General features: G+C 34.0%; 42 protein-coding genes, 1 long non-coding RNA gene, 3 other non-coding genes and 2 pseudogenes across 68 annotated transcripts; 22 read left to right on the forward strand and 26 right to left on the reverse strand.

Annotated features, from left to right (window-relative positions):
• Positions 1 to 13,913: 13,913 nt before the first annotated feature.
• Positions 13,914 to 18,385, reverse strand: LOC103860963 (two-component response regulator-like APRR2). Of its 4 annotated transcripts, none has more exons than XM_009138649.3 (10): positions 17,850 to 18,385; positions 17,072 to 17,261; positions 16,346 to 16,495; positions 16,204 to 16,250; positions 16,053 to 16,130; positions 15,509 to 15,973; positions 15,295 to 15,435; positions 14,960 to 15,214; positions 14,571 to 14,675; positions 13,914 to 14,475 (listed from the first exon to the last, which is right to left on the reverse strand). In XM_009138649.3, exons 2-10 carry the CDS (start codon positions 17,187 to 17,189, stop codon positions 14,293 to 14,295), a joined length of 1,542 nt encoding a protein of 513 aa, XP_009136897.1. In that variant the 5' UTR covers positions 17,190 to 17,261; positions 17,850 to 18,385; the 3' UTR covers positions 13,914 to 14,292. The 4 variants fall into 4 exon arrangements, with proteins under 4 accessions (XP_009136897.1, XP_009136896.1, XP_009136895.1 ...); XM_009138648.3 differs by having other exon boundaries at positions 17,072 to 17,278; positions 17,850 to 18,383; XM_009138647.3 differs by having other exon boundaries at positions 17,072 to 17,270; positions 17,850 to 18,382.
• A 5,222-nt stretch (positions 18,386 to 23,607) lies between these two features.
• Positions 23,608 to 34,974, reverse strand: LOC103861162 (eukaryotic translation initiation factor 4E-1). The gene is made up of 4 exons (XM_018657373.2): positions 29,538 to 34,974; positions 29,326 to 29,451; positions 29,186 to 29,251; positions 23,608 to 29,082 (listed from the first exon to the last, which is right to left on the reverse strand). Exons 1-4 carry the CDS (start codon positions 29,688 to 29,690, stop codon positions 29,032 to 29,034), a joined length of 396 nt encoding a protein of 131 aa, XP_018512889.2. The 5' UTR covers positions 29,691 to 34,974; the 3' UTR covers positions 23,608 to 29,031.
• A 1,145-nt stretch (positions 34,975 to 36,119) lies between these two features.
• On the reverse strand, positions 36,120 to 42,074 carry LOC103861163. 2 transcript variants are annotated; one of them, XM_033286685.1, is made up of 6 exons: positions 39,950 to 42,074; positions 39,749 to 39,873; positions 39,342 to 39,663; positions 39,110 to 39,267; positions 38,921 to 39,041; positions 36,120 to 38,829 (listed from the first exon to the last, which is right to left on the reverse strand). In XM_033286685.1, exons 3-6 carry the CDS (start codon positions 39,444 to 39,446, stop codon positions 38,533 to 38,535), a joined length of 681 nt encoding a protein of 226 aa, XP_033142576.1. In that variant the 5' UTR covers positions 39,447 to 39,663; positions 39,749 to 39,873; positions 39,950 to 42,074; the 3' UTR covers positions 36,120 to 38,532. The 2 variants fall into 2 exon arrangements, with proteins under 2 accessions (XP_033142576.1, XP_033142575.1); XM_033286684.1 differs by having other exon boundaries at positions 39,342 to 40,441; positions 41,059 to 42,074.
• Positions 42,075 to 42,363: 289 nt separating this feature from the next.
• LOC103860964 (ABC transporter B family member 9) lies at positions 42,364 to 48,036 on the forward strand. The gene is made up of 12 exons (XM_009138650.3): positions 42,364 to 42,856; positions 43,442 to 43,496; positions 43,574 to 43,749; positions 43,827 to 44,048; positions 44,126 to 44,364; positions 44,449 to 44,974; positions 45,063 to 45,336; positions 45,417 to 46,053; positions 46,139 to 46,367; positions 46,454 to 46,720; positions 46,808 to 47,071; positions 47,148 to 48,036. Exons 1-12 carry the CDS (start codon positions 42,617 to 42,619, stop codon positions 47,790 to 47,792), a joined length of 3,774 nt encoding a protein of 1,257 aa, XP_009136898.1. The 5' UTR covers positions 42,364 to 42,616; the 3' UTR covers positions 47,793 to 48,036.
• A 156-nt stretch (positions 48,037 to 48,192) lies between these two features.
• LOC103860965 (SH3 domain-containing protein 3) lies at positions 48,193 to 50,579 on the reverse strand. Of its 2 annotated transcripts, none has more exons than XM_009138652.3 (11): positions 50,351 to 50,579; positions 50,196 to 50,266; positions 49,897 to 50,019; positions 49,739 to 49,808; positions 49,493 to 49,647; positions 49,315 to 49,416; positions 49,030 to 49,227; positions 48,884 to 48,946; positions 48,722 to 48,811; positions 48,566 to 48,640; positions 48,193 to 48,466 (listed from the first exon to the last, which is right to left on the reverse strand). In XM_009138652.3, the coding sequence occupies exons 2-11, from the start codon at positions 50,253 to 50,255 to the stop codon at positions 48,347 to 48,349; spliced, it is 1,056 nt and encodes a 351-aa protein (XP_009136900.1). In that variant the 5' UTR covers positions 50,256 to 50,266; positions 50,351 to 50,579; the 3' UTR covers positions 48,193 to 48,346. The 2 variants fall into 2 exon arrangements, with proteins under 2 accessions (XP_009136900.1, XP_033142573.1); XM_033286682.1 differs by having other exon boundaries at positions 50,339 to 50,457.
• Positions 50,580 to 52,010: 1,431 nt separating this feature from the next.
• Positions 52,011 to 53,965, forward strand: LOC103860966 (protein starmaker). Of its 3 annotated transcripts, none has more exons than XM_009138653.3 (4): positions 52,011 to 52,276; positions 52,659 to 53,167; positions 53,265 to 53,364; positions 53,656 to 53,965. In XM_009138653.3, exons 1-3 carry the CDS (start codon positions 52,177 to 52,179, stop codon positions 53,355 to 53,357), a joined length of 702 nt encoding a protein of 233 aa, XP_009136901.1. In that variant the 5' UTR covers positions 52,011 to 52,176; the 3' UTR covers positions 53,358 to 53,364; positions 53,656 to 53,965. The 3 variants fall into 3 exon arrangements, with proteins under 3 accessions (XP_009136901.1, XP_018513462.1, XP_009136902.1); XM_018657946.2 differs by having other exon boundaries at positions 53,265 to 53,358; positions 53,651 to 53,965; XM_009138654.2 differs by having other exon boundaries at positions 52,228 to 52,461.
• Positions 53,966 to 54,232: 267 nt separating this feature from the next.
• LOC103860967 (putative thiamine biosynthesis oxidoreductase ThiO) lies at positions 54,233 to 56,657 on the forward strand. The gene is made up of 8 exons (XM_009138655.3): positions 54,233 to 54,731; positions 54,805 to 54,862; positions 54,959 to 55,067; positions 55,169 to 55,310; positions 55,382 to 55,433; positions 55,509 to 55,655; positions 55,725 to 55,824; positions 55,966 to 56,657. The coding sequence occupies exons 1-8, from the start codon at positions 54,658 to 54,660 to the stop codon at positions 56,562 to 56,564; spliced, it is 1,281 nt and encodes a 426-aa protein (XP_009136903.1). The 5' UTR covers positions 54,233 to 54,657; the 3' UTR covers positions 56,565 to 56,657.
• Positions 56,658 to 56,984: 327 nt separating this feature from the next.
• On the reverse strand, positions 56,985 to 64,670 carry LOC103860968 (ABC transporter C family member 13). Its single transcript, XM_009138656.3, is given in 35 exon segments — positions 56,985 to 57,684; positions 57,752 to 57,939; positions 58,016 to 58,051; positions 58,053 to 58,181; positions 58,250 to 58,360; positions 58,433 to 58,525; positions 58,613 to 58,711; positions 58,783 to 58,905; positions 58,984 to 59,037; positions 59,114 to 59,225; positions 59,313 to 59,488; positions 59,565 to 59,721; positions 59,801 to 60,066; positions 60,152 to 60,299; positions 60,382 to 60,513; positions 60,609 to 60,676; positions 60,776 to 60,877; positions 60,953 to 61,171; positions 61,270 to 61,350; positions 61,430 to 61,546; positions 61,648 to 61,765; positions 61,850 to 61,916; positions 61,992 to 62,089; positions 62,166 to 62,284; positions 62,383 to 62,470; positions 62,552 to 62,612; positions 62,678 to 62,747; positions 62,809 to 63,060; positions 63,145 to 63,193; positions 63,272 to 63,360; positions 63,435 to 63,563; positions 63,659 to 63,805; positions 63,881 to 63,968; positions 64,051 to 64,091; positions 64,185 to 64,670. Coding segments are annotated over 35 exon segments (4,281 nt in total). The 5' UTR covers positions 64,212 to 64,670; the 3' UTR covers positions 56,985 to 57,257.
• A 227-nt stretch (positions 64,671 to 64,897) lies between these two features.
• Positions 64,898 to 65,907, reverse strand: LOC103860969 (60S ribosomal protein L32-1). The gene is made up of 2 exons (XM_009138657.3): positions 65,703 to 65,907; positions 64,898 to 65,403 (listed from the first exon to the last, which is right to left on the reverse strand). The coding sequence occupies exons 1-2, from the start codon at positions 65,790 to 65,792 to the stop codon at positions 65,092 to 65,094; spliced, it is 402 nt and encodes a 133-aa protein (XP_009136905.1). The 5' UTR covers positions 65,793 to 65,907; the 3' UTR covers positions 64,898 to 65,091.
• A 3,836-nt stretch (positions 65,908 to 69,743) lies between these two features.
• LOC117133227 lies at positions 69,744 to 69,835 on the reverse strand (annotated as a pseudogene).
• A 5,138-nt stretch (positions 69,836 to 74,973) lies between these two features.
• LOC103860971 (two-pore potassium channel 3) lies at positions 74,974 to 77,135 on the forward strand. Its single transcript, XM_009138659.3, has 2 exons — positions 74,974 to 76,580; positions 76,752 to 77,135. The coding sequence occupies exons 1-2, from the start codon at positions 75,409 to 75,411 to the stop codon at positions 76,903 to 76,905; spliced, it is 1,326 nt and encodes a 441-aa protein (XP_009136907.1). The 5' UTR covers positions 74,974 to 75,408; the 3' UTR covers positions 76,906 to 77,135.
• A 5,970-nt stretch (positions 77,136 to 83,105) lies between these two features.
• WRKY28 (probable WRKY transcription factor 28) lies at positions 83,106 to 84,228 on the forward strand. The gene is given in 3 exon segments (NM_001302058.1): positions 83,106 to 83,518; positions 83,606 to 83,749; positions 83,847 to 84,228. Coding segments are annotated over 3 exon segments (939 nt in total).
• Positions 84,229 to 89,583: 5,355 nt separating this feature from the next.
• LOC103861164 lies at positions 89,584 to 89,991 on the forward strand. Its single transcript, XM_009138868.1, has one exon. The coding sequence runs from the start codon at positions 89,584 to 89,586 to the stop codon at positions 89,989 to 89,991; it is 408 nt and encodes a 135-aa protein (XP_009137116.1).
• A 1,101-nt stretch (positions 89,992 to 91,092) lies between these two features.
• On the forward strand, positions 91,093 to 92,952 carry LOC103860974 (exopolygalacturonase). The gene is made up of 6 exons (XM_018657893.2): positions 91,093 to 91,308; positions 91,375 to 91,518; positions 91,605 to 91,781; positions 91,873 to 92,162; positions 92,236 to 92,464; positions 92,559 to 92,952. The coding sequence occupies exons 1-6, from the start codon at positions 91,132 to 91,134 to the stop codon at positions 92,826 to 92,828; spliced, it is 1,287 nt and encodes a 428-aa protein (XP_018513409.1). The 5' UTR covers positions 91,093 to 91,131; the 3' UTR covers positions 92,829 to 92,952.
• Positions 92,953 to 93,146: 194 nt separating this feature from the next.
• LOC103860975 (probable purine permease 22) lies at positions 93,147 to 94,776 on the forward strand. Its single transcript, XM_009138662.3, has 2 exons — positions 93,147 to 93,421; positions 93,496 to 94,776. Exons 1-2 carry the CDS (start codon positions 93,391 to 93,393, stop codon positions 94,599 to 94,601), a joined length of 1,137 nt encoding a protein of 378 aa, XP_009136910.1. The 5' UTR covers positions 93,147 to 93,390; the 3' UTR covers positions 94,602 to 94,776.
• A 67-nt stretch (positions 94,777 to 94,843) lies between these two features.
• On the reverse strand, positions 94,844 to 96,333 carry LOC103860978 (UDP-N-acetylglucosamine transferase subunit ALG14). Of its 2 annotated transcripts, XM_009138667.3 has the most exons (6): positions 96,216 to 96,333; positions 95,864 to 96,072; positions 95,647 to 95,786; positions 95,416 to 95,559; positions 95,259 to 95,318; positions 94,879 to 95,172 (listed from the first exon to the last, which is right to left on the reverse strand). In XM_009138667.3, exons 2-6 carry the CDS (start codon positions 96,045 to 96,047, stop codon positions 94,996 to 94,998), a joined length of 705 nt encoding a protein of 234 aa, XP_009136915.1. In that variant the 5' UTR covers positions 96,048 to 96,072; positions 96,216 to 96,333; the 3' UTR covers positions 94,879 to 94,995. The 2 variants fall into 2 exon arrangements, with proteins under 2 accessions (XP_033144287.1, XP_009136915.1); XM_033288396.1 differs by lacking the exon at positions 96,216 to 96,333 and having other exon boundaries at positions 94,844 to 95,192; positions 95,864 to 96,209.
• A 258-nt stretch (positions 96,334 to 96,591) lies between these two features.
• Positions 96,592 to 103,768, forward strand: LOC103860976. 3 transcript variants are annotated; one of them, XM_009138664.3, is made up of 6 exons: positions 96,592 to 101,180; positions 102,544 to 102,597; positions 102,735 to 102,838; positions 102,935 to 103,131; positions 103,210 to 103,392; positions 103,498 to 103,768. In XM_009138664.3, exons 1-6 carry the CDS (start codon positions 101,168 to 101,170, stop codon positions 103,559 to 103,561), a joined length of 615 nt encoding a protein of 204 aa, XP_009136912.1. In that variant the 5' UTR covers positions 96,592 to 101,167; the 3' UTR covers positions 103,562 to 103,768. The 3 variants fall into 3 exon arrangements, with proteins under 3 accessions (XP_009136912.1, XP_033144289.1, XP_033144288.1); XM_033288398.1 differs by having other exon boundaries at positions 96,592 to 99,077; positions 99,701 to 101,180; positions 102,935 to 103,392; XM_033288397.1 differs by having other exon boundaries at positions 102,935 to 103,392.
• Positions 103,769 to 105,237: 1,469 nt separating this feature from the next.
• Positions 105,238 to 112,463, reverse strand: LOC103860979 (PR5-like receptor kinase). 2 transcript variants are annotated; one of them, XM_009138669.2, is made up of 6 exons: positions 110,919 to 112,463; positions 110,149 to 110,839; positions 108,665 to 108,696; positions 108,491 to 108,523; positions 106,256 to 108,412; positions 105,238 to 105,879 (listed from the first exon to the last, which is right to left on the reverse strand). In XM_009138669.2, exons 1-5 carry the CDS (start codon positions 110,971 to 110,973, stop codon positions 107,310 to 107,312), a joined length of 1,914 nt encoding a protein of 637 aa, XP_009136917.1. In that variant the 5' UTR covers positions 110,974 to 112,463; the 3' UTR covers positions 105,238 to 105,879; positions 106,256 to 107,309. The 2 variants fall into 2 exon arrangements, with proteins under 2 accessions (XP_009136917.1, XP_033144283.1); XM_033288392.1 differs by lacking the exon at positions 105,238 to 105,879 and having other exon boundaries at positions 108,324 to 108,412; positions 110,066 to 110,839.
• Positions 112,464 to 112,469: 6 nt separating this feature from the next.
• Positions 112,470 to 112,549, reverse strand: TRNAL-UAG. The gene has a single exon. It is a non-coding gene; the product is annotated as a tRNA-Leu (tRNA).
• Positions 112,550 to 112,770: 221 nt separating this feature from the next.
• On the reverse strand, positions 112,771 to 114,342 carry LOC108871404 (uncharacterized protein At4g18257). Its single transcript, XM_018658107.2, has 3 exons — positions 114,030 to 114,342; positions 113,337 to 113,663; positions 112,771 to 113,174 (listed from the first exon to the last, which is right to left on the reverse strand). Exons 1-3 carry the CDS (start codon positions 114,305 to 114,307, stop codon positions 112,991 to 112,993), a joined length of 789 nt encoding a protein of 262 aa, XP_018513623.1. The 5' UTR covers positions 114,308 to 114,342; the 3' UTR covers positions 112,771 to 112,990.
• A 318-nt stretch (positions 114,343 to 114,660) lies between these two features.
• On the reverse strand, positions 114,661 to 118,324 carry LOC103860980 (cytochrome b561 domain-containing protein At4g18260). Its single transcript, XM_018658106.2, has 4 exons — positions 117,516 to 118,324; positions 117,155 to 117,319; positions 115,316 to 115,464; positions 114,661 to 115,219 (listed from the first exon to the last, which is right to left on the reverse strand). The coding sequence occupies exons 1-4, from the start codon at positions 117,657 to 117,659 to the stop codon at positions 114,829 to 114,831; spliced, it is 849 nt and encodes a 282-aa protein (XP_018513622.1). The 5' UTR covers positions 117,660 to 118,324; the 3' UTR covers positions 114,661 to 114,828.
• Positions 118,325 to 118,950: 626 nt separating this feature from the next.
• Positions 118,951 to 121,975, reverse strand: LOC103860981 (phospho-N-acetylmuramoyl-pentapeptide-transferase homolog). Of its 3 annotated transcripts, none has more exons than XM_033288393.1 (8): positions 121,666 to 121,975; positions 121,476 to 121,544; positions 121,233 to 121,390; positions 120,201 to 120,645; positions 120,053 to 120,120; positions 119,681 to 119,874; positions 119,368 to 119,576; positions 118,951 to 119,291 (listed from the first exon to the last, which is right to left on the reverse strand). In XM_033288393.1, exons 1-8 carry the CDS (start codon positions 121,798 to 121,800, stop codon positions 119,109 to 119,111), a joined length of 1,461 nt encoding a protein of 486 aa, XP_033144284.1. In that variant the 5' UTR covers positions 121,801 to 121,975; the 3' UTR covers positions 118,951 to 119,108. The 3 variants fall into 3 exon arrangements, with proteins under 3 accessions (XP_033144284.1, XP_009136920.1, XP_033144285.1); XM_009138672.3 differs by having other exon boundaries at positions 120,053 to 120,117; positions 121,666 to 121,971; XM_033288394.1 differs by having other exon boundaries at positions 118,953 to 119,291; positions 121,476 to 121,560; positions 121,666 to 121,926.
• Positions 121,976 to 122,204: 229 nt separating this feature from the next.
• Positions 122,205 to 124,424, forward strand: LOC103860982. The gene has a single exon (XM_033288400.1). The coding sequence runs from the start codon at positions 123,834 to 123,836 to the stop codon at positions 124,233 to 124,235; it is 402 nt and encodes a 133-aa protein (XP_033144291.1). The 5' UTR covers positions 122,205 to 123,833; the 3' UTR covers positions 124,236 to 124,424.
• Positions 124,425 to 124,768: 344 nt separating this feature from the next.
• LOC103860983 (glucan endo-1,3-beta-glucosidase 14) lies at positions 124,769 to 131,513 on the reverse strand. Its single transcript, XM_009138674.3, has 4 exons — positions 126,811 to 131,513; positions 126,254 to 126,590; positions 125,068 to 125,776; positions 124,769 to 124,981 (listed from the first exon to the last, which is right to left on the reverse strand). Exons 1-4 carry the CDS (start codon positions 126,881 to 126,883, stop codon positions 124,907 to 124,909), a joined length of 1,194 nt encoding a protein of 397 aa, XP_009136922.1. The 5' UTR covers positions 126,884 to 131,513; the 3' UTR covers positions 124,769 to 124,906.
• Positions 131,514 to 136,787: 5,274 nt separating this feature from the next.
• On the reverse strand, positions 136,788 to 138,992 carry LOC103861165. The gene is made up of 2 exons (XM_033287397.1): positions 137,333 to 138,992; positions 136,788 to 137,257 (listed from the first exon to the last, which is right to left on the reverse strand). The coding sequence occupies exons 1-2, from the start codon at positions 138,039 to 138,041 to the stop codon at positions 136,788 to 136,790; spliced, it is 1,179 nt and encodes a 392-aa protein (XP_033143288.1). The 5' UTR covers positions 138,042 to 138,992.
• Positions 138,993 to 141,148: 2,156 nt separating this feature from the next.
• LOC103860984 (9-cis-epoxycarotenoid dioxygenase NCED2, chloroplastic) lies at positions 141,149 to 156,261 on the forward strand. The gene has a single exon (XM_009138675.2). The coding sequence runs from the start codon at positions 154,350 to 154,352 to the stop codon at positions 156,099 to 156,101; it is 1,752 nt and encodes a 583-aa protein (XP_009136923.1). The 5' UTR covers positions 141,149 to 154,349; the 3' UTR covers positions 156,102 to 156,261.
• Positions 156,262 to 158,415: 2,154 nt separating this feature from the next.
• Positions 158,416 to 161,073, reverse strand: LOC103860985 (peroxisomal (S)-2-hydroxy-acid oxidase GLO5). Of its 2 annotated transcripts, none has more exons than XM_009138676.3 (12): positions 160,910 to 161,073; positions 160,562 to 160,713; positions 160,348 to 160,472; positions 160,199 to 160,245; positions 159,999 to 160,076; positions 159,797 to 159,921; positions 159,649 to 159,715; positions 159,509 to 159,571; positions 159,349 to 159,418; positions 159,163 to 159,263; positions 158,950 to 159,054; positions 158,416 to 158,803 (listed from the first exon to the last, which is right to left on the reverse strand). In XM_009138676.3, exons 2-12 carry the CDS (start codon positions 160,696 to 160,698, stop codon positions 158,615 to 158,617), a joined length of 1,107 nt encoding a protein of 368 aa, XP_009136924.1. In that variant the 5' UTR covers positions 160,699 to 160,713; positions 160,910 to 161,073; the 3' UTR covers positions 158,416 to 158,614. The 2 variants fall into 2 exon arrangements, with proteins under 2 accessions (XP_009136924.1, XP_009136925.1); XM_009138677.3 differs by having other exon boundaries at positions 160,921 to 161,068.
• Positions 161,074 to 162,223: 1,150 nt separating this feature from the next.
• LOC103860986 lies at positions 162,224 to 164,263 on the reverse strand. Its single transcript, XM_009138678.3, has 2 exons — positions 162,879 to 164,263; positions 162,224 to 162,775 (listed from the first exon to the last, which is right to left on the reverse strand). The coding sequence occupies exon 2, from the start codon at positions 162,739 to 162,741 to the stop codon at positions 162,397 to 162,399; it is 345 nt and encodes a 114-aa protein (XP_009136926.1). The 5' UTR covers positions 162,742 to 162,775; positions 162,879 to 164,263; the 3' UTR covers positions 162,224 to 162,396.
• A 245-nt stretch (positions 164,264 to 164,508) lies between these two features.
• On the reverse strand, positions 164,509 to 167,235 carry LOC103860988 (transcription factor TCP2). The gene is made up of 2 exons (XM_009138679.2): positions 167,004 to 167,235; positions 164,509 to 166,175 (listed from the first exon to the last, which is right to left on the reverse strand). The coding sequence occupies exon 2, from the start codon at positions 165,864 to 165,866 to the stop codon at positions 164,718 to 164,720; it is 1,149 nt and encodes a 382-aa protein (XP_009136927.1). The 5' UTR covers positions 165,867 to 166,175; positions 167,004 to 167,235; the 3' UTR covers positions 164,509 to 164,717.
• A 4,835-nt stretch (positions 167,236 to 172,070) lies between these two features.
• On the reverse strand, positions 172,071 to 173,453 carry LOC103860990 (E3 ubiquitin-protein ligase RNF19B). Its single transcript, XM_009138680.3, has 3 exons — positions 173,165 to 173,453; positions 172,673 to 172,785; positions 172,071 to 172,456 (listed from the first exon to the last, which is right to left on the reverse strand). Exons 1-3 carry the CDS (start codon positions 173,295 to 173,297, stop codon positions 172,373 to 172,375), a joined length of 330 nt encoding a protein of 109 aa, XP_009136928.1. The 5' UTR covers positions 173,298 to 173,453; the 3' UTR covers positions 172,071 to 172,372.
• A 602-nt stretch (positions 173,454 to 174,055) lies between these two features.
• LOC103860991 lies at positions 174,056 to 178,062 on the reverse strand. The gene has a single exon (XM_033288401.1). It carries the CDS (start codon positions 175,222 to 175,224, stop codon positions 174,958 to 174,960), a length of 267 nt encoding a protein of 88 aa, XP_033144292.1. The 5' UTR covers positions 175,225 to 178,062; the 3' UTR covers positions 174,056 to 174,957.
• Positions 178,063 to 179,271: 1,209 nt separating this feature from the next.
• On the reverse strand, positions 179,272 to 183,984 carry LOC103860992 (ras-related protein RABA1e). Its single transcript, XM_009138683.2, has 2 exons — positions 182,945 to 183,984; positions 179,272 to 182,635 (listed from the first exon to the last, which is right to left on the reverse strand). The coding sequence occupies exons 1-2, from the start codon at positions 183,163 to 183,165 to the stop codon at positions 182,203 to 182,205; spliced, it is 654 nt and encodes a 217-aa protein (XP_009136931.2). The 5' UTR covers positions 183,166 to 183,984; the 3' UTR covers positions 179,272 to 182,202.
• Positions 183,985 to 184,233: 249 nt separating this feature from the next.
• LOC103860993 (adenylosuccinate lyase) lies at positions 184,234 to 186,608 on the reverse strand. The gene is made up of 8 exons (XM_009138684.3): positions 186,373 to 186,608; positions 186,155 to 186,307; positions 185,684 to 186,082; positions 185,382 to 185,603; positions 185,044 to 185,304; positions 184,861 to 184,962; positions 184,714 to 184,782; positions 184,234 to 184,644 (listed from the first exon to the last, which is right to left on the reverse strand). Exons 1-8 carry the CDS (start codon positions 186,547 to 186,549, stop codon positions 184,432 to 184,434), a joined length of 1,596 nt encoding a protein of 531 aa, XP_009136932.2. The 5' UTR covers positions 186,550 to 186,608; the 3' UTR covers positions 184,234 to 184,431.
• Positions 186,155 to 187,286, forward strand: LOC117132912. The gene is made up of 2 exons (XR_004456653.1): positions 186,155 to 186,302; positions 186,368 to 187,286. It is a non-coding gene; the product is annotated as an uncharacterized LOC117132912 (long non-coding RNA).
• Positions 186,727 to 186,799, forward strand: TRNAE-CUC. Its single transcript has one exon. It is a non-coding gene; the product is annotated as a tRNA-Glu (tRNA).
• Positions 186,937 to 188,645, reverse strand: LOC103860994 (magnesium-chelatase subunit ChlI-1, chloroplastic). Its single transcript, XM_009138685.3, has 3 exons — positions 188,392 to 188,645; positions 188,205 to 188,323; positions 186,937 to 188,116 (listed from the first exon to the last, which is right to left on the reverse strand). The coding sequence occupies exons 1-3, from the start codon at positions 188,489 to 188,491 to the stop codon at positions 187,064 to 187,066; spliced, it is 1,272 nt and encodes a 423-aa protein (XP_009136933.1). The 5' UTR covers positions 188,492 to 188,645; the 3' UTR covers positions 186,937 to 187,063.
• A 69-nt stretch (positions 188,646 to 188,714) lies between these two features.
• Positions 188,715 to 205,798, forward strand: LOC103860995 (uncharacterized protein At4g18490). 6 transcript variants are annotated; one of them, XR_004456651.1, is made up of 17 exons: positions 188,715 to 188,849; positions 189,340 to 189,432; positions 189,706 to 189,811; positions 189,970 to 190,155; positions 190,242 to 191,084; positions 191,184 to 191,369; positions 191,438 to 191,536; positions 191,639 to 191,776; positions 191,929 to 192,078; positions 192,163 to 192,349; positions 192,435 to 192,496; positions 192,590 to 192,629; positions 192,725 to 192,898; positions 192,973 to 193,083; positions 193,184 to 193,255; positions 193,382 to 193,451; positions 203,011 to 205,798. XR_004456651.1 is itself a non-coding variant. In XM_018657152.2 (16 exons), the coding sequence occupies exons 2-15, from the start codon at positions 189,375 to 189,377 to the stop codon at positions 193,250 to 193,252; spliced, it is 2,409 nt and encodes an 802-aa protein (XP_018512668.1). In that variant the 5' UTR covers positions 188,715 to 188,849; positions 189,340 to 189,374; the 3' UTR covers positions 193,253 to 193,255; positions 193,382 to 193,646. The 6 variants fall into 6 exon arrangements, 4 of the variants coding, with proteins under 4 accessions (XP_018512668.1, XP_018512669.1, XP_009136934.2 ...); XR_004456652.1 differs by lacking the exon at positions 203,011 to 205,798 and adding an exon at positions 196,536 to 196,737; XM_018657152.2 differs by lacking the exon at positions 203,011 to 205,798 and having other exon boundaries at positions 193,382 to 193,646.
• On the forward strand, positions 194,636 to 200,549 carry LOC103860996. Its single transcript, XM_033288399.1, has one exon. It carries the CDS (start codon positions 195,732 to 195,734, stop codon positions 196,194 to 196,196), a length of 465 nt encoding a protein of 154 aa, XP_033144290.1. The 5' UTR covers positions 194,636 to 195,731; the 3' UTR covers positions 196,197 to 200,549.
• Positions 201,494 to 203,959, forward strand: LOC103860997 (CLAVATA3/ESR (CLE)-related protein 2). The gene has a single exon (XM_033288403.1). It carries the CDS (start codon positions 202,962 to 202,964, stop codon positions 203,196 to 203,198), a length of 237 nt encoding a protein of 78 aa, XP_033144294.1. The 5' UTR covers positions 201,494 to 202,961; the 3' UTR covers positions 203,199 to 203,959.
• A 237-nt stretch (positions 205,799 to 206,035) lies between the features above and the next one.
• Positions 206,036 to 207,827, forward strand: LOC103860999 (CLAVATA3/ESR (CLE)-related protein 2). The gene has a single exon (XM_033288402.1). It carries the CDS (start codon positions 207,535 to 207,537, stop codon positions 207,769 to 207,771), a length of 237 nt encoding a protein of 78 aa, XP_033144293.1. The 5' UTR covers positions 206,036 to 207,534; the 3' UTR covers positions 207,772 to 207,827.
• An 8,510-nt stretch (positions 207,828 to 216,337) lies between these two features.
• On the reverse strand, positions 216,338 to 218,453 carry LOC103861000 (pentatricopeptide repeat-containing protein At4g18520, chloroplastic). Its single transcript, XM_009138690.3, has one exon. The coding sequence runs from the start codon at positions 218,390 to 218,392 to the stop codon at positions 216,542 to 216,544; it is 1,851 nt and encodes a 616-aa protein (XP_009136938.1). The 5' UTR covers positions 218,393 to 218,453; the 3' UTR covers positions 216,338 to 216,541.
• A 386-nt stretch (positions 218,454 to 218,839) lies between these two features.
• Positions 218,840 to 221,887, forward strand: LOC103861001. Of its 2 annotated transcripts, XM_009138691.3 has the most exons (12): positions 218,840 to 218,976; positions 219,307 to 219,411; positions 219,781 to 219,924; positions 220,016 to 220,120; positions 220,233 to 220,316; positions 220,399 to 220,517; positions 220,599 to 220,700; positions 220,782 to 220,964; positions 221,041 to 221,107; positions 221,188 to 221,241; positions 221,345 to 221,470; positions 221,554 to 221,887. In XM_009138691.3, exons 1-12 carry the CDS (start codon positions 218,968 to 218,970, stop codon positions 221,692 to 221,694), a joined length of 1,239 nt encoding a protein of 412 aa, XP_009136939.1. In that variant the 5' UTR covers positions 218,840 to 218,967; the 3' UTR covers positions 221,695 to 221,887. The 2 variants fall into 2 exon arrangements, with proteins under 2 accessions (XP_009136939.1, XP_033144286.1); XM_033288395.1 differs by lacking the exon at positions 218,840 to 218,976 and having other exon boundaries at positions 219,197 to 219,411.
• A 1,997-nt stretch (positions 221,888 to 223,884) lies between these two features.
• On the forward strand, positions 223,885 to 227,706 carry LOC103861167 (factor of DNA methylation 5). 3 transcript variants are annotated; one of them, XM_033288427.1, is made up of 4 exons: positions 223,885 to 225,708; positions 225,805 to 225,960; positions 226,054 to 226,266; positions 226,350 to 227,706. In XM_033288427.1, the coding sequence occupies exons 2-4, from the start codon at positions 225,814 to 225,816 to the stop codon at positions 226,581 to 226,583; spliced, it is 594 nt and encodes a 197-aa protein (XP_033144318.1). In that variant the 5' UTR covers positions 223,885 to 225,708; positions 225,805 to 225,813; the 3' UTR covers positions 226,584 to 227,706. The 3 variants fall into 3 exon arrangements, with proteins under 3 accessions (XP_033144318.1, XP_009137118.2, XP_033144317.1); XM_009138870.2 differs by having other exon boundaries at positions 223,885 to 225,644; XM_033288426.1 differs by having other exon boundaries at positions 223,886 to 225,644; positions 225,795 to 225,960.
• A 260-nt stretch (positions 227,707 to 227,966) lies between these two features.
• LOC103861002 lies at positions 227,967 to 232,104 on the reverse strand (annotated as a pseudogene).
• A 229-nt stretch (positions 232,105 to 232,333) lies between these two features.
• Positions 232,334 to 239,557, reverse strand: LOC103861168 (phospholipase A1-IIgamma). Its single transcript, XM_033288424.1, has 2 exons — positions 236,188 to 239,557; positions 232,334 to 233,287 (listed from the first exon to the last, which is right to left on the reverse strand). Exons 1-2 carry the CDS (start codon positions 236,476 to 236,478, stop codon positions 232,844 to 232,846), a joined length of 735 nt encoding a protein of 244 aa, XP_033144315.1. The 5' UTR covers positions 236,479 to 239,557; the 3' UTR covers positions 232,334 to 232,843.
• An 8,226-nt stretch (positions 239,558 to 247,783) lies between these two features.
• On the forward strand, positions 247,784 to 251,215 carry LOC103861003 (protein CHUP1, chloroplastic). The gene is made up of 5 exons (XM_009138693.3): positions 247,784 to 249,417; positions 249,524 to 249,837; positions 249,921 to 250,032; positions 250,740 to 250,877; positions 250,988 to 251,215. Exons 1-5 carry the CDS (start codon positions 248,170 to 248,172, stop codon positions 251,111 to 251,113), a joined length of 1,938 nt encoding a protein of 645 aa, XP_009136941.2. The 5' UTR covers positions 247,784 to 248,169; the 3' UTR covers positions 251,114 to 251,215.
• A 283-nt stretch (positions 251,216 to 251,498) lies between these two features.
• LOC103861004 (pollen-specific protein-like At4g18596) lies at positions 251,499 to 258,076 on the forward strand. Its single transcript, XM_009138694.3, has 2 exons — positions 251,499 to 252,785; positions 257,612 to 258,076. The coding sequence occupies exons 1-2, from the start codon at positions 252,617 to 252,619 to the stop codon at positions 257,956 to 257,958; spliced, it is 516 nt and encodes a 171-aa protein (XP_009136942.1). The 5' UTR covers positions 251,499 to 252,616; the 3' UTR covers positions 257,959 to 258,076.
• Positions 258,077 to 266,945: 8,869 nt separating this feature from the next.
• LOC117133117 lies at positions 266,946 to 267,052 on the forward strand. The gene has a single exon (XR_004456958.1). It is a non-coding gene; the product is annotated as a small nucleolar RNA R71 (small nucleolar RNA).
• Positions 267,053 to 268,019: the final 967 nt, after the last annotated feature.

Raw genomic sequence — 268,019 nt, forward strand, 5'->3', positions numbered from 1 at the left:
GTAACTGATTGGAAAAGATAGGGTGAAAATTCAAGAAAAAAAAAACAAAAACTGATAGATTTCGGCTTGTCGGTTATTAAGTACCGTTACGGTACATCAACTATACATCGACTACACAGCTGTGAGCCACTGCACTAACATACAGCGACATTTTTGTCCCTAATCGTTAAACCTATACTTCCTAGACATTTCCTGAAACAACTCTCTTAAAATATAGAAAAACATTATACCAATTAGTTTTTTTATAAAAGTCACTTGTCTTTGTCTAGAACGCAATGCAAACAATGTGATAATCCTAAAAATATAATTAATAAAATCGAATATTCGTTTTTATTTACAAGAATAAAATGTAAAACCATATTTAGAAATAAAAGGAATAAAATGAAGGCGATGCGTGTTGTTTGTATGCAAAGTTACAAATTGGAAGTGGAATATTAGATTTCTCTACATCAGAAATCACTATCTTTTGTTCCACACTTTGGGTTTTAGAACCACACGGTTTTGGGAGAATTGGAGATATCCCACTATGCAAGAGTAGCATTATCATCACATATACATACAATATAAACAATGTCTTCAATATGTGAATCGTGTACGTTAGATGGACCAGAAGCTAATTTTAAATGGAGACGTGTTTCTAGTATTGCCTTTTGGGCTGTTTAATAGAAAACGATTGTCTAAAAAAGTATGGAAGTGCTTATAGTGTTGCGTTTTGAGCTGTCGTCTTTGTAGTGTAATTTGTTTGTCAAATGTCCTTAGAGCAATTTCAACAAAAGAATTACAAATTAAGCTTTAAGAATACTTTTTAAGTTTACAGGATTTTGTGTATTTTATTTTAAAAGAGAATAGCATTATCGCCACATCCTCTGTGAAACCATAATGTTCACGACATTTTCAAACGCTTGTTTATTGTGTGTTATGCCTTTCATAGTGTCCTTGAGTCCGTGATGGTTTTTATTTTTTTGATAAAGATCCGTGATATATGTTGATGCTCATATAATCTTATATCATGTTACCCTTTGAACGCTTGCATGATTAATTCTATTTTACATTGTAATAGTATATTTAGTTTTTCCTTACAGCAAAATGATATCACAGGTAAATCAAAACAAAATTAGCTACATGTTTTATGTATAGTTAAACTAAAAGGTGAAAATAAGCCCAGTGGTTTACATAAGAAAAATAAATAAAGAGAAGCACTCAGAAATCGTGGACGAACGAGATATGTGCCACAATGCCACACGGCTAAAGAGTTGCTGTCTTGAACATTGGGATTTTTGGATCCTTTGCTAATTATGTGAAAATGCTTACTGCATTTGCAGCCAACTAACCAGATTCAAAAATATATACATACGATTACGTGTTCATGCTTTTACATAATTCTTCGGGTTCTGTTTTAAATGTCGGGCACTTATTCGGTAACGAAGAAAGAACAAAACTGGTTGTCTAGAGACCCGTATTACGATATATATATGTGTGTGTGTGTCGGTTGTATATATATTTTTTAGGCACATGATTTGGTGATGCTTCACGTAAAAGCAGGCTATCATATATGTATTTTTGTCACACGTCATCTGTCTTCCGCCTCACAAATATGGGAGACCAATACCTCCGTACAAAAGATAGAATCACATGGCGATTATAGACCCCTGGAAAATTTTTATACCGCTTGATTGACCATATTAACCAATGACCAATCGCGTACACAATTAATCGTCATGGACCATGAGATCTACTAAATTAGGCACAAAACCTAATTTCAGCATTAAAATTTCAAGAAAGTCCTATTCGCTCATAAGTTTTACTCAAAGTTTTCTCAATAGCCAGACTGTTATGATTTTAGTTGTATATATATAGGACTGGATGTGTGAGTAAGAATTGTCCCCCAAAAAAAGACGTGTGATCGTAAGATATCATATTAAATTAATATATATTTAAAACCAAAAAAAAAATATTTTTTCACCTAGATCTATCAATGTTTTCCGATGGTAGTGATTAATTTCGTGAATAAGAAGAAAAAAATATGTAAAATTTTTGGTAGGATAAAAACAGCTTATTTGATTAAATTAAGCTTGGTGATTTTTTTTCTCCTTTTTTCTTTTTTTTTTCTTGGTGATAATTAATATGCTATCATATATTAACATTCGTGCACTCCAGAAAGAGTGGTTTCTTTGTAGTTACAATCCGCCGTTGTTAGTTATGCATAATCAATTAATTTTGAGAAATACCATAAAGTAGTATTAAAACACTTTATTATTTCAAAAATTAACACACAAAATAACCAAAATACCATTACATAAAAGTTAAAAATACATTTTATTTTATATTTGGATTTGGGGTTATTTATTACAGTTTATAATTTAATATTTAGGTTGTGACTGAAAAGTCTATATGACAGTAATAAATTGGAGTAAAAGTGTTTTCTGTTCAATTATTCTCACTTTTAGGCAATCAGATGAAAAATGTTCTCTACCCATTAACACCAAAAAGAGAAAAAATAGACTAATATGTTACGATCACTTTTAAGAAACCGATCCTCAGAGATGGTCTTCGATCACTACTCTCCTCTCATATAGTGGTTCCTGCTTTAATATCCCTTGCTCAGGTCTTGCGGGCATCCCAATAATTTCTTGGATCTTTTGGTGACTTTGGATTGTTCGTAACACGCTTCTTTTTGAAGATAAATGTGTCTCTGCAGATGAAACCATTACAAAAGCGATGCTTAATGCTAGGACCGGGAATTTGTTATTTCATGCTCAACCAAACAACCAGCTTCTCCCCAGCGACCTCCACCTCCCCCGCCTCCCAACCTCCATGTCTACTCGTCTGATGGTGCATGGATTGAGGCCTCTAGGTGTGCATGAATGGGATGGACCTTTGTCAATGCATAAGGAATTTCAATCTCTAAAGATTTTTCTGTTCGTTCCCATATCAGTGCAACCCTAACGACTGAAGCGCTTGCTATGCGGGATGATCTCCGAGTTGCACCGACAATGAACCCTTGCCGGTCTTCTTCTCTGTTCTGACTCAAACGTCTTGATCTCTACCCTTTCTTCAGAGGACGACCTAACGAAATCACATGCCTCCTCGCGAAGATTCGTTGCCTTGTCTCTTTCTTTAGTTCTCTATCCTTTAAATTTGTTTCTCACACGTTATCGCAGATTCTCTAGCTAAAACAGCACGTTTTGTTTCGGGTCCAGTTTTTGACCAAGATCTTGTTCACGTTTAAATGGCAATAATATGTTAATCTAATAATAGTGAGAGGAAAAGTTTTACACTAAGTTTCACTTTTTAATTTTCTCTTTTTTCAACTTTTTATATCTCATTATTTTACTCTATTATTTACCAATCAAAGCCTTAGAGAGTGAGGTTACGATAAGAAGAGTTTAAAGATTATTAGTCATTTTTATCTTTTAGTTAGTGTTTATTTATTTATATTTCTTCTTATGTGCTAATTTGTCATAATGTTTTTTATGCTACCTATCATTTTCCCACTAATCTTTACAAGAAAGAAGAATTGCGTGCCCAATTTTTTTTGGATTGAGCACTTTGGATAGTTGACTTTCTCTCTTAAATGAATATAGCGAATTTAGAGCTAGCTATACATGTACTTGTGCTTAGATATTATTTTCGTTATATTTGTTTGTTTTCTAGCTCTAAGGATCTTCTAAAATTTCCTTTTTGTCATCATCTTCCCGAATTTTATCAAGTTTTTACAATTGATATCCTTTTATCATCATTATTTAGTGTTAACACATCGAGCTTAAGTCCAATTTTGAACATTTCTCCTTTGGGCCCAACATAAATTCCTGGAAATATTGTAAGATGTTATTTAGAAATAAATAATCTATCAGGCCCATGTGAGGACAACTAGTGCTTATACATTGTATTATACTCTCTCCGTTTCATAATACTTGATGTTTTGTAATAGTGCACAAAAATTAAGAAAATTACATTTCTCTAGAAAAATATTTTAAAGATATAATTTTAAAATCAGTTAACCAATTATAAAAAAAACTGTAAAATCTAATTGGTTGAACAGTTTCCAATAAAGTTAAAGTTAATTTTAAAATCTCAAAACTTCCTTAAAATCTCAAAACTTCATATAAATTGAAACAAAACAAATCTTCTAAAACATCATCTATATTGAAACGGAGGGAGTATTTGATTTTGGTTACATGACGCCCTAGCCTATTATGCTAACACTATAAAGAAAACTAGATTTTGACCCGTGCTTAGCAAGCACGGATTTATTTTTTGAATTTAATAATTTTTAATATAAATTTTTATATAAGATAGTTTATATGTTTGGCCATATTATTCGAAACCGAATAATCAATCCATACCAAATTGAAAAAATGAAACCAAACTTCAACCAAAATTTATAAATAACTGAACATATCATATATCTCTAGAACCAAGATAAATAGATACCTGTATTTTTAAAATACAAATTATATACCTACAACTATTAATTATATGTAATTTCTCAATAACCAAATATCTTAAATATACTATTTATAAGCTGAATTATCCAATAAAAACAAATTACTCAAACTTTTTTCAAATATTTAAAAAATATCTTAATAAGTCCTCAACATTTAGTCTAATTTTCCAAAGAACCAAAACACCAATAAGTATCCACAGTCAAACCAGTAAACGCAGTCACCGTATATAATCTAGTTTCAATTTAATAAAAAAAAATCATTATTTAAAATCTTTTAAAATCTAAAACTCCTATTAACTCGTGAATCTATACCTGATGACATGGTAAAAATCTAAAATAGCACGATAATATTTTTCAAAATCTGATTAAATTTCTCCAATAAATTTTACTAAGATATAAAATTGAATAAACTACATTGTTTTTATGTTATACATTCTAGTTTATAGGCTTTCTAATGACTATTTTAAGATTAAATTTTTGATTTTTAAAAATAAAATTATTATTAAGTTGACTATAGTTGAGTTAACTATAAATGTTAAAAATAAATAGTATATTTTATCTAAACATAAAAAACATTCTAAAATGCTATAATTTCCTGAGAAAATATTTATACAAAACCCTTTCCCCTAATAAACCCAGTTGTAAAAGATTTTCATCACAAAAATAACCTATGAAGGTTTTCAAAGAAAAAGCTATAATTTTGAAATATAATTAAGCTTTTTGTTGTATTGTGAAGTATTTCTCTAATCGTAATTGGAAGTTAATATGTTTTGACCGTCGAATGGTATCATGTTTTTAACTTTTTGTTAACCGTACTTGCATCATGTTATTATGTTAGTTTGGGTCATAAAACATTTAATATGAATTAAAAATATGGTATTGTTCAGATTTTAATTACCAATAAATCCAAATGTTTTTATAGTAACTGCTGGTGTTAAAAAAAATGATCGTGGGTTGTATGATTATTAAATCAGTTATAAAATAATCTGTTTTTTTTTTAAATAGGTGTAGTGACACAAAAGTAATATTCCAAGGAAAAATAGAGGCAAAATATAGCAATGATTCTGGATTAATAATATTGATGTATAAATCTTTGGTGTATCACAGTAAGTTGAGTAATAAATAAGAGCATTATTATTTTATAGTTAGAGAAATATAAGGTAATTGATTATTGTATAGTTAGAGAAATATAAGATGAGACCAAAAAAATAGTTAAGTCTAGTGAATAGGTCCAACAACCTTTCATAAGTAGATTTTTTGGTGCTCCTTCCCTTTTAATAGTATAGACTAGGATAAGACCTGCGCCTTGCGCAGGGTGAGTTTATTTGTATATATTATCGATAGTTTCTTTTATACATTTGATCATTTTATTTATATATATAAAATATTTGTTGTTGTTATTATATATTTTTTTTCCAATGAATTGGATCAATTTTTATTAAAAATAATGGAACAAAAGTATAATTAATACATCATGGGTTGATCGGATTGGACATTAAACAAATTATGACATAAAAACCTTATTTTTTCCATCGAACACATTCTTGAAAAAAGTGAACAGTATTGTTTTCACAGTTGAATTATTTTGACTTTTATCTTCTATATGGTTTTGAAAACTTTCAAATCAATCATCGAATTGATACATGTCATTTTAATGTTTTTAGTCGTATACTTACGGAAAACTTACATTAATTTAAAGTCGTTTTAAAAAAATCAAAATATAACATATAAGAAAAAATATAACATATAAGAAAAATATAACATATAAGGTGTCCTCATTTTTGTATTTTAAATTCGTTTTAAAAAAATATAACATATAAGGTTTCCTCATTTTTATAGTTTAAAGTCATTTTAAAAAATTCAAAATATAACATATAAGAAAAAATCTATTTTTTATTATATGGTTAATATGATTGTTTATTTTTTTTAATAATATAAAATTAAACAAAATGAAGAAGGATGCAAAAATTGTTATCAAATCTTTATTATTCATAATCATTAATTGCCATATATATGTAAATAATATTAGGTAATTTAGTAGCATTTATTTAGGGAAAGAATACACACATCTTATATTTTAGGTTAATATAATGTTCTCTAGTGGACATTAAACAAATTATGACATAAAAACTTTATTTTTCCCCTCGAACACATTCTTGAAAAAGTGACAGTATTGTTTTCATATTTGAATTATTTTGACTTTTATCTTACATATGGTTTTGAAAACTTTCAAATCAACCAGCAAACTGATACATGTCATTTCAATGTTTTTAGTGGTATACTTAAGAAAAACTTACTTTTTTGTAATTTAAAGTCGTTTTAAAAAATTCAAAATATAACATATAAGAAAAATATGACATATAAGAAAAATATAACATAGAAGGTGTCCTCATTTTTGTATTTTAAAGTCGTTTTAAAGAAATATATAACATATAAGGTTTCTTCATTTTTGTAATTTAAAATCATTTAAAAAAATTCAAAATATAACATATAAGAAAACATCTAATTTTTTAATTATATGGTTAATGTGATTGTTTATTTTTTTTTAAATATAAAATTAAACAAAAATGAAGAAGGATGCAAAAATTGTTATCAAATCTTTATTATTCAAAATCATCAATTGTCATATATATGTAAATCATATTAGGTAATTCGGTAATTTTTATTTAAGGAAAGAATACACACTTCTTATATTTTAGGTTAATATAATGTTATCTACTGAACATTAAACAAATTATGACATAAAAACCTTATTTTTTTCATCGAACACATTTTTGAAAAAAGTTAACAGTATTGTTTCCACAGTTAAATTATTTTGAATTTTATCTTGCATATGGTTTTGATAGCTTTCAAATCAACCATCGAATTGATACATGTCATTTTAATGTTTTTAGTCGTTTATTTAAGGCAAACTTACATTTTTGTAATTTAAAGTCTTTTTAAAAAATTCAAAATATAACATATAAGAAAATTCTAACATATAAGAAAAATATAACATATAAGGTGTCCTCATTTTTGTATTTTAAAGTCATTTAAAAAATATATATATAACATATAAGGTTTCCTCATTTTTGTAATTTAAAGTCATTTTAAAAAATTAAAAATATAACATATAAGAAAAAATCTAATTTTTTTATTATATGGTTAATGTGCAAAAATGAAGAATGATGCAAAAATTGTTATCAAATCTTCATTATTCATAATAATTAATTGCCATATATATGTAAATCATATTAGGTAATTTCGTAGCTTTTATTTAAGGAAAGAATACACACTTCCTATATTTTAGGTTAATATAATGTTCTCTAGTGTTATATAATTATAAAATAATGTGACACCATTAGATTAAACTATACTTTATATTAGATGCTCTAGAATTTTTTGAAATAGAATTTAGAAGGCATTTAGAGTGCCACCTAGGATTTGGGGTTTTTTTTTAATTAATGCAAAATTAAGGTTCTAATTTTTCAAATGCCTCTCAATTAATATATAGGGGATTATTAGAGATGATTCAATATTCTTATTTGTTTCGTTGTTGCTACCAATCTACCATCAACCTACCGCGATATGTAGTATGTATGTATTTATTAGAGATGATTCAATATTCTTATTTGAGATGTATTTATTTGCCTTGGAAAATCTATTATATAATAGGAGAGTTTCTCTCCTCCTGATGCGACACGTCAGCGGTTTGTGGGTCCCACTTTTTAAAAGTATGAAAAAATGTCAAATATGTGGCTCGAACCCGGGTTATTGAGATATAAGCATCCACAACTATACCATTGCACTAAAGGATACTTTGTACATTGACGGTCGAAACTAATATATATTAGAAAGGTGGAAAACTAATATAACATTGTGGTCTCCACCTCTTTTTTTTTTTTTTTAAGTGATGGGTAACGAATGGACTTCGACAAAAAGTGGGCTTTGGGCTTATTGATTTTCTGTTTATTAGGCTTTGTATCTGCCCAAAGTGGTGATACGGACAAAGCTAAGAAGATTAGGGAAGTCGCCATCTTCACCATCTCCTTCGTCGCTTGCGATTCCCCTTCCGGCAATCAACTATTATGGTCAATCTTTAAGGCTCTACGCACATTTTGTGCCTACCAAACGCTTAGTTTCTCCTCTAAGGCCTTCAGAGCTCTCATATATATAGAATCCCTCGAGGTAAAAGCTCCATCTTGTCTCAAACTTTTCTTTCTCAGTTTTCCGATCGCTTTACTTTCTCACATCTGTCACGAAAATGACTTATCCAGCTGCTCCAGCCGCTTCAGCCGTCGTTCCCTACTCCACTTTCAACTCCCTCCGGCGTTAGTGTTGGTCGGCTCATCCGATTCTAGGATTTCAGGAACATTAACAAGAATGGAGAGTTTATGGGCATCACCATTCTCCTCCTTGATGAACTGGTGATGATTGTTTATAACTTATTTTTTATCACTTTAACTCTTCTTTGCTTATTCTTTGTTCATATATGAAACATGTCTTCATCTTTTTGTTTTGGTTTTGTCTATAAGTTTTTTTATGAACAACTAATGATTTTTCTCTGTTTTTCTTACAGGATTTTGTGATCTACGGTTTCATCTCTGCAATCTCCAAACAAAACAGGAAAACTGAATGAATTATGTTTTTAGCAACCGAATCTAAAAGAAATAAAAGACATCTTACTTAACAAATTAAAACCTTTTCTTTTGCAGATTCCGACGACGACGAAGCACCCGAGGACTGACGACAATGGAATGATGCGGACGAAGCCTAACTGATGTAAGTAAACTCCTCTTCAATAACACATCACACTATTATCGCTCCCCAATCTCACAAACTTAAGCTCTAATCATGCCAGGGATCCCACAGGTCATGCTGTCCCGACGACGGAGAAAAAAAAAAGAAAGATAACCTAACGTTTTTTTTTATTTTTAGTTTTTAAGTTCAAATCATGTTTTAGACATAAAGCCCAACATAATTTGAGCCCAAACATTTTAAACCCACAATTACTTTTTCATAATATAAAAACGTCAACTTTCGTTTATGTTTTGTTAAACTATTTTAATCTTTATGTTTTGTTAAACTATTTCACACAAGGGCAGATCTCCTTAGAAGGGGAGCCACTCGCCACGATGCTTCCAGTTTCCCCATTCTTGAAACTCTTATAAACCACAAAGCCAATATAAGAGCTCTGTTTCAATCCAACGGCCGGATTTTGTCACAAACCACCCCTAAGCCTAAAGAGGGAAGAGAAGTGGAGTGCTGCGTTTTGGAAGATGGTTACTTGGAGTTTACAAGATGAAGATGGAACCCGTGACGAGGAAGACGAGGAGAAGTGTTACTTGGAATATCCTAAGTCCTAACGTTGAGGATGTAGACAATGTGTGATCTTAGCGATGAAAATTAGTGTAGCTTTAAAATATGCTACTACGGTCCTTGAGCTCCCTAACAAGTACTAGCAAACAATGTGTATTTTGAAAAAATAAAATAATTTTGTAATGCAAGTAGTTTGAAACTTTGAGTATTTATTCAAACAACGGATATATACAAAGTTGATAACTTGATATGGATCCCCAAATAAGTTGGTGCTGCGCTGTCATAATATCTGTCTTTTTAAGCTTCTTCATCTTCTTCTCTTTCTCTTTCCGTTGTTCCACGCTCTCTGTTTCATGTTTAGCTCTCTGTTTCATGTTTAGGGCTTTTTTATATTCTCTATATTTCACCTTAATTATATTTTTTGAATTTTCCTTCCGTTTTGGGAGATGTCTCTAACTTGAGTTAATCGTCAAAAGCTAGGATCAATTTTGTTGTCTTACTTCCGATAAATTTTATTCTTTAATTTGCACAAATCTTAAACAACACCAACATCCCGTAAATCATACCGCCCCACCAATATCCAAAGTAACCAGCCCCGCGCTTGCGCGGGGTCTCAGCACCTAGTATATCTAAATCCAAAGAATGGAATTGAAACAAATTTGAATTGGAAAATACTGAACCAAACTCGATCTGAGATAAATATTCAATATGTGAAGAATCAATATATAATCCGAACTAAACTGAGAGCATAGTGAGTTACTAAAACTACATAAAATATAAGTATAAACAATATAAATATATATCCAAAGTAATACTAGTAATAACCCAAACCGAACCAACTTAACACCAAAAACAAAACAAATTGGTTCTGTTTATAGTACCAAAATACTTGAAAAAGGAACCGAGTGCACAACCCTGGTTTTTTTTTTTTTTTTGACAAAGCACAACCCTAGTTTATATAACGAAAACAAATATGTTAATCATATTCGCACTGTTGTTAGGTATCATAAAAGCTGAAAATCCGGATGAGCAACAGAGTGATTAGTGAGATATGTCACGAAAACCAAAAACAAAATTTAGCTAAGTTGTTCTGAGAAACCTTTTCAACTCATTTGTTGTAAAACAAATGCAATCAAGAGTCCACTGAATAATTAGGATGATATCTTATCCTAATAAGTCTAAGAGCATGAGTAGTGATGACACAGTTCTTTAAGAAAAAAACTAATTAAAAAAAATGAAAAAAATGTCACAAGAATTACAATCGTTTTTTTTAAGAAGAAACATTGACAAATATTTGAGAAATGAGCTTTACACTTGGTTTATGTTTAGAGGACAGCTGCATTTTTTATATTTACATTTAATCATTTATATAAAAATATAGGTAATTATTAATAAAAAATGTTAAGAGACTTGAGTGCAAGGTCGGTTCTGGATCATGCTTAGTGAAACATTTGTAATAAACCTCTAAAATTTTTGAAAAAAACTATATAGACATAAACCAAAAAAAAATTTAGATTTTCATATTTGTAAAGAAATTTTTTTTTATAGGCAATGCATAAACCCCTAAAATCTCAAGGTCGGTCCTGTTTGAGTGCGAGAGATTTGCCTCTGATGTGGCTCTAAAACTCCAAATATTGTGAATTGTGTACAGCTTATAATATTTTAAACTGATATAGTAAAGCGATTTTACTATGTTCATATATTTCTACTCCCACCGATTTTATTTAAAGTTCCTTTAAACCTCAGGATGTTGAGAAACCATTCAAAACCTTTACAATTTCCACAAAAGGGTTTGAGAATGTATTAGAATTTAGAAGTGACATAATTTCCCGTTACAAGAAACAAATGCTAGTAATTCTCCTCACAAACTTTTTTATAGAAACAATTACATTCAAGGTCACTTTCTATCTTTTAATATCATAATAAGACACTTATTGCTACACACACACTTTCTTCCAACAACCTATTGAATACTAACTAAAATACACTAACAGTAACTCTAAAGCTTGTTGATCTAACTAGAGAATAAGCGGAAATTAAGCTCAGCCACACATCTCCCTTCCTAGAAAAAAATAATTATAATACTTTAACAAGACTTATATCTGTTTCAATTTATGACCATTAGATCTATTATTGTAACTTTAATATGAATGGCTCAGATTCATCTTATCTTTTTAACACATCATCATCTTCGTCAGCTGTTTTTTTTGTCCGATAAATCCAAAAATCTCAACCTTCAGCCATCAGCTCTCTCGATGGACTCTGCCTAAATTATGTTAGTTGCTACCAACCGTTAAATCGTCAATTAGCTTTGTTCATAACTTAATCTTTCATGTCATCCCATGTAGTTCTCCATGGCCGATCACTGCTTCGTAATCGCCGGCGAATGGAGTTCCGGTGACTCCTGTTTTTTTTGGGGGGGGGGGGGGGGGGGTGGGGGGGGGTTGGGTTTTACTTGTCTTATTACCCTGATTCATGGGAGCTATCCTGATTTTCTTGTAAATGGTGGTTGTGTTGGCAAAAAATGAAATTGTTTTATTTTACATGTCTCTTAGATCACTTTATTCTCTTTTGTTGTTTCATTAATGTCTCAATAGCCCTAATGTCTGAATTCACTTTCGGGTTCTTCAGTTGTCTTAAAACTGCAGTACGATTCAATACTACAGAGAAATATATAAAGATTTTGAAAAAGCCACTTAAGCTTTCAAATAACGTCTTACACTGAGTCAAGACAACATTACATGAATTCAACTAGTCATGATGATTGTGTACATATGGATACCATGTTTGGTTACGTTAATTGTGTGTATATATGGATATCATGTACATATGGATATTGTATTTAGGTATACACATGGATATTATTCTCAGGTGTACACGTGAGTATTGTTCTCACAAAAATCCAATCCATTCATCCAGCACAAATTACATCTAGTGATACTACATACAACTATATATCTAACATAAAACAATCAAGTTTCTGAAGTCATAAAAATACACATTTATGGTTATATTGTTATCCACAAGTTCTCGATCTCTAATGTACATATGTACACACTCTCTATTGTCCATATGTACACTCTCTCTCTAATGTCCATATGTACACTTTCTCTTGTGTACACTTATTTCACTCACTATATAGATGGTTGGTTTAAACAATATTCATCGACCCCATCAATGAAATATGTGATCCAGTTATAATAATGTTTTAAATGGTTCTCAATGTAGAAAATATTCGAATAAAAAATAATAAATAAATTTGCAATGGAGTATATCGGTACAACTATATGTTGGAAGGTTTACATTTTTATGTACATGTAAATATCATTACATCGGTATACACATGGATATTATTACAATGGTGTACACATAGATATCATTACAATGGTGTATACATGGATTTAGTCTCCACAGCCACCATGCTCCATTCTATAGTCTCCACACACAACATGCTCCACGAGATCCAAATACTTGGACGACTTCAAATATGCTATATGCTCAAAATCTCTCTTGGATCCACCAAGCTGAAAATAACATCGCACAACAATGAATTACATCACAAAATACTTGCAAGTAAATCTCACTGAAGAAACTCTACAAATTGTGCAATCTAAAAAAAAACCAGAACCAAAGTCACAGAGATTCATTAATGACACTAATCGTTGGCTTTCGCTTTCCCTGCTCGCTTCCTCCTTGTCGTCATTGTCGATTTATTCTAGATCCACCGCTTTAACTTTCGTCGGCAGTCACTATCTCCGTCGTGTTTTCGCTTCTGTTCTCGCTTTGGAAGAATGAAAAAAATAGAAAATTAGGTTTAGGAGTGAGAAACAGAAAAAGGAGCAAATATTACCTTTTTACGGGCACAAAGTCATCTTATTAAACAAATCACACTTCTTCAAGCGTCCACCAATCAGGACCTGGTATTTTCAAAATTCAAACCCACTAACCAAATTAACCAAAACAATATGGTCTTTTACTTAAGTGCCCATGTCTAGTTTTGCTTTTGAAAAGACAAAAAAGTCTTCAACCAACATAAAGTGTCTCTTCTGTATAATAAAAACACATAAAGTGTCTTTTTGTGTTATAAACTCTTTTTTATATTTGTTCGTTTGTATTTTCTATTTTATTTAGGATTTACAAGAAAATAAACAAAAATGGCATCACGGAATCATTGAGTTGTACTTTACTTTTTTATCGCATCACCAAAAAGGGTCAACTATTAAATTCTTAGATGGGACCCGCTTCGACAAGCCACAAAAGAGATACACATGTCAGATTCCGACTTCTCAAAATCTCGTGTCCGAGATCTATTTACAGCCGCTGATTTCTTTTTGTGGTCCTCGAACTATCGTCGTGGCCCCCATTTCCACCGTCCGATTCTTTTTGATAATAATAATAAAGCCAAATATTTGATGACAAAATAAAAAACAGTTCAACTCACTCTCTCTCTATATCTAAAATTATCAGTCTTCGGACTGTCAGATACGGAGAAGGACGCTCATGACATCATCACACCTGGGTTTCATGGGTCCCGCTTTGTGGACAGGTCAGCGGAGACGAGGAGAGCCGTTGATTTGACAAGAGGCAGAGGAAGAAGGAACGGCCGAGATGTCTTGACGCGAAAGCTCAGTTAAAACGCTCTCGGGTGATGGCGGTTTCAGTCCCAGCGGTAGCGGCATCCCCGGTTTGCTAATCACTTCTTTAACCACTTGATCAATCATTTCCTCGTCCTGACCCGACCCAAATTCAACGCAAAACCGACCCGGAAATTAATACTTTAATGTAGTTATTTCTAACGCAAAATAGAGAATTTATGAAAATTTACCAGCTGATTCGCCGGATGAGTACTGAATGTTCCGGTTATCGGAGGAGGAAAGAATGTTCCGGTTACCGGTGGTCCAACCGGGTAACCCCATGTATTACCATTCAACTGAAACACGATAATAGACAATATAACATTTCTAAACATCAATCATTGATTTAGCTATCATTTCTAAACATTACATCACTAAATCTTATCTAACTTACTTTTTTGTCAAACAATCTTATCTAAATAACTAAGTTTTACTTATACAATTTTACTACTGAAATTATTTTTGACTACTTAAACAATGACAATTTTATACGTTTCTTGTTGTAATAAATCTGATTTTGTTCCTTGTTACTCGAATCTTTGACTTTATATAAAGAGAAGTAGAGAACTTGAGATGTTACCGTTGGATAAGGTGGTTTAAAATGCCATGGAGGTAGTTGACCGGCAGACGGCAATGCCGGCGGCCACAAAGGCGGAACTGCTCCAGGCGGATGAACACCGGGAAGACCCCAAACGGGGTAAGCCATTACGGGACGGTGCTGTTGCTGGAAACCGTTATATTGCCGTTGGATTTGTCTATGGTTCTCTCTAGATTGTATCCATCTATGGTTATGATCATCCTTTGGAAGAATATTTCTCCTATGCATCCGAAATTTCTGCTCAAAGAATTCCCAAGATTTTGTAACATTTTCATAAAAATATATATAAAAACATTCGACACTTTGGAGTTAAATACCTGAAGGTGACTAGCTACATTATGTCGAGTTAAGCCATCTACTTTCATCAATTCAAGAATCCTTGAAGGTATCGCTTGATCGACTCCAAGTTGCTCTACCGCTTGCACAAACTTCTTGTGCAGCTCTTGTGTCCAATCCACCTGAAGGAAAAATATCAATAACGAGGCTGAGCCGTATAGAAACTAAGAACCATAAAAAGAGACCTGACACTACCTTCTTTCGACTAGCTTTGTTACTAGACAAGTTCTTGTTCCCGGATGATTTATTAATAGGTTTATTAGTCTCATCTTCTTTCTTATTAAAATTAACTGAATCTCCGGTTTCACCTTCTTCTTGTTTATGTTCTTCGGTTTGGCCTTGTTCTTCTTCCTTTTCCCCATCTCCATTCTCTTCTTTGACAATCACATTGTCTTCATGATTTGTAGTGTCGACTGATTTGGATTCACCGATGTCATGATCCTCCGTGTTCTCTTTCTCGGTAGGGGAGTTTACATTTTCCACCGAGCAATTTCTGTTCTCTTGGTCTAGTAACCGTGAAACTTGCCTTAACTGAGGGGTTGATGGTGCTGGATCTTTCTCATCGATTGTCATATTGGTATCGATATTAATCATCGAGACAACAGAATCTTTAACGGGCTTAAGTGATTCCGAAACACTAGCTCCTCCATCATTAAATGCCTGAAAACAATAAACATGTTACATTTTCTTAGATGGTTTATGTAAGATGTATAGATAGAATATAATAAACTAACCGAACCTTATGAACGACATGCTGCCAAATATTCTTTAGTTTCTCCGGTGAAAGTGGTTTTTGAAGGAACTCAACTGCACCAAGCTGGAAAACACTTCATCACATAACCAACATTTTTTTTATACACCTAAGCAAAATGGAAGTTTCTGTCACTTACCGCTATGCATTTCATTGTAGTTGCGATGCAATGGTCGTCCGAAATCACTGTAAAGATAAAGACAAAATTCACATTTAAAAAAAAGAAGCAAAAAAGCATATTGCAAAAATTCGTAGAAACTTCAAAGGTACAGTTTACAAACTTATAGTAGGAAGAAGGCCTTTGGCAGCTTCAAGGTACTTGAAACTCTCATCCTCTGCACTCGTATTCACCTCGACGATTGCAATGTGGAAGCTCTCCGGGCTTTTGACAACCGCAGAGAGTGCTTCAGATTCATCAGAGAATGTAGTGACTGCAAGATAGTTCCAAGAAGATCAAGAACTGAATAATGCACAAACAAGAGCTTTGGTATAGTTTGGATTCCGGTTCAATAAACCCGAGAAAACCACATATTCTCAGTGTAAGGGTAACGTTAATGAGTTTGTTTAAATGCAGTAATAGCTCTTTCAAAATTCCAAAAATGTAATTATGAACACTAACAAAACTCCAAAATATAACTGCACAACCTTTACTGCTTCTGTTTTCCACTTTCAACCAACTAAAACGTTGCTTTTCTTTACTATAATCCATTATACATTAATTTCATAACAATCTTCTTATAAATCAATGGATATTGAAAAAAAAAAGGAATCGTCACGGGACATGTAAGAGCTAAAGTAACTCTAAAATTAAACTAGTAAACCTATACACCGTAAGGTCTCACTCAAGTAGATGACAAATATGAAAATATGATTTATTATATATTTATTTATACAGAGGCATTAAATATTTTTTATAAAGCCTTTTTTTAAAACAAAATATACTTTTTTCTAATCAAACAAAAGCAGAAAAAGGTTTGAAAGAAACTGAGGAAGAGTAGTTTGCTCACCAATATAGTCCATGGACTCGAGCTTCGATCGGGTCTCGGCGGCGGAGTCGAGGAGAAGAACTCTAAGTCCCTTTGGAAAACTTTCCCATTTTGATAAATCGTTGGCGGTAAAGACCATAGCTGGTTTTGCATTGTTTTCGCGGCCAACACCGCCGCTTCTCGCTGCCGTCACTGTTGTTGCCGGTAGAATCTGCGAGAACTAAATCACTATCTAGATTTTGATTAATAACAAAACAAAAATGAAATAAGTTTTAACGGAATAAAACATAGAAAAGTAAATATACAAAAGGTGTGTATTATTGATGAGATAAGAAGAATAATTCATGAGGAACTTGATTTTCTTATTTTAAGGAGTGGACCACCATGCCATGAAATCTAACAAAGCGTTGAATCATTTGAGAGTGAATATATTAATGGTCAATTATAAGAAAATTATTACATCTCAATTAGTTTTTAAGTGTTGTTAACTCGTGCATGCAGTATGTATATTTAATGAAAATTAGGGGAATTGAGAGGAATACTCAGAGAGGAAGAACTGGGATCAAATTAAAATTTGCACTTTTCTATAAAATAAATTTATAGAAATTGTTTTTTCACCCGGTTTGCAGAAGATCCCAAATCCAGAGAAGAGATGCTTATATCATGCAATGAACATATAATTTATCAAAACGAAAAAACAAAGCTTGTAATTGAAAAACAAAATAGACTTTCACAATCAAGAAGTCCAATGAAAAAAGTAGACTAGGGGAAATCTCATATGTTTAAGGTATTCTCATACCTGATACTGTTTCTGCAGATTTGCTTAACCCCCTTCCACAAGCTCTCTCTCTCTTTCACTCTCTCTGTTCTTTAGTCACGTTCAAAGTTAAATCCTATGGGTGGACTTGGTGACTCTTAGAGAGAGAGAATGGATGAGGAGTTATAATAAGTTGGTGACTAGTGTTGTTATTGTCATTGGGTTATACACAAAGATATATGGAATCAAAAGCCTTACTAAGATAAAGGTTAATATATTGGATTTAGTAGAAGAAAAGTATAAAAGTAAAAGGATCTTTTACCTTTATAATAAGTCTAATTTCCTCTAACAAAGAGAAAAGTTGCAAGTCTCCTTAGAATATCATTATATTCCAAGTTAGCACAATTTTATTACAAAATAGGCATTTGCTAGATATTCTACCAAAAATTGATATGACTCTATGGGAGTGATTCATTGAGCTTTAAAAATTATATTTACCTTTAATTATTATCTACAACTTTTTAAAAAATTATTCATGATTTTTATTTTTTTATTAAATTTTTAACTAAAAATAAAAAGTAGATATAACAGCCTTATACACTAAGTTTTATTTTTCAAGCTGTAGAAAATTATTTCAATAAATCAAAATTAAGATGTTATAATATGTGATTAAAAATTATAAAATGTTTAGATTAAAAACATTAAAGTAAAAGCGATCAATTCTAAAAATACTGACAAAATCTGAAAACCCAGAAAAAAATCAATCTGAGACAAATATAAAAGAAGAAATCTAAAACTAAAATGAAAAACAAATACATACAAAGCAAAAATAGTTTCATCGTACAACCAAAACATTTTTTTACGATTATAAATTAATCCGTTCAAAGATTTCATATAAAATACAATCACCTAGTGATTGATATAAGTCGGGTACTTGCTATTTAAAAATATTAATAATAATTGATGTATTTTGTACGAATAATCAAATTTTGGATTTGTACTTACTTGTTAAAAACGAATACCGGTTATTTCAAACATTTTTTTTAAATGAATTATTTGCAAATTATTTGCTTTTTTCCTTTATTTGATACTAGAGTTGGTGTGCGGGTATATTTTTATTTTATAAATATTTAATATTGATATTATTATATAAATTTAATATACAATTTATATCTTAGTGTTATGTATTTTATAACTCTTTAATTTTATTGTTTAGGTTTCTTATTACTTTATTAATATAGGGGTTTGTTTTATACATTTTACCTTTTTTATTACGTTTTCGAGTTTTCATAATTTGAAATAATCAAATAAAAAATATTCTTCAACATATGATTTTTGAAAATATATAGCTGTAGAAATAATTTTTAACATATGTTAATAACTTCATTTGTATAAAAAAAATCTGACATGATTAATAAATTTGAACCCGTTTTAGTGGTAGATGATAATTTATTTAAATGAAAGCATTATATTACTTAATTACGAAATTAATTAATGCAATATTTAATAAAAAATATTTAAAAATTTAGTAGAATTTTGTTAGATTTTTCTCAACAGATTTTGTTATAACTAAAGATAAAATTCAAATCTATAGTTAAAATTAATTTATTATTAATATTCCTATTAATTATTATGTCATATTATGTAATTAATGAAATGGTCCTAGTAGATTTCTAAATAGTAGATAAAAATGGTACTTCTCTTTTAATAGAGAAGATTTGTAAATGCTTATAAGTTATTTGCAAGTATTTAAGAATTAGTTGCTAAATAATACTGTATTAGAAAGAAACATAGAATTTGTTTTGTTTACTCAATTAAAAACACGTAAATTACTCCAAACAAAATATTTATGCATATAATATAAAGGAAGAATGACAAAACATTAATTTCTCAGCATAAAAGCATTGTTTACTTCTCACAATATAAAACAAAATTCTTCGGATAAGTAACGGATAATCAAACCTAATAGTTACTTGTTTTTCATATTTGTTACTTCATAACGCTTGCTTGCTCTACTAAATGCATTCTCCCGAGTCGGCTTTTTCTTGGAACAGTCTCCCAAGTCGGCTAATACAAAACTATTTTAAAGCCTTGCTACTTCTTAAAACCAAGCACAGACGTATTTTTTTGTAACTGAGCACAGAAGTATTTATCGTTTGTTTATATACATTTCAGATTACGCGAATAGAAAAAAAAGTACATTTGGACCTTAAAATTCAGATTACGCGAACTTGCGAAGGCTGGTTCGTGTTTATTATATTGTTATTATTTTCTCCCTTCTAGCAGATGTCCAAGAAAGGATTATTTAAAGAGAACAAATAACATCTATTGTTGTAACTAGGCATATATACAACAACCAATCAAGCGTAGTTTTTTTTTTCTGTAACGGCAATCGAAAAACACTAGTTTGGCCATATCCAACTCTGATAGTTACTTATTTTGAAAAGGGAGAGTAGAGTTCAGCGTCAAAATTCTACTTCTTTTTTTTTTTTTTTTTTTTGTGAGAAAGGACATCAAAATTCGATTTCTTTCTTTTTACAATTTTTTTAATAATGTTTTACCATTATACGAATTCAAATTCGGGTACAACAACTACGTTAACACAAACACTAAACTACAACTATTGCTAAAACATTTATCAATGCTATAATTTTTGGGAAATAACCATTATTATATAGAAAACTTTTAGTACTGCATGGTCCTTTTCTTTTTTCCTTTTTTTTTTGTAAAAGGTCCTTTTCTTTTTTACTCATTTGAATGATAAATTGCCTCAAGCGATTATAAAGGTGAGAGCAGACGCCGTCGAAGTAGATCTCACTCGCTCCGGTACGGAAGGCGCGTGAGCGCAAGATCCGGCACCGGAGGCTCCTCCTCTTCTCTTGTCTCTTCGTTTTCCCTTTGCTTCACCGGTGTTCTCTTCACTCTCCCTGCCTTGTCGTCGCTCTGCTTCTGGAGGCCTGTCGTGTTCGTCTCTGCTGCAGGGGAGCTCCGGGTTCAGCGTGGTATGCCAGGTGGTTGGAGTCTAGACGCAGAGATGGTGTGGTTTCGTCTGGTGAGGTCGGATTTTAGGGTTTGGCAGGAAGCCCCTTTGCTTCTAGTAGGGTCGATTGCGCGTGGAGGAGGTTCGGCTGTCTCATCTGTTCTGTTCCGGTTGGTAGCCTCCGTGCTTCCTCACTCCGTGCGGTGGATGAGAGCGTGTAGCAGCAAATCGTTGACTCTACCTGGGCGTCTTGGTTGATTAGAAAAGGTGACGGCTTGAAATTTCCGGGAGACGGAGGCTCATTTAGCTCCGTCGACGCCGGCCCTTGTTTCCGGGAGGAGGAGGCTTCCTCAGCTCCTCTTTCGCCGGCTTTTGTTTCCGGGGCGCCAAGGCTTATATAGCTTGACGTCGCCGGCTCTCGGTGTTGAAGTTCCGTCGTGGATTCGGGTTTGGGGACTGATTTTGGATCCGGTTTTCTACGGTTTCGGTCTGGTACCGATGGTAGATCGGGGTGGTCCGTGGTGTTTGGTTTCCGTGTTTGCGGTTAAAGCTCAGATCGTTAAGGTCTCGATTAGTTCGAGGCAGCTCTCCGTGGTGAGAAGAAATCGCAGTAGTGAAGAGGTGGTTTCAGTGGAGGCTCGGTACTTTACGAGCTCCGGCGAGTCGAGAGAGATGCTCCGACGAAGGTGCGATGCGGCGGCTGTCAGGCCGAGGCGAAGGTGTCACGTGCAGATACAATTGGTAGTCCTGATGAGATCTCGGTATGTCCGATGGAAGATCTCGGTGGAGGACCGCCTTCGTTGTTGCGACCGTGCGCTTGTCTCCGGTGACACCCATTTCAGATTCCGGCGACGCCGTTTGCATGGAGGCGGAAGAGCAAATGACCGACAGTGTCTAGGGTTTCCGCGGGTTGAGGGGCTTGGAGTGGGCTCAAGCCCATCTTGCTTTGTATGTTTTGTGGTTTTGGGATTGGGCCTTGGGCCTTTGTGTTGGTTGGCCGTGGGCCTTTGTAAGGTTTATGGGCTTTGTCCCTTTATTTATCTAAAATCAATTTGAGTAAAAAAAAAAAAAAGAATGATAAATTGCCTTTGCTAGTTTGTTCCACCATCACCATACCTGTCTTTTTTACTGAAAATAATTTGTTAATTATTCGAGCTCTGTCGTATTTATATGATTTATCCATATTTACATACGATAGGAACTAGATTATACCATCAAAGTTCTACATGAATGAAAAGTCCATTTGTGGCATTTTTCCTTTTTAATTAAGGAGTTCATCCTAACTGGCTAACTGCTGCAATCTCAAATTTATCTGTTTGCTTTTCCGGTCCGGCAGCTAATGTCGGCCATGATGAGGCAAAACTGATCCTGAATCATGCTAAGTGAAACATTTACAACAGGTCTTCAAATTTTTTTTTGAAGAAAACTATATGGACATAAGCCTTTAAAAAGTATTAGACTCCTAAATTTATTAAAAAAAACTTTTTACATAGACATTACCACAGGTCTTTAAAATCTTAAGGCCGACCCTTTGATGAGGTTGTTAGTTTCTTTGTTCTTGTATAGTTTGGTTTATATATCTCCACTCTAGTAAATGGACCGGAGTACATAATAATCTTTCTTGAAGAAAATATCTCACATGAAAACATTGATACTCCATACACACGTAACTATTCGACTTTGGCTGGTAAGGTAATTAATATAAGATACATGACTAATCGATTAGGCTTGGGCGTTTTTAACCCAACCTGAAATACCTACCTAAACAGAAACCGAAAAAACCAAAACCGGATCTGAACTGTTATACAAAAATATCCGAACGGGACTTATGAACCTAGTACTTTTGGGTTTGGTTATAATCCGAACCGAACCGAAATCTAAACTAGGCTCCAAAGATAGCTAAAATTAGTAAAATATGTTAATGTGTTTATATATGTTAAGGTGATCTAGATATTTTAAAGTATTCAAAATATTTTTGTAGTTTGTGTTTTTTTAATACTTTTTAGTTAATTTAGACAATTTAATTAATTTTTAATTAGATTTGTGAATAATTTTATATTTTGATTTTTTTTGGTTAATTTTTGATGTTTTAAAAAATATATTTTTAGACAATTTCAAGCACTGGTTACAATCCGATTTGAATCGAATTCTGAAGGAACTGAACCCAACCCAATCCGATAATTAATAAAATCTGAATGAAACTTATGAGCATAACACCGAAAAATCAAAAATCTGAATTAACCGAACCGAAACCGACGGTTTCCGAACGCCCATGTCTATAACCGATCATCGACAAAAAGGAAAATTAAAAAAGAAGTGGTCGACCTTGTATTGAACGAGCTTGTACATAAAGGACCAATCGAGGTAAGTTGTAACAGATGATTTAATTGAGCCAAAAGTAGAAAGGAAACAAAAACAATTAATATGATAAGCCTCTAAGTTTTAAAACAAAGGGGAGAAATACTTAATAGCACGCAGTAATTGTCAACAGCACACAGTTTGGCCTGATTTTCAAAATGGTGGTTTTTTTGTAACTTTTTGGTTGTTTGGTAAAACTGGTTTTTGTAGCTTAGATCACAATCTCTCAGCAAATTGGAAAAATGAAGCTTAACCCATAAATCTAATAAGCCATTTCGTTCACTATTTGTATAGAAAAAGAGAGAGAGAGAGAGAGAGTTAAATTTAGTTCGGATCATAAGTTGATTCAATTTGGTTGGTTTGTACGTATTGAAACACCTACTATAAAAAGTTATGTAGAAGAAGACGTGATCATTTTGAAATTTGAGAAACAGACACTGATACATATATATATTTATGTACTGTTTATGTTTCATATGAAACATGAAACAGACATCTTAACATTTGTCAATTGTTTTTTTTTCTTTTTGGTCAATACATTTCTCAATTGTTATGTTTGTATATATAAATACGTAATTGAATGAAGTTCTGACTTTTTAGGTGTCCCAATGCTCTCTGTTGAGTGACTTGAGTCCATAGTCTCCTTCTTTTAGTCCATGGGGAAGAAACAAAATTGAAATCTCTTGCGTTACTTTATAGAAAAGAAAAAAAACTCTTGCGCTATAAAGATTGAAATAATTGCTCCTAGTTTCTTAGTTTACTATGATTAAAGTTTTAAAAGTAGGTAGTAGTTCTTGTTGAAATGAATCATTCAATTCTATTAGTCCAAAAATTATAAACTTCAGATCGTGAAAACGCTTTTCTATTCCACGTGTCTTGTCCTTTTTTTTCCATCTTTGGCACAATGGCTACTATTGCCTCTTACTTCTAAATGGTCTTAGAGGCTAGTGCAGGGTTTAATTTTTATTTTTTTCATCTGTGACACAATAGTTCCTCTTATTTCACATGTCTTGTAAATTAAAAGCGTTTTTTAGATAATTAACGTGTTTCATTATTATTATAAAAGTGCTTTGGACGAAAAAATTTATTAAAACTCCTCCCTCTTTGTTAGACTTGATCTAATTTCAAAAGATAGGTGAAAAAAAAACTACTTATTGTTTGACCAATGTGAATTTGGTCTATATCAGTGTTCTAAAAATCGATCTAGCCGGCGCCTATACATCCGTCTAATCGACAAATCGGATATGAGCGAAACGATTTTTTCAGACGTTGACATAGACGTCCGCCTAAACAATAATCTTCTATGAAGCACCTAACCACCGCCTACAATTTTTAGAACATTGAGCTATATATAGTTCTCGTTTATAATTTGTTCTTACAGATACTTAAATAAGTTGTAATGCAGTTATTTCTAATTAAAATTACTAAATAACAAAGATATATAAAATGTGGTTAAAACACAAATATAATTCTGAGCTATTTGAGGCTCAAATGTTTTGAATACTGATTTGTCCGTCTTTGTTATAAGACATTATATCGATTTATCGTCTCAAAATATAATTCTGAGCTATTTGAGGCTCAAATGTGGTTAAAACACAAATATAAGTCTTATATCGATTTATCTAAGTTTAATTTATTGATCAAATTGAATACTGTGGTTTAAGACGGACAAACCTTTGATCAATCCTTCCATATCTTTTCTCTCTCAAAGACTGATCAATACTCTAAACAAAGACGATAGTTCAGCAAATATGATGGAATTGAAGGATTAAATGATGCTACAAAATAAGATTCATAATCTCAGCTATTCTAAATTATTTGCATATTGTTACAACAAAAACTACTTGATGCCAGATATAGTGGTTAAGAGATTCATCTTCATGTTTTAAAATTAGAACTTTCAATGTGATTTCAGTTATAGTTGACCACTAAATATCTTAAAAAGACAAAATATGTAAAGCTCCACACATTCCATACATTATTTGGATGCATGAGGTTTAGAATGCTAAGCCAAAAACTTTCTTTGCATAGGAATGAAAAGCCAATTAAAATGTGTGTCAATTACCAAGTTTTTTTTTGTTGAAACGGGAGAGAATTGAACTAGTAGTAGTAACTGAATGGAAAATTAATTTTGTTTTTATAGACTCATCGCGTAGACGAAAGTGATAGTTGGACGCTGCAGGCTATTTTGGTTTTTACTTTATATTGGTCCTTTATTCCACCCATTACTCTTCAATAGTTATTTATCATCATCATCATAAGTTTCAAAAAATAGTTATTCATCATAATAATTTGTCTCTGTTTGTTTGTCGTCAAGGAGCTTCTGATTTCACAGTCCGTAGTATTTTTAAGGTCGGAAAATAGATTTATGTTTCGGTCTGACTCGTTTTGTTCAAATCTCATTTGTTGTTTGATTGTGTAGTTAGAGATACAACGATTCACATAAGCATCTACGACATATATATATATCAAAGTCTGTAAATTGTTTTTATCTTTGAATTGATATGACAATGTAATAAAAAATATTTGTTTTATCAGTGCGTGATGCACATTTTTGTTGGGATTGTTAAACCCCATGTCCAACTCTTTATTATCCGATTAGTACGATATTGTCCACTTTGGGCCTAATTGGCAAGCCCGCATGGATTTACTTTTGGTTTCCATCCCAAAAGGCCTCGTACTATTAGAGTTGGACATCTCTTTATATATTAGACACTCCTTGTCTAATTTTCCAATGTGGGACTTAGTTTGTTATATCACATTCTCCCCTTCAAACTAAGGATCACATTCATCTCGTGTCCCACAACTGACTTCCAGGATCTTCTGACTCGATATCTGCTGCACACCTCTCATTCCTAACTCATAGGATACCCATTCATCACTCATTCATCATTCAAAGGGTATTTCGGTCTCTCTTACAGATTTCTCGTCAACTGCGCTCTGATACCAATTGTTGGGATTGTTAAACTCCATGTCCAACTCTTTATTATCCGATTAGTACGATATTATCCACTTTGGGCCTAATTGGCAAGCCCGCATGGATTTACTTTTGGTTTCCATCCCAAAAGGCCTCGTACTATTAGAGTTGGACATCTCTTTATATATTAGACACTCCTTGTCTAATTTTCCAATGTGGGACTTAGTTTGTTATATCACAATTTTTGTATAATAGGAGTCATGAGAAGGTGCACAAAAAAAAAAGAGGAGTCATGAGACAAAATGTGACCCATCATGACAACTATAGATATGTGCCAAAACAGTAATATCCATTTACGTTCATCATCGACTGACATATGAACCCTTTTTCCCTACAATAATGTCAATGAACTATTACTGATATTTTTTCCCTATGAATAATAATGCTTTTAATTCATTTTAAATCATCTCGATGTTTACATTAATAATTTATCTTTTAAAACTAAAATTTTATTTTAAAATAAATGTTATTATTCACATCATAACAAACTTTAAGCCTCCAGGCTTCAACTATCTTGCAAAACACATGAAACTATTTTTTCTTCAAAATATAAACATAAATGCACATATTCGTATAAAAAACATCTAAATTGTATTTCAACTTTTGAACTCTTTCTTTCATTCCTTCAATTGATAAGAAATTTCCAGGTGCAGTAAAATAGATTCATACTTAAAGCTTAAATCTTCACCTGATAAAATGCCAACAGGAAACTCTTAATCTTAAACATATGATAATTATAACCATGAACTTTGAAACAAAATGTTGATTTTCACAAGAGTCGTAACCAAACGTTTACATTACACATTGTGTGTTTAATTGAACTTAACAAAACTTCATGGTTAAATCTCGTAAACCTGTAAAAAAAACCTTCACACCTGCAAGCTGTAAGAATTTAGTGTTACGTTAGGGTTTGTAATCTTTACATGTGTACAAACCTGCATGATTTTAAAAGGAAAAATATAAGGCAGTGTTGTTTTACTTATGGTCTCTAGAGATTGCCATTAATGGTGCAGAGAGTTCATACTAGTCATGGTAGATACCAATGAGACCTCTCTCATAGACAACGCTCAATGTGTTCTTTTTTTTTTTTGTCAAACATTTCTTTCATTCATATCTCAAAATAGAGTAATAGAGGAACATAGTCTGAAGAAAACACAAATAGCAATTGTAACAGCCAAACATAATGCCGTGCACTGATAAAAGTTAAATGATAGAGGACTGAAGAGAGTGGCAAGGTTTGTAAGGAGACAACCTGCGTTCTCGTTCAAATCCATCCCTGAATGCAGGGCAGAGAAGAGGACAATAGAGTCCCAAATTTCTTGAAGCTTTGAAAATCCAGCAGATGATGCTGAAGGAAGGGCCACCTGCAACGTCAAAGCTTCGGCTGCAAGGGTTGAGACTACATATAGTATCCTAGCAGAGCTTCGAGCGTCATGGGCTTCATCCATACCATGGATACACCATCCAAGACCTCCATTTTTAGAAGCATCAGTCCCTGAAACCATAGAAACCAAAGCCAACAAGACAAAGGTTCTAGTACCAACCCCATACTGAGGTACTAAAGGGGGAGAACACAGTGTAACATCCTCATATAGAGGTAAAGACAACAGATTGCTTGCAACATCCTCATATAGAGGTAAAGACCGATCGCTTGCAACATCCTCAAACTGAGGTAAAATAAGATTCAAAGGGAGGGCAATATCCTCATTCAGAGGTAAAGGACTCATCTCGAGACAACTAACTCCTAAAACGAGGCAAGGTTCATACAGGTAAGACTTGTTCCACGAAGAAACAGAGACAATACCTTTTGAAAGCTTGACTAAGAGAGAGGAGGTTTCTGCAAAGATAAACTGTGGCTCGAGCTGAAAAGAGGAACTGTGCTGAAATCTGTACCAAGCAGTAGAAACACACACTCCAAATGACACGAAAACAGTCCCGGTTAAACCAATGGTCGATGCAAAGAACCTCAGAGGAGAAGCTACAGCAACAAGAACCGGAGAGCTGCAACGAGGGAGGAAGACGACGGGATTGATGGAGGATTCGAGGGTTTGAAGGAGAGGAGCGAGGAGAAGGGGAACGTCTAGGGGTTCTGGAGGGATGATGAGGAAGCGAGCTTTAAACGGACGAGACTTACACAGCGACCACGGCGGCAGATCTGGAGGAGGTGGATCTGGAGGAGGTCTGAACCGTGACGGAAAAGGAGTCACCATCAGGACCATGGAGAGGGAGAGGGGCTGCTTCAGAGGGAAGGGGAAAGAACGGCGGCGTTGGAGCGGAGGAGATTCATCTGAGCGGTGCACCTTGGGAATCGGACCAGAGAGGGGAAAAAGTTGTCTAAAGATAGACTCTAAATAAAATACTTGTTATATGTTAAAACTACGCTCAATGTGTTCTTTATAATGGTTGGAATCACATTCATAAGTCATAACCCAATATCTAGAGATCTTGACTGTGCTGTGATGAGTTAGTTAACCGGTCACCGTCAAAACGGAGTTAAATCGGTTCAATTCGATACAATATTGATTAAAAGGTTCTTAACAGAAACCTAAAACCTGAAGAAAACAACGTACATGGACCCATGTACGTTTTGAAACATGAATGGATTGTTAAGGCCTAACAAAGCTTGAGGTGTTTTTGCCAACAAAGCTTCAATTGTTTTTGTCAACTTCTTGAGATGAAAATTGAAGTAGACAAGTGTTGGTCTATACAAGGGCACCATCAGATTTAGGAACACTATCACTAAATATATTAATAGTAATCTAAAAGCTGGACTTGTAAACAGTTAACACTCAAGAACAAAGACAGTGTCAGGTCATGTTTTGATGAAATAGATAGGAGATCTGTCACTGCAAAACTGTAACTGAAATGTACTCAAAACGGTGCCAAGATATGAAAGGTTGTTGGGTTTTTCAAGCGGTGTAAGCGTCTTTCGCGTTCCTATCCAGCTTCTTCGCATCCTCCTGAAGAAAAGAAAAAATAGAAGAATAAACAAAACAGTGAAAAATGAAAAAAAAAAAGATAATACTTTTGAATTAGCATTCACGAGAAGCTCTCTCTTCTTACATGGATGATGAAACCAATACTGTTGTTGTAATCAAGAAACTCCTTCCATTGTCTCCCAATGCTCACCTGTAACATTTGAAGGTATCAGAAATCTCATACCTTTTCTAAGCAGAGAGATAGAGAGAGAGATTGTCATTTACCTGAGTAGCTTCGTTGGAAGCGTTTTTGGTCCAAATGGAAATCCTCTCTTGCTTTTCTCTAATGTTAACAACAGCTCCGCAGATCTCATCCCCATGGTCAAACTGTTCACCGATCAATGCAAGCAACTAGACACAGCACCAAGTGAAAACAAAAAACCCTATAAGACTCGGATGCTGAGTTTAACTATAAAGAATAATAAAATAAAACATACGGTGTAAAGCCAAGACTTATCAGACTTCTCTTTAGGGAAGTTCATAGTCCATTTGCCTCCGTTAGCGCAGATGGGATCCTCCCACTTAGGCTCGATATTGTGCTTGAAGCAGTAGAAGTCAGCTCCGTGGGTTAACTTGCTCGGACCCCTCATGTTATTGTACAAACTGCAACCAAATAGTAAAACAATAACAACTAAAAAAAAAAAGAACACGTGGCAACAGGTAATATCTAACAGAAAAAAGATGAAAGTGCTCAAAAGGGGACAATAGAGAAGTTGGCTCCATCGTTTCTTTCTCTCTTCTTCTCCAAACGATGTTTACTTCCTTCTTGTAGGGATGGTCAAGATACGACGTCGTTTTCTGTAATAGACGGTTTATTTATTGATACTCTTAACAGGCCTTTTAATTTTGACATTGGGTTTTAACTTGTTGAGGCCCATTGTCCCAAAACTGATTATTATTTGTAGACTACGGTAAGATGATTCATCCGTGACGTTATTTGCCAAGACAGTGAGAATTAAAAGAGTTACATTCATTTCCAAACAAGTTAGGAATCAAATTTTAGGAGGTATTGGAAATACGTACGTGCAAGTAATGTTTTTATATGTATATTTTGGGTCGGTTTATCTTAATCCCGTGGACCTGGTTTAAGGTTAGAATGTCTTATACGAATACATATAGGAATTTTGTACCTAAATAATCAATATCAGAGAAAACCAACTACAACTTCTTTGCTTTGACAAAAGAAAATAACACTACAATGAAGACTAAAACACTACATTGTAGTGATATCTTTGATGTTTATTTGATTAATCATAACTCCAAGATTTTCAACAGTTTGGCCACCAAAGTGTGACCGAAGGAGTATGTCTTACCTTTTTGTAGATTTTTAATCCACGTTTAATAATACATTTATGTACTGGATTTCGGTTAGTTCATTTTAAAGTATGTTTTATAATACACAAACAGATTCTAAATCAAACTACTATGTGTTTGAATGCATATGTATTTAGGCAAATGAAAAAATTGTTTTAGTCTACTTTTTTTTTTGCTCAATAGAAATGAAAAACTTCTTAATTAGTGAGAAATTGCTTAAACTACTTTAAGTTGACTACCTATTTTTAAAAATATATAATATATGAGTTTACGATTTATTGATTATTGTTTAGGATTTAGCATTTAAGGGTATAATTGAATTTATAAACTTGTATCAGTATTTTAGAAATTGTTATTAAACATTTATAAACGATTTACGAAAGTTAATTTAATTTTTATCATAAAGATTAAGAAATTTATTAATGAATCGAGATTATGTTTCTTGGTGAAACGAAAATAAAAATAAAAAAGGAAAAATATTAGATTTCATAATGTTTTCAGTCGAATGAATTCTCTGACTTCCTAGTTGACGGTGACGTATAACTGACTGAATCTGATTCTATTCCATATAACTGTCAGGTTTTTTAAAAAATTGTGTATCACTACTCACTAGCTAGTAGTAAGTATAATAAATAGATAACTAACTTGAATAGAATATAATTCTTGATAGAAGAAGTACTATGGAATATATCATTCATATTATATTATAAGTATATAAGTCACAAAGTTATTCTTCACAGCAGTTCGATAGATTATATACCCTTTGATTTTGCTTAAATTTATATGTTATTCTTCATGATTTTGTAAGAAATAAATAAGATGATTTGATTCACAGCAAAAATATAATTGCATGGCTTTTTTTATGCCGTTAAACAAAGAATCTCGAATGTTATACATATCTTTTTCAATAGTTTACATAAATATATGTATTTGATAATGTGTTAATCAAGAATATATATATTCCGTAGTCTGGGAGGAATGAATTTAATTTTGTTTTAATTGTCAACCACTTAATACAGTATAATCTCATAACTTCTCACTGCATATGGAATATTTTATTATATTGTTCTCCAAAATATTATCTTCACTAAGTTATATAATAAGCATTAATCTCCTATAAACATTACCACAAACACACTAATCAGCGTAAATCGAAATTATTATAAGAAGTAACTTAAGTTTATTTTCTTTTTAATGTTTTGACGTGACTAGTATTTCCTTACACTACATAAGTGATAACTGATAAATAATGAGTTTTGAGTCTGACTTAAATGAGATAATGCTTAATGTGTCATGGTTTTCTTCCATTATGCTATAAAGATTAGGAATCAAATCCCTCTTTTAATTCTTTTTACTTTACAAAATCAATATTAACTCTAATTGCAAAAAGCAAATTCACAAAGCATGTTCAAAGAACAGAAAATTTTGGACTAAATTATTGATGAATATTTTTTTGTGAAAGAATATGCAAACTTAAAAGATAGGATTGAGACGTGAGATGACGAATATGGTGGTCGTGTTGCAAACCATTCTAGCTTGTGTGAGCTTTGACAACTCCGATTAGAATTCTCAATAATATGCAAGAAGTTGAGAACTAACTTAGTTGATGTCATCATGCTTAATTAGTTATATCTTCTTCCACACATGGAGTATTCCTGGTTTAATTATGGTTCCATTTTTTATCCAAACATGTTGTTAAAGATATATGATAGAACATATACATGTAATCTTTTTATACGGGCACACTTTACAAAGTTAGCAAAATGAATATGAGCGGCTGTGATAAAAATCAAAAATAGCGGAAGCAAACAGAAACTCATCTCTTTTACCGTCTAGTCCTGCTTCGTGTAGGGACTACTTTGTGTCATAATTGCTGCAAAAGCTAGATCGCTCGGGATCTGTCAATCGAAATGACGGAGCTGAGTTCATGAACGTGTCCATTAATGTGCGCATTATAAAGATGTGAAAGGTAATATTCATGTGTATGAAAACGCTTATCATGAAGGGACATTATTTGTCAAATACAATTATTAAATCATAAAGGACATTTGTTATGAAAAGGGAAGTACTAACTAATATACTCTATATCTTATTTATTAAAACAAAAGTCAAAATGTTTTTCATGTGTGATTTGTTGTTTAAACAATTTTAAGAAAGTTTTTGTTTGCCAATCTCATGTTATATCATGCAATCCTGTATGCAGATAAATCATATCTTATTTATTAAAACATAAATCAAGTTTTTTTCCATGTGTGATTTTTTATTTAAACAATTTTTAAGAAAGTTTTTTTGGCAATCTCAGTTATATCCTCCAATCCTATGTACATATAAATTATATAGATTTATGTTATTATTATTAAATATTTTATACATTATAGATGTATTAAATATTTATATTGTTAGCACGCATGTATTGATAAATGTATATCTTATTTATTAAAACATAAGTCAAGAATTTTTTTCATAGTGAAATTTTTTATCTAAATAATTTTTAAGAAAGATTCTTTTGGCAATCTCTTGTTATATCCTCCAATCCCATGTACATATAAACTATATAGAGTTATGTTATTATTATTAATTATATTATACATTATAGATGTATTAAATATTTTTATTGTTAGCACAAATGTATTGATAAATGCATAATATTGTTCAATACAAGACTATATATTCAATCATATACTAGTTTTATAATAAATTGGTTTTGATATATCTATAATGTATATGAAAAGTTAAATTATTTTAGTGCAAATGCACATATGCAACATAGGAAAATATATTATTGATTGTCTTAGTAGAAAAATACTATATATTCATTTATTTGTATTAACTAAATATTTTAAATTGAAATATAGACAATAAATAATTTAAAATATAAACAAAGTTAAAGGAATAATTTTAATCAAGTTTGTTTAATATTTGATTCATTTTTATTAAAAATATGGATATGCTAATTTAAATATGGATAAAAATAATCACAACTATAAATCGACATTTAATTTATAAATAATAATAAAACCATATTTAAAATTAAAAAAATAATTCACCATATTAACGTATCCAGTTTCTAAGTGAATATAATATTGAAATATTCCTATATTCAAACAAACACAATCTTCATTATCTTTCTTTTTTTTTTAACTGATTTTCAATTTTTGTTGTTTACTATTTAGTTTTTGATTATACCTAATTAACTCATTTCCAAATTTTACCATTGAATATCAGAATATCCCAAACTATATTTTCCAAATTTTGTAGTATCTTATATTAATAATTGTTAAAAATATAATATTTTAGTTAGTACCAATGTTTCGAAGAATCATGAGAAAAATCGCTAGCCTCTCAATACTAACACGCACTTATTAATTTTTTTTATGAATTTTGAGTTAATTATGTTTTCCAGGTGTTGCAACTTGTAAGTGTTTAAATTATTTGACATATAAAAAAATTATGATACGTTAAAAATGAAAAATATAGCATATTATTTTGACATGAAACATGCATAATTTGAAAAGATATGTATTAGTGTACACAAGTATACTAGAAAGGGAAATTGCACCCTATACACTAGACTTTTACCCTAATTAACCAAATACCCTAAATCCCACAATGTTATACCTTTCTCCATAGACACAAACTAATCACATCATCGGTATTTTCATTTTTTTAGGTATATAACATATAAATTTGCTTGGATAGCTAAAATCGATCGATATGAACATTCAGCGTCATGTAAGAACATTTAATTTTTTTTGATCAATCTTAAAAAAACCGTACATGCGGACAAACTCTAATTACTTATTAACAACTGCAAACATGTTACTTATTAAATGAATAACGGATGTAAAGATATTTGATTCTCCACTATGGATTCCCCTTATAAACAAATTATGTTTGATAAGATTCTCGTTAATTTTAAACCAAACAATATATTATATAGGTATGTATAGTATCATTCAATCTTAATAACATAATAATTGGATGTGAGCTTGTGAATACAATAAGTGAATAAGAAAAAGGGAATAACAATAATAATTTTAGCTTTCTTTTGTATAAACATAAATTTTAGTTATCCCCACAATTTTGGTGGAGCCAAAGGGAACAATTATTTATTAATGAATAATGACTATATTAGTCTCTTTTTTTTTTGACATCGACTATATATATTAGTCTTATATTAAAGGGAAAATTGAATCTAATGTTTTCTTAACTATTTTTACGGCAATGTTTTCTTAAATTCTGACTATAGCTAATCTGTTAGGAATTATTAATCTCTTAAAGTAAAACTCAAAAATAACTTTTTAATCTTTCTGCTTTATCTACGGATACTACCTAGTAACATAAACCGAATGGAAAAAAATCATATTACATCTGATTATCTATACTATTATTTATAAAGTGATTTAGCTTATTTGTCATGATTTTCATGATTTTAGATAGTTTTGTTTATTTGTCATGTTTTAATTAGTTTTAAGTTGAGTCATTGATTTATTAATAGTTTTTAGTTGAGTCCCTAATTTATTAATTTAAAAAAATAATCTTATTGAATCTTATATATAATTTAAACGAATTTTATTTTAATAATATTAATTTATATGTTATATTAAATATTTAGTTAATTTTTCTTATTTGTCATATTTTTATTAGGTTTTATACTTTTAGTTGGGTTATTGATTTATTATTAGTTTCTAACGTATTCACTAATTTATTAATTTAAACAAGGACAAATCTCCAAAATAGCATTTTTCTAAGTTTATATCACAAAAATAGCACTCAAAAACTAAAATGACCAAAATAACATTTTATCTTTTAAAAAATTTAAATTTTTTTATTTTTCAAAATTTGAAATCTTATTCCCAAAACCTCACTTCTCAACTCTAAACCCTAAAACCTAAACTCTAAACACTAAACCCTAAATTCTAAACCCTAAACCCCACTCCTTGAATGCTATTTTTGTGACTTTTGGCCTTGAGTGCTAGTTTGGGAACAAAAACTTGATTTAGTGGTCTTTTTTCTCTTTAAACAATACCATTAATGAGTTTTATATATAATTAAAAACGACTTTTATTTGATAATATTAAATTTATATGTTATATTAAATATTTTATTATAAAATAATATAATATAATAATCAAAAAACTTATTAAAAATAAGATAAGTTATATATATATATATTGTGTTGCTATCTGGAAACAATATTTTTATTATAACAGTTAAAAAATTAAGATACCAAATAGTTTATAATTTATTATTGTAATTATTATTTGAGAAGTGAATTTGTTGATTTGTCATCTTATCCATAATTTTAGGCAATTTTACTTATTTACTACATTTTTATTAGGTTTTAGCTAAATCACTGATTTATTATTAGTTTTTAGTTGAGTTACTAATTTATTAATTTAAAAATACCCTTATTGAATCTTATATATTATTTAAACGAATTTTATTTTAATAATATTAATTTATATATTATATTAAATATTTAGTTAATTTTTCTTATTTGTCATATTTTTATTAGGTTTTATACTTTTAGTTGGGTTACTGATTTATTATTAGTTTCTAACTTATTCACTAATATATTAATTTAAACAATACTCTTAATGAGTTTTATATATAATTAAAAACGACTTTTATTTAATAATATTAAATTTATATGTTATATTAAATATTTTATTATAAAATAATATAATATAATTATCAAAAAACATATTAAAAACAAGATAAGTTATATATATATATATATTGTGTTGGTATCTGAAAATAATATTTTTATTATAAGAGTTAAAAAATTAAGATACCAAATAATTTATAATTAAATACAGTATTAGTTAAGAAAAAACATTTATATAAAAATATTTTTTAAACTATTTCTAAGATATGAGTATTTTTTAACATATAGTTTGATGTTTGATCTATGAAAAAATATTTATATAGCATATATCAATATTTTGATGTTTGATTTAATTATTTGAAAACATAAATAAAAATTTATTATGTTGGTTTTAAATTAGTAAGACAAAAACTAATAATAAGATTATGCATGCGTGTGTGGACAAAACATCTAGTATATAATTATAATGAAACTAAGATTTAATTTCCGAGTGACCCCCCCCCCCCCCCCCCATATTTTCACACACTATTTTCCAGATGTAGAAAATATATATTTCAAGGAAAACATCTTTATTTATTGATATTCATTACATGTTATTATTCTTATAATACTTTATTTTCGAGGTTAAATATCAAAAATAAATTTATAAACCAATGTGAACAAAAAGATTATACTGTAGAAAAACTAAAAAGTAAATTTATTCTTTGCAAAGACGATAACATAAAGTCCGATATGATATATTGTATATCCGTTTTCACGTTTTAAAAATGTCACTAATGTATTCAAATTAACACTTTAGCTAATAAATAATTAAACTACTTTGCTAAAGCATATGCCATACTAGTCAAGATTATAATTAGCGTCTATTTGAGTAATTTCTTAAAGCCCTAACAATTATTACAATTACTAGAGCAGGTGTCCGCGCTTCGCGCTGATTACATGTTTAATTAAAGCACATTTTAATTAAAATTGGGAGTTTTTAGTTTCTGAAAATATAAGTTAAGTTTTGTTTCTTTTAGAATGTGAAGACGTTGGAAGCGGTGAACAGTTTCTCTTTTTAAAACTAAAGTAAGTTTGAATAATAAATTGTGTTGAGGAATCAATTTTCGTAAGAAAAAAATAGTATTTGAGTGTGCTTATTTAATTGACGTAGGAAGCGGGAACGTAAATTTTTTTAAAAGTTGACTGGTGTCGTTTGCTATCTGGCTTAGGATAGCAGTTTATTTCTCTTCTGGAAGCGTTGTATGATATCAATATCGTTGTCAGAGTAGAAGCGCGATCCAGGTGTGGTTGTGAGTGATAGTTTGCCTGAAAAAGTGAAATATTTGTAAGCATTTAGTTTGACATAAACTTTATGTTTAGTTTATTACCTTCATGTAAGCGTGGAATGATACTTGTGATGATTACGATTTGGTTTTTCCTGGTAGATATGCGATTTAACTCCCTGAAATTAGCCGTCTCCTTGTCCCATAAAGTTAAACGTACCAATTTGGATCTACAAAAATTTATTGTATTATTTTTTGTTTAGGTGTAAACCAATTTTTATTTAATAAAAAGTTAGTACCTGTCTAAACGCAATCTAATGATTATTTTTGTATTTGTGTTGTGGTTATATATATCACTTCCTTGGATGAGGCATATGCGGCCAACAACATATGTGGGAATAATTTGTTTTTAGCGACAAAAATAGATAATTTATTTGTACGTGAGATAGGAATATGGTTTTTTTTTACCTGGGAGGAAGTTGGTTGCACTTGCTAACTTACACGGAATAGTTTTTGGAAAAGAAAAATCCATGAATAGATAGGAATGAAAGGCGATGAGTGGCCGGTGAATTTCTTCAAAATGTGAAACGATGGATTTGTGGTCTTGAGATTAGAATAGTTGATCCTAATTTGACTGAATATGTTTAATGTCGTGTGTAGAATAATTGGATGCGATGCTTAATGTGCGGCGGAGCAAAACATAGAGAGGTGCTTTAGCGACGAATGCAGTAGATCTTTTGCCTTAATGGTAAGATATATTTTATTTAATTATCAATAAATGCAGTAGATATTTGGGGCATGAAATATTACAGTTGCCTTAATATGCTCTTGGAATGAGAGTTGTAAAAGGAAAGAAGTTGTGGCCACGTAAATTTCCTCAGTTTATACCACGTTTAATAATTAACAGCATGGACATAAACCATTCCATGCATGCATACGGTTCTTAATTATGTATCCATTATGTAAATCCATACGGATCAAACAATTTTAATAGGATACGAATGAAAAACAAACAACTTTAGTATTATAATGCTGACCATTCTTAAACTTCATAACAAAGCTAGGAATGAAAACCAACCAACTTTAATAAGAACACCAAACCATAACGTTTTACCAATACTAAACTGTCTTAGCAAGAAGCAAAAACAAACTGATTAAAGAGATAAGTAGACTGTTATTAGGAACCATGCTGACTGGACAGTCTGTACCAGCAACTGATGGAGTGACCAGAATGCATGTGATCTAGCCACTACGCTTGGTACGCTTTGCTTTCTTCTGGTCGTCAGTGGCTGAAGTACCACCACCACTGCTCTCCGCTAACTCTGAGTTTTCCACTTCAGTTATTGGTGGCGCTTTGAGTGGAGGCTTCTTTGGTGGCAAAACTGCCGATGACACAATTTTGGTAGCTGTGAAGGATTGTCGGGAAGAGGTGAAATTGTAGGGGGCCACCTTGATCCTGAATTTCTTAGTCTGTCCGATTGTGTCGATAAAACACTGTGGTAGTGGAACCTCAAGCTCAGCCCCATCTCCAACATTTTCCTATTATAACAGAATTCATTTATCAACTTGGTAGCACTTTAGGACCAAAATAAGTGTCAAGATTATCATTATTCACCTAGATAACACTTACCTCAACATAAGTGTCGATCAACTCTGTTGCTTTTCTACCAGTGAGCTCATTCCCAGCATCTCCGAAGATGATGAAAGTGCACTGCTCCTCATTATCATAGACAGACATCTCCACCCGGTAGCTGTTTAAATGGCAAGTTATTAGTATATACATTGTAGAATGAAAACATGTTTGCATGGAGAATCTTACTTGGCTACTGCAGTAGCATTTTCATTCCCGCATTTTGGACAAAGCAGTGTTGTAGGCCCACGGTTTAACTTTGTCTGACAATCCTTGCAGGCAATGTAATACCACTCAGTGCCAAGCTTGACATCATCAATTGTGGCAATGCAGTCAAAGTAGGCAACCTGAAATCACATACCAAAGGTTGTCAGCAACTAAATTCAGAAAATATTTGATTTTAATAACCAAATGGGATTACCTTAGCAGGCTCATGCTTGATGAAGGCAGCAATCTCACTTATTGTGAGCGTCTCAGCTTTAACCACCTCAACAGGGTTGACCGAAGAAGTTGCACCAGGGTTCATGGTCAACCTTGCAAAAAAATATTACAACAGGCGATCATCAAGGTTTTTAAAAATGGTCAAATAAAAAATATATGAACCATAACTGAGTGTAACTGACTGTGAATGATTAGTGATAGGGTTACGTAAAATACTAACCAGGTCAAGTATTCCTTGGTGGGGTCAACCTCTTCGTCCAAAAACACTCTTGATGACGACATTGAGCTTAGGCACAATTTCCCTATCAATATAGAAGCAGTTAGTGATAGGGTTATCTAATTGAATTTGAGTGATTAGGAAGTCTTATATGGAGTGTGAGAGATTACCACCGAGTCTCTTAGGATTGACCGTTGTAACCATGAGAACCGTTGGAGTGGCTGCACATGCGTCAAACTTCACGCGGAAACTCTCTGCAGCCTCGTCCCATAGGTAGACGTTAATCACTGGACCACTGCAGATTAACAAAGAATAGGTGTTTTAATAAGGATCATAAATTAGAAAACAATGGCTGAATTATAGTAGCTTACTCTTTAAGCTGCAAATGAACCATCACTTTCCGAGAAGCTGAGTCATCCTTTGGTGCACAAAACCGGACGCTGATGGAGAGGCTGCCCATCAACCAGCTTAAGGTGGCCAACAACATCTACAACACACAGCCACACGAAATGTTACTCAAACGGTTAGAAACAATCAACTGAGAAGCTGTACTGGTTTAAACTTGGTAAAAAAACATCTAAACCCTTACCATGAAGATCCCCTCTCAGATCGCAGTTGGCTTCAAAATCTGCAAAGGAATGGATTCTGAAGCGCTCTGTCAAAATGCCTTCAATGTCTTCTTCCACCTTCGTCAGCTCAGAGGCGTGTGAGATACAAATTACCAGCCTCTGATCAGCAACGTGGTACATCACCTTGCTATTGGATGCATAGTAGTTTGTCAGTGTGTAGATGCTCCCACGCTTAAGCTCTTTCTCATATTGGTTGCGACGGTTCTGACCGATGAACCCTTGAGCCAAAGTACCCTACATAACAGAGAGACAATATTGGGTCAGTCGAATATCTAAAAGTAGAGTATGTTATTTGCGGATATATAAAACTATTACCGTTCAAATAGATATATATATATAAGGCAACAAAAAACAATATTTTCAGTTCTCGTATTACTCAAAGCCATGTTTTAAATTAACCTAATCTCTATCACAGAACTCTGAAACCAATAAATTTTATTTTATTTTTCACTCAGCTAAAATAATAGATACATATAATGCAATACAACAAACGGTTCAATTCTCGTATCAGTGGAAGAGATTTTTTACATTAATCCAATCTCTATCACACAATCTCTATCACAGCCCAATCAATCAAGTTTTATTTTTTTCAAGATACGCTACAAATCCTCTCAAACAAATCATTCAAGTTTTATTTAATCCAATCTCTATCACAGCCCAATCAATCAAGTTTTATTTTTTTAAGATACGTTACTAATCCTCTCAAACAAATCATTCAAGTTTTATTTTTTTTCAAGATCCGGTAATATAATTACATCTCAACCCAATAAACCAAGATATGCAAATATAATTCTCTGTTTGTCTAATTCAGAAGCTATCAACGACATTAATAATGAGAGAGGAAGACATACCTCTGCATCGATCATAAGCATCTCGATCCCAAGAAGGATGCCAGGTCCTCCTTTGACATTCTTGCGAGCTTCCCAGAAATGAACAAGCCTAAACTGCATGGCGGAATCTCCTGGTCCTGGTGAAACGTGTCGGAAGAGAAGAGGAGAAGAAGCTTCGCCGGTGAGGATTGTGGTTTTGTTAGCCATGATGAAGGTTTGGATTTTACGATCTGAGGGAAGAGGGATAGGTAATGGTTTATATATAGTTTGAGAAGAAGAGAACACAAAGAGGTAGATCTCATCGAGCCGGAGGAGAGATGTGGAGGGTCAATAGTCTTATTGAATGGAGGATTTAATGCAGACGATTCAAGTTCTATCACTATCATTGGAGGCGTTATGCGGGAGGAATTGGGGGGAGAGAAAGTGAATCATGAAGGAGAGATCGAGAGAGATCGATTAGGGTTACGGTGGAGGCTAAGTGTATTCTTGAAACATAGCAAAGGGTTACGGGGTGTGGGCTGAGTGAGTTTCTTGGTCTTTAATGACACTTAGGAGGTTGGCCGGCCCGTGACAAAACTGTGGGCTGAGTGAGTTTATAGGTTTTTAGTGATACTCAGGAGTTGGGCCAGCCCGTGACAAAATTCTGTTTTCTATTTATTTGGTGAGGCCCAGTCTGATAATGACATGGCTGAATGATTGGTGGGGATTTTTTTTGCCTATGTGGCAGTGTTTAGAGAGCTTTAATTTAGCCTCTTTTATATAGTAGGATGTAAATAAAACGCTAGTGGGGTCTGAATTAACTAAAACTAGAGTCTTACACACTAAATTAGTGATTTTTTTTTTATTGTTACATTTTGTGTAGATATATTCCTTTTGAATATATTGTTCAGATCTTATGGCACATACGTGTGTAGTTTTAGGCTCCGACTGGTGACTTTTTTGGGAATACGAAGAACGAATAGGAAAGAAACGTATAGGAATAAATTGCAGGAATGAAAAGGAATGTTTGTTCCTTATCAAATTTAACAAGAAATGTTTTTGTTCTATAATTTTCTACAAAAAAGGGAATGGAAAAGAACAAAAAGGAAAAACTATTCCTTGTGAATGGTGATTTTTTTTGGGAATGATAAGGAATTCGGTGTTCCCCTCCGTTTCTTGGTCACCATTCAAAGCCTTAGAATTTAAACATTATTTGTAAAAATCGTTTAATTTTAATGATTATTGTTACAAACATAATATTAATTTATCAAACTATCAAACTCTATATTAAGAGCTTGTTTCTCCTCTCTCTTCGTTGTTTTACTTCTGTTCAAGTCTCCCTCTAGAAGCTCCACAAGATTCTCATACTTTTTACAGTCTGGAATATATATATATATATATTTTTTTTTTACTTTTCAATTTCTTTTATCTTCAGCAACACGCATCAAATTTCGATTTCTCCTTCTACGCAATAAAAACCTTATATAAAGGGCTCCTCTTCTTTTCTTTTTCTTGGTTTTGTTCTCTCGCTCTCTCCTTGTAGATCCTGTGAACGTTTCCACTTTTCCTATAAAGCCTCGACTTTTTTGCTGAGGAAACCATGAAGAAAGAAGAGGAGAGAGACGAAAAAATGGAGAAGAATGGTGGGGAGAATCAGAAAGTGTCGTTTTTCAAACTCTTTTCGTTCGCCGACAAAACTGACGTCGCTTTGATGGTCATCGGGACTATCTCCGCCGTGGCTAACGGCGTTACTCAGCCGCTCATGACTCTAATCTTTGGCCAGCTCATCAACGCCTTTGGCACCACCGATCCAGATCACATGGTTAAAGAAGTGTGGAAGGTTAGGGTTCCTAAATCTTTATCATCTATTAGCAAATCTCGTAGATTACGCCTTGAACTTGTTTCCTAATAACAATAATAATGAGATAAATTAGGAATCTCCATAATCTTCTAATCAGGTCAGATTTTTTTGATCATTTTTTATTTCATTGTGGCAATCTGATACATATTGTTCTTGATTTCAGTGATTATCCAGTGTTCCATATAATTAACGATTGTTTTTTTTGTCATCACTTATTTGACTTTATTTAAATATTCTATATTTTTGATAAGACAAGATTATGATGTAACTTATATAGCATACACCTTTCATTTCGGCTTTACAACACATTGATTGATCTAATTATACACTTTATTTCTTTATATGTCACATGTAATTTATATGATAATTAATAAATTAATGGAGATTACTGTTTTCTTTGTTTTGAAGATATAGACAAAGATACTCTGTTTATTTAGCCTTTACTTTAAAGTTAAAGATTTAACTAAAAGCAACTTTTCTTTTCGGAAATATGTTTTGCGTGGCAAAAAAAAATTGATTAGTAAATAATTCATTAAACTTCCTCTTTTCTTATGACTGTTACAGGTTGCTGTACAGTTTATTTACCTTGCAGTATACTCTTGCATTGTCGCCTTCCTCCGTAAGCACACTACTATACGTTTCTCCTTCCCTAACTTGTACTCCAAGCTAACAGTTTCTTGCGCAATTCTTCAACAGAGGTGTCATGCTGGATGGTAACTGGAGAACGCCAATCCGCAACAATACGTGGCCTATACCTGAAAACGATACTAAGACAAGACATTGGCTTCTTTGATACGGAAACAACCACCGGAGAAGTCATCGGAAGAATGTCTGGAGACACAATTCTGATTCAAGACGCAATGGGAGAGAAGGTGACTATTATTACCACCACAAACAAATATTTCTTGCGAAGCAAGATAACTGATAAATCGATGATATTGATGCTTAGGTAGGGAAGTTCCTACAACTAGTAGCAACGTTCTTGGGAGGATTTGCGATTGCCTTTATAAAAGGACCGGAACTAGCTGCCGTTCTTCTTGGCTGCATACCTCTGATTGTGATTGCGGGTGGAGCAATGTCTCTCATCATGTCTAAAATGGCTGGTCGTGGTCAAGTGGCCTACGCAGAAGCTGGTAACGTTGTTGAACAAACCGTTGGAGCCATTAGAACAGTGAGTCTTCTCTGTTTTCTTGATCATACACTCTAGAACAAAGCTTGAGATCGTGTTTTTATTTATTTATTTATCAGGTAGTAGCGTTTACGGGAGAGAAGCAAGCAACAGAAAAATACGAAAGCAAGCTAGAGATCGCTTACAAGACAATGGTTACACAAGGTTTGATCTCTGGCCTAGGTCTCGGTACAATGCTGGCCGTGATCTTCTGTAGCTACAGTTTAGCCGTTTGGTACGGCGCAAAGCTGATCATAGGGAAAGGTTACAACGGTGGACAAGTCATCAACGTGATCTTCGCTGTACTTACCGGAGGAATGTGAGTTAAAAACACCAAACCCTTACTTTCTTCACTCATCGCATACGGTGTTACTTGTTCCTTACGCTACCTTGTTTTTATCAGGTCGTTAGGGCAAACATCTCCGAGTCTGAATGCTTTCGCTGCAGGACGAGCCGCTGCTTACAAAATGTTTGAGACCATCAGCAGAAGCCCCAAGATCGATGCTTACGACATGAGCGGTTCTGTTCTTGAGGATATTAAAGGAGACATTGAGCTGAAAGATGTCTACTTTAGGTATCCGGCAAGGCCTGACGTTCAGATCTTCGCTGGATTCTCGCTCTTTGTACCGAACGGCACGACCATGGCTCTTGTCGGACAGAGCGGAAGCGGGAAGTCAACGGTTATCAGTTTAATCGAGAGGTTCTATGATCCGGAATCAGGAGAAGTGTTGATAGACAATGTTAACTTGAAGAACCTTCAGCTCAAGTGGATTAGAAGCAAAATAGGTTTGGTTAGTCAAGAGCCTGTTCTGTTTGCGACAACAATTAAAGAAAACATTGCTTACGGGAAAGAAGACGCTACTGAAGAGGAGATTCGAACCGCTATCGAGCTTGCAAACGCTGCCAAGTTCATTGACAAGCTTCCACAGGTGTCTTAAAACATTAAAGACAATAACTAAGCTTAAAGTGATCTGCTTGTGTTTTTTTTTTTTTAATGAAGCTGTCTTGTTTTTTTAGGGCTTGGACACGATGGTTGGAGAGCACGGGACGCAAATGTCTGGAGGACAGAAACAGAGGCTAGCAATAGCTAGGGCGATTTTGAAAAACCCTAAGATCTTGCTTCTAGACGAAGCAACAAGTGCATTAGACGCTGAATCCGAACGCATTGTCCAAGACGCGCTTGTGAACCTTATGTCGAACCGGACTACCGTCGTGGTGGCTCACCGTTTGACAACAATCAAAACCGCAGACGCAATCGCAGTTGTTCACCATGGTAAAATCGTCGAAAAAGGTAACCGTCGCTAAACCTAAACCTGTTTTGAAACAGTGACGTGCTTTCCAAGTAACCCGTTTGTGGATGTGTTTTGGCAGGGACTCACGATGAGATGATACAAGATCCAGAAGGAGCTTATTCACAGCTGGTTCGTCTTCAAGAAGGGTCAAAGGACAAAGCTACCGAATCAGAGGTTCCTGAGACGAGCTCCGGCCTTGAGAGATCAGGAAGCCAGAGGCTATCATCAGCGATGAGAAGATCCTTTAGCCGAGACTCATCGAGCAGCCGCCACTCTTTCTCTCTAGCGTCAAACATCTTCATTCCAGCAGCGGTTAACGTTAACGAGACCGACGAAAACGAGCAAGAGACACGAACCGTGAGGCACAAGAAAGTGTCACTGAAACGGCTAGCTAACCTCAACAAACCGGAGCTTCCGGTACTGATTCTTGGTTCGTTGGCTGCAATGGCTCACGGGACGTTGTTTCCTATCTTCGGTTTGCTGCTTTCGAGCTCCATCAACATGTTCTACTACCCAGCAGAGAAGTTGAAGAAAGATTCACGTTTCTGGGCGTTGATCTACATCGCTCTCGGTGTAGCTAACTTCGTCGTGATTCCGGTTCAAAACTACTTGTTTGGTGTTGCTGGAGGGAAGCTGATTAAACGCATCCGGTCCATGTCGTTTGATAAAGTGGTTCATCAAGAAATCAGTTGGTTCGATGACACTGCAAACTCCAGGTAATAATATTTCTCTTGTGTAATCGCTAAAAGTGTTTTTTTTTTTGTTACTTGTTTCGTGACGTTTATTTGTGTTATGTTTCAGCGGTGCGATTGGAGCGAGATTGTCCACGGATGCTACAACAGTGAGGAGTTTGGTAGGAGATGCGTTGGCGTTGATAGTGCAAAACATAGCGACTGTAACCGCCGGTTTGATAATAGCGTTTACTGCGAACTGGATGCTAGCTCTTGTAATTCTTGCCGTCTCACCGTTTATGGTCATGCAAGGATATGTTCAAACCAAGTTCCTGACCGGTTTTAGCGCGGATGCTAAGGTTTAATAGTTGTTACTTCTCTTTTAGTTCAGTTCCGGTTTAGTCAGATTGGTTTTAATTTATTGATCTGGTTTATCCCGGTTTAGATGATGTATGAAGAAGCGAGTCAAGTGGCGAATGACGCAGTAAGCAGCATACGAACGATTGCATCTTTCTGCGCAGAGGACAAGGTGATGGATTTATACCAACAGAAATGCGACGGACCGAAGAAGCAAGGCGTCCGGTTAGGTCTCGTCAGTGGCGCCGGTTTCGGTTCTTCTTTCTTCGTTCTCTATTGCACCAATGCTTTGTGTTTCTTCATCGGTGCCTTGTTGGTTCAACAAGGTAGAGCCACGTTCGGTGAAGTCTTCAAGGTATATAAGGAGAAAACCAAAACAAAATTCCCGGTTTAACTAATATCCGGTTTGGTTTACTGATCTTAAGTTTGTAATTTGCCACAGGTTTTCTTTGCATTGACGATCACAGCCATTGGAGTTTCTCAAACGAGTGCTATGGCACCTGATTCAAACAAAGCTAAGGACTCTGCAGCGTCAATTTTCGATATTCTTGATAGTAAACCGAAGATTGATTCCAGCTCTGATGAAGGTACAACGTTACAAAACGTTAATGGCGATATTGAATTCCGGCATGTTAGTTTCCGGTACCCGATGCGACCGGACGTTCAGATTTTCCGGGACTTGTGTTTGAATATACCTTCCGGCAAGGTAAGTTAAAACAGAGACTTCTTTTTGTCTTAACCGGTTTACCGGTTTAATATTGGTTTTTGTTTGTTTTTTTCAGACCGTTGCGCTTGTTGGAGAGAGTGGAAGCGGGAAATCAACGGTAATAAGCATGATAGAGAGGTTTTACAATCCAGACTCAGGCATGATTTTGATCGACCAGGTGGAGATTCAGACATTCAAACTGAGCTGGTTAAGACAACAGATGGGTTTGGTTAGTCAAGAACCGATTTTATTCAACGAGACGATCAGATCAAACATAGCATACGGTAAAACCGGTGGAGCTACAGAGGAAGAGATCATCTCAGCCGCACAAGCCGCAAACGCGCATAACTTCATCAGTTCCTTGCCTCAAGGCTACGAAACGTCGGTTGGAGAACGCGGCGTTCAGCTATCTGGCGGTCAGAAGCAGAGGATAGCCATCGCGCGTGCGATTTTGAAAGATCCCAAGATCCTGCTGCTCGATGAAGCGACGAGCGCGTTGGACGCGGAGTCTGAGCGTGTGGTTCAAGACGCGCTTGACCGTGTTATGGTGAACAGAACGACAGTAGTTGTGGCGCATAGGCTGACGACGATTAAGAACGCAGACGTGATCGCGGTTGTGAAGAATGGTGTTATTGCGGAGAAGGGAAGGCATGAGACGCTGATGAAGATTTCAGGTGGTGCTTATGCTTCTCTTGTTACTCTCCACATGACTTCAAATTAAATAGCCTTTTTTTTGTTTTTAACTTGAGATGATTTTTGGATATTATTCGTTATTTTTCTTCCTTCTGTTTAATAACTCATAAGTTTGAGATAAACAGATATATATTACACATAGCTTCAGCCTCGTACCACATTTATGTCGTAAGATGCATATGTAATTGCAAGTTGTAGTTTTGTTCTTTGTCGCATTACTGATCTTGTAAATCGATAAATTAACGATTGAAATTGATTTAACGATTCATATTTTTTTTAATTTTTTTATGACTTGCTATTGATGCTGCAAGATGCAATATTCAGTTGCAGGCATCATTCGCCCGCAGCAAGTTAACGAACATTACCTTAATTAATTGGGTTGGAGTTTTAACAGAGTGGGCTCCAAATGTAGAAACTTATAAATTGGGTAAAATTTGGAAATATATGATACTTACGGGCTAGACTGCAATAAAAGAATCTTCAATAAGCTCCACACAGAGGTAGATGATATGTTTGATCGATCATAGAGTAGTGAAATGAACACAAAACAGTATACTGTATTTAGAGACAAATGAAAGAGACTCAGTAAACTTCGGCAGCGAAGTTGCTAGTGGGAAGTCTCTGTCGCTTTTCAATGTAAGCCATAGGGAACCAACCAGCTTTGCCTTTGCATTCTCCTTCAGCCCAGCCACTTTCGCTCACCTGAGAATCATTTAAACGACAGCACCAAGACTTTAAGTTACATGCTCTAATTACCACAATAGATTATAGTTACTTGCTCTTAGTAGTAATCGTATGAACCTTTCTGACAACGACGTAGTCTCCTTTGTACAAGTCTAATTCTTTCTCTGATGCAGCGGAAAACGGATGAACCACCTGTCAAGAAAACATATATATGTTGTTTCTCTTACACATGCGATGTTTTTATTTTTTCATATTTTGAAAAACGAAACTTACTTCAGCTAGGAAGTATGATGTTTTCTCTGAGCTGTTCTCTGTTGGAATCGCAGGAGGAGCAGATTCTTTGTGTTGTTTCTCCGTTACCATCTAAAGAAACACAAACAATGTGAGTTTTTTTTACGAGATTCAGATATGAAAAAAGATTCAACCATGACTAACCTCGGCTTCAATGTCACTGAGGACGGCGGCTATTCGTAGATGATAATTCTTTTCCCCTTCGACCTTAAGCAGAAAAAGCGTCACATTGTTAAAACAGTAACAGCTAGAACATGAAAACCAATGTGTATATGTGTGTAAAAACATACCATAGCGACAAGCCTCTGGAAAGTAAGTCTATGTTGCTGTGACTCAACAGCAGCCAATGCAGCAGTTGCTTCTTTGCCTAGTACCGCCATGTTAGCTTTAAGCTCTTGCATCTTGGCTTCCGCTAGTTGAAGCTTTGCCACGTTTTCTGGAATGGGAGCTTCTTTTACACGCACCTGCCTTCTAGATACTTCCGCTGCCTGTTTTGCTTCTTGAATATTAAACTCACTTTACAACAATATAGCCAAAGATCATCATCATAGAAGTGAGGTTTTAAAGAAGATTACATGAGTCTCTGCTTCTTGTCTCATGCGGCTGTAACGTTGAGCTAAATGACGAGCGTCTTCAAGAGGAGAACCGGCAACCATAGCTCTAAGAGGATCCAAAACCTTAACACAAAAACAGTTTCCTTTTGTTACCTTCTAGAAATAGCTTTTAACACTACAGATAAATTTGAAGGCAAACCTGAGAAGACAGAAGCTTGTTAAAGTCTTCTTGTTCTTTCTCAACATGTTTCCGAGCATCACCGTATATAGCTGCAGCCTTGGCTAGAATATTCTCATCGATGTTCTGACTGTTTTCAGTTCCATATTTACTACAGTCTTCAGCTAACTTGGTTCCTGACATGTTACAGATTACATTATAAAAAAAACACCCCACAAATGTAGTCGTAAACAAAGCTAGGCCAACAACAAACACTCCTGAAAGTACCTGCTTCAATGTATCTGAGCCCAATGGTAGTAAAAGTCTCAGCTGCTTTAATAAGCTCTCTCTGGAACTCCTGTAAGTAACAAAATATTCTTGAGGATCAGGATCAAGAACAAAGAAGTCTAACTTTTGGAAGTAAGTCAATTTGAGTGTCTAACAACCTTAGCGGAACGAGTAGAACGGTAAAGCTTCTCGAGGTGATGATGCCTTTGCATTTCAAGCTCATCAATCACCATTACGTCAGAGCTTTCATAGCCAGTCCCACTGAACTGCTTGATCACAGCCTACATTCCCCCATTACCACACAAACATCACCAAGATTGTGTAAGCAAAACAACTAATTTTACACGAAATTGGTATACAGCTTGCATGATCAAACACCTAAGCAGATTTATCCTCCAAATTAGGAGATTCCGACATCATTAAACTCGAGATTCGGTAAATCAGTAAATGTTATTACCAGTTGTTGCTTAGCGACTTGATCCCTGAGCTTACTCGCTTGTCTTCTAAACGCATCCATTCTCACTTCTCCTGAGAAAACACGAAAGTGCAAGATTTAGAGTTTTGAGAGGGATTGGTAAGTCTCAATTCGAGCAGACAAGCTTGGAAACTGACAAAACAGATCAGATCTGATTCAGGGATGGTTGAAATGTATGTTCTTCTTCGTCACTGATCTCTAATCCACGGAGAAATCCACAGAGCCCGGTCGGGTCGGGTCGAGTCGGCTAAAAGGTCCGCGAGAATGGTTAACATTGAATTTAACATCTGAAACTGAACCGAACGAGCTGGTTCAGTCCGGTTAAAATGATTGTTCACGAATCACGATTAGGCCAAATCATTAATTAATAATTATCTAATAAACCCCTTCGCATAAATAATTTAATTTGGCAGTAGTAGGTGCAATGTTATTAAACTCGACCTTGACACTAAACCGGATGACTTACCGGATTGCTGATCACTGAATCGATCGCATGGTTAATAAATGAATTAATGTTATTATATAATATTATATTAGCTAGGAAAATAAAAATATAGAAACTAAAATTTAATATTTTATAACACATAAAATAATAGTTTGGATATGTATATATTTTATGTTTAAAAACATTTAGAAAATACTTATAACTAGTTTTTATATTTTTATTTTTATTTGACATACAAAATATAAAAAATAGTTTAGACTTTTTTAAAAAAAATTTAATAAGATAAGAGTTATGACATCTAAAAAAATCAAGACATAAAATTCATAAATATTTAAATGTCTGATATGAATAATAAATTAAATTTCAAATCCAAAATAAACCAAAAGTAAAAGATAATTGTAATAAATTGTCAATAACGGAAATAAAGTAACACCAAATCACATCAACTAATTTTGGTTCTCTCTACCATTGTTCACTTTATTTTTCTCGGGTGGCATAGTGAAATTTTCATCAAAATCTAAAAATCACAAAATATAAAACTGAAAAGGGAAAACCTAACTTTTTTTTGTCAGCACATAACTTCTTAATTGAAAATTTAGAATATAAAATATAATTGATTTATTGGTTCAACCGGTATCGGATTCTGGATTATAGTGGATTTTTGAGTGTTTCTAAATATTGGATTTTTCACAAAACCCAAACCAAATTTTTTTTGGGTCACCGGATTTACCGATTCAACAGCGGGTCCGAGTAGGGTTTCAAAACTACAAGTAGGTGTTAACGAAATATCTGACATGGCCAACTCATAACCACTTGTCTATTGTCCCCACTCCCCCCAGTCATTGATGCCATGCCATAACATATAATACTAGTAGTGACCTGAAAAGACAACCTATGTTTCTCTATTTTCCAATTAGCGCTGGTTTTCTTTTGTATATGTACCGACATTACCAACTGCAACTTCAGTGAGATCATGTTCTCGAAATAAATTATTTTTGGCTCCACCTAACTGTTGTTGTTGTTGTCTCTTAAAATAAAAAATTCATGCAACAGAGCAAATGTTATCGCAACCTTCACTAATACAATCGCCTCAATTTCTGTACATCCGTCTTTATATAGCTGTATAAATTTTAGTATCTAAAACAGATGTTTTGAAAAGAAAAAAATGTTTACAAAAATCTCTAACCATTGTGTTTCCTTGGTTACATCAATTGAAATGACTTAAAATCTGAAAAACGGAACAAACACGGGTAACAAATGAAACAAACGCGGAAACAAATACAAAAAAGATTAACGAATGTGATTTGTCAATTAAATGTTAATTAAACCCCTTCTTCACATGTATAAATCAGAACTTTCCCACTTCTACCATTTTGAGTTTTGAAACTTTACTGCTCACAGAAGAAAAAAACTTATTATCTTCTTGTAAATTTACCGAGAGAGAGAAAAGGGAAGAGACAAGCCAGGATCCGGCCATAGCTGTACAGATCCCCACACCATCCAAAAGGAACCCTAATCATGCCTCCAGGTGCTAAGAAAAGGAAAGCTGCAAAGAAAAAGCAGCAGCAACAACAAGCATCTTCTCCTCAAACTAATCTCATACCCACCACCAACCATGGTGAACTTATCCCACTACCTACCCTTGTCTTTCTTTTGCTTTTTGTCTATCTGTATCTCAATCATTCAATCTCACACACGTTTAGGCCACCTTTCTTGTTTGTTGAGCATGAGTCTTTTCTCTATATATATAGATTCTTCAAAGTTTGGATTTTTATTGTTGTGCTCACTGATCCAACCAAATGGGTATCTATTTTTTATTCAGCTTCGTATAGTTTTGTATGTCAGATTCATGATTATGATTGAAAGTTTATATCTTTTGCTCATTTCTGTGGATCTCTGATGATTTTTTATTTGATTAATAGCTGTTCCAGTTTGGTTATTTAAGGTTGTAGATTTGGCTTGGAACAGTCACTAAGTCTTACTATTGTTCCTCTGTTTAGAATCAAGGGAAGAAGATGATGTCAGAATCGAAAAGGAAGTGGGATTGGATACTGATGAGCGCATAGAGATCACTGATTCAAGCCGTGACCATGACAAGAACTCTAGCAGTAGTAGCAGCAGCAGCAGCTCGGATGACGAATCCGGTGAAGTTAAGAAGAAGGAGAGTGATGAATCTGTTTCTGAAGCTGTTACTGTGAGTTCTGTGCCAACTCAAGCTATTCCAATAGCTGGAGATGCTCCTTTTATGGGCTCTACTGCTAATGTGATCGTAGAGAGTATCGGATTGATGGATTCAACTACTCCTCCTAGTGATACACTTATCTCAAACGAGAGTTCTTTACCTAAACCAAACGAGATTACTGCTAAAGTTTCTCTTGCATCTGATGAGGGTAAGCAGGCGTCTTCAAGTGCAACCGACTCTGGTAAAAAAGAAAACGAGGGAGAAACTTCGACTCTTGTTCCTGAAGGCAGCAAGGAGTCTGAAGCTACCAGTTCTCATGAAGAAGAGGTGATCCTCGGTTGTTAACCCTATTTGATTTGGTTCACATTTTATTGTGTTGCTTATGTTACCATAGCAAATAAGACTATACTCAATATTCTCTCAGGCTGTAGTGCGGCCAACACATGGAGTTGCGCAAAGAACGTCATGGTTAAGTTGTTGTGGCTTGTTTGATGTGGTCACAGGATCCAGTAGATAAACACTAGGTAACTCCTAAAATTTCTTTAAATTTATATGCCTTCGTCCTTAATGTTTAATGCATCATAGTCTATCTGTTATTAGCGAACTTCATCAGTCTACGTATGATTCTTAGTTCATGGATAAGAAAAGAACCTTCATCATTGAACAATTGTGTATCTTATGGAACATCTCTTTGAGTCTGTAGCTCTATGTACATCAATACCATTGTCAATTGAGCTGTGCGTGAAAACAGAATAATCATTAGTTACACATTCGACTTGTTGATGGGTTTCTTGACACTCTTGTTTGAATCGCAGAAACAAACAGAGTTTCCCTTCATGAAGTGTTATCAGAGCTAAGGATTCTCGGTTTTTTATATCAGGTTACCTGTGAAAATTCAGTAACTTGATGAATGTCTCTCTCTCTCTCTCTCTTCCACTGAAACACACATTGTCTCATATGCAAGAGTGCTCAGCTTCTAGTAGTCTTAAGGCAGGCTTGTCTGTAGTTTATGCTCTTTATATAAGTGGTTTTCTTCGCTTTCGCTCTGTTCGATTCCTTGTCTGTTGTTGTTTTTGTTCTCTGAGACTGTTGTTGGCCAATTTATATATTGATTATTTCTCTAGACATGAGCTAATAATATATTTAACAATAGGATTTCATAAGAAGTGTGTAAAAAGTTAGTGTTACATATTGCTTACTTTCTATAAAGCAATACCAGATTCTAGAAAAACACAAATGGTCCAAGAACACTTAAGATTCAGAATGATTCTGCTCCTACATGGATGCCTCTACCGGGGGGGAGAGACTTCCATATTCATACTCTTATGAGCAAACTGAAACGGATCATAATCCTTAGAAACCAATCTGGAAACCATTGCTTTCATCTCTTCTAGATTCAGCTCTTTATCAACACTTGATAACATTTCATCAAGTTTCACCTTCTTCTCAACTCAGCATCAAAGTGTCACCGTCTTCTGGTGTGCAGACAGAACCTTCACCCTCACCCCTAGAAATCTCATCTGCAAGAAACTTAACTTCTTCACCTCGTTCTAGTTTCCCCCTCTTTCACGCAATCACACTCTCTACCGTAAATAATCAAGAGAGCCTTTGTTCTTTGCATCCATCCAGGAAGTGATATCTCTTATTGGGTGGGCATACCGCATAAGCCACTAAAAAGAAACTGAAAACAACAACCGGTTAAGATATAATTGGTTCTTTAACCGGTTCGATTGGATTAGTACGTTGACCGGTTAAGATAAAATAATCAAACTAAATACCTTGCGTTGACCAATCCAAAGACATTTTTTGGTGGAGACATGAGCTATGTGTTTCCCCGTTGCTTGGTCTCTTCTTCGGCGTCTATCTCTCTTCCCAACCGTCCTCCTCTCAGGTTAGTTCCCTTCAACTCTTATTAGTTCGAAAGATTGATAATTTTAAAAAGGTTTCTTGATTACACATTAAAGGTACGCCGTGCTTGGTGCCGGTTTTGCTGGAATCTCCGTTGCGTGGCACCTTCTCAAGGTACTTAATCTGTCTACTCTTAGTCCAAAGTTAACATCTTTTTTTTTGGATAGTAACTAATAAACAAATGTTCTTCTCTTCTTTTTTTTGTTGCAGGACTGTCCAAAGGAGCTGAGCTTAAGTGTTGATGTATATGATGAAGTTGGCATAGGAGGTGGTGCTTCTGGAGTTTCTGGAGGTCTCCTCCACCCTTATTCTCCTAAAGGTTGATTAAAAAAAATTGCTCTTTTATGGTTCCTCTATAGAGTTTGGTGATATTCTCCTTAGTTTCATAGACTCCTTTTAACTTTTTTTGTTTTTGTTTAGGGAAGCTACTTTGGCATGGTGGTGAGTGTTGGAGAGAGTGTTTAGAGCTCTTAAGTGTTGCAGAGACAGCAGCAGCTTCTTCTTCTGATGCGGAGAAGGGAGACTGTAACCAGAGTTTTGGAGATTTTATGGTTCGAAGAAGGTACACTCTCAATAGATTAACTTTCTTTCTCTTTTTAACTCTTTAAACTGACCAACTTCTTCTTGCTCCAGGGGAATCTTGAGACCAGCAACAAATGCAAAGACTTTGAGTTTAATGACTGATGTAAGTTTTCCTTGGCTCAGATACACTCATTGATATTTAACTTAACCCATTAGCTTTACTGTTTCTTTTTCTTAGAATGCTAGAAACTGCCTTGCCGGTTGTGTAGTAGAGACTATTGACAAAGATGTTGCCCAAAGCCTTGTCCCCAATCTATGCTTGCCTTTGAACTCCGCCTTCTATCTCCCAGGAGCTATGAATGTTAATCCGCAGCGCTATCTCCAGGTTTGAATAGACATAACAAATACACTTTTAGTTTGTCTGTTTTATCTTGACTGAGTTTTCCTTTTGTAGGCACTCTTTCTAGCATGCCAAAACTCAGCAAGTGAATCACTTGGAAGGACAAACATAACTTTAGTGAAGCAATCTATAGATAATGTGCTTGAACTTGAAGGTGAATGATTTTTCTTAAGGTTCCTATGCTCTTACTATTTGAAACTAGATTCTTGTATGTAAACATCCTAGTAGAGTATCTATGTTCCTTGCCCACATAGTCAGGCACTTAGTATGCACAGCTTTTGTGTTGTATCTGTAGGAGAATATGATGCTGTTGTAATATGTCTTGGATCCAAGGTTAACTTTCTTCCTGGCCTCACTGGGAAGCTCCCCTTAAGGACATGCCGTGGTGTCATTACTCATCTGCAGTTACACGAGAGTGTCAGGGGAAGTTACCCTGAAGCTGGACCTTCGATCTTGTCAGACGCATGGCTCGCGGTTCAGGGACCACGTGACCTACACATGGGATCCACATGGGAATGGCAATCAAGAAACTATTCACCTGATGTCTCAGCTGAGGAAGCTTCAAAAGCTCTCGCCGAGCTTCTTCCAAAGGCGAGTGCAGTTTATCCAGACATAGACAAGTGGGAGTTTGCAGGAGCAAGGGCTGGGTTGAGAGCAATGCCACCTGTTACAAGCCATGGGTCACTGCCGCTCTTGGGGTGTGTAGACCAGCTCGTAGGTGCGGCAGAAGGTGGATCTTGCAAGTTCTGGGTGTTTGGAGGGCTTGGATCAAGAGGACTACTCTATCATGGTTGGCTTGGGAAACTTATTGCTAAAGCTGTTTTGTGTTGTAAGGAAGAATTATTACCTTCTGAACTTACCTCTTGGAAGATGAATAATAGAGTGAAAAGTTGAATTCTATTTATGATTTTTGTGTTAGAAGATATCTTTGTGTAATGTTTGGGTGGACAAGTCCAAGAAAAGTCCACTCAAATCTATTATAGCCTAGAGTTGATCATGAACTTCTTTCAGAAACTAGGCCTGTGGTTTTGGTTTATCTGGTTCGGATAGTTCGGTTCGGCCACAAATTCACCGAAATAAACTGGAAAATTTTGGTTCAGCTCAATTTCCAGTTAATTACGGTTTTCAAATTATAATCCAAAGCTAGCCAATTTTTTGTATCAAGTAAATTGTGGTTTAAATTTGGTAAAATCTCATACAAATTTCTACCAGACTTGGTTAAAATAGGTTATTTTTGGTTTTTAGTTAGATTATTTTTCGGTTCAAAATTATTTCTGATTTTTCCTTAATTTTTTTTGAAAAACAGAATATAACTAGAAACAAAACCTAATTGTATTCAAAACCTTACCAAACTGAACCGAACTCATAACGGTTCTGAACCGAAATTTTGGTTTGGTTTAGATATAAATCCCAGGGCTAGATGAAACCATTGAGTCCAGCTACTCAGACAAGTCTAAAACAATCTCTAGTTGAAACAAGTTCTGAATCATTTTCTTTCTAATGGTGTCATTAAACCATGAGCACAAGGGGTTTTATACCCAAGATGAGAAGTTACAACTAATCATCAGATTCTAACTAACAATCAGTTCACTTTGAAGCTCTAACAAAGCTAGAGAAAGCTGAGTCATCATCTTGCAGGAGAAGTTGTGGGTTCCCTTGTTCAACAAGGCTTCCGCGATCAAGAACTAGGATACTGTCCAAATCAAGAACAGTAGAAATGCGGTGAGCAATGGTAATGACAGTCACACCTTTGCACTCACTGGAGATCGCGTTGTGCAGTAGGGAAGCTGTGTGAACATCGATGTTAGCGGTGCATTCATCAAGGCATAGAATCTTAGATGAGTTGAGTAGAGCACGTGCAAGGCAAAGAAGCTGTCTCTGCCCAACAGAGAAAGAGTCCTTTACGTTGGAATCCAACCCTCCTGCAGTCTCAACCTCTACCTTAACTTTACACTTCTCTAAAACCTCCCAGATTCTCCAGTCTTCACTCATCCCAAGAGGATCAAGGTTCTCCCTACAAGAACCAGCAACTTGTATTAGTAAACTGCAAACAACCAAGATACTGTTAGTAAAGCCCTCACCTCAATGATCCTTGAAACAGAAAAGGGCTTTGAGGAACAACAGCGAGGCGAGTACGAAGCTCTCTTACTGGAAGGTGGTTAATGTTAACTCCATCCACCATTATCTCCCCACTACAAACAGGGTTAAGCCGGAGAAGCGCATTCAAGATAGATGATTTTCCAGCACCTGTTCTTCCTATAACTCCCACCTGATAACAACATTGTTCTTACATAACACAACAAAACTCAAGCCTGTCTCTCCGTAATAGACATGTATCTACGCACCTGCATGCCTCCTTGGATTGTAAAAGAAATGTGTGTGGTTGAGTGCAGGAGGCAGAGTTGAGATGTACCTCATTGTCACATTATGAAACTCAACCAGTCCTTGAACTGGCCATTTACCTCTGAGAGATTGCTGACCGGAGACTTCTTCTTGTGGCACATCCATGTACTGGTTTATGTATTATTAGTAACACTAACGTAATGGACAAGTAATCATTAATCAATCAGAATCATTACCTGAAGAACCCTTTCAACAGAAACCATTTCTTTTTCTGTTTCAGTAAAACTTGTTAAGAAACTCCCTAACAAAGAAACTAGTGGAGCTGCATATGAGAGAGCCAATCCCACCTGTGATTCCAATTATATTTTTTATATGCTTTCACTTTTCTATAAAATTTACAAGAACTGAAGTTTCCTCACCAGTCCAGGTGTACCAAAACTGATAGGAAAGCTTCCCCGGGAGCCGATAACAGCCATTACAGCCACAAATAAGACAATCATTGCTCCTAAGAGCTGCACCATTTTAGAAACTTAACATGAATACAATGATGATCTTAGACTCCAAAAAAGAAAGCTAGAAAAACAGATGTGTTAGTGTACCTGAAGACGCAAGGAGAGCCACAAGCTTGCAATAATCTCAGAGTAAGAAGTCCTCTGGTATAATGTCAAGTGCTCAATAAATCTAGCTACGAAATGCTCCTGTCACAAAACGATTATAAATGACTCAATCATAAGAACAAGAACTCCTCTAGAAGAAAAACCAAAACTACCTCTGAGTTAAAAGCCCTTATAGTTGCTGATCCATCAAGTGTCTCAGTGAAAGATGCATAGATTGGTGATCTTGAAACACTGTCCAGCCTTCGTAGTTCCCTTGATGTTGACCTGTAGAAGAACTGAAACAGTCTCCAGTTAGTAAAAAAAAACTATAAACAATTCTCCTTTTTTTTAAACCAAATATGAAGCAAAAGTACCTGAAGCTTGCTGTATATATACCAAAATGGCAGAAGCAGAAGCAGGAATAGAACCTGTATACATAATGTTAACAACTCCTTTCCAACAAACAAAAAAAGAAGAATATCACTTTGAGTTTGTGAAATAAACCTGAACATAAGACAATACTAGAACAATCCCTAACAAGCCAACAAAATTTGCTAGAAGAATGTTGAGAATAAACGGGAGAGAGTCATCGATTGTATATAGATCAGAGGAGAATCTGAAAGAGATAAACCAAGAAAAAAACAAAGTTAAGTTAAAGAACAATATACACACAATCCAAAGAGTTTTTTCTCTTGTGTCTAACCTGTTGAGTATCCTTCCACTTGGTGTCTGATCAAAGAACTGTATAGGTGCATTTATAAGCCTACAGATTAATGCACTGTGAACACGTACTGCTGCTTTTAGTCCTCCATATGCAAATGAGAATGCTCTCACCAAGGTTAGTATTGAGTTAACAAAGCAAAAGATACATAGAACCATCTGCAAGATTAGTAGTAGCTTTAAACTCAATAAACGAAGATAAACAGAATTAAATTCATTTTTTTTTGGCAAATACCAGATAAAACGAGGTTGAGTATTGTGTGGCTCCTCTTCCAGTCTTATCAACCCAATATGAAAGCCACAAATCGTTCCCATTACGGGAAGCTTGCATCAAAACCGCTGAGACCAATATTACAATCGTAATGAACCAACCAGAGAACACAGCATAGTTCCTGCAAGAACAGACAAACAGTTTTACTTACTTGATATACAAGAAATAAAAATGAACATGGTTAAAGAGAAAGTGTTTACCGATAAACCGCTACTTCAACTCGCCCCTCTTTTCTCTCTTCCACTTTGACAGTATCTGCAGCTTCACTACTAACTTCATCTACATCATCTTTCTTGATGGTAAGAGATTCTTTTCTTTTGTTGGTCAAGTGCTTTGAGGATGACATATCAAACTCATTGGATGATGACATTGATGGGAAGATGGACTTAGGCATGTCGGTAACGGTTCCAGACCATTTCACTTCTCCTTTGTCCATCACAACAACCATATCTGCACAAGATATCGCCTGTAGTAATAGAAAGAGCTCCAAGCTATAAGAAGACATTGGAATCTTGATAAGTTTGTATTGTAAGAGAGAGTTGAAAGTTTACCTGAACGCTGTGAGTGCACATAATGCGAGTCTTTTTATTCAACAGAGGACCCAAAAGTGCTCTTTGCAAGATACAAGAGCCTACTTGTGAATCTACTGCACTTAGTACATCATCAAGAAAACACATGTCTGTACCATGATAAACAGCCCTGTTGATTATGCAAAAAGAATAATTAGAAACACAACACTCAATCTGTTGATAGTGAAAGAGGAAATGAGAGAAAGCAAAACCTGGCCAAAGCAAGACGAGCTCTCTGTCCTCCGGATAAGTTTACTCCTTTATCGCCTATAAATGCCATGTCACCTCCGACCATAAGTGAAATATCCACATCTAGTGCGCAAGCACTCAATGTGTCCAGATACCTAGTTTAACAAAGTGACAAGAAGGTTAAAACTCAGTGTGTCCAAATCCAAGAGCAGAAAGAGAATAAATGTATTGATGAAGCTAATTACTTAACCTTTTTGAGTCAAAAGTCTTGCCAAATAAAATGTTTTCGCGTACAGTTCCAGATAATATCCATGGGACCTTGAAGTTTAGTGAGATTTAACGTCAAGACTTCTCAAAATTAAACCAAAAAAAGAAGAAGAAAAAGAATCATACAAAGTGTTTGATCAGTTTACAAACCTGTGGAACGTATGCCACAGACCCATTTAGTAGTATTGATCCATGAACACACTGCATTTCTCCTAATAGTGAATTCAACAGTGATGTTTTACCTGAACCAACCTGAAAATGAAAAGCAGTTCCAAGCATGAACACACATAAGAGACCTCTAAAGAGAGGTGGGGAAGATTTCTATACCTCACCAATAACTGCAACAAATGATCCCTTTGGCACTCTCAGGTTTACATGTTTTATTGTCAAGTTATGTTCCTCTTCAACGTTACTTGACCAAGTACAAGATGCATCTTCTACAAACACAGCTAAGTCTTCAGAGATCAAACCAGTATCTGTAGATGAATCTTTATTATGCTCCAAACAACGTAGAAACTTGCCCACACGCCTGGTTGATATAAAGGCCTTGTGACAAGGTAACCAAAAAAAAGTTTTTAACTAAAAATGGTAGATAAAAAAAAATGCAACTATTAGGATCAGACAAGGTTGAAAGATGAGCTTACGTCAATCAGGCCATTGATGACCCATGGAAACGAGTTTAATGGAGAGATTAAGCTATTAAACAGAGCAAGACAAGTAAAAACCTGACAGAAAGCAATTCAAGTATAAGATTACCAAGCAAAGTCTATCTACTTAAATCAGTTTTATATATTCAAAAAATACCGTTGCTGCATCAAGTTGATGACCCATCAGTGCAAAGAGACCAAACGTGCAAAGAGAGAACAGAGTTGGTGTTGTTGCCCAAAAGAAAACACACCAAGCATCCAAATACTTCCTCGTCTGAAAAAGCCAAACAAAGTCTCAACTGTTATTACAAAAACACGTGGAGACAAGAGAAACACTTCTGTTCAATGGAGAAAAGAGGGAGTTGAAAAGGAAACCGCTAAGTGAGTCACTTCGGTGGCTCTCGTCTCCTTCAACCAATCAGCAAACCAGTTGTCCCATCCATACATTTTCAGTGTCCTGATGTTTGTTAGAAGCTCTCCTGTCTTTCTTATCCTGATACATATCAAAACCATCACATGATTGATTACACTTAATAAACCTACCTGTGACAAAACTAAAACATTAAGACATCCTTACCTCTCATCTTTTAGCTTCATCATTTTCTCAGTTGCAGACGCAATCAACACAGATATCCATTTATTCACTGAAAATTGTATATGAGAAAGAAGTACACTCCAGATTTTTTTTTAAATTGTAATGTAAGATTGTAAGCTAGTACCTGGTATCAGTAAGATGGTAATTGCAAGTCCAGAGAGAAAAGCAAACTTGACTTGAGTATACAAAAGATACAAAGCTATCCCAATTTGCAAAGGCAGGCTGAGACATTGAAAGAATTGAGCATTATATTTGTACTCAATAACACATTCATTGTTAACACGCAGATGGTTGTTACCTCCACATATCATGCAAACTGTTGCACAAGTTTACAATGCGGTCAGCATCTACCGACATAAATGTTTGTATCTCTCCCTCAGAAAATCCTGACCTGCTTGCTGTGTTCACCCACAAACACTACCAAAAAAACCAACATGATTGACACACTTAAGAAACATATTATACAAATTAACTTCTTGTTTGATAGTAACTAGTTCAATTTTCACATGATTTACCTTCCTGTAGATGACACTCATTATACTAGACCGGAGCTTCAGTTTGAGCTTTGAAAGACGAAATGTGTATTGTGTATCAAGAAATGACCTACAAAACATGAAGCATACATCAGAAGTTCCTATTGATCTATTGTTACACTTTCAAACACAATCAACATTGTATATTTACTTAAAGATAGATGTGAGTCCCAAGGAGATAGCCAGGGTATAGCCAATGGAATTTCCTGAACCTGTTCAGTTAGACAAAGAGTCAGATTCTTCATCAGTGATCATTATATACACCAAATATTTATACCTTTTTCAAGATATTTGATAAGTCTGTTGAGTAATAAGGGGCCTGCAAAGCCTATGCAATCATTGAACACCTGCAAAAAAATATGTTTTCAGTAGCAATGTTAACAAAGATAACCAGAAAGTTAAATGTACCTTCAAGAGTCCAAGACGAAAGTATGGCCATCCATAAACACCAGAGATTGACCAGAATAGTGATGGATTTGAGAAATTGTTAGACTCTTGAAGCTGCCAGCTTCTCAGTAAATTGTCACAACATGTAGAAGGATCCATATCAAGAGGAAGTGGAAGTAGATCTTCGAATTCTAGCTGCTTCATGGAGCCATGTTTCATTACTAAACCGATGTATCCAAAAGTGAATAGATCCCAACAGCTGCTAGCTTTCTCCTTCAAAAAAAAAAGAGAGTAAATCTTTTGGTTTAAATTCTATGTAAACAAGTACTAAGTTAGTTAGAAGCAAAAGGCACGTACAATGTTTCTTTGATCATCAGCTTCCTCAATGAGTGGATCTTCCAAAGAGCTACAAGGAGATCAACAAAACTGGAGAACGAAAAAAGAAACTAAAGAAGATAATGATATAAGAAAAAAGTATACATACCTGTTCTTAGGAGGTGTTTGCTTTATCCTAAGGACGTTGATAGAGATACCAAAAGCAATGTCCAACATGATCATACAAATCTCCAACGTCTGTTCATCAACAAGGGTCTGTGAACTCCTATGCCCACCAACTACTTATATGGAAAATGTGAATCAAATGGTACCTGTAAAGTGAAGATCACATTGAGATGAAAGGCTTCCGTTAGGAATCTAAAGATCCACCAGAAACATAGGATCCGGCTAGTGAAAACACAGCAAGCACATGAAAACTTCGATGAGAGCATGACAGCAAGCTGCAGAGTAGAGTCTATGTTTAGATTGACCTGAATAGTGAAGAGTAAAGAGGAAGACAAAGAAAGGGTGGATGCTTGTTTGATAAGAGGCTTACCCACATTGCGAAACGAGACAGAGGGACAAAGCAAAGAGTGAAGTCTCTCCTAGGCTTTGTCCTTACAAGAACCACAAGGTCCACGCAAGACAAACATGCTCCAAGTGCAGGTATTACATACAATACACTTTTCTCAATGTAGCTTTTCTAAAATAAAAAGATTTAGAGAAAGAATCATTTTCAAAAACTGCCAACATCAGAACCAAGGCTTTTGTTACTTACCCTTGTGTTACATGTACCACTCCTTCTCGTTACTGTGAGTATCAAAATCAGAAGAATAGTAACTACATTTGCTCCCAACCCTAAAACTGTAAACATTCTAATTAAGGAACCAATACTCACTACTCATGAGACAAATCCCTATAAAACCAAACAAGCCTAGAGAAGGATATAAGTCGCCTAAACGTTCCAGGTTTGCGTCCATATAGGGCAGCTGAGACAAAGACAAATGTTTCATCATCATCAACAAAAACAAAAACCCCACAGAGACAAATTTAGTAGCAAACAAAAAAAAACTCATACTTACAGTTGAGTTAGTGCGAGTAAGAGTCATGGGTTCTCTAGGTCACAACACAAAGCCTTCCTGAATTCACCAAACTCCATTTTTTTTCTCTTTTATATATTTGAAGAAAAAGTCTTCTCTTTAATATCTTTTGTATGTAAAACAAGTGTGACATAAAGCTGCCATCTTTAGTGACCATTATACAAAAAAAGTTAAAGTGGTTTACAATAATCACTTTGGAATTGGTCTTGTTATGTATAGATGATGTCTTTCTGATTAAGCATGCGTGGGAGGTATGGATGGATCACTTTTGAGATGATCACGTGGATGCCACTCATCTTTGCAGTTTACACCCCAAGTGTCTCTACCCACCTCTCACTTTTATAGGAAAGTTGTTCAAAACAATTTATTATCGATAATTTCTTGTTAAAAGAAATACTAGATCAAAATATATTTTTAGAAGTATTTTATATTATACAACAAAAGTTTTAAATAAACATTTTGAGGAGCATCAAAATCTACTAGATGTAGTTGAAGAGATTGAGTGCTTCCACCAAGCTGTTCTTCCTAGTGTACTAAGTGATCATCCAGCCTCCTCTAATATTTCATTTTCAACGTGATTAAATGTTACAACTGGCTCAAAAGTGGAAGCTTTGTGTATGTTTATAATCAGAAACAATTGAATTCACATAACCAGTATACATATACTCTTGTCCATAAATTCACATAACACAAAATAACAGACCAAGAAAATCTTTGAGAAAAGAGTGAATCTGAAATAGTTTAGGAACGGTCTTAACATAGTCTGTCTTAAACCAAAACCCTTGTTTGTTTGACAGCAAACACAAAAGAAGCCAAAACCGTCTTATAACAAAAGGGAAATGCAACAAACAAGAAACAACTAAATATCTCAAGCAGCTTCTTGTGATCTTCACTCGTCTTCTTGGCTGCGGAGCCTAGCAAGCCTGTTGGTAACAACGATATCCAGCTGAGAAGCTCTCTCGACGATAGCCTTCCTCTTCTTGGTGGAGACGTTGTGTGCGATCTCGGCACAGTAAGTCCTGTTGTGCATCATCAACAACTCGAGGTCACTCGTGTTGTGAACAACGAACTTCTTGAACCCATTGGGGAGGTAGTGACGAGTCTTCTTGTCAGATCCGTAACCGACATTGGGCATCAATGTCACACCTTTGAACTTCCTTCGGACCCTGGAGTCAATACCCTTTGGCCTCCTCCAGCTTTCCTGAGAAACAGCAACGAATCGCAAACGTGTAAATGAACAAGAACTAAACCACAAGACAAAACATATCAAGACACAATGTCAAGCTCAAACGAGAGTACTTAGAATCAGATACTTGAGTGAATCAACCATATTGCATCGTAAAGATGCAAACTTTAAGACTCTGCTACAATCTTACAATCGTATAGATTAAGAACTCAGCTAAAGATGCGAACTTTAAGACTGAGCTAAAAATGCAAACTTTTAAGATTCAGCTACAAGCAACCTAGAGATTGATCTTCTAAAACCCTAAAAGCGGTTACCTTGACGGTGATTCTGCGGTCGCTCTGGGGTCTGATGAACTTGGCGGACCTCTTCTTCACCACCTTCTTCGTAAGCAAAGGGACGGCCATTTTTGCTGCTTCGTAAGATCGATCAGCAGCAGCTGAAACCTATAATGCTTTTTAAAGGGTTTACTAGGGTTTCTGATAAATGGGCCTTTATTTGGTGGCCCAGTAAAAACTTTTCGGCCTTTTAGGAAATATGTAAAAGTTTAAATCCTATGGACGAGATAGGAAGTGGCTTACTATTCGCTAAGACAACACCAGATTAATATGATATACTTTTGAGTAATCTTCTGCAACTGCAAGTATGCCAGCAAGATGTTCCAAACTTCTATCTATCTCATTTGTAGTAAGCATAATGCTTATTGACATCAGTGAGTAAGGCTCACATATCAGCAACTTACTATGAAGATTGAAAAAATAGTAACAGTAAGTAGACTATCTCTTAAGGTACAAGTTTAATGTTAGTCAGATTAGTCAACATTTAATGATTTTATGCAACAATAAAAACTGTATTCCATGAAATGGATAGTGTTGGTATTAGTCTTGAAACGTTAATCTCCATATAACTTAAGCTTAGTCTTTTTTTTGGTTATTATATCTAATCTATTAATTTAGGGTTCTATTTTTATCTACCATTAACAAGTCATAGTATGACCATTTAAAGAATTAGTTAATATGACATATTTGATTATTTACATTAATAATAAATCAACTATAAATTTGAATTTTCTTTTAAAGTATAAAAAAATCTATTGAGAAAGAATCTAACAAAATCTTACTTAAAAATTTAAATATTTTTATAAAATAACATATTAAATAATTTCGTAATTAGTGATATAATATTGTTATAAAATAATGTTGATCAAAATTTTATTATAAAACAAGTAAATGAAAATTATATATGATTTCTTTTATAAATTCTATAATTATATTATGTATTATATGAAAATAGAAGTGCTATATGAATTAAATATGACAAAATTTTATTTTTTTAAGTTTTTTCATTTAAATAAATTATCATTCATCGTTAAAATGGGTTAAAATTAAACTATATAATATTTTTATACAAAAATAAATTTATTAACATAGGTTAAAATTTTATATCCGCAACTATATATTATCTTTTTATTTATTTTGAAACTCTCAATAATATATTTTTTTAAATGTTTAAATACAAATATATAATAGTATATAATAACCTTTGGTTCATATACTATTTAAAAATATGTTATTAGAAAACTATGAAATTTTAATAATTTATTTAAAATATTAATGAAAATCAAATTTTAATTATAATTTTCTTTTTAATTTTAACAAAATCTGTTGATAAAAATTAGGAAATATTACCAAAATTTTAAATATTTATTTATAAAATAATGTATTAATATAGTAACAAAAACAAATTCAAAATTCATGTAATCTTCCAAACGTGGTAAAATTTACACAATATATAATAATAAAATGAAAATTATATATCTAAAATATTTATAATAATATCAAATATATTTATAAAATAAAAAATATCCGCACGAATGTGCGGGTTAAAATCTAGTATATATTTTATTACCAACATGCTATTGTAAATGAGCTTCTAGATAAATATGTTTGAAATTTTAACCAAAAAACCGATCCATATATTATTTTTGAATATAGCCATAACTCATAAAAACATATCTACTTTCTCTCTCAAATACAATCTTCGAAGCACATCCCAAATCTTCTTTCTCCGGCGCTGGTGAAGCGTTTTCTCGCCGGTGCTGAGCACTATCACCGGCAACATCAAGCTCTTTCATCTTCATGGCTTTCTCTCGCTTTCTCTATTGTTTATTACTGTGTTACAACTTTTGTTCTAACGGAGGAGGAATACCCCGACGGACGCAACGAAGCCGATGACTCTTCGTCTCAGATCTACCGGCTGTCCTTTCTCTTCAGATGGTTTCTTCTCCAGCGACGAGTCGAGAGGATTCTCTCGCCACCGCTGTGTTCTGGTTTTTAGGGAGAGTTCCCGATGAACGTCGCTCTAGTAGCTTTCAGACGGTTCAAGAGATCGACTTTGTCCCATACTTTCATCCGCCTTTGGAGCATAGTTCTTATCTAACGAGGTCTTCCCTTCCGTCTCCGGTAAGGACTGAGCCTCGTATCATACTGTTTTTTGCTCTCTCCCAGCTTTCAGGCATCAGATCTCAAATCTCTACAAGACCAGACCTTAATTTCTTAGATGTTTCTTCACTATACTCGTCTCCTAAAGTGGTGCTCTCTGCCATTGCGTGGATCCTCCTCAACGGCTCTATTGTTTCTCTCTGACGTATCTCTAGTGACCTCTTTTATGGCACCGTCAAAGCCAAAATCCAACGCGTTTTGCTCCGAGCAGGTTAGGTGTAATTGGTTACCTTTCTCTTATGATTGGGCTTGGCCCATTAGAGCTACACAACCTGCCAGCCCAAATAGAAACAGCCCAAGCAGAAGCTTATCAAAGCCCAAACTCAAGAATGAAAAAGCGTTTCAGATTATTACGGTCTTTGGTGATGGGTTTTCTTTATTGGAGATTTCCAGTGTGTTAACTTCGGTTCTCTTTCGGCCATTCTCCTCTGCTAAGGAGACACTGTTACCACCATACCTTTTTCCTATGGAAATAGGTGTTTCCTCGGTCTTAGTGCCGAGTGTATGCTTCAGTTTCTTCATCGGTTTGCCATCTTGCGTAGCGGTCTCCACGGGACCTGAAAATGCGATTGAGATTACTTTGGCAGTTCTCGTAAATGAGGTCTGGATCTCAACGTCACATTGTGTGACTATTCTCCAGCTGTCCAACTTTGTCGTGAAGACTTATCTTAGATAGCTTATTTATGTGTTGTATGTTATGCTTATGGACAAAGAGGATGGATAATTCCCTCTTTCTATTGTATGTTATGCTTATGATCTCGATTTGAATTATTTTTTTCTATAGTATTTAAATATTTTTTTGAACTTTTTTGAATATTTTTAGTTTAAATTTTAAAATACATTTTTATTTATGTCTTATTTGAAATAATTTATTAATCTATTAGAATTAATTTGTTTTATTTAAAAAAAATAAACATTTTGAAAATAAAACGTTGTTAAATTAACAATAACTCAACGAATTGTTTCCATCACTGTTAACACGTTATTAATTTAACAACAAATTAACTTCAACTATTGTTGTTAATCCATTATTAATTTAACAACAAAACATCATCGACAACAAACAATGCAATTTTTAGGATTAAAATTCAAAATTTGTACGTCGAATTTATAATGAAAATTTTCTCATAAATTTTATGTTTAATTTACAACAAATATATTAACAAAGAAACATGGGCTTTGAAAATTAACAATGAAATAACGACAAAAAGTTAATAACAATGGTTTAACGACGAAAAGTCATTCTTGTTCGTGGTAAATTGACTTTAACGACTAATTAATGAAGAAAATGATCGTCGTTATACCTAAGTTTTTTGTAGTGGTTGGCTAATATTTGAAGCATAAGTGTTGGTGTTATTGTGCTCTTAGTTTAAAATCTAGTGGAAAAAATAATTTACATCATGTAATAGGTATTAACGCAAACTAGTTCTGATCCTAGAGATTGATTATGGTCCAAAGCTTAAACTCTTCTTAAATTATTTTTCTAAAAGTAAAAACTCTTGAATAATAAAATTATTTTGGACCTAACTTGATATTCAAATTAGGTATCATTTTACACTTTCCAAAATACAAAGATTTAAGTATAAAAATCATAAAGATAATATGATATTTTTGGATATAATTCTATTTGTATACATCCTAAACAAATTATAAGTTTGTGAGAAAGACACAAGAGGTAGAATATCACTGAAAATTAATACAAACATGCAATAGTAAAAGTTTGATAAGAAAAAAATCTGACTCGTAAGAAAAACAAATTATCACTATCAATATAAATATCTTCGAAATCCTCCACTTCAGTCACACAAAAGATTCCATATCATAAAATAAACATACAAACACATTAAAAAAATGGAGAAAGCAACTTTGGTGTTCATCGGTCTTCTACTGTTCTCCACATGTAAGAAAATTAAATCTCATGTTTTGTTACATTCATCACTAACATATTAATCCTCAGTATTATATACTATGATGATTAATAACATATTAATTCTCACAGATGCTCAGATCTTGGCACAAAAAGAGTTGTGCAAGAATGACTCTGATTGTAAGAAGATATGTGGAAATGACGTGCCAGTGTGTCAATACAATGTGAGGTGTGTATGCATTACCAATGAACCTCTTACCAATCAACAAGCTTGCATTGACCATTGCAAGTCAATAGGAGAAATAGCTTCCCTTTGGATTCCAGAGAATAACAAATGTTATTGTCGCAAGCCTCTTATGTCATAATAACAAAATTATGAAAAAACTATAAAATATGTCACAAATTTTATCATGTTATGTTTTTACTGATTTGTTTTTTTTACTAAAATTCATTGAATTATATTAAAATACAATGTCAAGTCATATATAATTAGTTAATTACATTTACATAACATCATTGATTCCACAAAATTAGTACATCTTTAAATGTATTGAAATATGATTTATGATATGGTCCGGACAAGAGTGGCTAACTCGCCGAGAAAACATATTCGTAATATTTTTGATACCTTCTTCTGATATGACTCTTTGCTTTTTAAATGGTTTCTTGATCATATTAGCAAAGGCCATTACATTTGGAATTAGTTCTGAAAGTACATTATTTGACACTTAATAGTCTGTATTAGTATCTTTATAAGTAAGATGGATTTTTGCGTAACCTTGATATAATACATAACCTTGAATGGGACCCACATTTTGTGAGGCCTATAATTTTTTAAAAAAAATTAGAAAATTTTATTTTTGTATATTTAATTACAAATAAAATAAAAGTACATTTAATCAAAGTCATCAGAGTTTGCAGCCTCTGGTTTCTGTCATGCACTACTTCAGCAGCAACATCCATCTCAACAACAGCATCATCATTTTGGAGGAAATGGATATGTACATAGTACTGATCATTCACAAATTGCAATATCAATAGAGCATCTCCATCACCAACAACAAATCGACTAGAGATGCTTATATTTATAACCAACCTTTTTTGTTTAAAAAACTGTTTTTTTAACCACTTTACTCTTTTTAACTATTCAGTCTTGACATTATTAAACAAAACTTCACTTTAAAGATAGTATTGTCAAGACCGGTCTTATTCCAAATATCTTTGTCTCAGCTAAATCTTGGCTCTCCAATCTCCATGTTAACTGCAGGTTAATTGAGAATGAATTTAAGCATACAAGTCATAGTTTAAAAAAGCATGGAAATATAAAAATAAGATTACTAACATAAAAACAGAACATATCAGATTGACTAAATGATGATGCAGTAGTTTTATAATTAGATAAGTTGTGTCTTAATAACATGAGCCTTAGCTAGCGATAAAGACATCAGCTAATCATGTGTGTTGTTTATGTTTGGCACTAGTCTACACACGTTTAATTGGATAGCCTAATATATAGTTGTACTTATCTAATCCGGGAAATCACGTCATGTAGCTCCTCAACCAAATGAAAATAAGTCTAGCTAGCCCTCCATTTTAAATTCATTCGGTCGAGGAGCGTTTAATAAATTTAAAAATTTACAATTTGACCCCTCCATTTTAAATTCTAACTTCCTCGCCCAGTTTGAAGGCTATACAGATACAGTATACACAACAAACAAAGGGACACGTATGGTCTCATGTTAGAGAGATTAACGTATAGACATACTTTGGTCATGGATCCTTATATTTTAACATATTTTATGCTGGTAGTGTACTTTAGACTAGCTTTTGTTTTTTTCTTGACAAAATTGCTCTTTCTTAGAAAGAGAAGGCATAGACTAAAAAACATTATTCTCGTTAGTTTATCAACACTAGTTACGTTCTTTGTTTAGTCAATTAATATTTGACAGGTTTATGGAGTTCTGGGTTTCTAGCAGGACCGTTAGATTGTTTTATTTTTAGATTAATCTGATGGCTGGTGTTTGTAAAAGTTGAAGTTATGTGGACGGGGTTATAGGGTGTTGTGGTAAGGCGACACAGAGTGTTGGTGGTTACTGTGGTCAAGGTTGTTGTGGTTAGAGGCTGAGGAATTGTGACAAGGTTAGAGGATTTGTGGGGAACGGCTGAAGTTAAGTGGTCAAGGTTAAAAGTTATGTGGTTAGGAGGAGTAATGCGTGGTCAAGAAGAGGATATACGACAGATCATTACCCATTCCCAATTTCCCATCACAATGCTTTTCATAGCTTTCAGTAAAAGAAGATTCCTCATTGTTTTGCAATAATTAGGAATAATAGAACATTAATATTTCTGTTTTTATTTTGCTAACATGATCATGTCATCATATGTAATAGGTATGATCATTATATAAATGGGAAAACTACTTATAAATATAAATTTTACACAAATAGCCAAAAAGTCTTAATTACTTCTTTTTCGATCAGACAGACTTACTTACTTCAATAAACATAAATCACCAAGTTATAAATATAATTATACAGCCTAAAAAAAATAAAACTCTACTAAATCAAGTTCGTGCAGCTAATTGTTGTTTTTGATGTAGTTTTAAAAAACAACAAAACATGATTTGAAAATTTAACGGCTATAGATAAGAATAAGAGTTGTAAATTAGTTCGAGAGTATAACCAATCACCCTCTTATATTGACTTGATTAACGGAGTCTAATTAGTTTTGAAGTTGACTCTATCAACACAGCTGTTAAAAAAAGTCATTCCTACTACATTTATTCCATGATATAAATAATTTTAAAGGAGAAATCAATTTAAGGGTCAAATGTATTTGACAAAACATAAGAGAAAGAGAAAATTGGAGAATCTGAGTTAGGAAATAATAATTTGGTTTAGGTTTTAAAATAGACTAGATTTCCACCCGCACAGTTTTTCACATTTATATATATATATTTGTTTTACATTTTTTTTGACAGCACTTGTTTTACATAATTATTATATATTTTTAATGTTACTCACATATTTAAATGTTTGTATAATTATGCCAAATATAATAATTTATAGTTTTCATGCTGTAAATTAAAATCATCATATATATATGTTGCTTATTATATATTTGTCCTATTGAATTTGCATTTGATTGCTAAACTAATTTTTTTAATGCATGAAACAACATATATGAAAACAATTTTGTATTTAATTTATTATAATCATGATCCGTAATTCAAATCGCTAGATTTTTTTAGTATTTTTTTAATTTTTATTAATTTTATATAATAAATTACTGTATATTAAAAAGTTTGAGATAAGTTAAAATTTTATACATGTATTATATAGTTTACTAATATTAACCCGTTCTACCAACATATTATATTTTTAGCATAAGTATTTTATATTTATGAAAATAAAATATGTTAACTTATCAATTTAATATAATATTATCATATTTTGTTCAATATAACATTTTTATTTTAAAATGATAGATATTATTATAAAATTGATAAAATAGGATATAATTTTATTCTTTTAGTAACATTTCATTACTAATTACAAAATTAGTTGAAAATATTTATATTCAATTTATGACAATTAAGATTCTTATTATAATATTTTTCAAGAGATTTGTTAGAATTTTAATTTTTTAAAAAAAAATTAAAAGATATAAAAAAATATTATGATTAAAGTAGTAAAAATACTATATATATTAGCATTAGTGATATACATTTAATATAAAATTTAAATGATGGTCCAAATAAAAATATCACTCATAAAAAAATCATGATTTTTATTTTATTAGAAAACAAATTTGAGGAAAATGAAATAGAAATAAATATTTATTTCTAACAAAATCTTTAAAAGTTATTAGTAAATGTATTTTTGAAATTAATTAATTTCATTTTATTTAAATTTTCGTATATAAACCAAAACTATATTCAATTTTATTTCTAATTATATTTTATTATAATTTAAATTAAAACTAACTAATTTTTGAAAGTAAATTTAAAAAGATTCTAAGAGGATTTTAAAAAGATTTTGTTAGAAAATTTTAAATATATTCATTTGTATTTCAAATAAAAAGATAAAGATATTAAAAGATATAATAATGAACTTATGTAAAATATGATATTTTCTAAAAATGGTCCAAACTAAAAAAATCACACATGAAAAGAAGTCATGACTTCTGTTTTAATATATTAGATTTAGACAAAGATAAACTAAGGGATTTTCATTTGTATAAAAACGACATAGTTTACATAATTCTCATTAAGATCATTTTCAAAAAGACTCTCTATTTTAGAGTTTGCAAAATTCTAAATTTGAAATTTTAAGGTGTTCTTCTCCAAAAGCAAAACTTCAAACCCAACTTCAAAATTATTAATATTTTACATTATGATTCTTATATTTCTTGTAATTAATATAAATCTATTAAAATTTTATAAATAACTAGTACATACCTAAAAATATTAAGGTAATATTAACTAATAAAATATTACAATAAATATATAAAATTATAAATAGAAATACATAATTAAATATTAAACTATAAGTAAAATATAACATTTTCATAAAATATTTTTGTAATGCTCTGTCTTCTGTTACACAAAATTTGTTTGGACAATGTTTTAGAGATTTTAGAGGTTCCAGAGAAAATTTACCAGACTATTAGTATTGTTGTAATATATAATAAATTTGTGTAATAATATTTTGTCATGTATCTTTTTAAAAAAATAATTAAATTTCTTTTGTAATATTCTAGTTGTCTAATTCTATTTTTAAAATATTATAAAACTTATTTTAAAATTTGTTTTAATTTAATGTGTAAATTTTGAATTTATAAAAATAAACTTGAAATATTTATGATATATAAGGATTTTAAGGATTAAAATGATAAATAAGAAAATAATTAAGAATCATAAATGTGATGTTTAATTAATTTTAACTTCAAAATGCAAATAAAAAATGAAGTTATGAATGTGATGTGTAATTAAGAATCATAAATGTGATGTGTAATTTGCTCTATAACTTTAAATATATAATTTTTTGCTCTCAAAAAAAAAAAATTAAAACTTGAAATTTGGAGTTTTGAAGAGTATGAAGTTTCACTATTCAAAACTCTAAATTTGAAATTTGAAATTTATTTTTTTTAGAGCAAAAAACTATATATTTGAAGTTATAGAGTTTTTTTTAGATGCTCTAAATAATTTAACCACACAGCTAATTTACGTTAGTCAATGTAAGTTAGAGATTTAGCTGAGTAAATTAAAATGGGTTAAGAAAAACAGAGTAAATTTATATAACTTCATGATTTATTACGTTTATGAAGTAATTTAAGTTGTTTTTATCATTTGTTTAAAGTCCATGATTTCTAGGCAATTTTTACACATAATAACAAACATTTGATATATATCTATATGAAAATGTAATAGCCACACAAAAAAGAAAAGAAAAAAACAGAGAAAGCGCCATATCTGCTTCTTCTTCGATCCTTCCTGATAAACTCTCTTCCTTTTCTCTCGGTTTCTCCACTCTTTTCGTCCCACCACTAACCATTCCTTACCATCTAATCGCCGATAGTATAACACCAACCTCATTTTCCGACCAACTCGTTAGTTCAAACCCCCCACCGATTTTCCGACCAAAACAAAAAAAAATGGCAGAAGACAGAAACAGCGGTAATAACACCTTAGACCCACTACTCCAGTACATGACCATCCCTAGAATGAGAGAACCTCCTCCGATCCTCTTCCCCGTACCCGAAGAAGGCGAAGTCGCCATCCCCATGCCCATGACACCAAAGGAGTTCAAAGACCGTTTAATCTTCGGACCCTTCTCCCGCTCCCCGCGTGACTCCTCCTCTCAGTACTTCGAATCCCTCTCCCAGAAACACTCCCCCTCTTCTTCCTCCGCCACCGCCACCACCGCCGCCGCCGCCGGAGAAGCATTCTCCGACGCCTCAACCGCCGACCCTCTCCTCCCGCCGCAACCTGAGCCATGGTCTCACGGCCACGCGCTCCACCGCTCCAAAACCGCCCCGGCGATGGCGGTGATCAACGACCACCACCACCACCCGACGCCGCAGCAGAAGGACCTCGACTCGTCGCGCTCCGTCGTGAGACAAGCCTTCGCTCTCCTCGTCGTGTACCTCTCCTTGGGCGTGCTCATCTACTGGCTGAACCGCGATCACTACGTGGTGAATCAGACCCACCCCGTCGTCGATGGGTTGTACTTTTGCATCGTCACGATGTGCACGATCGGGTACGGAGACATAACTCCCAACAGTGTCGTCACCAAGCTGTTCTCGATCATGTTCGTCCTTGTCGGGTTTGGTTTTATAGATATTTTGCTTAGTGGGATGGTCTCGTACGTTCTCGACCTTCAAGAGAGTTACATGTTGGACTCTGCTAAGCGGAGAGACGAGCCTGATCATAAAACGAGGTCGTATATAATCGATGTGAAGAAAGGGAGGATGAGGATTAGGTTAAAAGTTGGTTTAGCGTTAGGTGTTGTGGTGTTGTGCATTGCTCTTGGTGTTGGGATCATGCATTTTATTGAAGGAATCGGTTGGTTGGATTCGTTTTATCTCTCGGTTATGTCGGTTACTACTGTTGGGTATGGAGACAGAGCGTTTAAGACGCTGCCCGGTAGGCTTTTCGCTGCGGTGTGGCTGCTTGTGTCTACGTTAGCCGTGGCTCGAGCGTTTTTGTATTTGGCTGAGGCGAGAGTTGATAAGAGGAATAGGGAACGGGCGAAGAAAGTGCTGTGTGAGGCGATGTCTGTCTCTCAGTTCTTTGCTGCTGATATCGATAACAATGGCTGTGTGAGGTATTTGATACTATTCATTTTATATGGTTTGGCACACTCTGTTAGGTTTTAAATGAATCTTTAATCGCATTTTATGGATACAAGACATGTTATACATATATATGCTTTGTTTGGTAGCTCTAATGTGATATATATTCTTGTTTTTTGTGTGTGTCTGTGTGTGTGTTTTAGTAAAGCGGAGTATGTGATTTACAAACTTAAGGAGATGGAGAAAATAACGGACAAAGACATAACTCCAATCTCTAAACAGTTTGATAAACTCGACCGATGCAGCAACGGAAAGATTACTCTTGGAGATCTCTTGGAGAGTAGCAGTGGCGATTGATCCTCTTGCAACTTTTTTTTTTTGCTTTTAGCTTAGTTTACAGTAGTAGTTAAATTACAAACCTAATCAACGATGCTGAATTATTAATGATAATTGATAAGTAGTCAGGTCTCTAGTTTACTTAAAAAGAGCTTGAACCGATCTTAATTATGTTGTTGGTCTTGCCTTGCGAGCCTGTCACTCATCCAATGTGTATAAATTTGAGTGCTTAATGGTCTTGGTTCGGTGCACATAACACTTCCACGCTTCTCTTTCATCCTCTGTTAGCTATTCGAAGATAGACTACAAACTCGTGACCGGCTGATCTGATGCGGAAAAGGCAAAACCGAAGACATAATTACAGTCTTTGGAGTATTTTAGAAAGAATATTGCGATACATGTAAACATTCCCAAGTTTCCCTAGTTACTAATGTTTATCAATAACTGCGTACTTGTATGGCCCTTATCTACGGAGCACGTGTTGTCCCGGTTCTGATTCTAATGCCTAACTATTATCATGTTACCCATTCCAACTAGGTTTTTGTTTTTATTATAAAATAGTATTATACTACTGCAGTTTTGTCATGCGTTATTGCAGTGTCATGTTACGAGAACTACAATCAAATAGACAAGATAAACGTTCGTTTTGTGTTTATTGCCAAAGCGAATGGATCATTCCCTCTCGGCTTTTGCTATTGTATTGAACAAGATTGAGTTTTAATGAAAGTAAGTTTGTGTTAAAAAAACGTTCGTTTGAAAAAAACTGTAAAAAGACATGACAATATCCAGAACTCAAAAGATGTCCCTTATGACATGACAAATTTGCTAAATACATGAAAACATGACAACATCCCGAACACAAAAGGTGTCCTGATGACATGACAACAAATTTTGCTAGTTTCTTCCTGAGTTGTCGTGATAGGAATATGTTGTGAATAGCCAATAAGTTAAGACTTAGAGAAAGCAAGAAACTAGAGAGAAATTTGATTGAAACACATGCATTATGTTTTCTTTATTATAATGTGAATAATAAATTACAAACCATTAAGCCCTTATTTATAAGTTTCAAAACCTGATTTTTGATTTTGACCTATATTATGTTTTATAAACCGAATACGATATCTTTTCGCCTATTAGCCACATATCTTTTGGGTTTTTTTTTTGTGTGTTTGTAGTAAGTATGTGATTTACAAACTGATCAACCATGCTGACGATGCTATTGATGATGATCAAGAGTCCAGTCCCTGGTTTACTTAAAACAGGTTTAGAACGATCTCATGTCTTTATTCTTGTCTTGCATAATGTGGATAAGCAGGATTCACTGATTCATATCCCTAATAGAGCATCTCCGTTTACCCGCTAAGTTGATGAGGAGGAATTCTGTGGGTTTTTTCTTACCGGTTTGATGTTGTGCCAAATGGTTATTTCATCGGTTTGCTTTGGTAGGATGGTCAGATATGTTTCTCATCTAAACCAGAGGTTCAGAGATGTTAATGACCCCTGTTAGGAATTTAGGATCAAGAGTTATATGGTTCAATGCACTGTACATAGATTTGGATGCTTGATGGTCTGATCGGACTTTTTTGTTCGGTAACACTTATAACTTTTTTCCGGAAGAGAAAATTCCTGAAATTTCGAATGATTTTCTTTCACCAAACAGGGTCAATCATATCAAACAAAATTAGTTTTTCTTCTGCAGCAGTTTTTAAGGGTATTACTCTCAAATTATTAGTAAAAAAAGTTATTCGTATGGCAGTATGTTAGCCATAAAAATGTGGTTTTAATCATGTAGACTTGATATATAAATTATTGAACATTATTTTCCCTATTTTTGATAATTATATTCCATTCAAACATGACTATTCTTATTATCCTTTTGTTTTTCTTTTGACTAAATCTTATTGTTTAACTTTGTTTCTTTTGTCTTCTTTTCATTAGGGGATGTGTGTGCTCGATCGCTGGCTGATGACCCATGATCAATACCAACGAGCCACTTAGAACAAACACCCTATAAAATTAAATTTATCACCTCTAACAACTCAACATTTCGAAAGAAGAGGATGTGTGTGAAAGAACAGAAAATACAAGAGATTCCTTTTTATTCATATATACTAGCAAAATAATAATAATACCATACACCTAACAACAAACCTGCCCCAATTATTTGTTCTAAAGGTTAAAAGTCAACATTTTCATTCTCCTTTTTGGGTCAAATTTCAATCTCTTTTCTTTTATTTTCTTACTAGTATTTAAATATACAAGTTAATTATGTATTTTGACTACATTATTTTTATTATATCTTTATAAGTTAGGCACGTATGCCAAAGTAGGTCAGACTTTTCAACTGCAGACAGATACAGTTATATGTGTGTTTGTATGTGTGTATATTGCTAATGTTTTTTTTCTCTTACAAGTTATAAATGCGGAGGTCCACGGTTTCAACTAGGGTAATTAGCAAATACAGTAAACAATAAAATCACATTAACTAACATATAACTTTAGTGAAATGCAGGGCTAGCTTCAAATGAAGCTTTATGGATATGACAGCGCAAACTTATAGGCACCAATTACGGTGTTTAATTTGTGCCTTAACTAAGCGATAAATGTGTATAATATAGGGCACTCCAATGGAACTGTTATGTTATCTAAACTATATATGCATTATGAATAGGTACGAGAAGCAGAGACGAGCTACTACCATTATATGCAATAGAAGATTAGAATTAGTTATGTTAGATACTACTCATTATACGTTAGATGTGTAATTCGATAATAGTTGAACTTTATTTTCCTTGTTAAAGAACAATTCGATTTGATGTTTTTGCTCAAATGAGAATAGTTCTTTTTTTGGGTCAAAATGTGAATTCATTTTCGAAGGAAATGGTAATGAGATACAAGCATGCCTGAACCTAAAGCTGCAGTTAAGCAAATTAGAATAGTTAATGTCCCCTACGTTTCATTTAGAGTTATTCACTCTTTTTTAATTTCGACAAAAGATTACTAGATTGGTAATTAATATTGCTTCTCTCGAAAACGTTTTTCGTCATACTCCGTTTTGACCAAAAAGGAACTAAAAACATGGCCGGAGTTACGTTATGGGTTTTCACATTTGAGTATGCTATGTCGGAGCTTCCATACCATTCTAGTTCTTATGTAGAGATTGTTATACAAGACAAAGATTATCAGGCGTAATCAATTGTAGTTTTTTTTATAAAAGATCTATTATAATTCATAATCCACAAACTTGTGACACAAGAAAATAACAATTTTTGTGTAGGAACGTGAAGAGAATGAGTTGGAACCAGGGTTGGAACCTTCACATACCAAATAAACGGATCCTGAGCTAAACCACTAGACCATGAAATATCAAATTTGTCTATAAACAAAATAAATATATTTTGTTTTTATCTTGTCATATTCTTAGTTAATTTTAAAATTAATATTCCATTTATTTCAAATTAATGGATATCTTCAGTATTTCACAAATATTAAAAATAAACAAATATTAAAAATAAATTAAAATTTAATTGTTAATACATTATCTTTTGACTAATTAATGATTAGTAACTTAACAAAGTCAGATTTTTCTTAAATTACAATTTATTATTTTCATTTAATAAAAATATGTAGTAGAAAACTTTAATAACCTTTTTCTAAAGATATTTTATTTAAATTCATTTTTGAATCATAATAAATACTCCATCCGTTTTTGAATATAAATCGTTTTAAAATTATGCACACAAATTAAGAAAATCATTAATTTCTTACATTTTTAAAATAAAAACATCATTAATTATTTACTTAACTATAAATCAACCAATAATAAAATAGAAGATATATTATTATTGGTTATATAACATTAACCGTTAACAAATTTTACATAGAAAATATCATATAATTTGGAACATACAAATTTCTCTAAAACGAAAACGGAGGGAGTAACATTTTACTTTGACCACACTAAAGCTGATGTATGTCTCCTTCTCATTTGTCATGTCGGTTAGGCACTATATGTCTATTTTCTTGCCTCATCATGTTTCTATCAATTTTCTTGATGAAAACGATTACTAGAAAAATATTATAGCATAAGGTTCATAACAACTTCCCCACGATTAACGCAAATAAAACAATACTATTATTTATTTATAGAAGAAATTTCTGTCTCCGGATACAACTGGATTACAATATTTTGGAATGGAATGATGTAGAATGGTGGATTCCATTAATTTCAAAAAAAATTTTACCATTTGATATGAATGGAATGGAATGGTCATTCCACCAATTCTAAAAATATTTTGATAAAATACAAGAAAAGTATTCCATAATAAAAAATTTCATGAATGAATGGAATGTATTACATTCTATTTTTTATTGTATTTCATTCCTATCATTCCATTTATTTTTGTTCCATTAATTCTAAATCAATTTACCAGTTACGGCCTCTGTAAAAAGCGTTATTACATAATGCATTAGCTTACAATAATATTGGTTTGACCATCTTTCCCTTGATATACTTTAGTTTATACTATTTCAGTGCTCCTTTACCTTTTTTTTTTTAACTGAGGCTATGTGCTCCTTTACTTGCCAAGAGGCAAAAGAAAGTTCTAATGTGGAAAGAAATTTCCGTAACGTAATGATGACCTCATTTATCAGTCAGCTTAGCCATCTACTCCGCTCAAAAGAGTGACATATTAAACCAATTCGCCTTGAAATGTCACAAGTTTGCAGTATATGGCGGTCAAATTATTACACTATAATGTATTTCTATTAGAAAAGTTGTAGTATCAAGAGATTATTATAACCAATATATATGTAGGGTCTGTATATTATTGCCTCTTGACTAGAAAGGAGTTTTAAATTCACGGCTATGAACAATTATTAAGGTTCGTGAAGCAGTAAGGGAAGAAGAAGAGAGGACAGTCTATCACGTGCCCAGGCATGTGTCGGCGACGGTCAAAATGCCGGTGCCAGTAATTTACACGTGGCTGCCTGATACTCCCAAATATATATTTTTGAAAATAACCTTTAATTCTGATATTTGACTGCTGCCTGTTGTTCTTTGGTTCTTCACACACCAAGCGAACCATGACCGACTGTATCCGGTTTCCGGTAAGCCATAGTCTTCGCTGACTAAGACTCCTTCAATTACGTCGCATTTCTCCACGCGCTTGGTCGTAGCCGGTGTTCCCACGTCCGTTCACTGGTCCACATGTACAGTGGAAATCAAATCGGAGGTGCGAACTTTTAATATCTTACTTTGTTGCCCCATTAAAAAGGCAGCACACTAAACGAACCCATAATTTATGCTACATGTTTTATACTACTAGTATGTTTATCGAATGTGGCAAAAGCAATAAAAGAAGATTTGGGAAATTTTAGTGAAGATACCAATTTAAAAACTCCATAAGCTAAGTATGTTTCCCCACTAGAAGCCATTTTTGCAGCTCCTTTAAAATTAGTGAAGATACCAATTTAAAAACTTAGCTTTATATCCATAATAAAGTGCTTATTGCCAAAAACTAATAAGTCATTCAAAATGCTCAAAATGATATCACAATTTTCTTAATATTCACATATAGTATATCTTACTTGCTGAATATATATATAATAAGCTAGTACTATCTTATCTTTCACATTGTTATTTTAATTTTACTCTGTCAAGATTTATTTAAAAACACTATTAAGTGCATGTTTTGTTTATATCTCATATTATATGTTCAAATTTATACCGATAACTAATATATTTTAAAATTATGAAGTTAAAAGCTATTAAAATGCATTCAGTAAGAAAAATGTAACACCGGTTTGGGTATATGAATCTTTTAAGTAATTTATCTTAATTGACAAAAAAAAATTGTAACAATAAAGAAGTTTGCATGAAAATAAGAAATAGGAGTACAATTTACTTTTGGATTCACACACGTACCATTGAAATATATCCCATTAAAGCTTTACTTAATTAACTCCTTTACAAATCAAATCAAACCAAAAACATGATTATTCGTCACTCTCTTTCTCTCTCATCCTTTTTTGAGTTTCAAAATGCATAAATACGAGAAAGAGAGTCGAAGACCCAATTAAAGTCCAAACACCAATCTCGACCCCATAGAAAAAATATCCAATCCCCAATCCCCAAACCTAAAAATCTTTTCTTCTCTCTTCTTCTTCTTTATCTTCTTTTCACTTTTTTTTTTGGTTTCATCTCTTCATTGTTCTTCACCATGTCCAATGAAACCAAAGATTTCTACAACTACCAATTCCCTTCATCCTTCTCTTTGTATGATATGATGAATCTCCCCACTTCAGCTCCGTCTTCTTATGGAAACAACGGTTTCGATCTATCTTCCTACTCCTTCACTGATTGCCTCCAGAGCTCTCCAGGAGCGTACGACTCTCTACTGCAGAAAAATTTTGGTCTTTCTCCTTCTTCTTCAGAGGTTTTCAACTCTTCGATCGACCAAGAATCAAAACGAGATGTATCTAATGACGTTACCGGCGAGACTCCAACGAGGGTTTCTGCACCTTCTTCTTCTAGCGAGGCTGATCATCCTGGTGAGGATTCCGGTAAAAGTCAGATCAGGAAAAGAGAGTTAGCTGAAGATGGAGGTGAAGAAAATCAAAACTCCAAAAAAGTGTAAGTCATTTATATTATGAAATATCAAATGATCCCCTCATTAGCAATATAGTCTAGTATGGTAATTTTATAATGTTATAATTTCAGAGGGAAAACGAAAAAAAACGAAGAGAAGAAACAAAGAGAGCCACGAGTGTCGTTTATGACTAAAAGCGAAGTTGATCATCTAGAAGATGGTTATAGATGGAGAAAATACGGCCAAAAGGCCGTCAAAAACAGCCCTTACCCAAGGTAATTTCATTTCATTTTAATTTTATGCATTTTATACTTTAAGATAAAACAAAAAAATATTTTAGAAACTAATAATTGCAAATGCAAACGAAAACAGGAGTTACTATAGATGCACGACACAAAAATGTAACGTGAAGAAACGAGTGGAGAGGTCGTTCCAAGATCCAACGGTTGTGATTACAACGTACGAGGGTCAACACAACCATCCCATTCCGACTAATCTTCGGGGAAATTCCGCGGCCGCTGCTATGTACTCTGACTTCATGACTCCGAGAAGCTTTACACATGATATGTTTCGGACGGCTGCTTATACTAGCGGTGGCTCTGTGGAGGGGGCTTTGGATTATGGATACGGACAGAGTGGTTATGGTAGTGTGAATGCAAACCCTAATTCTTCTCATCAAAACTATCACCAAGGAGGCGAATATGAGCTTTTGAAGGAAATTCTTCCTTCCATTTTCTTCAAGCAAGAGCATTGATCGATAATAGCTATAAACTACATATATATACACTTATATACTACTTATATATATATAGAAAGAGAGAGAGAAAAGTTCCAATATATATGTAACTTAAGATCTATTTTGTCTCTCTTGTTTGCATGTACATAGTTTTCATGAGAGAATGAGACATATTGGGCTTGTAAAATAATTGATGATGTTTAATGGGTTAACATTAGTTATAGATTTCTCTTTATTACAGTATTATTTTTGGTTGTAAAACTTTAGTTCTTGTTTTGGGTGATTTTATGACATGTTAGTATTGTGGTGTGTTATGTACTTATGTGTACTATATCTATCATATGTAGAAACGAAAAAGGCATTTCTAGCAAGGATGGATCTGCCATATATAGGTTATATTCAAATCCTTTTTGGGTAACTTAATTTAGATTTTAGGAAGCGCACAACTCACAAGAGAATAATAATTTAAAAACAAAAATCATAAAATTAAGGGCTTTAGATATATAATTGTTGAGTTGTGGACGACGAATATCTATGGGTGTGAACAAGTGAGTTAAAAAACAAAAACAAGTTGAGTTCTTCCTTGTGTCCTAAAGAAAGATTTGACTGTTTCTATCTTATCCACACACATGAAAACTTAGACTGTGGACCAGTAGTATTTCCCCTACCAAAAAACTGAAGCAATAATTATTACAGAAACAAGTAAAATAATAAGAGAAAAAACAATTATTTCGGAAATATATAAAATATCAAATAAACAATTCTTAAGAGTACTGGGCGCTTAGATATTCTACCATTCTACGTAAACTCCGAAAGTAAATGAATATTCATGAATTATATATTGTTTGTAAGCGTGAAATGAAGAATTATTTCAGGATATTTTTCGTTAACTGTCCGATTGCCATATACCCAAGCTGAATGTTAGCTTAGGTGATAAATGACAATGTTTGTTTTCCCTTAATCCACGGGTGGACGGCCCTCTTTCTACGATCTGCGTACGATAGACTGCAATGGGAACATATAGATCATGGAAATTTGATGTGCTTTGGTTGAGTCTTGATTAAGTTTGCGTAATTTAAAGATAAAGAGACGGTCTACGCTCGAACGATCAGTGGAGTCTTTTAGCTTTTCATTCAGAGCTAGAAGATTCTTCATTAAACGTGTTTGTACATATGAATATATCGCCAAAAGATTATTTAAGAAAGCTAAATATATTTTAACTAACAAGTAACTAACACTACAGTGTATTAGACTACTAGTCAGTGATGTTGAACAAACTTATTAATCACGATCTAATTTGATTGTTGATGTAATATTATTAGTTTTGTAATCCAACTTTTCACCAAATGGTAGCATATTCCTAAATATGGAAATACAGAGCAGAGTTTCTTAAAGAAATCGAGAGACGGGATTCTAAAATGCTCGAGAACTAATGGATTCTACAATTCTCAGAGAACTAATGGATTCTATATACGTGAATAAACTGATTCATAACCACTAGTAAAGTTGCCTTTGGAAATGGAAGCTGAGTCCGATCTTGGTATTTTCGCTAAAGTTAATTTTCGAGCGTATTTATGTCATATCAAAGTCACTGAATTCATGAAAAAAAAAATACATTGATATCTCAATTATAAGATTCAGGAGAGCATCATATCATGTGGCTTCTGAATTCTAACATGCGCCCTCTGATGTAACTTCATTTTCCATTTGGAAATTTATTTCGATTTTAAAATTCAACTGATATGTCCAGTCCTAGTATGTTCATGATGATAAACTATTCAAATCAATTCAAATACAGTTGCTTCATGGAAGACTTTTCTAATTCGAATGGTGATTGTGGTTTGAGCGGTGCGGGACAAGCGTTTCAACTGCGATGCAGTTTTAACAGTTATAAAAATGTATAAATATATAATATATATAGAAAATTTTTGTTACTGTTAACTGCGGTGCAGGACGGTTGTAAATATCCGAAGCCTAAATTTGAGATACACCATTTGTTAAATTTGGTTTGAGTTTTTAAAAAATTTGTTAAAACAAATTGATTTGGAGTTTTCTTATTAACGGATACATAAAATATATAATTCTTCCAAACATAAAGTATGTTCCCAAAAATGTTTACGATTTTAACATAAACAAACATAAAAAAATAGATCATTTATATATTCTACATTTTGACCAATTTTGTAGAGGTTTTGTCTGAGAATGAGTTGGCCTGCTACATTAAATTTATAGAGATGATATCAAGTCCAATCATATATCGATCATATGAAAATACCATTTGACACATATCTACATTAGCTGAAACATTTATTTATTTAGTATATTTGTTATAGATACAAACAAATCCCGTGATAATGATATCTTTATTCGTTTTCGGGGGTCATCATCAAATATACCTAACAAAAACAAAAAGAATCCAGAATATGAGAAAGATAAGCAAACTAAAGCTATATAAAAAGATCTTCCCAGAGAATCAAGTAATTGCCAAACCCCCTAGTCCCTAGACAATTATAGTGACATGAAGCATATATAGATAAAATATATATGTGTTTCAAAAAAAAGCGAAGATAAAATATATATATATATACATACATATAGAAAGCTCCATTCAAAACTAAAAACAAAATTTCAATACAGCAAATAAAATAATAACAAACTTTTAATCTGAAAAATAAATAACTAATATGATTTTCCAATTCATTGGAAATTTTAATTTTTATTAATCTACAATAGTGGAATAACATGTTTCAAATATTTTGAAAGCCATTTACAAAAAAAAAAATGTTTCAAATATTTATTTTGGATGGACCGAATACAAGATATTTTATAGACATCAAACCCATTATAGAGGTGCAGATATAGTTTCTAACAATTGGAATGTAAAAATTGTCCAACATGTCATAAGTAACCGATTGGTTGTAGTATCATAAAAATAAAACAATTTGGATTTCGATTCTTATTTGCTTTAAACATGAATTCAACCATGAAATGATACCACGTGAAAACATAACTAAACCGCTTATATTCATCACTAAACTCAAATCCAAACATGGTAACCAGGATCTAATAAAAAATTAAAAACCATACTACAATAATATCCTTTTACAAAAAAAAACCATATTACAATATTGCAAATTGGGTATGTGGGTCAGTGAGACATAAAATTCACTGAGGAAAAGAGTCATTTGATTCTACAATATTAGAAGTCTACCGTAGAAGGATTTGGTGGTAATCCAACTCTTTTGGTAAATGAATTGGTTGAAAGTGTTATTGTCATAAATAACCTTTTTTCTTTTTGATCTCTACAAATCTATGTGACTGCATTTTTTAGAATAAAAATCGTGAAAGATATGTTAAATCCATTTAAAATGTACAAAACATGTTTGAGTGGACTATAATTAACAGTTGGGACTCTGTTCATCAAGATTTTATGGTGGAAACATTGGCTAATCAACTTCCAATCCACTACTAAAATTTTATTTAAGAAAATTTCTATTGTTTTTCTTTTGTTTAACAATGTAAATTTGCACACTTAAATGTAATGTATCAAATCTTAGAAAATTGACCGTACAGTTATGTATTTCCAAGTTATCATAAATCTTTAAAATATAAACTCCATATATCAATAAATATAGGTAAGTTTGAGTTTGAAAATATAGGTCATTTGATAAATTTCCCCTACAAATAAATATACTTTAAAAATAGCGTTGGTCTAGTTTTACTTTTTACCACATTCTTTTTGACTAACGTATTAAAAATAGTGTCGAGAAAAGGTATCTATGGATCAAATTACCTCTTTTCTTAATCAATAATTGGGGTTTCTAGTAAATGTATATATACTATCCTTCTTAGACATCTTTGATACGTCTCTTCTTATTTAAATGATAGATGTAATTATCCAAGTTTTAGGCACATCATGTTTTAAATTTCGTATCATATGTATGAATCAAGGAACCAACCTAACGTGATTGATACGACTATGCACCAGATTTAGCATGGAAAGGACTTATCAGTTACCATAATATGGCGCAGCCACAAATGTCGTGAAACATTACTATTTATTTATAGTATGTGATTTACCAGAGAGGGATTTTAATATATTATGGTTTGCAAATGTATATGAAAATCCAATATTTTATATTCTCTATAATTACAAATCAATTTTAATATAATCAACATATATTATGGTTTGCAAATGCATATGAAAGGGAATAGTGCATTCTTTACTATTCTTAATTTTTTTCACTATTTATAAAGAATAGTTTTTCTTTTGCATTTCTTTTATTCAAAAGGAATATAGAACAAATTTGTTCTTTAATAAAATAGATAGGTAATAATCTTCCTTTTCATTATTATAATTTTATTTCTCTACATTTTTTCCTATTCATTTCTAATGTTCATCTAATGGTCACCAATAAAATCTTTTGTATATGAGGATATACATCTGGTTAACTATAAAAGCTGCCAGGACTTAAAATTTTAATGTTAAAATCATATACTATCCAATCTAATCTATTAATTAGAGACCTATTTTTATATACCATTAATAAGTCATAGTACGACCACTTAAAGAAATAGTTAATATGGCATATTTGATTATTTACATTAATAATAAACCAACTATATTTTTTTTTTAAATTATAACAAAACCTGTTGAAAAAGAATATGACAAACTCTTACTTAAAAATTTATATATTTTATAAAATAACATATTAATTCATTTCATAATTAGTAATAAAATATTTTTATAAATCAATGTTAACTAAAGTTTATTATGAAAAATAAAATAAAAATAAAATGTTTTTTGTAACTTCTATAGTTATATTCTTTATTATATAAAAATAAAAGTGCTATATGAATTAAATATGAAAAAATATATTAAATAGGTAAATTAACAAAAAATTTAAAATTGTTTCATTTAAAAAATTTATCACTCATCATTAAAATGTGTTAAAATTCTTAAACTATGTAATATATTTATACAAAAATAAATTTATTAAATAGGTTAAAAAGGTGTATTTATTTAAATAGGTTAAAAAGGTTTATATATATATATTATATATTATATTTTTATTTATTTTCAAATTCTCAACAATATATTGTCTAAAATGTTTATATACAAAAATATAATAGTATATAATAACTTTTAGTTCATATACTATTTAAAATTATGTAATTATAAAAATATGAAATTTTAGTAATTATAAAAAAATATTTTGAGAAATATTTAGACAATATTACCAATAAAATAATGTATTAATGTAGTAACAAAAACAAATTCAAAATTCATGTAATCTTCCAAACTCAAAAAAAGTAGTGTAATATTTCATCACTTGGCTAGCGGTCCTTAATAGACTCTCTACTGGTGCTAGAATGCGGAACTGGGGCGTCGTTCAAGGCTGTGGGTTGTGTGGGGAGAGGGATGAGACTAGGGATCATCTTTTCTTCGCTTGTCCTTATTCATTCACTGTCTGGGAGAAGTTGGTGCGTGGTTTCTTTGGCAGAAGGACTAACCCAGATTGGACTGCAACGCTGAGCATGATTGCAGGTCGTAGACGCAACAGGTTGGACTCGATTCTGATAAAAAAGGTGTTTCAGATGACTATCTACCATGTTTGGAGGGAGAGAAATGAGAGAAGGCATCAGATGACATGGAAGACAGCAGATCAACTTCATAAGATCATAGACAAGACAATGAGGAACAGAATTGCATCCTTGAAGTATAAGGGACAGCACCAAAATGCCGGTCTGTTGCAAAGATGCTTCGAACTTTCTGGTTGATAGAAGTAGTTCTAGTGTTTGATTTCCTTTAAAGAGATACTATAGAAGTAGGCATTCTTTTGTAAATGTTAATTCTTTAACTTGATGATCAATAAATTTCAAATTTCATCAGAAAAAAATTTAAGTTTTCTTGACAAAATATAAGATTTTAAAAATAAATATTCAAACTCAAAATGATAATTCATAGATTATAATGAATAATTTTTTGAAATGACCACGAAAAAATAAACTATATATGTTGTAAAAATTAAGACAATCTAATATTTTGAAATATTAATTAAAAATTAAAAGAAAACTTAATATCATAACATTCAAAAATATCCTATATCAATAAAATTTACTAAAATAATATGATAGATGCTACTATGTAAAATAATAGAACTATGTTATTTAAACAAAACATTGTTTTTACTTATAAATCCCATAAAATACTAAATATATATATGTTAAAGTATATTTTTAAAACACAACTTGTAAATATAAATTATATCTTTAACATATTTCTTTTCTATAATATAAATAAATAAATCTTAAAAATGTATTATAACAAAATGTATAAATTAAAGAAAAAATATATTTTGAAGAGGTTATATATTTAATTATTTCATATTGTTATTTTATTGTACCTAACTTAAAAATATATTAATAAGTTATAAAAATTAATAATAAAGTAAAATATATTAAACAAATCAATATATATTAATAATACTGAATAAGAAATATAAACAATAATATTATAGAGCTACACAATATATAATATTAAAATAAAATATATGTAAAACATTTGTACTAATATTAAATATATTTATAAAATAAAAAAATATTTGCACGGATCTGCGGGCTAAAATCTAGTTAGAATCTAAAATAAAATTCTATAGCCACAAGTCCATACCAAGCCCATGCAACGTCTCGTCTATTCCCAACCGACTGTTTTGATTTCGAAGATCGGCAAATTAGTATCACCATAATAGTTTATCAATGGGCCTAAGATTAAAATCACAAATGGAGCCCATTTATCTTCTCTGGTCAGACGCGGTAAATCCTCAGTAGTGGTAGTGGGAAAGGAGTTCACAGCGGTTTCTTTCACTTTTTCTACATATCGTCTTTAACTACAGCTGCAAAAGCAGTTTCTTCACTTTCATGAGCATAGTGGAGATGAAGTTTACGATTTTTCATTACCTCAGAGTTCTCTTCTTCTTCTTCTTCGTGGCATTATCTTCTTACAGTTTTGTTGTTCGTGGAGACAAAAGCTCTGTCCTTATTGTTGATGTCCGTAGCTTTGGTGCTCGAGCTAATGATCACAGAGATAACACGAAGGTTACTATTCTGATATCATTTTTATATTAATAGAAATCAGCTTATCTAGTTGATATGTTTTGAAAGGCCTTTGTAGCAGCATGGGACATGGCGTGTAAGTCATCTTCAAGCTCTGTAGATCTTATCATTCCAAGAGGAGAGTTTCATGTTGGTCCTATCAGATTCTCTGGTCCTTGCACTAACGTAACACATCTCACTGTCCGAGTAAAGGTAGTTTTCATCTCTCTCCCACTCAACCTCTCTGAATCTGTCTTTTGTTGTTAATGTTTTCTTGCTGCACACGTAAACTAAACTAGGGTCATCTCAAGGCATCAACTGATCTGTCAAAGTACAGATCAGGCGGTGGTTGGATTGAGTTTGGATGGATCAACGGTTTAACTCTCACCGGAGGTGGAACATTTGACGGTCAAGGCGCTTTAGCTTGGCCGTTTAATAACTGTATTACTGATTCTCACTGCAAGCTCCTCCCAACAGTGAGAACACTCAAAAGAACCGTTTAAGAGTATAAAGTTGTCTTTACTTAAAAGAAGATAATTGATTCTTCTCGCTGTTGATTTTTTTCAGAGCTTGAAGTTTGTGGGGATGAACAGAACAATAGTAAGAAGGATAAGCTCAGTGAACAGCAAATTCTTTCACATGGCATTAGTACAATGCAGAGACTTCAAAGGGACAAGACTCAACATTACTGCTCCTTCTGATAGTCCCAACACTGATGGAATCCACATCGAACGCAGCTCAAATGTCTACTTCTCGCGTTCACATATAGCAACGGGAGATGATTGTGTGTCTATAGGACAAGGAAACTCTCAGATCACAATCACAAGTATCAAATGTGGACCAGGACATGGTATCAGGTAAAACCATTTATGTAAACATAACTTCTTTTTTTTTGTTAACTGTTGTTGCTGAAATGGTTTTTGGTTAAAGCGTTGGGAGTTTAGGGAGATATCCAAATGAGAAAGACGTGAAGGGACTAGTGGTGAGGGATTGCAAGATGAGTGGTACGACTAATGGGATAAGGATCAAAACATGGGCTGATTCTCCTGGTCTAAGTGCAGCTACTAACATGACTTTTCAGAACATTATTATGAGCAATGTGACTAATCCAATCATCATTGATCAGTCTTATTGTCCTTTCTCTTCTTGCTCTTCAAATGTGAGTGTTACTTAACACTCAAGTCTCTAGCTACTTTATCTAGTTTATAAATATTATAAAGGTGAAGCAGTTCTAATTCATTTTCTTGTTGTAGGTACCATCTAAGGTGAAGCTGAGTGAGATATACTTCAAGAACATAAGAGGAACATCATCATCAAAGGTAGCGGTGCAGCTGCATTGTAGCGAAGGAATGCCATGTAAGAAAGTGTACTTGGAGAATGTTCATCTTTATCTAGCTTCTTCTTCTGGTGGGGGAAGTGGGAAACAACAGAGCAGCAACGGAGGAAATGAAGCTGTCTCTTCTTCTTGTAGATACGTTAGAGCTAATTACATTGGGACTCAAAGCCCACCTCCATGTCACTAAATTTTCCATCATACCGTGAAACTTTTTCTTGTAGTTTAATTACTTTTATGCTTTTGTTTGGACTCTTGGGACATGTTTTTTTTTTCATCATATTCACGTCAATGGAGGTAAGTAGTTTAAACTCTACGCATGATAACAGTAACAACATTCAGGCTTAGCCGCTTAGACAAAGATCCAAAGACTTAAGCTCCTAGAATAAATGATATCTCGTGTTCTGTTTTGTAGTGTTTTTCTTTATTTTTAAAAAATGTTTTCTTCTTGTATCGTTGCTGACTTCTGACTCAACATCAGTAGATACTGACAAAAAATGTTTTGTTAGAGCCGCCATAAAGTTTCCAAGTCAAGTGGAATGGAAGCAGAAAATTCAAAAGTCAACAGTCAACAAGAGCATACTAGTTTATGATCTTCTGTGCAGCTGTCGTCTTTTATCTGCATCATCTGTTTAATAATTCAACTTGTGTGGGGGCATTTATTTATATATCAAGTTGTGTGTATAGAGAGAGAGGTCTCAAACAAATAACAATCAATAAACACAATTTTTCTTCTCACCTTTTAATTTATCATGGACAGATCTCAAGAACTCTATGCCAATGGTAAGGCAGATGCAGCTTATAGTGTTGACTCTTTTTTTCATGAAATCTGATAATCATGAGTGTTAATTTCTCAGGTGACCAGAACTTAGAAGCAAACCTGATAGATGCAACTGAACCATCATCATCAGAACCTCAAACCAAGAACTATAAAAGATGGATCCGTCTCTCCATCTATGTCTTCTTTGTCCTCTTCTTCCAACCACTTGCTACAATTCTCGGTAGACTGTACTACGAAAACGGTGGAGAGAGCACATACGTGGTAACACTTCTCCCACTCATTGGCTTCCCTGTTTTGATCCTCTTCAACTTCTTTTCCCAACTCAGACAACAACCAAAATCAGCAGATACAAATGTCAACCACTCCCCTTCCTTTACAACCCTTGCATCAGTTTACCTGTGCACTGGACTTATACTCTCTGCTTACGCTTATCTCTATGCAATTGGGTTACTCTACCTACCTGTTTCCACCTTCTCCCTCATCTTAGCCTCGCAGCTAGCCTTCACTGCCTTCTTCTCCTACTTCCTTAACTCACAGAAGTTCACTCCCTTCATAGTCAACTCTTTGTTTCTACTCACTGTCTCCTCTGCCCTCCTCGTGGTCGACACCGAGTCACAAGACACAACAAACGTCTCTAGAGTACAGTATGTGTTAGGGTTCATATGCACACTTGGTGCTTCAGCTGGGATTGGACTGCTGCTATCTTTGATACAGCTTCTCTTCAGGAAGGTTTTCAAGGAGCATACATCGTCAGTAGTCATGGACTTGACTATCTACCAGTCTCTAGTTGCGAGCTGCGTTGTTCTCATTGGACTTTTCGCGAGCGGAGAGTGGAGAACTTTGCCTAGTGAGATGAGAAACTACAAACTTGGGCAAGTGTCTTATGTTGTGACTTTGGTCTCTGCAGCTATCTCTTGGCAAGTCTACACTGTTGGTCTTGTGGGTTTGATCTTTGAGTCGTCTTCTGTGTTCTCCAACTCCATAACAGCTGTTGGGTTGCCTATAGTACCGGTCATAGCTGTGATAGTTTTCCATGATAAGATGGAAGCGTCGAAGATCTTCTCCATCGTGTTAGCTATATGGGGCTTCCTTTCCTTTGTCTATCAGCACTACCTTGATGAGAAGAAGTTGAAGACTTGTAACACAGACCCTGTCGAGAATGATGGTACACAAACTTGGTGAAACGTTGATGTATGAATGGGTTACACAAACAAGCATACAAAGTTGTGCGCACATTCATGCATATAATCATATATAGCTCTTCTGTGTGATTTTGTAATGGTCTATGCGAGTGGGATGTATGTCTCTATGTACAGTTTGAGTTCATTTTAATAGTGCAGTCTCGTTTAGTTTTGAAGAAGATTATCAATATCACATTGTAAGCTCAGTGGAATGGTATCTCACCAACTTACAAGAACAGCTGATTACAAAACTTCATTAATTAAAACTTGAGTTCATAGCAACCAAAGATAAAGTAGTATAACAAAAATGTGACTCGATCATGTATATAAACAGAGAGTATTGTAAGTTACTGTAGCAAATTTATATGTGTAAGGATGGTTCCCAAAGTCAGGCTTTACATGAGGCAGCCAACATAGTGAGCCCGAGGGTAGTTCTTTTGCAGCTGTGGCCATTGAACAAAGAACTGATCAGCCATCCTTAACTTATACAGAAGCAATCCACTTAATGAAAGCCTCTTAACTCTTGCTACACTCTCAACATAAAAGATGGATGACCATCTAATTCCCAGCACCTGTAACCAAAGATGAAATGCTACATATAATGGGTGACTAAGAAGTCCAGCATACGCTAAGTAAAGCATAAAACTAAGTGATATACCTTGAACAAGAAAGCGATCACGCAGAGAGGAATACAGGTCCCAGGACCATTGCAAAGAATCTGAAAAACTTGAACCAGATCTAATAAATAACCTGTTTCCATGAAGTAGCTAGCCTTAATTAAAAAAAATCTGAGAGCATTCAGATAAAGAGGATACCACTTGTGGTCTGATCCGGATCATTAGCCAAAGAGCGTGAACAATAGCAACAATAGTAGTCCAAACAGAAGTCACATAAGACTGACCAACTTCTCTACTCCGGTAAATTTGTGTATACTGTAAAGAGGCTTCCTTAACAGCAGACTATATCAAACATAATGAATCAATCAGTTTCATGCTGAATAATGCACACACAAGATACCAATGGCTCGCATTAAACTATATATAAACCTTGTCAACCAGAGAATCTTCAAAGGAACGAGCTTTGTGGAGACTCATGGTATCAGTAGCAGCAGCAATGTAGAACCTGGGTGTATATCTATCCATCCGCAAAACAGAGAGGAGACTCAACATCTCTGCCGTGTGCCCTCCTATAACATTTCATAATAATCAAATGATATGCACACTCTCAAATTGAATAACACATTGTATGATTAACTCTTCTTACCGGAACCAAGAACAATGAGAGTACTAAAAGAGGGTGAAGCTCCTTTGGGAAAAGGTTTGCCACATCGGTACAAAACATACAGCACACGAACCATTAGAAAGATTGAGAAGATGATTAGGAGTGAAGGGAAGGTGCACTTGGAGAGCATCTTCGAGTAAATGCAGCAATGGTGGTGTTCCTCCATGCTAGCTCTCTCTTCTCCTTCCAAACTACAATTCGAACAAAGTTTAAAACTTTTGGATATTGGCTTCAAAATTGAGGATAAAAGAATCTAAATTTTCAATAAAGGCGGAAATGATTCCAGATCTGAAGCTAGAGAGGAGATGTTAGCAAAAAGGATCCATTTTCTTACAGCCGAAACAGAAGATCTACGACGGAGACGGGATCAAGAAGGGGACATTGGTGTTGAATTTTTCAGTGGTGGTCGCCGTGTTTTTACACGTGGCGTTAGCCCGTGACTTATCTTGTTCCTTTGTATTTACCAAAGTGGCATTTTTTTAATCTAAACCGAATTTAAGAGCAATTTTGTCCGGTTTAGTCAAGATATCCAAAACTTAAGTATCTCCTGAGATGACATTTGGTCTCAAACTTTCAAGTGTTTCATATATTTCTTTTGGATTAACATTAAGAAGTTTATCTTTTCTTTTGACAAGTTTTTCTCTCTTTGTCGCGGCATGCGTTACTGAGTAAGGTCTTGATACTAGGCAATGCAACTTCTCTATGCGTTTTGAACTTGCAAAGACTGTGTTGGCATACATTCATAACCATTGGTAGGGAAAGAAAACCTGGATCAGACTACGTACTCATGGTTGTGAGGTACATATGTTTTGCAATCTATAAGAGAAAGCTTTAAAATCTACAATTTTTGCAACAACTGGTCACCAAATCTAGACCATCAGTCTATCATATCTGTCAACATGTGTTGCTTGTAGGGAAAGTGTATCTCACACAGCAAGTCTTCAGGAATGCTAAAAATAGTGGAGGAGACACTGCGAAAAAAAACTCCAATAACGTTGACTTATATTAGTCACCTAAAACTAAAAGACACATCAAAAATAATTGGTTTAATGTATTTTATTTAGAATTTAGGCTTCAAATCCAATTATAAGTTCATGGCCAAGTTTGGCTTTTAATGAAAAATTAGATCTGTTGTCCGCATATGTGGGCATAATTTTTTTACAAATATTTATTAATTCAAAAACCATCCTTAGAATTTATTATTTATATTTTCAAAAGTTGAAATCAATTAAATTATTATATATGACAAAAATTATCATTAAAATATATATATTTATTATTGTATTAAATTTTGAAAATAGTTACATATTATAAATATTTTAGAAAATTTTTATACAAATGTTCTTGTTTAATTAATATTAATTATAAATTGTTTTAAAACTTTTTTTTACTTTTATAATAGAAATAATTATTTAAGATAACAATACAATATATAAAAATTATTTTTTTTTAAAATAAATATTATTAATATAAATTCGTTTTTAATTATATAATAAATTCGTAATAATGGTATGTATATAGATAGATTGTGTTATATCTTACTTTTAACTTTTATAATAAAAATATTTATTTTAAGATAACAACACAATATATAATAATTATCTTATTTTTAAAAAAATTAATATGATTAATATCAATTTGTTTTAAATTATATATAAAAATTATCAAGAGTATCATTAACTTTAACCACTCTAATTTTTAACGTGAGAGCTATGTTGTGAAAATTTACTTCACAAATAATTGTATAGAAAAATACGAAAAAAAGTTTCCCACCGTTAGATTTCAGATATTGTTTTCGTATGCCAAAAAAACGTTTTAAAAGCCATTTTTTAATCCATCTAGAAATCATTGCGGCATGGTAGCAACTTACGTTTAGATTTAAAATTTACAGATTTCCACGCATGGCCAGCAAAAAGAAATTGTACTAAATAGAAAATAATTAATTAACAAAAATAATAATTTTGAGAAACAAAAAAAATAACACAATGTACAGTAGATATGTTTAAGCAAACCAATTCATACTTTATTGAAATAGTATATAACCCATAATATAAACCATCAAAATGAAATTTAATCAGGCACAACCAGAAAATGTAACCAGAAATATAACTATCTAAATCAAAATAAAAATCAAGAATTTCATATCCTTATCATGATCCATGAGTTTGAATTAAACTCATAATTTTATCGGATTTCTAACATTGTTATTTAAACTAAACCAAATTAGACTAGGAATTTTATTGAATTTTTAACATTACTATTTAAACCAGCCCAAAATAACAAAACTCAAACCACATCCCAATTCATTAATAACCTAGCTATTAATATACTTCATGAACTAAAAACCAAAATTCACAACTGAATCGGAACAAAAACAAAATCAGTGAATACAATCTTGATGTGAACCGAAATTTATAAAATATTATCGATTATAAAATCTGTAGTTTAAAAACGTAAATCATAAATAATTCATTGTGCGAGTCAGAATCTGGGATTTATTATAGAGTTATTTTCATTCTAAGACACTTTATGTCTTTTTATTACATTCTAAGACACTTATTACTACGGAGGTAGTTTTTAGTGGTTATTGACCCTCTTGCCCTCAACTAAGCGAAACTAGATGATGACTTTCGGTTTACTTTTTTTTTTCAGTTAGAATAATTTGAATTTTGAATTTGTTTAAAATGGTGAAACCAAAACAATAATAAATTTTTTAATTTTCACGACATTTTTTTTAACTACAAATTCTTATCTTCTTATCACAATTACCAAGACAAAGAATGTAAACGCAGTTATCGGCCGGAAACAAAAGTACGACGACGAAGACGTTGTTTGATAATAACATCTCGTCTACTTGATTCCTCTCTCGTCTACGCCATAGCTCCTCCACGCCAAGCTCTATGGTCTTCAATTCTTGGTTCCACCTGTTGTATACACCACAGCTCCTACTCGCCGTGCTATCTGACCCTCCTCCGTGACCTGCTTCTCACCGCCGACTCACGTCTGCGCCAATCTGCCATGGCAAACTTCTCCACCATGGGATCTCCTAGTCGCTGCCTCATCCGCCGTACAAGCAATACCTCCACGTCGTTCCACCGCGCCCAGCTCCACCGCCGTTGCCATCCAGAGTCGTCGTCACTCGGGTTCTCTGGATCGAGAGCTCAGCGACAATGGATAATTTTCTCATAATTTAACCGTTAGTCCTTCAAGTTCTTCCTTTTTTTTGTTTTGTCCCTAAAGTTTTATCATGTGCAGAGTTTTGTCTTCGTTTTTTTTTGGTGGATCTTCCTTATGTAATTCTTTGGTCAAAAACACTCTTGCTAGTTGTTGTTATCAACTAAGGTAGAAGAAGTCAGTTATTGGTTTTTTGTTGGTTCTATAACTCGTAGTCTCTTAGCATAAAAGAGTTCAATTTCCTTTGGTGTTTCTGCAATTGTAAAGTGACTGTTGTATTATTGTTTTGTTAATATTCAAATTATAGTGTCTGCGCGATGGTGTACATATTTAGTAGCGTCTGCGTGTACACACGTAGAAAACTTAGTATGTAGGCATGCATGTTTGAGTGTGGATATGTAAACAGTATACTAGAGCTTGTATGTGTGCGTGTACACATGTAAAAAAACTTGGTGTGTAGACATTTTTGAGTGTTGATATGTACCATGATGTTTTAGCAAGCGGCATTACTTTTGTGTGAAACCTTTGTCTCATAAGTATATGTGAAAATAGATGTACAACCATATAATAATATCCATGTGTACACGGTTATAATGATATCCACATGTACAACCATTGTATAATATTATGTGTATGTGTGTACAGAATCAAAAGGTGCTTGTAAAGTTCATGGAAAATGCAGATTGTTTTGAGTCCAGCTCATGATTGGTTATCAGCTAAACGTTGTTGATAGTAGTGGAATCACTCTTAGCACTGTTCAAGAGGAGGTGAAGTTAATGTGCCTCAAGTTCTATGTATAGCAATAACTACTGCAATTTCAATACTTTTCTTTTTGAATTAGTTGTGTACACTATTTGCAATTTTGATACATTTGATATTTCAGAAAGCATCATTATTTTTGTATGACACGTTTTCTTAGTCAATATCAATTTACATATGAATAAATTATTAAGTATGAAGCTGTCTAAACAAAATGATTGATACTGATAAAAAAATAAAACTTACTGTAAAATGAAATAGCCTCCAAATATGTACAAAACCATATAGTAGTATCTATATGTACACTGTTATAAGGTATCCATATGTACAACCTTATAACAATATCCATGACTATGTCATATGTCTACATATGTACAATCGTTATAGTTATACTGTACACAATTTTATTTGTGTAACATGTACACGATTATATATTGAAATATATATTCTTGGTGTACACATACAAATATATATTCTTGGTGTACACATACAAATGTATTTTTAAACATGTTCACACGATTAAGCAACGAGGGATTTAACTTTGATCTGAGCAAAACACAAGTCCAACTCTTTCTTGTGAAGATCTTCCATACACTATCCGTAAGCATAGACTGCTAAGTTTTCGGTGCTGTTGACTACTTGGCGGTAGCCTTTAGCTTCCACAAGTGGAGAGATGGCGTCTATGGCGGTAAAGAATTTGGTGACGATGAGACTTCTTTGCTGCGGCGTCGTTGTTATGTTACTACACATCAAGTCTAGAAACAATTATCTAAGAGATTATGGACAAGAATATAAGATTTTGGATTCATCTGTAAAAAAAAGTAACGACGAAGAAGATGAATCAAGAGTAATTAACTAAATATCATTGGATTTATCTTGACCATTCATATTAAAAAAACAAAAGTAAATCTGATGGTTGAAAAATTAGACAGATATATGTCTTGTCAAGATGTGGAATGGATGATCTTAGCCGTTGAGAGGTATGAGAGATGTGTGGCTGAGGTTAAGTCCCGCCACATGTGTAGTTAGGTTAGTCAACTATGTCTTTAAGATTAAATTGAATCAGTTAACAATGAACTACAAAGTTGAAATAAAGTGTCCTTGTAGAAGAAAGTGACCTATCATGATATTAAAAGATGAAAAGTGACTCTGAGTGATATTATTTCTTTATTATATACTTATTAGTTTATACGTGTAACAAAAGTGTTATGTAGCCTTGCGTGCAAAGAAAAACAGAAACGGGCACCGTTAGCCAAACCCTACAACCTTATCTCTGGTATAAAAGCCATAAAACTCTAACACAGACCTCTACTTCTGCGGCTACTGCAGAAAAGAAAAATCAATATCCTCACAATGAACTCCTTGGGTAAGTCTTATCTGGTCGAATAGCTGAATTGTTTTGTCTTTTTGAAGTTTCTGTTATGTTATCAAAATATTAGGAAAAAAGTTTCTCAGCTACACCATGTTTAGTATAATATGGTGCAAACCATCCAGAGTTTAGAAATGTGTCGAAACCTATACGAAATATATGATAATACATGTCACATATACGACGTTAATAAAAATATGGTGCCAACATCATAACGAGGTTTAATTGATTTTAGCTTAAATAATTGGGGTCAGAGCGTAATTTCTTAAAGTTAAACTCCAATTAACAAAACCCGACCCGACCCGTTCGATAAACCCGACCCACACTTAACCATTTCCCCCAAATCGATTTCATTAGGGTTCTAAACAAGAAAAAAAATTGGGAATTTTGAAAAGAGAGTGAGAGATTCGTCAGAGACAAAGAGAGATTGCAGAGACAGAGAGAGAGATCGATTCAGTTTCCATGGGTCGTAAGACTTCTTCGTTGTCCAGACTTGGTTTGATTTTGATGGTCTTGTATATACATCTCGGCTAAGGCAGCAAACACTGCAGATCCAATGGGAAGAACATTTTCATCAAGGAAGAAATAAGGTGAATGAACCGAATGCACAGAACCGACTTGTTCGTTTCTGATACCGATTCCTAGATAGTAACCAGGTATTTTCTGTTGATAGAAGGCAAAATCTTCGCCCGCCATTATCTTCTCACCTGGTGAGACCTTCAATTACCACATCCGGATTCGTCGCCGAAACTGAATCGATCTCTCTCTATGTCTCTGCAATCTCTCTTTGTCTCTGACGAATCTCTCACTCTCTTTTCGAAATTTCGAATTTTTTCTTGTTTAGAACCCTAATGAAATCGATTTGGGGGAAATGGTTAAGTGTGGGTCGGGTTTATCGAACGGATCGGGTCGGGTTTTGTTAATTGGAGTTTAACTTTAAGAAATTACGCTCTGACCCCAATTATTTAAGCTAAAATCAATTAAACCTCGTTATGATGTTGGCACCATGATTTTATTAACGTCGTATATGTGGCATGTATTATCATATACATCGTGTAGGTTTCGACACATTTCTAAACTCTGGATGGTTTGCACCATATTATACTAAACATGATGTAGCTGAGAAACTTTTTTCCAAAATATTATCCTGTTGAATGATGGGCTGTTTTAGGCTATGTTTTAGGCTTTATCCCTATTTTCGTTTCTATTTGATTATCCTGTTGAATCACGTGCTGAGTTGATTCGATTCTTAAAATCACTTCTTGTTTTGTCTTTTTGAAGTTTCTGTTATGTTATCAAATTGCATCATGTTCTGTTTTAGTCAATCGATTCTGATTTAGCCCTATTGTTGGTCATTCAGCTGACGAACAAGTGGAGGACTCGATGCCTATTGCAAAACCAGTAACTACTACAGGTAAAAAAAAAAGAAGATAAACTTTTGTTTTTAGATTGAAAGCTTTGTGTTGATTAAAAGCCCTTTGTCAAAAAAAAAAAAAAAAGCTTTGTGTTGATTTTGAGCTTCTTTTTTTTTTTTTTCATTCTTTCTCTTAGGTGAGACCGTGTTGCAACCATGTTCCAGTAGCAAAACAAATCTGAAGAGGCAGAAGATACACAACGAGAGTAAAGCAAATTTGAAGAAGCAGAAGGAAACCGAGGTTACATTTCTGTGAAATTCTTGCATAGTTTGTTTAAAAAAAAGAAAACTGCAAAGGTTAGATTTTTACTTGTCCTTGTTGTTTTTGTCTATTAAGAGAGAGAAGGAAGATTCTTGCTGTTATGGATGTGAAGGAGCGACCGGAAATAGTCTTGAAACCATTTTCGTTAAGGGATTTCAACATTTGCGCCCCAGGGATGAAATCAAGAATGAATTGAGCAACTTTTTTGGTTCTTGTGGAAAAGTCGTAAGGGTTTTTGTTCCCATGCAATGTGTTACCTGTGTTCCCTTGGGGTTTGTCTCTTTGTTCCTCTTTTTTTTTTGTCTACTCGTATCATATAAACTAAAGATTGTGTCGTTTCTTAATAACAGATTTATTTTCATTGACTACTCAAATGGCGAAAATGAGGCGTTAAAACTAAATGGAAGTTACATGGGAGGAAGAAAGCTTGAGGTGAAGATGGCTACTAGTAGTGATGAATACTACGGGTTTGTTAACTTTGCTGGGTGTGACCTTTGTCGTGGGCCAGGCAAGCTCAACCTCAGAGCTCGCAAGTAATCTCCCCCCCCCCCCCCCCTTTTCCCCTTTTCCCTCCTCTTGGTTATGCATCTTTTTTTTTTTTCTTGATAACAAAGTAACGTTTTCTATTGATATTGCAGGCCGTTTGACTTCGACAAAGCTTATTTCAAAATTCTGGCCGAGAAGGCTAATTCCAAAATTTAAGCCAAATTTCACCACTGAACCCGAGCTTCTTTTATTTTTATTATCTAATTATTTTGTCTTGATTTTGACTCTGCTATGCTTTAAATCAAATTATGTATGAAACTCGTTAGTATGGAGACTGTGATTTTCAGAAAAGTTTGTTGAAAAATGATTTGGCCTTCCATTCTCTATAATTATATGTGATTAAGTTCCATGTTGTTTATGTCATTTAAATCGTGTGGGAAAATTTTCTTCTTTCTTTAAGCGTTTCGTTTTCCCCTTCAAATCTTAGTTTTCCATAACTTCTCAGCCGCCACCATTGTTGGAGATCTTCTCCGTCCACCATCCCCGCCATGACTTAGAAGATGGCTGTAGGCTTTAGCTGACATTCAAATACGGCGGGACGTGCTGTAGGCTGTGTCTTGATTTTCAAGAAACGGCAGTTGGTTCGGGGTTTGTTTTGTTTTGGTCTTCAGTGCATGAAGCATAAAGATCTTTACATGTCGATATGGTCGAGTCTCCTAGTGGAATTTCAAGTTCACTTGAACAAAGGCTGCTTCTTTTTGTGAACCAAGGCTTAGAATGGTCGGCCAAGTGGTTAGAGATAGCTCCTCAAAGCTGTAACTATTTAATGGTCGGCCAAAGAAGAAGCATAAAACAAAAGCTTCAAAAAAAGTTATGTCTTATTTAAGAATTTAAGAATGTTTTTTTTTTGAAGGATTTTGTTTTTTGTATGTTTAGAACTTGATATATATGTTGTTTTGAACTATAATTGACACATTAAAATTTGACTACAATATTTACTAGGTATTCCTATAAGTATATTAGGTTACTAATTATTTATGACTTCTATAAACTTGTAAATATATTTAAAACATGTCTAAAACATGTGAAACATGTTTAACACATGTTTAAAACATTTATTAAAACATAATTAAATTTAAAATGTTACTATAAACTAATACTTTTAATAATACTCAAAATAATAGTAATATTAATTTTCATAATCATATTTATATAAAATTTAACATTAATTAGTGATACTCTTCGTAATCAGAATCAGAATGAAACCTTGTGAAAATTTACGGAATCTCAATTCCAAAACGCTTCTAAAATATTTTTTCTATAAACATGTTTGAAGCTTACGATTCCGTTTTCTTCAAATACAATGTCATAAATCTATAAAAATATAAAATTATAGTTTTTAATTTATATAAAATTTAAATTTTAATAATAGTGAAATATAGAGAATAGAAATATACAAATATTCATAATAATACTATAAAATTATTTATTAATGGAACCCAAAAAAAAAAAGATTTTGAGAGAGAGGAAAGAGAGAGAAAAGAAAAAATAAGAGAAGGACTTTAGTTAAATAGTAAATTATGTTTTTTTTCTTATTTAACCCAATTACAGGTATTTAAAATTGTATGTCTCTCCGTGTGTGTGGTAGAAAACAATTTTGTAGAGAAAATTTTATACGCATTCCAAAGCTTTATTAGAACACCTCTAAGAGCATCTCCATTGGAGAATTTAATGAGAGGTTCACACAGTTTCCAAAAAAAATAATATAATAATATGTTTTTTATGAACCTGTATCACTTGAGCTCGCTGAAATAAACCTGTATCAACACTGTTTGCGGATTCACTGACACGTGGCACTCGCAATTGGTTGGTTTGTTAATTTTTTTTTTTTTGAAAAACCAAAAAAAAAATTATAATAATCAAAAGTAGATTTTGGGAAGAGTTCACCAATTAGGGTGTTCTAATAAGGGTTCTTCTCATTAGAGATCTTAAAATATGTACTATGTATATATCTATGTATGTATATATTATATAGGTATAAGTATTTATGAGATCTTCAATTTTTGTGGAATCCCATAGACAAAAATTCTTAAAATGAGATTTTAAGAATCTTTAAAAAAATTTGTTTATGAGATTTCACAAAAATTGTAGACTCTACAAATACTTATATCTATATAATATATATTTATATATACATAGTACATATTTTAAGAACTCCAATGAGAAGAACCCTGTTGGAGGTGCTCTTAGTTCCAGAGTCACAGTCAAATAATACGCACAATTCACATTGTATCCAGTTGATTATTATATACACCCTCTTCTTACCAGAACCAAGAACAACGAGTGTACTAAAAGAGGGTGAAGCTCCTTTGGGAAAAGGTTTGCCACATCGGTACAAAACATACACTACACGAACCATTAGAAAGATTGATAAGATGATTAGGAGTGAAGGGAAGGTGCATTTGGAGAGCATCTTCGAGTAAATGCAGCAATGGTGGTGTTCCTCCATGCTAGCTCTCTCTTCTCCTTCCAAACTATAATTCGAACAAAATTTCATGTAGTCCAGTGGCGCTTGAGGGATTAAACCCAATACGGCGAATCCTGGTTCAAACTCCGCTGGCCACACGGATATGGGCTATTGCTTTCGGCTCATTTGAATGCCCAGGAGAGGGTCTATCCGTGGGCTGTACCTCCACCCGGGGGTTAGGTCTGTGTCTTTAATAGACCCGGGTTTAACCCTTTAAGTTTACAAAAAAAAACATTAGATACAAAGTTCAAATTTTTGGATATTGGCTTCATAATTGAGGATAAAAGAATCTAATTTTCAGTAATAAAACTTCCATTGGCGAAAAATGATTACAGATCTGAAGCTAGAGAGGATATGTTAGCAAAAAGGATCCATTTACTTACAGCCGAAACAGAAGATCTACGACGGAGACGGGATCAAGAAGGATTGGTGTTGAATTTTTCAGTGGTCGCCGTGATTTTACTGCTTATAATGCACGTGGCGGTAGCACGTCACTTATCTTTAAAAAAATTTCTATGATATACCTACAAAATTACCTTAAAAATAAAAATGACTAAAATAAACTTAACATTTTATCAAAATAAGTAAATTATATACTTATATCCATAGGGTTAATTAATCTAAACATTAAATTTTAGAGTTAAAGAGTTGGGTTTAGGATTCAAAGTTTAAAGTTTATAGTTTAGAATTTAGGATTTAGAGTCGATAAGTGGAGTTTTAGAAATATGATTTCAAATTTTAAAAAATAAAAAATTTAAAAATTTTCTAAATAAAAATTGTCATTTCGGTCATTTTAAGTTTTTGAGGTCTGTTTTTGTGATAAAAATTTAAAAATATATATTTGAGAGAATTGCTCTTTATTTTTATGTAAACCGAATTTAAGAGCATTTTTTTCCGGTTTAGTCAAGATATCCAAAACATTAAGAATCTCTTGAGATGACACAGTTTCAAACTTTCAAAAGATATTTTCTTTCTCTCCTTGATCTCCTTTTCAGTGTCTTTGATATCGATGATGATACAATACCAACTCAGTTTCAAGATGGGTTTACATTTCAAACCGCTGACAAACAGGTAACCGAACGATTCTCTCTTAGTTTACTTAGTTAGGTTTTAGTTTATGCATGTAGTAGCTGAAGAAAAAGAAAGGTTCAGTGCCCAGAGCAAGAGCTTCTCTTCTCATAACCGCACGTAAGCTTTTCACATGCCCCTTCATAGAGTTTCTATCTTCTAACACACGCATGCGCATATTTATTTTGTTATATATTATATTATATATTCTCTACTTGTTCAATTTTTTTTTTTAAAAACACTAGGGAGTTTAGTTTCAATCACGTTCACAAGATTTATGCTCTTTTCATGAATATTGATTTTCTATAGATATTTTTTTACACATTAATAAACATATCTAACCTTAGTGAGTTTGTGTCAAAATCTCTCCTAGTGGCTTGGTGTCAAAAGACTGGTAGTCTCTTCACTCTCTTCATCGGTTTCCCAAGCCATTATGGCTGGAGTCAAGAGAGGCTTAGGTGGGACCACTAGAGCTTCTACACCTCCCTCTAACATTTCAACAACCTTTTTCATCGGTGGACGATCACATGGATTGGTCTGAATACACCACAAACCCACTAATGTCATTTTCTTCACTATCTCCTCTTCCTCTTCAATAACATGATCTCCTACTCTCATATTTTCATTCCTCTCCAGATCCTCATATATCCAATCCGGAAAGTACATTGTACTCATATTAGACCTAGAAGTTTCAGCTCTCTCTCTACTGGTCACCCCGATGAGCTCAAGCACCACCATTCCATAACTATACACATCAGACTTATGCGAAACTGCTCCATAACTCTTGGAAAACACTTCAGGAGCAATATAACCAACGGTCCCTCTCGCGTCCAACATGGATATAATGCTATCGTTTTTCTTGCAAAGCTTAGCAAGACCAAAATCCGAAATCTTCGGGTACAAATCTTCATCTAGGAGTATATTCTGTGGCTTTATATCGAAATGCACAATCTTTGATACACAACTATTGTGCAAGTAGTCTAAGCCACGAGCAACACCTAACGCAATGTTGTATAATGTTTCGCAGTCCATCTTCGTTGACATATCTTCGGAAATAAACTTGTCAAGGGATCCATTAGGCATGAACTCGTAAATGATAGCTCTCTTGCTCCCTTCATAGCAGAATCCAAATAGAGAAACGATGTTGACATGAGATGCTATGCTCATGCTAGCTAGTTCGTTGATGAAGTCTTCTCCATTCTCTTTTGGGTCTTTCAAGATCTTGAGTGCAATATCTTGTCCGCTCGAATCGGGTAGTTTTCCTTTGTAGACAGTTCCATATCCTCCTTTTCCAAGAACATGAGCGAATGAGTTTGTCATCTTCTTGACGTCTGCATAACTATATCGTTTCAACATTACAACCGCTTCAATGTTCTCGTAATTTGAATCACGCTTTCTTCTCGCATTCTTTGCTCTCACCATTACCACAACCGCAACAGCAATGATCAACACGGCTAAAGCTGATGAACCTCCTGCAAGAGACACAAGCAAAAGTTAGGTGTAATGTACATGAATGAGCAACATAGTTGTGGTTGCAATGAAGGTGGTACCGAGTATGGGTTTTAACTTCCCTTTAGAATTATCTGCAAATTTATCAAATGAAAAAAATTATGATTAATAAAACTAAAAGAAAACATTGCATATATATATATATATATATATATATATATATATATATATATATATATATATACATTTTATAGAATGAGGAAAAGAAAAATTACTTTTGGGTCCTGCAAATGGAGACATGGAGCTTCTGTTGTTGTTACCCAACCAAATATCATAATTACATATATTAGTTTATCAAAGTCGTTGAAACCCATTTGTCGAACCAATATAATGTGTATGCATGTATGCATGAACCAATATAATGTGTATACATACATGACTATGGTTAGAAATGTTTAGGGTTGATGTTTTTCTTTTTATATGATGTTTTAATCGTTTTCCTATTATCATTAAGTTGTATATGATTAATAGTAGTTCATAACTTAAAAGAATTAACCTTAATCTGTAAGAGAGAGAAGGATTAAAAAGAAAATAGCTTAAATATTCAGCTTATAAGATTTATATCAACTTGGTATCGAAGTCTAAAGATTCAATGGGCAACGGTGACTCCATGACAGTGTTTCTAATAGAAACTAGCGAGATGATGGAGGCGATGAACCAAAAGATTATTCAGACTATGGATGATAAGTTTAAATTGATTCTAGGACTTCCAATACAACACCAAAAAACATGCAGTGTTTGGAGATGACAACTTTTCTCCAACACATTTTGATGCTGCGTGCCAGGAAGTTCGTGAGTAGACCATTGGTGATGCTAGAAAATCTTTGTGAGGAGAAGTTAGCATAGCAGGAAGATAGAGTGACATAGAGAAACCCTAAAAGGCTTCTTAAGGTTTCATTCAAGTAGATTATAGTGCTGTTCGTTTTCAGAACGAGCTGCTTCAACGACGAGCGATCAAAAATGTAAAGGATTTTTGATAACTGCTCAGCAACCAATCAAATTAGAGAGTTAGAAGAGACAATTAGTGGATGTTGGCGTCACGTCACGTATGAGGTGGGAGACGCTGTTATTTGCAGTGGCAATAAAAATACAGAAAAACGAGCAATAGCAGTAGCCGGCCACAACTATACAACAACACACTGTTAAAATTTCTTATAAAACGAGAGGACGACTTAGTAGAACATGCAGGAAGATACGTAGAAGATGTCACAAGCATATCGTGATTTGGAGCTCGAGGACAAGCTCAGTCGAAGAAAGATATAATGACACATGACTATGGTTAGAAATGTTTATGGTTGGTTATGATATTTTACAATAAGAGTTCTGAAGATTATCCCTTTTACATATGGTTTTGATGTTTTTTTATAGTATGATTAGCGTTTTTCCTTTTATTATTAAATTGTATATCTATCTAAGAATTTCTTATGAATTATTGTTCTTTCCAAGAACTAACCTTAATTTCCAAAAGGGAGTAGGGTTAAGAGGAAAGTTATCTTAAATATTCAGTTTAATTATTGAGTGAACTAATGTTCATATCAGATTTTCACAGTGGCGGAGACACAAGCGTTATACTATTGAGACTATGAGAGGAAGAAGGTTTGTAATTAAAAACTTACTTCTATAAGTTCCAAGGTTATGATATTAATGTGTGCGTGTGTGCCTTTTTAATCAATTCCCAGCACATGAAAGAGAGTCTGACCTTGTGTTATTGGGAATGGACGAGGGACAAAAGGTGAGGACGAAGTCAGTTGACTTAGGGCATGTCATGGTGCTGTTATTATCTTCGAAGGCATAGCTATAGGTGAGTGGGCAAGCTTGCTCGAAGTTCTTCGTGTACATCGTCCTCTCGCATCTTTGCTTTGACCTGAAGTCATTAGTGCAGCAAATTTCTTTGGTGTTGTACTTTCTGCACGCGCTAATGCAGCCGATTTGTTTCCCACCGGTGAAAAAACCAAGATCCTCTGGACAAGTCTTGTTCAAGTCAACCAAACAACCGGCGCTGATACATGTCTGGCTAGGCTGTGACGGGACTACCACTAAGGGAAGGTTGTAACCGTGCTCGACAGTGATCGTGTAGCTGCTAACTCCGCCGTGGTCCATTCTAAAGTAGACATACGTCACGGCAGACCAAGAATATGAGCCGGGACATTCTATGAAGCCGGATTCACAGTCTCCGGTGGCGCACGAGAAGTAACCACTCGAGTTGGTTGAGCAGAGCGTCCTAGCCGAGATAAGACCATACCATGAAGACGGCGCCTGCAGGACACGCGCCTCGCCGCTTCTGAGAACGAAACCAGTGGTGGAGAGGTTTGAATCATATGAGAAGATAACTGGCCAAACTGTCTGATTACATTTGTTCTCTATGGTAAGGATACTCCCTGACAACACTCCTGCGAACATAGTTAAGAATACTGATTAGGGAAGAAAAAAAAGGAAAATATATCAAAAAAAATTAGAAACAAAACGTACCGGACACGAACAAGTGTGAAGCTAGGAGGACAATCAGTACCAACTTCTTTGCCATAAGTTTAAAGAATTTACTAACAATAAACTCTGAATTTTTTTGTTACGTTATCTTTTGCTTCGTCCTTTTGGTTGGTAAAAAACTGGAGGAATTCTTCAGGAGCCTGTTTATGTCTATCTTCTGAACAATCAACTCAGCCACCTGTTTTTTTTTCCTGGGAAAGGTGTATTATTGTTAGAATGAAAGTAAAAGTCTTTTAAGTCTTAGGTACCAGTTTTGAATAAAAAACTAGGACTTGTCAAGGCTTTTTTTGGCTAAAGCATAAGCCACCTCACTTGACTCCATATATAGATGTTTGAAAGAGCAGCTCGTGAACTTCAAGGCCCCACCAATTGATATTTTTTCGGATATTGACAATTTCTAATGAAAACGTTAAAATGTGGAGATGATCAATCAAGACTTTGCAATCTCCTTCAAGAACAATCTCTGAGCATCTTTGAAAGAGTATATTTTGGATGATTAGTAAAAGTATCTTTGCTTCTGCCTCCAAAGCTGAATCCACCAACCTGAGTCTAGTTTCTCCCCATTGACAGATGCCACCTGAATGATTTCGTATTTCCCAACCACCTAATGCGATGCTAATATTAGTTTTTTTTTTTTTGTTAGCATGCCATTATTAGTTTATAGGCAGGGCCGGCCGGTGCGACCACTCCGGGCCAAGCCGTGTCCCCCGTATAATAATAATTAAAGGGTTTAGTTTTTTTAATAAATTTATATTTTTATATATAAAAAGTATAAATATAATAAATAAAATTAAAAAGGGTCTGATATGTATATAATTTTATTTTCACTACAAAATATATAAAATATTACTGATTAAATTTTAAAAATATTTTAAACATTATTTATATATAAATTTTAGAGAGTAAATTTTTTTTTTGCACTACAGTCCTTAAGAAGTGTTGAGCCTGCTCTGTTTATAGGTTAGCATCATATTTACATTTGACTACCGTATAGTAGAAGCAGGCCCGGCTCTCTGCATGTGCTAGGAGCACATTTGCATAGAACCCATTATAATTTTGAAATTTTTTTGCTCAGAATAAGGTCCGAAAATGTTTTAAATTATTTTTTTTTTAAAAAAAAAGGGTCCTAGATTTTTTTTTATTCTTCTTAGCCCTAAAATTTTTTCTTGAGTAAAGGGCCTCGTTTAGAACTGAGACGGGCCTGAGTAGAAGTCTGAAGAGCTTTCAACCATCCGCACACCTCTGCATAAGCGCACTGTCCACGGCCCGACGAGGATTCAGCCGTTTGTGTTGAAAGATCAACTTGTTGCGTGACTGCCATATTCTCCACAATAACTACAGAGGCATCAACTGTTGTTGTTTCGTTTGACCATCACTCTTCTGCAAAATTTAAAAGTTGTTTTACATTTTCTTCAAGAGAGTTAGAGCGTGTAAGTAGCTATTAGTAATTTGTGATAGTCGCCGTGTAGATTCCGAAACTGGGCAGTCAAATTACTGAATTATCCTTGCAACAAACAAAAAATGAAAAACATTTGACAGCTGTGGGATTTGAACCCACGCCCTTTCGGACCAGAGCCTAAATCTGGCGCCTTAGACCACTCGGCCAAACTGTCCACTGATAATTGGTAAACCGTTTAAATAATTTCATTAATATTATCAGACTTACAACTGTTACAAGAAATTTGTTAACGGATATTTTATAACTAAACAACTGGTTGTAGTGCATAGTTGAAAGCATCAATCATAGCTTCATCGCAAAAGATTTGGTCAAAAAAATTTGAGAACAGAAGTTGTATATAATGGTTTTACCGTATGTTTACAAGCATATTCTTCTGTAAAAGAGATTGGAAAACATAAATGTTACTTACTCATGTACAAAATAACATACTAGTAAAATACATATAATGATATAAATCTATCCATCTAATCAAACTTAAAATGGATATTCATATAGGTCTGATGTTTCTTTGATCAGCTTAATCACCTTTTTTTCTGGGATTTATGTTCTCCCAAGTCATGAAAAACTTAGCGAAGTACAAAACTAATCGGAAAAATCAAGTTTTCTCCTCATCTTGTTTTTGCGGTTGTTGTTGTTGCTGTTGAGCTTTAAGTTTCTCGAGCTGCTTACGAAGATAAGCTTGTTTGAGTTTCTCCCGACGATTAGTTGCCTGCTCTTGTCTCCTTTGCTTCAACTCTGTTGCCTTTTCTCTCGCTTGATTCACTTCTTGATGAACCTCTCTGCACAAACAGATTTTTCATTACTAATCACAGAGACAGAGAGATATATGTTGATTCACTATATAAAAGCAGAGGACTTAACCCTTCCTTCTCTCTCTTAGTGCTACTTATCAGACATAAAACTAAATGGAGAACAAGGAGAGACACAACAATAGAATTTACCTGACCATACGCACGTGTTGACTTATATCAGCTGTCTCAACCGCACGTCCGAGTCCAGCAAATTTAGTGCTAAACAGCGAACCATCATCCTCACCATCTGCTTTTAACTCTTCAGGTGGTGCCGAAACGGAATTGTTGCTGGTCCTTGGTGGCTCTAAATCATCTCCACGTTGTACCCCCTTCCTGAAGAAATCCACACAGTACTTCTCCTCAGCTTCTTCATCCGAAAGCTCCCCCCTAGCAAGCTTTTCATATAACTGAGCCTTCTTCTCCAACGCAGCGTAGCTAACTGCTCCGTCTTTAACCGCTTTAAGCTCCAGCTTGTCCCTGCACTTACCACATTCAAAAGCGAACTATTGAATCCAGAACCAAGTCCTATCGTCCTAAATAAGTTCAACTAACTTGCCCAAGTTTCAAACTTTACTGCTTAATCTATGTTCAATTTCATATAAATCAATCTAATTAAGCTTGGAAGCTCGATTATCTTCCAATCTCATTCAATTTGCATAAAAAACCCTAATTCCCAAATCATCAAACCTGAGATTCTTCTCCAACCTACCCAAGTTTCATACTTTTTTGCTTAATCCACGCCCAATCTTAATCGATTAAAAACCCCTAATCTCAATTCAATAAACCCTAATTCACAAACCATTTTGATAGCAATTTCAAAAAAAAAGGAAGATTCAGACTTACTTGAAAGCCCGACCCTCGACGCCGGAGTTTTTCGCGGCGAAAGAGTCTTTAGCGGCGATCCTCTCCTTGGCGCGGTGGTACTGAGCATCGGAGCCCGTGAAATCCTTCGTCAGCTTAGCTTCTTCCTGAGACTTATAAAGCTGAGCCTTGAGCTCCATGATCGAGGAAGGACCCACGCCTTCGATGGCGCGATGCTTCTTCGGCATGATGGAAGATTCCGTTATCCATCCCAGCGATTCGACTACCACTCTCTTCTTCGTATCCTCTTCTCCTCCCATCTTCTTCTTCGCTCTATGAATCTACAGAGCTTGACGATAAACTAATTATAATTATGTTAATGACGTTGGGCCTTTCGTTCACTAGTGGGCCTATCTTCGTTTGTCTAGGCCCAAATTTAACCCCTCGTCATGAACACTCGCAAGTGGAGCATGTTGACGTCACCTCCCAAGAAAAAGTTGTGAAATTTTTTATTTTCTTTATTAAGTTTATTAACTTATTGCTAAATCTTTCAACAATTCACCAAATTTGGACCCCTCTATAAGAAAGAGAATATGTATATCCCATATTTTTATTTTTCACTTTAAACTAGTTTTCCTCATGTCGTTCTTTTATCATGTTAAGTAGATAAAACTATTCAAATAAAAGTATATACTTAAAAACAAAACAAGGACTATATTTACAAAACTCACAAAAACAAATGGAAGCAAATCCAATAGCATATATCATAAAAATATAAAATATGATACTGAGTATCAGATCCAAAAAAAAATCAAATCGTTATATAATTGATCTTGACCAATCAAATCAGTTTAAACAGATTCACAAGTGCATTACTCTTGCGACAAGGCTGAGGAACCATGACCTTTTGTTCTTGATCATTTCCTGTTACCACTTGAATGGTTTGGTCATTACTTCTTCCACTCGTATTAGTATTTTGATGATGATTCAATTCATCAATAACCACTCTTTGCTTTTGAAAATGCTCCCATTTGTCTTGAATTAGATAGACGACGACAAGAAAAGAGAGTTGAGCTGTGAACAAGATTGTCCAAATACTTGAGTCTCTACTTGATGATGTCTTCTTATGGTAAGCTCTTATGCCTGTGTATATGTTTATTATGCCAATTATTGACACTATTGTTCCAAGAATCCAATGCAATAAGAACCATTTCAACCTCCTTTTGCTCCCTCTACAATGCAGCCGATAAATTCGCGAGAAGTGTGAGTTCGGAGGCATGGATATATAGACAGATAAAAAAGAGAATACTTATGGTACGTATATGTACCTAGAGGGCCTGAAGATACCGGTCAAGAATTGGAGCCACATGGCAACATAAAGAGCCAGGCCAAGTCTTTGATGGTTGTTGTTAAAGTAGTTCTCCAATGTTCTTAAAGACATTATAGCTCCTATTGTTGCCAAAACCACTGCTAGTATCTGCTCATAATAATTTAGGAGAAAAACAAATTATGCAATCTCATTTAAGTAAAATCCTTGTATTTTATGTGTGTATTCATATATGTATATATTGATGATGGATTTGAGCATGTGTATAAGAAACAGAGAGTGTAATCATAGTGTGTCCTTAGCTCATTTCCCTTAATATTCAAGAAATCATGATCAGCTATAGAAATTTCAAGAAGCATTTCCTTCTTAAGCTACCTATCTAAAATTAATTTCAGTGCACATATATCTAGCTGTTGAAATTGAGTAAATGTAAGACTAATATGAGTGCTTCTTCATATTCAATTTAAAAACATTATTTCGCTTATTTAAAAGTAATACCCCTGTTGCCAAAAAAAAAAAGTTTTACCCCTTAAATAGTACTAGATTTTGACCCGCACCCCCGTGCGGGTATTTTTTTTCTAAATATGATGCTATTTGATTTTTATGTCACTATTTAGAGTTTGGCGAAAAACTCGAATTAAAAAAATTGAACCGATCCAATCCGAATAAGTAGTACTCAATCCGAACCGGAATTGATTAAATATCCGAATTATTCAAAATTTTGGTATTTGAAGAACTGAAATCTAATCCGATCCGAACCGAAGTATTTTGGGTATCCAAAATAGATTTATATACTTATATATATATCAATTATTTTTAGATTTAATATATATAAAATCATCCAGGATATATATGATACTTTTAAGTTCGCTTAAATGCTTGAAAATATATACAAATAATCAAACGTAAATATTTTAAATAGTTAAAATATACTCAAAACTCCAAAAATACTTAAATAATTATTAATTCTCTATCCAAATATTTAAACCAAACCTATTTAAATTGATTATCCAAATCTGAACCAAATCTTCAAAGATCTGAACTGAACACGAAATCCCAAAAAGACCCGAGAACGAACCCGAACGCCCACCCCTAATCACTATTATATATATCCTATATGTGTCATCATAGGTTACAAAATATGTGTTATCATATAATTAATCGTATTTTATATGTACCATCAAATAAGTTTTCTTATAATTAATAATATTTTATACGTGCAATCATATAAATAATCACATATATTATATTTTAAAATTTAATGTGAAATATAAAAACCATAATTTAAGTTGGTGTTTGAAATTGGGCTTTGTATTGTATTTTTATTATATATATTGAAAACATTTTTATAATAGTTATTGGAAAATATGTTAGTAAAAATCAAAATTTGAATATATATATATATATATATATATTTGAATAAATTTTTGATATAAATCAATTTTAAATTATTATTTTGATTTGAATATATATATTAAGTAACATAGATCCATTACTTTTTAATATAATGTAATGGACTTCCAATTTTTTTAGTAGCATAAGCCCATTATTTTTTTTTCTAACTTACTGCTATCCATGTTTCCAAACAGTACTATTTTTTTAACTACTATCTATATTGCCAAACAATCTCAATGTGTACTTCAACTTTAATAATATAGATATTTAATATTATATTTATAGTGGAGAAAATGATTAAAGTGAGATGTCATCATGAGTTCAAACTAAAGATTTGAAATATTTTTCCATATCTTATATTGGAGAATGATACAATCTATTAGCAATAATATAAATTTTCCATCATTATAAATATTTATGAGGGGATGGATACTAATTAAATTACCTGGAAAATGACATGAAGGTAGAAGAACACTTTAACATTTCTTCCATTTTCATTAGCTTTATTGGCCATTCTAATGAAGAGAATCCCCATTGGCATAAGAAATCCCATTGAAGCCCATAAGAGAATGCCATGAAGCTTTATGCTGGTTATCATTTGATTACTCAACTGTCATTCAAAATTAAAGATAATAGTTCAGTTAACGGTTAATACTACTAGTAAATACATTCAAAAATATTATTAGCCAAAAAATATATATCCAAATGTACTGAGAATCCTATAATATATAAGCTTGTATAAAATGAGGAAACAAGAACCAGTTAAGTTATATTAAAAAAATACTTTAAAAAAGACTGTCTTGTACCAGGGATCCGTTGTTCTTGAGATGCCTTGGTGAATGGTTATCAATGGTGACGTCAAGAGATGAACAGATGACAAATGGTGACGCAGAGGATAGATAGAAGATAACAGAAACCAAAACAGTCCCTAGAGATGTGGAGATTTTCATTCTGATCTTAATTACACTACTAGCTCACCACACTAAGAAAACAAAATCCACTCTCTAAAACACTCTTTAATTCTCTCCCTCTAAGTCAGTTCCTTGAGAATTTAAGAAAGACCCGTGATATATATACAAATGCGTATTACTGAGGAAAACGGTGCATATGTGATGATGAGGGAGAGAGACAAATAAAGAATAATATGCATGTGATTGCTGGTGCAAAAGAAGCTTTAATGGAATGATTTGAAGGCTTAGCTAGTTAAAGAAATGATATTCAATTTGTTCATGGAGGGGATGGGCCAAATTCATAATAATAATTTTCTTTGATTTCATAAATTCAGTCACCAAATCCAAGATACCATCCAACATAATCATTGTCATTATATAACAAGTCAAAAAGACATAAAATAAAAAGAAGTAAGAAAGTAATATGTAATCGCTTGGTGATTTCAATTTGCATATCTTCATGTAATTGAATCATGATCACATCCCCTTTTCTTCTTGATAACTTAGTATATGCGCGCACACACACATATATGCCAATACGGACTCGCGCACACCACTCAGTCACTTACATGTGAGATTTTGGACTTTATCTTTATGTGTTACCAAAGAGAATACAATAATGGTTTTAGCTTTTCAATTTGGTCCCATAAGCAACCAAATAATCCACTTCTTCTAGGCTCCAATGATGTAAATTATGCTCATAGATTTGTAAGCTGTTTTGCAAAATTTATTGGTATGTAAGTTATCACAAATCATATTAGATAGAATAAGAGAGTTCTTTTTTCATATATAGTAGGATAAGAGTGTTCATTAATCTATTCATTAATCTATCTATGTATGTTCACATTACTGAAGTTTAAATTCCATTTTTCAGAATAATATTTCAAAAAGTGTAGCAACGTCATTAATTAATTGGCACTTCAGAAAGGAGAGAGTATATATGTATTTTTAAGAAAGAAATAAATTAGCACTTTTGAGAGTTTTGTCATACGTCTTCACTATTATTGATCTCAAAACATCATATAAATCCCATTTTAATAGAATAAATTATATATAAACATAAACATATGAATGGAAATTATCTTTTTCGTTTCATTTTCATGTTTTCGTCTGTCGACTGTTCCAAAAGTTCTAAGTTAGTTAGAATTTGGCAGATTAAGTTCAAAGTGGTAATAATCTCAGTCAGATCGGGATTGCGGAGATAACCAAAGGCAAACCTACTTTTAGTTAATTCACATTATCGTTCGAGTCTCGCGGTGACTTCACGTTCTTCGAAATGATTGCAAATGCATGAAACACTAACCAGACTATATATATGTTTGCACCTAATAAACTTTTTGGTAGGCAGTCCATTTTGTATCAACTTTTATCGTTTCTCCTTTTCTCTCTTAAAGAATTTAAGAAAACTAAAACTGTGAAGAGATCTGAAGGGGAAGAAGAAAAGTAAAGTTATACAGAGATAAGACCTATGTAAGCTGCTGAAAGAGAGAGCAAAGACGATATAACATATGCCATTGTTACTATCATTGGTTCCTTCAAGCCACTTAGCCTTAGGTGATGATGAAACGGCACTGTTTTGAAAACCCGACGCCCTTTTCCCTTTAAACGCTTAGTCGCCGAGTAAAACGCTACCTGCGTGCCACAACACACACATTAATATATATTTACATCATCAGCCGTTAATAATGGGTTGATTCTACTACTTTACCTGAATAATGACAGAAGCAGCTTCCAAGATAGAAACACCAGAGGATATGAACAATGGCAAGAACATTCCAGAGCAAGCAGCCATTGCAGCCAAAGCTCCACCGATGGCCAATGATCCAGTACCTCCCATGGACACAGATGCTCTGTACCGATTATGAAGTAGAAACCCAAAGCAAGCTCCAGCCATCGAAGCTCCAAAAATAGAAAGATCTGGTCGCACGATTAAAAGTAGTGAGCAACAAACACACACTATCTTCACTTGAAATGAAATGTCTTTATAGATTTATGAAAGTAGATGGCCATTAGGGACTAACCAGAGCAAATAGGAAGAACTACTATTGCCATTGCAACGAAAGCCAAGGCAGCAATACCTCCAGCCAATCCATCGAGACCATCGGTTGCTTTGACTAAGTTCCCCATGGAAACGAAGTATAACGATGTCAACAATAGGTAAAGTTTTCCCAAGCAAATGAGACCTAATGGTGAAGGCAAAGGAACCAACATCTTCCTGGAAAAAAAGATATTCAGAATCAAGAATCTGAAAAACCGAATCTATCAGTAGCTAACTGTGGTCTGGCTTTGATCTAATCAAGTGGATCCTTTATTCACATGTACGTTCATATGAAAGTGGATACGCGAGTTACCCTCATATATGCGTTGATCAGATTAGTTATAAGATGCTATACATGCCATAAGGAGATGATATGCTTGCCCTCTCCAACCAAAACGCAAAACCTGTCCCGACCGCTCCCTGTGATTACATGCCAATGGAACAAGTCAAGAGGATGAAAACGTTTGAAACCAAAAAAAAAGATAAAGAATCAGTTAAAGTACCTCCAAAAGGAGTTGTATCTTTGCAGATAAACCGTTGTTATTATCACTGCAGAGGCTTAAAAAGTCGTCAACTAGACCAACCGCTGCAAACAATACAGTAACAGCTGCTGCTCCAGCGACTTCGATGGAAGAGAATTTAGTCATGGCTATTGCAACAATAACACCAATAGGAACAAAGAACAAACCACCCATTGTGGGGATTGTTTGTCTGCGGCTATGAGTAACTAGCCCTAGTCTCCTGATTGGCTCGTGCACTTTCATTCTGTCTAGCATGGGAACGCAAATGTAACCTGCTAAGGTGACTAAAATCGCCGATGTGAAGAAGGGCAGGCTCAAGAAATATGGAGGGAGAGGGAGTCTAACGATCTTCCAAGCAAAAGAGTCCATAAATAAAAGCAGGAGTGTCAAGAAGGCAAGAAGCCCCAAATTAATCCCGTATCTGATCCTGCAAATTATAAAGAAATCAAAGTCAGAAAGAAATAAAATTTTCACAAGAGAACAACTTGCTATAATATTTCGACTGGTGACCATTCTGGAAACAAGAAGAACGAATATAAAAAAAACGTAAAGGAATAAAATTGCAGAAATGAAAAGGAATGGTTGCTCCTTATCAAATTTAAGGAGAAATACTGTTGTTCTTTATTTCTCTACAAAAAAAAGAATGGTAGGGAATGAAAAAAAAAAATTTATTCCTCGTGAATGGTGATATTTTTTAGGAATGTTAGGGAATAGAAAATTTTATTTCTCGTAAATGATGATATTTTTTAGGAACGTTAGGGAATGCATTATTCTTCGATGTTCTCTGGTCACCATTCATACTATAAAGTCTCAAATCTCAAGGAAAGACTAACACTTTAGATCAGTTGTTTGACCCCAAAAAAAAAAAAGACTAACACTTTAGACTAACAATTAACCCACACACACGCGCGCACACGTATTCTAGTAGAAGATATTATCCCAACTCCAAATGTATTAATGGAAAAACATGAGAACAGACATTAGCTTGTAAGTGAAAGAAGAAGCAAAACGTGCCTGTGCTTTTTGCGGCCCCTAGGGAACTTGGCGAGCCTTTGTGCGGTTGTTTCAGTAACCACATTGAGACCGTACTCACCATCGCTCTCTTCGCCTTCACTAGAAGAAATGGAATAAGCAGCAGCAAATATGTCACCGGAATCATAATCAAATGAATCCTGAGGAAAACCACAACACGAAAACGTTGTAAGTTTTTGATTTCTCTACACATTATTGAAGTCAACAAAAACCAGAAAAGATTACGTCATCAAAGGCCTTGACTGAGAAAGAGCTAATATGCCCCATGGTGCATCCATGCCTTGCTACATTGAACTGCGTCGAATCCGAGCTATTAGTTCCACATTAGTAACAGATCTTACGGAAGACGAATCTACTGAAACCAATCGTATACTACTACTTAATCCAGCTTCTTACAAACCAAATGAAGGGTTACCTTGAAGGAAGAGGGAGATCGAGATTGGAGGACGCGAAGACGAGTGACGGAGAGGAGAGGCAGCGATTCGGGACATCGAAACGGATTCGGATGATGGATTCGGTATGAGCTCCCACTCAACGGTATAGATCTCATCGCATTCTCTTGCCTTGGAGAAAGTAATAGAAGAAGAAGAATAAGGTACGATTGGGTGAAGGTGTGGTCCAGTGATTGCGTGTGCTCCAACGAATCTCCGATTCCCTTTTTTCTTTTCTTTCTGTTGCAAACAACTACTACATTTCTCTCTCTGTGAAAATGAAATCCCAAAGACATAATAATCAATCATACTCTGTGGCCACTGATAAATCATAAAACCCACTCCAAAGGCCCATCGTCAAATATTATCCAATTATTAAAAGCCAATAAAAAATTGCATTTATACAAATACTAAAACATATATGTATTAGATTTTATAATCATTTAATTTTTTTATTTATATATAATCAGTTAAAACTCACAAATTAATCGTAAACACAAACAAATAAAACACTATTGAAATTAGCAGTTTTATGTCGCTTAGTAATTTATTTGTTGACATATATGGGCAATTCTCCTAGATAGATTATTTTTAAGTTTTGATCACAAATATAGACCACAAAGAAAAAAATGATTAAAACATTTTATTTAATAAGTAAAATGATCCTAATACCTTAGATATATAAAAAAATTAAAAAAATATTTTTATAGTTTTAGATTATATATTTTCAAATTCGAACTTTTTTATAACATTTTTTCTTAAAAAAAAATTTCAAATTTTTTTTTTATTTTTTTAAAAATTTTCTTCTTGTAATTTGAAAATACTTTTTGAAACTATTTTTAAAATTTTATTTTCAAACTTTTAATATTTTTTTTTTTATAAAATTTTAAATCTCAATCTCAAATCTCCACTCCTAACTCTAAACCTTAATATTTGGATTAGTTAACCCCTAGGAGTATAAGTGTATATGTACCTCTTTAATAAAACATTTTGATCACTTTAATCCTTAAAATATATATTTGTCACATAACCTTTTTTAATACTATCTTAGGGTATTTCCCTATATATATTTATAGAAGAAAAAGAAAACTAAATTTGACACAAGGAAATAAAAAGGTTTGGTTATATATGCGACTGGCTGCCCTAATTTAAATCTGATAATGCATGTCTTCTAGTTCTCTAGGTCCTTTGAAAAATTCTGTTGTGGGAGAAAGAATATGTAGAAAATGACTGACTAGTCCCCTCATATTCTTGTATAAAGATTGATATCATTACGCAAACTCCAAAGGTATACATGAAAAAGAGTCTTGGGAGGTAGGAATTATATCAACTGCCAACAAACATTATTGAGTTATGGTTCTTGTGACTGTTAGTGGAAATATATCTCCGGAGTCTAGAGAGAGCAAAATATATTTTAGAATGTGAGCTACCATTTCAACAACTCACGGGAAGTGTTTTCTTTTAATAAAATGTATAGTTGCCAAAATAATACGTTCTGATTTTTTTTTTTAAACTTCAAAATACGTTTGTAAGAGTAAGAGACATACACTGATACAGTTTCCTTCCTATAAATCGAATACTATGGAGAAACTCAGTTCAAAGATAAAATACTTCATGTATATTAATAGACGCATTATAAGTAATAACTCACGGAACCATTTTACACATGACTTACACTACAACACACTTCACACAAGCTAAATGTTATAGAAGTTTGTTACATTTTTTGGATTATGCGAAAACGAGTAACCAAAGAAAGCGATGTCCAACATGTTAGTGGGACGATAATCAAAATATCACAAATCATGAGTAGTGCGACTCTTTATTGTAGAAGCCTTAGAAAAGATATCACGAGTTACCGACATCTTAATTCTCACCCTAGAATTGGATTCTCACATGTCCAAAAGACAGACTCTTGTCACGGAAACATAATTTTATCTCATTTTTAGATTCTCATCACGTAGTAATAGTGATACGTGTCTAATGCGTGTATCGTGTGAGTGTGTTATGTGAGTGGGTGCTTGCTTATATAAAGTCTTAAACTGAATGAGAACATAGAGAAAGAGTTAAAACAAATATATCATGAGGAAAATGAAAGGTGATTTTCTCACATTGGCTCTTATATCTTTACTATTGGCTATCTCATTTGTTCATGGAGGAGGAGAGTCTGGAACCCCTGCTCATTCGGCGGTCAGCCAGAATAGTCCGACCGGAGGGTCCAGCGGTGCAAGTGGTTCGGCTCATGGACCTAATTGGGAATATGATTGGGGATGGGGATCAACACCAGAAGGTGGTTATGGCTATGGTTCAGGTTCAGGTTCAGGTTCAGGTTCAACACCAGATGGAGGAAAAGGGTCCGGGTTTGGGTTTGGTTCTGGTTCAGGAACTGGTGTTGTCTCAGGAGGAGGAGGAGCCACAGGCGGTGGCTCTGGCCATGGTAGTGGGACCGGACAAGCAAATGAAGGCGGTGGCTCAGGGGGTGGAAATGGTGCAGCTTCTCCAGGTCGTAGAGAAAGGAGCCAACACCGTTAAGCATTTCGTGTTACCTCTTTAACACATCTATAAATAAGACTGGAAAAGAAAACTAAAAGTATTATTATTGTAATGTATGAATACTACAAGCTTGATGAATAAATAAGGATCAAACGAATAATTAAAATAGTTGGGCGTTTCCTCTGTACTACGTATTATAGCTAAACCTGATGTATCTTTTGTTTTCTATGCAAAAAGTCGTGTATTAATATTTGATTTAGTAATGATCATATGCGAATATGCAAAAGGCATAGACTAAGAAACTATAGTTTCCTTATTTTCTTCTATTTTGATTTTCTTTTTAATTGTGATTGTATTCTATATAAATGAATTAACTAGCTATGTCATATATCTTGAATTAAAGAACAATATGTGGTTGATTCTAAACCGCTAGTGTTTGTCTATTCTGTGGCTAAGGGTCAAAGTAACACAAAGCTTTTGCCCCCAATATAAGTTTTTTCTTGAACAATAAACTGCTTTTATTTATTTACATATTAATTTTTCGTTATGAGATATCCATAAGTCTAATGTACATGATAAGGACGACGATAAACATATAATTTAATTATCCACCGAGTTGATTGGAATATCGAAATGAATATGAAATTTGTATTTATCGAACTTCAATAATTAAATTGTTTAGAAAAATATCCTAACCAATCACGTCATTATATAGTCTCGACAACTTTCCCTCTAAGATAGTCTCGACACTACAACTTGAATCATCGCCAACATCAAAATTGTCCAATACTCCAAGGTCATCTTTGCCTGTAGGAATAACAAAACATATTATTACATATTTTTATTATTATTACACATTTAATGCCCTCAAAACCATAGATTAGTGATTGTACCTTAGTGGCATAAGATGAATATGCGACAGATTCTGAATTCGCAGTGGTAGTCGACATTGTAGAAAATCCCAAATTGTAAGCCAATGATCCATCGGGTCGAAATATTCCATAATTTTTCTCAGAAGTAGGACCCGGTTTCATATCCTCATTGAACAAGGCGAATATATAAACATCTAACCTTGAATTCCGTCTCGCCGGAGTACCTTCGCCGGCGAATTGTCTCATCATAAGATTCCTATTATAAGTGGCAGCATTCGTAGGAGACGCTCCAACCTCTCCAGCATCTCCTTTTGAAGGCCACCCTGTTTCCGCAACCCTAACTTCTATGTTACGGTACCCTAGTTTCGCAGCAGCGAAAGCAACCGCATCGACTTGAGCATACATCATGTTGTCGTAATGTAGTCTTGTGTTGGGATCGGTCATACCGATGTTTCGGTTGAATAGGACATAGTCGATGGGGATTTTGTTTGGGTTGTCTTTATAGGCAAAGTAAGGGTAAGCATTTATCCAAAAAGGAGATCTCGTGGCTTCCAAGAATTGTAGAAGTTGTTGCATCACCGAGGAGACCTCTGGTTTGAAACTTCCGGCTGATGGAGGATAAGATTCGGCTAGGACGGCAAGAGAGCTTGGAGACGAGACTTCAATGTATCTATCTAAACCTAATTGGACCAAGGCTTTGTGGATGTTAATTATCGCCGGCATCATGTATCTATTTCAAAAAAGGAAAAAAAAAAGAAGAAGAAGCAAAGTTAGCATTATTGGATAAAAATTATTTCACCTACTTGAATAGATCAACAATATAGATGTCTTTTTGAACTAACAATATAGATAGTTTTGTAAGTATATAATTTTTGTTGCTTCTCTAAGAACATATAAATAGTAGCTTCTGTTGTATTATATAAACTCAAGTGTGAATCTAAGTTGTTTTGTAAACAGTGTGAAGATAATGTGTGAATATAAGTTATTTTTGATAATTAGCTTTTATATATATTGGATGCGGCAGAAAATCGTATAATCTTACCTTTAAGACGTTCCTAGCGGATAACATTATTAAAATCGCAGTGGAGTTTTGATAAATATTTTTTCGAATGATATTGTTATAATCGACCAAACTTTATTATATGTGAAATGACCAACGTAAAGAACTTATTGATTAAATTAATAAATTTGATTCGAGATTAGATACCCGATTAAACTAGAGTCTTCGTCGGTGAAAAGCTCGTTTCCGACCATGATTCCGGTGATCCTTGTGGCCGGAATATAGGGTTTGATGTGAGAATCCACCCATTGGAGAGCTTGTTGAGGATCTTGTAACAACGTTAAAACTTGATTTTCGATGGTGACGATGATCTCTATGTTTGAATTTGCGAAGGAAGTAAGAATTTGAGGATTAGTGTCGTAAATTCTTGTTTTGGTGATCCTTAGAGATCTCAAGAGATTAATAACTTTATCCGGTGAAGGCAAATTGTTCCCAACTTGTCCGTAATTGATACCAAGAGACGTTGCTTTCTGTAGTATATTTCCTGCATTTATTTCCAAATCAAAGAATCAGAATTTTTAGAAAACTATGCCATGCAAAACCTTTTTTAGACTAAATATGACAAAATAATGGTTGATAAAAAGAATAACTTCTTTGAAAATCTTAGACGTTGCTATTTTTGACGCGGCAACATACCGCATAACTTGAGAATTATAAAATATCTCTATATGAAAGTATACATAACGATGAAACAATCAAATCACCTGAGAGAACGAGAGAAAGCAGGAGAAAAACATTAATGAGATTAGGAAGTCTCGCGACTGTTCTTGATGTCATGTTGAGAAAGAAAGAGAGGAGGGAGAGATTGTTAAGCTTTTGGGTTTTAAGAAAGGGTTTAAGGGAATATAAATACACTACACATGAAGCCAGCCAAGTTGAAGAATACTTTTCTTTGCTTGTTTGTTTTTTTTCCACGTTTTTTATTTCGTAAGAGGAAATATGGTTTAGTTTTGAAGTTTATGTTTTAAATTTTGCAGCTGTTTAGCTTTGCCTTCCCTATACTGTTTTTCTCATTTATGCCTTTTTATCAATTGAGGGCTTTCTTCAAACCAGAACGAGGGATTCTTACTAAAAGTTTTATATATTAGGTTTCAAATATTTATATTTTATGTAAAATATGTTGATTTTAAATTTATGCACACTTAACTACGATAAAACTGCACATGCATGGAAACACATATGTGGGTGTATTGTTTACATGCATTCTACAAGTTGTGCTATTGTTTGCAGCTTTGGTTTAAAAAGTGAGCAGTGTTATTAAATTATCAAGAAAAAAGGAGAACAATAATGGAATACACGTAAGTGGACGTAATAGAAAATGGCAAAGTTTTCAATTAAGTTGGTTAGTCTGAATTCTGAAATAAAACAAACGTTTGCTCTCTCTATATATATACTAAAAGTATATTCCACGATAATCCGGGAGAAAAAGCTATAAATTAAGTATATCACAAAACAATAACAAAACTGATCTAAACAGACTAACTTTTAATATCATTATAGATGTTTTTTCAGTCTTACAACTCTCACTAAAGTAAACTCTAAAAAATTTAACCAGTCATATGTGTCTTGTAAAATCGTCGTATATATTATACACGTCTATAAATATAACTTTCTGGATTTAGGTTGATTGTTTCTCGGTTTTGGAATAGTTTTTGTCTTTGTTTTCCCAAAAAATAATTTTCATCTAATTAAACTTTTTGGTAAATAGATTTCTTAAAATATATAAAATTATTTTTTAAAAGTAATTGTCTATTTTTTAAAAAAAAAATCCAACTTTTTTCCAATTTTGTTGTTTGAAAATGATTAAATATTTTTTCCTTATTAAAAAATATCATTGTCCAATTCTACGGTAGTATTTTTCTACCAATCAAAGCACTGCTAAATGCTAATAATAATGAACACATGAGCACATATATTCAAGGCAAAATCTATTAGATATATAGTCTAATATTTTTGAAAAAGTGTTTTTAAAATATTAGTACAAAATACAAATATCATTAAATAAATTTTATTTACTTATTTAAAAATGAAAAAAAAAATTCTGGACTATTTCAAACATGAATTATATTCTCATCCATTAGCAGTTCCTGGCTTTTTCCAAAAACAAATACCGCCAGAAATGTGTTATATTTTATTATTTTAATTTTTTGAACTGATTCTTATTACTAATTGCGTCAATGGAGAACTATAATACGATGGAGGATTTGCTGGGCGTGAGAAATGCTTTAAAACTAAAAAATCTCTTGAGACAAAAGCTAATTGGAGATCCGATGTGACTTGACGTGTCAAACGATTCAACGGTATAAATTATAGTGAAGGAAGCCCCCTCCCCCGTTTCTCTTTTGAAATTTTTTTTTTAAATAGAAGAGTTAAACATTGGTCTGTTAAAGATACATACCTAATTTCTGATAAGAAGTACAGTTTATAAATAAATTTGTTCTCGGATGTCAAATTGATCGAAAAATAATAGCACATATCCGTATAAAATAACCAGGAAAATACAACTTAGTTTCGCATGGCAGGTAGATCAAACCTGAAATATGATGACATCCTAAACTCCTGGTCAAAAATCTGACATCCCAAAAACTTGGAATGTTTCTCCTTTGAAGTTTATTTTATGTTTTTAGAAAGGTTATTTATTTTAAGCTTGCTTACAAAGTTAAAATTCAAATCTCCCAAAAAAATAAAATAAATATAATTCAGATAAACAAACCAAATAAATTCAAGGGAATCCAATCAAATTAACATATACAAAAACTAAACCATTTATTATATAGGCGATCCTAAAACAAATCATCTAAAATTTAAGGTTTTATGAAAACTGAAAGTAGTTTTTATATTAAATTTAAATCAAAATCTAATCCAAACCAAATAATTTATAAGTTTTAATTTTACTTTGGATGTGAAAACTTACAAACTTAGAAAAACAAAAAAAAATCTAAAATTAAACAAAAATCATGATTAAACACCATTCATATATCAAAGGCAATAAACAAATTCCTGGATTGATATCGAAATTAATCATATACGACCAACGTAGTAACTAATATGTTGGTGGACCGGGTGATTGTGGTCGAGTGGTAAGGAGACGGGGCTGAGACACCAACATGTTTCAGGTTCGATCCACCTGCTGCACGAAACTAAGTCACAATTATCATGGTCACCCAACACGGATATGGGGCCATGTTTTAGGGCCCATTTGAATACCCGGAGAGAGGGTCTATTCGTGGGCTGCACCTCCCCTTGGGGATTAGTCTGGGCCTTTCCATGGGCATGGGATACCCCCAGGTTAATCAAAAAAAAAAAAAAAAAAAAAAACTAATATGTTGGTGGAGGTGGGAATTTTTAGAGGCGGGTTTCATCCACTTCAAACTCAGTGTAAGAATCTGATATTCCAGTGTTATAATACTCTTGACACAAAGAATGATTTACTAAAAAATTGAAAGATCATCCAAAATTAGAAAGATAGTCAACACCGAACTGATACAGTCAAACTAGAACGGAGAAGAAATCAAAGCATTAAATATAATTTTAAGGACATTTAATACGGTAAAGATTGCTCTTCATCATTTACAAAAAGAAGACCAATGTGAAACAGAAGAAAAATTAATTTTTCCTGTGGAAACCCTTTGAGTCAAGGATTTTTAACTGATAATTTATTAATGCTTCTACACCAACAAACCAAAATTTCAATTTTTTAAAAAAAATAATTTATTAAACAATTATGCAGACTACAAAGAATGACTTAAAAGAGATTTTTAACATGGTGCAAATAAATTCGATCAGACGTTAAGCGTAAATCTTTATAAAGCAGATAGTATTGTCAGTTGTCGAATCTTCTACATAATATTTTTAATAATTATAATATTTTAATAAATCAGCGTTAAAAAACATAAGAAAGACACATTTTTTCTTTTATCAAAAGAGACCCAACTTTCTTCGTATCAAAATTGTAGTCTAAATATTTATGTATTCTCTTATTTACGGAGAGCAATCAATCGAGAATCGAGGTTGAGTAAATAATTGATGAACAAAATATTTATTGATGATCTTATTAATAATATGTTATGATACAATTGTAAAGACTCAAAAAGTATTACCAGAGCACCTCCAAATTGATTTTTATGTGGTTTAACAAATCATTCTCAGAGAAGAGAAATCGATTTATTAAACAATTATGCAATCTACTGAAAAATGATTTACAAGAAATTTTTAACATGCTGCAAATAAATTTGGTCAGACATGAATTTTCAAATAAAGACTCAAGTAATGCAGTTATACGTAAATCTTCTTAAATCAGGTAATATTGTCGGTCATCGAATCGTTTATGTAATCTTTTTAATAATTTTAATATTTTAATAAATTAGTGTTAAAAAACACAAGAAAAACGCACCTTTTTTTATCAAAAGAGACTCAAATTTCTTCATATCAAAATTGTAGGCAAATATTTATGTATTCTCTTATTTCCTGAGAGCACCTGGAAGAGCTCTGATAAATGATAATACTTTTTGAGTCTTTATAATTGTATCGTAACATATTATTAATAAGATCATCAATTAATATTTTGTTCATCAATTATTTACTCAACCTCGATTGATTTTTGTGTGGTCTGTTTACAGTTGGTTAAACCTTTAGTCCGACGTTTAAAAGTTAAGTTTTGCGGTTGAGGATGGACTACGCGTCGATTTGTGGCAATTCCATAGCTAGATTGAATGACGCAACAGGCCATTTGTGTTAAATTATGTACTTTTTTTTTTTTGCGACAGTATAAAATTTAATGATAACAGACATTAGTTTATATTTTTATTTTCTTTGAATTGACATTTGGAGAACAGACGAATATGTTTTAATTAACAAATAGTCAAGAACGACTAGAGCAGCGGTGTGATATTTTTTCGTACGCGTTTATGACTAGCAATTTGGACTATGTGCTTGATTAGGCAAGCAATGGTTAAAAAGTCGAACTAAGTCACCAGTTAATCCTCTATGTTTTTACTTGGCAAAAAAAAAGGTTTTGGCTGGGAGCCTGGACTTGGGAGGTTCGTTGGCGGAAGCTAGACATCAATGGAAGGTATGAGGACAATGAGATTGCAGTGAAAGTCTCCTACATCTACTTGGTCACCATTCTAATAATTTGCTGGATTTTTAAAAATCACCGTCGACTACAAATAGAAATACTAGACCGTAGAATTTTCACAGTTACCAACTATTTATGAAACGGATAAGACCAAACCACCAGCAACAAAACCTGCCTGGCCGGTCAAGGTTAGAGTGGACCGACATATTTTTAATATTTTAGTTACGATGTGTAACCTGTCTCTCGTCCAAAAAAAAAGCGTGTATATATTTATGCATAAGCACAAAGTGCAGGGTTTGGACACAATCCAATGAAACAATATATATTAGATTCCCCACCCCCCCCCCCCCCCCCCCCCCCTCGAAAAAATATATATATATTTGGAAGTTTTTCATATAGGGATAGAGATATCTAAATTGTGAAAAAAAATTATTAAAATTCTTAGAAAATATTTCAAGCTCCCTATTTCACATTCGGTCTTTGACAAAATGAGACTAAATGAGTCTGTAATTAATATGTCCACGCATTCTTTTTTGACGTCATATATGTTAACTTTTATATAATTTATAACATGTGTATTGCCATAATATTTACATTCTGTAGTGGCTTCACACGTTAGACAAATCAGATCAGTTTGACGTATTATAAAACAGATATTGTGGGCCATTTATACGTAAAACATATAATAAATAAAATCGAGTCAAAATGGTGTAAGCATTACGAAATTTCCTTTTCTATAAAGTTGCCTACAAAATTGAATTTTTGTGGGTAATGGATAAGGATTAAGAGACAAAATATATGCATAAGAAAAGAAAACTTTGTAATGCAAAAAAAAACACTGTATAATGCAAGAGAGAAAGTAAAGATCTTATCCTTCGCCGAAACTGCTTTCTCGATAACCAGTGAACATCGTGCATGCATGGCTAAAAGCTTTTACGTGTGCTTTTTTTCTTTTTACTATTATAAATTAAAGTTTTATTATACTATTGAAAGTGTTTTTTCATTTATGACGCGCATACGTAAAAAGGGACTTAATCTATGTCACTATGTGTATGTTTCTCCTTTTCCGCTACCTTTTTCTGGTATAACAAAGAAAATGAGAGGTTGAACAAAAAAAAAACAAAGAAAATGAGAATTTCTAAGCATTTATAAGAAAGTATATCTGTTGTCAAAAAAAAAAAGTATGTCACTTGGGTGCGACATTAATGGATAAGACACGTCAGACAGTGGAAAGTTATATTGAAGTTCAAATGTAGTTGTCTTGTCTTACGTCGTGACATATTACACGTTTGTTATTCCTTTAATAAAATTTTGGTGACTCAAGTGTGAACTCAACATCAAATGTACTCTTGTCTTTTCTCTAATTAAACTTAATTATATTAAAATCTACCCAAATTGGGATCGACCTTTCGGTGAATTAGAAGATGGTTCGACCTTTCGGTGAGAAGAACTCGACGAGGATTACCAAAATAGTGTACCGACTGCCGAGATTCTGATCTCCGTTCCCGTACATTGTAATTTCATAAAGCCTGTATACGTGGTTGGCCTTCGTATATGTAGGGTTGTGACTTGTGTCTATGTTGCCTTAGTCACTTCTAAGAAGTAAGAACCATCTTTATCTTTATTGTCATCCAAGGGATATGAGAGAGTTACACTGAGAGACACAATCTGTCTTTCATTTACGTGAAGAGACACATTCTCTCTTTGACACACTTTCTCATGACAGCTGTTTTTGTGTGGATAGAAATAACCCTACTTTTTGTGTAAAGAGAAGTTTGTTTATTTTAAAGAAGGAAACGTAAGTTGAGCAAAATGAAACTAAGTTTGTTCTTAGTTGCAATAAATGATAAAAGTTCAAATGAAAAAGTAGATATATAAGTAAAAGTGAAATTTTTGGGGCGTTGGATCTATTTACAGGCATAAGATCTAACGACTGCAAATATGTTTACCTTCTATAATGTAAATATTTTTATATTGGTAGATAGTGCAATTAAAAGAGATACAAAGATGGTGAGAATAGTGTGATGTCATGTGAGCCACACGGCTTTAACCATTTCACTGATAAATTTTTCTTTTGGTTTCAAAACAAAAATGTATCTGAACCCTATCATGTTATACAAATCTCGTAAATACCCAGAACATAGAAGACAGAGGTGGGATTTTCATTGTTATCCATATCTCATCTTACCACCTCTTATCTAACCATTGCGCACTTGACCTCTCCCCTCCTCTCACTCTCATGTCCACAGCCACCACATCCACATACTGCCGATCACATCCACACATCCTCTGTCCACAACATCCACCAACACAGCATCTATCACCACTTTCTTCTCCTCACGTCTTCCACCTCTGTGTCTACATCTACCACCACAGCATCCACAGCCACAGCATCCACCACCTCCTCCTCTTCCTCACGTCTACGACCTCCGTATCCACATCCACCATCACAACATCCACATCCACTTCCTCCTCCTCACGTCTTCCACCTTCGTGTCCACATCCACCACCACAATATCCACAGCCACAACATCCACCACCATCTCCTCCTCCTCACGTCTTCCAACTCCGTTTCCACATCCACCACCATAGCATCCACAACCACCTTCTCCTCACGTCTTCTACTTCCGTATCCACATCTGCCACCACGGCATCTACCATCGCGGCATCCACCACCACAATAAGACAAAAAAACTAAATTTTCATATATGAGTCTGTTAGATATATCTATGAAATTAGGAATAGAGAAACATGATTGAGAATAGATTTGAGTTTCTGGATTCATGGTGTGACTCACTAATGGTCGAGGATGAAGAGCTGGAGAGGCTAATCCGGCGAACCAGTCTCAGATCGGGTAAAATCTAGAGGTGGAGACAGAGAGCTTGAACAAAGTGACGGCTCCGACGCTTCACCAAACACGCCATGACGGAGATCTTGTTACATAAGAGAGAAATCAGGGCAAGAGGGATATTTATAGTGATTGTGATTCTACCTCTTGATCAAGGAGAAGAAAGGGGATCGAGAAACATGGATTATGGTTCAATTTCTCAGACCCTTATGTTGGAGCAAGAGGTTAGGATTTGATTTGTTTGTGTTTTCACGATTTAGAGATTTCCAAGAGATAATGTTCTTGTTTTTTTTTTAATAGTTTATTTGTTTTAAAGAAATAGTTAGAAAAATAACTAAAGACACATGATCACCTAAAGATGCCATCTCATTGGTTGAAGGTTATCTTGGTAATTTCTGTGAGAGAAAGTGTTCTAAAGACACAATGTGTCTCTTTAAGTAATTAATAACTCAGAATGTGTCTCTCAGGGTAAATTTTTCAAAGGATATCTTAGTATTTCTTTAAAAGAAAACATATCAGTCGCTGGCACATGGCTTGACAAGTAAAAGGGGAATTGTAAGGGTGTGTGTGTGGATTCACGTTTTTGCATATGCATATAATATATATTACGATTCGTATCAAGAATCACAAAAGGAGATCCATAAAGAAAAAGGAAATATTTTTCTTTCCGCCAAAAACTTAAAAGACGTACAATTTTTCTGCCGCCGTAGTGAAAACACAAGCAAGTAGACGTATATGTAGAGAAAAAGTTTTTATTTCTCTTAAAGAAAGTATGTAGAGAAAATGGTCCTTTAAAAACAAGTTACAGGAAGAAAAAAACGAATCATAGATGATAAAACCGAAAATATAGTTCTCGCATAGAGTCAAACAATTACCGGAAAATTAACGGCAACATTATTATGTCATGCTGTTTGATCTTATTATTAAGGATTTCTTTCAGATTAACAAAAGATGTGTTTTTGTGTTAAGAGCATCGCACATTTCAGGTAAAAAAAACATGTGTTCCTTTTGTTTTGTAACAGGGACATATATGTGGTTCCACACAAGTGTGATCGAGTGTACTAGATTTGGAACTTACCATTTCAGATATATTTGTTTGTTTGGCCATTCGATATGAACATTTAATTCCTACTGCGACTACCTGGTACCGAAGAACATGCTCCCAAAAAATTAATCGGTTGGACTTCGTCCGTTGATATCCAGTTACTAGAAAAAACCGGAACATGTGTTATTATATTGTTTCTGCATTATTAAAAGAATTTGGTGAAAGATAACATGTTAAATTCCTAATTAAACATTCTAAAAAAATTATGTCACTAGTAATGTTTTGCGTTAATAACATACACTATGTCGGTTCTTGCATCCGGATAGTGACACACAACAGTGATACTATCGTAATTTTCAGAAAAAAAAAAACAACGATACTATCACAAAATACTATACTATAATGTTATAGAACTTGACTGTTTATTATCAATAGATTATATTTTCTAATAATATATTAGTTTTTATTTGAGATCTCATATTCAAAATGTGATTAGGCTTAATAAAAATTAATTAATCTATTTATAAGCAGTTGATTTTAAGTAAAAATCTATAAAATTTAATGTTTTCTTGGTCAACCTACAAAATTTAATGTTATTATAGTTTATTTAGTTAGTTTTGACTTCTGGTTAATAATCTGATTTCGATTATTGTCAATCTTAAAGTGGATAGTTCGAGATGAAAAAGAAAAAATAATCATTTGGAGAAAACATGTTAAGAATCCCACATCAAAATTCAAAAATATAAATATGTGTCAATCTACTTATTAACAATTAGTTTTGACTACTATATATTAGTAATAAGCTATTTGTTTTTTTGTAGCCTACAATTGCAGCTTAGGCATACACATCAATAGATTGAAATTCGAATCCATGACATAAAAGTAGGCAAAAGTACCCCATACAAATTTAACACCTCCAACCTAACACAAACAAGTCTGGGAGAATTCTAACTTTATATACTATTTTTGTAATAGTAGAATATTTTAAATTATTTGATCAAAAAAAGAAGACTATTTTAAATTATTTATAAATGTTTAAAAATTATTAATAGAAGTTTATAAATTCAATCTCATCTCATGAATTCTAAAACTTAAACAAAAATCACTAAATCCTAAATTCAGATATTTTTGTTAAATGTATTTTTAAAAAGTGATATCCGGTTTAGTGTATTTTAAATATTCTTTCAAAAAATCTTACAAAATATAGAAGTAGGCAAAAGTACCACAGATAAATTTTACACCTCCCAGTCTCCCACCAAATACCAAAAAGGTATGGGTTTATCACATTCGGACTGAACCGTGCACATTTATTGGGCTTTTATGAATCTCATACACATGGTATTGAAATTTCGCTTTTTTGACAGAATCAGTATGGACTATAACCAGAGCTCAAGTCTTAAGCCATACTCGTTTAATCACTAAGAGCATCAGCAATGCTAGAAACTTTTTTTGTTTCTTAAGGTAAAAAGTAGGTTAAGAAACTTTGTTAAGAAACTTGATTAGAAATGAAGATTATTGGTAGAAACCTTTTTTGGTTCTTAGTTTTAATTTTTATTTTTTTAATTATTTGTGTAGCAAATAAAACATATAACATAGATAATTGAAAACATATAAGAGAGTACAAAGTTAAAAAAAAAGATTACAAAGTTGAAAAAACATGCAAATTACAATATTTCTATTCAACTCATAAAAAGTTAAATAAAAAAAGTTATTATTCATCTCCAAATTTATCCCATAGATGTTCGATCAAATCATGTTTTAGTTGTCTATGGACTGGTCTATCCCGAACTCTAGCTCGGCGATCAAGTGCATCGAAAAGCTCAGTAGGCATCTTGACGCAAAAAGAAATATCCTGATCGTGAAATGTGTCATCTCGAGTATCCGTACGTTCTTCATCTTCGACAATCATATTATGGAGTATTATACAAGCTCTCATAATTTTTGCTATCTTCGATTTACTCCATAACTTTGATGGATTTTTGATAACGGCGAATCTAGCTTGCAGGACTCCGAAGGCACGCTCAACATCTTTTCGGGCAGATTCCTGTCTTTTTGCAAATAATGAATCTTTTTCACCCTGTGGGAGACTAATAGATTTAATAAATGTCGCCCATTCCGGGTAAATACCATCTGTAAGATAATAGGCCAAATCGTACTCCCTGCCGTTGACATTGTAATTGACTTCGGGAGCAATTCCGTTAATAATGTCATCAAAAACAGGTGATCGATCAAGAATATTAAGATCGTTCATAGTACCTGGAGCTCCAAAAAAGGCGTGCCATATCCAGAGGTCATAAGAAGCGACGGCCTCCAAGACAATAGTTGGTTTATCAGTTCCTCGGGAATACATACCTTTCCAAGAGGTGGGGCAATTCTTCCACTCCCAGTGCATACAGTCGATACTTCCAATCATCCCGGGAAATCCACGTTCTTCTCCCTTGTGTAGTAGCCTTTCAAGATCGTCGGGTGTTGGACGTCTTAGGTACTCATCGCTAAACAAGTCGATGATTGCGGCAGTAAAATTGTGCAAGCAATTCCGAGCTGTTGATTCACCAAGTCGGACATATTCGTCCACCGTATCAGCCCCACCCCCATATGCTAATTGACGTATTGCTGCTGTGCATTTCTGGAGCGGTGATAGACTACGCCTTCCGACTGCATCTTCCGTTGCAGCAAAATACTCCACTTCCGTAGAGAGGCGATGCACAATCCGCATGAACAATGACTTGCTCATTCGAAACCGTCGGCGGAATATATTGGAAGGATATGTAGGAGTTTCAGAAAAATAATCATTCCATAGCTGGATGTCGCCTTCTTCCCGGTGTCTTTCAATAAAAATACGTTTTTTTCTGTTTTTGGGTTCGGACAACATTTCGGGGATTTCTAATAATTCTTCAAATAGAGATTCAAATTCAGCATCATCTTCATCATTTTTATGGTAATGATAATGTGATGAACCAGCCATTTGAAATGAAAAAAAAAACTTAGTTTTTAATCTGATTTTTAAGAGAGATAGAAGACGGATGAAGTTGTGTAGTAAATGTGATGAAGTTCTCTTCTACTTATAGTGTGATAGTGAGTAGATATTTTACTAGCCTATAGGGGTCACGGATTGCTTGTGACACGAGTTTGTTGTTCTGTTGGGATATAGGGGTCACGGGTTGCTTGTGTACAAAATTAATACTTGCCGACATCACAGCTTATAATACTTGTACAAAAACAGCTTGATACAATAATACAATAATATAACATCCGAGCTTGTTACAATAATACAACATCTCTTACAACATCCCATAGAACATCCAATACAACATACAATAATACATCATTTCTCTCCTAAAAAACCGACCTCACCACCTAAACTGTTACTTAAACATTACAACCAAACCTATTGCCACAAGAAGAACGAACACTAAACCAACAACCATGTCAAATCTCTTGTTCAACCTAGAATTCTTGTTACCTAGCTCAGAAACAATCAACTCTAACTTAGCCACCTTCTGCTCTGTTTCATAGTCACTCATCATGGTTAGAGAGTCAACCTTTTCAGCGAGCTCAAGAGTGTGTCTATCCCTTGCTCTCATCTCCTCCATAACCGCGAGGTCCCATGGCTTCCAAACATGACACTCGCCATCATCAATGTTCTCACATGTGTAATATCTTCTGCCTGGATCAGAGCGGTTTGTAGCAAGAATAGGTTGAGCTCCACAGTAGCAGATTTGTGGGAAACCAAACTCGACTTCGGGTTGAGGAGGATACTGATGTGGTTCGGGGAACTCTGAGTGGCCTAGCTCAGCTTGATCACGCCGAATGAGATCCTCTGTAGAGCTATACCCACAGCTGTCTCTTGAGTTCCCACCATAGTCCTCGGACTCTGATGGCTGGCTATAGCTATAACGACGTCCCATTGCTCTCTTAACCTGGAAAAAATTCACCAAAACATTTTATATGTGAGAAAACATATATAAAAAGGATTGAAACACATTGCAAGTGGAAAAAAAAGGCAAGATTAATATATTAAAGCTGAAGCAAACAGAGAGTGGTACTACAGTCATTTCAAGCATTTAAACACAGCAACTAATAAACAGGAAGCAAATAAACAGGATTCAAATAAACAGGAAGCAAATAAACTTAGAACAACAGTTGGAGTAGCTTGTTCTTCACCACTTCTTCAGCCTCACTAAGTGGTTCTTTTCTTTGTAGGAGTGTGTCTAGGATTGCAAGCTTGGAGAGATTCTCCTTCACTGCCAAATCCTCCCTCTTGATCTCCCAAACGCGGTCATAGTCAACCTGAGCCTTCCCTTTACCACCATTCCTTCTTGCTTTTGCCGCTTTGACACCTTCCGGGCGTATATCCTCATCACCAACATTGGGGCTTGAAGGGTTGGAAGCGTCCTCACCAGTTTTCCTCTTACCAATGGCACCGGGTTTAGAAATGTTGAGTGAAATCCATTTCTGTTCAAACCTCAACACACACCATGCATGCTCAAGGTTGAACTTTATGGAGTAATCAGCAAAGTAGATTTCATGAGCGAGTTTCAACACATCAGTCTCACTCTGGCCGCTGCTTTGTTGTCTCTCAGCCGCTGCATACGCCCCACAGAACTTATTTGTCAGTTCATTGATCTTGTGCCACCTCTGCTTCAAGTTGAGATGACCTCTCTTGTCACCAGTAGCTTTAGCGTGAGGACTTTCAGCAAAGTATTCTGCAACACGTAACCAGAAAGTCCCTAACTTTTGACCATTTCCAACTATGATATCTTTAGAAGTGTTAAGCCATCCACTGATGAGGACCTCATCATCGGCTGGGGTCCATTTTTTTCTCTCCCTACGTCCCACTGGTGGCTCTTGAGATTCAGATGGAGCCTCATCATAATGTTGGCTAGCGAAGGGAGGGATTTCGGAATCTCCTATGTTGATACTAGATGGGAAACTCTCAAAGGGAAAGTTTGAATGGGGAACACTGTCATTTTGAGAGTTCAAAAGGCCCACATAGCTAGAGGACTGGCTATATGGTGCCCTTGGATCCATTTGAAAGATAACAGAGAGGGGCGAATTAAAAAGATTGAAAATCAGAAGGTTGTTGTATGAATGAAGAGTGACAGAAGCCAAGAAATGGGGTTTTATAAGTGGGAAAATGTTACTAGCAATAAGTTACTATATTAAAGACCTAACCATAAACGAGTATCCATCTAATCACAACTTATTACACTACCATCAAAGCCTAGAGGAAAATTAAATATCTTGATGTTTTCATTAAAATCAAACTTCACTTTATTCATATATAGTTCACATCAAACTAAACTAAGTGTTAAACATGAGAACTATTCTTCTAACTTTTGCATTTCAGTTGAGAACAAACTAAACTCATATCACGCAAATCAATTCCATTTCAGCTACCAGGTTACATAATTAATGCTCAAAGACACAAGTACAAGGAAACCACACATCACTCAATGAATTCTCAAGCAATACCCGAAGTTCTGTCATTCTATTATTTTCAAAAAATAAATCCAAACACTCAATGCAAAATTCAAAACCACATCAAAGAAAGAATGGTGAAGACCATTGAAATCAAATAAATAACAAGGGTTTTAAAAATATTTGGAATGCTGAAACACATTTTCACCAATGGGTTTTTTAAAAAATCGTGATCAAAGTTGCCATCAAACACATACATACAGCAGACATAGTTTCAATTTATTTGTATTTAAGCGACATTACAGTGTCTGTAAATCATGCTATATGACGATAAAGAACAAGTCAACACAGTTACGAAAATAAACCAAGAGATCAAACACCAATTTTAATACCAATCACCAATTTTAATACCAACCAATCACGAACCTACAATCACATATATACGACCCTAATTGTCAATACCAATCACCAAGCTCTAGCAAAAACCCTACCATTCAATCGACAGAAACCCTAATTTTAACCCTAAAAAAAAATTAGGGTTACATACAATCAAATCGACAAACGCAGACAGAGGAATGAGAGATACCTCGTTGACAATCGAATAGGCAGAGAGATGGGTCGAATCAGCTGTTCGTTCAAATCGAGGGAGAGATCGATGTTGACAGAGGTTCACGGCTTTGGTCTCGATTCGATATGTGAGCGGTCTCGATTCGATATGTGAGCGGTGGCTTCGATATGTGAGCGGTCTCGATTCGGTATGTGAGCGGCTCGATTCGGTCTCTGATCAGAGATTGCCTCGACAGAGAGATAACGGGAACACAGGAGAGAGCCAAGGGAGAAAAGAGAAGAAAGAAGAGAGAATGGAGTTGATTTGTTTTGCTCCCTCTCACGCGTCTTTCTTTCGGTCTCGCCGACGTGACACGTGCCTCCAGAAAGTGAATAAAAACGTTTCTTAATTAACAAACAAAATCTGCGTTTATAACCATTTTTGATTTAAATTCACCCTTTTAATTCTTAAGAAATCTCGCTATATACAGCGATGCTGTTGCTCTAAGCTCTTCCAACAGGTAGCTTCTTTTTTTATGCTCACTTCACATATCCACCATATTCTCACTTCATAATCTTTGCATGATCTTAGTTTTGTTTTATGATTCTTGCAGCCCGGGATGGATGTAGAAATACATTATGTATGAGACATATAATCCTTAACCCAAAACGCCGACTGCAATTATCCTCCACCGCCTCGCCAAAGTCCCAGAGAAAGCTGAAAAACCGCCGGAGTGGCATCTCCTACGCAGCGAGCACTCACTGGAGCCAAACCCTAGCCCAAAACCTTGGGCATATATCGAAGGGGAGCATGACGGACGGAAGGCAGCAAAATGAGGAAGCTTAACCTGAGACGAGAACCTCCTGCGTCAGCACCCGTACGTGCATGCACCGCTAGACGCCAGGGAAAACTCAAAATACGTTTGTTTCTTTGCCCGAGAGGGAGAAAGTTAATAGCTGATTGATCCAATTTACCTGCACACACCTTGCCACAAACTACGTTGTACGTGTGTCCGTCCCTGCTTGCAGCTGAAATTCTCAATAAAACCGGCTGATTTGGAAAAAGAAAAGAGAAAGTTTGATCGATCGAGATTACCTGTACGGAGACAAGAGTAATACTCAGATATGTAATACAATTTTCTTGCTTTCTAAGCATTCTTAACCCATTTTTTTCTAACATTTACTCTGTATATATATTTAAACGAATTACACAATGAGGAATTTTCTTCCACAATCCTCAAAAAGAAGAAGATTAAATTTTTTTTGAGAGTCTGATCTTCTGTTCTCCCGCCATTTTTTTATTTTATTTTGTTGTTCTTGATTGGACTGGCCGAAGTATGTTCGGTTTTTTTTCTTTAACAACTTCATTGGAGTGAAAATGAAACAATACTTCACTGATAACTACAAAATTCACAACTTAAAAAAAATACTTCACAAAGCCGGAATTCGTGTTGAAGTGGTTTATGCTAGTTTTGTCTTCCGTGTCATAATTTACGTGTATATATATGTTCTAGGGGATAAAACGTAAGACTACTACTCCATAAGAGTTAATTGCGTAGCCTAAATTTTCACTGAATTCAAATTTCAGTTTATGATGAGTAACGAATCATAAAACAAAAAGATAATAAAATAATCCACAAGAATGGTATAGAAACATTTTATATAGTTTTCTATTCATTAAAAAGACTATGAAAATACAATCATTGGCGATATTAAATTCTTGCAATATAAATGTCGTCCAAAAAGTTCTTGCAATATAAATTTATAACTAAGAAATCGCCAATGATTCATTTTTTTTTAACTTATTGCAATAAAAATTAATCTACATACCAAAAGTGCAAAAAAAAAATAGTTTACATCTTTTAAAAAAAAAACTAAACAAGTCATTCATAGAAAAGTATATCTAATAACATAAAGTTCACAATGTAGGCCTCTCAAACTACAAAGCTTAATTTATTTGCGTGAAGGCACACACAAAATCCCATGATATGATACTCGATTTGGAACTTTAGTTTTTAAGTCAATGATGGTGGTTTTTAGCCAAACTTTTGAGTTCTAAGATAGAATGTTTATTGTCATAATTCACTTGTAAGACGACCATACTTTAATTTTCATTCTTAAAATAGAGATAATCTGATTAATTTTCGTTCATTGGCGAAACTTCTTTCAGTAAGCATTTAGTTGATACGAAAGAAACACGACTTAGATATTCAAACTCTCTGTATGTACCACAAAAACCTATCAAATTCATTGTACCTGTTCTTTTCATAAATAGCCTTTCCTTGCTTTCACTGAAATCAGAAAATAAAGAATATGAGAACGATATGACGAGTTAAACACCGAAGAACAACGTGCGTTTAAAATATTAGTTAGTATATTTTCATTTGTTAGATGTATATGTTATTTAAATTATATATCGAATATATTTAACGTAAATTTTATAAATATTTAGATATCACATTTTAATTAAAGAGAAAAAATTGGAAAACATAAAATATATGCATGCATGCATACAAATTATATATACTTTTTCAAATTATATGTTTTCTTCAAATCCTATACATATACAAACTAGTGTTTGACTGAGTATAGGTCCATATAGTTATAAAATATTAAAGGAGTATGTGCAATATTATTTTCTAGATTTTTTTCAAAGAAAAAAATTATTTTCTTGAAGCATTTGACTTTCATTCCGACAAAGTCTAACTCATCCATTTTTCATAAATACCAAATAAAAAGAGCCGATTATTTATTCATTGATATTATACGATTATAGGAGAGGATATTTTTCAATAGATACTACTTTAGAAAATTATTTCGGATTTACGTATTTGTTTACGACTGAAGTTTGGAATAGTCTGGAATTAAAGTAGTGCGTCAAACTTTAGAAGTTTTCAATTTAGCCAATCTAAAATATACAGTTGCCAATATGAATTATATATATCTTTTTTTGTTGTTGATATATCTTGACAAATCACACTTTCGCAGTAGCGTAGAGTCTTCATTTGAACTTGGATTTCCGGATCCATTGAGTTTAAGCTATTCTCTTTGTTTCAATATAAATGGTGTTTAAGGTTTTTACACATAAATTAATAAAATACAAACTTTTATACAATTTATCTTGTTTATATAAAAATATCATTAAATGAAATTAGTTCAACCAATAAAAAATATTATTTTGTAACTAGTCACAAAATTCAGTTGATATTAAATTATATCTAGAATAGTGAGAACATCAATTATTTTGTAACAACAAATATTTCTTTGAACACCAACATTGTTTATTAATTCTTTGGATTTATTGTATTCTGATTTTTACGCCAACATTGTTCTCATTTGTGCTTTAATTCGTTTTTTATATCTGTCTAAACAAAATTTTGCTATTATATATTCTCTCTTTTTAAAATAAGTGGCATTTAAGATTTTTGCACAATGATTAAAATAATATAAAACTTTATACAATTTGTTTTGGTTACATAAAAGTATGATTTAAAAAAATAGTTCAATCAAAAAAAAATCTCTATTTCATTTTAATTATTGTTTTATATTTATGCACACAAATTCAGAAAAAAATAATTCTGCATATTTTCAAAATAAAAACATACTTATACACCTAATCATATTTTAACCAATAGAAAAATAAACTAGAGAATATTCTTCATAAATTTTGCATTAAAATTTATAAACGACACTTATTACGAAAATTTTACTCTACAACAACAATCAAACTAAAATGGAAAGAGTCATAGTTTGTAGTTAGTCACAAGTTTAAAATACATTAAATTTTATCTAGGACAACAAGAACATCATCTATTTTGCCACAAAAATACTTTCTTTAAACGCCATTTATAAAATATAACTTAATTTCATAGTGGTAGTCTTAATTAAAGTTGTTTGAACATAAGAATGTTTAAGTACTATATATTTTTCATTTAGGAACACACGAACACTTTCTCCCCATATATAGGCAGTTGGAGCATCTGCAGTGTAAATTTCTGGCAGATTATTTTAATATTAAAAGTATAAAATATAAAAGAAAAAAAGAGATATGGAAAAAGAAGAGAGAAGTTAAGAACGGGTTTGAAAAGAAAAAAATCTCCTATTTTTTGAGAGACTAAATCAACATATGTCAAGTTTCAATTTATTTACTTATATTTATGAATATTAACTAATGAATAAAAATTAATATTAAATTGGTGAAAATTTCTTGAAGAGCTGCACCACTAATGATGTTCTTAGTTTTGACAGTCTTATCATGGTATTCGTTAATTATTATCTTATATTTGTGCGCATATATAAATGCAGATATACCTACCAATGTGTAGATATATGCGTGTATAATGTGTCTTAGTATCTTATTACAACCATACGACATTTTGTCATGGAATTGTAATAATAACTTTTCTCCCTAAAACTTTATTAGAGATTTAGTTATTTTAACATATTATTTTTCTTTGTATTGTTTCAACCACACAAGTCGGGTACTTTAGTCAACAAGATCTCCACTATTCTTACGACAATTTGACATAATGATAACTGGAAAAAGCAATGTTCAAAACTAAAAATTGCAAATAACATTTTGATCAAAAAGGATGTGATCTTTTGCAGATGGTTTGTAAGATCTTCACTTGCAAATGTGTTTGAAAATGAATTGTCCGTCGTGGATCCATATCTCTGATGATTGGATTAATCACTTAAATATAAGAGAAACAAATAAATCTGATGTACGTGTACCCATAGAAATATAGAATTGAATCATTTATCTGGTGTAATAACAACTATAGCATTTAAAATTTTGTAATGGAATTCACATTGTCATTTTGAGTAGGGATAACTCTGCGTATATTTCAAGCGATAGACTAATGGATTTAATATGACGAATGACTATACTGACTAAATGCAACCTAACTAAATCAAGAATATGGATCCCCAGTTCTCATCATTTAGTTATACTATATTTTTCAGGGTCCCTACAAGTATGGAAAAGTTTTCTTTTTTGACGAGGTCGGTGGATATTTCAAGCCATCAATTCTCAAGTGTCTTTCGTCTTTGTTGAATATATATGTGATGTTTTGTTTTTGTACAAATATGTTATACTCTTAATGGTCTAAAGAGTGTATTTCATTTGTGGAATTTGAAAGGGTAGACAATTTTATCTTTGGATAGAAAAAAATTATTGGCCCTTAAGAAAAAATGATGCGATGCAATGCTAAAAAAAAATTATGCAATGCTGTTTTCTTAAGAAAATACTAAAACTATTTAAAAAAAATAAAATAAGTTGGCTAACAAATTTATTTTCTGTGACCAAAAAGTCGTTGGTTCAAAACGTTGGAAAGATAATCAGAAATTATGTTTTCAAAAATTGTGTTATCTATTTCAATGGTTGTAATGGCTGTCTCTTGTTAATCAACAATGAACTTATACTCTCTCTTTTTTTATTATAAATGTTATTTAAAGTTTTTACACACAAATTAAAAATATGATTAAAAAATGTACCCCTATTTACATTATTTTGTTTGATTTTGTAAATTTAAAGTAAAGATAAAATTAGAAAAATATTTAATATTCTTTTTGAAAATGTAAAATGAAAACAAAAATTTTAAAGCTAAAACGATACTTAATATGAAATTGAGAAAGTATATTTCAACGATTGGCTTTTGTTAATCCACACTGAAATGATATATTTCAATGAACTGATCTTTTAGATCGAAAACTTAGAGCATCAACATAGCAGTTTCTAGCGTGGAGATGCTTAAAAAAGTAATGATGGTGGCTCCAGCAAACAGATAAAATCGGTCACAGAAATAGCCAAAGAAGGATCGGTGTTTTGCTGTTTCTGGTACTGTTTGCGGATTCCACTGACACGTGGCGTCGCGCAATTGGTTACCTTTTTAAATTTTTTTTTTTAATCAGTGAAATTTTTTTTAGAAAACCTAAAAAAAACTATTAGCAATCAAAAGGACTTACTTTCTAGGACAATGGTCTTTGAATTTGTGCCAGTGTGAATGAGTTTGCCACTGATGTAACAGAATGGTCATGATCAAAGGTTGATAATGGCTAGGATAGTCAAACCATAACAAGCACATATTTATTATGGGATTTGCTTATATCTTACCTGCCTTAATTCTATTATTAACCACTCTCCAATTTGTTTTTGATCTTACCAATCAAAATGCTTTCTACTCATCTTTATCTCAATAGGTAGATAATAAAGTCTAAAAATTGACAGGTTAAAATAACCTTATTTCTCTTGGCCTAACTAAATTCATTATTTAATTCATATAACTTACCACCTCAACGTTTTTAAAATACTTGTTTATTTAAGATTTAGGACACGTATTAACAACATTGGATCTAGCTAGCAGCATTCATAAACTTTGTACGACTAGCTAGCAATTATCTTGTTTCTGCCTACTTTGACTCACTTTTGTTGCATTTATCTAGTCAAAATCTGATGATGCTCTAGAGTTTTATGACATAATGCAAGGTTTTCACTAAGACTTAGAGACGACATTCATGAATGTAGATTAGTTCTATATTTTCACTTATTTAAGAAAAGCAACATAGTATATTAGCAAATATGAATGCATGATCGTCTCATCACATGAAAAATATTAGAGTAAACGTTAGAAAAATAAATATTAAAAATACCATAAAATGAGAACTTGCAAGATTAACCGATTTAGGCATAATTTTCAAAAATGACTATCACTCTTAATTTTTTTAGGTCTAGAAAATCACTTTATACATACAGATTTATCAGTTTTGACCTATAAAAGTGAGCAAGTTTGAATTAAAATAAATGTTTTTTTTAAATAATAAACGACAATGTTGATTAAAATAACAAGATGATGAGCTTCCTTATTTTTCCTAATCGTGAATTTTTTTGAAAACCTATATTTTTATAAGATTTTTGGTTTGATGGTAATGATATACTAGAAAGTCCTATATTATGTTTTTATGTTTTGCTAAATAATTCCTACTAGATCTTGAACCGCGCGACCACGTGAGTATTTAATTTGTGTTCATATTTAGTGATATATTTGTTAATGTAGTGATATTTGTAAATGTAAATGATATATTTGTACTGGATTTTATATTTTAGCATTTTAGAGTAAAATGTATCACCGATATTGGGTATTATATAAAAAAAATATAACATTTATATAATTAGATCCATGTCTAAGATATATATCGAACACATTTTTTAAATAAAAAATACGAAAATAGATAATTGTGAATTAGTATGCTATTTATAAATGATATGTTAGCTATAATATTTGTAAGTAAATAAAATGATTGTTAAACTTCTATCAAATTTGGAACATATGAAAATTTAGATTTAAATTTGTAAGAAAATAAAATGAAAATATAAATTTGATGTAACTGATAAGAAATTATAAATGGGCATAATTTTGTGTACATTTAAACCATGACTTTGCGGATGTTTGCTTTTACTTTTGTAAATAATTTTTTTTGCCTAAGGTGATAGTATATATTTTAAAACTTTACATGTGTTAAATAATTATTTAATAACATTTATAAGCATGATAATTTTATAGTTTATATTTTTTTAAATTTTATTTTGTCTTGTAAACCGTCAATGGTATTACCACCATTTTTAGAATATGATCCGTGCATCTGTACAATTGTTTTGTTTTGTTTTTTTGTTGTGGATCAAAATTTTACGATAATGTCTAATAAATTATTTTATATACATGGTAAATTGGTAAATAATTATAATGATGCATGTAATATATTTGTATTGGTAAGAAGAAGAATTTTTTCAAAAAAAAAATGAAGAGTAATGTGAATTGTGGGAGAGAATGAGACAAACTATAAGTTATATTTTTACATAGATATTTTGTGTATATTATTGATATTCATTATTGTTTATAATGTTAATATGAAACAGATAAGTTAAAATATTTATATTGAATTGATTGTGAATTTAATTTAGGAAATGTTTTATTAATTTTGAAAAAGACATGGAAAACACATAAGTAAGAGTAGTTATTACTTCATTAATTTTAGAAAAGACAAAATTACTTAAAAATAAGTTCATTTAATTATTTCAATGGCATTAGGTTGTAAATATTGTGCAAAATTAAGGGTTAATCTTAATTTATACTTCTCTTTTAATAGATTAGATATATATGTTGGCTAGTCATTTGCAAAAACAACATTTGTTAATAAGTTTGACCACTAACTGTTCTGTGTTCTTCCGTTTAAATAGCATGTTATGTTAGTTGATGAAAGCTCTTTTTGTTTTAGATGATATCACACTATATATTAATTAATTACGTGCAAGAAAAATAGATTTATTTATATTTTTGCTACAATGTGTTTTTTTCACAAACTTTTGCAAATTAGCATCTCTAATACAGCCACCTACCTAAATAAATGTATAAAAATAAACAAATGTCTGAAAATATGTAAAAGTTTAATAGAAAACCAAATAATATGATAGGAAATTCAAAATATCTAAAGAACTAGTCTAAATTTTGAAACATTTAACAGCATAGTGAAATGTGACATTAATTGAAATAAATTGACATTAATTCTGTAAGAAAAATGGATTTCTAGAATTACAATATTTCCTTTTCTAATTTTTCTGATCTAAATTTATTTTTAAAGTTAAAAGCATGATTGCTTTATAAATTAGCTTTATAAATAAAAATAGTTGTCTACAGTATCTAGAGCTATTGCCAATCAACCCCTAAATATAAATTAGTGTCAGGTATATAATTAATGCTAAGTTTTGGTCTTAGGCTACACATATATTAATATCAATTACCAAATTGGGTTTTCATCGAATCTGGTTTGATGGTACAACTACAATCCGTAAGTCTCATCATCTTCATGTGTGTAGAATGTGAACACACACTATACATCAAATTTTGACCTTTTTTTCCCCAGATGCGCTCGAAGACTCTGTAATCGTATGACATCATTAATTAATGTTTTAAAAATCGCTAGGCGGTGGCTAAGCATTTTATAGATGATTGTTGTTTAGGCGGGTGCGTAATTGATTTTTTAAACGTTTAGACCATTTTTTTTAATAAATCAGTTTGAAAAAAATCGTTTCGTTCATATCCGATTTGCCGACTAGGCGAACGCCTAGGCGTCGTTTAGTCCGATTTTTAAAACCCTGTTATTAATATACTTAATTTCTAGAAAATTTAGAAGCTTTATCTAGTGAACAAAAGAGCAGGGTAAGCCGTTTTATAATGTGGGGATATAGTTTACCGAATTTTGGTGGATAAATGTGCCAAACATCAATTATAACTTGCTCTGTTTTGTGGTAACATATTTTGCTGGTTTGGAAGGGATGATACAAATTTTGTATTTTGTATAAAATAGATAACCTTTTAAATAAGGAGCAAATAAGTTATTTTTATACAATAAATACAAATAATATTAAATATCTAAATAATAATAATTACATTAATATAGATGCTCATGTAATTTTAACTGGAGACCAACTAACAATAAATAAACACATCCGATGCAAAACTGTTAATTATGTTTTTTTTTTAAATTATGTTTATTACTCCTTATGTAACCAAATTAAATAACTTGTTTTAATTAGTTTGATGACTACACGTGTGGCTTTAGTGATAAATCACGTGGTATCTTTTTTTTTTTTTTTTGGTAAAATGTTAAAATTATATTACCAAGCTTTTCATTTTTTACAGAAGGACAGAGGAAACAAGAAACAGAATGCAGAAAATAAACTAAACAGAGCATCTTGAACAAGCCTATTCTAAGAATACAGACTAAAGTCCTTCAAGCGAACTGGAGATAGCAAAACGTTAATGCCCCAAGAGAAGGAATGAGAGGAGCGAGACCCCGGTTGCCGCGAGCTCCCAAAGAGAAAGGCGGCTCAAACCTTGAAGCAACGGGATAACCTACAGCTTCCGAGAGACCCAATCATCAAGACCATCACCGAGAAATGCATCCACGAAACAGCTAGCCCGTTCGAAATCGCCTCACCGACAGCACGAAGAGGAGTCCACAAAACAGGCGGTGCCGTCGTTCGGAACAGAGTGTTGGAGATTGCTGTCACCAACCCTCCAACTCCGGGACCGTATACACCCATTTAACCCACCACACACGTAGAGTAATAGGACATGTCGGGCACACCTCCTCCGGAAGAAGCGACATTCAAAGTAGCCAGTGCTCGAGTGCTCAACTAGCCCTTGAAGACACAAAAGACCGGCCTGCAAACACAGAATCAACCTCCACCAGATGACAATTATTATGGGAGAAGAGAGCGAAGAACGCGTTGCCACAGTCATGGGCCTGAAACCGGAAGACAGAGACACCATAAGAGACGCGGATGCAGTCTCGTGGCTCGACACGCGCTGCCACAGAGCCTCCAAGCCCGGGCGACAACACCGAGAAAGGAAGCTCTCCACACGCACCCACGACTGAGAACCAGTCACAGGATCTTCCAGTGTCAGGCGGAACCGGACGAACCAAGAAACCGAGACACAATCCAGGCCAAGCAGAGACCTCACGGGCGGAGGTAAAACAATGAAGAACCGCTGGGAAAGGAACCTCACCAAGACTCCACGCGCCATCGAACTTTTGGTTGGAACCCTAGGTCCGAGAAAAATGTTGGCGATACACCGGAGATCCGAACAGACGGGAGAAAAGATCGACGCCGGTTCAAGCACTTTCTTCTCCACCGCCTCGGTACCTACAGATCTACAGGGATTTCCAACGAAGAGACTCAGGATGCCAACCACCCACGAAACCCGACTCCATCGGCTTGCCCTAGCTCGAAAGCGTCGCCGTCACACCAGATCTGTCACCACAGGAACCAAGCCTCACGGATCCACCGCGAATGGAGACGAGACTTGAGGCGGCGAGAACAGAACAAGGGCTTCGACAAAGACCGCAAAGAGGAGGAGACGAGCCGGTGGAGCAAAGAGGAAAAAAGGAAAGGAAGCTCCCGACGACGGCCTACGGAACCACCGCCGTCGGAGCTAAAGGAACGAGGCGGCTGCACTAGGGTTTTCGCTAGGAAGGAGATAAGGGAGAGAAAAAGGCGTTTTTTTGAAATGAGAATATATGTTTTCTCTGATATATGAATCACGTGGTATCTTTGTCCATGCATAAGTGGACTTTCTTCTAGTTCACTCTTCGAGAGATTTAATTTACGTTTCACTAAAAATAAGTCAGTTTTATTTATAACATTTTTTTCGTATTCTTGAAATGTATGTTGAACCTATATCTTCTCATATTCTATAATGCTATTTTTTCGAAATGCAAATGCCCTGTATTTTTCAAAAATATATATTTTCGTAAGACATTTGCATTACGAAAAATACGAAATGCCCCTGTATTTTCCAAAATAATATTCTTTCTAATACTATAAAAATACATTTTTCTTAGCGAGAAAATTGATCTACATGAATAAGAAAAGATCAGAAGAACGAAGAGAGTAGAATGGGAACGTCTTCTAGAGGGTGAGTATTATAGGTTTTTTGAAAAAGGATTTAGTGGATGTTGGCTGGATATTAAAAAAAAAACAAGTACATGCACCATATTATCGGATTGTGCAAAACTGAAATTTGTTTAGTCGTCAATACAAGCAGAAACTACTAAATTCCTTCGATGTTTTGAAAATTATTTTGTTACATATGTTAAATCAGAAGAAACTATTCAACTAGGATTTTGATGTGATTTACATTAAAATGATAAATTTATTATTATTCAAACGTGAGTTTAAAAAATATTTTAAAATTTAATGTTATTGACTTTGTTATTTAATAAAATATTATAAAATTTATTATTATTGAATAAAATTTAAACTGTAGATTTTAGAGCTTTTAAGCATTTGTAGTGTTTAAGAATAATTTCTTGATTATTAAAATACAAATTAAAACCTCGTAATTTAAGATAAGATTTTAAAATAGTTTAACAACAACCAAATTAGAGTTTAGCAAATTCTCAAACTCATTTATGAACAAAATTTCAAAATAGTTTAACAAAATCAAAACCAAATTAGAGTTTTTGAATGAAGCCAAAATCGTTTATGAACAAAATTTAGAAGGGTGTATTCAATATAATATTTGAGTTGATTTGATTTTTAATGAATTTTTAGATGATTTTAATAAGTTGCAGAGATTTAGGTGATTTTTGTTAAAGTACTCTATAATATAACCTAAATCATGGGATTTGAGTTTTAATTTTTTTTACTAAGTTTTAATTTTTTTTACTAAGAAACTTCATCCAAACACCCTAAAGTCATCTGAAAACTTCAAAATTCTAAAATTAAAACTATTTTCAATAACAGTGGATTTTAAAGTATTATATGAAATGTTAAGTTAAATAACAGTGAATTTTAAATGAGTTTTTAAAATTCATGTTTGAATAACAGTGAATTTGTCATTTTAATTAATACAAATCACCTAAAACTCTCAGTTGAATACACCCCCTTATTTTTTCATTACTACTGCTAATGTATAACAACACTATTGTTAAAATGCCTTAATGGTTTTTTGGTTCTATTTATAGTGGCTGAGTTATTTAGTTATAATTTCTAATATAATACATATTTTTACCGTATCAACAAGTTGGTTTAATGTATTCATTGGCACATGTGAAGGATATCTGGAAACTAAGAGTATTTAAACTAAAATTTTAAATCAATCTATAGGTTTATTATTATTAAATATATAAGACAAAAATAATTTAGTAAGAGATATGCAATATGTTTAGCAATCAAAAGTTTTATAGAAAAATCTCTTAATACCTTACTTAATTTCTTTTGGGCAACAACACTTTATACCACGAGCAGTAATTTACTGTTTTTAAATTTTCAAATATTTTTAATTTATGTTTTGATGTTATTTAATAAATAAAGAAATTCGACACAATGCAATAAATTTTTGAAGAAAAAAATATTTTTTTCTTTTTTCAAAAAAAAAAAAAATCTTTTCTTAATATGATATCAAAAAGATTTGTTTCCTAATAAGAAAATTTGTCTTAATGACTTCCCGCTTTTAACCATAATGCATCAAAATTATTTAGTATTAATTTGTTTTCTACGGGTTTTCATGTAATACAAGGCTGGTTTATATCATTTTCTAACTGTACTTATAAATACATCAAAATTATTTAGTATTTACTATTACTCTCTGTCTCTATCTCTTACCCAACTCTATATATAGTTTCTCTTTCTTGGTTTTTCTTATCATCGAACTTTCTTTTCATCTCCTCTCTCTATTCTCTCGCCCTCTCGCTCTCAGTCTTCAGACCAGAAACAAAGATACAGTCAGTGTCTCAAAATACCATGGTTTCTCTGCTTACAATGTCGATGAGTGGTGCTCAAACATGGCCTCAGGCCCATACTGATTTAGGCTTTGGGCCCATCAAAAGACAGCCGAAGATTAAATGCACGGTGCATATCGACGTAACGGAATTACCCTTGAAACGGCCTTCATTCACACCCAGAACCACCGCGACGCCACCGCGGCATAATCCTCTCCGGCTAAACATTTTCCAGAAAGCGGCGGCGATTGCGATCGATGCGGCTGAGCGCGTTTTAATCTCACGTGAGCAAGATACTCCTCTTCCCAAAACCGCTGATCCACGTATTCAAATCGCCGGGAATTATTTTCCGGTACCGGAGTTTCCCGTCCGAGAGTGTCTCGACGTTGAAGGAACAATCCCTGACTGCATTGACGGAGTTTATGTCCGTAACGGCGCAAATCCGATGTTCGAGCCTATCGCTGGGCATCATTTATTCGACGGAGACGGAATGGTTCACGCCGTTAAAATAACTAACGGTTCAGCAAGCTACGCATGCCGGTTTACTAAAACCGAGAGATTGATTCAAGAAAAACGATTGGGTCGACCGGTTTTTCCGAAAGCAATCGGCGAGCTTCACGGCCACTCGGGAATCGCACGTCTGATGCTTTTTTACGCACGTGGGCTTTGCGGTCTCGTCAACAATCAAAACGGCGTCGGAGTAGCAAATGCCGGTTTGGTTTACTTCAATAACCGGCTTTTAGCAATGTCAGAAGACGATTTACCGTACCAACTAAAAATAACTCAAACCGGCGATCTCCAAACCGTTGGGCGTTACGATTTCGACGGTCAGTTAAAATCATCGATGATCGCCCACCCGAAACTCGACCCGGTTACAAAGGAGCTCCACGCTCTAAGCTACGACGTCGTTAAAAAGCCTTACCTGAAGTACTTCAGATTCTCGCCGGACGGCGTTAAATCACCGGAGCTGGAGATCCCGCTCGAGACTCCGACGATGATTCACGATTTCGCCATAACGGAGAATTTCGTGGTGATTCCGGATCAGCAAGTCGTGTTTAAGCTAGGGGAGATGATCGCCGGAAACTCTCCGGTGGTTTTCGACGGCGAAAAGGTTTCGCGATTGGGGATAATGCCGAAAGACGCGACGGAGGCTTCCGAGATAATCTGGGTGAATTCGCCGGAGACATTCTGTTTCCATCTTTGGAACGCGTGGGAATCGCCGGAGACGGAGGAAGTGGTGGTGATCGGGTCGTGTATGTCGCCGGCGGATTCTATCTTCAACGAGAGAGACGAGAGCTTGAGAAGCGTCTTGACAGAGATCAGGATAAACCTCAGGACGCGTGAAGCCACGCGACGCGCGTTGCTGGAGGACGATGTGAATTTAGAAATCGGTATGGTTAACCGGAACCGGTTAGGTAGAAAAACCCGGTTCGCGTTTCTGGCTATCGCTGATCCTTGGCCAAAAGTTTCCGGTTTCGCTAAGGTTGATCTTTTCACCGGAGAAATCGAAAAGTACATTTACGGCGGCGAGAAGTACGGTGGAGAACCGTTTTTCTTGCCCAGTGGCTCCTTTGACGGTAACGGAGGAGAAAATGAAGATGACGGCTATATATTCTCTCACGTTCACGACGAAGAGAAAGAGACGTCCGAACTTCAGATTATTAACGCCGTTAATTTAAAGCTTGAAGCTACGATTAAACTACCGTCTAGAGTACCGTATGGGTTTCATGGTACATTTGTGGATTCAAGTGAACTCGTGGATCAATCATTATAATTATTGTACTTGTTAATGATTTTAAAAAGTAGATGATATAGGTTAAGATTCTAACAATTTGTACCAGTTTTATAACGAATGGTTAGATTGTGTATTGCCTTTTGTCTGGACGTGATACAATTCAAAATAAACATATATATGAAACAAGAATGAAAAACCAGCTGCATGTATTTTCATCATACAAACATTGGTTGCATGTATGCGATTGATGCTAATATGCGATATGGCAATTACTCTGCGAATATGCAATTCGGTGGCTTTTAAAACTTAACGTTGTTATAACTAATATGTTCTTTTAATGACAGAGATGTCACAAATTCTGCAACTTATGATATATACATGTCACAGTTAACTTATGTTAAGTAATTGTATATAAGAACTAAATCCCGTTTTCAAATGATAATAAAGAATAAACCGAACAGAATAGCAGTGAGTTGCTAGATAATGGAGTGCCGTGTTTGGTGATATAAATTTAATCCATTTACATAAGAATTTCTTTATCTTATATTATGTAATATAAACTCCGAATATTTATATGATTCCTGAGTAGGATCATTTGCGTTCATGTTCATGCATGCGTTGACTCTTGTATGAATAGGAATATAAAAACTTAGCTGTATCACTATAAAAGATGACTAGCGCAATGACGAAACAGTAGAAATGACGATCTTAAAAATCAAATGTAGATTTCTCGTACGTATATATATATGCATAAAACACACGAAACCAGCAAAAGAGCTGTTGAAATAATCCATAGATTTTGAACATTATATATGATGGGCAAGAAATTCGTGGTATTAAGCGAATCCACCTATGGAATCATGTATAGATAGTTGGTATTATACAGTCAATATGTTGTAAAAGCGTGTAAGTGTAAACTCGGTATGTATGTACGTATATATACGTCTAGATATACGGATGCAAACGGTGGGATTGTCAGATGAATGTATGATGGTGATGTCATGGACCTCATGTCGTTTACAAACGTTACATGGTTAATGCAACCACGTTGTAACATTTTTCGTTTTCATCCAAATTATTTGGACCAAATTAAATTGTTGTTATCTCTTTGATGGTCGTCATCCAAAACAAATAGTCGAAGGTCAACCATATATTAAGTTCATCAGTTCTGTTCCGTTCATATATAGATACAAATTAGAAAGGTCTCGAAACTGTTATTGAAGCAAAAATAATGATAACTGTTCTAATTTATACAGATATATTCAAAGGTTATAATCATTTGAATTTGATATCGGTGAATGGCTAGGCTGGATAGTATAGCCGAGCCAGAAAAAATGATACCACAGTAGTGAAAATAATCTAACATGTTTGAAGTAGCTATCTCGGTCCTGTACTCTATAGTCTCCTCGGGTCGGAGACTAGCTAGATTGTTTTAGATGATTATTATAAGTCTCTTCCTCGTCGCTAGTGTTCTCAACAGGTTATCCTTTTTTTTTTTGAACAAACTCAACAGGTTATCTATATGTAATAAGAATATCTAGCGGGATCAATCATCAATGTTAGGCTAGTCCAGAGCTGAAGTGTCTTAACGAAAAAAAAAAAGAAGCAAACCAAAAATCAATCTGATTGAATTGATTTCGTACCCTCCGCTCAATGAGAAAATGGATCAGATTCTATAGGATCAAACCTATGGGACTTAAGAATGATGGAAGGCTGCAGAATGCTCGTGCTAACGCTTCCATACGACACAATTTACATGAATGTAGGGATTTTTGTTTGGCAGCACATAATTTATAGGAAGTGTGCTTAAATAAAATGGAAAAAACTTGTCGTGGCCTCAACTTGTATATATAGTTCTCTACTAAAATCTTACTAAACTTCTCTGGGTCTTCTTCAGTCATGGTGACCGTTTTGAGTCTTCTTTACCAAAACTTTACAAGTCAAAAAGCCCAATGAGAATTTCTCCTAAATCACAGAGGACGAAAGTCTCTAACACTCTACTTCTCACACACGTCGCTCTTACTGTGCAAAAAGTGGAGTTCTAGTTAGAGGGAGTCGCTCTTTTTTTTAATGAATGTTAAATTTATTCGATTCAAGAACGTTTTTACAATGAATGCAGCTCTATTTCAAAAATCTACTAGGCTAACCACTAAAGATTACATGTGCAAAGATCATTAACCCGTTTGACAAGCAAACCAAACGGTCATTGCTTTCTCGTATCCCTTCCTTCTCATTGTTTGAATCGTCGAGATTCTATTACGAATCAGCTTATCTATCAGGTGTTGAGAGTCGCCCTTTTCTACTACCAAACAACTGAGAGAAGCTTGCCCCAAACAAAAGTTAGGTGCAAAAAGAATCAACTAGCTCTGCTTTGAGTATGCTACTGAATAATGAGAATCAAAAAGAATTCAGTCTGACTTCTTATATGTATTTTTTTTTCTTCACTCAAATGTAAGTTTTCGATTATAAAAGTTGGATGTGGAAACACATTATTGGGTCATAAACTCAAACAACCATCTCTCTTTTCATTGTCTTTGTGAATAAGATTCCCCTTATAGCTTGGCCGGGAGGTAATGAGGAAAGTCCCAATCGGTCTTGATGTGGTTCCGACTGATCTCTCTCAGGGAACGGCAGCCACTAAGTGCCATTGTCAGCTCAAACTCGTCTCTTAGCATTTGCAGCATCTTCCTCACTCCCGCCTCTCCGTCCGCTGCTAGCGAGAACAAGCTCGGCCTTCCAACCTAATCGAACAAGTAATAATTATAAGTTCAAAAAGTAGGCATATGCTATATAGCAAAAGATTGGGAAACAATGTGAAGAAGTAGTAAAAAGGATAAAAGAGAGGAAACTACAAGAGCTAAAAGAGTGTGTGATGAAATGAACTTACAAAGACACCTGAAGCTCCAAGAGCCAATGCTTTAAATACATCTGTTCCACGGCGAACTCCACCGTCAAGAAACACCGGTAACCGACCCTCCACCGCTTTAACCACCTGCCATTTTGAAATTTGCTCAGTCAAATCATATTTAAATTTCCACAAAACAAGAATGAAAAAAGAAGAAGAAGCTGAAGGCTTTAGTTAGAACAGTTAGAGGTTAACCTCTTCAAGAGCCATTATAGTTGCAGGGACATAATCAAGCTGACGAGCTCCATGGTTAGAAACAATGATCCCTGCAGCTCCATACTCAACCGCGATTCTTGCTGCCAAAATATCAAATGATCAAAAGGAATGTTCTTGAATTTATGAGATTTTATAGTTGAAAAAAGGTTTGATGTAGAATGTTACCATCCTCAGCTGTAATAACACCCTTGACAAGAATTGGCAAGCTTGTGATAGACTGAAGCCACTTTATATCCTATAAGAAGAAGAAAACAGAGAAAATAAGCAAGAAACTATTATGTTTCTGTATAAAAAGTAGTTATCAACTTGTTTACATATTTCTAACCTTCCAGCTAAGTGATTGATCAACTTGACCCGCAACATATGAAGCTAGCCCTGAGTCATTGGTCTGCATTTATCAACAGAAACAAAAAAAAATATCTAAGTATTAAGCTTTTGGATCTCAATCATTTGTAGCCAACTGACCTTGTCTATTTTCCCAAGATCCAACCCTTCAAAATTCTTCAAGGTCAGACCTCTAGGAAGCGCAAATCTGTAAAGATAATATCCATCAGGAGAAGAAGCAAAAGATCTCACAAATTAGTTTATATGATGATAGAGAAAGTTTCATCACCTGTTTTTGATGTCGGATTCTCTGCGTCCAAGCCTAGGGGTATCAACGGTAAGAGCAATCGCTTTGAAACCAGCTTCTTCAGCTCGTTTCACAAGCTGCCTAACCACGTTTCTATCCTTATAGACCTGAATCAACAATAGCCTATATCAAGCCAAAACAGATAGAAAGTAACAAGTACATGAAAGGTCTTGTCCATACTTACATAGAGTTGGAAAAAGCGAATCCCAGGTCCTGTGGAAGCAACTTCCTCAACACTACACGTAGCCCATGACGATAATGTCTGAAAAAAGTATCAAAACAACACTTCCCACAGTTGGAAACAGAACCAGAGAGCCTTTCAAGAAAAAATATCAAAGGACACAAAAAATGAATATCTTATAAGGAGGAGATAGAATCAAAAACCATGATTGTTCCAGCAGCAGAAGTAGCTCTAGCAGTTGCTAGCTCGCCTGCAAGGACAATAAGACATTTCATTTTTACATAAAATTTATTCTTAAGACAAAACATACATCTCTTTCTTGACAAGACATAGCTCTAATAAACGGACATACCATCAGGGTGAGCCATTTTCTGCATAGCAGTGGGAGCAACCATGATCGGCATAGATATGTTAAACCCTAAAACAGTTGTGCTCACATCAATCTTGCTTACATCGATCAGAATCCGAGGCCTAAACCTGTTTTTTTTTTTTAATAATCAACACACGACCAAACCAATTAATATACTTTAAAACAAATAAAAAATAAAAAAATTAAGACTCCTTACAGAATCCTGGAGAAGGCGTTACGATTCTCCTGAAGAGTCCACTGATCCTCTGCACCAGATGCGTAGTAATCATAAACCATCTTTGGTAGTTTCTCCTTTGCGATCTTCTCGTATTCCATCACGTTCGTTATCTCCATTTTTTTTATAAATTTCTGCGTGGAATTAAAACATCTCTTTCATGTTTTCATCATCAAAAAATCAATTTCAAGAATTTACAACAAGAACGAGGGCTAAGTCAACTATAACGGTACAGTAAGCGATCATATAAATCAAACCAAGAAAAAATCTGATACATATTCTAAAATCAGAAGATCTTTCATAAACAAATCATAAACAAGATAAGCTAACTGAGAGTTCACCGAGAGAGAGAGAGGGCGGCTTGGTGTTCTTGAGAAGGAGGGTGGCGAAGAAAACTATATGAAGAATAAAATAAAAAATATAAATGTGGATTGAATATTCCTGATATAGATCTCATTAGTCACAAAATTAGGTACGTCTCTGTTTTCATTTAGTACTATTATTATAAAGTGAGACAGCTAAGTTTCTATTTAATAGTCATCTTTTTCAGTGTATGCAGCTAAGTTTCTGCAATCCTATTAGATTCTACTACTGTACAGTGTCAGTTCATGCATGAACGCAAATATTCCTACAGTTAACGACAAAGATCTCATATGGGGTATGATCTCACCCCACATAACCACCTCAAGATTGACACCGGTTAACGGTATAAGACAACTTATAAATTAAAAGTAAAATCACAGTATGGATATAAAAACACTTTAGTTTAGACAATAGGGGTAAGGGTTAGAAGAGTCTTTGTATATACTCCCTCAGTCCCTCTGTTTTTAAAAGATACATATTCTAAATTTTTCACATATATTAAGAAAACTCATTAAATATGCATTATTTTTTGTGAATAACAATTTTCCATAACTTTTAGCCAATAGAAATTCAATAAACACCATTAATTTTTTTGAAACTTACAATTTTTCATAAAATCATACATTGGAAAGGTAAAAAATGTATCTTTTTGAAACAAATTTTTTTTCCAGAATATACATCTTTTAGGAACGGAGGAAGTATATCATATGTAACACTGATGCAGACATCAACCCAATTAGGTGGGTTGGGCATAGTGCTGGGAATATGAATCATTATCCGCGGGCCCCACCCCGTTTGATCCGCTGCAGAGTGGGTGTGGGTCGAATGATTTAAAAAATTCGGTTCGTGAGTGCGGGTGCGGGTTGAGTAATTTTTATGCGGGACGGGCATGAATCGGCCAAAATTCAACTGTGGGTACCCGCTAACCCGCAAAAAATTTTTTTTTCTAAAAATATTATTTTTAAACAATTTTTTTTTTAAATGTATTTAATTTTAATTATAAATAGATTAATATTATCCGCGGATCTAGCGGATCATCCGCAGGTTTAAGTAGGACGGATGCGAATTTCATATTTTCTTCTTGCGGGTCAAATGGATTAAATTTTTTGAGTCAAAAAAATCAGTCAACCCGCAAGTTGACGGATCAAGCGGAGCGGGTCTGACCCGCAACCCAGCTCTAGTTTGAGCAGAGAGATACCTTCGCCCAATAGCGATGTGAATTTTGTGATCTTTTTTACCAATCTATGGACATAGAGATAACTCTGTTTTTCGATCCTATTGTTGTTGAAAAGTTTAAAGACTTTTGTCTTCTAAATGTAAATACAAAAATGATTTTCAAAAGGGTAACACATACAAAGGACATGTAATAAAATTTTGCTTTTAAGCACAGTGAAGAGACCAAATCCATAATAAAAGACTAGTGTTTAGTTATTATACAATCTCTCGAGGCTCTTCTACTCTTTAAGCTGGATCAACGAAAGCTGTTCCTCGACAGAGCAATCGACATGGCAAGACGTCCTGCAAGAGGCAGGGATTAGTATCATACCAAGACAACGCTGTTCGGTAGGCGAAGGAGACGATCTTCTTATGCTGCGATACTCGACAGCGTCTTGGAGAAGTATGTTTCCTTGCTTGTCAATGCAATGGAAACTGCCAAGGAAGAATCTCCCGTCTTTGATTCCAACCAGCATCTGGCGAAACAAGAGCTTCCTCACTCGAGCTATCGCATCTAAACTCGACGACTCTTCGGAGGTTGATGCAACGATGGTGGTGCTTCTCTCTGCTTCTTCGTGTTCCATTTTCCACAACAGGTTCTTGTTTCTTGTATATATACTTAAAACATCAAGAACACACAAGAAAGAACAATCAACAAGGAACCAAGTTCATAAACACTACCAAAATCCATCAACAAACACGAATCAAGACCAGAAGATACCTAGAAGATGATGCTTGTTCGTTCGTAGTAGTAATCTTCTGAGCTTCAGATCCGAGGGCTCGGGAAACCCTGGGATTAATCTACGGCGTCAATCCGCAGCTGAGACTATTGTCGGAAAAGACGATATAGATTATCACGTCTTGTCTGTAAGAGGGGCAGGCGTAAGTGACGTGGGCCTTAAATCCATTATCTTATAAGAAATATTAATCCATATTCAAAGCCCAATTGCTTTCTTAGTATTTTTTTTTGAAACAGCCGTGTATCACCGTGGCTAAAATAGCTTCAAATATTTCATGACAGATAGATAAATTTTCATATTACCACAAAATAGCACTTGTGTTTTTATTTTGAATACTACTAGTTTCTAGAACTACAGTCTTTAGTTTTCTTTTGGTTTGGAACTGGCTTGTGATCCATTCGGAAAAAAAAGAACGTTCGATATAACTCTCAAAAGGATCATTTTGTTGCCTTCTTTCTATCATTTTCCATTTGTAAATATGGACCATTGACTTTAAACGATATTTTTGTCTCAATCTTTTAATCATTATAAATGTGACAAAAACTTATCATAATAAATACTAATATGGACCATTTGACTCTCTCCATACAGAAGATGCAGAGAAGAGTAATCAATTCGAAAAGTGTGTGTTAAAGATGATGAACAGAGACGATATCAAACATTGGAACTCGAAACACCAAGAAATACCTTAATACTCACGAAATAAGCAAAATCGGATGCACAAAATCTTGCAGTAAACAAGTTTTGATTCAAAGTCTATAAATTTATTTTTGAACTAAAAAAAGTATAGGAATTTGCCATTTATCAGCAAAATTTTAAATGTAATTAAGGAAGATTGTATAAAAGTTACTTGAAGGAATCCTTTTTATTTTCTGTAAACATGATAAAGCCCTCCGAACACATGAAACACAAGTACACCAACTTTACTTTAAATCCCAAAACCACACTAAAGTTGAAAGCTTTCCTAAAATAAATAAACAACTAAAAGAATGAATTTAATAATAGTTTGTCTAGTACCCTAAAAGATGGGTTAGCCATGTGGGTGCAGAAGAAGAAGATCAAGTAGCCCATGAAACAAAACGTTTTTAAAAAAAAAAAACTTAAAATAATAAAAACAGATCGTAACAAAAATTATGAAAATTTGGGAATAGCCATTGTTGAAGACAACAGCTGTCAAATGGGGAAGATATATCAAATATTATACTCCTATATAGATAGATATGAACCAATACATATAGAGAGAGACAGAAAGAAAGACATGAGAGATGCTAAGGAAGAAGGGAACCAAACAGAGATCACAACAGGAGACAAATAATTTTAATTTTCACTCTCTTCAATACATAATGGGCATTGCCCTAAATTTTCAGTTTCAGTTATCTATCATAATTATTTTTCTTCTCATCAATGTGAAATTTTTATATTTTCATTTTCATTTTGAGTTTGTGGTCTCTTCATTTTAATTTCCGTATTTTACTTCTTCTGATATTTGATTTGATTCAATCTAGTATTCTTAAAAGGCTCGCCCTATTACCTTGACCTATACTTGTTCATGAATACCAAGAAACAGTGTCTTAGTACTATAACAATTAACTAAAGAGATTTTTAAAAAAATCATGCCAAAAATAATAAACCACAAACAAATTGATATTATCACAAATACAACATTACAAACCCAATTCAAAAAAGATTTAACACACATTAAGGATAATAATCAGAAGATAAACCAAGAAGAAGAAGATTGATCACACTTGTGTGATGAATGAAGCAAAAACAAATAAAGAAACATAAAACAACAGATGCAAAATGGTAACACAGTGTCATCAGTTCTTGCCTTTACCCTTTTGGTCTGAGTTTCTGCATCCATTCTCATAGTAAAGCTGAAACTGGTGATTGTTGTTGTTGTTGTGGTGCGGGTGTTGATTCTCTGCGGGCATACCGAACAAGAACTGTGGACCTCCACCACCTTCTGATGATGGAAACCTCTGTAGATTGGCAAGAAAAGACTGATGCTGATGATGATGATTTGTTGAATTGGACTGAAGGGTCCCCCTGTTGAAACCACTGAACCCGGTGGAGGCCACGGAGGTTGTCGACATGTTGAAGTCGAGATTGAAAGCTCCACCGCCGTTGGATCCTGCCGGAGATATCAGATGGTCGGGAACGAAGGAAAACTCTTGATGAGGCTGATGATGATGATGATGATGGTCGAAAGGGTGAGAGTTTGTTTGGATCGGGAAGTGGGTCTGACCCGACCCGAGAATCAAACCGGAGCTGAAATACTCCATAGGGGCTGGAGATGAAGAAGGAGCCATCCATTGCCGGTTAGCGTTAACCGGATCCGAACCGGAATTTAACAGATCGGTAAACGAAGTCGTATGGTGGTTGTTATTACCGTCTCTCTCCTTGGTCTCTTTAGCTGTTCTCTCTCTAGCTCGTTCTCTAGCCTTATCCCTCAGCTCCGACCTCGAAAGAGACAAACCAGAAGAGTTCTTGCTCGTGTCCGAATTGCTACTACAAGCCGATTTAGACAACGAGTTAGCCGCAGCAGCAGCGGTAGGAGAAGCACCAGTTAGTGTCGGAATCTGATTGTCGTCATCGTTCATCGGAAAATTTGTGTTGTTGAGCGAAGGGAGCTCGGAGATTGAATCTTCAGCAGCTTTGATTAGCCATTCGACGGCTTTGCTGGGCTGATCGTAGCCTAACCGGTCTTGGAGATCGTAGAACTGAAGAGCGGTGGAGACTGATAACCGGACGCGCCGGTCACGTGGGCCTTTGGAAGTCCAGACTTTGCTGTGTCGATCTTTGCCACCGGAAGCTCTCGAAACCCTAATGATCCTTGAAGAGTTGTGATGCCACCGGCTTAACCGGTTGTTGGTGTTATCCACGACGTCGCCATTGTTGTTCTTCATCAGATCTCCAATCATTTCATCATCACCAATACTCTCATTCCTAAGCTTCTCTATAACCATTTAGGGCATTTTTTTTTGGCTTCCCCTCAAAATTAAAAATCTAAAGGTTTTTTTTTGTGGGTTTTATTGGGATTTAAAGGAGTAAAGGTTGGGACTTTGAAGTTTTTATTGCTTACCCACTGTGTAATGTGTGAGCATTGATGATAAAAACCCTCAGAGGAAAAATTCAGGAAAAGAAAAATTTAAATTAAATTAAATTAGGGTTTTTGATATTTCACCATCAAAGTCAGTAGATACATGCTTCGTTTAAGCTTGTCTGCAGCTGTGTTTGCAGAGTCATCAAAAGCACTGTCTGAAACAATCTCAGGCCTGCAATAACAAGATGAAAATAAAACCAAAGAAACAATCTCATCAGAAGAACAAATCACTAGATATATATATATATAAGCATATGTTATATCATTATCTACAGTCTTTACTAAGGGATGACTTTCATTTATGTACATATTTAAGATGTATCAGTTATTCTGATTTGGAATTTATGATCTACTCTTTTAGATCTGACAGACTGAAAAAGATGATTTTGATAAAATGGGTTTAAAGATGATGATCTTTTATAACACTGATAATTAAGGTGAGAAATCAAAGAACAGCTACAAGAAGAATCAGAAGCTATGATAAAAAATAATTAAGCTAGTTAATTGATATGAACACGGCAACTTTCGGCTGAAGCGAGTATCAGTGGAGACTTTAAAGATAACAAGACAAAAGATGCAGAAACCGAGTTCAATCTGTACATAAAGAGTTATTAGGGTGTGTTTCTAATTATGTAAAGAAATACTAGTATAATAAATTGAGTTGTTGTTTCATAGTTACCAACAAGTAGATAAATTAAATTAAATTTATTGCTATAGTGTTCTGGATTCTATGCAGATCGTTGGACTCTAGATGAAACAGGTGTCAAGCTCTCTTGCTTGATTTGTCTGAAACAAAATAGGAGGTTTCTTTCTAAATTGAATTTGGCTTTCCTGGTTTAGAAACTCTCATCAAGATATCTAAATCATCGATCTGAATTTGGTCTTCTCGAATCATAATTGAAAGAAAAAAAAGAACTCAAAATTCCGATTCTTCAACTGATTGGTTTATTTATTTTTTCCGGGAAAAGTTCAAAACTTTATAAGATAATCTGAGACTTACAGGAACAGAGGAGCTTGAGCTGGGTTGCGTGAAAGAGGACTAGGGTTTTAGGGATTGTGAGAAAAAAAATTTAGAAAGAAATCCGAGAAAACTGGAATTTCTTTGATGGTGATTTAAAGGAGTGATGATCAGAGAGAGAGAGAGAGAGAGATTGGACACAAACCAGTCTTCTCTGTTTATTTCCAGTTCTACCCTTTATTACATGACTTTTTCACTCAATTGCCATATTCCTCTATAAAATATCTGAATTAAATTATCATCCTTTAGCTTGGAAATAATATTTATGATTTATTGAATATAAAATGGTTTAATTTTATTGGATGTAAAAGATTTAAATATTGGAATTGCCATATTCCCCTATTTAATGTAAAATGGTTTAATTTTTTCAAAGCGGACAAAATTTGTCTGATTTTGGCATTAAATAAGACACGCACACAACAGTTTATATATTTACCAACTTTAAAATAAAATTCAAAACATATACTTTTATTAAGTGTGATACAAAACTAAATCAATTCTTGAAATTAATAGAAATAGCTAAATAAACCATTGATGTGGGATCGTTGGCTATAGCATTATTGCAAATAAAAAGGTAATACATGTAGAAGCTTTGTTTTTTTTTTTGGTTAAATGTAGAAGCTTTGTAGATATGTCTTTTCAAAAATTATTTAAGTTGACCACCTTCAAGATTTTGGTTGGTATTCTGATTGGTGACTGATTATGCATGTTGTATTCGGTAATTTTTGTGGTTATATTCTGATGATACATTTAAAAAAAAAGAAGCAAATAGAGATATCATCAAAAGAAAGACGAGAAAAATGAAGTCGGATCTTTTTCAACTAGGTCGTATCGTATTAGGCCTACATAACTTGAATATCATTACCTACTTACTCTGTAGCTTGTGCTCGATGGTTTATACAAATTTATTCCTAAATGTACGTGTGTGGATGGAGACAGTTACTTGCACAATATATATGTAAATATCTGCTTTAAGCATTTTGTAGCTATAATGAGTTAAATCGTTTTTTTTTTGTAACCTACTATGAGATAATATCTCTACGCGAGAATCTTATCCTCTTTTGAGTACGAAATTTCAAGTGATCTGTATCGGAGACTGAGTAGCTAACCTCAGGGAGTTAGCATCTTTTGATCTCTTTAACCATTGATCGGAAAGTCTTCTTTATAGAAAGCATGGCAATATTACTTCGTCTCGAGGGTCCAAAATAAATGATAGTAGTATTCATCACATTGTTTGATTCTTTGTAGAAATATGCTTAAACACCCTAACACTGGTCTAGAAGATCAAGAAATAAGCTGAGAAGTAGCTATAACGCGACACTGCGAAACTTGTTTTAACTAAATTTCACGTAATGTTAAGTGAAGTTGTCCTTTAGCATTGATATTAAACCCAAAACTACACATATTTATGCAAATAAACATATATATGCTTATATATGCAACAAACATAAATACTATATATAACTACTTTTTACTCTAGATAGCTTTACAAGTTTATTTTCCACCTACTAATCATATTTATCAAGAATGCAGACCCATATATTGTTTTATAATACATATTATGTCATATCTTATGTCACACCGCTTAAACTCATACTAGAATAAACACCTATAGATTAATTTAAGAGCTAAATATATGTTTGCATTCGCGCAATTTGAATCAACTTTAATAAGGGGGATAGTTAATGTGATTTGTGGAATTCAATAATAGTAGTAATTAAGAAGAATAAACGAGAAGCAAAAAGAGGAGCAAGTGGTTCACGACGGGCTCGAGAGCACGTGTCGCTGTCTTAACGGACACTTGCTGACTTCTCGATCACTGTTGCCTTTACCAGACCACTGCACGTGTCTGCTTCTTGGTCATCCAAATTTCTGCTTACTCTCTATTTATCGCTCTCAAACACAGTTTTTAAACTGTAATATATATAGTTGTCCAAAAAAAAAACTGCAATATATATATATATATTAATATTTCAATATAATTTAACTTTTAATATTTAAAAATGATACCCTTAAAATATTATAAATATAGTGGTTTCTCAAAAAATCAGATAAAATGAATGTATTTATTCTTCTTTTTTCTCATGTTTTATTATTATTATTTGTCTCAAATCATGATGAAAAAACCAACAATGGTGTTTTTATAAGACTGTATAAAATTTTAGGTTTCTGCTTTTTCAATTAATTTCTAAAGAATTCTATAACCTATAATCTGGTTTCTTCTTTGATGTTGTTGTCCATGTTAACTTTGGTAATTCACCAATCTTCTAAGTTTTATATGCGTTTTTTTTGGATCAAATATGCGTTTTTCTTATTTTACATTTTATCGCTTGACCTCTAAACATAATAAATAAGAAAATAAAATAAAAAGCTTTCTCTCTCTTATCTCTCTCGTATCTTTTAGAGAGAGAGCTTCATCTTTCTGGCTGTGTGAAATCAACGGGATGGTGATGTGTTATCTCCATCGATTCACCGGATTCTCAACGGCATCGACTCCAGCGTTCGGGCTTTGACTCTGGCAAGCAGCGGTTTCGTTAACGTTGTCTTGGCCGACTTCTCTTCTGGCAGGCGGCAGCTTCCATAGCATTGATCTTGGCCGTATGTCCAGCGCCGTATTGGCCGGCTTACCTTTCTTCCTATCATCGTTTCATCTCCGATGTTGGGTTGATCTTTTAACTGGATTTGTCCGGTTTGTTTGTTTGGTTTTTCAGTTTTCTTAGCGTTACATTGTCTTTCGTCGTTGTTGGTGCGGTTTGATCTTGAGCTTCATGTTTCCGGTGTGTTCCGGTGGAGTGCTCGATTAAATGCTCCGGCGGCGAGCTTCAGGCCGGTTACGTGGGTGACGTTTCCGCTTATGAGCCACATGTCTTCTTCGTCCTTCTAGGAGCTACATGTGGCTATGTGCTGTCGGCGAAGCGTCACTGTTCACCCTTAGAATTTTCTACTGTTTGGGCTTTTAAGTTTGTCTATGTTTACGTTTTTCTTTGAGGTCTTTATGTTGGGTCTTGTTTGTATATTTGTTGTCCTTTGTTGGTTTTTTGGACCTTCTAATAATAAAGAGATGACAAAAAAAAAATAAGAAAATAATATTCGTGAAAACTGGAAACATTGTTTATACAAAAAGTTATATATTGCTTTTAGGCTAGCTAGGATGTACATAACCTCGTGTACGTGTGCATACAAAATCCTAGAGTTATTTTGCAGAATACCAAATACTTTCTGGTGTATTATAAGTATTCTCAAACTATAATTGTTAAAAATATACTTTTTTTTTTTAAAACAAAATTAAAGATCTACGGGAGTTTTGAACACGACGTCAATCGAACACTCAAACCTTCTGATCGTTTGATACGAAACTACAATAAACATACCTAAAGTAGTAAAAGTGGAAAAGAAAAATAAAACATTGGGCCTGTAGAATAAGTATTATGCATTTTACGTGTTATATATTTCAGGAATTTAAACGTTAGAGTATTGATATTGTAAATATCAATAAAACTAAACTATTATAAATAATTAGGAAATGAAACTAGTGCATGGATCTGAATCTTTACTAGATTCGTAATGTAGTGGTACTGTTTTGACCACAGTTAGTGATGTGATGTTATGATTTTATAAACAGCCTTTTATAGTGCACATGTACTATTTTCTGGTCATTGCAACTATGTGCGTTACGTACTGCCTTGCACACAAATAAAAGATCTAACTATTTTATAATATTTCACTTTAGTCTCTTTTTTTTTTCTTTTGGAACAAAATGAACATGTAGACGAATCATCATATCACTTATACATATATATACGAAAGTAAGTTCAACGATAAAGACTGCTTATGTTTGACAAAAGAACTTCTGAATCATGATATATCTATATCGATGAGCATAATCCACTGACTGATTGGTTTGTTGTATGTGTAGTTCATTCATCTAGATAAGATTTCATAGCCGTGACTGAAACAAAATGTAAAATTATTTTTATATTAGTCCAACAAAACAGTACCAAGTTGATTCATTTTTTTATCAACTTAATTTATCTTTTTGTTTATTCTAACAAAATACTAAGAGACAGCAAAACTACGTAAAAGTTATTATATGAGATTTTTTCATGACCAATTGGACGATCAAGTGTATTAACTAAGAGTGTACATTAAAATATAAGCGAAGTTGATGTGCTTTTAAAATGGACCATTAATGAATCTAGTGGGTCGTGACTCATGATTACTTTTGTCCATTAAGCTTGTACATGCTCTATATGGAATAAACCCTAATTACGATTTGAAAGATAGGTCCACCCTGAGGTATATACCTTTCTATTATTAGATTCACTCTAATTAATTTATGATTACCCATTACATGTAAATTAGTTCAAATAGCCTATGTACTAAACTTTGATCTTTATTGGTTAATTATCTTTCAGATAATCATGGAAGGACCACAACATACACCCATGATAGTACATATTGTTGCAATATCTATATAATTTATATATGGTTATAGACTTATAGTGAGTTCAAAGTCATATTTCCATCGAGGTTTAATACTATAATTAAAGCGACAAAATGATGATAAAAATAAAAATTAATTTAAAGGAGACAAAATACAAAATGTGACGAATTTATAGAAAAAAAGTTAACTCCAAAAAAAATTATGGATAAAACCAATGTTTTTAAAACCGGACCGGATACCAACTCGAAAAAGCTACTGGTTAAGTGGTCGGACCGGTTCAACCGGTCGAACCGGATTTTCTATTTAAAAATAAATAATTCTAAATAATCATATATTTACATTATATAGACCTAAAATGTAGTTTCACATATAATATGTTCTATGTTCTCTTTTATTAATTAGATATAAACAATAACCATAAGTTTAGTTATATATACAAGTGAATACTATATCAACTAAAATTGATTAAAAAACTGAATGACCGTTTAAATTATATATTTATTTATTTTTACAACTAAAAATCTTAAATTTTATGAATATAGAAAAATGAGAATAAAATATGAGAGTCAAAAAGAGATTTAAAAAAAAAATTCTTAAAAAAAGAATCAAAAGAAAACTAATTAAATAGTAAAATTATAAAACTAAAATTTCCAGTCTAATTATTTGGACAAGAATGTCCAAATTAAGGCCCAATGTGGAAAAATTTAGGGGCCTTTCCTATAATTCTTAGTTAGAAGATGTCTTTAGAATGGATGTAAGTAACCGTGGAAGTGTAACTTCTGTATATAAACTTAGATAATCGAATGAAGTTTCAATCATTTCACAACTCCATCTAAAATATAAGCACCGGTTCAATAAACATCATACCCACGTAGAACTAAGCATCATACACATTCTCTTCTTTTTTTTAACGTTTTTTCTTAGCTCGTTTGGAAGAAGACCTCAACGTCACTTTTCTCAGATCTTCTGGAGCTTTCGTGTACAGAAACGGCTGCACAGAAAGAGCAAATTCAACAATGTTACAACTTACAACAACACGTGAATCCAGATCAGGATCCAAGTTTAACAACTTCAATCCCTACTTGGAAGAACAAACTAGTTTCACAACATAACATGTATCTACCTAATGCTAACAAGTTCATATAAACATGAGAACATATGAAGAAACAAACATGCAATGAATAGACTAGAGATCGAATTTGCTAACCTCGTTCTTTCTCTTTTGGAGCTCAAGAAGCTCTCGGCAATAAGCAATACACTCGGAGTGGTAAGCTGCAGCTAAGTCCTTAATCAAAGCCTTCCTCTTGATGATCCCAATCACTTTAGAGTCAAAAAAAGCTTTTGGTTAGATACATAGAATCCTTAACAAGATGTTGAAAGAAGCAAAACAGAGCAAGATGGTGAATGAATCTGAATCATGGATCTTTCAGAAACATTAGTGATTCAACTTGTTACACACATCTGTTACATTAATGAATCTGAAACTGAGAAACAGAGTAAGTGTTCACATCAATCGGATTCAGCTCTATCAAAGCAAAGTTGATGTCTTTCTCTACATTTGGTCAAAACCCAATTGGTTCTTGTGGGAAAGACACGAGCTTTGGGGATATTACATCAGTCTAATTGAAGGGTATAAGCTATGAAAGCCCTAGAAATCAATTTGATGTTGCAAGAAGAAAGAGGGGAACTAGAGAATTACTTCGACTAGGATCGAATTTAGCCGGAGGAGTAGGCGTTTCCGGCGGCGGATCATCGGGGTTTGATGGAGATTCCGGCGGAGAAGGAAGAGTGGGCTCAGGTGTAGGAGTAGTTGGCTTCTCTTCTTCCGCCATTGAAGGGAGTTTCAGGTTTCTTTTCCCCCACAATGATGCTTTTTAATTGTTTTTAGTATTTATTTATTTATTTGAGAAACGATTTATTCATTTATTTCCGATTCTATTCATTTTTTCTGTTGAGAAAAGATGGCTTCACTTTTTTTTTTTCAATTCTTTCTAATGCTTATTTTATTTATTTTTATTTGTATGCATGGCTGATCCTCAAATTCATGGAATTTAAACAAATACTAAATATGAGTCTGTATTTGATGACAAAAAACAAAAACAAAAAAAAACAAAAACTAAATAATTAATATAAATTTTAATAATTAAATTGCAAATCGAATGATTTATATATTACACCTTAATTTTTGCTATGTCCATGATTAATATGTTCATGATTCATTATTTACTTTAAGAAATACATATAAACGTATTTATTTACTTTGAAAAATAACATCCTTTTTCATTCTTTTATAGCTTATAAAATAATAGAAATGTCCAGTGAGCAACATAACAAAGAGAAAAGATTATCTAATTCGCTAAACTTATGTGTAACTTTTAAATATTATGAGTTATATAATAGAACAAATATCAAACTTGTGTGATTTTAAGAAGAAAAAACGTCAAGTGTCAATATAACGGATTGCATAATTCATATCTAAGTAGATTTTTTTTTGTTGTGAGAAAAACTACCTATAAATAGTAAAATTGATATTTTTCGGGGTATGTACATTAACTTAACTGTTTTTCTTACCTTTTTGGTATGCACTGTATTTTACTTTCTAGAACCTCTTCTAAATTTAGCAGGTCATTATCTTTGATATTTTTGGATATTAGCATTTTCCCATATTTATATAATTAACCGTAAAAAAAGTCTTCTGATCTTTAAATAAATAACCTATCTTTTGTTCCAATCCAGGAGTAAAACAATCAAATCCTTCATACAACACCTTAATATTCTTCTTTTTTCTCTGCCCATTTTCAAGACAACAAGACTTTTAAAACTGCATAGCTAATGGCGAATGAAATGAGGTTTATTCAAACATGGGGAGAGGTAACACCTTCACTATTTCATCGGATTCAACAGAGACGATTATCGAGGAGCATCTCGCAGCCTAAGTTGGAAACGATTCTTGAAGAAGGATGTGGTAGTTTTCCAGTTCAAGCTCCAAAACGGATTGTGATCTTTCTTCCTCTTCTCCTCTCAATGATTTTGTACTTTGTGTTGTACAAGACTATCAAAGACTACTGATTACTTCTTCAATCTGCAGTTTGTATATGTTGTTAATAACAAGTTATGTCCATGATTTAAGGTTAAATAAAGAGTCATATAGAAAATGTGTGTTTGCTTAGGTCAAAAGCTATTTTAAACATATTTGAAATATTATATCGGCATAAATTTCAACAATATCTAGCTTTGCGGATTAAGGCGATGTGTTTTCATATGATTTCATTTGCCAAAAACTCGAGCCTTGTTAAAAATATATTACTGGTAAGAAAATTCAGAACTTATGAGCATTAAGAACATGTTATAAAATTCAATTTGAGAATGAAATGAACTGAAACAGAGACATAAGATTATATATTGCTATTACATTTACCTGCTGCTTTTACATTTACCTGCTGCTTATACATAAATTACATTGAAATACTTGTGCATATGTATGTAACATGTTCAAGAAAATCGAACAACACGATCATGTCTATACAACAAAACACAAGACACGGCCGATATAATCGCCGGAACGATAAGGAAGAGACGGTGTCGTTGGCCCACAACAGCTTTTGAATAATAATTTTGATGGTTAAAATCATCGGACCTTTCTTCAAATATGGTCTCTAGTGTCGGAGACATTGAACAGCTCCGGCGAGAAATCATTGACGCCGGCGCCATTTCAGCTCGAGATAAAAATCTCCTTCTTCCTAGTTCTGATCTGACCATGATAGCTCGATCTTTTAAAGTTTTTCTTCTTATTCTTGAAAATGTTTATGAAAGTATTTGGCTTCTAATTAATCTCAAATGGAGAATTCTGGATGTATATATAGAGGCTAATGATATATACAGAGTCTAATTCACGGCGACAAAGATATATAAAAACACGGTTTCAGTTTGTTTGGAAAAAGTTAAAAAAAAAAAGAAACAGATGGATCAACCGTTGTCTCTGGTCAAAATTGAGCAAGTGCTCTGCATTTCTACACACGTACGTGTTCCTTTCGATATTGACAAAAATAGATACTGTAAACAACCACAATTTTATCTATTGTTCGGTGATGCATAAAAGCAAACACAAAACTCACGTCAAAAAAAAAAGCAAACACAAACTAAAAACAAAGGGAAACAATCAAAATTCTCAAACATATTTTTTCTAATCAATATTTTTACAGATTATTGTGAAATGTAATTTTAATAAGATCCTGCCCAGGCTAACTTAACTTATTTGTACCAAAACTGTAAGTATGCATGTATAAAGGTTGATACAAAGATTTCAATCGATTTATTATAAAAATAAATTTATTTGTTTTCGTATATGAACAACCAGAAACTTAAATGGGAAAATATTTGTTTAAATATCCACGCAAAAAATTCAAACTAGATTTTTTATATAAAAAGCTTAATTATGGTAAAAACTATATCAAACCGAAAACTATTGTGTATGTATCCACTTCTTTTAATAAAAACATAATCATTATATCATAAGTTAACATACTACAGGATAACTCAGCTAATGGACCTGGTATGTGTATGTATGTAGTCAACTTATAATTTCTATACATCATTCACATTTTAATTATAAATATTAAATACTATGCTATATTGTGTCGGCGTGATATTTAGTGATTCCTGAAACCTTTCAAGTTTTATTATAAAGTTGTAAAAATATCATTTTCAAAGAGTATTGATAAACTTGGAAAAGAAATACTAGTTTACAAGAATATCTAAATAGTCTCGCAACTTGAATTTCAGAAAGTACTACATGAGAAAAATATACTACATGAGAAAAATAAATATAACAATTTAGATGATCTACTAATAAACGGGATTTAAAAAGCTAAATAATCTGGATTCAAAATATCTCATGACACTAAACATATATGGTCATGCCGATATAAAATCATAACTTAGATCTTAATTAAATATCTAGGAACAGGTTCACCTGTAAAATGCACTTTTATTAGAATTAGTCTGAATCTAATTATAAATTTTAGATACCTTAAATTAGAAAAATAAATACACAAAAAGTTTGGGAGAACTATATAAACTGTTGAAGTAGTCATTAGTGTCGGTCCCATGTATTTGATTTGCCGTGACTTCTACGTGGACAAGATACACATGACAGATTTTCAATAAAGTTTGGGTACATTCAATATCTCTTACAACTTCTAGAAGTATTTTCTTCATTCTTTTGACACAAATCTACAACCTCTAGAAGTATTTTTTTTTCATTTTATTTCTACATAAACAAAATGTAACTCTTTGTTGACAAAAAACAAACAAACAAAAAACTCTCTCTTTAACTATAAACAAAGCATAGCACTCATAGCAATCATTTCTTTCTCTAGCATCGATTAAAAAACTTGAAAAAAACTTTCAAACATCCTATACGAACCATATCCCACCGCATTCATAATTACAAAGCGGCCATGAAACACCCTTCACATTTTCCGAAGCCCCATCATAGAAAACCCACTTTAATGAGCTCAAATAAAAACAACCAGGGACAAATTGAAGAACAGAACTGGCTGTTCTTAACATTTACACCAAAAAAAAAAAAAAAAAAACAAAACAAAACAGAACTGGCTGTTATAAGTTTAACGCTTGAGAGCTTTTAACTTGGAATCTTGAGAGGTAAAACGTTTTGCTCCTATCTACGGTTTCTCTAATTGTTACATGTTTAAATAATGACATTATTTGAACTTTGTTCCTTCTATCTCTCACCATTTCTCTTGTTCTCGTCTCCTGTCGCTATGTTTTTAACTTGTTCTTCCTTCTTCTATAGCAATAAACTCTATTAGGTTAGCTTTAACAAATTGTCCAGTTTCAAGCTTTCTGATTTCAGGTGTGGGCCAGAGAATAGATGACTGAGGCCCACGAACTTAAAGCTGCCCGAAACAATAATTATCCGACATGAGACCTGATTCTGTCTCTATCTATTCAATGAGGATTGCAAAGTAGCAACCGATTTTGAAACTTGATAAACCGGCTTTGGATTCAATTTCATTGACCCGTAGCTTGTGCATTTCCGAGAAGTACAAAATATATTTGACTTCTTGCTCGTTATGTAAAATACCCTTTAAATCGAAGGCGGCCATGAATCTATTCGAATCGAAAACAAAAACGGTGGTTGATGATGATGATGAGAGGAAGGTTCTTTTTTTGTTCCTCTATTTCAGACAAAGCGTAAAATCACTCTGGTTCTGTGAATCCTTACCGAACCGTACCAAACCGGGAGTTAAATTTTGTGATTTCAAAGGTTTGTTTTAAGTACAAAATAAATGTAAGTATGGACACCAATTCGAACCAGGGCGAGTGGTTGTGACTCAGCATGCAAAATGAGTAGCACCAGGGTTCGAAACACAAATTGGTACCCGATTTCCGGGAGGGATTGAATCTCTCCCGACTCACGAGAAGACTCGTGACTAACTCACGGATGGATTCGTGGGGGGGCAACGCCTGCCTGATATGCACACAGGGGACAATGTCCAATGTGCCAGATCTTGAATAGAAAAGATCTGATGCCGGATCGGATATTTAGATCCGGCGTGATCGGGGCCATTCAGATAAGCATGCTGTCTGATGGCGATTTGAGGTAATCTTAATTACCTTTCTTTTCATTTTTTTTTGACAAAACAGAGAATGATTAAAAGAGGAGAAAAGAACGTCTAAAACGTGTTTAAGATCACATATGGTTTCACAAGCTACACCTACACTTTTCTGCAACTTACAAGATTGTAATCCCAGCTTCCATCTGTACATGCTTCGTTAAAGAACAACCCAAGGTGTTCTATCATCCAATGTGTGATACCACTTTTATGTATTTCATAATACATCAGCCACTTGCAGCACTCAAACTCTCAGCCATGAGTGATATTCCAGAGTCAAAAGCTAAGGCACCAATTCGTATCTAATATATATTTACCGAAAAATATGCAAAAATAAGGTTGTGATCAGCAAATGAAGTACTTCAAAGTCAAATATGTTGACAGTATATGTGGAATTGCCATATTGCTTTGCATGACATCTTTATCACATCTCTCTTCTCACGCAGAGCAACATGCAGGCCATTTTATTGTATCATGTTTCTCTATTTCCTAGCTCTGCATATGATTCTCAATAGGCTTAACCAACTTAGAATCATATTGAGGATTGACAAACGTAGATTTTGGTTCTTAAATAGTATGCCGTCCAAAATATTATACCAGTCTATTATATAGCATACCTTCAATTATTATGATTAACTTAAATACATTATGCACCTCTATTAGAAAAATTATATGGTTTTTGTTACTCTTTTTTCAGAGATCATCAAAAGAAAGAAACTTGATCAACCCCTACCGGCAACGCCGCGAGAATCTCCAAAGCTTCCGCTGACAGTGGCGAAAAAAAAACAGCTCACCGCATTTCTATCGAATAAAACGACCGCACCAAACACCAATAACGACATGAAAGCATGAGCAGAATCTATAAACCTTACTTTACATCTGTGTTTAAAATGGCGCATGGCGCACCAAGGCGAGACGTGCCGAGCCTTGCGCCTCGCGCCATGGCGCAATATGGCGCTCGCCTTGAAGAAAATTTTAGTTACGTCATTTTAGTTACGTCTTGTTTTGTTTTGTATTGGAGAAGAAACTTAGAGAACACTTATGCAATGATTGATATACTAAATTTAAATAAGATGCAAGCTTTATTATACTAGAGAGTTCTAACCTTAAGCAAAAAACCTTGAGATCTAGATCTATGTTTTACGTAACTTCTCTTTTATAAAGCTAGGGTTTGGCGTTTAAGTTTCCCCGGTTAAGTTTTTTTAAAGTCTAAGGTTTAATTTTTTTTTTTTTTGAGCAAAAAAGTCTAAGGTTTAATTATTAATTAAGGCTTATATGGTTTAGATACGGTTTACATTAATCTCGCCTTACGCTCGCCTTTGCCATGCTCGCCTTCTCGACAAGGCACCCATGGCGCGCGCCTTAGGGAACCCACCCTCGCCTAGGTGGTACATGGCGACAGAGCCATCGCCTGAGTGCGCCTTGCGCCATGGCGCAAAAGGCGAGCGCCATTTTAAACACAGCTTTACATTTTTTAGATAACTCTTGAGGAAGCGTTGCCGATCCATCAATGATCCAAAACCCACGCAATGTTGCTAATCCGTAGCAAATTGTACCGTTTTTTGTCTTTGTAAGAATCCGTGAAGCTAAGTATGAAACAAGAGAGCCTACATATGCCCACTAGAATCGTTAATGTCATGATCTTGCTAGCTAAATCACATTGACCACCGTTTGAGAAAATTGGCGATAAGAGCTGAAACGCGTAAACCGTTCCTGTTGGTATGAGATTAGCTAAATGAGCTGTGGTTTGAAACGTTTGACCTATATATTGCCTTTTGTATCCATGTTGTTCTTGTCTTGTCTGGAAGTGGCTTCTTGATCTCTTCTTTAGTACTTTCTTGATAATCTTCAACAACTTTGATCTACATATCTAGTAGCTTTTTCCTTTGCTCAGTCTCTATGTTTTACTCAGGTTTTGGTATCATTGATGAAACTAAGTACGTAAAGGATATTACGAGAGGTTGATAGAAAAGCTAAAGTTGTTTTTTTCTTCAAATGCCTTGCAAGTTGCAAGTAACCTTTGAGACCAAACCAGAGTCTTTGTTTGGGCGAAGGATGTTCTTTTGTCACACCCTTTTTAATTAAGCGAGTTAATATTTGTGTGGTTAGGATAATCATTAATTAGTGTTCTGATACGTATGTTTGAATAGTTTTTAAAGCTTCCATGTAGTTTCCTGACGTGTGAGGAATACTTTCGCATGAGCAAAATCCTGCATGTCGTTGCTAAATCTTTTAATTTTTTTATTATTTTGTTTTGTAAATATCTTTTGACGTTTAGACTGATTGGATTTTGTAAAATCATCGTGGGATTCTTATTTGGACTGTGTCAAATGTCATTTAGACGAGTGTCATACAAGAATTGTATAAACGACCGTTTAAAATAATAAGTTCGATCATGATCATATTTGTTTGTGTTGAGAATCTTTGGATCATCTCGAAATTTTCTTTTGATTGACCGATCCATCGTGGAGGTCAAGTAAGGGCTAGCTAAACGAAATAAATAAGTAATTAATTTGATATAACGTAAAGTGCTTAGTCAAGCAGTCCAACCAACCATATTTCATCTTTGGAAAAACAATGTGTATCACAACAACACAACCATTGTTCCTTCTGTCATTTCGAAACAGATATACAGAGATGTGAGAAACATAATTATAGCCAGGAAGAAGAGGAAGAAATTCAGATCTCTTCTTGCTAGTTGGATAACTTGAACCTGTGTGGTTTTCTAAACCGATTTTGCTCTATCTTGTTTTTCTTTCTTTTGCCTTGATAGAGTAACTTTAGATTTAACTTTTGTAAAATCTGAACATCATTAATATGATATTAGCATTCTTAGCAAAAAAAAAAAAAAAGTGCTTAGTCAACCACGAATTTCGTTTCCTTTACCTTTTAGGCTTTTATATATGGTTCCTTCTCTTCCTTTTAGAAAGAAAAAATGATTTAGATTTCAATTGCATAGTTTTTAACTAACGTCAAATTACGAAAGTCAAATAACACGCATTGACACCTGCACGTTACATTTTTCTTCATGAAATCGGGCAAGTACCAGAAAGCCCAACATGAGAAGTGAGAGATCTGAAAATATGGTACAACACTCTTTTTTGAGTTTAAGTTTCCCCTGAAACAAAGTTATTACTATGTGAAAAGGTTGGGTTCGGACTTGATAGTTTACAGGTAAATTGGTAGCATACGATCTTGTTATCCTTAGTATTAATCGAAAAGCATTTGAAACTTATATCAGGTTATGTGGTAACAAGTACACCTTTTAATACAAATTTTTTTTGTGGAGTTAACCGGACCTGTCGATAGGTTATATAATTAAAAAAACATATATAATAAATAATGACCGCATGAATTTTAGAGATCAATATGATGATGATTGTCAAGTGAACGACACGATAAACATGGGCATGTTTTTGATGAGACTTGGAAGGAAAGATCATGTCATAATTTGGATGGTGGACCTAACTTGGCTCCGTGTGGAACAAGGTACATTTTCTTTCTCTCTTTTGGGTTTCAACAAATTATTATGTTCCTTTTCATTTATTATCTCTGTCTATATAACATATAGATCCTTTTATGTTATAAGCATTTCAATGATATGTTATTTTGTGCGTTCAAAAGCTTATACTGATGGGGAAATATTAATTATAGCAGTTTAGTAACACACAATGGAAAAAAATACAACATTAACGAATGCGATACATATTAGTATATTACTGGTAGTTTATTGTATTGGATTGCGAATATGTTTCTCCCTCTCTTGCTTTGTTAAGTACCAAACCACTGCACTGGTTTCAACTTTCGTTTAAGTGGACTGCTCATGTGCTGACTAGAAATCCCACCCAAATCTAACACCAAAATGTTCAGTTCGAGAGAGCTAGGGACTAGCATTTTGGTTACTTTTCAGGTTTTGTTCACGACTAAAACACAATTTTTAACCGGACCATCTCTTGTTCAATTCGCTACAAATTCGCGGGTTGTGTTGTAAAACCAACCTTAAACCACACCCCCTCTCAAAATTATAAATTCAGATACAACAAATCCAGGAACCAAAACCTCTCTCCAAAAGAAGTACACAAAAACAAAAACAATGATTTCAACTTGAGCAACAACCAGAGGACTTAACAGCAGTAACATCATCCTTGTTTCCAATATCAATGGTCTGTCCTTTAGGCAACGATGTTGGATCTCCAGTGCCATCAAGAGCTTTACGGCTCATTACACGATAGATCTGAGTCAAGACATGAGTGAAAGCTTGCTCAACATTTGTAGCATCAAGAGCAGAAGTTTCCATAAAGAACATATTCTCTCTCTCAGAGAAAGATCTAGCCTCTTCCGTGGGAACAGCACGAAGGTGACGAAGATCAGCTTTGTTTCCAACAAGCATGATCACGACGCTGGCATCGGTATGGTCACGAAGCTCCTTGAGCCATCGTTCAACGTTCTCGAACGTTACGTGTCGAGTTATGTCGTACACTAGAAGAGCACCTACTGCTCCTCTGTAGTATGCACTCGTGATTGCTCTATATCTGTGTAAGAACAAAACAGACTTTAAAGAGAAACCAAACCAAACTATACGATACGATATTATATTCATGTCATTGTAATTTAGTTTGGTTATTATTACAAAAAAATATTTAAATATTTATCTAGTTAGATATTATATTTATGTAACTACATCAAATTTTCAAGTCTTCTAGATTGATATAAGAGGTAAAACAACAAAAGCTTTTATAAACTTAATAAAAACAGACTTTAATAAATCAATTTCGTTATGAGTAACCAAACTAATTGGTTCCAGTATGTAATAAAAAGAGAGGTAAGGAGGATTTGTATACCTTTCTTGACCGGCGGTGTCCCAAAGCTGAGCTTTGATGGTTTTCTCGTCGACATGAACGCTTCTTGTAGCGAACTCGACACCGATGGTAGACTTTGACTCGATACTGAATTCATTTCTGGTGAACCGAGACAACAGGTTGGATTTTCCGACTCCGGAATCTCCGATCAAGACTAGTTTGAAGAGATAATCGTAGTCGTCGTCGGATTTGTACGCTCCCATTGTTGATTTTTTCTGAACACACCAAAATGTAAATAAAGAACAAAATTGAAATGTTAGATCGTTGTAAATAAAAATCTTAGAGAGATGGTGCAATGATCATATGGTATGATTGATGTGTTGCTGTGTTTTGTAATGAAATAAAGAAGGGGGTAGTGGGTAACGACGAAAACCTTATTGGTTTAAGATCAATGATTTGTTATTATTAAATGCATGACTAAGCATATATATATATTTTGAAAGTCGTTGGAAAGATTAGAGAACAAACATGTTTTGACGAATTCTCGAGGTTTGTGGCCGCCATGAACTGGTAAACGCAGAATATTTACATTTCCAAGGAATATTTCTTCAATTTATAATTGATAGCTTTGCTCAAAATCAAATTTGATCATTAGGAAACTTTTCCATATATAAAATGATAGCAATGTGTAAGAACATATTTGGGAGATGTTATATATGGTATTAATAAATTGCTGCTTTAACTTATCACATTTTTAACAATATTTTGGTCAAAATGACATTTTAAGTCTATGTTTTAAGATATTGCTGTGACCTGTGAAAAGACATGAAGTAGAGGTGAGATTATTGAGAGTCGCATGTTTTAGTTGAATGAGTTGAGAATTGAGATAAATCTTACCAACTCTAAAGGAAAAGTAGTTAGTTTCTTTTCAGTGAAAATTAGTTACACTGATCCTGTAATATTTATTTGAGATTGGACTTGTGTTCATGTAAATGGTAACAATGAATAAAATTGCATAGCAAAAGCTCTGAATATGACAAAAAACTGATAACGTTATTTTTTAAAGAAAAAATTATTGGATAAAATTTATTAGATTACTCTTTTCTTTCATATTTGTCTATAATTTGATCCATAACTACTTGATTATAAAATATATATAAACCACTCGGATCAATAGAAAAGAATTCAACTTGTGAACTCTTTATCATTTGACTCCATTGTAGTTAATTTTCCGTTATATATGACCTGTCTAATTACCACAATTTTTAATTGGTTTGAGAATAAATATGGTTTTATAAATAAATAAATAAAAAATAGAGGGCCGCCACAACTGATATAATTCAAAGATTATTTGGTGATGTCAAAATCTGAAAGAGGAAACATAACACAAAAGTACAAGATTATTCTCATGAATCTCCATCACTCAACGTGTAAGGCATTGATCTACATAAGTTGACTTTTTTGTCATTCTCATTTCATTTGGAAAATAATAATAATACAACGGCACAATCTTATCACCATCATCAATGTCACAAGTGCAGAGCTTCATCGACTGCCAAAGCCAATGCAGCAGCAGCACCAACGTACGTGTGTGGAGTTAGCTTCAAAAGCTGAGATTTAGCTTCTTCAGGCAAATCCAAACCTTTGATAAACTCTCTGATGCTTTCTTCATTCACAGCTCTTCCTCTTGTTAGCTCCTTCAGCTTCTCATACGGCTCTGGAACACCATATCTCCTCATCACCTTTTTAATATAATACCGTGAGTTAGTGAGATATATGGAAGTAGCTAGTTCGTTACAGAAGATACTTACAGTTTGTATGGGTTCAGCGAGGACTTCCCAAGTTTGATCCAAATCTTCTTTCAACCGAGCTTCATTAACCTATATATCAACGAACATTCTTACTCTATGACAAGCTAAAACCTTTCCTTGCAGATACGGTAATAATAATAATAATACCTGAAGCTTCTTGATTCCCTGTATGGCACTCTTGTAAGCAAGAAGAGAGTGTCCTAAAGCTCCACCCATGTTTCTCAACACAGTTGAATCAGTTAAGTCACGCTGCACACATGGTACATTTTCTCAGGCTTAGCTTATATTCCCATTGCTCTAGCAAAAGAGATAGAGAGTATATGCTCAAACCTGCATTCGTGAAACGGGAAGCTTCATGCTGAGAAAAGTAAGCTCTGCGTTTGCTTTCCCTAGATTCCCTTCGCTGTTCTCAAAGTCAATAGGATTCACTTTGTGTGGCATTGTGGATGATCCGATCTCTCCAGCTTTAGTTATCTGCTTAAAGTAGCCTAGAGATATGTAGCTCCATATATCTCTATCGAAATCAATCAAGATGTTGTTGAACTGGCTGATTGTATTAAATAGTCTAGCCATGTAGTCATGAGGCTCAATCTACAAAAACAGTTAGAACAATCACTCAGTGAAACAATGAAAATGTAATGAAGATAAAAAAACCATATAGTATATACCTGAGTAACGTATGGGTTAAAGGTTAAACCGAGAGAAGTAACAAACTCATCTGCAACATGAGGCCAGTCGATATTAGGATACGCTGAAACATGAGCGTTGTAGTTCCCAACAGCACCAGCAAACTTCCCTTTAATCTTAGTTTCTGCAAGATATCTCCTTTCTTCGCTTAACCTCACCGCGAAAATCGCCATCTCCTTCCCTAACGTTGTAGGTGAAGCAGGCTGCATTGTAATTGATTTATACAGAATCAAAAATCATGAACAATAGCTTTAACAAGTCTTTTTTATTTGGAGCCCTTTACCTGGCCATGAGTTCTTGAAAGCATGGGGACGTGTGCAAATTCCTTAGCCATGAGGGAGATAGACTTGATGAGCTCATCCATGGAGGGGAGTATAACGGAGCTAAGCGCTTCTCGAAGCATCAAACCGTGGGAGAGGTTGTTGATGTCCTCGGAAGTGCAAGCGAAATGGAAAAACTCAAGAACCTTAGCAATCTCTGGATGAGATTCACACTTTTGTTTCAAGAAGTACTCCACTGCCTTGACATCGTGGTTGGTTACTTTCTCGATCTTCTTAACTTCCAACGCGTCGTCCACGCTGAACCCATCGATGATCGCTTGCAAGTAAGCCTCGGCTTCTTTGCTAAAGCTTGGGACTTCGGTGACGTCAGCAATTCTTGATAGCTTAAGAAGCCATTTAATCTAAAAAACAAGAACAATACATAAACAACCTTTCACTTAATAGTAACAAAGAAGGTTCAAATAAGCAGATACCTCGACGAGTACACGGAAGTAGATCAAACCGAACTCGCTCATAGAAGAAGCCAAGTCCTTGACTTTACCCCAGTAACGTCCATCCAAAGGTGATAACGCCGTTAAGTTCGACATCTCCAAGTCTCTGGAGCTTCCCGTGGCCATTGCTGTCACCTGTGGTATCGCCGTTTCGACATAAATTAGAATCAGGGAGAGGAAGGTTCGCTAAAAGAGCTTACCTTTCTTGGCTTGAGAGGATCAGTAGACGAGAGAGAGAGTGGAACTCTGGGAAGCGGATGGTGAGAAGCTAAGGTAAGCGATTTTGATGGGTTTAAGAGTGTGTTGGTGGTGGGTGTGGCGGCGAAGCAAGGGAGCTTGGTGTTGGTTAAAGCCTTGGAAGAGACATTGAGCTCCATTTTGTGATTATAGAGTAGAGATTCCAGAAGCACGAGCACGACGAAGAAGGCAAGGAGTGAAAGCTTGGCGCTTTAGGGTTTTAGATGATTTGGTTTAACGGTGGGAGGCTGGAAACATGTTAGAGATCATTTTTGGATTATACTAACATCCTTAAGGAACAATAAGAAAACATCAAATCCGTTGTAGTCTAGCTGGTCAGGATACTCGGCTCTCACCCGAGAGACCCGGGTTCGAGTCCCGGCAACGGAGTTTTTTTTTGTTCTTTTTGCGAACAATCCTCTCTCTTATGAGGGGAAACATTGTCTTCTTTTGATTACATCATATGTTAGTTTCTTAGCTTATATCAATGCAAGAATGCTTTGAAAATGCAAGGAAACAGAGCTTAATGGAGAAAAGAACAACTATATTTTCAATCATAGAATCAGATTTGTCTGTTCATTGTTTCTGCTTCTTCTCACATTTTACAAAAGTTAAAAAAAAAAATGATAACAGAAGCTGCTAATCTCCTCCTATTCAACTGAAAACCTCAGCGAACTTCTCAGAAACCAAAACTCCAGAATCAATAGACTCCAACGGATCTTTCCTGAGACGGTGCCTTAAGCAGTTAGGTATAACAGTTGCAACATCATCCGCAGTCACTCTATCTTTCCCTTTCAAAGCCGCAAGTGCTTTCGCCGCTCTGTTAGTCACTATATCTCCTCTCAACCCATCGACATTCAGCTCCGAACACACCTTAGAGATCTTCACCTTCAGCTCCCTATCAATCTGAACAGACGAAAGACAGCTTCTCGCATTTGAAATCTGGTCTTGCAGCTTCTCCTGCTCGGTTTTGTAAGTATCACGAAACTCCTTGGGGTCACTATCAAACCTTGCTCTCTCCTCAACAATCTTGACTCGTAACTCAGCATCCCTAACCGTCCCTACTTGCGCGTGCATCCCAAACCGATCAAGAAGCTGCGGCCTAAGCTCTCCTTCCTCAGGATTCCCAGAGCCGATCAAGATAAACCTCGCAGGGTGAGAGATCGAGATCCCTTCCCTCTCAACCGTGTTCCAACCAGAAGCAGCGGAATCAAGAAGCACATCAACCAAATGATCATCCAGGAGATTCACTTCATCAACGTAGAGTATCCCTCTGTTGGCTTTAGCCAACAGACCAGGCTCAAAGGCTTTGACACCTTCTGTTAACGCCTTTTCGATATCGATAGTTCCACAAACTCTATCTTCAGTTGCACCTAGGGGAAGGTCAACCATGTTGATCTTGGTGGCGATGACGGGAACCTGCTCTCCTCTTTCGACTCTCTCTCTTACCTCAACGCCCATGAACTCAGGGTCTAACGGGTCAGAGTTGTAAGGGTCGCCTGCAACTACCGTAATCTCGGGTAAGAGATCGACTAAGGACCTGACGGTTGTGGACTTCCCGGTTCCTCTGTCTCCCATTATCATCACACCACCGATCTTGGGATCAATCACATTCAACAAGAGACATAGCTTCATCTCATCTTGGCCTACTATAGCTGCAAATGGATAAACTGGCCTCGCACTCTTCTTTGAATCAAACTTCCCTACCTAAACCAATCATATATGTTCTTAACTCTTTGTAAAATCAAGTAAAGACTGAAACTTTATGTGAACATGATATAGTTAGAACTCGTACTTGTTGTTCAGTGGAGTTGATTTCTGTGGCTACATTCATGACAGAGACATGGTGACGAGACCTGTTCTTCTTTGGCCTTATTTGGATTCCTGCATTTGACGCTCTTCCACAGATTCTCCCTGTAAACAAGAATTTTCGAAGTGAGATGACAGTAGGGTTTAAGGATTGGAGAGATTGTTTGGGTTACCTGGCCTGAAGCAAATGGGAGAGATCGAAGGTGTTGAGGAAGAAGAAGACGAGAGAGAAGGAGACGCACGTATTGAAGACGTTCCCAGAAGAGACGCCATTTTTTTTTGTGTGTGTGAGCTTTGATGCTTCACTAGCTTCTGATTGGCTTTTGAGAATTCTTCTGAAGTTTTGTTTGGTTCTTGTGGTCTGGATAAGGAGAGAGAAAGAAGGGAGATTTTCTTCGCTATTTAAATGTTTTTTTTTATTTCATTATTTTTATTTAAAAAACTAAAAAGTACTTAAAAGGCCCACAATACGGCCCATTAACCAAAACAAAATCATTCGCAGCCCAGCAATTTTCAAATCTTCCCTCTGAGCTCCCGTCGGCGAACTTTCTCTCTGGCGTCGTCGTCTTCTCCCCGTTGAGCGTTAACCGTTAGCTCCTACCTCGGAATCAACTGTAAATCAATTCAATCGGTAAGAACTTTTCGTTTCTTGCTCGTCGCTCGAGTAGAATCTTACTCTCATGCGTCGTTCTAGCTCCGGTTCGAAAAAAAAAAATTGATGATCGTAGTAGGTGAACACTAATCTATTGGATGTAGGCGATTATGCGTAGATTTGAGTTAGAATGCTCGATAATAGTTTACGAATCGCCTGAGTTTCTGCGAATTTGGTGTTGATTTCTCCAGCTACATCTCTTCCTTCGTTTAGGTTGCTTCTCGTATAATAATCACATTGTTTTGATCTGTTATTTTCTCAGTCTCGCTGATAGTTTCGATCTTAGTAGCGAATCCTTTACCTGCTAACGTTCTTCTTTACTTTGTGACGTGACTTGATTTTTTTTTTTTTTTTGGTTATTGACTAGTTTCTATTCATCAGAACATAACAGATCAAACAATGTGATTTTGCCATGCCTGCTGCCTCTGCTAAAAAGATTATGATGTTAGCTTTTTTTTTTCTCTTTCAGTAAATTGTCAAAAGTAATACTGAGCAGATTTTGCAATGTCTCCGCCTGCTAAAAAAAGTTCTACTGAAGCTAAGGAGAAAGATCTTATCCTCGGTAAGGTTTACAGTGATCTGAACATTATTGAATCCAATTGTTTTTACTAGTATGGAATCCCTTCAAGCCGCCTGCGGCAAGAGTTATGAAGTAGACTTTCTTGATAACTTGATGTTAATGAGCTTTACATCAGAAAGATAGCCTCATTGTTCTATTCCTAGTTATTGGTCAACTTTAGTTTTTCTTGACATAGATTGATACTTTAGTATGTTGTTCCATTGTTAAGATGGGTGATTTGTCTGCAGTCTCTAAATTTCCATGGGTTACCTGCAGACAACGACATGGAAAAAGATACATGGAGCTTTAAGTCAATGGCGGATGATCCGATGGATTTTGCCTTTGGGTCGCCAGCTAACAAGAAGAAGAATGCCTTCAAGCTGTGAGTGTAACCTATATGATGTGCTTCTTAAACCATCTTTGCGTCTAAGCTAATATTTTTTCTCCATTGTGATGGATTACATCTTTAAGATGCGGTTGCTTGACAACAATGTCTAGGCAGGCTCTCATATAAGTTCTGTATCTATGTCTCCTTTTCAGGGATATGGGTTTCGATTTTGATGGAGATTTTGGAAATTCATCATCATTCAAAATGGATATGCCAGACTTCGATTTCTCCAGCCCAGCCAAGAAAACCACAAAAGCGAAAGAAAGCCCTGGTGATAAATCTAGTGGAGATTTAAAGCAGAAAAAGAATCCATTTCACTTCTCTTATGACTTTGATGCGTATGAATCTCTACTAAAACAGTACCCTTCTAAGAAATCCTATGTCAATCTGAATTTTACTTAGCACTATTCTTATCTGCAAGCAGGTTGGACGACTTTAATCTTGATTCAAGCCCACCGAAGAAGGGAACCAAGACAACGACCAAGGTCATGGATTTCGAAGAAATTGATAAGTCTGGCTCTTTGGACTTTGGTCACGACTCACCGATAACTAGACAAGCTGCCTCCGTGTCAAACACCGATGTCAAGGAAAAAGCTTCTGCTGAAAAAGAGAACCTAAATTCCAAGACTACAGATACTATGGTTGTGGAGAGTAGCGCACACTCGAAGCAAGCTACAGAAGAGAGGATGGAGAACTCTGAGGCTGTGGAATCACCCCAAGGTCTAAGGATAAAAACCTCAACTACTCATACAATGTGTCTGCAACCTCAATCTGTAGACGCTTCACCATTGAAGACATCATGTGTAATGCTTGAAGACACAGATGATCCATGTCTTTCAAACGAGACCGCAGCACCCTCGCCATTACATGCTTCTGAGACTACACATACTGCTGCAAACAGAGAAATCAGTCCAGATATCAACGAAATCTGCAGGTCTAGCTCAAAAGAAGACTCTCCTAGAGATCCAGAACAGAATGCAAACAAAGATATGATTTCCGCAATGGACACAAGCTATGAAAAGGCTGAACAGACTAAACCAAGCATCTCATCTCAGTTATGTTTGGACAAAATGGATTGGCAACAGGAAGAAATGGGTATAGGCACTCAGGCAGAAAAGCAGGATCACACTAGAAGAACATCATCTGATCCAGATCATGGACATCCTCAAACAACTCTCTCAGGAAAAATATCACCAAGCTCTCGTCAAAGCCAAGCTGCTCAAGTACAAGATTCGAGTGGAAAACTACCACTGGATACATCCCACAGGTTAAAAAAACCAAAACTACTTTATGCTTTAACGTTATCCCAGTAAACTTGGAAAATGGAATTAATGTCTAACTGCTCTATTCTGTAAATTGAGTGCAGCGTGCCAGGGCTCAGTGATTTAAAAATCACCCAAAACAAAGACTCAGGACTTATCAGATCCAAATTTTTTAAGAAGACAGAAAAACCACAATCCCATGTACTGAAGTCCTCTCTAACTCAAACAGAGAGTCGGCCAGTGACCCGAGAAAAGATTGCGGTTAATATGAACCTTACAAATGATAGAAGGTACTATTTATTTTCTTCATTGTCTGTCTAACTAGCTTTTCACTAATATTTTCCTCTCCAAAATGCAGACATGATATCCAAGATGTGTTGCCTGGATCCAAAACTAGAACATGTCCAGTTGAGCTTGTGAAAACGGATTCTGAAATAGCAAATGTCAATTCTATCAGGTAATGCTCTGGGATTATATGCTAAAACATAAGAATAAGGTTCTCTCTTTCTTTTAAGGTGATAAATATAAGCTAGGTAACAAACTCGATTGTTTTTACCAGCAGGTCTCATAAAAAGATAATCCACAAGGACCATTCAAATGTCAAGACTGCAGAAAATGTGGCTGCACAGTTGGATCATTTAAAGATGCAATCTAAAAATACAACTAGAGAGAAGTCTATCTTGCAGATCAATATAAGGTGAGATAAACTTGTTTTACGTTACTTCTTTCCTATCTGTTGCCATGCTCGTGATTCCCTAAGTAGGTTACTTCCTCATTGTGTATAAATTTGTATCTGCTAAAAAATTTATCTCTAGAAAGTTTTATTAATTTTTATGGATTTTGTCACAGCTCAAAACTCGATGCTTCTAGCTTGACTCAGAAGCTAAGTAAAAATTTGAGTTCTGGAGCAGAATCTTTGCAGAAGTCCAAGTTGGTATCTCTTGAAAGGCCTAAACTTGGAAATATGATGTTTGATCTGCTTTCTGCGAAAACTCAAAGGTACAAAAAGAACACTCAACAGTTTGTTATACAGAATCTCACGATAGTATATCAATTCAGATTCCCTGATTTCTTCAACTGTAGGACCATTGGAGTAACTAAAGACCAATCCAGTTCGTTCGTGCAACCAGTAGTGAACTCTACAACAGGCAAGGAGAGAAATACCGAAGCATCAGTTAAAAGAGGCTCTGAGACTCACCATTTGGCTCCTAGAGACAAAACTCAACTCCTGGACTACCCATCTTCTTTAAAGCGGAAAGCTCTTGATGAGGTTTATACTTGAACTCACATTTTTCGATGTTTTCTCTTCATGAATATATCTGGACATGGAATAAAAGTCTTTGTTTTTTCCACAGGATGCAGATAGATCTCTGAAGCCACAACTTAAACGATTTTCCATGTCTCCAAGGGAAAACAGGTTTCTACTTTTGGTTATCCAAACCATATCTATCTAAAGCCTTGCTTCATTAGATCTTATTTCTTGATATATGATACGACTGAGAATGCACAGGAACGCTGAGGATCTCACACATAGAGTTGCGCAAGGAAAGGTTAGATACATCAACAGACATTTGATTGTTACTATCACTACAACCTTTCTGTGTTTAGTTTACTTCAACACTTTCTCACACAATTGATTTTCCAGTTCTCAAGCCAAGAGAGTAGAATAGATAATAACACAACCAAGGAGCTTGTCGGAAAAAGTCCACGGAGTACGTCTCATCACCAGATGGGAAACATGGCAAATCTGGAAATCCCGGTCACTGAGAATTCTGATAACATAGAGAAAGCTGAAGCATATACAAAAGAACTCGAGAGTGTAAGTTTCTTCTTCTCGATCATTGTACCATATTTCTAAAATGTTTCATCATTGCCTTTTGTTCCATTGTGCAGATATGCAACACTCTGAAGAAGAAGCATGAGGAAGCGAAAGAGTTGCTTGTCCGTGCTATAGTAAACAACAATAAGCTACTGATGCTCAACCATCCTTTACATGAAGACAAGATATCCTTTTAATTTCTGTGTCGTTGTTAGATTTTGTCTATCTATAGCTGTATACGTATGGACTCTTGTGTGTTTTGGTTTCCCTTAATAAGCAGAATACATTCGTATGATCCAGAAGTTCGCAGCCAAGTTGAGTTTGAGGGACACTCAAACCACCACTGTTGCTTAAGAGGTAAAAGAATATTTACCTTTTCTTCTCTCAGAAGTCAGAACTATCTCAAGATAGATTTTATCAGACTGTTAACTAGTCGGAGTTATTCATTCTTTGATCTGGTGGCATCAACCTATTTGGTTATAGGTTCAGTGTGGACTTACACCAATACTATATGATCAACAGTACAGAAGTGTTGACTTCACATTAGTCCAAGGTATTCGATCATCATTCTCGTTTGCTGGTAATAAAGGAAAAAACGTCACATTTATAATTTGGAACGTCATGTTCCGTTATGTCGGATGACTCCAGCTATGATCTGGAAACAACCGATATACAGTACTCAGAAACCAATATGCAAAGAATAGAATTTCTTTTTAAAAACACTATAATTGAAGAAATCATTATTAAATACGAATTTAGATGATTGATAAATTGAATATTTGGTTAATTTCATTTTTATCAATCATTAAATACGAGTTTAGAACTCACGAATACAGTCATGCTAACATACACATTGTGGATATATCTAGGGTCCCACCAAATAATGTGCATGCGTGCATTACAAGCAGATAAACCCCATGGGCTCGAAAATGAGGGAAAAGTGCCAATTTCGATCCCAACTATTTCAGTCGTGCCAAATACGACCCAGACAATTGATCAGTGCCAAATACGACCTCAACTCAATTATAATTCAAAAAAACTACCCGAACTTCTTAAAACGTGCATAAATTTACATTGACTCTAACAGACGTTAGTCAACCGTTAACAAGATAAAACGACGTCGTTTTGATATACGAGGAAAAGTGCCAATTTCGACCCCAACACTCTCAGTCGTGCCAAATAAGACCCGAACAAATGGTCAGTGCCAAAAACGACCTCAACTCAATTATAATTTAAAAAAAATTATCCAATTTTTTTAAAACGTGTCTAAATCTACATTAATTCTAACAGAAGTTAATCAACCTTTAACAAAGATAAGACGACGTTATTTTGATATATGTATTTTTTTAAAAAATATGTTCATTTCGGGACTCAAATCTGTACTGGGATATCCTTTTAAAGGGGCACACTAACAACTAGACTAAAATAATTTTTTGAAATATTATTACAAATTGAAATTCTCCATTATATAAACTACTATTCTTCTTCATCTTATCCAATTTAAAATTTTGGTGATTGCTTTATATATTTTAGTTATTGTTTAATTTGTCTAATATTTTGTACAACATATCTTAGTGAAAGAAAGGTAAAAGGCCTCTTAACATTTTTGAACAAATTATCAAAATATATAATATCAACTTTGAAAACTAAAAAAATTCCCACTTAATTTTAAAAATTAAAAATAATTTATATAAGAAAAATGTATAAATAAATTCAAAGTTTTAAGCATATTTAAGATCGTATAATAATAAATATTTTATTATTTATATTTTAGTAAGATATAATTTTATTAAAGATATGATAAATAAGAAAAACATGTTAATGTATTTATATAAATCAGAAAAAATTGTCACCAAAATTTTAAATTGGATAAGATGAAGAATAATAGTAGTTTATATAATTTCAAATTTGTAATAGTATTTTAAAAAGTTACTTTTATCTAGTTGTTAGTGTGCCCATTTAAAAGGGTATCACAACATGGTTTGAGTTCCGGAATGAACATGTTTTTTAAAAAAAAATAGATATATATATATATATATATGTATATATAAATGACGTCTTCTTATCTTGTTAACGGTTGACTAACTTCTGTTAGAGTAAATGTAGATTTATGCACTTTTTAAGAAGTTCAGGTAGTTTTTATAAATTATACTTAAGTTGAGGCCGATTTTGGCACTGTCCATTTGTTCGGGTCCTATTTGGCACGACTGAGAGTGTTAGGGTCGAAATTGGCACTTTTCCTCGTATATCAAAACGACGTCGTTTTATCTTGTTAACGATTGACTAACTTTTGTTAGAGTCAATGTAGATTTAAGCACGTTTTAAGAAGTTCGGGTAGTTTTTTCGAATTATAGTTGAGTTGAGGTCGTATTTGGCACTGATCAATTGTTCGGGTCGTATTTGGCACGACTGAAATAGTTGGGGTCGAAATTGACATTTTTCCCCGAAAATGATGTAGTCGTTTTAGGCCCAATTTTGATAAATTGATTTTCTGTTTAGAAAAAAAAAAAAGAAAAACAAAGCTCGGCGATTCCCTCGTCCTCTTGGCGCACATCCCAAACCAAATGGCGCGTAAAACTGTGCTAATTATCTGGTACAATGAAATGATTTGAGATCTCTTCAAATCAAAAGTCAACACTTTAAATAGTAAAAAACAAAACCAAAATTTTGAACCAAAACAGAAACGGAGAAATTTTTCTTTCCAACACGAGTTCCCTCCATAACACAGAGCCCTTTTCCAAGTTTCTGAAAATTTTAGAACCATCCTCAAAACCAAAAAATTCCCTCCAGAGAAACGAAAACACCAAAAACTTCAAAAACAAATCTCAGATCTATGAACTTCCAAATCTGTTTCAAAGTCCCTCCTATTCACACACTTCATATACAGTTCTTCAGTTCCTCCTTTCCTCAATCAAGTCCATCTCTCTCTCTTCTCTCATTCTCACTCTATCTCTCTAATTGTACATCAATGGCGGCTCTCGATCTAAAAGCTCAACACGACAACAAAGAGAATGTCTCGCCCTCGGAGATGACCATTACTTCTGTCAAGCCTCTGGATTCTTCTTCATCCATTGATAAAGACAAAACCCAAATCAGAATCAGGAGAAAGAGATCTAGAAGACAGCCTCTTAAAGACATCACCAATCTATTTGTCTCATCATCACCATTGTCCTCTTCGTTTCTGATTCGTCACTTCTCCTCTTCTCCGACTCTATCGGTTGATCCCAAATGCATGAAGAGAAGATCTGTTGTTGCTCTCAAGGCTTCTTCTACCTTCTCTTGTAGAAATTTCAGATGATCTTTAGAATTGGGTTCTTTTCCAGTTTTTGGAATTATGTATCAGTTTTTAGTTAAGGGTATCTATCAATACCCTGTCATTAGCTTTTATGTACTCAACACACAAGATATGTTTCCATGAGTATACTGGTTTCTCAATTATTACGATTCTTGCGGATGGTGACACACAACAGTGATTTTATTCGAATTGTGATCTGGTCTTTTTGACTAGCTCTTGGTTTTTCAAATGCACTAGCCAGGAATATTTGAGATAGTAGCTACTGCAATTTTCCCCATCTGAGAAGTGAATCGAAGTCGTCTTTCTGTTAAATGATAACTGATACTATGTCCTGTGGTTTAGGAAAAAACCTGTGTCATGGAGTTGGATTGTGTACTATGTGTACACTGATAAGTGATAACTGTGTCATGAACTTTTTTAGAGCATCCCCACCTTATTTTTGAGATTCACCAAACTTCAAAATTTGAAGTTTGAAAAACAACCTCAACTGCAGTTTTAAATTCTTTGTATTTTGTACTGAAGTCCATATTCATTAAATTAAGTTGGATCATAAGTTTTTGTTATAAACAACTTAAAAACATACACTTAGACCTGACTGGTTTAAACGCAGCGGTTGCGGTTGCGGTTGCGGGAGTTTGTGGATGCGAGCAGTTGCGGTTTCTAGCGGTTTTAAGAGATTTGTACGACTGGTACTGCGGTTAAAAATTTGTGCGTTTGCGGGTGACTTATGACTGGTTAACTACCAAATGCGGTAACATTAAAATAATAAATTAACAATATTTACATTTAATATAATGATAAAAATATTAAAAATCATAAAATTATAATAAATATAAAATTTATATTTAGAAAGTTATAATTTTAATTTTTGAAAATTTATTGAAATTGTTTTTATTATAAAAATTTATAATATTAATTAAAATATAATAGATATATTTTAATATTTTCATAATTTCAATTTTAAAATTTTTATTAAATATTTTTACTTTTGTATATATATTATTTAAAAAAAAAGAAAAAAATTTACCCTCCCGCAACCGCCCGCAACCGCAAACGCTTGCTGGAGCCAGCTTTTAAATTTATGAGATTCGGAGCGGTTTAAAGCGGTTTAAAGCGATTCGAGTGATTGTTGCAAACCGCCGACAACCGATACCAACCGCTACCAACCGCAAAAGCTGCGTTTGCGGGTGGTAGCGGGAAAACCAATCGCCCCCTTAATAATCACTAGCAAAATTGATTGTAAGTTTGTAACGCAGTCTTCATTTTTGTGATATTTATATGTTCATGCAATTTTCTTTCTGTTTGTTGTATGAGTTTTTTTAACATAAATTGTTGATGTGTAAATTTTTGTTTACGATTGAAATATGAAATATTTAATAATTTTATTTTCACTTAAGATGTTCACTTAAATTATGTAAATATATATGTGACAAAAATTGTATGACAAAAATTTATGAGATAATAACTATATAGATTAGAATGCATGCAAATGAAAGATGAAATCCCATATTTAAAGTTGCTTTTTTTCGCAACTGATTTTAATTTAAAGTTGCTTTTGAAATGAATAAAACTTCAAATTTTTAGATATCTTTTAGAAATGTTCTTAGAAGACAGAAGATATATTTACAAACTCATATTAAACATTTATAACCTCTGTAATACGGTCTAAAGATTATATATGATCTTCCAAACTCTCAATAAAGTTATTGCATTTTTGTAAAAGAATATTATATTTATTTAAATAAATTTTACCCTTAACATCTATAAAATTACATTTACAATCTCAAATTAAGCATTCATAATTTCTCCTATACCATCTAAAAATTATAGATGATTTTCCAGACTCTAAAAAGTGTAAAAACAATTTATTTATAATATACATTTATATAAATAGTATTTTTTGAAAACTTATTAACTACTATTCTCAATAGTTTTTATTAAAGTTGTTTACTTATTTTAACACTTATTTGTCAATGCTTACTTTTATCCTTTAAGATAATAACATTATTAGTTTCAATTCACTTACACTCTCTAGATAAGAATCATTAGGGAAATATTTTTCATGACAAAAGTGTAACATTTGCAGAATGATCATTGATTATGCATTCTTTTTGCACTATCCCGCTTATTTTTTTAATCCAATCCAGCATTCTATATTTTATATTCAGTGTGAAACTAAAAAATGATTTTAATTGTACTTTGGAATGATGTTTATAATTTTCAATTCTCGATAATTGAATTGTAAAACACTAGTCAAAACATAATGAAAATATAGACGGATCAAAACAAAAATATTTGTTAAGAAGTTTGAGTAACAAAACCACCAAAAATAGACCATTTAATAGGGAAACAATTTTAGTTTTGTGTTGTGTGTATATCATATTTTGTAATATTTTCTTGCCAAAGTGAAATAATGCTTAGCAAATGCCATGTTGATAAAAAAAAAAAAAAAAAGAAGCAACTGCCATAAAAGTATCAAATTAGATATGATGTATTTCGCTAAAAAAACATTTAAGAAATATATATACAAAACAATCCGTACTTATGCACTCGCAATCACCTAATCATTCAATAGAAGAAAAAAACGATTAGTGATTTACCGATGTGCAGCATCATAAGCCTATTAAAAACAACAATTTATTTGTCAAAGTTTATCGTTTTAAATTTTGTTGTCAACTAAAAAAAAAAAAAAAAAAAAAACTAAAGTAAACTTCTGACTTTTTGGTCAGACAGGAAGTCTCTTTCATCTGTCACTAAAATGCTGTAGTGATTTACCGATGTGCTGCAAAATACTTGGCTCAAACAAAAACTTGCTAACACAGCACAGTGACACCCTTAATAGATGATGTTATCTGGATTTCGATAAGAAATGCCTCAGTTAAAACGTTAATTACAGTATAAAGTAGCTGAGATTAGTTGGAGACTTATCCTTTTATATAAATCACTTTTGACCTCACCTTAATTAGTGGAGTCTTAAACTACACTACCACCTACAAAAGTAATCAGGATTGTAATACTTCTCGTTTTAAGAAAAACTTTCAATATTCTTCTTGTAATGAAATCTCCTGATGACTCAGATATGTGAATATATATCTCTAATTCACCAATCCAAAACCAACACAAACCCGCAAGTGCTCTTAGCCTTTGACTTCATTTAATGTTCATATATATTACTCCTTTCCTTATCTATCTTATTGGAATTTCATGAATCACTATCCTCCTCCATTACCATTACCTCGTATTTATTAAGTCTTTCTCTCTATGTTCATAAATGTTTAGTATATTTAGCACTCCGTGCTGTCTCTTATCGTTCTTTTTGATAGACCAGTGTAACTATATAAGATTCTGAAGATTCATATCTTTCTTTCTTTTTCGAAGATTCATATATCTTCTTTTTTAATTACCGAAAATGGTCGCATAAAAGGATAAATTATTATTATTATTTTTTTGTAACTTAAAAGGATAAATTTATGCTCAGACTTTTTACTATAATAGTTCTCATTTCATTGATTAAGGGTTTAGTCTTATTTGCTTTTGATCATGTAAATACATGTCAGTTGCAGTGACCTAACAAATCAGAAAGTATTTAAAATGGATGATCGCATGCATGCCTGATATATGATTCAATAAGGTTTGACATATACTCGTAAATGCTTCAGATAACTAGAGTTTTATAGCTTTTTTTTTTTGAAAAAGAAGTTTTATAGCTTATTATGATCAAAGTAATCATATTACATAAATTTAGACTAGATTAATTGAGGGAATCGATTATGAATGCATTTTAACCACTACGGTATATTCACATAGTTGTTTTAGTATTAAAGTATAAAATCCATCCTTTGAGACAAGGTCACCTAACAAATCAACAAAAGTTTTAAAATGGATCGCACATGAGTCTATAAAGGGCTTGGCCCTAAGACAATAAGCATATTTATTACGATGTCGATCGTATTAAATATGTGTACTAAACTGTAATGCGGCGATCTTTATCAAATTTTATACTACTAGGATAAGATCCGCGCCTTTTGCGGGATGAAGTTGTTATTTTTATTATGTTTTGGAGAATGAAACAAAGTTCGGTTTCATTTGGATTAGGGGTGTTTAATCCGGATATCGGGTTGGTTTCGGTTCGGTTCAGTTTTTTCTGTAGTTCGGTTAGTAAAATATAACTACTATACTAAATCCATATTTAATTCGGTTCGATTTGGTTTATATACGTCGGTCTTCAGTTTATTCGGTTTTATACTGAAAAACATAATTACTTAGTTTAAGATCATATTATATATTATACAAATTTTAGAGACATGTTGTCAAAAAGTCATTTGTTAAAAAATATTATATATTTAAATAAAAGAATAAAAAACAAAAAATAATGTTTCTATCATGTAATAAAATAATCAAATCTAGAATTAATATCAAAGCTCTAAATTTTGAAAATAAAAATAAAAAACAAAACAGAAGCATGAAAGAAATTTTTTTCAATTCTTCCATATTTAGTGTTCATCAAATTAATATGTTTCGATTGAACACAACTCTGTTTGTTTAAAGATAAAAAAATTTGTAAATAATTTCAACTAATTTTTATCCATCAAATTTATAATCTTTACTTCAATTTAGTTACTGTTAAAATAAAGCAAAAAGATCAAAAAAGAAAGACTAAGAAAATAATAAGCCTCAGTTGCAGTAAATTGTTACGTAATTATAGATCAAGTGATTTACAAATTATAATTATAGTTCAACTCATATAACAAATAGATATTCACGCGTCGTTATAAATATATACATATTTACATGTTTCAGTTTAATCGGTTATAAATCAAACCATATCCAAATCCTACGTTTTTTATAAAATCACATACATTCGGTTTGTATGGTATATACCCACCCAAAACCATATTATCTATTTTTGTTTGGTTCGGTACTCTTCGGTTTTAGCATATTGAAAAGCCCTAATTTGGATATTAGTTGGTTTTGAATTGTTTTTTATCATGTCTTAATATCCTATTGTAGAATTAGATTTTAAATTCATATTTTTTTGGAACCTTACATGTGAGTTTTATCTTGAAAATTCATTGAAAGTTTTGAAAGTAAAATATTTATGTAATCTTATATGGTATATAGTTTAATATATTTATATATATATATATATATATATTTGTTTTATTATTAAATGATACTTTTTACTCATATGGTTTTAAAATAATGTGTATCTTTTATAGTACAAATGTTAAACCATTGATCATTAATTTTTAACATAGTAATTTTAATAGGTTTAGTCATTTATTGTAGTTTTTTCAAATTCAAAATATAACATATACGAAAAAAATCTAAATTTAATTTTATAGCTACTTTGATTGTTTAATTTATTTTAATAATATAAAAATTAAACAAAAAATGATGGAAAAGATATAAATTGTTATAAAATCTTTATGATTAGAAGCATTAATTGTCATATATATATATATTAATCATTTATGGTAATTTCGTAAGTTTTATTTAAGGAAAGAAAATAAAATAGTAATTATATCTAGCGGAACAATCATAAATGCTTCTATCGTAAATATCATATCATATAGTTTGACCAACGAATGTATCTAGCAGCATATACAATTCGAATATGGACCTACTTGTTTTTCAATTGAATGTAATTGACTACCTAATTGAGTGACACCTAAGCATGAAGTCTTTTTTAATTAATACAAAATTGAGATTATAAGTTTTCAAATGTTTCTCCTTTAATATATAAGGGATTCAAAGCACCAATTTATTTTGCAAGTCGCAAGAGACTTCCTAAGCTGGTAAGTTGGCAACGTACAGATTAAATATGAGTATTATACATTTTTTTTTAATTTATAAGATATGAAAATAAAATCAATTTTTGTTTGGTATAATGTACAGTGTATTGATTTTAGATTTACTTAGTTTTTAACCAAAAATCATAACACTATTTTACTTATTATAAATTTGTGTATTTAACTTTATATGGTTTGAAATCAAATTCTTTGAAATATAAATCATCAATACCAATGCTCTAGTATTTTAAAATAATATTCGTTTTTCTTATTTAACTATCGAGATAAAAATATCTATAATCATTTATAAAAGTTATAATCATTATCTAAAATAGTAAATGATAAGAAAAAAAACTATTAGCATTTTTAATATTACTGAATAAATAGCATTAAGCAAAATGATACAGCCAACCACAAAATTTTAAACCCAAATAACTTTTTTGAATTTTAAATGTCAAAAATATATCAATAAAATCACTTATATTTATATATTAACAATTATGTTATAGAGTTTACATATAACTATAATACGATATTTATATATTTTTAATTTAGTTGTTATTTCTTCATTTTGTTGGTTTGATTGTTTTATAACCAAACCATATACATATATTGTAGTTTCTTAAGCCTAATATCCATACTATTTAAACAGTATTATCAAAATCAAACTATATTATTTTTCTTTTTGTTGGATTTATATATTCTCTGTGTGAAAAAACCGTCATCGGTGACAACTCACGTTTGCACTTGCCATAGGCACTCAAGCCCTAAGGTAAGCTTAAACTATCCCCACTACCACTACTAGAAACCCTTCAAATAAATCTCTATAAGTAGAAACCCTCTGAGATCTCTTCTTTCCTCATATACATTCATACACACACCACATTAACTACTTCAACTGCAATCTCTCTCTCTCTCTCTCCCTTTCTATTGTCTTTCTATATATAGAAACTAGGTGCAGTATCTTGTCATTATAATGGCTAAGTTAAGCTTCTCCTTATGCTTCTTGTTGTTTCTTCTGCTAGCCTCAGTTGCCACCGGAAGCCGCCCTCTTGAGCGGACTCCAGTCGTGGTGAAGGTGAGAGAGTTAAGCACTTCTATTGAGTGTACAAGCCCAACTGTAGCAGATGGTCAAGCTTCAGGGGGCAGTGGCAGTCAGGTAAAAACTCCGGAACGTTTAAGCCCAGGAGGATCGGACCCGGAACATCATTAGGGTTTCCTTTAAAATTGAGAGTTGTTCTCATTTTCTTCCAGATGTGTATTTCTTATTATCAATAATTTGGTTGCAATGAATCTGTTTTTTTCCTTTGTCATAAGATACGAATACGTGTTTGTAAGATCATTACAAAGGTATAACAGTTGTATTGATCACACATAATACATTATTCTAATTTCCTTATCGTACGTTAGATATTGAATTTCGCTATTTTACGTTACATATTATATATTTTGTTTTGCTTTGACTGAGATAAGGACCGTATCATTAGTATCCTTTATTTTTTGGAACACGTTTTTCTTTTAGCTCTATTACTTTTTGCCTTTACGATATATATAACAATGCAAGGGAGGTTGATTTAGATGTTCCTGACTTTGCGCCTTTACAATATATATAGCAATGCAAGGTGCGAGCCCGCCTTATGATTATATCGTGTTTTATGCTGATTGTGACTAGCATGTTGAAAAGCAAAAGTAAAACGAACAAGTAAGTTGTAACTTCTAACAAAAAAAAAAAATCAAGCAAATACGTATTCTTTCTTTGTTTTTAATCGAAACACAGTAGAATGGCTTGAATGTACAATTTACATGTGGTCGATTTAGATTGTCTGGGCATAGCAGATCATTAAGCCGCATTTTAATTGATGGCGATTAGCTTATCAAAGAAAGGATTAAACAGTTGAAGACAATGATTAAAACAAACAAATTCAAGTTACATATCTTATATTCACCTCTGGATTCTTAACTGATAGGAACCTTTTTCTGATTAAAGGAGCTTCTTACATTAACAAAAAAATAAACACTATTGGAAGCAATATATTAAAATGGTTTTTGATTTCTTCTCATAGTTAAATCGTGTATTAGTTTGTATAGATACGGGAAATCTATAAATATAACACTAGAAAGTTGATTTTGATATATAATTTAAGTTCTATAAAATAGATATTAGCTGATTTAACAAATATTCAATATATAAAATTTAATTTCTATAACTAAGAGTAAATTTTTTAGCAAAAGAAAAAAAAAACTAAGAGTAAATTGATGGCGGATTAAGTAGTGCAAGTAATCTTTGATGGCTGGTTAAGTAGTGTAAGTAATTTTCAAATATTTATGGGCGATACTATATTGTTCTTCATTGTATCTATGGTTAAAACTTCTATTGAAGTCAAAAATCTTGTATTCGAGTATTGATTAACAAAAATTTGATGTGTTGCCAATAAAATATCATAGTCTAGTCTGGTGGTGATTAAATTAAGAGCAAAAATCTAATACGGTAAATTTTGGTTCGAATTCGGGCACTATCAAACCGCCTTCCCTTTTCTATCTTTTTTTTTTTTCTCGAAAATTTTTCTTTTTCTATCTTATCGGAATTTCATGAATCTCTCTTCGTCTATTACCATTACCTTGTTTTTAAAACTCTCTCTCACACACACACAGACACACACACACATATATATATATATATATATAAATATAATTTGTTTGTGCGCATGCTTATATTATTATATATACTATCACTGGCTAGGGACGGTCGAATTAGACATAGTGTGGCTTTTTTTGGTGTTAAAGATTTGTGCTTTGTGGACATACACAAATGATTAAATGCTTATTATAATTAGCATTCCAAACCGTCTCTTATCGCTCTTTTTGATAGATCAGTGTAACTATATAAGATTCTTAAGATTCATATCTTTATTCTTTTAAGATTCAAATTTTTCTTACTTGATGATACAATTACCGAAAATAGTCACGTAAATGGATAGAACTTTATGATCAAACTTCTTATTTTAATATTTCTCATTTCACTGAATTAGGGTTTAGTAGTCATTTAGTTTCGATTATATAAACACGTCAGTTGCGGTGACCTAACAAAATCAGCAAGTATTGTAAACGGATGATCGCATGCATGCCTGATATATGACTCAATAATGGTTTGGAAAATATTGACACGCCGTGATAAAAGATCTTATTAAATTCAGAACTCGTAAATGCTTCATTATAGCTAATTAAGATTGATTTAAATTGATTATAAGTAAATTACATGTTGGTTTGCCATTTGTTTAGACCAGTATTCTAAAAATAATTAAGTTTAGGTGCAGTCATAAGTAAAACGATTTTTGTGAATATATCTTTTTAAGAATCGGTTTAAATGGAGACTATACTTTCGACCAGCACTAATCTCATATGAAACGTCTAATTAGCACCTAAAGATTTTTGAACATAACTTGGTTTCGACTAAATTAATTGAGGGAACCGATTCTTGCATTTTAACCACTACGATTACATTCATATAGTTGTTTTGGTATTAGTACAAAATTCATCCTTTGAGACCATCTCCAATGGTTTCCCTCATTTTTTCCTTCAAAATGATGTAAACTCAAAATGAGGTTGTGATTTGTTCCAATGGTTCCCCTCATTTTCTCCCTCAATTCTTATTATATTCATTTTTCAACTTTTTATTTATTGCAAATAACACCTTTTATTTTATAAGATTTTAGACTATACTCATTTATTTTTAAATTCTACAATTTAACCAAACTTTAACTTATAAAAAACAAATATTTATTACATTAATAAAGTTACATAACAACATACAAAGTAATAGTAGAATTTTACTTAAACAGTACTATTACTATATTTTTTCTACTTTGTATTAGTTATATATCTCGATGGTATTGTTTTCTATTTTATTTTCTTTTAATTATATATTATAATTTATAAAATTATAAGTTATATTTTAATAACTAATTATTAGTAATTATATTTTAAAAAGTTTAATCAGTATATACATATTGGATATAAAGTTATAAAAATTATGTTTAATGTTAATGTTTTGTTTATGCATAAAATAAAGATTGTTAAAAATAAAGGACTATTATGTAAATAAAAAAAGTTTGACATCAAAATGAGGTTGTGAATAGTGTTCCCTCAAATTTGAGGGAATACTGTTCATATTCTCATTTTTTTCCTCAAAATGAAGTATCATTGGAGATATATTTCCCTCATTTTTTGATGTTTTTCCTCATTTTGATGCACCATTGGAGATGCTCTCAGAAAAAGACCACCTAACAAATCAAAGAGTATAAAAATGGATCGCACATGAGCCTATAAAGGGCTTGGCCCTTGCACAATAAGTAATTTACTACGGTGTCGATCGTATTAAATATGTGTACTATACCGTAATGCGACGATCTTTATCAAATTTCTATACTATTCAAAGCACCAGCTTACAATTTTCGAGTCGCAAGAGTCACCTGCTAAGATGGTAACAGGTGAAATATGATTTTGTAGATGTTTTTTGGTAAAACCAAGGCAACAAGAAAAATGAATACTTAATTTGAATTTCGGTTTGGCTTTTGGGATATTGATTTTTGGTGACATCTATTATAATTTACTTTTGTTTGCTTGGCTTTTGGCATAACTATATTAAATCTAATGTACAATTCTGTGAATTTTGAATGATATGGTTGATAATCAGATTCTTTTAAAACAGAAAGAACTAATGTCAATGCTCAAATTTTAAACGGAAGGTTTTTTTATTTAACTATTTAGATGAAAATAATAATAAACAGTGAAAACAAAAACAACTAAAATAGTAGTGAATATATATTTTTTTGGCCTAAAGTTGTGAATATTTTTCTAAAATAGAAAATAAGAACAAACCTGATGACAAAACAAAAACAAAAGAAAAACAAACCTATTAATATTTGTAACATTACTAAATAGAATTTTTTTTATCAACGTAATAAAAATAAAACTTAATTCTAAATAACATAATAAATTAATAGAATTAAAATTTAAATGTCAAAATATATATTTTATATCGCCTACATTTATATACTAAATAATATTTATATTATAGAGTTTACATATAAATAACTATATTACTATACATCATTTTAATATAATTAACCGAGTTTTCAAATTTTCAGTTTATTTGGTTTAATCATGTATAACCAAACCATACATGTCTACTACAATTTCTAAAACTATAATCCTGTTCGGTATTATCATAATCAAACCATATTCTCTATTTCGGTCTGGTTTGGTTTGGTTTTGCATATTCTCCATGTCAAAAAAAAAAAAAACTTAATTCGTCGGTGACGACGCACGCTTGCACTTCCCATAAGCACTCAAGCCGTAAGCTAGGTCAACCTATCTTCACTACCACTACTAGGAAGTTAGGAACCCTTCTCTATAAGTAGAAACTCTCCTGAGATCTCTTCTTTCCTCATATACACACCACATTAACTACTTCACAATTGCTTGTCTCTCCCTTTCTATTATCTTTAATTTCTATATATAGAAACTAGGTGCAATAATTTGTAATTTTAATGACTAAGTTAAGCATCTCGTTTTGCTTCGTCTTGTTTCTTCTGCTAGCCTCAGTTGTCACCGGAAGCCGCCCTCTTGAGAAGACTCCCGTCGGGGTAAGGGTAAGAGAGTTAAGCACATCTAGTGAGGCGACCACCTCGACTGTAGCAGATGGTCAAGCTACAGGGGGCAGTGGCAGCCAGGAAAAATCTCCGGAGAGGTTAAGCCCAGGAGGATCCGACCCGCAGCATCATTAGGGTTACCTTTATAATTGAGAGTTGCTCTCAGTTTCTTCCACATATGAATTTCTTATTATCAATAAATTGGTTGCAATGAATCTGTTTTTCTTTGGTGATAAGATTATGAATACGCGTTTGTAAGATCATTACAAAGGTATAACAGTTTTCTCGATACATCTATTGAGATAAGGATATAGAGTTATATATTTCCTATTCTAGTTATTTCCATTATTCCGATTAGGTTTAGGAGATATCACAAAGGTTGTATAAATATTGGCTTAACGCCTTCTTAATACACAAGTTATTATTCAGCAACTCATAAACTTGTCATGGTATCAGAGCATTGATCCGTTTCTTTCAAATTCATCATTCTTGAGCTGCCTCTGTTTTTCATTCACGAAAACAGAGCCGCTTGATTTACGGATTTTTTTTCAACTTACTTAAAGATTTTTTTCGGCTGTGCACGATGGGAGACACAACCGGAGTACCTAAAAGACGCACCATCTCACCTTATGACCTCACGTCCGGCGACAACCCGGGTGCGGTGATTTCATCCCCGTTACTTAACGGTACGAACTATGATGAGTGGGCAATTAACTTGCGTATGGCGCTGAGTTCACGCAAGAAGTTTGGATTTATTGATGGAAGTATTCCAAAACCACCTGCCGATTCCTCAAACCTTGAAGACTGGATCGCGAATAATCACTTGTTGGTTGGATGGATCAAACAAACCATTGAACCAAAACTCCGATCTTCGATATCCACTCGCGAGGTAGCTAAGGAACTGTGGGATATAATTAAGAAGAGATTCTCGGTGAAGAGTGGAGCACGGCTACAACAGCTTCGCAACTCTCTTGCCACTTGTAAACAGAACGGAGCGTCTGTTGATGATTACTTTGGTAGGCTTACCAAAATTTGGGATGGCATTCGGGAATGTATGAATTCTAAACAATGTAACTGCGGAAAGTGCGAGTGCGATCTCAATACAGCACATGAAGCGGAGAGAGAAATACTTCGTGTTCATGATTTTCTGGCAGGTCTTGATGATTCAGCTCATGGTGTTATTCGGTCTCAAATTTGTGCTGTGACGCCACTTCCGGATCTTGATAGCGTGTATCAGACGATTCTTCAGAATGAGACAATAAGGTCGACTGTAGCTCAAGAAAATCAAGTCATGAGTTTTGCCTCACAACTCAACTCTAGTCGGGAACAGCCCCTACGCTCAAACGACAACTTTCACTCATCGTCATATCCTACAAATCGAGATCCATCGAGGAAGTGTACGGTGTGTGGAAAAACCGGCCATGAGGCAAGCTCTTGTTTTCGAGTGGTTGGATTTCCTGAGTGGTATGGCACGAATGGTCGTGGGCGTGGTGGTCCGGGTCGTGGGCGTGGTACCACACCGCGAGCAAACAGCACACAGATAGTTGCTTCCAACTCGGCGGCGGTTTCTTCTCCTCTGGTCTTAACAGATTCCGATAGACAAGGAATTGCGGGTATATCTGATGAGCAATGGAAGCTAATACAACGTATGGTGGGGAGCAAACCAAAGACTGAACCATTGAGTGGTAAGATTATTTGCAATGAATGGATACTGGATACTGGTGCAACGCACCATATGACTGGACAAGCTGAGTGTCTTGAGGACATACGTCCTATACTTCCAGTCTCTGTTCGATTGCCTACAGGATTGAATGTTCTTGCTTCCCAGCAAGGGACAATTCGATTAAATCCACGATTAATACTTCATAACGTGTACCTCGTTGATGGCTTTGACACAAATTTGATCTCATTTGGTCAATTACTTACTGATAACGGTTTAGTAGGACAGATCACTGATAAAATTTTGATCTTACAGGACCGCACTACGAAGATGCTGATTGGGATGGGTGAACGAGAGAGAGAGGGGCTTTACCGGCTCTGCTGTGCTTCAGAGATCACATCGTTGCATACTAGTGTTGGTGAAGACTCTACCTTATGGCATCATCGTTTGGGTCATCCGTCTTCTCGCATTATCAGTTTGCTTCCGGGTGTTAGCAGTCCTAAGGATTTTTTTAAAAATTGTGATGTTTGCTTACGCGCAAAACAGACTAGACAATGTTTTCCAGAGAGTTCTACTTATTCTAATGAAATTTTTGATTTGATTCACTGTGATTTATGGGGTCCTTATCGCACCACGGCATTGTGTGGCACACGTTACTTTCTGACCATAGTAGATGATCACTCTCGAGCTGTTTGGGTATATCTTCTACAAGATAAGACATCTGTCTCGCGTCATCTTAAAGAGTTTCTGGCCTTGGTTCATACACAATTTTCAAAGAAAGTAAAAACCATACGATCTGATAATGGGACAGAGTTCGTATGTTTATCAAGATATTTTCAAGAGAATGGAATTCAGCATGAGACTTCATGTGTATACACACCACAACAGAATGGGCGAGTTGAGCGTAAACATCGCCATATACTCAATATAGCACGGGCGTTACGTTTTCAAGCTCATCTTCCTATTGAATATTGGGGAGAGTGTGTGAAAACTGCAGTATACTTGATGAATCGTACTCCTTCTCAACTTCTAAATGGCAAAACACCGTTTGAGAAATTGTATGGGAGGACTCCATCGTTTAATCATCTCAAGGTTTTTGGATGCTTGGCGTATGCACACAATATCAATCATAGAGGAGATAAATTTGCTCCTCGGAGCCGTCGATGCGTTTTCTTGGGGTATCCTACCGGTAAGAAAGGTTGGCTTCTACTTGATCTTGACAAACAGAGCACATTTATATCAAGAGATGTCGTTTTTTCTGAGAACACGTTTCCATTTGCGGCTGTAACTTCATCACCAGAACTTTCTGAGACCACGCCTGTGCTAGGCGAGGTTTCATTTGATGACACAGATTCTGATACATCAGAGGTTGAGCTAGCTGCAACAGAAGAAATTATACAGGAAGCTCCAGCAACTGATGCGAATATACAAGAAGATTTGATTATTGCTCCTACGGCTGGTGAAACAGAGACTACTATTGAGAATCTGCCTGTGATTGTTGAGAACTTAGGCAGAGGTCTTCGAACTAAGACACCATCAACTCGCTTACGTGACTATGTAGTCAACACAGTTACTCTCGACACTTCTCTCTCTCTCTCTTCAACTTCACCTACTCATCAGTCATCTTCAGGTTCGGTTTATCCTCTCTCAAATTTTCTCTCTTGTGAAAAATTCTCTGACTCACATCGCAGCTTCTTAGCATCAATATCATCACTTCATGTGCCACGTTCCTTTAAAGAAGCTATGCTTGACAAAATATGGAAGGATTCGATGGGCACTGAGGTTACTGCTTTAGAGAGTCAGCATACATGGGATCTAGAACCATTACCACCGGGTAAGAAGGCCCTTGATAATAAATGGATCTATACGATCAAGTATCGGGCTGATGGTACGGTTGAGAGACCAAAATCGAGGCTGGTCGTATGTGGAAACAGGCAAAAATATGGTGTAGACTACACAGACACGTTTTCTCCCGTTGCAAAGATGACGACAGTGAGAGTGTTTCTGGATTATGCTGCTAAACATAATTATGAAGTCCATCAAATGGATGTACACAATGCTTTTCTGCATGGTGATCTTAATGAAGAGGTATACATGAAGATTCCACAAGGGTTTTCTTCGTCTAATGAAACAAGAGTGTGTAGACTTCGGAAGTCTCTTTATGGCTTGAAGCAAGCTCCTCGATGTTGGTTTGCTAAGCTTACAGAAGCTCTCATCAAATATGGCTTTACTCAAACTAAGTCGGATTACTCCCTATTCGTCTACTCCAAGAATGGTGTCTCTATTCGCTTACTAGCATATGTAGATGATCTAATTATATCAGGAAGTACACTCGCAGAAATTCAGTCCCTGAAGGACTATCTATCTTTGTGCTTTCATATGAAAGATCTTGGTCATCTCAAGTATTTTTTGGGCATAGAAGTAGCTCGGAGTCCTTCTGGTTTCTACTTATGTCAGCGCAAATATGCAACTGATATTGTTACTGAAGTTGGTTTACTCGGGTGTAAACCGGCTGGGTCTCCTATGGATCAGAATCACCAGCTGGCTAGGCTTAAAGGTCTAGTGATTTCAGAACCAGAACGTTATCGCAGACTCGTCGGTCGTCTCATTTATCTAGCAGCTACTCGACCTGATTTGACCTATGCTATTCATATCTTGTCTCTATTTATGCATGCACCTCAGGAAGAGCATTGGCTTGCTGCACTAAAAGTTGTCCGATATCTCAAGGGAACTTTGGGTCAAGGTATTATTCTTGATGCAAAATCTACGTTTCATGTAACCGGTTGGTGTGACTCAGACTGGGGAGGCTGTCCTGTTTCTCGACGTTCTCTTAGCGGATGGATTGTTCAGCTTGGTGCTTCTCCAATAGCATGGAAAACAAAGAAACAAGACACAGTTTCATGCTCATCTGCAGAGGCTGAATATCGTGCCATGGGTGCGATAACAAAGGAACTTTTATGGATCAAAGGTCTTCTTAAAGAAATTGGTATTGATCATCCAGAACCAATGACACTACATTGTGATAGTCAGCCGGCGATTCATATAAGTTCTAATCCTGTATTTCATGAGAGGACTAAGAATATTGAAATAGAATGTCATTTCATCAGAGATGAGATAGTTAAAGGAGTCCTGAAACCATCGTATGTCCCTACTAAGGAACAGCTTGCAGACATATTTACTAAGGCATTGGGGAGAAAGGAGTTTGAAGTTTTTTTATCCAAGTTGGGCATTCGAAACTTACATGCTCCACCTTGAGGGGGGGTATTGAGATAAGGATATAGAGTTATATATTTCCTATTCTAGTTATTTCTATTATTCCGATTAGGTTTAGGAGATATCACAAAGGTTGTATAAATATTGGCTTAACGCCTTCTTAATACACAAGTTATTATTCAGCAACTCATAAACTTGTCAACATCATTCTAAGTTTCCTTATCGTATGTTAGATATTTGAATTTCGTTATTTTACGCTAGATATTCTATATTTTGTTATGCTTTGACTGAAACAAGGACCGCATCATTATTTTCCTTTACCTTTTTTTTTAGTTCTATTACTTTGTGCCTTTACAATATATATAGCAATGCAAGGGAGGTTGATTTAGATGGTCCTGCATATATATGAGGTTGTAATACATATGCGAGTCTACCTTATGATTATATGCCGATTGTGACTAATATGTTGGAAAAACAAAAGTAAAATGAACATCTACGTTTTAACTTCTTCTAAAGAAAAAAAAAATCAAACAAATACGCATATTCTATCTTTGCTTAACCGACAAACAGTAGAATAGAAGGAAAGTACAATTGACATGTGGTCTATTTAGGTTATCCGTGCATATTTGTACCATCATTAAGTCGCGGTTTAGATTACCGTATTCAAAGAACGGATTCACAAATTAAAGTTATATAGCTTATATTTACCTCTGGTTCTGAACTGAAAAGAACCGTCTCCGATTAAAAGAGCTTCTGACATTCATTTAGTAATTAGTAGTAAAAGCCTTTGACAAAAAAAAAACACTATTGGAAGCAATATATTGAGATGTTTTTATTGTCGAGGAACTCGTGGTCAAATTTAAAAAAAAGGGTTTGGTACGCTAACAAGTTTCAGGTCTTAGGTAAGACCGTACGAGTAATTTGATAGCAAAACTAAGTCACATTGTTCCTAAACATTCACATAGATATGAACTCTTATTTTAGGTTCCTCTGCATACTAAAAAAAAATGGACTATTCATAAACTACACTTCATTTTTATGGGATTAGTTTGCATCTCTCTATAGATTCGGATACTTTCATGTTAATAAGAAACAAAAATATTTCTTTTTCCTCGCATATTTTAATTGTGTATTAGTTCAGTAAAGGAAAATCTATATTTTATAACACAGGAAGCTGATTTTGATATATAGTTTAAGTTCTCTGTCAAAAGAAAATTTAAAATCTACAAAATAGTGTTAGTTGATTGAATAGATATTTGATATGGAAGAATAGGAAGAAATATGATGGAGTTTAAGAATAGGAAGAAGATGTTTTACGAATAGGTCATAAGACAAACATTTTTGGAATAAAAGTGGTATAGTAGATTTTGACGGAGTAAATAACACAAGGTCGAATCTCACACCATTGCATTCGGAATTTAAAATTCCTTATTTGGGTTATATATAGAAAGTATGATAACGAAACGTGACATTTGCGACAAATTTCTCTAAATTAGTGAAAATGGTTTAAGAATCATGGGAATAGTCTGCTTTTGCAATATACATGGAGAAGTTCTCAAGAAAGAATAATTTCAGCACATTCGTGATCACACTTGTGCTCTGAACTTAAAATACAATGTTGAAAAGTTATGTACGGGTTTTTCTGAGTCAATGCATGTCCTCTATCGTATACATAGACTTAAAATTTGAATAAGAAATGTGGATAGAGCCTGTTGTATTGATAAAAAAAAATGCGACGGAGCTCGTAGATGACTAAAACTTTTATATATGTAAATTTATTATGTAGTTTACAGTTTATATATTTGTGTGTGTGTGTGTGAATTGATGTGGTTTACGGTTTCTTTTCTTTTATTCAAGTCTAAACTCAAAAGACAAATTATACTTAATGCGTATTTATTTGTTAATAACGTTTTTGGGTCAAAATATATATGTTAGTGATCTGTATTTGGTTAATTAAGTTAAAGCGTCGGTCCATCATTTGAATGAATCAGTGAACAAAATATTAATCTTTTATCGAAAGTTTGGTTACCATTGCTTTATAGTAAACCAAACACATAATACTATGATTAGCCCATGGGTGATATATAGGTAGTCATGAGTGAAAAAGACAGATTCCTATGAAATCATATGCGTATCAATGAACATTTATAAGTATTAACCTAACGATACACACGTATAAAGAGATAAATCACTATCTTATAAATCATTTAAAAACAAATTTAAGAAAAAGCATTCAACCTAAAAAGTTAACGAACGTGAAGACCGAATTGGAGGGATTATCGGCTGTAAATGGCATCATATAATAAAGTCCTTTTATCGACGAACAAAAGACGGCGAACGTGAAGCATTCTTTTCTATTAAAAGCAAATCGTATTTTTTTAGGAATAAAGCCAAAAACTAATGACTTATCGCACGACCCAAATGGACCCCATATAGTGTATATTGTTTCTGTTAATATAGATTAATATCACCCAAAATAAATTAAAGCATCGTGACTTTCTTATCATTTTATAAACATACGTACGATTTGTATTTTATGTAAATCTCAAGAAAGCTTTATTGTTAATATCAGATAAAGGATATAATATGATAGTGTTGACATCAATTGGTATATAGCTTTAGTTTTTAAATGAACCTCAAATATATTACTAACCACACATATTAGTAGGCACTTGTAGTATATGCTTTATAGGGCATAAACTATTTTTTAAATTTTCTATATAAAAAAATCAAAACATATGAAATTTTATGTCGTTTTGGAATTTTACAGCATTGCACAAAAAAAAAGAGAGATAAAGAGAGATATTCACAATATAAACCAAAATATATAGTTAAATAGTGGTTTATGTTAGTGTCGTCATTGTGTCAATCCATATACAAATTCGGTATAATACATATTGTCAACAAGAATACTATGAAGAGGCAGGTACTTAATACATATACACAGTTTTGGTCTGTTAAGCAGAATTATTATGCCAGAATAGATACGAATCAGAATATTCAATAATCAACACGAACTGAAAGCCTCTTATTCACACTTAGGATTGTTTAAGCACTATTAACCAATGTGGAAAAGTATCAAATTTTAGTGATGAAAATATAAACATCAAAAGGAACTAGAAGGCAGCAAATCGGTTCATTGTGCTAAACTGGGGACCGTTTAATGTGAATTTTAAATCAAGAAAGAGGAGATTGATTAACTAAATTGAATATTTAAATAATTTATAAAAAAACAATTGAATCAATTCCTTTAACTTAAAAAAATAGATTATCGACTATAATATCATAAGAAAATGGATTACATGATACATAGTGGATTCAAATTGCAGACAAGATCCTACCTTATAATATTTTTCTCTTTTCTACTTTATTGGCACCTCTCAACTGAATCTCTTATTTTAGTAGTCGAATAAAAATGATTTGATTCTTTTTTGGTCAAAAAATGATACTCCCTCCGTTTTTTAATATAAGTCGTTTTAGAATTGTGCACGTAGATTAAGAAATCATTAATTTTTTATATTTTATAAACAAAAACATCATTTATTATTTACCTAACCACAAATTAACCAATAATAAAATAGAAAGTATATTATCATTGGTTACATAACATTAAGTGTTAATAAATTTTACATAGAAAACCGAAAACATCATATAATTTGGAACATAAAAATTCCTCTAAAACGACTTATATAAAAATACGGAGGGAGTATATATTTTTTTCTCAGAGCTGATTTATTTCTTTATTCAAAAGCAGAAAGGAAATGATTTAATCGAGCTAAGGTGGTATGACCCATATATAATTAGAAAAGGCCCAATAAGTCTAGATTCTTAAAAACCTTGAAAGAGAATTTGCTTATGACTTACGAGAATGTTATACAATATGTGAAAATTACTTGAACAAGATTGACAGGACTTGGTAGCTAAACTTTATCTTTAAAACAAATAAATTTGTACATTTGATGCTATTGTGGAACTCATCTTCAAGAACTTTGTCATATAAAAACTCGAATAGGTGCTTCTATAAAAGAAACATCAAGAGGTCTCCAAGTAACAAGTTGCAGAAGCTTCAGCTTCATCTAACTCAATATCCCCACAAGTAGATAGAATTGTTGCAAATATATAATCATCAACCTCAAACCCCTCTGCCTCCATTCTATACATTAGCTTCAACGCTTCCCTGCAAAACCCATTCCTCGCATAGCCCATTATCATCGCCTTCCATGAGACCAAGTTCTTCTCAGGCATACTGTCGAATACCCTAAAAGCTTCAGAGACAAACCCACATTTTGCATACATATGAATCAAAGCACTTCCCACAAAGACATTCGACAGAGCATGATTCTTCTCCGCAATGGAATGGATTGATCTGCCGATAAGAAGAGCTTCTGAGTTAGCACAAGCTTTCAAAGCCGAGGAGTATGTAAACGGGTTTGGCTCCACACCGTCCTGAATCATCTCTTTCAAGAAGTCCAGCGCTTCTGCTTCGTGTCCTAAGCTCGAACATCCAGAGATCATAGCTGTCCATGAAACCACATCTCTGGATGGCAACTGCTGAAGAACATTGAAAGCGTCACGAGACTCTCCGCATTTACAGTACAGCCAAACCAAAGTACTCCCTATGTAGACATTCTTTTCGATCGAGTTCTTAATGATCTGAGCATGAAGCTCCTTCCCCAACAGTAAAGCCCCAACAGATCCACACGCTCTAAGGATGCTTACCACTGTCAGATTGTTAGCTATCAAATGCCGCCTCTTCATCACCCTAAAGAGGCTAATAGCATCCTCTCCAAAACCTTCTCGAGCATGTGCAGCGATTATCGAAGTCCACGTGACCGTGTTTCTATTGCTCATCCCATCAAACACTTTCCTACAATCTGAAATCTCCCCACACTTAGCATACATGTCCATTAACGAAGTTCCTACAAAAACATCTTTCTTAATCATCTTCTTAACCACCAAGCTGTGCACTTGCCTCCCAAATCTCAACGCTTTCTCCTCACTACAAGCCTTCAAGATACTACACACCGTAAACTCATTAGGCAAAAACCCATGCTCCAACATTCCGATAAACATAACTATAGCTTTGTTCCCATGCCCTTTTCTCGAACAAGCGGATATAACAGCCGTCCAAGATATCACATCCTTCTCCTCCATCATATCAAAAGCTCGTAACGCACTCGTCAACTCACCGCACTGGGCGTAAAAGTAAACGAGAGAGCTCTCAACAATGAGATTCTCCACTCTAACTTTCACCATACTACCGTGAACCTGCCTCCCTAGCTCAAACTCTGGTCTCCTACTACACAGATTCAACAGACACACAAACATCCTCCCGTTAGTATAACGAATCCCATGCTTCACGTAATCCTCAAACAGCGAAAACGCCTCATCTTCGAGACCGTACTTCAAGTACCCATCTATCATCGCGGTCCAAGTAACAGTGTTTCTCTCAGGCATACTGTCGAACACTTTACGTGCATAAACCAAATCGCCAAGCCTCACACAAGCACTAATCAAATTGTTACCGAAGTAGATCACTTGATCGTCGAAACACTTCAAGGCCATCGCGTGAATCCTTTTGATTAGCCGCATCCCGTTTGAAGCCTGTAGCCACTCCGCGAGCAGAGCGTAATCAACTCGGGAAGAATCATAGCTCGCATTCTCTCCGGGAAGCTCTAAACCGAAGTTATCGCTGAAACCCATATCGAAAGTTGATCTCTTTCTGGAAAAGAGACGAAACCCAGATGATCTTCTGTTCCTCTGTTCATCTCGCTTCGGTCTCGAGTCGGTAATGAGAGGAGGTAAAGTCGACGACTTGAGTGTTCGCGTCGCCGGAATCTCTGGAATCCGGAGGTGGGGTTGAATCAACGTTAACGAGAACATCGGAATCGGAGAAGATTCAGATAAAGCTCTCTCCTTTTTAAGAAATTAATCTGAAACTTTTAATTATGACGACAACAACAAATAATATCTCCGGTTGGGTTATAGTACAGACTACAGACATGCCTGAAAAAAATAAATAAAATAAATGATTGTATAACCAATGATAATGAAACACGTGTCTCGCCACTTGCCACTTTCAAACACAATAGTAACTCTCTCCTGGAAACCTTTGAGTTGCTCCACGATCTCACAAAACGTGTCTCTCTAACTACAGTTATCATCAGTTTTCAGATTCTACTTCGACATTTTTTTATGTTTGTTCGTATTTTTCAGCTTTTATTTTTGATTTTTTTGAAGCAAAGTTGAAATGATTTTGTAGTTTTTAAATTTATTTTGTAAAGCTTCTCTGAGACTTTTTTTCCTTTTATGGGGTCAAAACTCGGGAGAAGAAAAGTCAGAGTCAGAGTTTCATTACTCATTATAAGCTTTTTTAGACGAGAAGTTGATAGGGGATATTCGTTTCTTCTTCTTCGATTTTTCTGGGGTCTCTTCCTCTTCCTTATCCAAAAGGTTCGATGAAACAGGTGAACAAAGCTTCTCTTCTTCTTTCTTTCGTCTCCTTTCACTTCATATTTACATTTTTGTGTGTGTTTATGGTTGGTTAATCGTTGACGATGAAAAATTAGATTACGTGATTAACGGAATCATTAGCTACAGCCCTCTTTTCATGTTCATATATCATGTGCTGTTCATATAACCTCAGCAAATTAGTTTTACGTTTTTTCTTAATAGACACGTTTTTAATAGTTTAATAAAAACCTGATTTAAGTGTTCCGATATGTAATGTTATGCCGGACTCTGTCTCTAGGCTCTGTTCTTTGTTTTCTTATCTGGAGATGTCTGTGAATTTGCAGGATTCGATGAATAGATCATGTCTCTGTAGTATCTTGATCACCACTGCTCTGATCTGTGGTGCTTACTTCATTGGAAATGCTTATATTGATGAAGAATTTAAAGAGGTAAATTCTCTTCTTCTTCTTTTTGTATTTGACAACACGTAAGCTATATTTTATGTTTTATAAGGGCATCTCCATGGTACACAAAAATAGAGTAACACAACAACATTACTCTATATTTCACTCTATTATAGAGTGAACCATATTTACTCTACTTTAGAGTGAAATATAGAAAAAGTTATTGTGTGCCATTGGAGATGGTCTAACACTTCCCTTTTCTCGGTTGTAATCAGTGTTATCGATTGTAATCAGTGTTGACTATTTTTCCATGACATGGAAGAACATGATTATTCTTGAAGAATTCAAGTTTTATAGTTAATACTAGATAGATTGTTCTGATTTTGGTATAATAATTATTTTAAATTTTTGCAGAAATTGCTGAGATGGGAAATCACTAATAGGATGTATAACGTCACTGATAAGATACAGAACGTCGCTGATAAGATGCATAACGTCACTGATAAGATACATAACGTCGCTGATAAGATGCAGAACGCAACGTCCCCTACATGCGAGGTTTGTTTTTGAAGAATAAGCTAAGTTTTGTTTAGTTTTCTTTGTAAGATTTTTTGATACCTAAAATTTACGATTAATATTTTTTCACTAGAATCTCAATAAGCCATTGGGTACTGAGGCATTACCGCAGGGAATTATCGTCAAAACATCAAACTTGGAACCGCAACATCTATGGAACTACCGTCACAATAAAAAGGTAGTAAACTGGTCATAGATTTCCTCAAAATACTTGTAATATTTCACTTTTTTGTTTTGTTTATGTAGCCTAATCTTTTGTCGTATGTTCTACTTTCTCGGTTTATTTTCAGGGGAACCCGAACCGTGCAATGAGTTTGTTAGCCATGGCAGTTGGAATCAAGCAAAAGGATATAGTCAACAATGTTATCCAAAAGGTTTTGTATTTGTCTTTTTTCACTCAATAAGATTTTTAGCCCTTTTATGTTAATGAAACTGTACTAAATGCTTTGATTTCAGTTTCATTCTCGAGATTTTGTGGTCATGCTTTTTCATTACGACGGTGTTGTGGAAGATTGGAAGCAGTATCCATGGAATGAATATGCAATTCATGTTTCCGTGATGAATCAAACGAAATGGTTCATTTCTTGAAATTTTTGTAATATATTTTTCGCATAATATTATGAATATCCAATAGTTTCATGATGTTAATGCCACAGGTGGTTCGCCAAGCGGTTCTTGCATCCTGATATAGTTGCAGAGTATGAGTATATATTTCTTTGGGACGAAGATCTTGGTGTAGCTCATTTCAATCCTCAACGGTACTCCACCAAATCTATGCTTTTGTTTCTTTTTATCTTTCTTGTTTTTTTATTTGCATGATGAGATCTTTGTATTATTAGATACTTATCTATTGTCAAAGAAGAAGGTTTTGAGATATCGCAACCCGCTCTTGACACTACAAAAACAAAGGTGCACTATCCTATCACCGCTCGTCGCAAGAAGTTAAAATTTCATAGACGTATGTATAAAAACAAAGGCAGTGTGCGTTGCGATGATCGTAGCACTGATCCTCCCTGCACCGGGTAAAAGTTTTATAATAATGTTCGGTGAATCTCTTCCTCTCATTTCCGGTTATAACATGTAACATGGATCTGTTAGGTGGGTAGAAATGATGGCACCTGTTTTCTCTAGATCAGCATGGAGATGCTCTTGGTATATGATTCAGGTAACTTTTTGGTTTTCGTTTGGTTATTTGCCTATCTCTAGGATGACCTCATAGTTTTAATGCGTTCGTTTTCGATGCAGAACGATTTGATACATGCCTGGGGCTTGGATCTGCAGCTTGGTTATTGTGCTCAAGTTAGTTTTCCTTACCTTTTATGTTTTCTTAACAGCTTTTAATAAGTTAATAACCATCTACTACCTCGGTTCTTAATTAAAATAAATTCTTGGTCGTGGATAGGGTGATCGGAAGAAAAATGTAGGTGTTGTTGATGCGGAGTACATAGTGCATTACGGTCTTCCCACACTGGGTGTGGTTGTAACTGCTTCAAGCTCTTCACGGAATGAGACAAACCCGAAATCACGGGTACGACAAGTTTTTTTCAAGTGTTTTGTATATGTTTCTTGAAGTGAAATATATGTTTTGATAATCTTATTTTTATTGAGAAGGTTTCACAAGAATCATCAGAGTCTCGTGAAGTGGATAATAGACCAGAAGTGAGGAGGAAATCATATGTGGAGATGAAGAGATTCAAGGAACGTTGGAAGAAAGCTGTGGAGGATGATATATGTTGGGTCGATCCATATTGAAAACCTAAGCGGTGTATGTAAACCGAACAAGACCGGATTACATTCGCAAATAGACTTTTGAGATTGTGTTCTTGTTATTTTGTGGTCTAGTGTATACATACCATTGTTCTGGTACATTAGGCAAAAGAATCAGTGTATGTACTTGCGTTTAGTATTGGACCACATAAATGTAGTTTTGTTGTTGATGATATTATATTAACTAGATTTTGTTCCACAATTTAAAACAAAAATAATTTTTAAAATAATCATACGGTTAGGAACAATATTCTAGATAATATATAATTGTAAATGTAAAAATTAAAATATTCTGATCATGTATTATATGGTTTAGTAATTTACATACATGAAAATAAATAAAAATTATTTCAAATGTACACATGATTTTATTTTTAAAAAATCTAATTAGTTCGATTATTTTTGGATATATATATATATATATTAGACTGTATCTATTGCTCTAAGTTGAACCATAAGCGTCTCTTTGATTCTAAATTGGTTAAAATCAGATTATTTTATAAGGTAAGTTTGTTTGTTTCTTTTATTATCTCGTGTAATATATTTTTTAAAAATTAATTATAATTCAATATACATATTTTGTAATAAATAGGATTTTTTTGTTTCGGAGTTGCATAACCAAACATAATCAATACATTTTTCAAAGCTCATGCACACATATAAATATTTACTAAAAAATCATACAAGTTATAAATATTTCGTTTCAACTGTTAGTTAGTTTTAAGTAATTTGTAATTTAAATATGTAAAAATAATTGAACATTATATTAATTAGACCTATGTTTTATTGAAAGAATCTGGATTGTTTGCTATAAACTGCATATATTTCTCTCAAAATGAAACTTGATGTCTTATAATTAGGCTAAATGTATCGAATTATTTTTATTTAATTTTGTTTGGTTCTTATTTTAAAAATTTTAAAATATTTTGTATAGTTTAATATAAATTATTTCGAAATAAATAGAAAATTTAAAATTATGTCAAAATTAAATTTCATAAAATACGATCATTAGTTTTTTAAACGTTCATATGATATAAATTATTTGTAGAATTAGTAAATTGTAATAATTTGTTGTATTTTTTCTTTCATTTTTATCGATTCTAAGTCATTTTGTAATTTATATTTATGAAATTGGTTTTTTAATAATATAAATATAAGGATTTGGATATTGGTTTAGTTGTTATATTTCAGGTATATTTGATTGCGTCAGTTTTTAAATTGAGTCATAATTTTCTTTGGTTTACGTTATACTAAAACAAGATTAATTTTAATTACATTTTTTTATATTATTAAATATTTTTATAAAATTTATAAAAAAAGTATCTGTTGTTTCGATAAAATTAATAAAATATAGTGTTATGGTATTTATTTAGAGTTGTATAAGCAATGCTAACGGCTGATATTCTAAAAATGTATTGTTCAATTAATTTTTTAAAACTTCATGATATTCAAAAATTGAATAAATTTGATTCCTTAACTTTTTTGATGAAATTGATTCCTTAACTTAGTTGTGATCAACCACAATAATAATTTTAATTTTCAATGTAACATGTTGAATATTTATTTAGTTTTAAGTTAATTGTAACACAAACATTTTTAAAATATGATATTATATGATTCATTTATGTCATTTATAATATATTTATATTTTTCTACTTATAGAATCAAAATAGTTTATGGTAAAATACTATTCTCTTTTCGATCCAATCACACATTTTGAATTATAAAATATATGGTTTTGTAGGTGTTTCCATTTATGTTTTTTTGGGAAAATATAAGAAAGAAAAGAAATAAGTTTTATATTAAAAATTATATATATATATATATATCATATTTTATGAATATTTCCTTTTCTTATTTATTCATATTCCTATTTATGTGAATTGTTTAAGAAAAAAAAAATCATAATTAGAAATTTATTAGGGCAATTCTCCTAAATAGAGCATTTTCAAGTTTTGATCACAAAAATAGACCACAAGGAGAAAAATGACCAAAATGTTTCATTTAATAGGTAAAAAGACCCTAATACCCTAGATATATATATAAAAAAATTTATATAGTTTTAGATTATATGTTTTCAAATTCGAACTTTTTTATAAATTTTTTTTTCAAATTTTTTTTTGTTTTTTTTCAAATTTTCTTTTTTAATTGGAAAATAATTTTTGAATCAATTTTTTTAATTTTTATTTTCAAAATTTTAATATTTATTTTTTATTATAAAATTTTTAAACCTCAATCCCAAATCTCTACCCCTTAACTCTAAACCCTAAGGTTTGTATTAGTTAACCTTAGGAGTATAAATGTATATTTATCTCTTTAATGAAATTTTTTTACCATTTTAATACTTAGAGTCAATATTTGTGACACAAATTTTTTTAGGGATATCCTAGAGTATTTCTCAATTTATTAAGTAAAAAAAAATTAGTACAAGTTATTGCAATATATGTCAGTTATGTAAGAAATTACAATCATGCGGGATAACTTTGTAAATGACCACTCTAAAAATGAATGTCAAAACGACATGTAGGAAACTGACTTCTCAGATAATATTATAGATATATAAGATCAACATTAAATTTTTTTACCTCCGATAAAAACTGAAAATAACTCTTCTGAAAAATATTTGAATTAAAAAATATTAATGGTAGAAGTCAACATTATTTTAATCAACAATTAAATCACTTAATAACAATAATTAAATAAATCATGTAAACATAAATTTTGTACGAAAATTACAGTTTCGATTGATATTTTAAAAAAAATATAAATTGATTTTTTTGTCAAAGAAGATACATGCGGAGTCCTTTCTTTCAAAAAAAAAAAAAAACACATGCAGAGTCCCATTAAACAAAAACTTGGATTAATTTTTTTTTTTTTGAACGACCAACTTGGGTTAGTAAAACTTGGAATTTACAGTTTCCGATGTACAGCAAGTAATAAAGAAGTCTTTCCAAAAAAGATCAAGTAAAATAGAAGATGAAAGAGGTGGAAGATAAAGTTCAAAAAGATGAGAGGTTAAAACAGGTCTTCTACTCGCGGATCTCAACATTAATGTTAGGTCTGGGCACGGATCGAATATTCGAGTTTTTGAAAGTATTTGTGATTTGCTTTGTATGTCACGGATACTAATTTTTCGATTTGTTTTGTTTCGGAAAAATACGGATATTCGGAAAAACGGATATCCGAAAAATAAATAGATATTTGCGGATATTTACGAATACTTACAGATATCTTATATGTTTTGATTAATACAAATAATCTGACAAATTTGATGCAAATTTGTTTTGTAAAATATTTTTTGTAGGATATACATGATAAAAATTAAAAGAAATAGTGAATCTACGTATTTTGTAAATTTTTTCAACTTAGTTAACAATTATAGTAACAAAAAAATTTAAGAAAAAAATATTATTGTCAATAAATGTGTGCTCTTCCTTTTATGTAGTACTTTTATATAAGTAATAATGTGAATAAAATTTATCAAATCATATGTTAGAATAATAATTATATAATTTTATACATTAAAAACTTTAAATATAATCAAGATATACATGTATTTATATGTTGTCGGATCGCATCGGATATCCGCTTTCCAAAATTTTAATATTTGTGATATGCTTCGATTTTAACGGATAGTGATTTTTAGTATTTGCTTTGCTTTGAAAGTTTATAGATATCCAGAATTTTCGGATCGAATAGAAACGAATAACGAATCAAATCAAATTTAACGGATAAAATGTCTAGTCCTGATTAATGTTGTGACCCTTGACCTTGGGTCCTTGACGTTGAGCTTGACCCATAAGGTGAATTGTGATCCTTGACCTATTTATCATTATGTGAAAACGACGTCGTCTGGGTTAGGTTTTGTTTAAATAGATCTCTCTTCCTCGAAGGGACACGAAATCGAAGGGTTTCTTAGTTTTCACAAATCAAAGGTAAACTTCTGATATCGGCATTCTTTTCTGTCTTATTCTGATTTTGATTCTGGGTTGTAAGAGGGTGAGAATGAGCATATTTGCATATTTAGTTATCGTAGTATGTTGTTGCCTTTACCAAAGCCTTTCTAATGTTTGTCACTGACTTAGATACTTATAGAAGTCTAAGATGAACGACAAGGATGAAGAGCTGAAGAAAGTAATAATGGATCTGGAGGAGGAGCGTAGTGATTTAGAAGATGCAAACTCCGAACTCTGCCAAAAACTATGCGAAAGCAATGATGAGATCCGAGAAGCACACAAAGAATTGATTAGTGTAATATATATTTTTATCTTCTTGAATGCTCTAATAATAATAATAAAAATAATAAGTTGTATGGTGGTTTTACCTATGTTTATGTATCTGCAGGGATTAAGAGACTTATCGGATGAAAGTTCGACGATCAGAGTGAAGAATATGGGACGAGTTGATGAAAAACCTTTCCTGAAAGTATGCGAGCAGAGATTCAGTGGCCAAGACGTTGCGCTGCAACACGCCAGGCTTTGCTCTGAATGGCAGAAAATGGTCATGGATTCAAGATGGGAACCATTTAAAATTCAGAGATCTGGAGATAAAATTGAGGTTTTGTTATGTTCTTCCATTTGATTTCTTTCTCAGCACTCCTGTCTGTTTTGCGGATCTTGACTTTGTTATGTTGTCGGTAGGGCGTTGTGGATGAGGAAGATGAGAAACTTAAGAATCTGAGTGAAGAGTGGGGAGAAGACGTGAAGAAGGCAGTCAAGACAGCACTCGAAGAACTGTACGTGTATAATGGAAGTGGCAGGTATCCAGTTCCTGTACTGTGGAATTTTCAACATGGGAGAAAAGCGACAGTCAAGGAAGGGATTATTGCTCACATGAAGCATCAGATCAAAAATCTTAAACGCAAACGAACCTGAAGCAAGCACCTTTGATTGATTGGTTGATCGTTGTAGCAAGTTTGTGGCTTCAGGAATCTTAAGTTTAAGCGTTCTCTTTTTAATTTGTGGTTCTCACTTTGTGTTAAGCCATTTAAAACCCATGCATGGAGGTTTCGTTTGGAATTGCTGCTTTTGTATTTCCTATGAATATAAACTAAGGTCGTGCGTTTTTCTGGCAAACTATGTACATGTTATCTTGTAAGAAACAAGATGTGTTTCTTTTGTTTTTCTTCCGTATTAAAAGGAAATGTGAGACGCTTCAATCTTTGCCCATATGAGAGACTAAACTTCAGACTATCATCGGCTGCGAAACGCGGTCTATAAAACAATCAATTTGTTGTGTATATCCATTTCTTATTCTTAACGATAAAACAACAATTTGTTGTTGACTATAATATTTGAGTTTGGACTACTCTGAGATAAATTTCCTAAGTTTTTGCTTTCGTATTCATCTCTTCGAATTTTGACAAACTAATTTATCAATGATTCTAGCTAGGACCATATTTGTTGATCTGTTAACTTTTTCCTCTATAATAGACAACCAAAATAAAATATCTTAACAAATGAATGGTAAACTAAAAGAACATGTGTGCCAAAAAAAGGTTCTGTAAAAGAACGTTTTTGAAAAAAAAAACCTCAGATATTATGGATTACGAATTGGTCAAATATTGTATATATGAGAACTAAGTCAAAGTATCACTGTTTGATTAGGTCTTATATATAGTAGTCAGTGTCGTGCGAAGAGATATAGGGGCCTGAGGCGAGACAATATTTTTTGTTTACATAATTTTATGAATATTATATATAAAATGAAATAATTCAAAATAACTTATTTTTGCCACATGGACTAAAAATTAGAAAATAAAAAGTGATACATAAAGTATAGAATGTAAAAATTTTGATTAATTTATATTGGTTCATTGAAAATTTTCACCAAATTATCATAGTGTATAAAATGGGATGGAAAATATTAAATTAGTAACATAAAAATGAAGGTTAAAATTGTTTATTAAAATGATGATACTTTTAAGAATATTTAAGTCTCTAAAACTAAGTTACTGTATAAGATGTTTACATATTTTTACATTTACTTATATTCAATGAAAATGATACAAAATATATATAACTAGATAATAATAGATAAGACCTTAATAATCAACAAAATTGCATCAAGTTTTATTTCTGTGATTTTTTCAGCAAATCATCCTAATTTGCATGGGTTAGAACTTAGAAATTGATGACTTTAAAAAACAACTAGATCTCGACCCGTGCAACCGCACGGGTGTTTATTTTTTTTATTTTTATATAAACACTTTTTTCAATTCTAAATTGGTATATATTATAATATATATGAAGTATGTCTATTAATTTTTAGAACATAATAATTTTACCGTATATTTTTCTATTGAATTGGTTGTTTCAAACTTTCACAAGTTATTAAAAAATGAAACTTTCAGCTTCATAGATTTATATTATCGAGTATATTAAGGTTGTTCAAACATAATAATATTAGAGTATACTTGTTCTCCATCAAATAGATTGTTTCAAACTTTTATATGTGTTTATTTCTTTTTATATATTTTTTTTTGTTGGATTAGTATTTCATTATTGAATAGATAAATAGAAATATAATTTGGAAAATATTAAAATATTATCATTTCCAAAGATAATCAAAACATTTCACAAAATAAGAAAGTTAACAAAAACTAAACTTAAAGCTTCATGTATAAATTTTATAAAGAATTTAATTACACATTTAAATATATTTTGTAAATGAACTATATACAAAACACAAATTAATGTGAAATCAGTTTAGTTTTAACAATGTACTTGATTACGTGTAGAAGTCTCGAGAAATATTTCTGCTCCTTGCAGTCTCTTTCAAACACGACGGTACATGATATGGAAGTAAAAATTGATAACAGAGTTTCCATATCACGGTTTTTTTGCTTGGAAAGGATTAATAGTTATTTAGTTCCTATAATATAGCAATATTGTGTTATAGATATATTATTTAGTTCCTATAATCTAGAAAGTGAGTTATTTAGATTTATAATAATGATAAGATTAGAGATTAAATGTAATATGATTTTCTAGTAAAAGATCTATTAGGTCCATTTTTAAAAAAAATCACACATAAATCAAGGTTGTGACTTCTGTTTTAATATATAAGATTAAAGTCTCTAGGATTTTAATTAAAACAGATTATAACAAAAAATGGTTTCAAACAAAAACTGAATCTCAAAAATTTGGTTTAAATCTAACTAATTATATTTACTAAATACAAAATAAATAAAAATTAGGGGTCCCAAAATTTTGACATTATAAAGAGAGCTTAGACAAATGTCTTTTTCACTTCAACGTGGACACAGCTCCCATAGTAGTGGTATATATTAATATTATATAGTCCGTCGTATCGTATGTTTCTTTTTTTGTTAAATCTTAATAGTATACATTTATATTACGAAACACAAATCTTCTACATCATTTTGCATGCGAGACAAAGAATAAATTATCAGAAAAGGTAAAATGAAATAGTAATCTAAGAATCCCAAATGGGACCAAAAGCAGGAACACCAGAAGCCTTACAAGCATTAACAACGTCACGACTTCCTTCAGGATTGCTCGTAACTATCACAACTTGAGCTCCAAACTTCTTGGAAGCTTTCACGGTCATTTCAGACACGTTAGGTCGCCCTAGAATTGCAGTATCGTGAACTATGATCCTGTCTTGATGAGGATAATCTCTAATCCTGTTCACAATCTCTGTCCCGAAATTATCATCTAGTCCTTTAGCCACCCATATCAAGTATACCTCGGCCTTACTCTGCTGCATGAGAAACGATAAAAATACACAAATCCCTGAACCGGTCGCCACAAGTAACACCTGTAAAAATATATATATATATATATATATATACATATATATATATATATATATATATATATATATAATGCGTTAAATTTGTAATGGTATTTCAGTTGAAAAAAATACAAAACTTAATAATAACAGCTTTTATTAAACTTATAATTTTGTTGATCATCAAAGTTTTTTCACAAGAATTTTGCCTAGTCTAGTTTCTACAAATATAAGTTTAAAATAAAAATCCTACAATAATATATTCAGAGCTATTAATGCTCAACTGGTATGTCGGTGGATTTATTTTGCTTTTGTAAATTAATTAAAAATCTATTTAAAATGGTCAAATATCCAACAAATAACCTGTTGAAATTTGTAACCAGTTAAATTATAAGTTTAAGAGAAAATTTATTTACCTTGTCATACAAGTTAACCAGATAAGGTAAGCCAGCAAAGTGAACCGTACGGACCCATAAGTGACTCGGAGGTTTCGAGACTAAAGACTTGGTGAAGTCGCCGACAGCACCAGCTAACATCATGTGCGATGTCTTCCCATCAGAGATGATCCCAAAAGCATGCCATTCCGACAACGGAGATGGACTGATCCGACCCAAGATCCCTGACTTGACGCCTCCTCTAAACTTTATCAGCGACGCGTGGCCCGAGAGAGATGAAACATCAACCGGAACGCGTCTCACAGTCAACCAAGGGAGCACAATCGCGACTGTGATCGCTAACGTGAACCAAAACTCTTGCGTTTTGATCAGCTTCGAGGCGAGATCATCGCTGTAAGATCTTGATATTGGATCGTAGGATATCGTCAGAACTACAAACGCCCAGACAAGACCTAAAGCAGACCAGCCAGCGAATCTGTGGACACGTTCGAAGACGTTGTGGTGTAGATGACGAACAAGTGGAAACGCGGCTAAGGAAGTGAGGCAGAGGAGAGAGAGAATCGCGGACGCAACCGCGATGATCGCTGTTGAAGTGTTGTCCCTGTCTTTAAGAGTGAGAACCAAAGCGTAGAAGAGCCATGCGATTGAGGAAACGCCGCAGCCGCTGTGGATACCCCCGAGGCTTTGTAAGAGCGATGTGACCGCGAGTTTGATGCGGACGGGGACAAAGGAGTGTCCGAGGATGTTCACGGTTAGGTAGAACACGAGTCTCAAGAAGGCTTCGCTTCTGCAGAGAGTTAGGGCGAGAATGTTTGCGATTGAAAACAGAGATGCTCTGTTTCTAGCGTAAGTGAAGTGTCCCGTGGCTGCGAGGACGAGAGCTAGGATGTTTAGGAACAACGAAACGACGAAGAGGCGTTTGTAAACGGTGAATAAGCCTTGATCAAGAAGTATGATTGATAGTCTTGAAGCGCGTTTCTTTGGAATAGGCGTTTGCTGCGGTTTCTCACTGTGTTTGCTTGCGGAAGAAGCAAGGATTGCCTTCTCGTCGTTTTCACCGTGTTGTTCGTCTCCTTCCTTGATTCCACCTTCTTCTAAGTAGTAAAGACTATCTCTTTCTTCCTCCTCCTCGTTGTCGGAGTCTAAGTCGCAGAAATGGCTGCTGGCTCGGCTCATAGAGTGTTGCATGGACGAAGGGAAAACTTTTGAGGCGTTTCTCATGAAATCCCATGGAAGTCGAAACCTTCTACTTTCGGGTATAGCGTTTGCGTTGCGGTTTTGATCAGTTGGATCGATAGCGAAAGGGTTTGCATGAGGTTTTATCTCGAACGCAACTCCTCGACAGCTAGAGAATCTCACAGTCGAAGCGTTTTCCATTTTTCTTTTCTCTCTTTTGCTGGTTTTAGGAGCTTTAAAAAAAAAAAGATGACTTGAGATGCAAGGAGAGTAAAGTAAGCTCTACTTGTCCTGTGTGAGGGCTTGTTCTGACTTCATGAAGAGTATGCCTCTTTATATAAGTTTGGTATCGCCATATTCAAATTTTCATCATTGACTAGAACAAATCCTTCGTTTTCACGTCATTTTCTCTTTCCCTTTGAAGACGATACCATACGAGTTATACATTATTCGACTTCGTTTGACTCTGACTTGGAAGCTCTGAATATGTCAAATGCAACTGATTAGCACAAAAAAACCTTTGATATAACAAATTTATGTCATACCATATGGAGATACCTAATTTACTAAGAATTTTAAGTATTAACCATTAACATAATCTGGTTACATATGGTTGGTATTGCGCATATCCAAGTTAAATATCAGCTTTGTTCACAAATTTTAAAGAGTTGATATGAATAAGCTACATCGCCTCCAAATTGTTAAAAAAATATTTTATTAATTTAAGAAAAAAAATTATTCGCAACCCTTAAACTCTCAAGAACTACTCTTTGTAGGGATCTGCGTTGATAGATATGTACTTTGAACTATTGAGCAAAATAAGTATTGAGACCTTCAATTTCCTGAAGAAAAAAAGTATATGGAAAGATATACAATGTTGAGGAGAAAAGATTGATATGTATGATAAGCTTACTTGGTAAACATATCATGACGATAATCCTGACTATTTCAATCAATAACGACCAAGTAATAAATAAAAACAAATCCTAAAACCTAGTTGTGTCAACTATTTTGTTCTCTGCCATCTTTGCCCCCCCCCCCCCCCTCTCTCTCTCTCTCTATCATTTAATTCAGGACGTGTGACGGTGTGAGACTACACATGGTGTGCAAGTTGACAGAGAACTTTTCAAACTGTACTTCTTTTATATAATTAATTAAGAGTGACATTGACAATTGCTAGCCAACATGTTTAACTTATTTAGGTTTACAAGTTAGGGATAGTTGATTATTGCTTTAGTCGTAGACAGTTTGATTATATGACGCGATTTGATCATCGAGCTATATATACATACGAAGTCTTCAAACAAACAAAAAAAAATATACAAATTTAAAAGATGAAATACATATATAGTTTTTTCCAATCATCGACATCCCAAATTTTAGCAAAAAAAACACCCAAAAACAAATAAATAGTAAATGAATAAAATCAGAATTCAAAATCTTCATTATCATCGATCTCATGGTCCAATAAAACCCAAGAGCCATCGTCTTGCTGGACCATACCTTTGTTTTTAAGAACCCTCCAATTTCCTGGGACCATACATTCAAGTCTGTTAGCCCGTCGACTGATTTGTTGACCAGTCCAATGTCTCTTTTCACATCAAGTCTGAATATGTCACTTTTGCTCGTTCCTTGAGTCCCCGCAACGCCATGCAAGTAAGATTCTAGGCAGTGAAACGTCGCGAAGTTTCCTGGAGATTTCATGTATTGCGACTTTCTTGTGTCAATTGAAAGCTCTTCTCCGACTTCGGCGTAGCCTAATGGTGGATAGATCGGAACTACGTCCGGTAGATTCTTTAAGATACTTCTCAAAATATAATATCAAATATGGTATATTTCCATTTACTATAAGTAATATATAAACAAACCTGATCACGCGCATTGGCCTTACTAAAAGGTGATCGTTCGTCCTCAGACATGTAGATTGAGTACCAACCTTGATGGATTTGTACTTGATCATTTTTCTCACCGAAGATATTTTTGGCGTTCACTAAACCGAATTCGAAGTCGTTGACCCATTCAAGTGGTTGCACTGAACCTCTCCAAGCGACGACTATATCTCTTCGGCCAAGAACCGCAGTGCCTTGGTCGTCTGTCACCGCTACGTAACCCATCCAGTTCGATTCCTTTGTACATCCCTCACGTGACAACGGGAACAATAGGAATGACTCAGGCACGTGGATCTGTGATGTTGCGTATAGAAACTTGGTCACTTTGTACTTAGTATACGGATGCGCTTTCTCTAAACCAACCTGTACGTGTTTTAAGAATCAAATCAAACCTCCGGTTATGAATCAAATCAAAGGTTTGATTTATGTTGCTTGCGTAACAGGAATAAACCTTCTCTCTTTATTTGTTACATAAATGTTTTCTCGACTCTACAAGTGGTATTGCAGAAAAGTAGAATCGAGAAAATATACGGAAAACAAGAAAATGTTATGTGCAATACTCTATATTGTTCATTGCAACAAATAAGGCTTCGTTTTTGGCACAAAATACCACCAAGCAGATCCAGAACTAAAAATTTGATTTTTCCAAGCCAAATTGTTTTGACCCTTAGAGCATCATTAGTGTATAGTCTCTCAGTCTAAGTCTCTAATAATTATTATATTAGTATTTAAGTATGATTATTTGTGAGCATTTAAATTTAAATGTTAAAAAGAAATTTTACCATTCAGAAATTGCCAAATGACAGAAGAGCTTTTGAAAATTGTACGTTCTTACTCTTTTTACATTCTTTCTCATCCTTTTATTTTTTTTATAAGTATTAATTATGTTCAGAAATTCATTTTTTCTGTCACTGCACATGCTCTATATATACTTATAAAAGAAAAGCAATCCCAAGATGGATGTTCGAAACATACGACGTCCTAATATTGAAAATAAATGTTTATTATTCTTTCCGTTTTCAAAAATAAGATGTTTTAGATTTTTTACTTGTTCCACAAAGATAGATTTTCTATATGTTTAAGATATTTTTTATACTTTTAAGAATCATTAAATAAAAATATATGAATTGATTAAATTTCATTGGTGAAAGATTATTGCAAAGTGTATTATAAAGTAAAAGAAAAATTAAATTATAAATATTTATTAAACTTTTAATAAGCGTGAACATTTTAAAAAATCTTAATTTCTGGAACAGAGAGAATAGCAAACAGTAACAACCTATTGAGCACTTTGAGGCCTTAAATTAATCATTTTATACAAGGACTCCCGCCATTGCTTTATTTGACTTCCACTTACTCAATTAGGGCAGAGGGGCTCTGCCAGTGAGACATTAAATATTTATGATTAAAGAAGATTGTTTTCATGATTAAAGAAAAGTCATTGTAGACTTGATTAATAAGTGAACTTGGAATTTTTATAGCTATATTTTTTAAACATTAAATTTCTTCGAACCATGTTCTACACAGATGTTACAAATTTTTTGTCTTCTTCTTTTTAGCTGTATAAAAAGAAAATACTTAAAATATTACTAATATTTTGTTTTTGGAATATTGATGAGGTCATTTTTTTCCAAACCTTACAATGAAACTCTGTAGCATTAAAATCTAGGGAAAACTGTTTTTTTAGAGCAAAAAAATAGTAACTATGTCCCTTTAGACTAATCTATATTTTGTGTCATATTTTCCTATAATACCCTTTAATATTTATGAAAATAATTTTAATAAATAGTTTTACAAACAAAAAAAATTTGGAAAAATAGTAACATTTGTTAAAATACCTATATGAACTTAATGGTATATTTTCCAGTTATAAAAAAGTTAAAATTATAAATTTCAGATTATGTTCTAAAAAAAGTAGAAATGACATTCTACGAAGTAGAAAACGAAATCTACTTTTTTCATTGAATCTACAATGTTTAGAATACGTGATCTACGTAAATAGGAGTATTCTACAAATATGTAGAATACACATTCCGCGCTTAACCTACCATTCTAAAGTTCTTAGAAATCAAAATCTACACATTAATCTAATTCTAAAACATGTAGAAACCGACTTCTACAGATTTACTATAAATCTAAAACATGTAGAAATCAAATTCTAAAAATTACTATAATTCTACAAAACTGTAGAAATTGATTTCTACATATTAGTTGTATTCTACGGATAAGAAATCAGTTCCTAAAAATATGGAAACAAAATATTTGAGAATATTCACTTTTATATTTTTTTAAAAAATCGATTTTTTAAAAAAAAAAAAAAAAAACGAAAAAGAACAAAAAAAAAACGACAAATCGAGTTTGGGTGAGAATTTGATTTTCTCCCCCTTTGTTCGTGAATGGGAAATTAAGGATTTCGTCCCAGAGAAATCGAGTTTAAAGAGTTGAAATCATGCTTAGTCGGTTCAAATCAAGTGGGAATCAACCCGGATATAATCATACAAAACCAAAAAAATCGATTTGGGATTCTTTCCTGGGCACGGGATCGATCGATCTATCCTTAGTGGATCGGTCGATCTGTAAAGAATCGACCTTCGCCGATCGAGTGAAATGGACCAGGTCGATCAGTATATATTTCGCGTTTTTTTGTTCTGAATAATTATCGGGATCGATCGATCCACTGTAACTTGTAAAGCTGGATCGATCGATCCCGCTTGTCGAACTCATTATTTATCTTTTTAAAAAAATTACAATTTTAAGGGCATTACTGCCATTTTCGAAAAAATTAGTCTAATAGGACATAAAGTAGTACAGATTAGTCTAAAGGGACATAGTTACCTTTTTTTTGCTCTAAAAAAAAAGATTTCCCTAAAATCTAAGCCTAACACTAGAACATTAACCAATCAGTTCTTTTTTAAAAAAAAATCAAATTATTTAAACTAATGAATCGTTTATTCTACTCCTCATATCGTTTTTATTCATTTCAAGATTTGACATGAATTAACATGATTCTTTTAACCCAAACACAAATCACGATTCTACAAAGATATATAATAAAGCGTTAAAACCATACTGAATGTGGAAAAAAGACAGAATAAGAAAATAATAATGTTAGGTTCTGTAGTTTATAAAGCTTACTAGTTAATTATAATCTTTTTGGACAACGCTTACCAATTACAACGTAGTGTACTTTATTTAATTTAATTTTAGCAGAAGTTACCAACAAATTATATTTTTTTTTTAAAGAAGAAATTTTCCAGTGTTACCTTGGCAAAGAAATCTTTTCTGGAGTAAATGCTAGCGCCGGCGAATTTAGATTCAGTGTTTATATTGAAAGTATCATAACCAGCCTGAGCCATCTCCCCATAATGTATGATATACTCCCGGAGATCTTGATCCAACGGCTGTAGCATCCCTTTCCAATGGTTTTGGCCGTTCAGATCTCTCCATCTCTTTGCGATTTCTGTAGATACTATCAATTTCTCCTCTTCTTTCTTCTTCTTCTTTGTTCTCTTGAAGCTGAAACACTTCGTCACTTTCTTGTCTTCTTCGTCCATTGTATCAGATGTTTAATGTTTCCTCTCTACTCGCTGAGATAAGCTCTCTGGATCGAAGAAGATAAATTATGTTGGAAACGTTGGAGATACAGTACGGTTTTGGTGGATATAAATAATCGTTCGCGTAATCGAGGCGTGTTGCAATCCTTGTCGAGACTTCAATATAATACATTTTCTTTGGTAGACAGAAAGTTTCAGTTTCTTAATTTATCTAAAATAAATTCTTCTAACGTTTAAGGAAAGCAATAGCTGACATAGGACCATGATTAACTGGGTTCTTAGAACATGATTAATGGAGAATTTTTAAGATGAGGTTCTTAGTGGAATATAAAAAACCGTCTCTTAACTTCTAACTAAAAAACTAAGAAACGGCTCTTAAATATCTTATTTAGTTAAAAGTTAAAAGACTGTTTCTTATATTCCGCTAAGAACCTCATCTTAAGAACTCCTCATTAATCATGATCTTAGGGTGAGATTCTTAGCTTCGACTAAGAATATTTTCTTAGCTTTTAACTAAGAAAAGCTATAAGAAGCATCTCTTAAATAAGAGATATAAGAACCGTCTCTTAGCTGAAAAGTGTCAAATCATGAGTTAAAAACCTCAAATTAAGAAACCGGGTTAATCATGCTCTAACATATCTCCATACAAAGAACAATCAATTCCTTTTTTTTTACTTTGAATGGTGACCAAACTAAAGAGGAATTTTTTTTTTGAACAACAATAGAATTGTCATTTAGAAATATGTTTTTTTTTCTGAATAACAAGAAGAAAGATGTTTCAATACAACAAAGGAGAGACACGATACAGAGCATTTTTATTTGAATATTGATTTCTACCAAACCAAAAAACGATTGGTTTACTTTCGTGTTAAAATTACTTGATAATATGCTTTATGAGGAACTAAATTGAAACTGAAATTGTACTGAGCTAAACTCCTATGTTTGCTAAACCGTGAAAAAACTCATATAGGATTTGAGATCAGGATTAAGGATTGCTATATATATTTTAATTTCTTTATCTTATTCTTGCCTATGGAAGCTCAATTACATGGAGGTCTATATACTAATAATTCCGCTCACTTGTTCACGTTGTTACTAGTATACAAGTACTAAACATATGAAACATATCAGAGTTGGCCAGTCGAAGTATTTTCGCATTTTGTCCGGGATAGTTTCTACATTTAATAGTTGGTTTGGTATGATTGTTTTTATTCTCTACTTGCTACGTTTTGTCCTCTATGATTGATGAAAGATCAAATGCACTTTGTCTTTAAAGGATATCATTTCTCAGCAGCAATATATTGGATTTTGCTCTCTATTTGTCATCATCTATTGTGAATTGAATCACTAAACTCTTTCTAATATCATGCCCTAAATTTCTATTGTCACATTTAGATCCTAAATTCCTATTGTCACATTTAGATTGAGATCACAGTTTGAATTTTCAAGTTCTAACATTTTCCCAATGCTCACAACTCACACTGTCTGTGTCAAGGCCCATTCAGATCTGATCACTCGTGCAAACATCATTGTACAGTGTATACACATGAGACAGTGAGAATATGCAAGTACAATCTTGTATGATTGCATTATCAAGCTCCCTCTCAAGAGCATAAGCATAGTTTGGAATCTTTTGAAGGTCTTCTCGCCGGTCCCTTGAAACATACCCAAGGCCGCACTTCCAAACTTAAGGGTTTCATTATTTTGATAGTTTCATGAACTATAGTTGACACACCCGAAGTCATTACAATATGTTCGATTTAAAAATTGAATATGATAGAATTAGTTATGATTGTACAGATACACAAAAGCCAAGTGTACACGAGGTAATAATTGCAGACTTGCTGTATAATGTGAAAGTATTGAATATTTTGGTGAAAAAATAGTCCTCAGTCGAAAACATGGCTTTGCGAAGGCCCATTTCATTATCGACTCCACAAAATCTAACGGTCACGTTTAGAAGAAATCGATTACCCTGAAAATGCTAGTTGCCCAACATGTTTTTCTGTGTTAAACAAACAAAATAGCATGATCATTGGGATCATTACTCTTTTACTACTTATGTCATAACAATATATTCAATGATTCATACGGTTAAATGGATCATAAATCTATCATTCGGTGAAGTAGATTTTTAGAAATTAGTGTTGTTGTAGAATATGTACTCAGCCATTTTCCAAAGGTTAAAAGTGTTGGAGCAAATGGGAGTACGAGAATCAAGGAGGTGATAGAGATTGGAGTTGGTCGTTATCGTTTTGTTTTGGTGTTTATCTTGTCGAGTCTTGCGGCTCAAGTATTGTTAGTTCTTATCTTAGTTTATGACCTAAGTTTTCAGAGTTATCTATTAGAGTTTGTAAGGCTATATAAAGCCATGAGTTTTCTATGAATAAGACGCAGAGGTTTTTAGTTTCAGATAACAGAGCATTATACTTTACAAAGTGGTATCAGAGCTCTGTTGAAAAACCTAAGAGATGGGAGATGATAAGATGAAACTGCCACAATTCGATGGCCATTGGGATCACTGGAGCGAGGTGATGGAGAACTTCTTCCGAGCCAAGGGGTTATGCACTACAAGAAAACACAAGTTTTACGAGGGCAGTTTTCCTCGTGATTTCGTCGTAAAAACAGTGTTACGAGGAATTAGCGAGGAAACCCGTTTCGTCGTTATACGTTTGTCGTAACGCATATATCCTCGCTAATTCGTCGTAACGTAGCGAGAAAATAATTTCGTCGTAAAAGCGAAGAAGAATATTTCGTCGTAAAGACCACGTAAAGCTTCCACGTAAGGACGTCGCTAAATTTCCTCGTAAATACCTCGAAAGCCATTCCTCGTTAAAGCCACGTAAATAACTCGAAAGTAAATACTCGTAAAGTAAACGTAAATACCTTGATAGCTTTCCTCGTAAAGACCACGTGAATTTTCCACGTTATTTCCTTGTAAATATTTCCTCGTAAAAACCTCGTTAAGCTTCCACGTAAAGAAGTCGCAAAATAACTACGAATTTACTTCGTTTCGTTATTTTACAGAAATAAAAAAAATTATAATTAAAAAAATAATTTAAATTATTTAAATTATTAATAAAATTAAAATTCTAAAAAAATCAAAACCAAAATATTTTATATGTAAATAAGTTTTGAATTCATAATACAAGAACCGAAATTAAAAAGAACTAAGGGTCGTTAATCGCCCGGTAGAATTCATCACTCCTCGCCGTTACATCCGCCTCGGCATGTGAGTCGTTGGTTGGTGACTACCCGGCTCACCGAACATCTCTCTGTAATGGGCAGTAAGTCTACCTTTTCGAACCTGAGAAAAAAATTTAATTTTTTAAATTTCCGTCAACAGTATATTTTCCAACATTATCCACCTAATCAACACTAAATAACATAAGATCCGTAAACTTATCTAAATTCCCTATACTAACCACCTAATCTACCTAAACTAACCAAATTAGAGAGGAATTAGAGAGGCTTACCATTGCAACGAAACAGGGAGGAAGTAGAGAGGAAGTAGAGAGGAAAGAAAGAGTGAGCATTCGGGGTGTATATATAAGATTACATTCCGTCGCAAATTCCTCGTAATTTTACGACGAATTACAGAGGCCCGTGTTTTTTTTTACGACGAAACAGCGAGAGATTACAAAAGCCCGTGTTTTATTATACGAGGAAGTTACGAGGAATTACAAAGGCCCGTATTTTTTAGGTACGACGACGTTACGACGATTTTGCTTACGTGGAATTACCGAAGAAAGCTTCCCTATAAATATACCCGTAACTCTCCTTCTCAACCCACACCCAAACTCCCAAATCACACCCTATCTCACTTCATACTCTCATATCCAATCCTATTCAAATTATAAAAATTAGAGAAAAAAGGAAGAGAAGAAGATATTGGAATTTATGTTGGTGAGACTTAAGTAATATAATTGCTGGAAGTCTTGCCACATGTAAATCCAGTATATTTCTTCTTTTTCTTTTTTTTTTCTAGTTTTTACGGTACGAGGTGTTTACGACGATTTTGGTTACGAGGTGTTTACGACGATTCTGTCCTACGTGGAATTAAAGTGGGCCGCGTTCATCATTTACTTTACGTGGTATTTACGACGAATCTCTCCTACGTGGTATTTACGACGAATCTGTCCTACGTGGTATTTACGAGGAATTCGTCGTAAGTTCGACGTTAACATACGAGAAATTAACGAGTATTCCGTTTAAATCCCTAAAATCCGAAACCCCAAACCCCAAACCCCATATTCCTTATCTTCTACTTCATATATTCCAAACCCTATCTTTATTTTCATTCCAAACCACAATTCCTTATTTTCATTCACTCAGAGAGTCTTACGTGGAATTAGCGTGCCCCGCTTTCTTTATTTTTTTAATTTCGTCGTAAACTCCTCGTGGCCTTACGACAACCTTACGACGATTTTGGCTTGCGTGGAATTAGCGTGGCCCGCTTTCTTTATTTTTTTAATTTCGTCGTAAACTCCTCGTGGCCTTACGACAACCTTACGACGATTTTGGCTTACGAGGAATTAACGAGTATTACGTTTAAATCCCTAAAATCCGAAACCCCAAACCCCATCTTCCTTATCTTCTACTTCATATATTCCAAACCCCAAACTCATCTACCCTTGAACCTCAATCTATTCTTTCACCTCAAACCTTATTTATAATATATTCCAAACCCCAAACCACAAGTCCTTATTCATAATTAAAATAAACTTTCACTTTACCTTATTCATAAATCAAACTCCCACATTATCTTAATCATAAAACAAACTACATAAAATCAAATACATCAATCGGATACATCAACATTCTCGTCATCACTAGAAACATCATCATTTTCATTAAACTTGTCTTCAACAGCTTCGTCTGTGGCATCGTTGGTAAGATCTTCGTACTCGTGATTATGCGGATCAATGAGAAGGATGTCATCAATTTCTTGTTCAGGTTCCTCGACTTCATTTATCTGTTCTTCTTGCAATGGTGGTTCTTATCCACTGATAATTCGTCCTCGAGGTGTAACTTTGATCACAGCTAACCAATTTATACCCGAATCTCTCATTCGAGGGTATGGAAGGAAGCTAACTTGGTCTGCTTGTGAAGCTAAGATGAAAGGCTCGAATTTGTTGTACCTTCGTCCACCGTTGACATCAACTACACTGAATTTGTTAGACCGAACACCTCTGTTGACGACGGGATCGAACCATTCACATTTGAAGAGGACGCATTTCAGCTTCAATATCCCTGGAAATTCGACTTCAATAATCTCCGTCAAGATCCCGTAGAAATCTATTTTCCCTTTCACACATATTCCATAGTTACTGGTCGCCCGCTGTCTACCATACTCATATGTGTGAAAAGTATAGCCTCGTGTGAAATTACGACGAAAATTAATTGGATGGCCAAAAAAAACGGGAGCTAATTACCAAGTTGGTGGATTCAAAATTTCCTCGTTAAGTACACGTAAAGTATTTCGTCGTAAAGAACTCGCGAAGTTTACGTGGTATTTACGAGGAAATAGTGTTTCCTCGTAAAAGCCACGTCAATTTACATCGTCTTTACGACGAAATTGTTTTGTCGTTACCTTACGACGAAATAACGATGCTTCTCTTTTTCCACGTACTTTCCTCGCAAAATCAACGTACTTTTACGAGGATTATTTTTCCTCGTTAATTATCCTCGTTAAACTTACGTTTTCTTGTAGTGATGGAGTGTAATTGAAACCAGTTATGAGGAACCGACGGACACAACAGTCTTGACAACCGAGCAGAGAGAGGTGCTTGACAACGCCAAGACCAGTGACCACAAGGTGAAGCACTACCTGTATCAATCCATTGATAGGGTAACGTTTGAACAGATCTTGGACAGGAGAACATCCAAGATCATCTGGGATTCAATGAAAAAGAAGTTCGGTGGAAACGATCGTGTGAAGAGGTCGTTGCTTCAAAAGCTCAGGAGAGATTTTGAGTTACTTGAGATGAAAGATTCTGAGAAGGTGGAAGAGTATTTCACAAGAGTTCTGGCCATCACAAACCAGATGAGAAGTAATGGAGAGGAGATGCCAGATTTGAAGGTGGTGGAGAAAATACTCAGGACCTTAAGTGAGAAGTTTATGTATGTGGTAGTCTCCATAGAAGAGTCTAAGGAGATCGAAAATATCACACTAGAGAAACTGCAGAGTTCGCTGGTAGTACATGAACAGAAGTTTAGAAAACCAGAGAAGGAAGATGATAAATTGTTGATTGTGTCTCAAGGAAGAGGAACAGGAAGCAGAGGAAGAGGCTTTAATGGAAGAGGTAGGGGAAGAGGACGCGGTAGAGGCTTCACAAATAGAAGCACCGTTGAATGTTACAAGTGTCATAAGCTTGGACACTTCCAATACGAGTGTCCAAAGTGGGAAGAAGAAGCAAACTATGCTGAGGACAGTGAAGACATGTTGCTAATGGCTTATGTTGAAGAAGAAGAGGACGAAGTCACGTCTGATCTGATATTGATGGCCCAATCAGAAGCACGAGAATCCACAAAGAAGACAGCATGGTTTATTGACTCAGGATGTTCTAATCATATGAGTGGGAGCAGAGAACTATTCTCAACAATGGATGAGAAGTTTAGGCACTCTGTTAAACTCGGAAACAACAAGAAGATGGAGGTTGTTGGAAAAGGAAGTGTGAAGATAGTACTAAGAAACACAAACTTCACTATTAGTAATGTCTTTCACATTCCGGAACTCAAGAACAATCTACTGAGTTTGGGACAGCTTCAAGAGAAGAACATCTCTGTAATCTTTCAGAAGGGCATATGCAAGATATACCATGATGATAGAGGACTACTGGTTGAAAGCAAGATGAGTGCAAACCGGCTGTTCATGCTGATAGATCAAACCAGTGATGCAGAGAGATCAAAGCAGCATTGTTTTCAGACAGTGGCAGAGGATGTGCCAAAGTTATGGCATGAACGCTACGGGCATCTTAGCCATCGTGGAATGAAGATGCTGCAGAGTAGGAACATGGTACGAGGGCTTCCTGCATTTGATGAACAGAGCTTCACGTGCTCTGACTGCTTAGTAGGGAAGCAACCAAGGAACGCTATTCCTAAGAAAAGTATATGGAGAGCTAAAGAAACGCTGGAACTGATCCATTCTGATATCTGTGGACCCATAAGTCCCACATCTCCTAGTGGGAAGAGATATATTCTTTGTTTCATCGATGACTACAGTCGAAAGGCGTGGGCACATTTTTTGAGTGAAAAGTCAGAAGCATTCGCACAGTTTAAGATGTTTAAAAGGAAAGTGGAAATCGAAACTGATAAGCATATCAAGTGTCTGCGAACAGATAGAGGAGGAGAGTATACATCACGAGAGTTCTCTGACTTCTGTAAAGAGGAAGGGATCAGAAGGCAACTAACTACAGCCTACACGCCACAGCAGAATGGCATTGCAGAGAGAAAGAATCGAACCGTAATGAACATGGTTAGAGCATTACTCTCAGCAAAGAAAGCACCGAAGTATCTCTGGTTAGAAGCTGCAAATTGGACATTCTATGTTCTAAACCGGTGCCCAACAAGTGCTGTAAAGAACATTACGCCTCAAGAAGCTTGGAATGGAGTCAAACCCAGTGTAGAACATTTCCGTGTGTGGGGAAGCATTGGTCATGTTCATGTGCCAGATGTAAAAAGAAGCAAGCTAGATGGAAAGAGCGTAGAATGTGTGCTAGTTGGTCTATCTGAAGAGTCAAAAGCGTATAGACTATACAATCCAGTATCGAAGAAGATGATGGTGAGCAGGGATGTGGTATTTCAGGAGAACAAGGGATGGAACTGGGAAGAAGAGAAGGATCATCAAGCAGAGTCTGTCCTCACTTGGAATGATAATGATGAAAGTTGGGAAGAAAGTGAAGAAGAAGGTAGTGACAATGAGACTCCAGTGGCTGCAACAGAACCAACCATCGAACCAGAACCACCTGTAGAAGTAGCAGTAGAGCCTCACAACGATCCAGTTGTACAAACTAGGGAGGGACGAAATACAAGACGTCCACGTTACTTGAATGATTATGTCACTGAAGTTGCAGACATGGACGATGATGATGAAACTCACATGGCTAACATGGTAGAGTTTAACTTGACAGATCCATCTACGTTTGAAGAAGCAGAGAAAAGTCAGAAGTGGAGAGAAGCCATGGATGTAGAGATGAACTCAATTGTGAGAAATCGAACTTGGGAACTGGTGAACCTACCAAACGAAGCTAAGTGTATCGGTGTTAAGTGGTTATATAAAACCAAACTTAATGAGAATGGAGAAGTGAGCAAGTACAAGGCACGTTTGGTGGCTAAAGGATATTCACAAGAACATGGCATAGACTACATCGAGGTATATGCACCAGTTGCCAGAATGGATACCATCAGAACTATTATTGCAACAGCTGCACACAGATCTTGGGAGGTGCATCAGTTAGACGTAAAGTCTGCGTTTCTTCATGGAGTTCTCTCAGAAGAAGTATATGTGCAGCAGCCAAAAGGGTACGAAGTTGTGGGACAGGAGAACAAGGTATACAGGCTTCACAAGGCATTGTATGGCTTAAAACAAGCGCCAAGGGCTTGGTTTAGTCGTATTGAAGAGTACTTTGTCAAGGATGGATTTACAAAGTCACAAAATGAAGAAACTCTGTTTCTAAAGACAGAGGATGACAATACATTGATTGTGAGTGTCTATGTCGATGATCTTATCTACACAGGGAGCAGCCTTAAGATGATGGATGAGTTCAAGAAATCAATGAAAAGAGAATTTGATATGACCGAGCTAGGGAAGATGAGATATTTTTTGGGTTTCGAAGTTCTGCAAACATCAAGTGGGATTCACATTTGTCAATCAAAGTATGCGCTTGAGATACTGAGACGGTTTGAGTTGGAGAATTGCAATTCAGTGAGAAATCCAATGGTTCCAGGGAGTAAGATCGATATTGATGATGGAGGAGAGCGAGTTGATGAGACGTTCTACAAACAGATCATTGGAAGCCTTATGTATATCACCAATACCAGACCTGACCTGCAATTCTCAGTGAGCCTTCTAAGTCGTTTCATGTCAAAACCCACACAACTTCATGTTCAGGCTGCGAAGAGAGTATTAAGGTACTTAAGAGGGACTCTAGACTACGGAATCTGGTACAAGAGAGGAGGAAGAGGAGAGTTGCAGATATACACTGATATTGACTTTGCAGGTGATGTTGAGAGTCGAAAGAGCACTTCAGGATATGTCTTTCTTATGGACGATGCAGCAGTTGCTTGGCTTTCTAAGAAACAGCCAATTGTGACACTCTCAACTACAGAAGCTGAATATGTTGCTGCATCAGTCTGTGCGTGTCAAGCAGTTTGGTTCAAGAGGGTCTTGGAGGAGTTAGGACATCGTGTGAAAGAAGGAACCATCATTTGGTGTGACAACACTTCAACAATTAAATTATCTAAGAACCCGGTGTTCCATGGAAGGTGTAAACACATTGGAGTACGTTTTCACTTCCTGCGAGAACTGGTTAACAATGGAGAGATACGTTTGGAGCATTGCGATTCACAGGAACAAGTAGCAGACATCTTTACAAAACCATTGCGACGAGAAGTGTTTGAGGACTTAAGAGACAAGCTTGGAATTTGCTCTGCAGCAAGTAAGCTAAGCCTTGTGAACCAAGCTTAGTTTAGGGAGGGTTTGTTGGAGCAAATGGGAGTACGAGAATCAAGGAGGTGATAGAGATTGGAGTTGGTCGTTATCGTTTTGTTTTGGTGTTTATCTTGTCGAGTCTTGCGGCTCAAGTATTGTTAGTTCTTATCTTAGTTTATGACCTAAGTTTTCAGAGTTATCTATTAGAGTTTGTAAGGCTATATAAAGCCATGAGTTTTCTATGAATAAGACGTAGAGGTTTTTAGTTTCAGATAACAGAGCATTATACTTTACAAAAAGATTGGATATTACTTAAATAGGGTTTGTACATTATGATTGCTGAGAAAGGGGTAAGATATGGATACCATTCTTTTTTTCTTTCTTTTTTTTGCATAGAGAAAAAACAACAGCATGTGAGAAGGGAGAGCTCCCTTTAACACCTCAAATATGGCTAAGTGTCCCCAACACAAATCTTATTCATAAATTCACACATACCAACTCTTCAATAGAGCCCACTTTTGAGAACCAAAGATGCAATACTCAAAATAGGAACATTTCTATTAATATGTCTTATCACATTTTTGTGAGTTGTCAATGCGGCATCACCAACTTCAACAAAGATTAACTGTTTTTAATGCAAACAGACAATCGTGTTTAAAAGATACTGTACTGTAAATTACATTAATAACTAAAAGTTTTTTTTGGGGGGGGGGGGGGGGGGGGTGGTTGCAAGCATGTAAATTACAAATCATTGTAGTCTACATTTTCTTCTAGATAATCCAAGAGTTTTACACACTGAACTAACTCATTGCTGATTACAATTTCTTTTTGTGCTCTAGTCTAAACCTTATTACAATAGAATGATAAAAGTTTAAACACAAAAACATGGCAGACTCGATCAATCATATTCAGAAATTTAAGCTTTGCATAAAATATAGTTGGGTATGTGTACACATGAATGAATGTGTGCAAATTGGTGTCTATTTTGTATGTTACGGCAATATAGAAAAGACAAGATGTTGATTTTTTTTAAAAGGACCACCTTCAAAATATTGTTGTCTATGGAGTTTATTAAGCATATACACATGGAAATCTATATAGATATGTCATTCCCCACAAGTTATGTGACATTCTTTTCAATTCTCTGTTCTTTCCCTTTCGTCGCCGCTGCTCACATTAATTACCCCTTTCACCTTCATAGTTACCTAATCTTCTCTCAATAAACCAATCTAGTCAATCTAAGAAAAACTAAGAACATATTAGGTTTACACGTTCGTTTTGGTCGATCTAGATTTGGAGATACATTTATTTAACTGCTCGCGGTCAATTTCTGTTTGTGTAAAGTATTTAATCCATGTCAAATTTGGGAAATAGACTATATAACTCATAAAGAAATATAAAAAAAGCCATCATATAAAATGACGAAACTGTTAATGGATTATGCCTCAGGCGATGATGTAGATGTATGCATGTGTTTGATTAAAATACAAAAAGGGAAAAAGCAATTAGATTTTTGCTGAGGAAGCAATGCTAGTAGAAGTCAGCATCAAACACAGCTCTGTTCTCACATTGTTTCTACCTCCAAGTGCACACATGTAGTATACATATTGCCAAGATGATGCTACCGATCTCAGTATTATTGCTAATGAAAAATTAAAGTTGTCATAAGACAAAGGCAGATAAAGAAAAGAACCAAGGCACCTTACCAAAAGCCTTAAAAGGGTTGTTCTTCTTTCCTTCTTTTTAAATTTTGAATCTAAGATGAACCGAAGAACGTCCTCGTTATACGTGCAAGTGTAGTAACACTACTTCGAATTAATATAAAGCATAGTTTCAATTTCATATGCTAAATTTACATTATTCTTCCAACGGTCGAAAAAGGTAAAGCAATTTGACCAATTTATTTATTTAAAGAAAAAAAACATTACAAAACCAAGAATAAAACTATATTTTGTCCTCTCATCTCTTCTTCTTGATCTAATCAGTCATCACAATCACTCACTCTCTCTAGAATTTTGAAGCTTTCTGTCTCATCATCAATGGTGGCTGGTAAGGTCCGTGTAACCATGGGTTTTCACAAATCTCCTTCAAGCAAACCAAAAGACATGACTTCTCCTCCTCCACTTCCTCTTCCCCCTCAGCCTCCTCCGCTGCTTAAACCGACTTCCGGTTCTGCTGGTAAACCGTCAAATCCCCCTTCTAATCAGAAAACCGGTTTCACCCGCTCCTTCGGCGTTTACTTCCCACGCGCTTCAGCTCAAGTGCACAATTCTTCTTCTCGTTCCGACCAAACCAGCGTCATTTCCGACCTTCGTCGTCAAGTGGAGGAGCTTCGCGAGAGAGAAGCTCGGTTAAAGACGGAGGTTCTCGAGCTCAAGCTACTCAAGGAATCCGTCTCCGTTATCCCGCTGCTCGAGGCCCAGATCGTGGAGAAGAGCGGCGAAGTCGAGGAGTCGAGGAAAGAGACGGCGAGATTAGCGGAGGAGAACGAGAGATTACGGCGAGAAGTCGAAAGGAGCGAGGAGCTGAGGAGAGAGAGCGAGAGGAGGGAGAAGGAGATGGAGGCGGAGACGGCGGAGCTGAGGAAACTTGTCTCGTCGCTGAGGGAGAGTGACGACCACGCGCTCTCGGTCTCTCAGAGGTTTCAGGGTTTAGTGGATGTGTCGGCCAAATCGAGTCTGATCAGGAGTTTGAAACGGGTCGGGTCGATGAGAAACGTACCCGACCCACCCGACCCGGTTCCGAACCAAGAGGACATCAAGACCGTTACGTCCGGCGACATTTACCGAAAAGACGAGATCGAGGAGCTCCACGTGTCATCACTCTCCACCGTTAGATCTAGGGTTCCCAGAGTCCCTAAACCACCGCCTCGACGGTCATTTTCATCCGGCGATTCCACGGCGAACAGAGCTGATCCTCCGCCGCGGAGATCGAATCCACCTCCTCCTCCTCCACCGCCTCCACCGCAACATCCTCCGTCCGTTTCCAAAGCCCCTCCTCCGCCTCCACCACCGCCTCCACCACCGCCACCGCAACATCCTCCGTCCGTTTCCAAAGCTCCGCCTCCACCACCGCCGCCGCCGAAGAGTTTAAACATTGCCTCAGCGAAAGTAAGAAGAGTACCGGAAGTTGTGGAGTTTTACCACTCGTTGATGAGAAGAGACTTCACAAACTCGAGAAGAGATTCCACCGGCGGTGGAAACGCCGCCGCAGAGGCGGTACTCGCTAGCTCAAACGCTAGAGATATGATCGGAGAAATCGAAAACCGATCGGTTTATCTACTCGCGGTAAAAATCCGGTTAACTCAACAAATTTCGGTTAAGCTTCTCTTTTTGTCTTGCGTCAGTGAGAATCAACCGGTTTGGTTTTAAACATTAAACCGGACATTTGCAGATTAAAACCGACGTAGAAACGCAAGGAGACTTCATAAAGTTCTTGATCAAAGAAGTCGAAAACGCAGCGTTTTCAGACATAGAAGACGTGGTGCCTTTCGTGAAATGGCTCGACGACGAGCTCTCGTACCTGGTCGACGAGAGAGCAGTGTTGAAACACTTCGAATGGCCGGAGCAAAAGGCCGACGCTTTACGTGAAGCAGCGTTTTGTTACTTCGATCTGAAGAAACTCGTATCGGAAGCTTCTCGTTTCCGGGAAGATCCACGTCAGCCTTCTTGCTCTGCTCTCAAGAAAATGCAAGCTCTGTTCGAAAAGTATAAATAAAAATCCAATCTTTTTTTCACTTCGTGTTCAAATTTTAAGACAAGTAACTAAATTTACTTTGTGGGGTTTGAAGGTTAGAGCATGGTGTGTATAGTCTGTCGAGGATGAAGGAATCATCGGCGACAAAGTTCAAGACTTTCCAGATTCCGGTTGATTGGATGCTCGAAACCGGCATTACTAGTCAGGTCAGCAACATTAATCTTGGTTTAGCTTAATGGTTTGGTTAATTTAGTTTACTTGTGGTCATCATTACTTGGCTATTTTATTACACATTGATTGGAGTGATGATGAATGAAGAAGACAATACTAGATAGAAACAACAATTCCACATGGCCCACATTTTCTGATAAAAGTCAATTGTTGCTTGGCACTGGCAGGAGATTGGTTTGAATTTGATACTGTCTTCACTCTATTATTGTGTGTTTGCTTGTTTACATGGTAATAACTATTATTGCACTACATGACAAATACATAAATGTGGAACAAATCTAACGTGAATGGAGTGTGTTACTTTAATGTATTTGGGGGTTTCCTCCTAGGTGCACGCCTGTGAATTTCAAGATCTTTCTCAATTGTATCTTCTTGTCTGCTTCCTTTGTTTGTTTTTTTGGCCTTTGGATGTTCATGAGCTTTATTATATCAATTTAATAGGAATAGATAGACAAAGCAGTAGAGAATGGAATCAGATTCTCTCATGACTTTTTTGTACCTTCACTTTCACTCTCTTAAGCTTTTAATGTTGCGTGTAGTGTGGATATTCTGCACTTAAAGTAGTTATGCCAAATAAAGACTTTGGAATAAGATAATGGAAGTTTGTATTGAGTGTGTAGCTTTTATATATGTGATTTTCAGTTTGTATTGAGTGTGTAGCGTTTATATATGTGATTTTCAGATTAAGCTGGCGTCTGTGAAACTAGCGATGAAGTATATGAAGAGAGTATCTGCAGAGCTTGAAGCCATTGGAGGCGGTGGACCGGAAGAGGAAGAGCTTATAGTTCAAGGCGTCAAATTCGCATTCCGTGTTCACCAGGTGAAGCAAAAGACATTTGATCATCTTCTGTTAATGTTACAAACTTACAACATTTTGTTTGTCCAGTCTCTTACAACTCTATCCTTTTTTTTGGTCCTTTTCGTGTTCAGTTCGCAGGAGGATTTGATGCAGAGACAATGAGGGCATTTCAAGAGCTAAGAGATAAAGCGAGATCATGTCATATTCAATGTCAAAGCCAAACACATCAACATAAGCTCATGTTGAAGCAATCTTAGCTTCATATATATATATATATGCCACATCATTGTTATTTTCGTCATTTTCTCTATTAAATTTGTTTTTTTTTGTTCTCTTTAAAGACAGATAAATCATGTGAATATACGGAAACGGACTCTTGCTGAAAACCATCTTATCATTTGTACTGATGATAAAAGAAAGCTTCACAAAAGTGTCAACGGTCCATAAAGCATGGGACAGAAATAAACATAAACTTGCAAGTTCGATTGCACCCTACTAATTACACGACCAATCAAGCATATCACTGTCGGATCCTGCATCTTTTGAGAGTTCCATCTGATAAAACAAAGACAGTAGTGTAAGAAGAAAATGTTTATAATCAAATACATGCGAAAGTTCACGAGAAACAAAAATACATGCAAAAGTTCATGAGAAGCAAAGATACAGACCATTTGAATTGTTCATACCCTCTCTGTTTTAGAATTGGGAAAAGCTTCAACACTGTCCACAACCACGTATTCCTCATCACTCAGCATTTGTACACCTGCCAAATTCATCAAACACATTAGACTGAATTGACGAAGAAGAACTACATATAAAGAACAAACTAGTTACCATCCGTTTCAGATAAACTTGCATTGCTCTCATTGCCTTTCTCCAAAGAGGAGGGTTCAACAGCCTTTAATGATGAATCATCGTCATCACTCTCTCCATGTATAAGAAAGTTGAGCTTATGAACATGTACTAAGGCTATAATCATAAGAGTGAGTTAGTAATAGTATACGTACCATCGAAAGATGAATATCCAATGAACCCGTCGTTATAGAGAGCGTAGCTGTAGTAAACTGGCAGTTTCCTACGAGGTCGGATCAAATACGGTAAAGTAGTTCCTGCAAAATATCAATCAAGATGCGCAAATGTTTCGGATCAAAAACTCAGAACATGAAACAGGAAGAAACAAAAGGAGAAAAGAAAAAGCCACGACGAGTGAGCTTATCCGACATGTCATGGAGCTAATAGTGGTTCGATGTTTGCCATGTCCTGACCAGGAACCAAGCTACCTTGATTCAGAATGGTACGTGCGTTAGATTCTTTAAAAAAAATTCTTGGATAGCTAATGGTTACAATAAAAATCAATACGAACATGGCATCTAATGTGTTTTTTTTTGTAAATCCAACAACGTTCAATAGTAAAACTATATTAAATTCAAACATATCTGTGTCTTTCTAATTTTAGGGGAAGAATCAAAGAGAGAAAAGAGAGGGAGTCAAAGTAATGACACATTTGGAAACTATAGGCTCTTATTAGAAGAAGTTACAAACCCTCATTATTGTTTTTTTCAAGAAAAAAATTAGTTAATTAAACAAATAAACGATTTTAATAAGCTAAAAATAACACATGGGTTGTGTTGTATAAAACATAACTCTGTGGCTCTTGTGATTTAGTTGTCCTCTTCTCTAAAACATTTTCAACAAAGAAAACGATAATAAGAGAGAAGAGGTAGTAAAAAAGATCAGAATCTTTACCATTTTAAAAACAAATGGCGACCAAAGCCATCTTCTTCTTTGTCTCGGCCGTGTGCCTGTCCTCTCTCGCCGGCGTTGCCAACGCTGACGCCGATGACTTTGACAGTTTCCAAATCCAGGGTTCGGTTTACTGTGACACTTGCCGTGTCCAATTCGTTACCCGCCTCAGCCAATTCCTAGAAGGTATTTTATTAGTCGAAACCCAAATAAACAATACTTGTTTTTTTTAATTATTTGACATTTCAAGAAAGTTTTTTTAAAAAAGTTATACTCATGTTTTCAAATTTTAGTCTAAAATTTCTTAATTTTTATGTGTATAATTATTTGAATTCTCTAAATTATTTGTATCTTGGTTGCAATATGTTTAAATAAATAATTGATATTTTTTCTTAGAAAAATAAAATTAGCTGTTTATTGTTTAGTTGTATGTTTTCTTATTAAATATTACATATAAAGGAAAACATGCAAATTTGATATAAGAGCACCTCCATTGATCATTTGTAATAGGGGATCTCAAGAGTAAAAATTGAAAAATTACAGATAAAGCAAAAGAGAGAGGGAGATTTTTTTTTCTGACTCATTTGTAATAGGGGATCTCAAGAGTAAAAAATTGTAATAGAGAATCGGTTGATTGGAGAGATTTTTTCTGACTTTTTAGAACCTATTTCTCCATCTTTCTTCATCTAAGTGGTTAATTTTTGGGGTTTTTGCCAAAACTAACCCACAACTTGATTTTAATTCCAAACCTATACCCAAACTTGAATCAAATGCAAAACTAACCTAAAAGCCTAGTGAAATTACAGCTCAGCCCCTTGTGACCAAACAAAAAAACAGAAGCCATTTTTACGAATATAGCCCCAGTAAATCGTCTGAGTCGTCTGAGATGTTGGAAGTCGTCTGGACGACTGAAGTGTAAGTCGTCTGGACGACTGAAGTGTAAGTCGTCTGGTACCAGTTTATTTTAAAAATAATTTATAAATCTTGTAAAAAAATATTTTGATGCGTAAAAAATAAAAATCAAGTAATTATAAACAGTTTTAACTGATATAAATTAAGATATGATAAAATTGATTTGTTTTGAAGATATATGAGTGGAAGTAGTGAATCATGAAATACTTTGGTTTATGAGTTTGGCAAACATATGTTGTAGTATTGTATGTATTGTTAGGGTTAGATTTTGGAAAACTAAAATGTTTTTTTCAAAAATTAGTTTTCACCTATATGTGTTTATTTCTGTGTATAGTAAACACTTTTCAAGTTTGATTTGGTTTTATGAAGTGTTTAATTAGATAATTAAGTTTAGGGGTTATGTTTAGGGTGTGGACGACTTATATTTCAGTCGTCTGTTAAATAATTTACCCGGACGACGTATATTTCAGTCGTCCAGACGACTTACTTGTAAGTCGTCTGGAAAGTCTTCTATTTTAGTTTCCCGCTAAAAATATTTAATTTCCCGCTAAAAATATTAAACTCTTCTGGACGACTTACATGTAAGTCGTCTGTTTTAATTTCTTCACCAGACGACTGAAATGTAAGTCGTCCAGGAAGTCGTCTGAGTCAAAAATATTTAATCTAATTGGATTTTTTGTCTCCCTATATAAAGAAAAATTTACACATTCTCTCTCCTCCTCTCAAATGGCTGCAACAAAAATGTAATGTTCATCATTCTAAAACTCTCCAACCTCTCTCTAATCTCTTTGACTTGAAAACACCAAACTTTATATGAATTTTTCAGTTTTGTCTCATGTATTTCTTACTAATCTATCTCTTTTGCAGGTTTTTAATCAAATGGTACTCATCTTCCACTAATTTAGAGGTAGATCTATTAATTTTAGATATGTATTTTTGTGTGTTCTATAAATGTAGATTTATCTAATCTTCCACTCATTTTCTCTATTTTTAAGTCATTTGAACGTTTTTGAATATGCAGGTTTTTCAGATCTGGATTTGATGTGCAGGTTTTTCAGATCTGGAAGACTTCTGGGACGACTTACCTGTTAGTCGTCTGGAAGTCGTCTGGAAGTCATCTGGAAGTCTTCTGACAAAGTCGTCTGGACTTCCAAAAAGTCGTCTGGACTTCCTGGAAGTCGTCTGGACTTCCAGGAAGTCGTCTGGACTTCCAGGAAGTCGTCTGGACTTCCAGGAAGTCGTCTGGACTTCTAGGAAGTCGTCTGGATTTTTCTGAGCGTTTTGGTAAGTTCTTATGTCTGATTTTTCTTCATTTGGTAACTTCTTGTTGTATAAAGTTCTTACTTTTTTCCCAAACTAAAACTCTCCAAACCCACTCTAATCTCTTTGACTTGAAAACACCAAACTTTATATGAATTTTTCAATTTTGTCTCATGTCTTTGTTACTAATCTATTTTTTTTTTGCAGGTTTTTAATTATTTGGTACTCATCTTCCACTAATTTAAAAGTAGATCTATTATTTTTAGATATGTATTTTTGTGTGTTCTGTAAAGGTAGATTTATATAATTTTTCACTCATTTTTTTCTGTTTTTAAGCCATTTGAACGTTTTTTAATATGCAGGTTTTTCAGATCTGGATTTAATATGCAGGTTTTTCAGATCTGGAAAACTTCTGGGACGACTTACTTGTTAGTCGTCTGGAAGTCATCTGGAAGTCGTCTGGAAGTCGTCTAGACTTCCTAAAAGTCGTCTGGACTTCCTGTAAAGTCGTCTGGACTTCCTGTAAAGTCGTCTGGAAGTCGTCTGAACTTCCTAAAAGTCTTCTGGCAAAGTCGTCTGAACTTCCTGGAAGTCGTCTGGACTTCTTAGAAGTCGTCTGAACTTCTTAAAAGTTGTCTGGTCTTGTCTACTCAAGTGGAATCCAAGCTTGTCTTTGTAGATGAATGATCTATAATAGTTTTGTTTGTGATCTGTTTTATGAATTGCATGTATACTCTTTTAGTTGTGAATTTTTTGTAAAATCAGTAATAATATTTTCCAAGATGTATTAAATGTGCTAACAATGTGTTTACACATTTACAAATCAATGAAATAATAGACTTCAGTAGCCTTTTTCTTATCTTTGGATCTCTCATATGCAATAATAAACTCCAATGGCCTTTTTCTCATCTTAATAAACAAGAATGTTGGTAAGAGATGGAAACAAACAATAGTAACTAGTCAAAGCATATCATATTTTTTATAAGTTTGCATTGAAAAACTTAGTCAAATTTAGTAAAACTAAGGGAGAGAACATATTTTGTAAATATGAGTTTTACATATCTTGAAGTTACTTATCACTCTTAAAAATACAAGTTATTCAAAAACTAACGTAGAAGACTTAAAAACTAGTGGAGAAGACGCGGACGACTTCAATCTAAGTTGTCTAGACGACTAAACTATATGTCGTCTGGTCAACGCAGAGGTTATTTTTGCAATTGACTTTGAAATCTGTTATTTCGGACGACTGAAAGTTAAGTCGTCTACTATTGTTTGGTTAAAAAAAACTCCAAAAAAGCTAGACGACTTACATTTCAGTCGTCAGAGGTTAGTTTTGCATTTGACTGGATTATTTCAGAAGTTTGACTTTTTGGACGACTTACGTTTCAGTCGTCTAGTGAAAATTAAAATAATAATATTTTTTTAAAAGTAGACGACTTAAAGTTAAGTCGTCATAGGTTAGTTTTGCAATTGAAAAAAAAAACTTCAAGATTTAATTATATACAGACGACTTATAATTCAGTCGTCCACGAGACGACTGAAATGTAAGTCGTCCAGGATTTACGAGGTTTGACCAGAATCTCGGAAAAAAATCCTGGACGACTTACAATTAAGTCGTCTGGTGGACGACTGAATTATAAGTCGTCTGTGTATAATTAAATCTTGAAGTTTTTTTTTTCAATTGCAAAACTAACCTATGACTACTTAATTGTAAGTCGTTTACTTTAAAAAAAATATTATTATTTTAATTTTCGCCAGACGACTGAAATGTAAGTCGTCTGGGGAAGTCAAACTTCTGAAATTATCCAGTCAAATACAAAACTAACCTATGACGACTGAAATTAAGTCGTCTAGGTTCTTTGGAATTTTTTTTGAAACCAAACAATAGTAGACGACTTAACTTTCAGTCGTCTCAGGTTACAGATTTCAAAGTCAATTGCAAAAATAACCTCTGCGTTGACCAGACGACTTCCAGGTAAGTCGTCTACAGCCAGACGACTGAAAGGTAAGTCGTCTACAGCCAGACGACTTCCCAAGTAAGTCGTCTGACGAACAGATCTGGAAAAAAACTCGATGTCATACCTTAAATTAGTGAGATAAGTTCCTTAGCATACATAAGGCTTCTCCAAGCACACAGAATCACAAACGGAAGTCACCCACCCATAATCGTTAGCTTCTATGACTCTATGAACCATGAAAATTTTAGAATCAAAATCTTGAGTTTTTTTAGCTCATTGTGGAGAGAAAGTGAGAGATATGTTGTGTTTAGGTCACAAGAATGGAAAAAGAAGAAGGGTAAATCGATTTTAGGAGCATTAAGAGCTTCAAATTGGTTGTTCATGGTGGTTGTGGTATTGATGACAATGGCAATCTTGTAATTACTTGAAGATGATGAGGGTGAGAGAGTAAAAATGTCATTTTCGAAAAAAAAAATAAAAAAAAAATAGATGGCATTTTCGTAAATTATATGAACTTGTGGGGTGAATAGGGCAAAACCAATTTTCAAAAAAAAAGGAGGTTAGTTTTGTGTTTGACTTTAAGTTATAGGTCAATTTTGCAAAAATCCCTTAATTTTTTTTGTTAAATAAAAATATTTACTATCAGTTTTTAAAAACTTAGAAGAGTTCTAACCAATAAGGATGCTCTTACATTAGTGTTTTGATTAACTATTTTAAATTTAATAAATATAATTAAATTTTGAAATTACAATTTACTCATAAAAATGCATTGAAAACATAGAAAATTTTATTTTGAAAAATATTATATTTCATAAACGGACTACTACTCCTCTTTCTTCTTTCTATAATTGGATTGTTTCGTTTTTGTTTTGGTGGTTGAAGGTGCGAAAGTGAAGCTAGAGTGCAGGAGTAGAACAAACGGAACTGTAACGTTGACTAAAGAAGCCGTGACGGACAAATCAGGAAGCTACAAAATGGAAGTCACCGGTGACCACGAGGAGGAAGTCTGCGAGCTCGTGCTCCTCCACTCACCGGACAGTGGTTGCAGTGACGTTAGCACAGAGGCTTACCTACGTAACGCCGCTAAGGTTAGTCTGACCGCGAACGACGGTATCGTCTCACACGAGACACGTATCGTTAACCCCCTTGGTTTCATGGTTAAAACGCCGTTAGCTGATTGTCCCGCCGCATTTAAGGAGCTTGGAATCGTCCCTGACGTCATCTTCTGAATATGATGACGACTTGTACCACTTCAAGATCGTTATTTAACTGTCATCTATTTTTGCTTTCTTGTATACAAAAAACGTAATTTGATCAAAATACAAAAATGCGGCAATTCTATATTTATTATATTTTTTCAAGCAGCAAATTAAATTATCATCATATACATAGTGTTAGTCTCTCTCATGAGGCTCTTGATCTGCGACTAATGCAAATGATAATGTTTTGCTATAAGTACCCAACGGGTTCATTTTGCGTTTACTTCAGAACAACGTTTGAGTTTGCTTCGTTACTCGGACAGCTTTTTGGTTAATTAGGTGGCCAATCACGGACGGGTACCATAGCCAGTAGTTAGTATGGACTCATATTTGCTAGGTGAAGCAGAGTTTCCATGAAACCCAGCCATGAGTTATTTGTGACTTAAGCCAAAGACTTCGAATTATGTTGCAGTGCTCTGAAAGTGAGAGAGATCCATTAGAATGACTTAGCATGCTGCTTCGTTGTTGAGAGGTGGGGTTGAAACAACTAATGGAAGTTAGCTATTTGCATTAATATCTTTGAACTGATTTGCTCGATGATTCCTCTTGTACCAAGAACACTAGCTTGGTTGATCTCGTTCGATATATGTTCGCGTACAGATTTTGGTTCAGCGTACGTTATGAATAAACGTGAATCAACTTTAGAGAAAGCAAAAAAGGATCAAAATGAATTGAGGCAAATGCCTGTTTAAGGTTTCTTATTATTATGTTAATAATTAATTTTACAAACTTTTAGACCCTTCCTAAACTGAAAAAGCATTCAACCCAACGAATATTGGACTTTTAGTAGTGCACAGAGATTTAAGACACATCCAAATGCAACACAACAAAAATTAGAGGTTTAGATGACGCAAGTACAAGGTTCAGCGTACAGTAAAAAACTCTATAAATTAATAATGTTGTGCACGAGAATTTATTAAATTATAGAGTTATTAAATAAAAAAATTATTTTTGAGATTTTTATTTTTTTTAAATATTTCTAACATAGAAAATGAAAATAATATTTATTTTATGATATTATATATTAGTTAGATTTTATAGATAGAATTTTAACTATTTTTATTAGAGTATTGATATAGTTTATGTATGATGAATACATATATTTATATGTAATTCAATAAAACTAAAAGTAAAATTAGAGATGCAATTCATTTTGAAGAAAATAGACAACAAAAGAAACTTCATATGTTTACATAAAATTTATATGTATGGTAATTATTAATTAATTATTTTAATGTGACCATGTTTTTATATACAAGTTTTCTAAATATTATTATCTTATTCTTTTATCGAATAGTGTTGGTCCAGCTTGGAACCATAAAAATTTATTAATTAATCTCCATTGATTTTAGAAAACTTAGGTTCAACAACAACAAAAATAATCTCTTAGAAGTCGTTTTATTTTTATTTTGTGTAGAGAAACAACATAACAAAGAGATGGATTTTTTCCTCGATGATGAACAACAAAAACATATATAATTGTAATTTGAGATTTTGAAATGTTGTAATATCATAACATGGAACGGTTAGAATATTTTTTTTTTAAATGTCTTGGCTCTACAAATTTGTTTTCTTTCTAATTTTTTATATTAGTATTTATGTATTTTCTCAAATTATTTTTGTTTAACCTGGAGCAATTTGACCTAGTTTCTTTACGATTATTAGTTTACATATTGTAGTAATTTGCATTTTTACATTATCAAACCCAACTTTAACTTTTTTGTTCCTAAAGACAAATCTTTGTTATTATATACACATAATAACAAAAAAACTAGTCCTTTGCAGTGGAATCATATATATTTATTTCAATAGTCTTTCTAATTAACCTAAACAAAATTAAAATATTCAGTATCAACGACTCGCGGAATCATTTTGGAATTACTTTTAAATTAAATATTTAATCTAAAGACATTTCTCCTTTGTCAAAAAAAAAATCTAAAGACATTTCTTTGTTATTTTCTTGACAAGCTGTTTCCGCAGACATGTGTATGGATTTAAAATATTAACTTTGACTGGGCTTCTCGATCGATTGTGTTCTTTTTTTTGGTTAACATAAGGTAAGCATTTGGCACTATACTAACGCAAACGGTCTTCACTTGTTTTCATGCTTTTAGCATCTAACAAAACTAGAAACCAGTATTGCTAGAAACACAAAAATTACAGTTGCCAAATAATATCATAAATATGATCCCAGGTGAAAAAACATATGGACCAAGTCCCACGTGAATTATTTTAAATTTTTAAATTTTTGTCTTTTTGTATCCAGTGGATGTTTGTTGCTGTTAACAAAAGTATATCGAAAGATATATTGCCCCACACAAGATCTTCTCTTACAAAATCTTGTCCAACAATGCTTTTTAGGGTTTCTCCGTCGGCTTCCTCTTCTTCTGTCACCGGAATCTAATCTTTCACCGGCTGCCAGGTTCTTATTCCCGACAAATGGTACTAAATGTGTGTATCAAATTAATAATATGCTTGTCTTTAATTATTATGTCTTCTCTTTTATTTCATTATTTTCATGCTTTTTAGGTATTTATGTCTTCGAAATTATTCAGTGAAATGCTTCTTGTCCGGGACCAAGCCATAGTTTTTTATCCCAACACCACATTTCTATTACTCATTTTCCAATTGAAGTGTCTATTATATGCATATACTCCCTCTGTTTTTTAAAGATGGATGTTCTAGAAAAATATTTTGTTTCCAAAAGATGTATTTTTTATGTTTTCAAAGCATATTTTGTCAACTAATAATGAAAAATTGTGTGTTTCAAAAATATTAATTACATTTCTTTTAATCCTATTGGTTTAAAAATATAAGAAATATAAAGTTACAAAAAACTATGCATTAATAACTAAGTTTTAATATGGTTTCTTAATAAGTGTGAAAATCCTAAAACATTCATCTTTAAAAAACAGAGGGAGTATCAATTAAGCCAACATGTATTAACTAGTTTATTTAATTTATTACTAATTAAAAAAATCAATTCATGAGCATGTATTTACATGTAATAATGACAATAATCTACTCCCTCCGTTCCTAAAAGATGTATGTTCTGGAAAAAAAAATTGTTTCAAAAAGATACATTTTTTACTTTTTTAATGTATGATTTTATTAAAAAAATTGTAAGTTTCAAAAAAATTAATACTCCCTCCGTTTTTTAATATAAGTCGTTGTAGAGAAATTTTTTTGTTCCAGATTATATGTCGTTTTCGGTTTTCTATGTAAAATTTATTAGTAATTAATGTTGTATGACCAATGGTAATATATCTTTTATTTTTCTATTGGTTGAATTGTGGTTAGGTAAATAATTAATGATGTTTTTGTTTAGAAAATATAAGAAATTAATGGTTTTCTTAATCTACGTGCATAGCTATAAAACGACTTATATAAAAAAACGGAGGGAGTAGTGTTTATTGAATTTCTATTAGCTAAAAATTATGAAAAATTGTTATTCACAAAAAACAATGCATATTTAATGAGTTTTCTTAATATATGTGAAAAGTTTAGAATATGCATCTTTTAAAAATAGAAGGAGTATATCGTAACAATAATAAAGTATACCAAAATGAAACACCAACGTTTTTTGTCCGTTTTTTACATTCGATTTTGAATATTCTTGTTTATTAATTACTCACTGTACCGTGTTTTTGTCGGTTTTACATTCTATTTTGAATATTCTTGTTTATTAATTACTCACTGCATCGTAAGAGATGTGTTGTTTTAGTTTTTTGCTAATGTATAATATATGAATACGAACTCACTATTTACTTCATATATATTTGTATGATAACATTACAGTTATACGTAATTACGTATATGAAACGTACATTTGTACTAATCACACAAAAAAACGGAATAATTATTCCAGAAAAAAAAGGAATATCTTTGAAATTTTCTGAAAATAATATGTTTAATTAGTATTCCCTAATATAGTGTTATTGATAATTGCTACGAGTAGGATGCTGACGGTACGGTCATCATCATCCATCTACATTATTACTGTAACAAATATTATTGTTTTGATATCTATATTTTATACATAAAGTTATAATAGGCTAATATTTTTTTTTTTTTATTCGAAAGAGAGATATCATTTCCAAAAGAACCTAAAGTGAAAGTTTACATCATTTTTCTACAGCATAATTGAAAACACAAAATAGGGAAACTCATGTGAAGCAGAAATTTATGGCAGTGTGATGTTAGGAGTTTTCAAGGCTCCTAAGACAAATGTTGTAGTATAAATGATTGTCGAACCAGTTCCGAGGGATATCAAAGCACTGAGAATGCAAGTACTCACTTAATCTAAGTGCAACCAATGATTTAGAAGGGTTTTAAACTATGACTAAAACTAGAAAGCAATAACAGAATGATACTTTCTTGACTAAAGGAAAAGAGAACTCATGGGTATAGGGATTAGACCTTGGGTGATCAAGTATCGAACTAAGGATGGCAGATGATCAATCAAACTATCAACCTTAAGCCTAGACACAATTCTAAGCAAGCTCTATGTCTAGATGAATGCTCATTTGCTAACATATCTCAAACATCAAATGTCTTTGGTTGAATAATATGAAAGCAATCATTACTAACAAGTCTATTAGCTATCTTAGTACCTTTAACAACAAATGTCTTTGGCAAAGTATACTAAAAGCCTAGGAGAGTTGTCTCGGGCATTTCATCGAACACCTTTCGGGTGAGAAATGCCTAAGGATCAACAACTGAGTGGCCAACTCAGAAGATGCATTATGATTACTCTACTAGCAAGGAAATATGAATGATCTACACTAAAACATCCTAGCTCTAACCTAATCACCCTTAATCTCCCTAACCCATGAATTCAAAAGGTGATTACTCACTAATCTCCATGATTCCTCTTAAACCCATATTGGATTTCAGATTAATCATGTAGAGAAACACAGGAAATAGATAAGAACACAGAATTCTCAATAATAAACTGATCAATTCATTCAAAGAGATCCCTTTCCAAAGGTTTTTGGTGGTTTTTCTAAGAACAAAGATGATCTGCCTCCTGGTGCTTACCGAGTAATAAAACATAGGTTTAGAAAATAAAAACGTGCATAATGAAATGACCAAAATGCCCTTGAGAAATCACAAGTTCGAGCAGAAACAAAACACGGAGCGACCTCAGCCCGTCGCTCCGACAAGTCGCTCCAGGCTTCGGGAGCGACCTCGCTGTGTCGCTGCGAGAGGTCGCTCCGAGAGCGATTTCGTGTTTCCGAGAACCAAAATGGCGAGCGACTTCTCCCTGTCGCTCTGGTAAGGTCGCTCCAAGCTTCGGGAGCGACTTCAGCACGTCGCTCTGGAAGGTCGCTCCGAGGTCAAAATGTGTGTCTCCGGATGTGAAAACGCGAGCGACTTTGTGCAGTCGCTCTGGATGAGTCGCTCCGGGATGTGGTGCACAGCGACCTCATGCCGTCGCTCCCAGAAGTCGCTCCAGGCAGTGCTCGTCCAAAGACCACTCTAATCACCTCCTTTGAGCTCCAAATGCACCCAAATGTCTCCAGAAACTCCATGTGGTACTCAAATACCTGATAGAGACATATGTATGCAAAATGTAACCTAGACATGGCTAAATCCTAATCTATATGATGAAAATGCTAATGGATGAATGGATAAAACAATGCAAATATGCAAGATATCAACTCCCCCAAACTTGTTCTTTTACTTGTCCACAAGTGAACTTTCTAGAACTCATAGGGAGAGAGGTTGAAGGTGGGAGCACATAGCCAAAAGAAACACAACTAGCACACTCTCTTATTACACTCTAGCTTCTCTAGGCCTATCTTAACTCTTTTTGTTCTTACACTCATCATCAAGCATCCACACATTCAAATCAACCAACTCTCACATTCATTAAGCACAAAACATCAGGTGAATTCTTGCAAATGGTCAGTTGGTCCAAGTCATTTGGTTGGGTAAGGGAAGGCTTTTATTCAAGTGATTCAAGAGGTTCAAAACATATGATCTTTAAGGTGGTTTACTCTCAAAACAAGTAGCCTTGACATTGCACATAATATATCTAAGAAAGGGACCAACTCATGCATACAATGCTCAATCTCCATTGTTCTACCCTTTTCCCAAACATACAAATCACACAATCATTTCCCAATGTCAAACCCTACTCACATCTCTCACCAAAAGATCCTAAGAACTTTAACTCCTTCTCTTTGAAATCTACAAGGGATTTTTCACAACCTCAAAACATTTCTTAGCTCCTAACAACTTTGCTAGCCCCCTTTTTCTTTTTTTTTTCTTTTTTTTTTTTTCTTTTCTCTTTTTTTTTTTTTCGATTTCTTTTTTTTTTATATATATATTTTTTTTAGGTTGGGGGCCAAGACTTTTCAAAACTAGAGCTAGAGGTTCTCTACTTATCCCAGAAAATCGATTCACTTAAGCACAAAGAGTCTATCCTTTTTATTTTTCATTTCTCCCAAATCATGATCACAACACTCACCATCCCACCTATAGCTAGACAAAAGAGTGTCCAATCTAGCAAAATGAAGATCAAGCATTGTCGTTCCCGATACTCTCAACATTATGCGCATGTAAGACTTTCCGAAGAAGGCCTCACTCATCAAACAATGAAAGCTTAAAAGGAAGGAAAGGTTTTGGGAGTGGTCTACCACTAGAGTTTGTCAAAAAGATTGGCATAAAAGATGTGACAACTCCAGTGTGTATAGCCATGACTCAGTACACAAGGGACCCTAAGCAAGAAGCATTAAGTTCATTCATTTCTAATAAGGTTGTAGTTGGCTTCAAAGACTGAGTTTCAGCAATCAACAAGTTTCAGGAAGAGTTTTCAAGGCTCGAAACATACAAGTCTTTTTGAGAGGTGCAAAAGCTAGTCAAGTGCAACGTAGTGTTCTTTACAAGGCATTTAAAATCATTGCTCCCAATGCATGTGAATGCAACCTATATGCTCTAGACTCTCCTAGAAATGCAAATGATGCAAACTAAATGATTGATTTTTTTTTTTTTATATGCAAATAGGTATGCAATGCATGACTCAATGAAACAACATCAAAGCAAACATGATCAAATACTTGGTACCTCCCCCAAACTTGAGTTACACAGTCTCTGTGTTGTCAAGTAGAGAGAGAGATACCGAAAAGAAGACTAATATGCAAAAATAAAATGGTATATACAGGGGAGTGTGATGGGTTACCTTCTATGGGGAATGAGTAGAGGGAGATGATCCCTCCTCGTCGTCCTCAGGTGGTAACTCTTCAAGGTGCTCATCAGCAGGAGTGTCCATCTCTTCAATGTAGAAGGCTTGCCCGAACACAGTTGGTTTCCTCATTTTCCTCTTGATGTCAAAGTGGAGGATGTTCTCTTTACCCAAATGGAGATCAATCGTGCCTTCCTTCACATTAACAATAGCTCCTGCTGTAGCTAAGAATGGTCTTCCTAGAATCAATGGATCTTGAGCCTCCTCACCCATCTCAAGCACCACAAAATCTGTAGGTATCTCATACCTTCCAATCTTCACAGGGAGGTCCTCTAAGATGCCCACAGGATACTTCACTGAACGATCAGCTAACACCAGAGAGAGTCTACACTTCTTGAACTGGGTGAATCCAAGCTTCTTTGCAACAGACAAAGGCATCAAGCTGACACTAGCTCCCAAATCGCAGAGACTTTTCTCAAATACCATAGGTCCAAGAGCACAAGGTAGTGTGAAGCTTCCTGGATCCTCTAATTTCTCTGAAGCATCAAGCCTCTGGATGATGGCATTGCACTCATGGGTAAGAATCATCATGCCTTCCATCTCCTTCTTCTTTGCAGCTACAGCATCTTTCAAGAACTTGCTGTATTGAGGAATCAACATAAAAGCATCGATGATGGGCATTGCAACCTGAGCTTCACTCATTTGCTTCTCAAACAGAGCCTTGTACTTCTCTAGCAGCTGCTTCTTGAATCTACCAGGGAATGGAAGTTTGGGTTCATAGGGAGGAGGAACAAAAGAACTTTCACTTGCTGGAGTAACAACTTCACCATCTTTACTGTCTTCTTCTCTCCCAACCTTTCCTTTACCTTTGGCTTCCACTATCTTCTCCAAGATCTCGTCATTGATCTTCTCATCAACAATCACCACTTCATCATCTATGTTGATGGCAACCCCCTCACCTAGTTTCTCAGCATCCTTGGTGAGGGTTCTAGGAGGTAACTGCTTACCACTCCTAAGGGTGATAGCTTTGGCCTCCTTGGGTTTTGGTCAGACTTTCCAGGTAGAGATCCTTGCTGGCGATTCTGGTGAGTGTTCATGGAAGCAAATTGATTCTCTAAATTCCTGACTGTAGAAGCAAGGTGTGAGAATTTGTTGTTGAGCTCATTGTAGCTCCCATCAATCTTGGTATGAAGGTTCTTCAACTCATAACCAACATGCTTCTCACTTCTAGTCTGAGACTCCAAGATTTGTTTCAGTAAGGTATCAGTGCTGCTCTCTTGAGGAGCAGAGGAACCAGACGAGGGGTTTTGCTGAGGCTGATAGCTGCCTTGCTGGTTGTTCCTAGGCTGATAACCACTCTGCTGGTTGTTGGAAAGTTGGGTTCTTTCTTGTACCAGCTACCATTGTTGTTGATGAAACACAGCTCTTCCTGACCTTCCAAACCCTCAACTTCATGGACAATAGCTGGTGTCTCTTGGCTTGGGTTGCCGACAAAGTGCAGCTGCTCTTGGGTAGCTTATCAGCAAGGAGGATGTCTATCTTATCCTGTAGAGCTTTCAACTCCTTCCTCGTTTGCTTATCCTCAGTTCTACTGCTTCTGTCGTGGTCTCCACTGTAGACTGCATCACTCTTTACCATGTTGTCAACCAGTTCTTCTGCATCCTCCTCAGTTCTCCCCAAGAAGAACCCATTGCTAGCTGTATCCAGTCTGGCTCTGTACTTAGGAAGAGCACCACGGTAGAATGTGCTCAGTAAGCTCTCCTTAGAAAAGCCATGGTGTGGGCATTGAGCTTGGTAGCCCTTGAATCTCTCCCAGGCTTCACTGAAGCCTTCCAAGTTCTTCTGTTGAAAGCTGGAAATCTCGTTTCTCAGCTTAGCAGTTCTTGAAGTAGAGAAGAACTTCTCCAAGAATGCTTTCTTGCAGTCATCCCAAGTAGTGATGGAGTCACTGGGTAGAGACTTCTCCCACTGACGTGCCTTATCCCCCAAAGAGAAAGGGAATAGCTTGAGCTTTAAGGCATCTTTGGACACACCATTGGTCTTTGACAACCCACAGTAGCTGTCGAACCTGTCCAAGTGATCAAATGGATCCTCTAGAGCCAAGCCATGATACTTGTTGTTCTCGATCACGTTGAGGAGTCCTGATTTGATCTCAAAGTTGTTGGCTGCCACAGCGGGTGCTCGGATTCCCAATCTATGACCATGAATGTTGGGGCGGTCGTAAGTGCCAATGGGTCGAGCTGCTCGCTGTTGGTTTTGAGGTATGTCTCCCATATCAGTACTCAATCTCTGCAAGTGAGCCTGTTGCTCTTCTTCTCTTCTATTTCTAGCACACTCTCTCTCTAAAGCTCTGATGTCTGCAGCTATTGGAACTAGGTTTGATGGACCCCTGCTCCTCAAGTTCATACACCTGTAGATTAAAGGGAGGTGAAGAAAGAGAATCAGTAACAAAAGAAAATAAAAATGACTTAGTCTCAAGCAAGTGACTAAATCTCAATGTTCAAATCTACTCAGAATTTGGCTACGGCGCCAATTTGATGTTAGGAGTTTTCAAGGCTCCTAAGACAAATGTTGTAGTATAGAAGATTGTCGAACCAGTTCTGAGGGATATCAAAGCACTGAGAATGCAAGTACTCACTTAATCTAAGTGCAACCAATGATTTAGATGGGTTTTAAGCTATGACTAAACTAAAAAGCAATAACAGAATGATACTTTCTTGACTAAGGGAAAAGAGAATTCATGGGCATAGGGATTAGACCTTGGGTGATCAAGTATCGAACTAAGGATGGCAAATGATCAATCAAACTATCAACCTTAAGCCTAGACACAATTCTAAGCAAG

This window comes from Brassica rapa, chromosome A03 (genome assembly GCF_000309985.2).
Source record: "Brassica rapa cultivar Chiifu-401-42 chromosome A03, CAAS_Brap_v3.01, whole genome shotgun sequence".
In the NCBI taxonomy this organism is placed as follows: domain Eukaryota; kingdom Viridiplantae; phylum Streptophyta; class Magnoliopsida; order Brassicales; family Brassicaceae; genus Brassica; species Brassica rapa.

What these genes read in the sequence shown, in the direction of transcription:
- LOC103860986 (XM_009138678.3), bottom strand. Translation starts at nt 162,741, where the DNA reads ATGGAACACGAAGAAGCAGAGAGAAGCACCACCATCGTTGCATCAACC.
- LOC103860999 (XM_033288402.1), top strand. Translation starts at nt 207,535, where the DNA reads ATGACTAAGTTAAGCATCTCGTTTTGCTTCGTCTTGTTTCTTCTGCTA.
- LOC103860985 (XM_009138676.3), bottom strand. Translation starts at nt 160,698, where the DNA reads ATGGAGATAACGAACGTGATGGAATACGAGAAGATCGCAAAGGAGAAA. An exon ending in GAATCCGACATCAAAAACAG is followed by an intron (nt 159,716 to 159,796) that starts GTGATGAAACTT and finishes TTATCTTTACAG; the next exon opens with ATTTGCGCTTCCTAGAGGTC. An exon ending in TGTTATTACAGCTGAGGATG is followed by an intron (nt 159,264 to 159,348) that starts GTAACATTCTAC and finishes ATATTTTGGCAG; the next exon opens with CAAGAATCGCGGTTGAGTAT.
- LOC103860971 (XM_009138659.3), top strand. Translation starts at nt 75,409, where the DNA reads ATGGCAGAAGACAGAAACAGCGGTAATAACACCTTAGACCCACTACTC. An exon ending in GATAACAATGGCTGTGTGAG is followed by an intron (nt 76,581 to 76,751) that starts GTATTTGATACT and finishes TGTGTGTTTTAG; the next exon opens with TAAAGCGGAGTATGTGATTT.
- LOC103861168 (XM_033288424.1), bottom strand. Translation starts at nt 236,478, where the DNA reads ATGGACGAAGAAGACAAGAAAGTGACGAAGTGTTTCAGCTTCAAGAGA. An exon ending in GAAAAGATTTCTTTGCCAAG is followed by an intron (nt 233,288 to 236,187) that starts GTAACACTGGAA and finishes AAACACGTACAG; the next exon opens with GTTGGTTTAGAGAAAGCGCA.
- LOC103860965 (XM_009138652.3), bottom strand. Translation starts at nt 50,255, where the DNA reads ATGGATGCGTTTAGAAGACAAGCGAGTAAGCTCAGGGATCAAGTCGCT. An exon ending in AAGTCGCTAAGCAACAACTG is followed by an intron (nt 50,020 to 50,195) that starts GTAATAACATTT and finishes GGGGGAATGTAG; the next exon opens with GCTGTGATCAAGCAGTTCAG. An exon ending in TCAGTGACATTGAAGCCGAG is followed by an intron (nt 48,812 to 48,883) that starts GTTAGTCATGGT and finishes GTGTTTCTTTAG; the next exon opens with ATGGTAACGGAGAAACAACA.
- LOC103861003 (XM_009138693.3), top strand. Translation starts at nt 248,170, where the DNA reads ATGGTGGCTGGTAAGGTCCGTGTAACCATGGGTTTTCACAAATCTCCT. An exon ending in GATCGGTTTATCTACTCGCG is followed by an intron (nt 249,418 to 249,523) that starts GTAAAAATCCGG and finishes GGACATTTGCAG; the next exon opens with ATTAAAACCGACGTAGAAAC. An exon ending in ATGCAAGCTCTGTTCGAAAA is followed by an intron (nt 249,838 to 249,920) that starts GTATAAATAAAA and finishes TGGGGTTTGAAG; the next exon opens with GTTAGAGCATGGTGTGTATA.
- LOC103861000 (XM_009138690.3), bottom strand. Translation starts at nt 218,392, where the DNA reads ATGTTCTCGTTAACGTTGATTCAACCCCACCTCCGGATTCCAGAGATT.
- LOC103860964 (XM_009138650.3), top strand. Translation starts at nt 42,617, where the DNA reads ATGAAGAAAGAAGAGGAGAGAGACGAAAAAATGGAGAAGAATGGTGGG. An exon ending in GCTGTACTTACCGGAGGAAT is followed by an intron (nt 44,365 to 44,448) that starts GTGAGTTAAAAA and finishes TGTTTTTATCAG; the next exon opens with GTCGTTAGGGCAAACATCTC. An exon ending in TGGTAAAATCGTCGAAAAAG is followed by an intron (nt 45,337 to 45,416) that starts GTAACCGTCGCT and finishes GTGTTTTGGCAG; the next exon opens with GGACTCACGATGAGATGATA.
- LOC103861165 (XM_033287397.1), bottom strand. Translation starts at nt 138,041, where the DNA reads ATGGCTGGTTCATCACATTATCATTACCATAAAAATGATGAAGATGAT. An exon ending in CGCCTTTTTTGGAGCTCCAG is followed by an intron (nt 137,258 to 137,332) that starts GTACTATGAACG and finishes TTGCTCCCGAAG; the next exon opens with TCAATTACAATGTCAACGGC.
- LOC103861162 (XM_018657373.2), bottom strand. Translation starts at nt 29,690, where the DNA reads ATGAGGGGTCCGAGCAAGTTAACCCACGGAGCTGACTTCTACTGCTTC. An exon ending in ATAAGTCTTGGCTTTACACC is followed by an intron (nt 29,452 to 29,537) that starts GTATGTTTTATT and finishes TGCTGTGTCTAG; the next exon opens with TTGCTTGCATTGATCGGTGA. An exon ending in CTTCCAACGAAGCTACTCAG is followed by an intron (nt 29,252 to 29,325) that starts GTAAATGACAAT and finishes CAAATGTTACAG; the next exon opens with GTGAGCATTGGGAGACAATG.
- LOC103860993 (XM_009138684.3), bottom strand. Translation starts at nt 186,549, where the DNA reads ATGGAGCTCAATGTCTCTTCCAAGGCTTTAACCAACACCAAGCTCCCT. An exon ending in ATCCTCTCAAGCCAAGAAAG is followed by an intron (nt 186,308 to 186,372) that starts GTAAGCTCTTTT and finishes GCGATACCACAG; the next exon opens with GTGACAGCAATGGCCACGGG. An exon ending in AGGGAATCAAGAAGCTTCAG is followed by an intron (nt 184,783 to 184,860) that starts GTATTATTATTA and finishes GTTGATATATAG; the next exon opens with GTTAATGAAGCTCGGTTGAA.
- LOC103860992 (XM_009138683.2), bottom strand. Translation starts at nt 183,165, where the DNA reads ATGGGAGCGTACAAATCCGACGACGACTACGATTATCTCTTCAAACTA. An exon ending in GACACCGCCGGTCAAGAAAG is followed by an intron (nt 182,636 to 182,944) that starts GTATACAAATCC and finishes GTTCTTACACAG; the next exon opens with ATATAGAGCAATCACGAGTG.
- LOC103860995 (XM_018657152.2), top strand. Translation starts at nt 189,375, where the DNA reads ATGTCTCCGCCTGCTAAAAAAAGTTCTACTGAAGCTAAGGAGAAAGAT. An exon ending in TTCTCTTATGACTTTGATGC is followed by an intron (nt 190,156 to 190,241) that starts GTATGAATCTCT and finishes ATCTGCAAGCAG; the next exon opens with GTTGGACGACTTTAATCTTG. An exon ending in ATGTCTCCAAGGGAAAACAG is followed by an intron (nt 192,497 to 192,589) that starts GTTTCTACTTTT and finishes GAGAATGCACAG; the next exon opens with GAACGCTGAGGATCTCACAC.
- LOC103860983 (XM_009138674.3), bottom strand. Translation starts at nt 126,883, where the DNA reads ATGACATCAAGAACAGTCGCGAGACTTCCTAATCTCATTAATGTTTTT. An exon ending in GAAGACTCTAGTTTAATCGG is followed by an intron (nt 125,777 to 126,253) that starts GTATCTAATCTC and finishes TTTTTGAAATAG; the next exon opens with ATACATGATGCCGGCGATAA. An exon ending in ATTCATCTTATGCCACTAAG is followed by an intron (nt 124,982 to 125,067) that starts GTACAATCACTA and finishes TTATTCCTACAG; the next exon opens with GCAAAGATGACCTTGGAGTA.
- LOC103861004 (XM_009138694.3), top strand. Translation starts at nt 252,617, where the DNA reads ATGGCGACCAAAGCCATCTTCTTCTTTGTCTCGGCCGTGTGCCTGTCC. An exon ending in CCTCAGCCAATTCCTAGAAG is followed by an intron (nt 252,786 to 257,611) that starts GTATTTTATTAG and finishes TGGTGGTTGAAG; the next exon opens with GTGCGAAAGTGAAGCTAGAG.
- LOC103860974 (XM_018657893.2), top strand. Translation starts at nt 91,132, where the DNA reads ATGAGCATAGTGGAGATGAAGTTTACGATTTTTCATTACCTCAGAGTT. An exon ending in ATCTCACTGTCCGAGTAAAG is followed by an intron (nt 91,519 to 91,604) that starts GTAGTTTTCATC and finishes AAACTAAACTAG; the next exon opens with GGTCATCTCAAGGCATCAAC. An exon ending in GGACCAGGACATGGTATCAG is followed by an intron (nt 92,163 to 92,235) that starts GTAAAACCATTT and finishes TTTTGGTTAAAG; the next exon opens with CGTTGGGAGTTTAGGGAGAT.
- LOC103860981 (XM_033288393.1), bottom strand. Translation starts at nt 121,800, where the DNA reads ATGAGATCTATACCGTTGAGTGGGAGCTCATACCGAATCCATCATCCG. An exon ending in CAGTCAAGGCCTTTGATGAC is followed by an intron (nt 121,391 to 121,475) that starts GTAATCTTTTCT and finishes GGTTTTCCTCAG; the next exon opens with GATTCATTTGATTATGATTC. An exon ending in AGTTCTTCCTATTTGCTCTG is followed by an intron (nt 119,577 to 119,680) that starts GTTAGTCCCTAA and finishes TCGTGCGACCAG; the next exon opens with ATCTTTCTATTTTTGGAGCT.
- LOC103860982 (XM_033288400.1), top strand. Translation starts at nt 123,834, where the DNA reads ATGGAGGAGGAGAGTCTGGAACCCCTGCTCATTCGGCGGTCAGCCAGA.
- LOC108871404 (XM_018658107.2), bottom strand. Translation starts at nt 114,307, where the DNA reads ATGGGAGGAGAAGAGGATACGAAGAAGAGAGTGGTAGTCGAATCGCTG. An exon ending in GTCGAGGGTCGGGCTTTCAA is followed by an intron (nt 113,664 to 114,029) that starts GTAAGTCTGAAT and finishes TGGTAAGTGCAG; the next exon opens with GGACAAGCTGGAGCTTAAAG. An exon ending in CAACACGTGCGTATGGTCAG is followed by an intron (nt 113,175 to 113,336) that starts GTAAATTCTATT and finishes CTGTTTGTGCAG; the next exon opens with AGAGGTTCATCAAGAAGTGA.
- LOC103861001 (XM_033288395.1), top strand. Translation starts at nt 219,241, where the DNA reads ATGCCGGACTCTGTCTCTAGGCTCTGTTCTTTGTTTTCTTATCTGGAG. An exon ending in AGCTTGGTTATTGTGCTCAA is followed by an intron (nt 221,242 to 221,344) that starts GTTAGTTTTCCT and finishes GGTCGTGGATAG; the next exon opens with GGTGATCGGAAGAAAAATGT. An exon ending in AGACAAACCCGAAATCACGG is followed by an intron (nt 221,471 to 221,553) that starts GTACGACAAGTT and finishes TTTATTGAGAAG; the next exon opens with GTTTCACAAGAATCATCAGA.
- LOC103860963 (XM_009138649.3), bottom strand. Translation starts at nt 17,189, where the DNA reads ATGGTCTTTACCGCCAACGATTTATCAAAATGGGAAAGTTTTCCAAAG. An exon ending in GGCAGCATGTCGTTCATAAG is followed by an intron (nt 15,974 to 16,052) that starts GTTCGGTTAGTT and finishes TATTGTTTTCAG; the next exon opens with GCATTTAATGATGGAGGAGC. An exon ending in TTAAACCACCTTATCCAACG is followed by an intron (nt 14,676 to 14,959) that starts GTAACATCTCAA and finishes ATCGTGTTTCAG; the next exon opens with TTGAATGGTAATACATGGGG.
- LOC103860988 (XM_009138679.2), bottom strand. Translation starts at nt 165,866, where the DNA reads ATGGTTATAGAGAAGCTTAGGAATGAGAGTATTGGTGATGATGAAATG.
- LOC103860979 (XM_009138669.2), bottom strand. Translation starts at nt 110,973, where the DNA reads ATGGCAAAGAAGTTGGTACTGATTGTCCTCCTAGCTTCACACTTGTTC. An exon ending in TCCATTCCCAATAACACAAG is followed by an intron (nt 108,697 to 110,148) that starts GTCAGACTCTCT and finishes TAACAACAACAG; the next exon opens with AAGCTCCATGTCTCCATTTG. An exon ending in TCCATTTGCAGGACCCAAAA is followed by an intron (nt 108,524 to 108,664) that starts GTAATTTTTCTT and finishes ATAAATTTGCAG; the next exon opens with ATAATTCTAAAGGGAAGTTA.
- LOC103860978 (XM_009138667.3), bottom strand. Translation starts at nt 96,047, where the DNA reads ATGGAGGAACACCACCATTGCTGCATTTACTCGAAGATGCTCTCCAAG. An exon ending in TCTCATTGTTCTTGGTTCCG is followed by an intron (nt 95,787 to 95,863) that starts GTAAGAAGAGTT and finishes GAAATGTTATAG; the next exon opens with GAGGGCACACGGCAGAGATG. An exon ending in TCCGGATCAGACCACAAGTG is followed by an intron (nt 95,319 to 95,415) that starts GTATCCTCTTTA and finishes CAAGTTTTTCAG; the next exon opens with ATTCTTTGCAATGGTCCTGG.
- LOC103861167 (XM_033288427.1), top strand. Translation starts at nt 225,814, where the DNA reads ATGAACGACAAGGATGAAGAGCTGAAGAAAGTAATAATGGATCTGGAG. An exon ending in CACACAAAGAATTGATTAGT is followed by an intron (nt 225,961 to 226,053) that starts GTAATATATATT and finishes ATGTATCTGCAG; the next exon opens with GGATTAAGAGACTTATCGGA. An exon ending in GATCTGGAGATAAAATTGAG is followed by an intron (nt 226,267 to 226,349) that starts GTTTTGTTATGT and finishes TGTTGTCGGTAG; the next exon opens with GGCGTTGTGGATGAGGAAGA.
- LOC103860997 (XM_033288403.1), top strand. Translation starts at nt 202,962, where the DNA reads ATGGCTAAGTTAAGCTTCTCCTTATGCTTCTTGTTGTTTCTTCTGCTA.
- LOC103861164 (XM_009138868.1), top strand. Translation starts at nt 89,584, where the DNA reads ATGCGGAACTGGGGCGTCGTTCAAGGCTGTGGGTTGTGTGGGGAGAGG.
- LOC103860967 (XM_009138655.3), top strand. Translation starts at nt 54,658, where the DNA reads ATGAGCTATGTGTTTCCCCGTTGCTTGGTCTCTTCTTCGGCGTCTATC. An exon ending in CTTTGAGTTTAATGACTGAT is followed by an intron (nt 55,434 to 55,508) that starts GTAAGTTTTCCT and finishes TCTTTTTCTTAG; the next exon opens with AATGCTAGAAACTGCCTTGC. An exon ending in ATCCGCAGCGCTATCTCCAG is followed by an intron (nt 55,656 to 55,724) that starts GTTTGAATAGAC and finishes TTCCTTTTGTAG; the next exon opens with GCACTCTTTCTAGCATGCCA.
- LOC103860994 (XM_009138685.3), bottom strand. Translation starts at nt 188,491, where the DNA reads ATGGCGTCTCTTCTGGGAACGTCTTCAATACGTGCGTCTCCTTCTCTC. An exon ending in TCCCATTTGCTTCAGGCCAG is followed by an intron (nt 188,324 to 188,391) that starts GTAACCCAAACA and finishes TCTTGTTTACAG; the next exon opens with GGAGAATCTGTGGAAGAGCG. An exon ending in TCAACTCCACTGAACAACAA is followed by an intron (nt 188,117 to 188,204) that starts GTACGAGTTCTA and finishes TGATTGGTTTAG; the next exon opens with GTAGGGAAGTTTGATTCAAA.
- LOC103860969 (XM_009138657.3), bottom strand. Translation starts at nt 65,792, where the DNA reads ATGGCCGTCCCTTTGCTTACGAAGAAGGTGGTGAAGAAGAGGTCCGCC. An exon ending in ACCGCAGAATCACCGTCAAG is followed by an intron (nt 65,404 to 65,702) that starts GTAACCGCTTTT and finishes GCTGTTTCTCAG; the next exon opens with GAAAGCTGGAGGAGGCCAAA.
- LOC103860990 (XM_009138680.3), bottom strand. Translation starts at nt 173,297, where the DNA reads ATGGCGGAAGAAGAGAAGCCAACTACTCCTACACCTGAGCCCACTCTT. An exon ending in TAAATTCGATCCTAGTCGAA is followed by an intron (nt 172,786 to 173,164) that starts GTAATTCTCTAG and finishes TTGACTCTAAAG; the next exon opens with TGATTGGGATCATCAAGAGG. An exon ending in TCCAAAAGAGAAAGAACGAG is followed by an intron (nt 172,457 to 172,672) that starts GTTAGCAAATTC and finishes CTTTCTGTGCAG; the next exon opens with CCGTTTCTGTACACGAAAGC.
- LOC103860980 (XM_018658106.2), bottom strand. Translation starts at nt 117,659, where the DNA reads ATGAAAATCTCCACATCTCTAGGGACTGTTTTGGTTTCTGTTATCTTC. An exon ending in ACCTTCATGTCATTTTCCAG is followed by an intron (nt 115,465 to 117,154) that starts GTAATTTAATTA and finishes TATTATGAGCAG; the next exon opens with ATACTAGCAGTGGTTTTGGC. An exon ending in GGTATCTTCAGGCCCTCTAG is followed by an intron (nt 115,220 to 115,315) that starts GTACATATACGT and finishes GCTGCATTGTAG; the next exon opens with AGGGAGCAAAAGGAGGTTGA.
- LOC103860966 (XM_009138653.3), top strand. Translation starts at nt 52,177, where the DNA reads ATGCCTCCAGGTGCTAAGAAAAGGAAAGCTGCAAAGAAAAAGCAGCAG. An exon ending in CATACCCACCACCAACCATG is followed by an intron (nt 52,277 to 52,658) that starts GTGAACTTATCC and finishes TCCTCTGTTTAG; the next exon opens with AATCAAGGGAAGAAGATGAT. An exon ending in CCAGTTCTCATGAAGAAGAG is followed by an intron (nt 53,168 to 53,264) that starts GTGATCCTCGGT and finishes ATATTCTCTCAG; the next exon opens with GCTGTAGTGCGGCCAACACA.
- LOC103860991 (XM_033288401.1), bottom strand. Translation starts at nt 175,224, where the DNA reads ATGGTCAGATCAGAACTAGGAAGAAGGAGATTTTTATCTCGAGCTGAA.
- LOC103860975 (XM_009138662.3), top strand. Translation starts at nt 93,391, where the DNA reads ATGGACAGATCTCAAGAACTCTATGCCAATG. An exon ending in TCAAGAACTCTATGCCAATG is followed by an intron (nt 93,422 to 93,495) that starts GTAAGGCAGATG and finishes TTAATTTCTCAG; the next exon opens with GTGACCAGAACTTAGAAGCA.
- LOC103860996 (XM_033288399.1), top strand. Translation starts at nt 195,732, where the DNA reads ATGAACTTCCAAATCTGTTTCAAAGTCCCTCCTATTCACACACTTCAT.
- LOC103861163 (XM_033286684.1), bottom strand. Translation starts at nt 39,446, where the DNA reads ATGAACCCTGGTGCAACTTCTTCGGTCAACCCTGTTGAGGTGGTTAAA. An exon ending in AATGCTACTGCAGTAGCCAA is followed by an intron (nt 39,042 to 39,109) that starts GTAAGATTCTCC and finishes CCATTTAAACAG; the next exon opens with CTACCGGGTGGAGATGTCTG. An exon ending in TGATCGACACTTATGTTGAG is followed by an intron (nt 38,830 to 38,920) that starts GTAAGTGTTATC and finishes CTGTTATAATAG; the next exon opens with GAAAATGTTGGAGATGGGGC.
- LOC103860976 (XM_033288397.1), top strand. An exon ending in AAAACCAGTAACTACTACAG is followed by an intron (nt 102,598 to 102,734) that starts GTAAAAAAAAAA and finishes TCTTTCTCTTAG; the next exon opens with GTGAGACCGTGTTGCAACCA. An exon ending in CTCAACCTCAGAGCTCGCAA is followed by an intron (nt 103,393 to 103,497) that starts GTAATCTCCCCC and finishes TTGATATTGCAG; the next exon opens with GCCGTTTGACTTCGACAAAG.
- LOC103860984 (XM_009138675.2), top strand. Translation starts at nt 154,350, where the DNA reads ATGGTTTCTCTGCTTACAATGTCGATGAGTGGTGCTCAAACATGGCCT.